The sequence below is a fragment of the Scaptodrosophila lebanonensis genome, unplaced genomic scaffold (genome assembly GCF_003285725.1).
Source record: "Scaptodrosophila lebanonensis strain 11010-0011.00,11010-0021.00 unplaced genomic scaffold, SlebRS2 tig00001410-arrow-pilon, whole genome shotgun sequence".
Lineage (NCBI taxonomy): Eukaryota > Metazoa > Arthropoda > Insecta > Diptera > Drosophilidae > Scaptodrosophila > Scaptodrosophila lebanonensis.
In genome coordinates, this window is record NW_022060738.1 from 4,141,987 (window position 1) to 4,412,427 (window position 270,441).

The window sequence follows — 270,441 nt, forward strand, 5'->3', positions numbered from 1 at the left end:
ATGGAGGCTTCAAATGTCCAGAACTCCTTATCCTAATATAGCAATTACTTGATACTGCTTTTATATAATTCCCATTGCATTGGGAACTATTTATAAAAATGAATTAATAAAATATTTGATTATGCCCAAGCTTTCTTTAGACAGCATCTCCACTCACATATGTAATGATATGAATGTTTTGAATACCAAATCAAAATCTACATGGACGCCTCTACAGGATACTATTCGCGATATGCGATATTTTATGCCAACCCAGGCAGCTGTTTCTTAATCTGGTCTAGTTTTCATTGGTACATTGACCATAACGCACCCATTTCTGTCAATGAATCTTATATTAGGGTCTTTCAATTTCGCCACTACTACAATATTTGATTGGTTATTCTTAATTTAATTCGGTATATCTATTTTATAAGCTTATTTTCAACTTTTTAATATGATTAAGTTTATTTTTATATTTTTGCAGCTTTTTTTGGTAACTCTTATTGCTAACTGAACAGGCACAGAAATGGAATATCATGTTGCCAGAGACGTTATTATTTATTAATCAAATTTAGGAGATTTATCGATTTTTTAAAAAGTTACTTGTTAGCTGTATCTGTCTCTAATCAGAAAAATTTTAAAGTTGTAATCAAATATATCAAACAAAGTTGGTTACAGCTTAGCCAACTTACCATATTTTCTGTAAGGAATTTAAACCTTGCAAGTAGTCGCAGCCTTATATTTGAGAAACACAATTCGCTCGACCCGAACGGGTTAACACACGCACATCTGATTTTTATAGACAATGTCTGCAGTGCCTGGTCCGGACGTCAGGTGTCTTTAATTTGCCACCTCATTTACAAGCTCTTTTATGATGTATTTTCATCGGCAGTCGTTCTCGTAAAGTTTGTTGACTGCTTAAAATAGTTGCGTACTTTAAACGGGCGTGCCAATTAAGTGGAGGCGCCACACAAAATTTAAATATGCAGTCTAAGGACAAGCGTTTTTGTGAGTCTACAAAATTGCACAAACATTTGCTTCGCTTTGGCGCCACACAAAAAGTTAAAGCGCAAAGCGGAAAAATGTTTGAGCAAAAGATAAACGCGCGCACTGTCGCGGAGGATACCGATGCGGATGCCGATGCGGATGAGGATGAGGTTGAGGCTTAGCATTCGTTTCCGCAGCAGTTTTTTCGACGAAAGTTCCCTTCTGGTTTTGTTTGCATTGCAAATGTTATCAAGTGGCCTTTAAATTGAAAGCAAAGTTGCATACATTTGTGCAACAGCGACTGCAATAGAATTTTTCGAAATTATGCACAATCGCGTCGTTATCCTATTACATTATTGTTAATATATTTACGGACCACGGACTATTTAATAAATCGACCGAAAGGGAAAACTTATTTTAATAAAAAAATAAAATAAAATAAAATAAACAGCGTCGTCCGTGAAATTTTTTACAGTTTTCAACGTTTATTGTGTTCGTTGCGTATTGGTGGGAAAGCTCGAAAAATTAAAATATTCATCAGTGTGGCTTACGCAACGTTTTAAAATCCAGTTTACTGCTCAAAGTGTTGCTGAATTGTTAATGAATATATTCAATTTTCCGTACACAACAAAGCCACAATGAAAATTAAATACATAGCCGAGTGAGTGTTGGCCATTGTAGAGCACGGCGTATGCATTAAAGCTGCAATATGACATTGTACCACACTGGTTGTAAACCCTCTCCTTTTCAAAAAGAACTCCCCCATGCGTTTTAAGTAAGCGTCTCTACTGAATGAAGCAATGAAAATCCAAGTTGTAAACGTATTTGATAACATCCAAGACCAATCTCTTTCGTATTATTTCTTAAAATGTTTTAGAACTAATATACATAAATACAATTTATAAACATTTTAAACAAAACAATACAAAGATATAATACAGAAATAAATTGTAATACCGTTTTTATACCCTGTACCCAAAGGGTAAAAGGGTGGATTCCAAGTTTGTACATTTTTGCTGATACACCCCCACTCCCCCTCTATTCATGTTTTTCCATAACTTCCGTAATTCTTGGAATTTAGAAATCAAATTTGGTAGTCACATCCAGTTAGTGATTGTGTGTCCGTATGCCAAGTTCATCATGATAGGTCAATTATGCAAGAAGTTATAGCCATAAATAAAATCATCATTTGTTGTTGTTGCTGCATGTGTTGAATATTTTATATTTCATTTAAATTATTAATTTAATTAATTATATATTTAAATTTTTTTTTTAATTTTCCTTTTGTGTGGAGAGTACAGGGTATTTTACTGTACGGCTTGCTCGTCTGTAGCATTCTCTTGTTTGAATTCTTTTATAGAAACCAAGTTTGAAGCCAATCAAATGCAAATTTCAGATTTTTCATACAATCTTTGGAGCCCATTTTCCCCCTTTGGCGTTTGAATTTTCGCTTATTAGTGCTTTCACTGTGAGAGGGATGTTGTGTCCAAATTTCAGATTCATAGCTCTTACCGTTTGGGCTGTGCGTTGATTTGCCAATCCGTCAGTCAGTCAGTCAGGACAAACTGTTTTATATATAGTACATACAAATATGTATATAGAGATAGTATATAAAAACAAGAATGCAAAGATATGGTTCCATTACATAAAAAATGAAGGCCTTTGGTATTGTAGTAGTTTGTGAGCAATACAGGCTCGCCAACGCTGGGGGAGGATATGTGACTGAAACAAACAGATGGACAGGCCGATATAGCGGCTGGATTCCATTCATCATACTGATCATAAATATATGTACGTTTCTAAGTCTTTTAGATTAAAATGCTTGCTTGCACAATAAATGCAAAATACCCATTTATTGAAATACACACTATTATTAAAATCTCAAAAATTGTTGAAAACCAAGTTCAATAAACAATAATTTTAAAAATAAATAAGTTTCGCATTAATTTGAATGTATAACACAGAATATTATTATTTTGAATAAAAAAATTTTTTTTGTTGAATTATTTCGCAAAATATTTCAACTTGTAACCAATATACATCAGTAACTCTCTAGTAACTCGAGTATTTTAATTAAGTTAAATATTTTATGCTTGCATTCTCTTATAATCAACAACCAACTGCCAGTTGACGCTTTATGCTCTCCTCTTGCACCTCTGGCTGTTAATTCTTTTTACGGGTCATAGCTTTCAGATAAACGAAAAGCTTTAAATTCTTGACATTTTGGCACATTTATAAACTGTCAAAAATGTCAACGAGCCGAAGCAGGCAAAAGCTCGGTACTAAAATGATTTTAAGCTGTTTCATTTAGTTTACATGACAGCTTTACTTAAATGGGTGGAACCACAGGGGGGACGCCAATAATAGATGGCTTATATAATCTAACCAAAGCCAAAAATACTACAAATTTAATAAACATATTTTAAAAATTTAACTGGTTTTTTAATTGGTGTTTAAGACTCCAATTACCATTAGTTTCCAGTAATGGAGTAAAATTGAGTGCACGAGTGTAAGGTTGAATTTATTTAGGAATATGAATTGTGGACTAGAGCGGTGACAAAAAAATTGATGCCTAAGGATTAGGAAAGTCTGTTTACCATGTCCAGTTAATATGGACCCAGCCGTTTTCGAAGTCCAGGCGTCAAACCAGTTGCTCGGACGGACTGGCCATTAGCCGGACATTTGAATAAAGAATTTATATGCTTAATGGGGTCGTCTGCCTATCACATACTGCGCTCAAACTTAAACAACAGTCCTGCAGCTGCGAAAATAGCATTTTAGTCCTGGTACCATCTAATGTTGTTATACTTGTATATGTACTCATAGTAGTTGAGTAAGCACAGCTATTTGGAATTTGATTGACAGCCTATCTGTCGGACTGGGCAAGTGCCAGCTGCCAGTGAAATAAAGCTGTTGAATTAAAGCGGCCCCACACACACGGATATTTGCACTTCAGCAGCCTCAGGAGCGGGCACGAGTCGCTGAAGCGCACAAGTGGCAGGAGCCTGTGGCTGTTCCTGCGGCTGCTGCCACATACATATGCAAATTGTTTACGCTGACTGTGGTGGTATGCAACGCGATGAGGCACTGTGCCAGGATGAGCACACAGGTAATTTCTTTATGTCATTTTCCAGCTGTCATGCGGTCTCATGCTTTAATCATTAATAGTATGCAAGTGGCTCAGTTTTAATTTATTCTGCAAGGGCGCACTCAACTTTTGATTTCCTTTTGCATTAAACATTTTTACCTACTTTTCTATCCGTTTTTTGTGGCCTTACATTGCATGTTCATCAGCTAACCATAACAAAATTAACGATGAATGAAATAATACTACTAAAAACATAAGTTTTTTCTCTCCGCGGGTCTGTAAATTGCCAGTATAGTGCCGAAAAATAATTTAATTATACTTTTACAACTGTTTTGCTTTACTAAACATATCGGTTCTGTGATAAGATTTTCGCTGTAATTCTTTCGTTTTTTTTTGTCAACATATATTTACTTTTTGTTGTCAAGCTAATATAATAATACCTAAATACCGATCTTAATGCATAAAAAAGGAAATCTAATATTGATGGAAATAAATACGTTAATACATTTAATACAAAACATAAATTTAAGAATCGTCTGAATATGGTTAATAAGTTATTGAATCGCCTCAACAAACCCCTACCGGAGTTACTATTTTAAATTGCACAGTTTTGGTGAATAATTGGGGAACTCTGCCGTTGCTTTTGTAATGGAATCACTGACAGAAGTACGGAATCAATGCTAATAGTGTAGTTGAGGCAGGAATATCAAGAGCAGAAGAAAAAGCTGGAAAATTATAGTATATTAAAGGGAAATTAAAATAAAAACAGCATTTCACTTGCTGAATTCAATCAAAATTTCTGCTGCTTTTTCTTTACAGGTGGGTTTTGCCAATGATATTTTCTTAAGTTTCTATTTTTACATTGAAGTGGTGTGCTTTTTTATTGAAAAATATTGAGTGGCATTCAATCAATTTACTATCACTCGATCAAATCGAACTGAATGAATTTAGATAAATGGATTCAGCATTTGGAATAATTGAGTCATTCCATTTGCTATTCACGAGCTAAGCGTAATTCAAGTTATGTTTAATATGCACTCAACTTTTGATGTCCTTTCGCATTAAACATTAACACCTATGTTTTCGGCACTCCCCAACGAGCACGGAGTTGTCTCTGCTTCACGTTAACCAACTTAACCCTGACATAATATGGTAAGAAAAAGTTTAATTAAAAGCGTAATTAATGAGTTTTCTCAGCGGCCCAGTGGCTCGTCAATTTCAGGAAAATGCCGGAACGTGGGATCGCTGGAACGCATGTTGACGCTTGCCATTACTGCCACGCACATGCTAGCAATTAAAATTAAAATTTTATGCTAAACTAAGTAGCAAGCGTCGTGGTGGCAACGCACAGAGCCAACAACAAGAGCAACAACAGCAGCAACAGGCAACAAGCGAACCCTTCGTCATCAGTGTCAAAAAGTTTGTCAAGCTAGCTGCTTAACTTATTAGAAGTTCACTCACACCACATACACACACACACACACACACACCCACATACGCACACACGCACACACACACACACACACACCATCGATGTCAGAGCTATCGTCATTGCCATCGCCATCGCCTTGGCCCAAGTAAGCAATTTATTTGAATTATTAAATTGCATGTTCCCAGCTAATGCCAAAGTTCAGGAACGCGTGTATGTAATTTGTAATTTACATTGCAATTTATGCATGGCACACTGCGTATACGTAATAAATATTAATTTGCTATTCAAATGAAATGATTCGTTGCTGCATTTATGCTGCAAGCTACAAGGAACACACGCAAAGCAAACTGCAATGCCCTCGGCTACTTGGGCACATCAGACTGGGCGAGAGCTGTGACTGATCAAGGCCGAATGCAATTGTGGACTGAAGTGTGAATTGAAATCGAGCTTTGGAGGGATTTGGGAAAACGAGTACACCTGGTCTTCCCACCCTCCCTTACATTTCGACCAACTTTTTGTGTTGCCCTGCATATGTGAGTTGACAAGCTTGTTCGGCAGTGCAAAACTAATTTTGTTGCTTGTTTATCTCGTCCGACAATTTTTTCGAGTCTTTGCTAGCAAGCCTTATGGCGTATACGACACGTTGTACAAGCACAACAACAAGACACACAGACGTACGAACAGTGAGAAGAAGAGAGAGCGAGTTTTTCCAAGCTGATACAAATGCTTGTGGTTGGGGCATGTTTTGCAGATGCGACCTCAATGCTGGTGTTTTCCATTTAGTTGCTGACACGGCGTTGCTGTCATCAGCTTCGATATTCTAGCCAACCTATTATATTATTTCCCGCTTTGCTGTGTGGGTTTTTTTCTTCACTTTGAAGCATGCTATCAAAAAAACTGGTCGTCGCTGTTGTAAAAATTCGGTGTGTACATTGAAAATTCTCGGAAATTTGTTGGCTCAACTAAAATACTGAGGAACTGAAATATGATTACTTTAAATGCTAGTTCTATACTGTTTGTATATGTGATGCTGATATGATATACTGATTTCTTGTGGTTCAATGGTTAATTGTCTCAACGACTTAATGGTGCAATTAAATTCTTGTTAGGTATTGTAATCTATTGGCGCTCTCCGAAGTATTTTCACTTAGGCATTTAAATCTATTTCATGTCTTTTTTTTTACACTGACTGTCCTTAGGTTTTTTTAAAGGTTTTCTTGCATGTTGCTCAGTCAATTTTGTCTTACCGATAGAATTTGCAATAGACAGCGTGTCTATTGAAGCGCGTCAGAAGCCTGGGTCACCACACAACAAATCAAGCAAAAACAAAACAGCACGGAACATCTTTTCGCTTCAACTAAACTTTGCTCGAATTAAATGCTAATGAAGCGTACAGCCGCATTTGCTATCGACGCTTTCAAGTGCTATAAAAATCAAGTATGCATTGCACTCCTTGCAGCTTCTTCGAGTAGGTGCCATGGCTCATTTGCTGCACAAATAGCTGCACTTCCTATTCCTTGCTTCTTGCCGCTTGCCACTCGCCACTTAGTCGCAGGCTCTTGTCCCCTTATTGTCCCCTTATGACTGCCAAAAGTTCATCCACATAAAATTCAAGTAAATTTCCCACCCTTTCCCTGCCACTGCCATGCTTCTATGGCAAATGCAGCACACTGCAATGATTTGTATCAATGACATACACACTTTTTGTGCCAAGTGTAATAAAGTTGCTGAGTTTTTATGGGCATGACTGGCAATATATAACGAACGAAACAACGAGTGCGAACAGCAGTTGCTTTGCTTCGAAGTTATTTCAATTTAATTTCCACCGAATTGTTCACAATTCGGCTCCGCATTGAATACCAGATCTTGAACTTGACTCAACTGTTGGCAATGGGGCAAACAAAATAACATAAAGTTGTACATGCACGCCAATATTTTGCTGCAGAAGTGACTCAATTTTTTATACCCTGTACTCACAAATACAAATGATGTCTCCGGCTGTCTGAATGAACTTGGTGTGTATTATATTCCCAAGCCATATACATTTATACTATTTGTTTGATTTCTTCTCGTTTTTACTCGTTTCTAAAATGAATAGATTTTAATTCATTTTTTATTTCATTCAAATCGGTTAATCTTAAGTCCTTTTTTCTTTTGATTGCTTTTGCTATGCACGCATATAACAACTCATATAGGTTTGTTTAGGCCACACTTGTAAGTGCACAAGGCTCGGACGCTCTTGCCGGCGCCCTTTTTTGTCAATGCTCATCAGTCTTCATCTTAAGTATATACTAAATTGTGTTCTTTTTTGGGATCTATTCTAGATCTACTTCTTTTGCCAAGAAGTCCATATCCTCTTGCCTTCAATGCGCCGATGGCTGCAAGCTCACCAGATTTGCACCGTTTTTCAGAATTTACACTATCAATTGTCTCCCCAGTCGTCAACACTTTTTCTAGCAGATGCTGGGCGCCAGCAACGAATTTATCGCTGCCTGGCCACAAATATGCTAATATCTCTTGCGTTTTAAAGGCTCAGAGCTTCTTTTGCTGCCTTCTTTATGGCAAATTCTTCTGTCTTGGAATATTACAGGAACTATATGACTGCTTTCTATATATCGGGATAATACCTATGCGCGCCTATTTAGGGCTATGTGTGTGTCTATGTGTACAGAACAGATTTGAGCCCATTCCACAACAACAACAATAGCTCCTGGTTAAGCATGGGCAGACATTACATTTCTAATACGGCGAATGGTATTCGTATGAAGTAGGGGCTTGCATCGGTAAATAAAAACAAACGTTACTTTGACAATAGACATTGTAGCTTCAATACTTTATGAGAAATTTTGTGATGGTAATGATATAAAATTTGTTAATTTCGCAGTTGACCCACTCATATAAACATATTACTTAATCATTTTTGTGACATTTAACAGCTTATGAATTGTGACGGCGTTATTCAATAACGTTTATATTTGAATGCCTATTCCCATGCTCTTTTTATTTCATTTATAAATCAAATCAGAACGTGTTATTGGTTTTACATATTAATGCATTTGGTGCCTCCAGTTCTTCATCCATTAGAAACTCTCGACACAGCAGTTAAATGCCACAATCCCGTTTCCTTTGTCAATATGTCACGGCTTCCCTTATTGATTACATCGCCAAACACTTCCTTCGCATACATTTTGACTCATTGTTGCGCCAATTTTTCGCTTCATTTAACGCAATTCTTTTGCATTTCGTTTCTTCGTTTTTGTCGTTTTTGTGGGTTCAACGTTCAGTTCATTTTCTTCTCTTTTATACTTGTATTTTTCTTTTTGCACCCTACAAAGAATATATTTAAATATATTTGGTCCCATTTCTTCGGCATGTCTTGCCGTTTTTATGCCACTCGATGGCGTTTGCCTCAGCATTTCATGCGACATTCAAATTTATGAGCATATTTGTGTATCATTTATTGATTTTCATTTATTCATAAAAATTGGTTTTTGACGTGTTTTTTATGGTCACATATTTGTTAATCATACGACATGTTGTCGCACAAGCACCATAAAAATCGTATACTTGTATTTTTATTTGTGGGTAGGTAGGGGTGTGTGCTTTTAAGTGCTTTGCGCTTCTTAGACAAATTAAATGCGTTAATAATGCATATGCCATTTTAGCTCTGCGCACATAAATAACATTGATGAAGCAGTTTGGCTTCACATCCATGTGCACACAAATAGAAGCACACTTGTTTGTGAGAGTGTGTATGTGTAGTGAGAGATACACGCACATAGTTGTACCAACTGAAGTGACTCCGAAGAGCGTCATAATTTAGGTGGCATTAACACTTCAAACGTTAAGAATCGCATGTAGCATACGCGCAATTTTCGCATTATCATGCGGTGCCGTCGCGGCGTCCCGGTTATTGAACAGACACACTAACTTACTCGCAGACACACCCACTTCCACGCACCTCACACGGAGGCAAACAATCACTTGCGGTAGGCTTAAAGGACGCCGTTCCGGCAGACGTTGAGCACCGGAGGCATTTTCGGAAAGCAGTTGGTGTAATTCCTTGCCTTTTATAGTAAAATGTTAATAATTCACATCATTCTATGTAATATAGGTGCCATAAGAACGATCGGCCATAATTGTCTTCAGAAAAGTATATGTGTTTGTGTGTTTCTGTTGAAGCTACAATGCTATATACCTCACAATATAGTACATGCGTAGCATTGTACAATGGGATAATCATTTGCTCCTTACAACCTCATTCTCATCGGAGTCACATACTATACTATACATAGCAACAAATAGTTAGCTACTTGTATTTTCTTTCGCTGTACCGCGTCCCGAACATCATAAAAAATAAAATGATTGCCACAAAGTTAGGCGCTGCACGTGTAAAAGTTTTGCCATTACTTTCAGTTGAAACAGCACGATGGTGGAGAGCTGCGGGTAGCTACTCGTAGAATTAAAGGGTGGCACTGTCATTAATGGGTTTTTATGAGAGTGTGCGCTGCAGCCAAGCTTTAATTTGTGGCCGCAAGCAATTTGCCACGCATGTTATTGAGTTGTTTGTTTGTTTGTTTGCCTGCTTGTCTAACCCATTGATATGTGTGGCATGACAGCCGCGAACAACTGATAGCTAAGAATAGCCGAAAGCAATTCGAATGCCATAAATCAAATGATATTATTTTTATTTTGCTACCCACCACAAGCCCCTTAAATAATTTCGTTAAAGAAGCCATATAGACAGGCTGGCAGGCAGGTAAATAGTAATATTCGCTTAATCTTAATTAATCTGTTGTATTGCTGTATTGCAGTTTTAGCCGTTAACAATGGTAGCACGAAAAAAAGTGCTGAAACACCTTAGCCTCCCGCACAAAAGGGCGAGCAGACAATGAAGCAGAAGTTAATGCAAATGACCAGGCAAGTATTCGTGGCAATTGACCGACCGACTAACCAATGCCATGGCATGGACTCATAAAAGTTTTCCATTCCAACCGAATTGCTGTCAAATGGCGCTAAATTGAAACCAAGTTCAAGTTCAACTTTTGTATATGTATGTGTGCTATATACATACATAAAGGCGCGTATGTTACGCTCTAACATTGCGCTGTTCACATACTGTTGCCGGACTGCGAACTTGAGTTGCTGTTAAAGCAGCTGTTGTTTGTTTTCGGCATGGCAGCCCATGGGGCGCATGAGTGATATTTGTTCGTACTTATTACAGTATGCCACATGGAGGCAGTGCACACGCATTGCGCTCACATACTAGAGGTATGCATGGCTGCAATCATTTGCTTTGGCTGAAGGGTTATATTTTATTCTTACTAGTTTATTAGATAAAAGGACTCTGGTAGTAAATAATTGCACTAGAACACGCAAGCGCAACATTTTTCAACAAACATCAAGTAAGACGAAAAGCAGCATGTATGTGCCAAATGAAAACTGTGGGTTACGTATGTATGTGCAATGTAAACAGAGTACATCTACAGAGTACCCTCAGGACGACACATAGTTTCAAAAACATTAAGTTGCATCGGGATTCTGTCTATGTTGAACTAATGCAACAACTATAGTTACTGGACAGAGATTACATGTATGCGTATAACTTTCTTTAGGGACATATCAAGATTACCTTTTGGGTACAAATGCATTCCTCACGAATATTAATTTAAATAATCAAAAAATCTTAAAAAGAAACAATATACTTGTACAAAAAATTGTATAAATTATGGCAGTGACAGTATTATTAACCCACAAATGGTTTATATTAAGTGTTCACATTTTGTTAAAATTCTATTATAGGCTGCGTAGAGATTTATTTGTCATTTCTAAAGAATAAAACGAATCGTACTTCGAAACGGATCCTTTCACCATTCAAATGTTATTCGGCCTGTAACTTAACAATAACATTTTGCCTCTTAAAATGCTATTTGAAACAGTTTCAAATATTTCGACGTTCCCTCGGATCACACGCACATTGATACGAGTACACACGCATGCAAACACATACAAATTTATATTATATACATATAATCGAAACTTTTTATCGACGCGCCCGCACTTGGCAAACTTTTGCATTTCGCACGCGCTTAAAATTACTTTACAAAATGAACGACGAGCGCCAAGGGGCGACTAAAAGGAGCCCGGATTGGGTCTGAGGATGGAGTCGAAGCATGTCCAAGTGGTAATAGCTGGCGGGCACAGAGCGAGACTTTCGCTGCCATGACCAACTAGGAATACGATACATTGCCATAAACATAATAAAAGTTTGTAATTGAAACCAGCAGCAATGGCCACGTGAAGTTAACAGCGCCGAGCATTTAATCCGCCACTCTTCCTCCCATCAGAAATTGGCCGAGGGTATGAGAGATTTGTGCGCTCGTGCAAACAGCTGATTAAGTTAGCAGACAGTTTTGTATTTGTTCGCCATCATTAATGTTGTTGTTGCCCTTTTCTTGCGCTAATTATTACTACAGTCAGCGGATATTCAATTCGTATTCTTACAACTGGATTGATTTTTAAATGTTACGCGCTCACTGGAAAATCATTTTACCATGTTACTAGAAAATTAAAATGGAAATTAAAGTCTTAAATGCATAATAATAGAATTAAAAATAGCAATTCTTTTCAACATGGAATTGAGTTGCTGTATAATTGCTTCTCGGAACAAATTGTTATCAGAAATTTCCAAGTTTCTTACATCGTCAAGGGGGCTTATACTATACTATACTGACAATGTTACCGACTATTTTGTTATCGCTATCAGCGAGCGAAAATATATAGATTATTGGAACTTTCAACTGCAATCTTATGTCATAAATCAGAATATGTTTCATACAATACAGAATATTCAGACAAAAAACAAACGAATTATCAAAAATATAAAAAGTGGAAACACCCAGTCTTTCTCAAAATAAATGGTAACACAAAATTATAAATAAGAAAATTTGTATAGACATTGGCATATGTTTGTGTACCAGAAATAAAGCGGATTTCTTAAAAACTTAATACATGTATGTATGTACATGTCAACAAACAATTATAAACCTAATATCAGTAAATAACAATAAAATTACAGGGTATAGCTTTGGTCGTTTAGCAGTTGAAAGTACAGACCGATTACGCTAATCAAGAGAGACCCCCTTACATGTTTTATTACCGCCTGTCGATTTTATCAGCACTGAACAATAGGTTTTTAGCAAAAAGTGATTATGAAGCCCGAACATTTCAGCAGCGGCATTTGCCTTAGGAACAGGCCGATCGTCGGACGAAACATAAATTTGTCACTTATTCAATGGCTCGAAACTGGTGTGTTCTGGCGATTGCATTGATTGCTCTGGGCAGCAGTCAAGCGTTGGGTAAGTATTGGTTGAGCAGTACACTTTAGAGCAAGAACAATAACTCGATTACACAGAATGTTACGTGTGCGATTCCGACAATGCAAAGTGCATCACAAATGTGGCGAGTATCGACAAGGAAACATGCACGGAGGACGAAATCTCTTGTTATACGAAGTCGGGTAAGTCTGGGGTCTAACTCTGTAGCTTCTGAAGTGATTCAATCAGTTTTACACCAATATTCCAAAGTCTAAGATATAAACTGGTTTTCATTTCTTTATAAAACTTTCCTCTTTTGTGTTCGTCTATGCGCGCAGAATTTTTGATTACAGAATTATTGAAAGTTGAGTTTAGTTTTAGGGCTCATTCAAATGAACAAAAGCATCTTTTTAATTAATTTTTAATTTAATTAATTTGATCAATTAAGTGAAAATGTAAAAAATAGTTCTGCAAAGACGATAAAAATGACAAATGAACAAAAAAACAAAAGTCAAGAAAAGCCCCTTATGAGAAAGGGAATATGAAAAAACACAAATATCTCCGATATCAGAATTTATGAAAATATTGATTGATTGATTTTGTGATTATATCCAGATATAACAGGCAAAGTGACACGAGGCTGTCTAGCTAAGGACGATAATAATTGCTCCTCGCCCGATTGCTTTCAATGCAGCGACAGTGGCTGCAACACGCATCCAATCTGCAAGAAGTGTGAAGCCTCTGATCCTGACTGCTCACAGACTGATGCCAAAGCGGACGAATATAATCAAGTTTGTGAGCTGGGAAATATGTGCGTTAAGCAACTGAACGATGCCAAGCGAGTGGTTCGCGGCTGTGGCGATGGGAAGAGCTGTGAATCGAATACAGAGGCCTGTATTGCGTGCGTGGGACCGAACTGCAATGAGGGAATCTATCCGGAGTCCCGCCTACAGTGCTATCAATGCGAAAACTGCAATTTCCTTAACAATAACAGCTCCATGCCCTGCTTGGTTTACGACGACGCCGAGAAGTGCTACGCCAGAGCCGAGAGCGCAGATACCATGCAGCGAGGTTGCTTTTCGGACCCGGCGGCCAAGTGCAGTGCCAGCACCACCGATCCCAAATGCTTGTCCTGCAACGAAAATGGCTGCAACAAATTGAAGTATGAGCGCAACGTCGACTGTTTCCAGTGCTCAGATGCCGACAGCTGCGCCGGCAGTCAGGCGGAGAACATTGTCCCGCCCTGCAGTAAGCCGGTAGGGTATGCTGAAACCGATGTGTGCTACACACAGGTCAAGGATGGCATCACGTATCGTGGTTGCTTTAACGAACGCGACAGCCAGTTGGGCGAATGCAGCGAAGCAACCAGCTGCACTACCTGTATCAGCAAAGCCTGCAATTGGGAGGAAACTGGGAAGGTACAGGACTCAAATTTCACTTGCATTCGTTGCCGTAGCGATAATTTTGCTGGATGCCGGGATGCTGCGGACAAAATTGGTGGCGAAAAGTGTACAAAAGAGTGCACGGACAACAAATGTTTTACCGGCACATGGGGTGGGTCACTTATAGTACACCATCTTGTTTCAATATCATATCAATCCCCTACTTCAATCCCTACTAACTTGCTCCTCTCCTACAGATGGCATCGTTGTACGTGGTTGCTTGTGTGATGCGACCCATCAGATGGTCCATCAGTGCACTGACTCGAGTGACGATACCTGCGATGTGTGCGAAGGTCCCAATTGTAACACGAAGGCCATTAATAATGCCAGCGCTTCGAAGCCTATTGCCCTCATGCTAAGTGTTTTAGCAGCGATCTGTGCCGTACCAAGATTGTCATTAAAATGAAAATTTCAATAAATTTCGTAGTGAAAACAGGGGTGAGTATTGGCGAAGCAGTCACTTACACCACCTCATTTCTCACCAATCCCATATTTTAATCACTATTTAACTTCTTCCTTACTTGCAGATCGTGTTTGGTTGCTTTCTCTTCCGTACCTTGAAATTGAGAAAACGCCTATTTACATACAAGTATAACTTAAGAACAGACGGTTTTGAGGGATTTAGTAATAATGGTATTCCTGCATGTGATTTAGATTTGTAATAAATGTATCTAAAAGAATAAATCATTTCCATTCTATAAATTGAACGGAAAAATTGTACCGAAAGCAATCGCTGAAATACTTGTTGAAAGGGAGGAAATCCAAAGAAGTGGCGCAAAAACCTAAGTCAATTAAAAACTAGTACTACTTACAGTTTGTCAAACATTTTGTTAGTCGATAACATTTATTTTACATAGAATAAAAGCCCTCATTTGATTGCGCTAGTGTTTTTAAAAAATAATTCATACAAAAACAATAATTCGACTTTCCAACTATTTATATTGTATGCATTATTCCTAACAAACACTAGCGCAGCAAATGCTGCTGCATATAATTTAATTCATAGTTGTTTTACCCATCTATATAGTATTATCGGATAGCAATATTTTCTGATGGATCAATCATCGAGTTCTTGTGTAGATGAAACCTGCTTACAAATGCATAATGTATGGCAGTGAATTTATGTTCAATATTAAATATTTTTGAATTATGATTTGTTAAAGCAAGAAAAAGATTTTTTTGGGAACCACAGAGAACCACAGTTTCTTACAAAAGATCAGTAAAAATAAATTAATGCGCTACCCAATCTCTAATTGTCCCTTTCTTGGTGTGAAAAAAAAAACAATGTATTTAATAAGCACATACATTTTTATGAAATTTCAAGAACTTTAGTTGCTTTTGCAGATCTATTACTAGAGGAAGTATCAATGATTCTTTGTATAATATCTTGATTTCTTCCTATTAAAGGCCCTTGATATGTTTAGCATATTCATAGAGGTTGCATTGCCTTCAATGTTATGTATATTCGGATATAGTATGTACCAATGTGGATTTTCCACAATTTCAATGACTTATTGGGAACAAAGAGCGTTCATGGCCATGCGCAAAAACATAAGACAAGACCGGGCGGGTGTAGTCGTAGGCGCCGGTTCAGTTGGTGAGCAGCCGAGAAATGACTTTCCAACAAACGCAGTTACAACTAAAATCCATAGCTCAGAGTCTCAGTCGCCTTCACTGGCACGGCAACACACGAGTACAACAAACTTTTATGCGAAAACTTTTAATGAGCATTTGAACGGAAATGTGTAAAATGAGTTTTGGCTTTTCCAATATATTTAACAGCAGCCGCTCTAAACACAACTGCACATAAGGACATGCGTGCATTCGTATCAAGGACATGCCTAACTAGCTAATAATTAATTTAGTCAGCTGCCAAATGCTTCCAAATATAAACTCGTGTGCTTATGACGTCCACTCAGAGACTAAAGCGGCTTTTTAACTTCTGCATTGTCTGTTGCATGAACAAAACGACAACAGCATCCTCACTAGAAAGAAGAACCCAAAATTACTTTAGCTGGTTGGCTGAACGCGCAGTGGGCTGCGGTTGGCCCGCAGTGTAAACACAATTCAATTAACTCGTCGCTTGTCGACGCTGCGGCTGCCGCTGCCGTTGCCGTTGCCTCTGCCTCTGTTGTTCTTGTGGAATGGTTGACTGGCTATGATGGCGCGTCGTCCATTGTTGTGACGCGGCAAGGCTGCAGCGCTAAAATAACTAAAAACAACAATATTTTTGCCAAACGACAAGCTGATGGGCGATGTGAGTGCTGATACTGATGCTGATGCTGATGCAGGGAGAGGGGTGGAGTCGCTTTCATAGCCAGGCTGCAGTGGTGTTTGTGCACCGGGGTTGGTTGCATGCAACAAGCCACAAATTGTCGCACAACATGAGGCTGTGGCCCAGCACCACATTTGCATTATTAAAATTTTCATTTTGGCCAGAATTATCTACCGCCACATAATTGGCTTAAATATGTAATATTTGTCAGCAAAGGGGCAGGCCTTTTGGCAATGCAGTGTTAAGCTTTAAAAGCTACAAGATTTAATGAACTGCATAGAGCAAAAAGCCTAGCAAATTGCCCAAGACCTAAAGACCAAAGGCAATCTGAAGGTTGTGCTCATTCATCATAACGGCACAAAGAGCCATCATGAGACATTTAAGCAAAGAAGCAGTTGAAGTGTAAAAGTCATTGTCAGTGCTGGCACTCTGCTCCGGCTATGTGGTCGTCTGTGTGTGTGTGTTTGAGTGTGTAAGTACGCGGCCCCTTGGGAAGGAGATAGAGGAGTCGAAGCATGCGTAGCACAAGTCAAACAATGGAGCATGTTGTCCTTTCGTATGGGTAAATTTCTAGTAATGCTGAGGTGACTCTCCTTTTATTTAATTCAATTATTGGTTAAGCTAAAATATTTAAATGAAATATGTACATATGTACACCACAAGTGTACCAGTGGTATAGTGTTTAAGATCTTGGTATGCTGCTGGAAAAATATCTTTAACGTTCATCCGGTTTTCAAAAAATAACCATTGAAAATATTCTACAACAAAATTATTGAGTTGTTTTTCTGATCCAATGTTTTTCCATATGAATTGGAAAAGATTAATGAGTTCAAATTTCAATGCTCAAGGTATTCGGAAAGTGGAATGCTGCCCCGCTCAAACTAATATTAGGTCAAAAATTGTGAGTACCACGGATACTCAGATAAAGTAGTGTCACTTATCCAAAAAGCGTTTCATATCTTTCCTAACACAATAACATTAGCATTTTCTTTGCATGTAATATCACATAAAAAATGAGTTTTTCTATATGCACAAATAGACAATACAATTTTAAGAGGATATTATTTAAAGTCACAGGAATAACAAAAATCAAATAAAAATTTGAACTTTAGTTTGATTTTACGTTAAAAAATAATAATAAAACAAATAGTCATTATTTCAATAAAGTATCGCTTAAAAATGACGCCGAACAGTTCAATAAAATGTTTTATGAATTACTTTGTTTCAATAAAATACAAATATTTTATAAATTACTCTCAAATATTTGTGAAGCTATGTATATAATTGACTGATTTTTTACCATTCATCACCTATTGCAAGAAAATCTTGTGTACAAACTGTGCGCTAGCAACCATAAACTGTTAACGATATATTTTGGAAAATTTAGTATTTTGTTCAAGAGTGTATAAACAAAGTATGGCGCGTTCTGCGACTGTCTGCTTGTGACACTTTGGCAAGCTGAAGGAAATGCGAAAGGGTACAGGATGCCAAGGTTGTGGTGTGCCTTGAAGTGTGACTTTGATTTCAGTTTCGAGCGCTGTTTTGGTGCTTGGGGCTGGATTGTCAACGGCTCGGTAGCGACAATGGCAACGACATTCCAAGCACCACGTGACTTTGCCAAGAATAATGATTTAATTTTCTGCCGCATACATTTTTGACAATCTCATGGCTGACAGTTTTTGGTTAGCCGGCTGCTTTCCTGCATTGCGCAGTGCTTTGGACATAAAGTCCTCTGAAATCGATCAGTTTTTATGCTGCTTAGCTCTATATGGCAGCTAACAATAAATTGATTGAATTCCTTAAAACTTAATAAACTCTATTTGTCTGCTTGCAGCAGCTACAAAGACAATTTGTTGTATGTTCTGTGGGTAGGCCCTACGGGGATTTGTGACTTGACTTGTGTGCTCACTGGAGCATTGACAAACACTATATTACATATTTTGTTTCAATTTTCTTCAGTTTGCTATCTCTAACTAACAGATAAATAAGTGTTTGTTTCGAGTCTTGTATGTGTGTGTGTGGTGCTTACGATTGCTATCAATAGTTCGTTAAACTGCCCTTGTGGAATTCTCAGTTTCAATTGATTTGCACCAGCTTTGCAGCCTATCTCAAACCATATAATGTCAAGCAATTTAAGTGTTTTATTTTCACACGACATCAGATATTTTAATACACTATTTTACAGTTTAGTTAAGTGTCAGCTCAAGACTGTGGGGAAAGTCTAAAGAAAACAAAGTGGCAAACTAGCAAACATTAAATAAACTGTGATAGCATCTCAGCCAACAGTTTTTTCCTCTCAAATTTTATTGCAAATATAATATGTACGGGTATGTATCAGACGGCCCTTTTCAAGCCCCAACAACTGCGACGCACGCATTTGCATATCAAAATGTAATAAGCAAAAATCAAATATAAAAAAATGGAGCTCAGATACTTGTACATGGGAACTGTGACACGGCTTGGTCAGGACGACAGGCACATCAACAACAAAACAACAAACAGCACAAAATTGATTATGCGATTTATTTTTTTGGCATTTTGTGTGATGTGTTCGGGCTTCTTTTTTGGCCACACTACCATTACTCATCAATTTTGTCAACATGTGGGTGGGTGTGAGAAAGCAACGCCATATATTTTGCTTGAAAATAATATTGACTATTTTATTGTGCAAATAAATAATGCATTGTGTTGCTCTGAATGTGTGCGTGTGTGTGTGTGTGTGTGTGTGTGTGTGTGCAAACGCATTAGGAGCCTTCGACTGGCTTGGCAGACGCAAGGCAAGTTGCTGACCTCGTCCAAGCACATATTACACGACAAGCTAGCTGATTTATTTGTTGTGCGTTTCAACTAAACGTGAAGTAAATATGTAAATACATGACATTCTTATGTATGTGTATGCTAGTGTTAACATTTTATAAAGCGGACTAAGTAATGTGCTTGAATGAATTTCTAAAAGTAATTAGAAAAGTCCTCGGGCCATTGAGAAAAGTCGCAAATAACAAATAACAACAAATCCGAATTATTCACACAGCATTTAAATATAATTCAAGAAAATTTATTAATAATATATGTACAGACGAATAAATTTATATCACACACTATTTGTTTTAAGCTTCAAAAGGTAAAATAAATTATTTTGGCAACACATTTTAGGAATACACACAAATTATGAACGTTTTTTATTGATTTTAAATTTGAAAGCTAATGGACACAGTAAGACGCGAACAAGCACGTGCAGAGCACGCCTTCGAAAAAGAGCAGATCAGGCATGGAAAACTTTACGAGAATATAATTAACCTGCTGGAGGAATGCGTCGACATGGTAAAAGCCCCTGAATACACCAGTTGTCATGAATATCTTTCCTTAAATAGATATAAACAGCCTTCAACTCTGCCGTCTATCCACAAAATGAAATTTAGATCAAGCAACCTTCTAGGTAAGAAACTCAAAAATCCCCTTCTTTATTCGGCCCTGTACACTCTCTTTTCAGCTTTATGATTACGATGTTTTATTTGTGATATATATTTGCATATTTTCTCATCCTTCTCGTTTCCATCCATACTTGGCACCTTTTATAAATAAAATACCTCATATTTATTAATAGTCTCCACATCTGTATACGAAAATTGCGGAGTGCCACTGGAAAAGAAACAAGCAATGACCCGTCTAACAGCCGGTGGTCCTGGACCTGGGGGCGGGGATGTCCGAGTGCTGCCGATATCCCCACAGCCCAATGCCCCAGTCCAGACTCAACGACTGAGCTCAAAGAATTATGAAAAACTGTTTGCTGCGCGCTTTCCAGAAATGGAGCCTCACGAAAAAAATGACACACCAGCGGTGGTGAAGACAACAAAGATGGTAACTCGTGACAAGGAAAGCACCACAACACCATCGCTAATGGCGCCAGCACTTGCCCTCCACACATCCACTCCACTCATCCAAGAACCGATCTCATTGCCGCCATCCGTGCCGATTAAACTAAATGTGGAAACTCAGGCCGACTTTAAAGAATCGCCCGGTTGTAAGGAGAAACGGGAAACAGATGGTCTGCCGCGAACTAAGCGGTCAAGGATTACAGTTCCATCGCCCTATCGGTCGTTCCAAATAGATGAAGACTACACTTCGAAGGACGATTATACACCGAAGGAAGAAAAAACACCGACATCAAGACCGCAGCGAAAGGAACGAGCAAAAGAAGCAACAGAGGTCCTTAGGCCACAGCTATATGAAAAGGCAACTCAAAGCGATGAACAGCCTCCGGATGAAACAAAAAATGAACTTTCTGAGCTAAAGGCCAAATATGACGATCAATCGGTGTATGTAAAAAAACTGGAGGAAGAAATTGACAGGCTGCGAGAAAAAGTCATATTTCCAGCTCCGATGGCTCAGCAGCGTTGCCCGCAGCTTGAACGACAGAACTCCAGCATTTGCGAATTCTGCAAGGATAAGGAATTGCCTTTGTGTGAAAATAATCTTCATCATCACATGTTCAGCTTTATTGGACTCCGGCATTTTAACGAAGTCGTCCTCACGGTTTTGCTCCGCTCCGATAACATCTACCACATTAATGTGCGGGAGCTTAAAACTGGCAATGTCCTGGGCTGTGTTCTGGCCACTGATGCTGCCATCGAAGAGGCCATTCAATTGAATATGTTTGAATATTTTCCAACCTTCTGCGTGACCGATGTGCGCAACACTTTAAAGCCACGCGATTGTCCATTTGGCATGAATTTTGAACTCGTCCATGAGAAGAGGGAAGATGCAGGACAGGTGTCATCCAGTCCCAAAGATGTCATCACGCTATATGAGAAAAAGATTGCCAATCAAATAAACACACCACCCACGAGCAATCTACGCGCCATGTTTTCTGTAACCAAGACCCATGCCGTACCTATACCGCCTTACCGGAGCCGTCGCCGTCCAGCGGCTCTTAAGATTTCCGTTATTAACAGCAAATATGTGTTGAGAGATGACGATGACAAATATCCGGTGCGAAGCATCGAAGTATCCTCCATCACCGACTTGGTAGGCAGTGGAACAAAATTCAAAAACAACAAACACAATAAGCGTAGGAAAACAAAGCTTCGGAGTCCCGTAGAGTGATTGTTCATTTAGGATTATAACGTTTAAATTAATGTGGAAAACGATTTAAATAAAATGACACGCTAATTTTAACATAATTACATAATTGAATTGGAAATGTCATTATAAATAGGTATACTACTTGTAGTTTAGTACGATAGACAGACGCCATAAAACATACTTATTCCTGATCAGTATGTCAAGTTGCGTCGACATGGCCATGTCCACCCGCCTGTATAAACACAATAATCTCGGGACTATGAGTGTTCATCTAAATGTGTAAATAAATTAAGCAAGTATTTGTCTCTTGTATTCCTTCCTTATTCTTTACTAAAACTGTGAAATAGTATACACAAATAAAGAACTCATTTTGTTCGAGTCAGTATTAATTTAAAAGAAAATGAACATTCAAATCGTTGCAGTGTGTTAGAAAATCGTTACTTAAATTAGTTTAAATGAGACGTTGCAGGAATGCCCACACTGTTTAATTTATTACAATTGGGTGTCTATCGATAATAAGAAAGGGCGCGCAAAAGAGTTGCAAACAGGCGGGCTATAAAGTTTACCTAAAATGATCGCACAAAGTTCTCTGTAGGTGCCTGGTACGAGACGAACCCTTTGCAACCGCACGTGCAGCTGGTCGCACTTATTAGGTAAAAAGGGTTGGGTCGCGGAAAACCCCAGCGAGACAGGTACAAGTACAGTACACCGTGCAATTGGCATAACGTGCGTCTCGATTACTGCTAAAATTTGACCTGTTCAGGCTACTTAAGAGCGCCGCAGAATCGAAGGTATAATCAGTTTGCCAAAGGCAGAGCAAGAAAACACATCGCAAGACACTTTCTGAACCATGAGCAACATTAGCAACGACAGTGGGCTGGATGACTCGGCACATGGTGGACATGGAGGAGCCGCTGCTGCGGCTGCAGCAACACGCATGTCTTGGTTCCTGGCCGAAGTCGACGAGGGATCACTGAAAAATGGACGACCCACTGGGCGCACTGCGCTTTGTGTGCTGCACTCGATGGAGCTAGTCGAATCAGACGTCTCGGACAAGTACATGACGCGCTTCGTCGAGTTCCGCATGAACAATACTATACTGGAGGCGAAACTCATACTCGCAGCCGATGAGCGCAAACTGGTGGATGCGGCACTTGTTGCCATGAGCAAGGAGCGACGATCAGAGGCGGAAGAGCAGCTGCTGTTGGTACAGTATTGCGAGGACAACGGCAAGCGGCTGGTGCATAAGCTGGTGCCGCAGCATAAGGTCACCTGGCTAAGCACCAACAAACTGTTGAAGGGCACGGCGGTAGTGAAGCTCGAGAATGGCTGTCTGGCCCACATTCTCTACGCCTATGAGCAGCGCGACAGAATGGAGAAGGTGCTGCTACATCTGAAGGCGCGCTGTTTTGATCACGCATTCGACGAGCAGTTGGAAGCTGAGCCGCTGCCCATGAACAAGGACACATGGCTCCTCGTACAGTACAGTCCCGAGCCTGAGCTTGTTGTCTACGAAATCATAAAATATAGCGAGACCGTCTGGCAGCAGGAGAACGACTTCAAAGATGTCATTGCCTATATGCAGCTGCCTGGAAGTGAGTTGGTCATGCAGGCCGTTGTCATCAGCTACAGTACGAAGCATGAGCTATTGGAGGCCAAGTATGAAGAGCTGCAAAGGTTTGCGCTTGGACTGGAGATCCCAGTAATAGAGGAACTCGAGCGCCAACTCGAGCAGGGTGGGAGCACGACATCTCTCTTTTCTCGCAGCACACTCTTCCAGCAAGCCCAGCAACGTGACACTACCGGCGAGCACAAACAACTCCAGAGCAAGCTCGAACTGATGACTGAGAAGGCTCAGCAGGAGGCACAAATGATCATCGAAGCATTCGACATGGTTGATAATATCAATAGGAATTTACAAAGCCAGATCGGGCATGCTAATCAACCGGAAGCGACGTCTTCCCATTAGTATAGTACTTATATCATATAAGCTGAAAGCAATTATGTACGCACATTTACGTTGGTTAAAAATCATTGCGCACCATTTTTAAAATAAATGTTTTAAGAAACATACATACAAAAATACATACATAAGTAATTAAAGTATAATATTTGCATACATATTTATACAAATTGTTTTTTTCTGATTTGATAAACTACAGCCAAGATTGGCTCTAGTAGAATAAAAAAGCATTGGCGATTATTTGTGAATGTCACTATACATACATACATATATATGTATATTTACGTACATACGTGCCAGACAGTTGGCAGAAGTAAAGGCTAAAAAATACCAACCATTTTTCCAATTGCTATGATGATGATTATTTGTGGCTACGATTAAGGCTGAATTTTTAATACACGAGTGGCATATGTATGTATGTATTACTCCTGTAAAATCTCTGGTGGGTTTTCTCGCAAGGTTTAATTTTAACATTTCGTTCCGTTACGATAACACGCCTTAATTTCAGCGATATCGATACACACTTTCGATCGAATTTCATGAAACGGTTAATGCAAGCAGGATTTCGCAGGATGCTTAACAGCAAAAGGAACTACAAAGCTGTATATATTCGCAAACTAAACAACATTTCCCAACTCAAGTCAACAATATATGTCAATATATAATATGTACATATATTGTTAGTGGTGGTATGTGCCGCAACTGATGGCAATTTCTCAACTTTAATGATAATAGTGAACAGCTGTTTGAGTTTCTGTTTTTATCAGCAACTTTTTAAGAGAATTTTATAGCAGTGTGTGTATTCAAGAAATTCGGCACTGCACATATGTATGTATGTACATACATCATCTAAAATTTTGCTTGGAAATTCTTTCACCATTGTTTTCGTAAAAATGTTTGTACATACTCGTATGTATTTATGAACGGATCGCCCTGCAAGTATTCAAGATATGTACATACATATATATATGTATATATGTACATATGTATGTACCTTGTCTTGCGCAGTTATTCACAAACTTTTCCAATGTAAGCAAAACTAATCCTCCCTATTGAGTTATACATCCATACACAAATTGTAATTGTGCTCATATTTCTTGAAACGCAACTTTCCAGCCGAGGCACCGAAGTTAATTCGAAGCTTCCGAATCACTCTTTAGTACAGGTTGGTTGGAAATAAATCGGTGAGGCGTAGCTTAAAGCGTTTGCTACTCGTATGTCTGCATTTTGCCATTCCTGCCAATAGTTCTAGCCACCTTGCTTCTTCGTTAATATTGACTTGCTGATTATTTTTATTTGGTGGGCAAACGTTTCAATTGAGACATAAAACTATGCCAGCGCCATTGCCGATGCCGTTGCCGATGCCCATGCCATTGCAAATATAAACATTTGTACACGATTAAGTGTGGGCTGTTTATTTTTATGTTTGGTTTAACGCTTCCGCCGCTGTCAACGTCTCTGCCGCGGCTGCTTCTGTTTCTGCTTCTTCTGGCTGGCTATTCACAGGCCTCCATATCGGTGGGATTTGGTCGTCTGCCATGTGTGCCCGTCTGCGTGTCTGTTGTCAGATATTGCGTATGCGCCACATTAAATGGCCCAGAATGAGATACAGAAGGGCCGCCTGCTTACCCATCTCCTCATGCTTGGGCCTCAAATGCTCTTAATGTAGACAGCTAAACAAAAACAGAAACAGCTGCGGAACAAAACAAAAGCGAGCACCCGCAAAAACATTTCCCAGATTAAAGTGCGCATAAAGTTGGCCATTTAGTTGTATACAACTGCCTGTTTTTCCTGTCGAATGAAATGCAATAAAACATTGGTCAGCACATAAATCAATAAAAACAACACTAATCAAAATATCAAAAGCAGGCATGCGATTTTTTGCAGACGATAGCTGAGCCATGAAATTCAAAAATGACCTGCCAATAGATGTTTGATAAGTGGCTATTAGACAGTTATAAGAGACTGCACAAACAAAATTAGCAATTAAATGAAAGCCTGGAGCTTATGCAAAAACAAATTCTGAACAAGCAAAGTAAAAAATCGAATATTATGTGCAATATTAATGTTTAATATATGTATGTGTACAAAAGTATATCAGATTTAGCAACCAAAAACAAGTTATGAGAAAGTGAAACTCAAATTCAGCTTGAGCTCACATTTACCAAACTTGATATCTTGGTCATTAGGCATCACAGGGCTTTTCCGATTATTTTTCGTTTTTATGTAGATAACTATCATGTTTACATTACGAAACTAGATACTTTATATCTTAAAACTGATCTACATAGTGCCATAAATTAACAATTTTGACAATAATGAAAAAGGTAGTGATGGGTAATATCGAAGAACAATATAGTTTCTTAAATTTGTTGTTTTATGTGCCTTGAAATTTAGATAGGAATTTTGAATGTTGGAAATTTGATCGAAATGGGCGGACAGCCCCTAAAATTAAAAATTGTAAAGCAGATTCTATATTTTTTATACAAATAATATAGTATAGTGGGCTTTTTTTAAATGTCACAAACTTAATTTTTTTAGAAGCAAAATGTTAATTAAATTATTAATTAATTTAATGATGATATCACCTCATTAAAATGTTATTCCAAGCACTGGAGCTATAGCAATTCCCACTTCCTGGCAAACCAGCTGAGCTTTAACTTCCACCTAGAACTAGTGCGTTTGTCAGCAGCAATCTACACAATTTTTCAGGGTAATAAATTGTGATGCGAATGCAGGGCATAAAAAATGATACAGTTAAACATAAAAAAGAACTTTCTGCGTGCCATCCAAAAATTTAATTATCATAAAATGCAAAACAATTACATAAAAAGCATACGCATTGGCACTGCGCGCCGAGAGTCGGGATTGGCACACCCTAGACCACGTCGTACCAAAACATTCAAGACATGGTGCCGAGCAAACAGTTCAGCAATTTTACATTTTCAATTTATGCAAATGCAACTGTAGGAGGAACAGCAACAACCAGTCAGGCACTGGCAATTTAAGGCATGAGCGACAAACTCAAGCCACAAGCTTAAATGCTCATTAGTGCTATCGTCCCTCCAAAAAAAAAAAACCAGAGCCAGAGCCAAACGAGAAAATGAAAAAAGGAGCTCTAAAAAGTTTTGGGGTGCGCTCAAGCGAATTTGATGTTGCCTGCCTGCATATTTACAATTACAATGGCCGCAATGCGTTGAAATTACATTTTTATCTACAGTTGAAGCCTCAACCTCAAGCTCAAAGCCAATTCCAATGCCAACTTCAAGTTGTGTCTCGGCTTAAGCTTAAAATGCAAACTGCTGCGGCTTTAAGTAGTTAAAATAGCAGCAACAACAACAATAATGGCAACCTTCTCTTGGCCAACTGCAGTGCAATTAAATTGAAGTTATGGGTGTGGCATTGGGCAAGTCCTTGCCAATTGAAATGTGCGCTTTTATTGTTCTTCTTCCTTCTGCTGAAAATAAAAAGACCATTTTAATGATGCTGTCTTCCAAGGTATTCAATTAGTCAGTCAGTCAGTGAGATACTCTTGATTTACTCAACACACTTTTGCGATTTCAGAAAAATCTTTCGTGTACGCAATTCAGCTATTTTGTTCCATTCTTCAATGTACCCGAAAACATTATGCAGCAATTTTCAACTAATTAAAAAGTTTGTCTATATATGGGTTGTGAGTGCAAACAGTTGTGGTACAGGGTGTTCGTTAATTGAAAGCAATTGAGTGAAGCACTAACAACAGTATTGGTCGTATTTCAACATTCGTTGCGTCAAAAAGCCAAATGGATAGAGTGCATAAAAAATAACAATTTGTCTGCTTGTCTACTGCTATAGGCGGCCAGGAAGTAAGCGAGTGGGGAAGCCTGTGATGCACAGCAGGATACGTAGACAGGCAGGCGGCTTCCATATGAAGGTGGACGTAATTGAAGGGTGAAAAGTAGAAAGCATGGGCTGTCAGGAGTAATAGGGTGACCAGCATAGGCACAGAGAATTAAATGAAAAGGAAATACGATATTCGTTAAAACTTGTGTTAATCAAAGAAATGGCCCCAGCTATCATATAGTTTTGGCTTCATATACCGTTCTCCTTTACAAACATAATTGTGTATCAAATTTCAATTTTAAAGGGTATAATTAAATGTGTATTATCTTGTGCTCACTAAACTCTTAGTAGATATAAAAAATCATTGTAAAAAAAAAGAAATAAATTATATTTTTAATTTTTCAAATGTAGCGACTCAATGAATATTTCTACAAAAAAATTTAATAATTTTAGAGTTCTCAGCATAGCTGGAATATGTTTTTGGGTGCGAGTTAGATGATAAGATTTTCACACTATCACAACATTCAGAAATGCAATACAATCACGCATTTCTCTATATGTCACCACTTTGAAAAATTGTGCTTACAGTTTTTTTTCAACAGCATAATCTATAAAAAAAATAATAATAGTAGTAATAAAAAACTATTCCTTTTACCTTTTTCGCACAGAGTATAGAAACAAACTACTTATAATACATCTCTTGATGTATAGTACTATTTCAAATGCATAAACTTGCATCACCGCATCAGCAACAACTATACTACTACTACTATACTTTGTTAGGTCCACCAAGCTTCGATTGTCTTTGCACCAAGCCACTATACCCTTTTACTTTTTGGATAATAACCAAACCCAAACCCATGGAACTCCAAGCTGTTACAAATTTAATTTTCTTAAAAGAATTTCATATATATTTCATGTGTTGGCCGTATTTTTAATTGATACTTTTGTTAACTGTTAGTGCGTTTTGTTGCACTGTTATTATTAACAAATAAATTATTAATTTCTTAAAAAGTATTTCAAATGGCCACTCTATTCCTTTGTTAAAACAACAGGCTTAGAATAAATATGTTGATTGAGCTATGGGGCATTTAGTTTGTTGCCACAAAGTTGATTCTGTGTGTATGTGTGCTAATTTTGTAGCAGCGGTCAGCCTTCTATCCGGCTGGAGGGGACATTACAGATTGCATGGTCAGCATTTTAAGCTCCAGTTGTATTAGACACCAACGGAGCAAAGATCCAAGCACTTTGGCAAGTTCATACCTCAATAAATTCGACTTATATTATTAGTCCTGACGTTATGCAAAAATATTTGCTCGCTGTTGCAACTGCTGCAATGTTGTTGCCTCAACTGTGTTCTCACGATAAACTCTGTGGGTAGCCCAGCACTTTAAGAAGATTTGTTCAACGGACTGTCAGCCTGACTATCTGTTACTGTTGTTCGCACTCTAGATTCGGATGTTACGGAGCCAAGCGAAACATTTTGTTTAGCCACAAGCAACGGCCCTTGTTGCAATATAAAACGACAGGCAGGCTTCAACTCAATGAAAAGTGTAGTTGGCCACCCCCAGGAATACTTAAGGCATCTTTATATACATATGTATGTGTATTTTTGATGCAAACATGTGAGTGTGTGTGGCTCTGAACCATCATCGTAATAATTCGCTTATGTCTTGTTATGCTGCCTGGGGTTTCCATGTGTGGCTGAGAATGTGTGTGTGTGTGCTTGTTCCGCCCCCCAACTTGTATAAACACTTCAAATTGTTGTTGGTTTTGGGTATACATATGTATGCAAGATATTTGCCTTGCCATTTTCTGAAGCAAATTCTTTTGATTGCTTTCGCCTTTGTTGTTTTTTGCTTATGAGTCGTCATCTTCTCGCTTGCTTACATATTTTTGTGTTGGCCTTGTCTCTTCTTTGCGTTTCCCTCCCCCTTTCGTTGCACCCCAACAGTGATTTTGACATTTCACGCGCATTTATTTGTTTTTATGCTTTGCATAGTTGAATTGAACTTTTATTTTTTATGACTTCACAGAAACGAAAGGTCAACATTTTGCGCCAATCATTTGGCATTATGGTGGCCTTTTTGGCAGAGCATAGAACAGCAAAACAAAAGCGATAACAGAAATAATAACAGCACAAACAACAGCAATAGGGTAGCAAACTCATTAACATTTGTGCAGCACGTGTTTAGTTGGTCCCCAGCGGCACATTTTGTTTAGAGTTGTTGGGCCTTGCAAATTGATTTTCTGTTTATATTCGCGCTAACATGGCGTATGCGTACTCTTATTGTTATTCTGTAATAAATAGTTGCTCAGCCACAAGAAACAGACGTCCAGTTGCACTCAGTACAAAATTATGAATGAATTTTGCTGCGCAAACGCTCAATAGGCAAAACAAAACTCACTCAAAAGGCAGCTGGCACATCAACAGCTGTTACTGCTTCGAGGCTGTTAACTTTCCGTACAGCCCACTGTTAATGCTGCTGTTAAACTCAGCAGCCTCTGATGGAATTTGAAGAACTCTGTTGTGCGTTTTTGATTTTCAGTTAAACAACAGACATCGAGTCGTGAGCACGCGGCGCGCATGCCACGCGATTTGCAGTTCAAGTAGCGTTTGTTGATGTTCTACATATGTATTTAAAAATACTGCATTGTGGTGTACTCTGATTCCGTGGCGCACATGGCGTATACGCATCGCGAATTGTAACGTTCGGTGAAAGCAAGTGTAGGGTCAGTGTTGTAAATTATGTCGAGTGCCTAACTAAAAAGTTTTAATTTTAAAAATCCCACACATTAACGTACAAGCAGTGTAAAAATTCAGCTACTAAACTAAAAAAAAATTGCAGTAAACATTAAAATATTAATGCTAAGAAATGCATACAAAATTTGAAATAGAAATAATATTGGTCGGAAATAATAATCATTTAGAATTCCAGAAAGGCTGACAATATTATTAGCTTACAAGTAAATGTTTAATGGAAATGGCAAGTACGAGAGAAATAAATAATGATTAAGAGCAAAGCAAAAAGTTATTCTAAAACTAAAGTCGCACAATTAGTATGTATATATTGATTATAGTTCGACACGAAAATATAGTGCACAATTATAACCTAATTAAATAAAGATTGAGCCTCGTCAGAATAAAAAAAATGTATTTACCAACCCCCATAGACCAGTTATTTGGCAATAATTATTAAATATGATAAAAAGTACATTAAAGTTTTGTTTTACAACTCTTCGAATTATATTTTAAATGCTTAAGTTTCGAAAAAAAAAACAATGAAACAAAAACATTTTTTAAATAGTAACAACAACACTTGCATTGGGTTTTCGCAGCTTCTTATTATTTCCCCGTCGCATGCTGCACGTGCACATCATTTTAATTTGGCTTCTCTACGCAGACATCTTGCCACGTTTGTCAACGCCGTTCGGCCGTCTAGAGCTGCTCAGTGTTTGATTTGCATATTGTGTCTTGTTACACACTCACACAATCCGTGACACATAAACCAAAAGGAACAAAAATAAGTAAAAAATAAGCAGAAAAATAGCTGACAAGAAACGCACGCCCCCGGACTTCACTCCATAAACTAACTTCGTGGAGTCCTCTCCATGCCAGCCAAAATAAGCCTAAGCATAAACAAAAAAAACGATAAACATTTTCACCAACACAAAAAGTAAAAATTATCTGACCAAAGGCCTGCGGTTTTTACGGTCGCTCGGGGCTATATGAGGCGCTTGTGACAAGTGACAGTTTGTTTGTTTGTTTGTTAGCCAGGTGGGAGGTGACTGGCTGGCCAGTCCTCCTATCCATTCGTCCATCTCGTTTCGTCCTGCTCATTTATTCTCGTTATTCTCGTTGTCGTTGTTTGATATGGTCGCCTAATTTTTGTGCCGCTTTTATTGTTTGCCCACGAACATGGCGTCATTATTTCGCTTTTCGCTGGCTGCTTTGTTTACACGCACTTTTAACGTGTTTATTCGGCCGTAACGTACACTAATTGAAACATTTCTTCAGCTTCGTATGCATATTATGACCGAGGCGTGCCAGTTAAGCACTGAGTGGCATTAGCCTGGCGGCATGTCACGTTCGTTCCCCACCATTCTCAATCCGCAGCAATCAACGCGCCTTGAAACACTTCTTCATGCAAGTTTTGTGCAATTGCGGTGCACTTGGCACTCGGCTTTTACTTTGCTGTCATTTTGCACTTGTCTTGCCGTCATTTGCGAACGCTCAATGTCAGCCTACATCATCGCCATCGGCATCGTCGCTGTCGTCGCGTTGCCACCATCAGTCATAGTCGTCGTTGCAGGGAAGTAAGTGCAATTGTGGGTTTGCTTGGTTGCGTGTGTTAACTTGTCAGGCATCCTTCCCGTTGCTGGCTTTGTTTTAATGAAATGCAAATGCCACACACAACATTATACTCATCCCCCTTCCCCCTTCAAACATCTATATGGTTTGCCCTTAAAGGCACTTAGCAGTAATGAAGTTAATTTCTCGGCCTCCATCCCAGGACAAGACATAGAGTTGCATTTCGCCTGTGATTTCCTTGTTGTTGAATCCTTCAGTTGAGAGTCCTGCTGCAGGCCTCATGCAGTGCGAAGAATGCAATTAAATATCCAAATGCGAATTGCAAGTTTTAGGGTCTTGTTGTGCTATTAAAGCTATATTTATCATAATTTTATTTCTGTTAAGCCTCAAGTGTGGTGCTGGTATTCAAATGTAGACAAGTTTGTTGCTACCGCCTGACACAGGTTTAGAAAGCAGGCACATAAATAAATTGGCAAAATTTTTCTTTACGACAGGCAGCTGCTACTTAGCGCTAAGTTGATGGCGGAGTTGACTTAACATCCTGGCCATAAAAACAGATTTGTGCATAATTTCAAAAACGTTTTGGGATTTGCATGGCTGGATGGTCGACGCTTTAAAGCCCATAAAAGAAGTTATGGTCTGACATTAAGCGATATGCTTCAAGGTATTGTTAGAGGTGAGAAGTAGCTGGAATTTGTTGCAAAATATATAAGCTGATTATCTTGATAGCCTCCGTTATGCCTATAGTATGTAAAAAAAGATAAATTCCCTAAAGTAAAAATATGCAGTTTAAAATATTATATCCTGTTTACATCTGCAAAAAATTATCTGTAGTACAATTTCGCTTCAAAAAAATTAAAGCTATTTACGATAGGTTACAAGTACTGTAGGAAGTAAGTTTTGTAAAAGAAAAATACAAAATTATATAATACAAGAATACCGAAAATTTGATAAATTATACAATAAAGTACTCAATTGTAAAGAGAAACTGCCTTCGATCAATCTCAGAAAGAGTCTACAAAATGTAAATAATTGTTGTAAGCATTTGTTGATTACAGAAGAGATTGTTTCTCTTTAAAGGCAAATTAATGGGTATTCTATAAACCTCTTATTGATCACTGGAATATATAAATATGTGTGAGTTGTATTTCAATTAAGATTCTTTGAATGAGCATTTAGGCTAGATACTCGTATATTATAAATGAAATATTTTGATTTAATTTAAATCGGCGGACGACTATTCATATTAGTGATATTTAGGTAAAAAATTAGAGATTGAAATTGTCAGATAAAAAATGTTGTATGTAGCAAACGATATACGATAACGATAAACGGCTATATGCAGCGTTTCGTCGTTGAGCCTCACTACTGGCCAGTGCTGTCATTTTAGCTTTTTCCCCGCTAGATTAAATTGAAATAGCGGGTTGCGGGAATTCCAGATTGAAAAAAATTTATTAAGCCTTTTTCTAGCTTTACTTTATTTTTCACCATATATTTTTTGCCTTATCTTTGTCATTATAATATTATAATTATATTAATTCATTTTCAATTTAAGATACGGACTTAATCGTAATACCAAAATTATCCTGACGAAGCTGTGAGTTTAGATGCACAACTGTAGAATTTTTAGCTTGATTTAAATGTGAATTTTTTACTATTTTTTTTTTACAAGAATCTCATATTATTATTATAAAGTATGAATTAAGAATATAGAATTAATATGAACCCATTAAAACAGATATGTATTTCCTTCAATTTAACCAAGAAAATAGTGTTTTTAAAGCCGGCTTGTTTTTTAGCCTATTTTGCCTTTGATTTAGCTTTTTAAGCTTTAGTTTTTTGGCAATCTAGCTGTTTTTGATCAAAAAATTATGACAGCAGTGCTACTGGCACCTCGCCTGTTTTTAGCCTTAAACATTCTTTGGTGCAGTGGATTAAGTTCAATGCTTCACTTTTTGACCCAATATTACAGCAGATGAAGGTATTTTTGCACTCTGTCTACCGTCTCATACTCGCGGAGCGCCGAGAAAAAATAACAAACGTCGCCTCCATACGATACCAACAGAAATTTGGGACTGGGTGTTTCTGTAGTAACCACACCGGGGGAAGAAAATATTCGCCATGTAAATGAAATACAGGAGCGGTCCCAGCATGCTTCCTTAAAGCAACTGCAATGCGTGTCGCTGATGCGTGTTCCCTGCCCCTGACATTTGAGATAATATCACATTTTACACAACTTTTAATTTAATTCAGATTTCGTATTCGAAGCCTTCAAAAGGAAAACTTGAAGGATTACCTAACTAACATTCTGCAGTTTTTCAAATTAATTGATATCGAAAACTTGCACAGATTGCAGTCTGATGCGCATCATCACACTGCAACACAATCTGGGCATTATCTTAATTTAGCCAATCAATCCACGTTATTCGACACGTAGTAATACATCCGTTGGCTTTCTCTAGATAGCTTGTGCGAATAACTTGAAAATTAATTCCTTGCGAATGAGCTACGCATAAAACTTGAACCTTATGCAAGCATTTAATTTTCAGCATTTATCCAGCTAGCTGCTGCTCCATCCGCAGTGCAGGCTTAAAGCGAGCTTTAAATATAAATAATGTAGCTTACATTTAAATTAATTTGACGCTTGCATCAGTCACTCTGTTTATATTCCCCCCACACATATGTATGCTCACACTTTGGTAAATAAGGGTCATTTATATAATTTGGTTTATGCTTAGGTCCACAGTTTATCTTGTAGCTCCGTTTTTATTCAGACTCTTCTTGATTTTCCTTAATTTATTGCGGCCAATAGCAACTTATTTCATTTTAATTCAATTTATTCGCCAATATACTCGTAAAGGAAAAAAAAAAACAATAGAAACAACAAAGGGAATCATTTCAAGTATGTATTCCATGAACACACGGCCGTGGGTGTGAGCTCGACGACAGGCCAGTGCCGAGTCCTGCTGCCCTTCTCCCCTAATAGTGTCACTTAACTGCTTATCTGTTCAGATCCATCGAGGGAACTTGGCCAAATCATGCTGAAAGTTCTCTGCGCGAGTGTGCGTGTCTCCACGTGTGTGTGTGTGTGTGTGTTTGTATAAGTGCGTCAGTGTCGAGCCACACATTTCAAATGTGATATGCACGACGAATTCATTATAATTTTTCCCTCAACTGTCGCTGATTTTGTTTTTGCTTCTGTTACTGCTGCTGCTTTTATTGTTGTTGTTGTTGCTGCTGGTGCTGGCGCTGTGGCCTGCTGAGTGCGTGCCAAGAAATACACCATTCGAATTTGTAGTAGTTGTTGTTGGTGCTATTGTTGTTGTTGTAGCTCTTGCTCTTGAACTGAACGCAACGTGCTTTAGTGTCAGTCAATGTGGGTGTGCGTACGGTGTGTGTGTGTGTGTGTGTGTGTGTGGCGTCCAGAATGAAATCAGTTTAAATGCGCCCCAATGTGTCGTTTTTGGATTATGATTATGAGTGCTGTGATGGTGTGCTTCCCTCCGTGTGTGTGTGTGTGTGTGTGTTCGAGGGTGTGCTACACATACGGGAGGGCAAAAACAAAGTATACAGTATGCGCACCTTGTGAATAATCCCTAAATAAAATGTATCATGTACTGAAGGGAAAATGTCAGTACATCAGTATTTGTAGTACTATGTATTACATACATACATACGTAGATAAATATATATATATAATATTCATAAAGCAATAGAAATTCAATTTGGATTTTATTAAAGTCCTTTAAGTCGTTACATAACTTGGTGTATTTATTAGTTGCACACAAATAAACAAATAATTAATATCATTGTACTCTGTACATGAAATGTCCAGAAGTATATTAGGTTTGCGGGAGCTGAAAAATGTAACAGGCAGAAGGAGGCGTGGCAGACCCCACAAAGTATATATATTCTTGATCAGCATGACGAGACGAGTCGATCTAGCCCTGTCTGTCTGTCTGTCCGTCCGTATGAACACCTGGATCTCAGAGACTATAAGAGATAGAGACACCACATTTTGCACAAAGATGCCTTATGTGTGTACGCTATACGAGTTTGTTTTATTTTTTTGATTTTTTCCCCCACTTCCGCCCTGTGGGTTTTCCCGATTTTCCATTCGTATAATCGCCTATATCTCGGAGACTATAAAACCTAGGAACACCAAATTTTAGTCCAAGATGCCTTATGCGAATACGCAGAAAATGTATATTTTGGAATTTCCCTCCCTCCTCCCTCTCCCCCGCAAATCGTAACTCCCGTAATTCTTGGAATTTCGAACTAAAATTTGCAAATATCCCCAGTTAGTTATTATGTGTCCGTATGTTAAGTTTCACTAAGATAGACCGATTTAACAAGAAGTTATAGCCATAAATATATTTGCGCATAGGCATACATACACTCACACAGACGCAATTGCTATGTAAATGTGCAATTATACACCATTTAAAAATCGATCAAACAAAATTTTTTTTAATTTTCTTAATTTCTTTTATTTTCTATAATTATTGTAAACATATTTACAGAGTATTTCAAAGTCGGGACACCCGACTTTAGCTTTTTTACTTGTTTTATGTTCCATTTATGCTTTATCTCCCATAATTGGTAATATTCTATTATTATGAATTCTATTTACTACGGAAATTAATTGTGTATTTGAGCTTCCACTTAGAAGAAAAAAATATGGAAAACTACTTAAGACGTCTCGATTAGAGTCTTTGGCAACTCGAAAATCGACTTTTTAAACAAAAGTGTTGACATATTAATGTGGAATACTTTTTATGGCAAGGTATATTAATGAAGCAATGCATGGAATACCTTTTTGTAATATTGATCATATGAAATATCCCCATCCCTAGTGGAGAACGCAGACAATGAGGAGGCGCTATTATCAACATCGTCCACACGATACGTCTTGTTATTGTAATCTGTCAGCACAACTATTCCTGCGATGAATAAATGAAAAGAGACACCAATCTTGATTTGAAAATTAAGCATGCTCATTTTGTAAATCTGTTGTTTCACTGAAATTTTGTATTCTTGACTGCAAAACAAAAGACCCCGTTGGTACCATGTACTGATCTATCCCGCTCTAAACCACAAGATTTCTTTAATAGTTAAGATGAAAGAAACCAAAGGACTCAAAAAACTTTTAAAATGCTCCTGGCACCAATCTTGAGTTTAATGACTGACAGTATGCTTATTTGCTTTTCATGCGCGTGCCTATTGCAATTCACTGTGATATGCATCAGAGTGGAAGTGCCTCTTGCTTCAATGAGCGTTGAATATAAGAGTAAACATTTTTGCTAATATAATTTTGGACTACAACATTGTAAGCCACTACGTAAAAATTCAAATTACTCCTTTTTTAATCTTAGGAACAATATAAGGTTCTTAGAAAAATGAACAATGACCGCAACATGTTTGAAAGTGGAGAAAGTATGTTGGGTAACACGCATATGATATTTTAAATATTACCAGGAGGGGATGGTTGGCGTACGTTTTTATTACACCATACTTATGTCGAACAAATTGCGCGATACGAGTTCAAGCTTCAATTCCTCCATAGCTCGACGAAGAATCAAATTCAGCACTTGGAACTGCTGAATATCGGACATTTCAACAGTGCCAGCTGCCTTAATTTTAATGTAGATAGATTCGTGGGCTTAATTTTTGGTCACCAACTCCAAAGCATTATTTTGAGGGCACTTAAACTGCTTGACACAGAATAGAATAGAGCCGTCAAAAATATATCCACCTAAAAGGGAGCGATGCTCGTTCAAGTCGTCGCTACGCAAACGAGTGTTTTCGATGTCCGGTATTGGTAAATTGTCCACTCTGAACGCTTCAAAATTTTAAAGTAATTGGTTTGCATAGTTATTTGAGTCCCAGAAGTATCCGATTTAGTAACAATTTCGCTGGGACGCGAAAGGACAACGTCGGAAATTACACGACGGCCACGTACGTAGCCGCGAGAATCATCAGCCACTTCTGTTCAAAAGAGAAAAATCCCAGATTTGTTTAATTGTGACAAGAAGAGATCAGGACAACCTTCAGTGCGCTGTGGCCCAGGTGCGCATGCTTGACCAGTTTCTGAACGGGACGGACTCTATGAATTTCCACATGAATTTTTTTCTTGGCGATCTGCACCTCACACGCTCTCCCCAGAATGAAAACCTTGCCCCTGCAGAAAAAAAAGCAAAACACCCAAAGTTATATAAATTTGTATGCAGTAAATTTAAAATAAATATCAATTTTAATTGTTTATCAATACAGCAAGTTAATACAACAACATAATGCAACATAGTCGAATAGTCACAAATCCCTTAACATGGGCACAAGTTATTCAGGCCTTTTAGCTCATGAAGAATATTGCATATGTATTCTTTATGGGCTTGAAGATTCTTCCTTCTGCATGTAACGTACTTTGCACAAACCTTACCTTTATGTGTATTAAGAGGAGGTGAAAGTGTATTGCCTCGGCTGCCAAACACACGGACATCATATGTACAACATCTAACATCAATAAGGGATTTAAATAAACTCAATAAAGTAAAAGCAATTGAAACAAAAAATACCGTATATTTAAAGACTCGTCTGAAAACGAATAAATTATATATCAGTGTTAAAGCTTCAAACAAATAACACGATATGACGGAGCTGGCAGAGACACTTGCATAGGTGTTTTAATTAATTGCACAATCAGCGACGTAATGTGAATATCACATTGTGTTATTTTGTTGTTGTTGGCTTTTCACATGACCTTCCTATTCTACTTGGCATAGCTGGCCAACTGGCAAATAAAATTCCCCCAACGTGTCGGAGGCATTAATAGACGTTATTGTACAGCTTTGTGTTACGCTTTCTTATCTTTTAAGTTGAGTTTAAATTGTTATATTTAGTTATATAATAGTTATATAATCGACAGAATTATTGTTGATGTACTAAATAAATAAAATAAAATAAAATCGTAAAGCGTAACACTGTAAACATATGTATATACATGAGTATATGTACATATGTACACACAAATACAAAATGGATTCAGGGTATGTATTGATATTTACATGCATACATATGCATGTACATACATACATACAAGTACATACGTTTCGACTTTTTTCGTAGGCTGTAGCACTCGCAAGAATTATACATTTTATGATTGCGCGGAGAAATTTTTTTTATAAATACATACATATGTAAATGAATGTACATACATACATATGCATTCACATGACTGTCAAAAATGCCTTCCCTTTGTACAAGATGCAGCACACATACGTACATACATGTGCACATGTGTGTACATACCATTCAGCTTAACGTGCAATATTGACGGCAATTAACGGTTGTTGCTCTCTATTCCTCCATTTTCTATTATTTCACGCTGCGTGTCGCAGGAATTTCAAGAATAAATAAAGTGTTTATGTGGTGTGAATTATTTAAACACGAGGACAATTACTCTTAGTTTTATAATAAATTATAGTATAGTCGATTTCTTTTTCGTATATTTGCTTACCAAGTTATGAGTAAGCCCCTGATTTCTTTCCTCATGTGGCCTGCGCCATGAACCCCCAGCAATCGAAGGATAATTGTTCATTTTCTTCTATCACTTATTTAAACTTTCAACATAAACTCCTCGCACAACTTTTTACTTGGACCTGCACGCCGAACAACGAATGAAATACCAAAAATTAAAAAGTTGCTTAAATAATGCACGATGCATTTAAAAAAATAATTTATGATCAATGAAAAAATGTCAACAAATCCAACAAAGTTCCATTTTAAGGAGAAATAGTGCGTATAAAGTCGACCACACGTTCATTATTATGACGCATTATTTTGCCTTAAGATGGATCTGAGTTGGATTTGTTGAAGTTTTTTCATTGACCATATGCATAAGTTATTTTTTAAATGCATCGTGCATTATTTAATCAACATTTTAATTTTTTGGCCCGCCCTTTGGTAAAAGCTGCCTTGTATGTATGTATGTACATAAAAACATACAATTTTTTTCGTGGACCAATAAAACCCCAATGCAAAAAATGGGTTCAAAAAGCAGATATATTATGTATGTACATATGTACATAAATACATAAACTTGTATCTACATAAAATACATACATACATTTTTGCACATGCATAAATATATAGATTGTGACATAAGGGCTAGTAGTTTCTAGAATTAAACACTGTAAAATTTAACAGCGGCATACGTACCGTCCTCATTTATAAGTGCAACCCGTCCGAAATTCCGAAATGCGGGACTGAGTCAGTCACGCGCGGGTCATTTAATTTTGATTTAAAAATCGACACGTCCCGGCAAAATCGGGGCGTCTGGCAACGCTGATATGTACATACATCCATACATATGTACATTTTATTTTTTGTTGCAGGCGCTATCTATTCCCATATTCATATACATGCGTATACATACGTAAATATAAGTGTATGTATTCAATTGTACAGTTCAACACTTATACATATAAGTATATGTAAGTTTTTGCGCTCCCAATCCCTTGCTTTTTTCAACAATAAAATACATATATGTACATAACACAATGTATTAAGATAGCCTTTGGGCAAAAAACTGGAATAAATGTTAGAGTATTTCCTAACTTTAAATTATATTGGGTCGTGTTGTTTTTGTTTCCATCGCATTTTCACGTTCGTGTCTTTTCGTGCTTTATTGTGTCAACATGAACACGCACGAAAATGCAAAATGAAAAACGGTACTCATGTCCACGCAGCGTAGCGATGTGCCACGAACAATAAAGAGCACCGATTTTGCCCATCCCTGTTTGTGTCTGTGAGTGTGCCACTGTGTAAGTGTGTTTATGTGATATCCTCAACTGTTTGATATTTATTGTTGCTGCATATGGCAAGTAAATAACTCAATTCTATATTTCGACAATCGTTAAGTGCCAACTTATAGATCTGTTGCCTATGGATTCCAAATTTGAAATCGATCGGACAATATTAATAACACAAACTTTCCATTTTAAAAATAGTGAAGAAATATTAAAACCCCAATAATTCGAGCTCCAAGACCAATTTCAAAAAAACCGAGTAAGCAGTTTTTTGTATTCTTTTATAGATCGCAAAAACAAAATTTGAAGTTCATCGGCGAAATACAAAAGATTTGTCAAACAAACTTTGGAGCTCGTTTTCCCCCCATTGGAGATCGAATTTTCAAAAATCCCTTCTTAGTGCGCACTTACACTATGATAGGATACTTGTGCCCAAATTCCAGCTTCCTATCTTTTACCGTTTCGGCTGTGGGTTGTTGACGCGGTTTCCTTTTGTGCCCCAACATGTTTTTATAGGAAAACTCCCATATTTCAGGCCCAAAGAAAAATTTCAAAAAACCAAGTACAGCGTATCTCTCTTGGCCGGACACTCACGGTCGGTCAATTTTTGTCCGCCCAAGGGGAGTGTCCTCTTAAGGGGATACTTAAATACTTTATACGCCGATCGAATGTTTTTAGAAAAAGTGTCCGCCGAAGAGAGTGTCCGGATAAAAGAGGTGTAAGGGATTTTTCACTGTATGCAGTTTTGGTTGGAACTTTTCTGAGAGTATAGAAACTAAGAAACTAAATGTTGGAGCCTGCCCCCCCCCCTCCCACCCTTAGAGCTCGAATTTTCCCAAATCCCTTCTTAGCCGGCACCAACACTATGAAAGGATACTTGAGTCAGCTTATTGCTTTTACCGGTTTGGCTGTGCGGTGATCACCAATCAGTCAGGCAGTCAGGGCAAACTGTTCCATTTATATAGAGATGAAAATTACCTATTGCGGGGGTCAGGTGGAGGGAGAGAAATTCAAAAATACACACTTTCTTCGTATTCACATAAGGCACATTTGGTGTCCCTAGCTCTTATAGGCGCTGAGATCCAGGTGTTGATACGGACAGACAGACAGACATAGATCGATTCGTCTTGTCATGCTGATCAAGAATATATACACTTGGTGGGGTCTGCCGTGCCTCCTTCCTCCTCCTTTGCATTTTCCAGCTCGCGCAAAGCTAATATACTCTTGTACATTTCATGTACAGAGTATAAAAATGAATTACGAAGATAATTGGCTTCTAATTTATACTTATAAGAGAATGCTAATTTTAGGTAGTATTTTTTAAGCCCAATTTTTGTATAAAGTAAAATTTTTGTGACACCTCTAAATATCTAATTATTTCCATGCAATGAGCATTTACTGTACAGACATCTGTGTTGTCACACACAACAATGAACAGCGGGCAAGTTTTTTAGCCAAAAATGTTGCGTTAAATTGAGGCACCATTTAAAGCACACAGTATTGCTTGCCTACATCATCTTGGCCCATTCATGTGTATAATAAACATGTGATTGTGTGTGTGGAAAGAATTATTTAGGTTGGCATTTTTATGACACTTTAAGTTTATGTTGAGTCATATGGCATGCAACATAAACCAAACACAAAGAGCGTACCAAGACGCAAAATGCGATACATGTTTGGCACAGGTACGAGTGGGTTTCAACGTTTGCCGGCTGTTCAATTATTTACGCTCAAGTGACTGCTAATATGCAGCATAATGAGTGATTAAGGCGCCTGTCAGCTGAGTCGAGTTGCCTGGCACTGGATACAGTCGGTGGGATGGGGGTGGACTGCGGTACAGGTGTATGTAAAAGTCGAAAAAATGATTCTCATGCCAGCGGCAAACAGAGCTTTGCCACAAATTCCGTGCTGGCGCCGCTGGAAGCAAACAATACCACAACGTGGCCATAAATAACAAGTTTAAAGCCACACCTGGGCGCCAGCCTGCAACAACGACAGCTGGCATTGTTGTTTCACAGCCAACTCAGTTCCGTTTCCGATGCGGGCTTCTCTACTGATGCTTCGCCTTCTCCTGCTGCTTTCATTCTTGCTGCAACATCACAAGTTTTGCGCTTGATTTATGAGCGTCTTTTTGTTCCTCATTCTGTCGTCTAAATAAATATCAAAAACCAACAAATTGCGGATATGCTGTAAACGACCTTTCGTCAGGGATCATGCACTGAAAAAAATGGTTTTTGGGGGGGTTCACCAATTACTTTTGAAGTATTTGTTGTGATTTACTTAGAACCTGTACCAAACGACATATTTAAAATGTTCTAACTCTGTTGTTATTTAAAGCTTCCTTTAATACTTGTATGTGTCGATTGTATTTCCTAAATTTTGGGCATGGTTACATTCGATAAGCTCCTTAGTATTCATTACCGAGCTTAGCTTCTTAGTTCATAAAGAAGCGACCATATTTGTTTCTTGCGGCTGTTCGTGTCAACATGCTAAATGAACAAAGAATTTTTGCTCCAAATCATTGAATAAGAATAAATATTATAAAAATAAACACTTGCACAATAAATCATGGGAAAATGTGTTCAGTTTGTTGCTAAACGCATTTGAATTGCCATCAAGACGAAAATTGTGTTTTCGTCCGTAACAATTTTGGTTGTAGCTATTGCACGCCAAATAATGTCTCAAAATATTATCAATATTGGAACACAACTTTTTATGTCGTCTTAAAAGCAAGCCTAATGCAAAATATAGACGAACCCGGGGCAAACCTAAAATGTAGAAACAGTTTTTTGAGTGTACTCCCCATTCACTTACCACTCGCTCTCTCACACACTCATCTTTAGTCGCCACTTGGCCGTCGCCTGCGGCGTCCTTTTATTGGCTAGTATGAGTATGCAAAAAAGTAACGAAAAACGGGGACAACTTTTGAGCTCGTACCCCATGCGAGTAGACGACACATTTGGCGCCTAATTTTATGCCAGACAAACGCAATGACAAGGCCAACACGTGCCGTTTGTTTGCAGCCTGTCCGCATTGTGTGTTTCTGTGTTTTCGTTGCATACTTTTAGGTGTTCTTGTATAGCCTGCGAGTGTGTGCACAAACATACATTGTGTGTGTGTCCTGTCCTCGGCTTAATAAAGTCAGCTACTTAAAGCAAACGACAATGACGTTGTGCGTATGTTGCCACACCTCCACCCCACCAGTCGCCTCTCTGCCTCTCTGTGCGCCATGTGCCACACATCCGGTGTTGGCATTGGCATTAGGACTGCCTCTACGATTGCCATTGCCGCTGCCATTGCCATTGCCATTGCCAGACTCGCCATGCACTGTCGTTTGTCGTTTCCGTCCTGCTTCTCTTTTATTTCGCTGCTTTTATTCTCTCTGCACTTTTGCGCTGCTCATTGCCGCTTTTTGCTTTTGCTTTCGCTTTTGATTTTTGTTTCATATTTTGCGCCCTTTGTGGCCTTTCTCTCTCGACCCGCTTTGTACCAGTAGAGCAGTAAAGCAGCAGGGCACAAAAAAGCATTTGACGCTTTGCTTTAAATGCCTTAAGTGCCATAAATTTCACTTTGCCGTAAGCTTTAAGCGGCAGGCGACAACCCACGGCCGACAAACGACATTGTGTGCTTAATGCTTATGTGCAGAGTGTCATACAGGGTTGTCAGGTCTCCAAAAGCGAAATGAAATATTGCAAGGCATCGAATTCTGCAGTCATCCAATGTTCTCATTAAAAGACTATGCCTATTTAAATCTTCTATTCAAATATACGTATATATTCCATATACTCTCCATATTTTCTCTCGGAACTTTAATCTATAAATGCAGGCTTTTTTCAGGCCACTTTACTTACAAAACTCAAAACAGAACAGAGGTTATTCTAATGTGAACAATTACGGCTTTGTTTACGATTTCGATCAATTTGTCATGTTAGAATACTACGCTTATGCCCCCTTATACGCACAATATGTTGTGTAACTATTTGGACAACTTATTCTATATAATTGAACTATCAATAAAAATGTACAATACAAAGTAGCAAGTCCTGGATTAATAAAGATGTCTTTTGAATTGTAGAGTAACGACAAGACGAACTCGTTTCAAGTCCATATTGATAATTTGTAGTTTTTCTTTTCTTCTTAAAAACCAACGAAAATAATTAAAAGCGGCCCAAAATTATAAATTATTTATTATAAAAATGTTATATTGGAAAATATTCAGAGCATGTCAACTCTTTAGTCACCCACACTACTCCAGAGTTTAGCAACTTAAGCAGCTCCTCCCTTGCCACCACAACTACACATGGCAGCTTAGCTGGCCCCACCACAATTTGTGCGACTCATGCCTACAATCTTTATGAAGTGTTAATTCCTGGCTGTTGCCTTGATGGGGAAAATTTAAGCCACATCTTTGAGCTAATCACACATTTGTCAAATTTATTCAAATGTCTTTCAAAAGCGCAATGCGTGTTTTTTGTGCGCAGACATGAATAGTTAATTCAAAAGCGAGTCGGTCGCTGATTTTTTACACATGCGTGCTATGCATGTACATATGTATATATATATATAGTATATATACATACATGTAAATGTATATATTTGTATATGTGATTTGGTCATTATACCCTACATTTGAAGGGTTAATGTGTATACTAGAATGTCTAAACGGCAAATGTATGCAACAGACAGAAGCAGACAGGTCCCATGTTATACATACATATATGATCAGCATAGCAAGACGTATCAGCAATCGACATATGGTCTACACTTGGTATATAGAATTGTCTTATCTATACGCGGGGCACGTTCATCGCAAGCCATATCTGGTAATTCTTTTGTTCGTTTATTTGCTAATACTTCGCAATAATTTAAAGTATTATTAAATCGGTTAACTAAAGGTACATCATAAAGCATAATTGTTGCAACATAGTTGAATTTATTTGCAAAACTGTAGTAAGGAGGGATGGGTGCAGGGTATTCAAGAGTCGAGCTGGCACGACTTTAACGTTCCTCTCGTTTTGTATTAAGGCTAATGAGTTTTTGGCATGTCTGTTTGCCAAGTTCTGAGCTACATTTTTATATGGTTTTCTTGTTGCGCCCTCTGAATTTTGTCACCAGTTGTTAGTGTTGTTACTTTTGTTTGTTGGCTTTTTGCCATCAACATTGTTTTATTCCACATGATTATGGCATTTTGGTGTATTCCACATATGAATATGCGACGAGACAGCGCGTCGCGGTTTTGATTCAACACCAACCATACAACCAACCCCACAGTCGCAATTATATTTGCTCTTGAGATTTGAGATTGCTGAAAAGTCGGAGAGTTAGAAGCACGTTTTTGGCATGCGGCTTGCCTCCAAAATTGTGATTGCAAATTTTTTGATGGCACGTGCGGTTGCTCGGGGCACATAACGTACGAGTATATCCACTGAGTCGCAAGCACGCACAGCTAATTGATTTAAGTCGCTTAGCGAATTATTTAAAAAGAACAGCTTTAAGATTCTACTAATCGCTTATATACAAGTCAAATGGCACTGTAGCCGCAGTCTGCAACGAACAGATAGACAAACAGCTGGAGCACATAATCAGGCAGCTGGAGGAACAAATGTTCCACCGACTTCATCATATTCGCATTAATATTTCAACGAGAGGCATTTAAATTTTTAATTACATTTAACCGACGCTGTGCAAGAAATCCTTTAATGGCCGTCTCGACAGCATCGCAAATGTCGGACGCCATTTTGCAGGCGTCGTGGCGTTGACGTTTAATCCTTTAGCGACATATTTTCCGCCGACACGACTTAATGAGCTGGAATTTTCATGCTGTGCACGCGACGCGCCGTGTCAATACGGCAGAGAATGTCCTTGTGTTGTTGTTGCAAATGGAGAGTAAAATGAAAATAAAAGATACTCTCTTATCAGCAGCGTGTCATGACGACATTATTTTATCATTTTCACTTGTGTAGTTTGTTAGTCGTTATGCACGAGCATGTTTATGATGGCCTGTTAAGGTTTTATGAATGTATTCCTGCTGCTGCTATTTTGGAAACGGAAATGTGAAAAGTTTATGTTGCTTCCACACTTTCATTTGCATAATTGACTAATGGTGTTCTAAAAGTGTTTAGTTATTATATTATACTATAGTTATGAGCGAGCATAAGTTTCATTCACAGCTTTTTGTTACTGTATTAACCAAAGCGAAGTTCTTGTACACAGCATAAGTAGTTCTTTAGGTTGATTTAGATGTGTCAGTTATCAATCTTTACAAGCTCTTCCATCTTAGAACACTGGAAGCGGGTTGTGAAAAAGTAGGTCAAATAATTCTTTAAGGCTGCTAACTAGCGCTTACTTAGACAAAATGGTATATGGAAACTATACAAAAAATGTGTTTTTTATTAAAATTAATTAAGTCATAAAAACTAAAATAAAAACTGGATTTTAACATGTAACTCCAATTGCGGAAAGATAGACAAAATAACGGGGTTTTCGTGGCTACAGTTTTCTAATTTATTCCAATAACTGAATTAATATTGAGGTTCTTTTCCATGGGTTGACAATTATGATTAGAGAATCGTTGCTCCTTCTTTATATATTTTTTACTTAGAGTGGTTAAAGGCTTAGGACAGTAGCTGTTGCTCAAGTAATAACATGATATTTGTTTTCATACGAACAGACTGGATATATCCCACAAATTTTACGGAAAGGCAAATGACAATGACAGAATGGAATAATCCGATCATCCCCTTTAGAGTATGCTGTCGCAATGAATCGTCAATAATTAAGTAGTTACTACATTTACTACTACAAAGTAAGCATTAATTCTAAATCAAAGCTGCATTCAAAACTCGAATGTATAGTATAGAATTAAATGGTGCAAGAGCAGGCCCAACTTGCCACGGCACAGTCCAACATAATGTCCAACCTCTGTGCCGTGCTGTGCTGGCCTGCAACACAGCGCACAACGATTGCTTGCCACTTGCCCTCTTTGACTGCTGGTGTCTAAAAGCTCAAACAATTTACCTAGGGTTTTCTGCTATGAATTATTTGTTTGCACTTCTCCGATGCCAACAGTGCATGCCACTGCAATTGCCTTTACGCTCCCTTCGTGTCTGAAATGCTGGGCGGACCTGTTTGTTTTTAATGCAATTTCAGCGTTATAATGCAAACAAGTGAGCTAAGACAACAACAGGACGACATATGCCAGCTATTCAGTTGATGCCAGATAAGCAAATGTAGCACAATGCGATCGAATTGAATAACTATGAAGCAACTTTATGATTTTTGTTATATTATATACTTTAAAAACAGTTGAACTAAGGTTCAGCCGAATCGATTTTCTTCATTGCAATTTTTGTTTTAATCCACTTTTCCCTTTTCAAATTCCAATTCACAATTTTAGCCAAAATAAGGATAAAAAAGGTCTCAAAAGAATTTTTCGTGTAACAATACATATTTTAGCTTTTGAACATCGCAAGAATTTCATATTCTTTTGTGCTTAAAAAGTTTAAATTTGTATAAAAAGTATATTTAAATTTAAATGTAATCTCGCTAAAAATAACTCTAACGATAAATGCTCGCTCGTAAAACAACATTTTTTTATTATTGTCCGTATCTAGTCTATGTACCAATACAGAATACTAATTTTAGTTTATTTATTTATTTTGTTCCTCTGTTGCAGGCCATTAATTCGCGGAATGTGATTTGAATTTTTCTGGAGCTAAGTGCAACAAGCAGAAATTAGCCTCGATTGATGGTCATGTGTCGCGATGGTCACAGTGCCTCTGGTCTATGATGGATATTTCAATTTGAAGAGCAACGCGACACGTGCAGCAGAGTGAAGCAGCAATTTAGACTTATGTGTGCTCGATTGAATGCAATAAAATGTTAACGACACATCATCTGCATCATCTGCATCATCATCGTGGCAGCACGGCGCTGGAATTGGATAAGATTACCAATTTAAATACAGTGAGTAATTTTACAAATCAGCAAGTGCAAAAACGAGCTTACTCCAAAAATAAATTGAAATATGTTTTTTTGCTAACGTGCAATTTTAATTGTTCCGACAGCTTCCGAAAAGTATCAAAGGAAATTTTTTTGTGCATACAAGTAGTATGTATCACCACACATGAGATGTGTGTAGGAAAAGGGAAGTCCCACATTCTACGGCAACAGTGTAAGAATAAGCACTTCTTCAGACGCACACATGCATAGTAAATTGAAACTCTTGTGATAAGTGAAAAGATTTAACCGCTGAATGAGAATAAATGGTATAAAGTAAATAATACAATTTGCAAATTCTACAATGGCTGCAAAAGAAAATAAAACATATAAAGAGTGCTACTATGAAGTTACTATGAAACAGTAATTAATTACTGATTTACATTTTATTTTAATATATGTATATGTGCTCTCTTTTTCCTTTTGAAACCTTTTTCCATTTGAATATGTTATTGAAAGTAGTAAATTTAAATAGTAAAACTTTTTTTAGACTTCTTAAAATGTAGGAACGTAACCCATTACTTTGTATGGAGAACATGGCTCGTTTAACACGATTTCGCTGAAAACGACGTTTTTAAGGAACGTATCCCACGTGTTAAGCGAGGGCTAGGTGTAGTAACATATGACTCTGCAACGTATTTATCTAGTCGTAGCACTAGTCGATATAGCCATGGCCGTCTGATCCTCGTTATTGTTGTTATTATTATTATTATTTTTCAAATCAATCGTCAGTATTCAAAAACTGATTCAACAAACTGGAATCTATTTTAAAGAGTTAAGTGCTGTGATCGTACTTGAGGCAGAGTATTGATCTGATCTTAGCTCATGCTGGAAAGATAAAAAACAAAGCCCTTCCCACAAGAAGTACTGAGCTTGCTGCATTTCGACATAATGAAATTCTTGCCCAAGGAAATATAAATAAACAGGCATCGCTCTTCCTTTAGCCAGCGGACTAATTGCCGTATGAGATTTACGGTATGCCGAAAATGTGGCCAACACTTTTACAGAAATAAAAAATGTTTGTTGCCACGTCCGAAACAACACATTCATATTGGACAGCATAATTAACATTCTGCGTCACGACGAAGCAAACTGCCAGACCAAAATAGACGCACTACAGTCTCAACTGAATGGAGTGGTGGAGTAGCTAAAATTTGACTCTGGAGTGACTATCACTCATGTAGCCACACAATTTAGACTACTGCTGCATCGTACTGTGAACAGATTAGTTAGACACGGGCAACTTATCCCACTACTGTTATCTCCAGGATAACTCATCTGTGATTTCAAGCACATAGAACATAAACCAACACGGGATAACTGAGTTAGCTGTATCCACTACTAAGAACCCAAAAAAGTTGGCAACACTATCAGCATATTGAACTTGCACTACGAAGACTTCATATCATTATGCAAAACAATGAGTACCTGTCGGTCAAGGATCATTTCACAATGAGCGTCAAGTAAAAATAAGCAGGAACATCAACGACTGTGAGTTGCGGCGATTTGAAGCTCGAAGAACTACCAAATGCATTATGCGACTGCTCAAAAAAGACACATACTGGGCCCAGCTAGCGAGCCAAACCACATGGTTCATAGCCAACGGCGCGCCTACATCCTTGACTGCAGTGTACAGCACCCACAAGCAGATGCTTCACCTGAACGGCACTCTTTTACTCAAACTGCGACACTCAGTTATACTCACTGGACTCTCAAGAGGTATCTGACGCAGCTAATTAGTGGTGTCCTTTAGTTTTTCCTGCCTCTGGGACTGTCTGAAACATCTGAAATTTCTCTTAATGCCAGTATCACGACACGCAGCGCCTTCACGCACACAAAGTAACTGGCGGCCCTCTAATAGCAATTACAAGGAATCAAGCTGGAGGACTCGCCTGTCAAGACAACTAGCACAATACACCAGGTCATTGGACCACACGTGATTGCTAGCCTGAGCCTGAGCCTGAGCATGTACAGTAATCGGACACTGCAAACGGCATCAACAGGCGTTCAATAGACGAACAAAGCGCCAAGAATAATAAGGATTGAGGAAAATCTATTGTTATTGATGAAAAATGACTTTTGTGTAAATAAGAACCCTTTAGACTCCCCCTCTTACATAAAACTGGAAACGACATTCGCAGAATTTTCAAATCTCAAGTAAATTCTACTGGTAATTAAGATTAATTAAACGCAGTTAAGCGACCAATGAATTTCAATTTCTGGCTCAGCAAAGTTCAATTTAAATTGTATGTAGTAACAAATTGCACTTGTATCTCGCTCCAAGTAGGCAACAGACTATTGAAATCACTGAAGCAAACGGAAAAGCACTTTTAACGGCAGACTTAACTGCTTCCTGTGTGGCCCTCACTGGCAGTTTGTGGAGAGAAGAAGAAGACGCAGCTGCTGTCAGAAATATGTGCAACACAATATTCCTCATGTTGGTGCACTTGACTCTTGAGTGCGGCAGATGTCATACTCAACAATAACAATAATAATAACAAAATTAACGAAAAGTGCAAACGCAATCTTCTGTGCTGATTGCTATACAAGTAAGTGCACATCTTTGGATGAGTGTGTGGAAAATTGTGAGCACTTGTGCATTAAAAAGTTGCTCGGATGCCGAAAATGTTCGTTAAGATTGCATTGACTTTGACTTTCAGTGGAGGCCCACAATCCTTGCCACAATTTGCGACTTGGCCCTTTCCTTACTTGTCTTCCGCTGGCTGTAAAAGGCACCAAGTGGAAATTTAATAGCACTCTTGACCATATATTGTTGTTGCTGCTACTGAAAAATGAAAAATGCTGCACGAAAGCGAGGCGAACAAAAACGAAAAGAAAATGGAAAACACGTTTATTGCCATTCATTATATTCTCGCGAGCTGTTGCGCAAAGTAATGAAGCACTTTCCTAGTGGCCACCATCCTTTTTTAAATTTCTACGCCACCCATTTCCGACATGCCTTCGCTTTTTTGAAATGCTTAATGCAGCGCAGAGCATAAACAACACGACGGAGGAACGTGTTGAGCGCTGATGAGAGCGATGGACAAGTTGCTCAAGAAAAATTGCCCGCTGTCTTGCACCAGAGTTGAAATAATAATTTTCGCCCCGCTGGAAATTGTTGTCGGATAGTGGGGATGTACGAAAGAGGATGTGAGTGCTCGTGAATATTTGTGAAGCGTCGGTTTTGAATGTTCAAGCGAAAACAAGAACAATTTTTTATGAAAAGCGAACAGCATAACAACCGCCAATACATCTTAACTAATTTTGAAATATATAGTAGTAATATAAACACAAACATTTATATGCAGAAGATATCGGAACAACAACAACTGCCAATTCGAGTTTGTTTCGTTTAGTTGCGAGCATTTGTTTGGCATGGATTGGGTGTGGATTGTGTGTGAGAATATGACTGAAGGTCATACGACATGTACATACATACATATGTATGTATGTTTGTTAGTAAGTATTTATGTATGTATGTATATGCATCAGTATTTGGCTTGCGGTTGCGTATGTGGGTCGACTGGAAATGAGACCACAAAACAGGAAGTTATACACACTCATATAATAAAAGCCTAGCCGTATCGTAAACAAAGGATCGTGTTCAACACAACACACACACAACCTCACTGTATACTTGTATACTGTAAGTATATAGATGAGGCTGTACATTCAGTAACACTCCCATACGAACACGACCATAAAACGACACGTAGTCCGCTATTGTTGAGCTTGGTCAGGACCCTATTAAGCACAGCTGCAAGGCTTAAGCATAAGTTGCGGCATCCGCTCCCTGAAATTGTAAGCGTTTTGATTGTCAGCCCGTTTGATTGATAATGTAAACCGATATATGTATATACGTTCATTGCCACCGACAGTTATCCAGCAGCCAAAGCCAAAGAAACCTTTGCCAATATTTAAGTTTACTACGATTGCTATCAATTGTTTTTCTCGTCAATACTGCAAACCATGATCTACTATATACTATGTTATTGAAGCTTTACAATATTGTACAAGACTGCTTTAAATTATGCCTTTGGCAAACTTATGAGCTTGTTTGAAAAAATATATTGATAAAATACCTGAGAACCTGCTGACTAAGGCAGAGTTACAGAGTTCTGACCCACTGTGCGCCGTCGTTATCGTTGGCCACTTCGTATATGTATGTGTATGTGCTATCTGCTCGGCTCGCATATGAAAAAACAGCAGACAACAAACACTCTAGGCCAACAATCAAGCCAGCGAGTGAGCGAGCAGCAAAGCAACTCAAACTTATCGATTGCAGGCTCAAGTATTCTGTTATCATTTTAACACCATGGGAAACGGGCAAAGCAATTGTGTAAATCATAGGAAGAGGACAAGTAACAATAACCACTATGAATACTCTTAGCCTGTATATTTATTCAGATCTCTTCCGACAGTATATTTGTTATAAAATTAGCCAAGCTAACCAATTTTAGCTTTCGCTTGAGAAGTTATATGTACCATATTTCCGTAATGCCAAAATAATTCGCTGGATTATTTATTTGTTTGGATTATCTGACTATGGAATACCGCATACAACAATCATTTTATATAATGTTGTGCAGTTTTTGCAGCATAAAACTTTTACACTGTAACAGCTCAACAGAAATACATACATTTTATGTTTAAGAAATTGATAAACAGAAAATACTTTTCTCAAGATAAAGGAAGTGACATTTCTTTATTCTGAGGTGATTTAATTTATTTTTCTATTGTAGCTGCAGGCTTTGTTTGGCCACCATTGATAGCTCTCCACTCAATTGCATTCATCTTCTCTGCCTTCTTGGATTGTTACTTATCGCAATTGCAGCATTTGTTAGACTGTAACAACAACCACACGCATACGAACACACACACACACACACACACACACACACACACACACACACACACATGAACACAATGGCGTATGTGAACAATAACCGGTTGCTCATATACACGGTACACGGCCCTGATTATCGCTTGGCCTGAGTCCTTGCAGATTGTTTACGTATTGTTGTTGTTGCAACTTTTGAGCTGCTTTACAGATTTTCCAACTGATTTCAAAAGCCCTGCACAACGCATTGGCAATGCCATTTGCGGCTCACAAGTCGGACGAGTTCAAGGCTAGTACACTTCAAGAAATGTTTGAGTTTTTAAATGTTCTTTTAATCTTCACATTCAAATCGTAAGTGTTATTGAAATACCTATAGTATATTCAAATTTTTAAGTAATTTGAAAATTGATTTGAAAAACTTACATTTTTTAAATATTGTAGTTCAATGCCTGTCCCTGCAGAACACAAGAGTTGTTCGACAGGTTAACTTTCCAGTGGCCAACTGCTAATAGGTTCATGTTTAGCTCGCAGGCTGGCCGCTGAAAGCACTTTTATAACTTGGAGTGCTCCCGAATGGAACAACAGAACTTATTAAGTTACCAAAAATAAAGACTGCACGATAGTTCTTCAATTTAACAAGTGTTTATTAGACATTTATCTAGCTTAAGCGTAACTTCAAATTCGTTGTGGGCGCTCTGTTAGCCCGTGTTAGTGCGAGAACAATAACATATCTTATGATCTTATGTGCAGGCGGACTTACAAAATATGATAATATTTCAAATTCATTTCTTAGAGACTACTTAAAGATTAATCGTTTTCCAATTTGTAACTGCTGAAATGCCTTAACAATGCATTTTTCCTTATTTGCGATTGTATAGTATACTAGGACAAGATAGAAAAAAAACTTAATTTCTTCAGATTTCAGATTTATGGAGACGCCAATAAGAGATGAATACTTATAGAAAGAAGCCGCGCCATATTCAATAAGCTGGACTGGCTACAAATTTATAATTATAAAAGATACCCATTAAAAAAATACAACTAGCTAGAAATAGGATAAGCTAATGTCGATCAAAAATTGATTGACTATTTAAGGTGTTTCTTGAAGTTCAGTGTTACAGAGATGGAAGCTCTGTAACATAGCTCATAGGAAATATTATAGGCACACACCAATTTAGATTAGCTAATCAGCTTGATTTAAAAAATGGCATTTTCTATTTGAAAGTGTCGTGACTAATTCGAATCGGTTTTTATACCCTGTACCCAAAGGGTACAAGGGTATATTAGTTTTGTGCGAGTGCACATGGAACACACAGAAGGAGGCTTGGTAGACCCCACAAAGTATATATATTCTTGATCAGCATGTCAAGCCGAGTCGATATAGCCATGTCCGTCTGTCCGTCTGTCTGTCCGTCTGTCTGTCCGTCTGTCTGTCCGTCTGTCTGTCCGTCTGTCTGTCTGTCTGTATGAACGCAAGGATCTCCGAAAGTATAAGAGCTAGAATAACCAAACTTGGTATACAGATTCTCCTGAGACCGAGAAAGGACCACCCCCCCACTCCCCCCCTATTAACGATTTTCTATAACTCCCGTAATTCTTGGAATTTTGAACTAAAATTTGGTAGTCACATTAGGTTAGTAATTATATATCCGTGTACCAAGTTTAATTATGATAGAATGATCGGAAAGAAAGTTATAGCCATATAACCAGGCCCAATGCACACATACATACATATGTACAAGCACACAAACACGCATAAGGCACGATTCTGATGTAAATGTAAATGTATGTATGCATGCATGGAATATTTTATATTTAATTAGTTAATATTTAGTTAATTAATTAAATTAATTTAGTTAATTAATTTAATTAAATTAATTAATTAAATTAAATACTTTTTTGTGGGGTGGTACAGGGTATTAAAGAGTTGAGCCTGCTCGACTTTAGCATTCCTTTCTTGTTTTTTTTTAATTTTCCATCAATTCCTACTTATCAGTTTTCTTGAAACCGGTAATCTTTGTCCCACTATGAGTACAATTTATTGTTGGAAAGTTGTTAGCTGCATCCTTTTGCTCTCGTTTTTACCGATCAATTATAATTATTCCCCACTAACTTGTTGTTGTTGCTGCCAGTGCCCCCTCGGGCTAATGCGCTTTGTTCGCTTAACGTGGGGGTCAACAGATGTGAGTGAGTGGAAAGCGCATTAGCAGCCGCCAATGTCCACTTGCTGTCGCTTTTGTTAGGTGACGGGCTGAAGCCGCTCGTCCTTGTCTATGTGTTTTCTTTGTTATTTATAAACCCCAACGCCCATTTATAATGGCTGCTCCACGTGTTGCCGTCGACAGTGGGACTAAACGCACGAGCGAGGCCAGGACGCCCGCTAAAAGCAAAAAGGCATTTTACGAGTACAAGCAGCTAAAACACTTTGCCTGCCAGCCACATGCACTTCATTACAATTGCTGTCTTGGGCCTGTCGTGCGAGCACTTTTACCCGCTCTTGTACTCTTTGTATTGCAATTTTAATTTCCGCCTTCACTTTGTCTAGATTCAGTTTTGTTTGCTGGCGTTTCTTTTGTCTGTCTCATTTCTCACTCTCTCTCTCTCTCTCTCTCTCTCTCTCTGTCTCTCTCTCTCTCTGCCTCTCGCTTACACACAATGGGCGCAATGCACATTTGCCATTTACGCTGCTTGCTGCCTCGCTGTGCTGATTTACACATTTGAGAAAATGTTCTTCTTCTTTCGCTGTGTGCTGGTGGGGTGGTGGGGTGGAGGCAAGCACATGGATTCACTTTTTCCGCACTTTGTTTTGTCATACTTTCTCTCCTTGCACTTGTTTTGCATTCCATCGTTGCATACAAAACAGGCAAACGCCAGGAGCTGTTTTTCAATTTTCCGCTTCAACTGTTGACGCAAAAAATAAAAAAATTGCGAACGATAAAGATGGACGCTCCCGACTGCTAAACTTGCTATAGACAATGTAAGAATCTTAATGCTTCCTTTTTCAATCACAAACTTAAATTTTGCAAATAGCTATCCATATTTAATAAATAAATACTTATTAATATATACAAATTAATAGTTTGTTTAATAACATTTTAAACATCAATAATAAAACTAGAAGAACATTTTTTAAAGCCTAGATTCTTATGTTACTTTCATGTTCAGTTTACTGAGTTCAGTTTACATTTCCCGCTTCAAGGGCAGTCTCTGCCATTCCACATGAATATGCAGCCCCTTGACAAACTCCAAAAATCTATGTTTCTGCAGCGGCACAAGCAAATAAATCTTTCGCAGCACAATTTTGACCTGCAGGTTGAATTGAAAAAGAAACCCGCGCCTTATTTGACTGGCCAGGCCCGTCCTTGGCTTTGTTGGATTGGACTCCTCGTCGTAATGAGCCGGCCGGTAAGTGCCCCTGTACGGCTTTGTGGTTTCTGGCTAGCCAAATGCCAAATTGTACCTTGTGCTTGGAGAATTCAATTTTCGAGCTTATGACCAGACCATAAAAGTGCAAGTATGAACAGTGAAATCTCGGATAAAGGCATCTGCTTTGACGAAACATAATAATCAATTCCAAGAGCTATTTAGAGGGGAAGGGGCTATCGCTGATATGTTTCCGCAGTTAGACTCAACGTAAATACATTGCACAATTTTGAAAATAACATTACAACCACTATAATTGTATCGTCCTGTAAATAATTCAGTTCATTGCTTAAAAGGTTAGGTTTTATTTTTTGTGTGTTTTAGAAGCATCCACTGTATAAATGTATTTACAAACACACATTCCTATATGTACTACATGCTTATATACGCATGTGCGTCGCTATGTCTATCTCCTGCTCCTGAGGTATCAGGTAATTTCACAAATGTCCTCGGTTTTTGCTCTGGCTTGACTCTGGCTTACCGTTGCTCGTTTAGTTGTGTCCCTTTTATATGCCCATTCACCCATATTCGTACATTCACACACACTCACACACTCACACACACACGTTTACATTTGGGATTTGCATGTGTTGCATGAACTTTTTTGCAATGCGGGACCATGGCGCGTTCCATGCGCCTTTATCTCTCACTCAGCCCGACTGCTTATATACGTTTGTATGTTTAGAAGTACATATATATGTATGTAGGTATGGCTGCGCATGCATGTCCAACACTGGAGATTTAAGCTTAATATAAAATTTATGCGTGTGGCTTTTATGAATGTGTATTTTGGTTGGAAGTGTGTGTGAGATTGTGGCTCTTGGCACTGCTTTTTGTTTATTTTATGTTTCATGTCCTGCTTTTGTCTACAAAAGTAATAAGGCGAAGTCAATTGAGATGTTGCGCCATAAAGGTAGCCTTATATAGATAACAATGAAAACGGATCAACTTCGTATATTACGTATACGCCCCAAATAACGAAACGTGATTGTTAAGTTCCGAGCAAGCCTTGTATCAAATATAGGCTACAGCCCACAATAGAAATACACTTAATCTTTTTATATAAAATATCTTTATCCAATTTATGCACTTTTCAAGGGCGCAAATATATAAGAAACAAAAACTTTGCTCGAACACGAAAAACTCAACGTGAAGAAGAGTTTAAAAAGAATAACAGTTTTTTAATTAAGGTTGTTTTTTTAATTAAGGCCAACAAAAATTATTACTTTCGAGAAAGCACGTTGTACCCAAAAAGTTTCTGTTGTTATAAGCATGCATGGCAGAATACTTGTAGCTTGTGAGAAATGTAAAGTAGAAATATAGAAAATTAAATAGACTCTATTTGCTTTGAGTCTAAAAGAGACAACATATAAGAAGTTTGTTCATAAACGTTCATCCTGACAGATCAACAGCCGGACAATTAAATATACGGATGTCGCTAGATCAAGCGCTACGTCATGCTGATAAAGAATAAATCGTTTTTAAACTACAGCTTGCAGTGAAAGGTATACGAAATGAGAATCAGGAAAAGTAAACTTTCATTTCTAGGAAGCAATGCACTCGACAATGACTTTGATTCATTTATTTACAAGCTGAAAAGAATTGTATTAAATCGAAATAAATAGTTTTAGCAATAACATTTTAGTTAGATTATTTAATAATTTAAGGTAAATTATAGGGTGAAGATTAAATTAACGAATATATACATATACATATACATATATATATGTATTTTTTGCTACAGAAACAATATATTTATAAAGCTTAATATAACATTTTTTCCTTTGCCTTTAAAAGGCTCGCTAAGTTGGTGCTTGAAATTATCAGCTACTCAAAGTTGTTTTAAAATTGTAGGCAAACAATTACATATTAACCTTTGATTCTAGGCCTGCGCCAAAGTCAATATTAAACTTCTGACAAGCTTTTCATTGCCAAATGTATTGTACAGCCTCCGAAAACAATGAAACCAATAAATTTCTTCGTTGGGGCGCAACAGCTGATGACACAAAACTTTGCCTATGCATTGTGCCAAATAATTCGGAGCCCACAAGGCCGGCAATGCCCCAGGATTGACGAGCTCGCATAGTCTACAAATATATAACAAAGTCAAGAACATATAGCTTTAAAAAGTTTCGCTCGATGGCAGTGCCAACGAAATACTTTCAATAAGCAATTTCCTTAAGTGCTGGCTGCCAGCTTGGCTGACTGATTCCCCTTATATCTGCCCACAACCACTGTCAACATCAGCATCACCATCAGCATCAGCATCAACGTCAGCCTCAACGTCAACCCACTGCCATCAATATGACTAATCATGCATATATTTCATATAGCCTATAAGCCAACGTACAGCTGTCAACTCAAATTAAGTCAAGCACAGCGCGCCACGAAATTCACTTTTGTAGGCAGCTACGAAGGACAGATGGGCGGGCCAGGGCGGGCCAGGGCGGTCGGGGCGGTCGGAGTGGTCTGGGCGGTGTTGGTGCGGCGGCAAAAGCCGTTCGAGGATTATTAAAATTACGCATACGCCGCGTTTTAAATGAACTGCGTGCACACTCCCGCTCAAGGGGCTCCATTAATATTAGAGAGAAAAGTAAGCGAAATTTTCTCAAATTGAGGGGGCGTGGCCCATATGCGTTTTCGGCTTTCATTTAAGTGGGCGGCTGATTTATATTGCTCGTGCAGAATAAAGTTGTGTAGACAATCAGCTGCTCAAGCTGATAAAAATAAACAAAACATAAAACTTGGGCACTTACCTTAAGGCAAAGAAAACAAAAAATATAAATTATTTTTGTTGAAGCTCGCATACTCTTGCAATTTCCTTTTCTAATTCATCCTTTCTATACATTTATAAACGTCTATTTTAAGTTCCTTGTGAGTTCTCCTTAAAAGAATGTCTACTACTATCTGTTCTATCCGTTCGGTGGTGTATTTTTTGTTTCTTTAATCAACTTAAAATACAATATACATAAGTAAGTTGGGTTACTTCGATATTAATATTGATGGCAATACAATACAACATCGATCTATTAATCGAATTTTAATACATGTAAGGTCCACACATTGTAAAAATTACATCAGGATGCACTACAACTTACACTTACAACTAAATTTCATAAGAATTTGATTTACGTAACCCTTTAGATAATCATAAAAATATTATAAATGCATAATCATTGCTTTATACAAAATACCCAAAGCAGTACCGAGGGTACTGTACGGGAATCCAATAAATGGAAGGGTAGGCAAACAAAATGTTATAGACAGGCGATGGCGATGACTTTGGTGGGCCAACACTAATAAAAGGGATCGGGCAACTTGAACGCATTGTTGGGCATTTTAATTTTTATGATACTACTTGCCGCAAGCAAAGAAATTAAGCGCACCGAGTCGAGCCAAGTCGATTGTACGATTCATTGCCATTTGCTGCCATTGTTGTGGCAATGAGCCGCAAAAATGTTGTAGTAGCTGTAGCAGTAGCAGCAGACGGCCCTTTCCTGGAGTCAGTATCTGCCGTCGATTGGGGGACTAGCAAATGGGCAACAATTTGTCGTGGCAACGAGCTAGCAAGCGAACGAGCCTAGGCAAACAAATAAACTTTCGCCTGCGGTTGTCTGTGGTTGTTCACATCTTTTTATCCCTGTCTGTGTCCGTGTATATGCATGTATGTGTGGGAGCGGATGTGCTGTGAATAAATTAAAATGTCTGACTTGGAATATATTAGCTAGCATCAATTTTAAATTAAAACTGAACTACAAAGACTTGGGCGCTGCATAATTATCTAAACCAAGTCGTTGCCCTGTTGTCTATTTGCAGCTCATCGTGGAGATCAATAGCCATGTGGCGCTCTTCCGTGATATGCTGATCCATGTGGGACAAGCCAAAGACTGCCCGGAGCTGAGGGAGAAAATACGAAAGCTGCGGCGCACCTGTATTGAAGCATTCAAGCACACGGCGCAGATTCTAATGCCCCAGGTCAAGAGGTGAGTGGTGTGAAGTGTGAAGTGAAGGCAACAGCGAGTGTGACAAAAAGGACTGCCTTATTAACATAAACATAAACATGTGTGTGACATTTTACGGTTAGCTTTCTTCTTCTGGCCGACAGCAACAGTGTCAGGAACGGCAACAATGGCTGAACTAGAACAGCTTATGAAGCCCGAATATATTTGGATCTGAGTTTCCTATTTTATGGAAATGTATGCAAATTTAATTGCAGTCAAATTTATAACAAGACCCGCATTGACTGATGCCTGCAGCCATACTCAAATGGGGATAACATAAATAACAATTTGTCTCTTTCCCAGTCAAACTTAGCATGTGCTCTACACCTGAATTAAGTAAGCCCTCCTCTGAGTGAGGTTGAGGGCCTGAGTTTAAATTCAATTTCAAATTCTGCATAATTTAGTGGCATGTGTGTAGCTGAACTTTGCAGCCCGTGAAAGGAAGGCTCACCCTTCTCTAGCAGAATTTTGCACACGCTTGCAAAAAAATAGCAAATGCAGTTGGGAACCTGCTGTGCAAACAAATCAATAATGATGGCTTGATTGTGTGTCAGGTGTATCAGAATGAATGTTAAGCATTGAAAGGAAACAATTGGAACAATTAGCTGTCATGTACTATGCTTAGGTAAGACATAATATACAAATACAGAAATTCTGTATTCATCGGGTATGTATGTCGCTGTTTTTGGGTGAATGTGCTGGAGTGAGACGGTGCATCGAAACAGAAACTCCAGCTTGTCCTTCTGAGAATCTGAATAACTAATTTAGTTATTCTAGCTAAAAGAGTTTTTGAGATCCTTGCATTCATACGAACGAACAAGCGGAGGAAAAAATATCTTATCGAAATTGTCGATAGTATTGTAGTGGGGAAATCCTAAAAAGTTAATAAATTCGTATTGGGAATAAACTTGTTATGGAGATAGTTCCTTTTTTTGCACAATCCTAATCTTTGTGGTACAGGGTATAAAAATGGATAAATTATAACATATAAAAACTATTAAAAGCGACCTACTCGTAGATATTTATTTTTATTATTATCAACATTTAATTTTGTTTACCTATTTACTCCAAAAACTACAGAAGACAATTTGTAACACTGTTAATATACTTTCTACTTGCTGTTGGTCCAGCTTGCCTGCCACAGCTACTATAAGATGGTAGTGTTAGAATCTAGCTCTTTATTTAACCAGCCTCAATGGTGTCTGTCTACCAAATTCAATTTATTGATTTACGCCACAACTGAAGCATGAAATGTAACAAAATCAAATCCCATGTGCATGTGGCAGCCACAGTTGCGGCATTATCATGCTGAGTGGAAGCAACTTTTTTATTTGTGTAAGTCTTAACAATACAGATGAGAACACTGTTATGTACAATGCATGATATGTTTGTGCATTTCAATAAAACGTCAAATGCTGACATATAACTACGAATTTTTGCTGTAGAGTATGGGAGCATTTTCAGTGACATTGTCGATATTTCCAGAGGCAGTATGCAGAACTGAGCGAAGTTTTTACCACGTTACCACATTACATTTGACAATGTGATTTATTATCGTGCAGAAGCTTTAAGTGTCAGCTTGCAGCAAACACAAATGCCAATATAAGAAGATAAAAAGATGAGATATAACTACAGCATGCACATCCATACATATTTAAGTGTTGCCTCAGTGTATACAGAAGTTCTTAAAGATATAAAGAAATCAATAATAATAATAAAGAAATGAAAGAAACGCTTCACAGTGAAAATAATGATTGGCTGGCGTCAGTCATTCAGCAGTCAGTCGTCAGCAAAAATAACAATCTTGTGCAAAAGATTTCAATTAATTTTTGCTTTATTGACACAAATGAACGATTCATCGAGGCCAGCGTCATCATCAACATTAACATTGGGATTGCCATCTGAAGCCGTGCCGCACGCTGCGTATGAGTAAGGACAATGAATTAGCGCAGAAAAGCGACGAAACGCGCCCAGGCAAAAAGTTAAATTGAAAGTAAAAGTTCAATACAGCATAAGTATGCTGAACAACAAAGCCAAACAAAAAATAAATAAATAAAAAGGCAAGAGAGCAGAAAAACTTCCACTTCAAGAGCACAGCGCAAGTTGACATTGACACACACTGTACGACACATAGAACTTTGCGACAGTCTCTGTCTGTTTTTGTTGTTTGCTGCTGTTGTTGTTGTTGTTGCTGCTGTTTCTTTTTTGTTTTTTGTTTTGTAAACATGTGCTCATAAGAAACAAAAGTCAAAACAACAAACGGAAAAAAGTTTGCTTTTACTTCGAGTGCGCGCTGTATATGTACGTACAAGTATGTGTTTATGTGTGAGCTTAAGGGGATGGGGACCATAGAAGGACATATAATACGATCATATAAATTGTACATAGAACAAACAAACAACGCAAAGAATGCCTGAAAGGTGCAGCATCTGAAACGAACTTTAAAACATTGAGTAGCTTTGATGCTAAATTAGTAAATCATCAAGTTAAAAAACCGTGTACTGAGGAAAATGGTAAATGGAGTAAATGAATATGTTTTAAATTTGCAAATTAATTTGTCGTTTTTTATTTTTTTATGTATTTAATAATAATATGTTCAGTGCAATTTAAAAGAGGAGCTAGATGCTGATAGCTTAGGCTAGGCAGAAAATGATCTTAATATCTAAATCGTTAGTAAAAATTCAAGTTACAGAGTTACTTTTTCAAACTACCTTTTATATTGATATTTATTTAAATGGACAACAATTAAATATTAATCGAATTAATATAATTACAATTTAATTTATTACGAATATTTAGATATAATACTCTTTTCTCATTACACAATAATTATGTTATGAGACAAAAATTATGTTCTATTAAGCTTAAATATTAACTGTATTGTATTTGTATTTATTTAATAACATTTTATATAACTCTAATCCGTTTATAAATTCGAGGGTAAGCAAAAAAATAGAACACTTGTGAGACCAGAAACGGGTAAAATATTTTTGTGTGAACTTCATTTTAAAGTTGATATAAGAGGCTTAGCGTATTTTACGTATCACTGCATTTTGTCACGCATTCGTGTATATCTCGAGTGAATAGATAACTCAAGAATCGACATACAAATAAACCTTGGCAGCTGAAAATGCCTTCACATTCACTCACAGGGTGAACTTTGCAGCGATGGACGTTGACTACCCCAGCCATTTGGCTCGCTTGCCTTGGCAACTGACTTAAGTGACTGATAGTTGTTTGCTTGTTTGTTTGCCCAGCCATAGGTCCAGCTGTCCGAATGTCCTTCCCTTCTTTTTCCTGTTGTCTGTCTGCTGTTTGCTTGCGCTTATTTCGTACTTTCTATTTGTCTTGTATTTATCTGTACACACACACACAGACGCACACACACATAAAGAGGCACATTTGTTTGTTTGTGTTGTTGTTTGTTGTTGCTAAATTACAGGCTCTGCCTTTGTTATAGCTGCGTGTCTTGTGCGTTGTTGTGACAGTAACTTAGTCAACAGTACATATGCCTAGGGCGTATGAGCTGCTCATACATCAAGTAACGCGCCATGCACTGTCATGTTTGCTTAAACGCATTTCCTTTGCAAATAATACCCACACGCTCACACACACACACACACACACACATATGTCTAAATGTACACATGCATCCAACTTGTAATGCCAAGTTGATGCTGGCAAGCGTCCTTGGCCACTGTTACTGCAGCTGCATACATGGACCGAGCCCCGAAACAATGCAAGCAAATCAACAATTGCTCAGGAAGTGCATAACATAACAACAACAATAACAGCAGCTATAGTAGTACACGCAACGATGCTGAAAATGATGCACCGTTAGTACAACATCAACAAGCTAAGTCGCTTGAAAGACGCACCCAGCGAGAGAACAAGCCAACGTCGAAATGCAAGGCATACCCAATCTTGTACTCGATTGCTGTTTTTAAGAGTATACGCATCCAGGGACAAAACATACCAACGTCGACATGAAAGCCATATCCAATCTTGTACTCGATTGCTGCTCTTAAAAGTATACAGCAAATGCTGTGTTCCCCGTCACTTTCACAATTTTTCCACCCTCCCCCTCTACACTGCGTTCGTTGCGTTGCTGCATTGGATGGATAATAGGCCAATTATAAATGTTCAGTTCAGTAATGATAGTCTCTCTTATAATAAATGTAAAGACTAGAAAAATGACGCTATTATAAAATTAGCTACAATATACGAGTAATAATGGGACAAATGTGTAATGTAAAGAGGAATAGAAAATGGGAAAAAACCTTCATTAATAAAAACCAAAGGATAACCTCAATTGAAATAGTTATAAAAACAACTAGAAATTAAAACAACTAAAAATTTTAGCCAAGCTTGAAATATTCATTCATTTTTAATATTCATTAGTGATTAATTAATGAGCATTCGTTATTAATTTGCTTTATTTTTTAGTTCACTCGCTGAAATGCACACAACTTGAATTCCAAAAGCTTTTTCGATTTGCAAATAGATATATATATATATAATCAATTAATACAAATTTAAAACTCGGTATTTAGCCTTTAATTGCGGTCAGTAAAATGTGCAGTGCACATCTCCTACTTTTTATGTAATTATTATTCCTGCGGTTTCATTATTTCATTTTGCGAAATTTTTGCTTTCAACGCTTTCAGCTATTATTTTGACACAAGCTTGGGGGCATGACGTGAGATTTCGGAATTCAGACAATGATCAAGCAAAACAATGAAGGGGTCAACTGCAATTGGGGTGAAATGTAGTATCTATGGATGCATGGTTGTTGTGCACGCACAGAACATAGCATACTTTTGAGCGCAGTCCACTTTAGAACTTCGTGTGGCCTGCAGTTGATATGTGCTACATACTTCGATTTCGCCAGCACACAGAGCCAACAACATCAAGAGGACAACAATGATGATGCCGCAATTTTGAGCATTGCTGCTCGTGATAATAAACACGCTCTCTGACTGCCCAGCTTGGTCGCTTAATTGTACAATTTTCCCTTGAATTTCGCTTACTTTCTGCTTTTTTCCAAAAGCATTAAGTTTCATGCTTAAAGCGACAGAGGGCAAGAAATAAAATAAAATATTTTGTCGTTATTCGGAATAAATGAAAATAACGTCTAAAGTGTAATCAAGAGCAGCTGCTCGTTTTTTATCTATACACTATTCTTGTATATGTATTTATTTTTTGCTTTCTTTTTGGGTTGCCTGCCGATTTTTTTCTTTGCCTTTTACTTCTTAGTCGCTTACAATATGATGTTGATGCTTTGCTGATTTTTCGTCTATCCCATTTACCAACTCACTTAATACTCGGGTTGCGAAAATGTTCCACGTTAATGCGCGCGGCAGCGAGCAAAACATGAGAAAAAGCAACTAGAGATGACCCGAACTTATTTTATACATCAAAGATATTAACAGCTACTTGTAGAAGTGTCAACATTTTCTATTTAAAATATAAGAAGGCCTACAAATCACAAAAGTACAATAATGTTTATGCTGGCTGCAATCCAATGAGGCAATTTAATGCGCTATCCGGCCAGCTATGGCCTGTTTTATAGCCAAATATAGTGATACATTATTGATCAGAACAAAGCATGAAAATATTAAATCTTTGTTTTAATTATTAACAATTAGATTGCTTAGTGAAAATTGGTAAAGATTTGTTCGCCAGCTCAGCCCAGTCCTATTCAAAACCACATGTGGTCAGATATTTCCTCGGAGATTGTTATAAACAACGGCTTCTATAAATAAGAGGGAGAAATAACCCCGAAAAAATATGCAAAGTGTAGTTAGTTGTGCATTCAAACATGATCAATGGAAAATAATTTCTCATTGGTCTATAAAGAAGAGAGAAGTTATAATAATCAGATTGCGAAGAAAAACTACAACTCCTTACTGCTAACATCAAGCGCAAAAGCAGTACCCGGGGCATAGTTCTACTAGTGGAGCGTATAAAAGTTTAGTGGTATAATGATCATTAAATTCTTTAACCTTGAACCCATAGCCTTGCTTACAGTAGTAGAGATGTGAAGGTTGAACGTTAATTTGGAATAAAAAGTCTTTGATTATCCAAAAACAGTGCATTTTCCACCCTATATTTGAAGTGGCTCCCAGAGGTTTCACTTAACATGTAATTTACCGATTCCCTATGACACCATGTTGAGGAGGAGATAAGCCAGAATAAATTCGAAAAATTTGAATGTGCTAGACAGTCCCATGAGTGTAAACGACTTGATAGTACATACTAAGCACTTGACATAATTATATTCCACCATCAAAAATGTTGCTTCCTTTAACGAATTATATGTGTGTTTTGAATGCAAACCACTAGAAATTTGACACTCAAATATACGGACACATACCAAATATATACTATAAATAGTGGCAAAGCTCTCTCGCTTCTTCCCTTCTATCTAATAATCAACATTGGCAGATTAACTGCTTAAGCAACATCCAAATCGCTCGCTCTGAGCAAAGTAAAGCAAGGTAAGCAATACAGTACACACAAATGCTCGTATACAGGTGTACACACTTACACACCTTAAGCAAGATTAATTTGCAATTTATTTGCTTTAATGGTGGTACGAATGGGCGTTGGATACAAGGCAACACTTTCATCGCCCTCTACCTCACTGGCTGCCAGTGGGTCTGTGTGTTGTGTCGGTTGGACAAGTTGTTAATTTAGCCAGAATATTTCTCATTTCCATCCCTGCAATTGTAGGAAAAGCTATTGCTACTCGTGACCATCGTTGTCGCCCCGCTCAAGCCATGCAGTAAATCCAAAGCAATTTTACAAATTGAATTTATTTTCATGCTGCTGAAAATATGTTTATGGCAATTTTTATGTAGGTAAAGGCTCATATTTTTGGTCGTTAGCATTTCTATTTCTTTAATTGCTATATCTCTGGCATCGCACCGGCTTATCTATTATAAATGTGAGTCTCGGAGCTAAGCACAACTTTTAAGTGCAGCTGTAAATTTGAGAAATTGAATTATGTGCTGTAAGGCAATTTAATTTGCACAGTGTCCTTAGCTGTGGACCCTGAAACTTTTAAAATGAATAAGTTTTTAGTGCAGATACTTTATGTTTCGAAATTCGATGCCAACATTTCTCATTAGCAAAACAGTAAAAGCCTTATATCCTTATGTATTAGATTTGTAATAGAACTCAATAAATCAGTTGCGCGCTTATGAGCGTGGTAAGATAATATTAACCAGAAACGCTAATAATGCATTTGCTTTTACCCACTTTTTTTAAATAAGTATACCGAAATGGACACAGTAATATACATTAGGGGTTCTGCTAGGGGTTCTGTGTTAGTTTACACTATAAGGTTATTGTTACCAGTAGGAAAAGCTCGAGCTTATTTATAAAACTTATATTCAATTTGGTGTATCAGGCGTTTTGAGTGTGTAGTTTGCAGAGAAAGTTATTAGGCGAATAGATTTGGATGCGCATTTAGTTTATCAATATATTTGCATTCAATTTCATTTCATTCTGGATAACTAAACATTATCTGTTAATGCAGTGTGCAGAGCATATACAATATCACATCTCGTATTAGAACATTGCGAAAATGCTGACAAAAAATAAAAGTTATTCTGAATATCGTCGATAAAATTGTATTCCATGCGTAGATTATGGGAAGAAAATATTCAACGTTCTCATTTTGCATGCATTTTAAAGAGTTTGAATTAAATGCAGAGAGTTTTAAGCAATATATTACTTTGTTTAAATTTGAACAAGTGGTCGAGCTCTAATAGAAATTGTGGCTACTCTGCCTTTTGTATAATTTATATATTATATTTGTAACATTTTGTTTGAAGCAAACATGTATCCAAAAGATGTTAGGCCGGTGTTAATATACAAATACTATTTTAAATTCACATTTTAATTATAAATATTAAATATTAAGCATCTAAGTTCTTCAATAATACACTTAGTTTATTGCACCTACATTTCCTTAATTCCTATTTTATGTTTTTCTATATTTCCATATGTTTAATATATTTCTAGTACAAATAAATTGTTTAGAGCGCAAAAGTCTTTCCCATGGGAATTTACGCTTTTAGCCTGCGTGACTCTTTCACAAAACTGCATTAGTCTTAAATAACATGCAGTAAGCACAAGAGCCTCAACCATGAACCTAACTTCAATAGCGAGGAATTTTCAGTGCACTCAGAAACTTTCTTAAATGAATTAGACTGCGGCAGTCAGTGTTGACCCTCAGAAAATGTCATAAAATTCATATAAATTGAGTTTACAATTTCCGTTTACAGTTCAGTATGCCACAAAAGTAGCCCACATATCGAAGAGGACACGTGCTTACCTACAGACACATGCTTACATTCGTATATACCAAATATACATACATGTGCTAAAATGCTTTGTTTTCTTTGTCTTGCAGCGCCATGGCCGATGGCATTCTCACCGACAACCCGCATCTGGTGCTGCTCTTTTATATGGCGCAGCTATTTCTACGTGAACTTGTGAAAAGTTATCGTCTCATTCAAGTCGTGCCAATGGATATGTCTGGCTATTATGGTAAGTTCTAATTCAGCACACTCTAAAGGGCAAGGGTGGAGAAAAGGCACAAGCGCAGGGCCAGAGCTATGCAACAACCGGGTCTGAACTTATTTGGCAATACGCTGGCAAGCAATTCGAAAATTGCTGTTGCCAACAAAATTTAAAGTAATAAAAGAAATCAGAATAGCTGCGATATGTTACTAGAAATTGTAACATTGGGTTTCATCTTAGCATTGTGTGGCTGTATTTCTTCAAAAACATTTTATAGTTTCATGGCTTAATATCGGAAAACAAAACAAAAATTACTTGTAAATTTGGAATTAAAAAGTGTTTCAGACATAACGAGTTAAAATCTTATTAAATAATATATTATATGTATGTATCTTTTTTTCCTTGATAAAATTTTTTTAAAAATGTATAGTTTTTTTACGAATTATATTTTACACTTTAAACCAGATTAATTTTATCATTTATTTATTTCGTAAATTTTAAATCAAATAAATGTACATGACTCAATATACATATTGCGTAACAGTTTGTCCAATAAATCTTTGAGTATAGTTTACATTTAGGGTTCTCGTATTTAAGTTTTATAAATATCCTATTTAAAGGAAATAAGTGAGCTGAAGTAATATATGATATTACAGATAAGAGTTTAACAAAACATAAAAAAGCTATCACCTCTACGTTTTGGGTTTCAATACATATACCAAATACTTTATTTATCAAGCGCAGTAGTCCATGGTTCATGGAGACTTTAAAAATTTGTTTTAGTCAAATAATATTATTTTTCTTGGCACCACTTTCTCTTTGTATTGTTTATACGAATATAGAAATCTTTAATATAAGAACCTTTATAAGCTTGCTACAATTATGTAAATATTTGAGTTTCTATACTAAGGATAAAGCCCAATTGTGATAAGTATAATATTCTGAAATGAATAATATTCAAAAAATCAGGTTACGGTTCGTATTTATTGTCATATCGGAATCACAGTCATTTTTTTCTAATCACTAATTGGGCAATTTCAATTGAGCTGTAACCCATAGTACACACCACGTACTATACACACAAGTGCTCACTCGTTTCATACAAGCACACACACACACACACCCAGCTTGTTTACCAATTGTTTGCATTTTAGCGCACCATTGCATTTCCGTTCGTTTCCGTTCTAACTTGTCTGTATGCGCTCGCTCTGATTTCCATTCTCCTGTCGAGTTTAATGTGCTCGCGTGCGTGCATAGAGTTAACCAATAAATTTGCTTAGCTTATGCAGAGCTCCAATGATTTGTCGCGTCTTCCGTGCATGTCAATTACATTACGGTTGAGAGACTGCATGGCATCATCGTTGGTGGTGACAGCAAAACACAACAAATGTCAACTGGCGATCATACATTTTTTAATTACCACCACAGCTAAAAATGTTTCATGCATTGTCAACAGTAAAGAGTAGGCCAAATATTTGAACGACACGGTTGCTGGGGCAGTGCAGCGTGTGGACTTCAAGCCCAGTTGGTTGAGGCAAATTTATGCTGCAATGCCATAAAAAAGCCATCAACGCAAAATAAATAAGAAGAGTATGGAAAAAAATAGTGGCAAATAAAAACGCTGTTTCTTTTTTATTTTCAATTATACATACAAGCAAAATAATGCAACATGAATGAATGTGTCAGGCCGCACCAGTTTTACGTGGCTTAAAGGCCTGTTGTGAAGAACGCAATCGGCAGGATATGTAATAAAAATGGCGATGCCAGCAAAATTGCCGCGTTTATAAATCAAAAATGGAAACGATGCTCATGTATGTAAAATATTGTGTATACGCCAGGGGGCGACATTCATATAAAATGCACGTGCGGTAAACAAAGTTGATATTGATTGAAAATGAATGTCGTTTGCACTAGTTTGCAACTTGAATATTCTCTACTATAGCTAATTTTAAATCTGATGAAGCAAAATTCTGCCAGTATTCACAACGAGATCACCTATTGTATAGCCTCTATACCACTCCTAGTCTGGTTATTCCAGCTCCTATACTTCCTGAGATTCTTGCGTTCGTAAGACGGATAGACCAACAGACAGACAACATGGTAAGAATCTTCTTCCATTTTTAGAAGACCCAGAGACTCCGGCGTTCTTAATCACAAAGTGTAGTATAACTTATTTGAGACAAAGTAATAAATAAAAATAATTATTTTTGCTAAAATAAGAACGTTTATAAGTAAGTAGAACTGCTGAAAGGAGAGAAATTGTTCATATTTAACAAATTAAGTAAATTCATATAGAGCTGGTAACAGCTCTTAATTAATCCGATTGCTGATAACATTCAGCACCTTAGTGGCCCCAAACCAAAAGAAGGATATTTTTCATTAGGCTAACAAACTATGATTGTATGTTCTGGGGACATGTTGCGACCAAAGTGGTCAGCATAAACATTAATTATCTCACGGGCAAAAGCAGTTAGTATGTAAACGATAATATCCCAAATGTTAAATTGTACCAAATTAAAGCTCCAGTTTCTGTTTATCCAGACATTTGATTCGACATCAGTCAGCTAGTCATTCAACCAATATTTTAGTCAGCCGAGCAAACATCAAAGCGTGCCACTGTTTCGTTTCCTTTGCTCGGTATAATATAAACTTCAGCATAAAGAGAAAAAAGCTAAGCGAAGACCAAAGCTAATGAAGCTCGAAAAAAATGCAAATACTAAGCAAAATGTTTGCGCACAAACACAATAAATGGCAATGGAACAAATTTTGTTTATTGCATTACACAAATCCAAAACAAGAAAATTGCTCGCATTGGGGGCTCTTGGCTTAGCCGGCTTTGCGCTGTGGCCAAAAATGAGAATGTGAATGTAATGCAGCAGACAGCCACAGAGTTGGCCGCAACAACATCTGCAGCTGCATTGCCACAACTTGGCTTATGACTGGCTACTTATGGGTCGGCTTTGACTTTTACCAGCTTATCACTTAACTTTGATTTATGCTTTTGTGCAATGTGCTTGCTTTCTTGCAGAGAACCGAGCTGGTCCCTCCAATCTGGGCAACGTTATAAGCCAAATACTGCTGTGCAAACAAATTACGCCCGACTTCAATGAGGAGGAATTATGCAGCATTACGAAAGACTCGCAAGACATAGCCATGCTGCTCTCCGAGATGCAGGAGTATATGCCACAACATGAAGCATATTTGGGTAAGTTTGCAGCTGCAGTTTGCAAATACCCAAATATCAAAGGCCAAGGCCTGCCTATGACATTTGGCTGCAGGGCCACACCCATATAGCGCGCCCAAGTGTGTGTGGAGGGTGCCACAACATTTTACCCGAAATGGCAAAAACCGTCCGGGCTATTTGTGTAAATGTGGCCTGTGTTTATGTGTTTGTATTTCACTCACACAGTGCTGGCTGCATTCATTAATCAAACCGACTGTTTACAAAGTGTGCGCTACTCTTTCATTTATATTTTTCTTCCCTTTGTTAACAGAACGCAACGCTGCTCTGGATACGAATGGACCCTGGCCGGCCAAGCGACGTCAGAATTATATATGCAAGAACATGAGCTTGCTCTGTTGTGTCTCCAGGCCCAATTATCTCTGAGAGCAGGCTGAAAATGTTTAGTGGAAGACAACGCACACTAAACAATCTGAAATCAACTCGAATATGGCCACACACACAGACTCATACTCATACTACTTATATCAATTACTAGCGCCTAAGACCTACATAAAAACAAATCTCAATCAGTTCGCTACTTAAATCCACGTCTCGACTCAAATGCTATGTAAATTTTCGAAGCCATTGAAATATTATGTGTATATGTAATTAAAGTTAATTATGCTACATAAACAATACTCGTTTCCATATCTACTGTAAATTGTTGTTAGGCCTACAAAGGACCAGAAAAATTGACACAAATATTTAACTATTGTTGTTATAAATATATGTAATTAAATATAGTAGATAACACACTCACTTTTCTGCATTTACAATTTTAGGCTCTCACCAGCGTGTATAAAAGTCAGAATTCGTTTTGTGAACTTTTCCCACTAAACAATCATTGAACTAGTATACCCTTTTACCCTTCGGGTACAGGATATAAAAATACAAAATAAATAATTGTATAGTTACTGTTGAGTTAACATTAAAGTTAGGAGAGTAAAGCGCATATATAAGAGATAAAAGGTAGACAGATATAGTTTTATGATCAGCCTAGAAACATTTTGGAACAAAAGCAATACAAATTTATATGATCGCATGTGTTATGTTTGGACAAACCCTTTCGTAGACCCAGCTTTAGGCTTTATTTACGCAATCCTTAAACAGTACCCAGTAAAGAGCAACACGTGAACCATGAAGAATATAAATAACAATTGCGTTATGCATATAATCACTGAACTGTGCGCCCTGTACGCCAATTCCACAACTACATATTTATGCTGTGGAACACACATTCCGACTTACAGTTTTGTAAATCAAAGTCGCACACACAAATATACACACAATATACAAATATATGTGTATTCACAGCTAATTTCCATGTGCTGTGCGTGGCAATTAAAACAGCAAGGCAGGCAGCCAGTCAGGCAGCCAGCCACACAGCTGCAAGCCCATTTGAGTTGCAAGGCCAAATTAATAATCATGCATTATGCTTTTAGGCGCACTTTAATTGCATTGCAAATGCTCACAAATTAGTACTACATATAGAATCGTGTCATATACGAATGCATATTGTTTATACACATTTAGTAAAAATATGTAGCATGCGATAGTGTGTGGCAGTAAAGGCTTTTACACTTTTTGACCAAAAGGCGTTTTGTGTTCCAGAATCCATTTTATTTGCATTTAAAATTATGCGTTTTTTTTAAATTGGTACTGGTATTTAAGTAAAAATCAATTATCATATTTCAGAAAAGTACTGCTGCGAAATATCGCAAGCGACATCAAATTCAATATATTTTAACGTAAAAATCATGTAAATAATATTTTATGATATTGGTTAAATTTGTTTTCAACTTAACAAAAGAATTCATTTTAAAGTGCAAATTTCTGGTATTTTCGTTCATTGGTATGCCAAGCCATTAATTCATAGACTGGGAAATGTAATATACATATGTATTCGGATCGTTTAAGTTTTATAATGTTACGAGGAAATAATTTTTTTCCCTGTATAATTTAAATAAAATGTGGACCTGCGAAATACCACCAACAATTGATATGTTTTGTGTTATTAAAATAAGAGCTTATTAATATTTTAATAAATCACAAATCGATAAATTTATGATAAAAAATTCAAACAGAATAACACAAAAACTTCACAAATCCTGAAAATTAAATTTTGTATGCCTAGCAAAAACACTTCTTTTATTATCATTTACAATGAAAAGGACTAAGAAGGTTAAATATCGCTGATATTTGAATTCAATACATTTTTAATTTAAAGCCGCACTATTGCACAGCAAATTTAATTTCTTTATCCGCACACAATTTATTGAATAATTCATAGCAACATTTTTAATGCATGTAAACAATTGTTTAAAAACTTTCTGTAGCGCAAAAGTAACAAATGAGAAATTTGAACTTTTGTTGGGAAACTAAAACACGAGCACAATAGACCACCAGGCACCCCAATTATTTGCACAAAAGAACAAAAGAATTAAACGAACATAAAACGCAACACAAACTTTTCTTCAATAGGACTTTGAATAAAAAATGTTAGCCTGATTTGAATTTTCAACTTAAATAAGAGGCTGTTTTACATGTTTGTTAGTTTTGTTTTTGTTAGACGAAGAAATTCAATTATAAGCATAAATCAAACACCAATATGTATACATCAATAAAAATTAAAATAATAATAAAAAGAATGTAGCAAGTTCATAATAATGCAAGTTATATTTATATATATGTAGTATATACATATGCTTCGTAACTATAAGCACACTAAACATTGTTTTATTATTATGTATAACACTGATGAGAAATCTATAAAAACAAATACAAAAAAAAAAAAAGAAAAAAAAAGAATTAGACAAAGCAAACACGTGATTGTTATATGATATTCATATGAGAATTGTGTAGCGTATTTATTAAATCTTTGTTCATGTTATTCCCAACTAAAAGCAACAAAAAAAAAAAAAACAAACAAAAAAATATACTGCATGTATTCAACATAATAACGAGCAAGACAAAACCAAAATAACAAATACAAACTGGGGTACCAATCAAATATAAATAAAGCTATTTTTAGAGAAACAAAAGCGTACGCTACATGTATTACTTTTTCATTGATCCCGGTCTTTAATGTTTTCGAAATGTGCAATGCGGGACACCCAGCCTGCTGCTCCTGGCCGCTCGATAAGGAGGCACGCGTATGGGCAAAATTTATGACACTTCATAAAACTGAGCGATTAACGTTTATGGATGTGATTTTATCACGAAAACAGCTTAGAGCCTTGCCTGAAAAAGGTGAAATCCAAAACGCAGGAAACGTGCCGTGCAGCATTTAAGGCAGAACCCCACGTACTTGACAATAGATGCGTCTTAATCAATCTCAAAGTGTGGCATGTGGCAAGTGGCAAGTGGCGACTGGCAGGTGGTGAATTGGGGGACACCGAGGCTGCCTGGCAACGCCATTAAATGTAAGGCAGACAACTTGTTTATGTTAAACGCACGTCTGCAAGGGAAAAATTTTCAGTCAGTAGCTGGTAAGCCATTTTCAGCTAAAGCTTAAAAGTTGCAGCAAAGTCTCAGCTTAGGCGCTGTCAGTGCCAATTGCATGGTCACGTAGATTAGACGTGTTGGCAGCATTAAAGACTAAATATAAATTACTTTTTTAAGTTTCCAAGCCAAGCATATGCTTAGACAACGGCACAAGTTCATCTCAAGGCGCAACGAGCCCAATCGATTGATCGAGCGCGACGCGAAGATACGCAATGAGACACCTATGCCCAAGCTCGGGGAGTACGCGTCCTTCTACAGAAATTGTTCCTTTACCACGCACTCGCAAAATACAAGTATGATCAGGGGAGTTTTGGACCTGCATATTACGTACATTTCCCCCGAACTAGGTAAATATCATCAATCACACCTGCAAGAATAGTCCATTTTAAAAAGTGTTATGTGCGGCACAGAATTTGTTCAATATATTTCAAAAGAACGGGCTTAGGGGTTTTTATTAGGTATTTCAGTATATTGTCATAAAAAAGTTAATTTTCAAATGGTTTTAACTAGGTATTTGTATTCTGTCATTGTATATTGTCGTTCTTTTTACAAATTAAAAAGATATTTCTTTAAGTATTCTCATATTATTATAGCTAGGTATATTATAGTGTTTCCTTGGCAGGCACCGACTTCAAAAATAACAATAATACTATACGCAATTATTTGTTTACTTTTTAGTGCATATTAATTTGTAATAGAATTGTTGAAAACTTCCTTTTTTGTTAAAATTGTTTATTTTTTGCTTTTTAGTGAATCTGAAGTAAACTAACTAATGTATCTGAATATGGGTATACCTACCAAAAGTGCTGCTCATATGAGATAACGCCGTTTAAATGAAACAAACGAAGTCAGAGAAGAATGTCTATTTCAACAGAGGAGTCTCCAGAACCTTTCATGTTCTAAAGAAGTCGTCGTGGATGTGCACAGTAATTAATGTCTGGTCGAACGCAAGGCGAATGTTAATGCACTACTGGTGATTGATTGCGATTATTGTTGCAGTTTGTTCTTCTGAGCTCTTCTTCTTCTGGAGTCGTGTATTTTTGCTACACGCATTGTTACGGTTATTTCACATGATAACTCATTTAAATTTGACACTCATCTACTGGGTGTCTTCGCATTATATCCGAACCCATGAACATTTTGTATGATTTAAGAATTATATGCATCTCACGGATGTCATTGTCGAATCTGTACCAAATGGGGCCACACGGGAAGCACCAGCTTTCAAATGATAAAAAACGGTTCACCCAGTCGAGTGTACTGAGGTAACAAACATAAACAAATACAGACTAATTCTTAACCTCCTCCTTTTTTGAAACCGGTTAAAAAGAATTAAATTTGGTCCAATTTAATTGAGAAACAGGTGTTTTTTAGGTAGCCTAGCAATAAGTGATTCTTCTTTTTGGCGTAATCCGTTTCAGTAGAAACATACTGAAATATTGATACGACTTAAAGGCTAATTTGTAAAGGAACAAAACAACAACTTTCCTACGGTTTGTTAATTATGGAAGGTAAATAAGCAATAGTCTGCTAGAGTAGGGTGCTAAACAAATATTCGGATTCCTTTTTGAACCAAGAGGAGTTTAATATTCCTTCAAAATGTCAGCATTAAATATATTTTAGGATTAGCCTAATCAGTTTCGAATAAGTAATGTTTTACTTTCATTATCCTTGAATACGTTTCACTTTATTTTGCACGAAGAAAGTTGATGTTGTCGATAAATACGTGGGTTCTCATTTCAATTAATAATTTAGTAATACATTTTTCTCTGAGTGCTCGGGACCCCTTTGCGCCATTTACCCAAAATCCAAAGGCGAGGCCTGCATGACAGCATACTCGTACGCGCCCGAGGATGCTTATGTGAAGTGTTAATAGATTTACCTGGGACTGCGGCTTGTGCCGCTCTGACTTTGAATAATGGCAATGTAAATATATTTGAATGCCAAAACAATGTGGCACGCAACCGACAAACAATTACAACTTTTTTAAAAGCAGACGGCCACGCACTGCCGCTCATTATGCCCATAAAATAAGTATATAAAGAGGAGAACCGAAATTTGCATTGCAAAAATAAGCAACAAGAAGAGGATTGGGGCCCCCAGTCGAAATTTGCGAAAGCCAACGGAAGTTGACATTATTTACTGAAGAGAGAGAAGGACGAGGACACAGACGCGGTCGCGCTCTAAACAACGATGCTCCACTTGCACAAATATCTGCTTATATACATATTTACATACATAGGACGAATGTTTGAATGTAAATGAGAGTGGCTGCAGTCTTACATCTGTATAAGGAAGATTTGTTAGATTAGCGATATCTGAATAATGGAGGCACAAAAAATATAGAACAACTTTTGAAAATCAACAAAAAATTAATAAAAAAAGTAAAGGCAAGTAAAGTTCAATTTTGTTCACCCAACATAAACCTTCAAGTTTTAAAATACCTGTGGAAAATTCATATTTCAAATCGAATACCATTTGATAAATCCAACTTCTGTTTTATTACTTTAACAATTTCTGTTTTTGTGAGTGTGTGGAAGGTATTAAAGCTTGCTCCCGCTAAACATTTCAATTCGATTGCTGTTATATCTTAGATAAGTGCCATATTTAATACACTTCAGCTTAGAATAAAGTCCAAATAAATAACAGTATATTAATCGCTCAACTAATACATAAAGTGATTCTTTAAGTTTAAGCTCCCACTTTTATTTTCTTTAATTTAAATTTCCACTGTACCCATGGCTTTTATATACACACTCGTATATACATTTATAAAAATATACTTATGTTGATGTGCCGCAAACAAGTTGTTGGTTCAAACGAACTCACTTGCCAGATGTGTTTGTGTGTGTGTTTCTGGGCAAACCAAAATAAATGCCAACAAGGATAATTCCCGGGTAATCCGATTTAGTGCGTTGCCAGGCGCCCCCGCCACCGCTGCCGCTGCCGGTGCCGATGCTGCCACGCACACAAAACTCGCTTGATTATGTGCGTCCGTTGCCTCTGAATGTCCTGGGCAGCACTCAAGTGCCTAGCCAGAGTTCCCTGATCGCCTCACTACACCGTGTTGCTCTTTGTATCTTTGTGTATGTGTGCGATTGTGTCTTTCTGTTCTTTCACATAAATTCTTGACTTTTTAATTTCGTTTGCTGTCCGTCTGTCCGTTTGTCTGTCTGTCTTTCTGCTGGTCCTATTCTCCTTCTTGACTGGACAATGCTGCTGCTTGGCCTTTGTTTTGTATTTCGGTACTTTCTGTTTGGGATGTTTAAAAATTAAAAACATAATTTTTATGCTCGTTTCGTTGCTTTGGTCTTTCTCATTTTTTACATAATTAAATAATGACAATTCGGCAGGTCACGCTTGGCTGCTTGCTCTCCAACTAGGTATTTTGTCCTTTGCTGAGTAATTGAGTGCATGCTATTTCTGAGCATTGTCCTCCTGGCTTTTGTGACTCCATGAGTATTTTGTACATATATAAGTGTGGTTGCCGTTCGTTTTTTTTTTTTGTTTTGGCCCAATGTAATCTTAAGACAAGTGCCGAGGCTATTGTACAAATAATCACAGCACAAATCTGCAGCAGACGGCTACAATTGCGCAGCATGTGCCATAAAAAGGCACTTTGCTTGTAAAAAACAAACAGTAGCGTTAAATTAAATCAAATGAAAGCGAGCGCTGAACTTTTGGTCTCTTAATGTCCGTCTACTAACATATTCTGCTTTTCTCTGTTAGTCATTTCTACTTTAGTCATGGGCATAACATCAAGTTGGAGTACATTCATCTCCCTAAAAGCCGTTGTCTACCATTGCAAACAATATACTATGCATATAATTTATTGTATTACTGACCAGTCAACTATGAAAGCCCTTAACTATTTACACAGCTTTCGTTTTTTATTTTAAAACTCTAGCGCGACTGTTAAATGTATTTCATAGCAAATACTTAAAAAATAATCTTGTTTGCACTTTATTTATTAAGTTGTAAGTTACTTTCAAGAACTTAGTTGGCTATTTTTGTCAAAGAATAAAAAAATACGTAAAATTGTAGTGGCACTTATTTGTATAAGTGATAGTAAATTGTTTACCTTTCTTATTCATATTCAGCATCGCATTATTAAAAGTTCATATTTTACTTTTTATTTAAATAGATACATTTTACCTATATAGACAAATCATCGCAATAAAATGTTGAGAATACTTGTACTATTTGAGCAATTGAGGTATATATTTAGTTTAGTAACTATTTTAATTAAAGAGAGTTATTGCAATTTTGAAAGTCAATGTTTGCTTTTTTCACATTATTGTTTAGCGGCATCAGCTGATAAGGCCTCAAAAAATGTTCAAAGCTTCCGTTGGCGTCAAATATCACATAAAGTGTTCCATTTTTTGTGCCATCATCAAAGTCTCTCATTCTCAATCCCGCCGGTGTGCGTGGCGTCTGCGTAATGAAATACATTCTAATGAACTCTAACACACGCTGCACACGTTTGGCGATAAGCAATCTTTAGTAGCATTGATTAAAAAAGCTTTTAATGCCATTAATTAAATCCAGGCGCACGCACCCAACCACTCACCGCTTATCCACTCGCACAGGTGCTCAGCTTAAAAGGTGGTACTTGAAAGTACATGCTTTTTGTAGCATACTTTCGAGCGTACCATTAAAACTGTTTCCGAGCAAGCAAAAGCAAACATTTCGCATTGTTCAATGCCATAAGGAGGACTAAAGTTTTAGTTTTCGACTAAATGCACAAAGCACATTCTGATGCACTAAGATGGTTAAAAAGAGGGCGGCTGGGGGGATAAGTGGATTAGATTCAACTTCAAGTGTTACAAATACATGCGTGTTGCATGCAACCCGCTCTATAATTCAATTGTGAGGTGGCGTGCAGCACACACGTGCTATAACGTGCTAAAAATTTCGAATAGCAAATTTCTGCCTGCAACGACGACGAAAGTGGCAAAAGAAAAGGCGCCTACAAAGCACAACAAATGCCGGCGGATGAGCAATTGGCTAAGATGGCTGCATGGCTCTTTCACTTAGAATAAGAAATTAACAACATTTTCGTGCAGCTCCGAATCTAACATCTACCTAACGGCACAAGCTCGTACAAATGTCAATTACACACAACCACAAACATAGAGAAATAACATTTCGATAACGTGGCCTAATTTGGCTCAGTGCTTCTTATTTTTTTGTAATACCGGCGCTTTATGGCCAACATAATTATGGCAATTTTAATTAAACGAGCTGGGAGATACATCGGAATATATTTATGTCGGTGTATAAATATATACATATACCCAAGTTCAAGGTAGTCATAAAACTACTTCCTTTCCCGTTTAAAGAAAGTGTACCTTTCGTTCATATCCATACGTCGATAGATGGCGTTTCTAAAATTATTGCTCATTACATAGTCCAGCTTAAAAGCTACCATAATGGACATATGATATGTAAAAGCTTTTCACTGTGAGCACTTTCAATTGTATGAAAAAAGCTTTTTAAAAACCGGATTAAAAAATCCCGAGTTTCTTTGTTTATAGGCAGTGGCCACGCTTTGTAATTTGTCCTTTGTGAATCCAAAACATTTTTGATTAGACATAGCTTAAGCAAATTAGTAGATATTTATATACAATCTGGTCGCCTTCAGACGCCTTCATTCATATGACGCAATATTTCGTTGGAAATGGAATGGATTTGTTAGAATTTTTCTGTTGATCACATGCACAATTTATTATTTTAACGCATCTTGCATTAATAAATCAAAATTAAAATTTTATTTTTTCTTTATTGAAAATGTTAAAGTCACATTGATGAAGAAGGGTCTGAAAATATTAATTTGTTCACCAAACAGAACAACTCTAATGCAACCTCTAGACCAAGGCATTATTCACTCATTTAAATTAAAGTATAGACGCATATTGGTGAAACAACAACTAGTCGCAACAAATCTTTTAGTTTTGGACGACAAATTACAGACTATTTCTAAACAATTTGATATATATATGTTAAAAAATGTGTATATATAATGTGTGACCAACAACATAATACAACTTCATATTTTGCTTATCTAAAAAATAAAGTTATGATAGCTGCGTTTTTAGTACAGCTGCCTCAAAAGTAAGTGCTAAGTATTGGATGCAGCAAAGCAAATTATACTGTAATATAAGTACATATGCCAAGTCAATGGCTTGTTCCATTTCCACGTTGCGTCGCACATGATATCTGCCGCTGTTATCTTAATGCCAAACAGCTGATATTTGCTAGCAGCACTGGTTTTGAGGGCTGCCACATTGTTTTTTTAACAGCTGTAGCGCGACCCATAAATGTTATAGATTTCACCAATTGTTATTGAGATCATTGGTATTATTGTTTTAATGTGTGGGTCGAAAGACATTATGGAGAACTTGGACAGTCCCATTGATATAGTGACCTACGTCACAGAGGAGTTGCAGAAAAACTATCGTAGCAGTTCCGATAAAGTGAAAGTGTTTCAAGATTTTTTCAAGCACTGGGAAGTGGACACATCGATTGCCAAAGTAAAGGCAACCAGCTATGAATTCGAGTCGGATTTGGATTGGTTCAATGTCAGCCGGCCACTTTCACTGGCGGGTCTTCGGGGAAAAATCGTTGTGCTTGATTTCTTCACCTACTGCTGTATCAATTGCATGCACGTTCTGCCGGAGCTGAAGGCGTTGGAACAGAGATACCCAGTTGAGTCCGGACTTGTGGTGGTTGGCGTGCACAGTCCGAAGTTCGAGAACGAGCGCGATACGGGAAATATTCTGTCAGCCTCACTGCGCTATGGAATTACACATCCCATTTTAAACGACTATCGTTCCAAGCTTTGGAGAGCTATTGGCATACGGTGTTGGCCGTCTATGTTGGTACTGAGTCCGAACGGGAATCCTATGCTTTTGCTTATGGGTGAGGGACACCAAAAATTTCTGCAAGAGTTCATCGGCGTTGCGCTGGCTCATTTTGATAGAAAACAGAAAATTGACCATTGCAGCTTACCCCTACAAATTTCTTCTGATCTGCGACCGGCCTCGAATTTGCGATTTCCTTCTAAGATTGCGCGCAGCCCGCAGGGTCGATACGCCGTTGCCGACGCTGGTAACAATCGCGTGGTTGTCTTCAGTGATTGTGGTGTGGTAGAGCATAAAATAGGAGGTGCTGAGGCCGGATTTGTTGATGGAAATGTGCAAGTTGCCCGCTTTAACAATCCACAGGGAGTGGCATTCCTTGACGAGCACACTTTAGTTGTTGCCGACACTGAAAACCACGCTCTGCGAAAGATTTCGCTAAAAGATTCATTGGTAGAAACACTGGCAGGAACTGGACTTCAGGGTCATGAACGCACTGGGGGTCGTATAGGACCATTACAAAGCTTATCGTCACCTTGGGATGTGGCTGTATATAGGAAACGGGATATGGACATGTCCTTCCACCTTGACGAGCATAATGTACCTGAGAAAACTATAATACTGGTCGCAATGGCCGGCACTCATCAAATCTGGGGATACTTTCCAGAGGGCATTATCTGGTGGAAGTTCCGCAAGTTTGAGCCACGATGCTGTGTATCATTGATTGGAAACGGACTTGAAGAGAATCGTAACAACTCCTATCCACAAAATGCAGCGTTTGCGCAGCCATCAGGTCTTACCATTGCAGAGGATTATCTCTTCATAGCAGACAGTGAGAGCTCCAGCATTCGAAAAGCATCCATGGTGGACGGTAAAGTAATGCCGGTAGTTGGAGGTGATCGCAATCCTCAGGTAAATGTAATATGCAATTATAACTACTGTACAAATAATTATTCTCTTCCTTTGTGGTTCACAGAATCTTTTTGCGTTTGGTGATGTGGATGGCAAACTGTTTAACGCAAAGCTACAGCATCCACTTGGTGTTGCTTATAATAACGCCGATAAAGTGTATGTTGCCGACACGTACAATCACAAAATCAAGGTCATCGACATATCGACAAATACGGTTTCAACTTTGGTTATAAAGAATGAAAAAGGAGAAATAGTATCATTCAAAGAGCCAGCTGGTCTTTGTACCGACTCCAGTGGACGGCAATTGCTAGTTTCTGACACCAATAACCACCAAATTATTTTGGTAAACCTGGACACTTTGACAGCGCGTAATTTTGCATTAGATTTTGGCACAATGGGGTCCATTACAGAGACGGACGCGTTTAGCAGTTCAATAAATAAGAACGAGCAGCTGCAGAAGTCGGTTCCATTGTCACTTGAAAAAAGCACTAAAATAGGCTTCTCAGTCAAATTGCTAACAGACTTGAAATTCACTGAGGAAGCTCCACAAAAATGGACACTGAAAAGTCTAAGCCCCCATCTGGAAGTTGAACCAGCAGCTGGTGTTCTTATTAATGGACAATTCAGCATCAAAGTTGTGCCTTCAGAAAATATTGCAGGATCCGATTCAAAAGCCCGGGAAACTGACAGTGACTTGCTTATCGAAATCGTATTAAATCTGTGCGATACCAAATGCTGCCTTATGAAGCGTTTTTCAGTTGCTCTACTTAGGGAAAACAATGGCGACGAAAAGGCGGCTGAAACTCCACAGCACGTTGATATTAAGATAATTATAGATCACGCAAAAATAAGTTTGGATTAATGGCATTAAGCTTTTGCGGCATTGAGTATCTATTTATTGTATGTAATTGAAATACATAATTTATTTGAAATTTTATAAAAAAAAAACATGTTACAGAATCATCTTAACAATTCAATTCTTCATGGTGCTAATGTTGCTTTTTTTAGAGATATATATAAAAATATTTATGTTAAATTTGTACAAGCTGATTGATTAACTAATACTTTTAGAAAGCAGATAGTTCTAATGGGTCTCCCGATGTTTGCATATTTTATCTGTTTGTTCTGTCTTTCCGGCTACCTTGCATACTTCCGAAAGTAAATCCTTCAGAATGGAAGCTTGGCGGCCAGTGCCATTAAGAGTGACCGTAGGAATGAAGCTGACTGGGGGGCGAAGCGCATGAGTCGCATCTCCGTGAAGTTTCAGCAACTCAGCGCCATGGGTGCTATCGAAGCACTTCTGAATGAGATCAATATTCTCAATATTGTACTGCTTTACGCACTATAAGTGTAAATACTTGTATATACATCTTTGTTGGATTAGTTTACAGAAGTCCCGCCTTACCTTGTGCATTGCATCTTTAGGTATATGATTGTCACGAATCATACAAGTAACAATTTCCAATCTAACCATAGGATCCTCTACTGCTTCTGCCACGCAAGCGTGGTACATATTTCCTTCACATTCTTTCGGGCCATGCTGGCAGTCAAAGCTCAAATTCCCACTTGCGTCTATGTTGGTGGTAGCCTTGCCGTAGGGTATCAGCTCCACTTCCATGATTGATGCAGCGACTACATAAGTTGGCAGCAATTGCCTAGTGATAAAGTACTTCGAGTCGGGACATAACGCTTCGTAGAACACCCGCACAACAACAGGTGTGAGTGGAGCATGATGATAATTTATCTCTTCCGGCTAAATGATTAAAAAAATTCCATACTTATAAATATGTATTTTCTCGAGTGGATATTTATATAATCTTACCGTTTCAAGTGCAGTATTGAAGAGGAGAATGCGTATCAAAAGACCCACTACCGCAATTATAAATATAAATATGAAAATCCGTTTACGTGTCGGTATCATTTGAATAAATGCAGACTAAAACTTACAATAGCACTACGAATTATTTACATATGTATGTACATCAAAAATACACCCGTAAGTGTATGTACACACTTCAACATACACAATGCAAGCATATCAGCTGTTAGCCAGGGATGGAAAACTTTCTGTTTACTATAATCATTTTCGTTAGCCACCATTGCTGCGATTATTATTATCCGTTTTGAAAGCTCTATATTTTAAAATTTATCACTGCAAAAATTCGTTGGAGTGCTTTTTATCTAATTAAACATATTAAGATATATATGATGTATTTCACGAAAACAAGACGATGAATGCGTCGAAACCACATGGTGTCCCAATGCGCAGGTCCACTATGCCACATTTCTTCGAAAAGCTTTCCAATGACCTCTTTTGATATTTTTAGTACAGAATTTACACAAAATAATTTTTTTGTTTTATTTATTTATTTGTTTAAGTCTTTTATATTTGAGTATACAATCATCTCAAATATTTTAAAACAAAATTATGATCTACCAAAAAACATTCTTTAGTTAAAATTTACATTACTTTTGTATTATTATACGCAAATAGTAACTTATTGTAAGGTAATACTAAATAACCGTCAATAAGATTAACAGTAAGCTTCACTATATTTAACGTATTGACGAGTACTTCTTAAACAAAGGCAAGGTCGCGTTTCCATATCCATTATAAATTTAGTAGCATTCGCTGTTTTGGCAGCTATATACATACATATACGCACATATATCATGCAAAAAGTGTTTATATTCTAAGCGTTTCATAATTATTAAATATTTCAAGTTCGCCTGTAAAAGGTACGCCTGTGCCTTTTGTTATCTCTGTGGCTCAATAGATGGCGCTTAGAAAGCTTTGTTGTGTTTCTGATGCATATTATTGAGCCATTTAGGACTTCAGAAACATCCGTAGTTCTAGTTCATAGTAGTATCTTTTAAAGCTCTAAAAAACAATACAACCAAAATTTGTCCTCCAAATATCCATCAACTAATAGCAATAATAATCTATTTACGATATTTAAAAAGAAATATTCGTGTTTTTATTAATATTTACAGAAATGATAAGTAAAACAGATTTTGCATCAAATATTTGTTTCAATGTCAATGCAATCAAATGACTTCAACTCCTTCCTTCAGGTCCTATAAGAAAAAAATTATTGTCAAAGCATGTTTAATCAAGACTTTTATTATCTGAACAAACAAATGATATTATTATAATTACACCAAATATTAATGTTAGCAAATTTGTTTTGGATAACAAAATACACATATGTCGTGTTTAGTCTTACATATGTGTATTTGTAAAATAACTGTTAAGACATAAGTTTCTTTCAAAACAAGTACGGAAACTAAAGTCGAGTATCCCGACTTTGAAATACTCTGTACATATGTTTAGAATAATTATAGAAATTATAAAATTAAGCAAAATACAAAACAAAAAAAAAACATTTTGATCGATTTTACCTCTCTCGGTATTCGAACTCACGTAAAGGGTTTATAATTGCACATTTACAAAGCAATTGCGTCTATGTGAGTGTATGCATATCCATGCGTGTCTATTCGTGCTTGTGTGAGAATGTTTTCAGTCAACCAAAGCACCAACATCAACAACAGCAAATGCAATTGTAGCAATAACTTTCTGTTAATTCCAAAAAATAAAATAAACTCGTCCTTTCTCGGATCTAGGAGAATGTGGATACCAACTTTGGTTATTCTAGCTTTTATAGTTTCTGAGATCCTTGCGTTCATCCAGACGGACAGACGGACGGACGAACATGTCTAGATCGATTTCTCTCGTCATGCTGATTCAGAATATATATACTTTATGGGATCGGAGGTGCTTGCTTCTGCATGTTACATACTTTGCACAAACCTAATATACCCTTTTTACCTAATTGGTACAGGGTATAAAAACTTAAACGTCAGCATTTCGTCAAAGAGTACGTTAATATAAGTACATACATACATATACAACAATTCGCAAAGTAATTTCAAATATTAAAAACACAGGATCGCAAAAGTATAAAGATCATTTAACTATATATTTGCTTTTAAAAATATGATGCATAATTGCTTCATGTTGTTAAGTCGTCCAGACTTAAAATATTGACCTGTTTATGTGATAATTTAGCTTTTCAGCTTCCTTCCTAGTCTTACCAATTAAATAATACTCATTATTTGCAGTTGCATTCCTACACATGAGTATACCGAGATCTCGATGCGAATTGCAAGCAACCACAAAAACAAACACGTCCAAGTTCAAACACCTGCAAAGGTTCAAAACATCAACGGCGATAATAGAAACACAAACAAAAACGCAACAAACAAACAAATGAGAGCAAAAGAGTGCGGTTCAGCACATGCTGGCCTCGCACACATTTCAATGCGGCACATTAACCCAAAGTGCAGTCAACAGGGCCTGGCCAGGGCGCAAACCTCACCGATTCAAACTGAATATTGAGGTTTGCGCCCAGCGTCATGTACATTCCGGTTACAAACGGTTTCCAGAGGCGTAGCTACAGCCATTCAAGGGAGCTTGAAGTACCACACATGAGAGTTGTGGAAACCATTCACTTCATAAGGAGGCTGAATGCACCCAAGGCATTCGTCCGGAATAGTCTCCAAATCTTATCGATTAGCTCCAGCTAGGTTGTGGAGTGAGTAGTGGAAATGATCAAAGAAAACTTCCTTCGAAAGCAATGACCCACACTTTCACTCCACGAAAGCTATACTATATTAAATAATTAATCTTTTAATATTTCAACAGACATTGAGATCTCGAACATTTCAAAAGTTTTCATATTTAAGCAGCCTTTTGTGAAGGCCTTAAGCATTTTAAACTTAACTCTAGAAAGCTTATTCCATCTTAAATTAAACGAGCATACAAATGTATGTAATGCAAGTATTCTATAAAATTTTCTACTTCCATGTATACGGCGTGTTTTGTGCCTTGACCAGCAAATTTTATGCGACCAGGAAGTTGGTCGTAATTTTGTTTCCGCTTGATTTACAAATATTTGCATGGCAAAACATTTTTGCACAATTTGTGTGCTCATACAGAAAAACAAAACAAAAAGCAAAGAGCCAACTGAAATAAAACTGGCTGGCAAACTGTAATGGCAAGGAAATATTTAACTGTGAGCCGTTCTACTAATTTTTGTATTTTCTTTTTGCAGACTACTTGTAGTTTGCGGTTAGTTGAACGCGCCCGACCAGGTTGATGCAGGCACCGACGAGTTGAAATTTCACTAACGAAGCATTAGTTGCATCATTATTATTTGTTTTATTAAGTTACAGTGTCAAGCACGCGACTGTCGTTATCTGATTACCATCAAATTGTCGACAAGCTTGGTCCTCATTTCTCTTCTTATCACAGCTAACGCTCCAATTTCCATGCCAATTGCCACAAATAAACACAAAATTGCAGCTTTAAATTAAATAAAATCTGCTTCTGTAGCCACTCTCCTGCTCTTGCAAACTATCCACAGCCATTCTAGTTAAGAAACAAATAGCGAAAACGAAACCCGAATTAGCACCGGAATCCAAAAACAAAACTGCATAAAGTTGCCGATGGCAAAGTGCCTGCAGCTGCACGTTCTTCTCTAAACGGATAATGGCATAAGGGCTTATAAGAAGCTTAAATCGTATTTATTTTCAGTCTGCCCTGAAGATTCACAGAATCACAGAAACACAAACAAACATGTGGTTGCATCTCCATTACAGCACACAGCACACAACACACATCAGACAATAGACAACTGTAAACAGGTAACAGGTTGCCGTAATAGACTCTAACTATGTATGTATATTTGATAGTTTGCTTGGTGTGGCATTATCATTGTTTTAACCATTTTACTTTCAGTATTACCACAACAACAACTGCCACAGTATTAGTGGCAGTAACAGTAGACAACAGTACTCCAAGAATCCACAACGGACGCCACACTATTTACGCTGCTCAAATAGCAAATAGGAAGCCAAATACTCACACTTGTACAGCAAAAGGACTATTCTCTCTCTATCTCTCTGAATTTTTTCCTTTTTATACACACATAGTTAACACTCGAGTTTCTTCTTAACAGGCGCCATAAGGAAAATTGTGTTGGTATGATTTAGGCCCAAAGATTTTTAGAAATTAATTGCACATTGAGTTTATGCTGAAATCAGAATCTGAATTATATGATGAAAAAATAAATCGTTGGTTTCTTGCTTCTTGCCAGTATTCAACAAGGCCAAGAAGTGAAGAAATGCTTTCAAGTTTGTTTAAAACGTTACGCCAGACTTCAAAAGTGCATTAGGGGGGACTTTCTGCAATGTCTGTTATTTTTATTAATTTATTGTTAACTTAAACTGTTTTAATTATAGCCCGACTTTAATACATAAAGATGATTGATAATATTAATTATTTTTGCAGAGTTGTGCAACGTTTGTTTTTTGCCTTTTTTGCTTCTTATTGGGGATGGATAAGGGGGGATGGTAAGGATAAACCATCGAAGAAGTCTAGCTTTTACGAAGCTAGCCTGTTGACATTTACAAGAACGATTACGATTACGATTACTACGTGTATATTTAGCACTGCCATCAATAACCGCAATTTGTATCACAGTCAATGCACAACTTCAATAGCAAATCAGCGACGAGCCAATAAATCAAAAGCGCACAAATCTCGAGCGTTTGGTGCAGAGACGTCTGTGTCATCGTCTTTGCCTGTTGCATGTCAATGCAGGGAGCAGCATTTATCAGAGGCATGCCTTTGGCAGCAAAAATGCATTCAAAGGGCGCGTTCACACTCAAATGCATTAATCACGAGTACAGAAGTAGCTAACACATTTTTGGCCAGCTGCTTCGTGCTGAATTTTGAACAGGCAACAAACAAAGTTTACGCAAACATTTGCGCCTGTAAATCGAAACGAAACTGAACATAACGAGGCCACGCCTCGCAAATCAGGCTGTCGCCTGCCAGCGAGCTGGGAGCAAAGGCAGAGCTTGGCCAGTGCCGTGCAGTTGGCCATTATGTGTGTGCCAGTGCAGTGGCACACAAATCTCCCTTAAGTAATTTACTCTCGACGCTGTTCTCGTCGTTGCTGAAAAGTGCACTTTGCTATTTTTCAAATCGCAGGGCAAGCGACAATAGCAACAAAACAGACAACAACGAGAACAGCAGCTACAGTGGAGCGGCATTGGGGAAATATTGGGGCAACAGTGGAGCAACAGTAGGGTAAGCTGCAAGTGCGACTTCTGCTGCTTGATGTTGAAATTGAAATTGAATTGCGATTGATTGGCTGCGTGCTTGAGCACCATCTCGGGCAAATCATGTGCAGTCGAGCAGGGATTTTAGTCACTCCAATGTCTTGTGACTTTCGTTCACTATAGTCTGTATCTGTGACTGTATCTGTGTCTGTGTGGGTGTGCATTGGATTATGAGCAGTAAGCAGCGTCGGGAAATGGCAACTCCGAGGCCCCAGCATTTTTGTCAGACCTGATGGAGGATTTCATTTGGCCATTCGAGCTTGGCATAGCTTGAAATCGAATTTGAGTTTCTCTGACTTCGAGTGCCTGCCATTTCTGCGCAGTTATGTGTGTATGTGTTTGTGAGTGGGTTGTAGTGAAGTTTTGTGTTGTCTGCATTGTTCAGTCAAGTGCAGCTGCTTGAGGGACTTGTTTATTTCCACAACATGCGAGCTCAATAAAGTTTAAGCCGCAGCAGCCGTAGTAGGAGTAACAAGGCCAGCGATCCATAAGGCATTCAATCCAACCCAAATAAGTATAAGTACTGTGACTGCAACTGCATCTGGAGTTTCAATTATTAAAAGAAAACGTTTCACTACATATGAGTAATATAAAATTTAATATACTTGTACTACTTACTGAAAAGCGGAGCGGAGAAAGATAAAAAGGCTGTGTGCGTCCACTTACCCAGGCATATCAGCCATAATTTGCGCTTTCAAATGAAAATATTGCCTTAATTGAGTTGTACAACAGAAGAAGACCCAAGGCGGCAAAGCAGCAACAACTACAAAGGCAACAGGAACAACTCGTTGCCATGACAACGGATGCAATCACGTAGCGATGAGGACAATTGCGTTACCCTGCACTTCGGGACATAATTCTGTGCCAAAAAGGTAAAAGACTAAAGTGTGTGCATTTTTATATGAAGTGCAGTACAACAACAAGGGCAGCCACATGCCACACACGCTCCGGGTGCCAGAACCGGTGTGCCACAGCATGTCGGATATCCTTGCAACACAAAAATATTTTCTACCAAATTTACAATATGAAGCTGTTTGCTTGAGTCGCTGCCAAAGGTTGTTTTGTTTGCAAACTGAGTGTTGCTGTTGTTTGCTCGCAACATTGCACTTCCCACACACAGCCACGCACACACACACACACACACACACCCACACATAGATACACACATGTATGTGCTGACACAGCTGGCACACTTCATTGCGTTGACAAAAACAAACGTGCAGCCACCTAAACATATGGTACTTTTGTGGCCATGGCGTTGTGTTTTGTTTTTGTTTTTGCTTTTCGGTTTTACTGTCATTTTTCCCAGAGTACATTTTGTACATAATTTTCCATTTTCATGCGTACTATTGGCAACATAAACTGAGACACAAACGGAATGCCAACAGGGTGCCAGGATCTCTAATTTTGATTTATAAAATGATTTATAAAGGAACAACTTGCAGAAGTTTTAAACAATTCATTATAAAATTCAGGCTCTAATTTGACTAATGACTTATCATTGTTTTCATCTGAATATTTCAATTTTCAATTATTTAAATTCCGATATTTAAATTCCAAATTTAAGAATTTTATATAAACCGTATAATAGTCTTGGATACTTATGAAACGGAATACTATATAGGTCCGATAAAGGTATGTTAACATACTGGCTCTTTCTTGAATCAAATACGAAACTGAATTGCTCGGCAAATTAAAAATTACTCTACTTATTTGCTTTTACTTTTTTAAAATCTAAATAATTACAAGTGACAGACCCATTCCAATTCAACGTTCTAAGTAACGAAGTGTGTACATATGTAAGAGTATATAGTCCTCATTTCTTATTATAGCCAGAAAGACTGGTAACGACTATTTATTTGTTTATACAGAAGTTAAACGGATTGAGCTGACTCAGAAATATCGAACATTCTTAGCGGCGAATTTATATTTCACTCTCCATCCAAAGATGTGTCAAATAGCTTCACTTTTGAAATCAAAAATTTTTAATTTGTACTTTATTAAACATAAACTTAACCTTATATGTTGATCCAAAAGTAACGACGAATTAAATAAATGTTCAAGGAACTATGGATTTTTTAAAACAAAGTTCTTGTTAATTTGTAGTACAATTATCCTTGTGGCGCGCTGTACAGAGATTTTAATGCTAACAAGAGCATTTAATATGCGCTTTGAGAAATAACAAAAACGTGCCCCAGTCTCTGATAAAAGCTGTTTAAAATGTGCGCAGAGGAAAACACACATGCGAGCGTACCTAGGCACACCTACACACACGCACACACACATCAACATGCGCTGTAGCTAAACTTTTGGTCAAAAAGCAAGCCACCGCCCACTCTAAACAACAGTAGTAACAACAACAAAAGGTAACGTGAACTGCAATGGCTGGATGGTGGCGGAGGAGGGGATGTCTGGTTGGATGCTAGCTGGCCTGGTCCGCAGGCAGCATAATTAATTGCGGTAATTAGTGTGTTGGCAACAAACGGCAAACACAAGCACACAAAAAACAAGCTCGCCAGCAACAAAAACAATGAAAGCAACATCAAGGATAACCGGTAACAGAATTTCAATGCAACGTGCGCGCATTTACTTTAGAGAAGATTTGTGGGCAACTTCTCTGGCATATTAGTTCAGAGCAACTTTTATTTACGACTTTGTGGACTGCCTGAGTGCCCACGCCCACACCCGCGCTCACGCCCATGCCCACGTGGCCCGTCGGCCTGTTGAAAGGCCGTCGGCGCAATTTGTGCTAATTTAGTTTGTTCTTTCATTTCGTGTAGCATAGTCTTCTGCGTATTGCGTGGAGAGTCATTAGAAAGCGCAAAATGATTTTATTGCTAAACAAACAGTAGCAAGCTGGGTGAGACAAATACATCGCATTCTTCTCAAGCAAATCTCTGCAGTTAAGCCACGGAAAAGAGCACAGCTGAGCAAAAAGAGGACCGCGAGATGGGAAGCAAGAAGTGCGGCAAGAACTTTAAGCAGCTGTCGCCGCCGTTGCCGCTGCAGCTGCGGTGTTCCCTTCATATTGACTTCAGCATGCTGTCTGCTGTTTACCCGCCGGCTGTTGCTTCACAGGCAATCGCCAGGACTTCTTGCTGTTCGCTTTAATTGGTCACTTGGCGCGCACAAAAACAATTTAATTTTCGCAATTTTCTTATTATCTCGATTTTACACTCGAGCTTCTTCTCATCTCCTCTCACACACAATGGCAGTCTGGGCGGCATTGGCATGGATATTAACCGTGATGGCGTTAGTCAGTCAGACAGCCAAACAGTCAAGCATTCAGTCAGTCAGTATCAGAGTCCGACAGTACTATATGTCAGTTGGAAGACGGGCGCGAGGACGCTTTGCTCAAATTGCTATCCGCTTATATAATTAAGCGCAGCATACTTACGGGCGCGCTGTTTTTAAGCAGAATTGGCAAGGGGTAGGAGACGGTATGGAAGTGGGCGTCTGTTGTGTGTTATTACTGCCGCACTCATTAAATCTTTTGAGTGTAATTAAAAAAAATGACAGTTTAATGTTTTACAAATAGTCACCGCACATTTATTGACATTGTCCGGGCAGGCAAGCTCCATAAAAATTACATTTTGAAGTTAAAAACGAAAATCGGCAAACGGAAAACTAAAGAGAATGGGCTTTCAATAACTGTTGAGGCTCGTCTGCTAGTTGGTGCAGAAAATTATTTACTACTACAGACATCTAAACTAAAGAATGATTTGTTATAAATTAGTATATATTATGAAAAATTGTTATTATTATATTTTGTGAGTTACCGGTGCCAAACTCTATTTGGATCAAACAAGATTTTAATTATACATATAATTTTTTAGTTGAATCAATTTACATACATAGATGAATATTATTGAATTATACATACATACATGTACATTTATTCCTAAATATATAAAAAGAAGCTGGAAAGCAATGAAGAGACGTAAATGAAATATACTATATGTGCTTGCAATAAAATGAAGAAACCATTACTATCATGAAATCTCTATTCACTGAAAATACGCAATTTTAAAAATGTCCTTGTTGATTTAAATATTTTTGTACCGCAGAGTTTTGAACATGTATAAATGTATTTGAATAATATATAATTTTCGTAGAGTAAGAAACTGTGACTCCACCTTTGTCTGGACTCACCTTTTACAATATACCTATTACAGTCTCTTGGTTAATCCTGTTCTGAAAAGGCTGATATTGTTGCTTTAACTGTTCTTATTAAATATTGTGGCCGCATGGAATTTATTCAGCACAATCCTTTCAAACTACAGTACGCGATTGTCATATTTTTCCTTGTTTGCAATATTTGAGGCCTTTGTTACCCGTGTCCGCCTTTTGTGCGTCTTTTTTTTTTCGTTGATTGTAATTGCAAAAACGAGAGCTAATACTATTTCGCATAAGTAAAGCCTGCATTCTTGCAACCGGTGGCATTTGGAATGGCGGAGTCCACTATCGTATTTCATTAATGTTCCAAAAACTGCGCGACTGACGAGTTGTGCGTTGTCATTTGCACTGAAAACAAATTTACAAAATGTGCGGGCTCCAATAGGTCGGTCCATGTCTCCATGATCTAAGCGTAGCAATGGCCATCACATTTGATCTCCGGCATCGACAGCTGCATATACGGATACGCACAAATAGAAATTGTTGGCAGCCCAGAAATATTTAACGTGCGGTTTGGCAATAAAAGTCACTCGGCCTCGTTGCAATATGGCGGCTGTTTGTCGTTCATCTGATTTATGTGTCTGTCAGCACCACAGTTTGAAGGGTGCAACCAGCGGCGCCAACACCGGTTCCCAGCAGAGAAGTCATGTGGCAGGGGCCGTGGCTGCGTCATTCGAAAGTCAGCAGTCGACTGTTGGCAGTTGCAGTTGGTTTTGAGCCGCAGTTGAGACACGGATATAGTGACGTGGCTGATTGACAAACCGCTGTTTGCCAAAATGAACAGTTTGGCATGAGGTCCGAGGGCTGTGGTGCTGTGGCTACTGCCGTTGAGTTTCCTGGTTGCAAATGCTGGTCCTGTCAAGCCGCCGAATGAATATTGCTTTCGCATCGCAGGAGGCCGCTGCCGATTGCAATAGCGTTATAAAAAGGAAGAAAAGAAAATAGTGAGCAGTAAACTTCACGTTAGTGAAAATAAACACGCACAAAGTTATTCCCATATTTGCCCTTGTGATATACACAAATGTATATATGTGCTTCAAAATATATTTAATGTATCCTGTCTTCTTTAAAATCGCTTAAGTCAGAAGCGATATGGAAAGATATACCATTTGCTTTTTCGATTACCTGTGACTGTGTGACAGTTTTCCGCTCACCTTAGTCTTTTTAATCTTGGCTTATTGTCGTTTCTTCTTACCTGAGTATAGGCGTTTTTACCCATCTACCTAACCAAGCTGTGCAGCTGTGTTCAGTACTTTATACATATACATAAATAACATTTAACGATTATGTGTCAGTTCTTGCTGCTGTTGTTTTATTGATTTGCATTGCAACTACTTGCATACTATTCGATTTCCTTTTTATTCACATATTTGACTTACATAAATTTGTGCCATCAGCATGGTTAATACGAGATTAACGGCAAATTTCTCAGCTCGGTTTTGAACATGGACATATTGCTTGACAACTTGTTTAATTGAAATCACGGTAACGATTTAAAAACTTGAACGCATCTGATAGTTGTTATTTCAGTGACGCCACCTATCACTGAAAACAGCTGGTCGCAGAGATGCCAGACGCGTTGAGAATATCACCGCGTCTTTTGATCGAATCCAGTTATCCAGCTGCAGCTTTCAAGACGTGTATAGCTTTTTAAGGTAAATTCTACGCGGTATTCCAGCATAAAAATTTGTATCCCAGTGAGGAGTAGAGACTCATTACAACGCTTGGGTATTTCTTGTCTTTAGTTTTGGCAGAATAACAATAATTAAGAATGCGATTATCTCGTAGATCGATTGTGCTATTGTTTATGGCGAGTTGTTGCATGAGTGTTCTCAATTTGATTGCAATTTGCAACATTATACATACATACATATATATGTATGTATGTATGTGTATTTAGAATGATGGGAAATAAAATGAAGACGTGTAAGTACATACTTTATTCAGCCGTAGGTCACCTGTACTTTCCCGTTTTTAAAAACATGTGGCTTTTTAATACACTGCTCTGATCTAAATAAAACCTTGCGTTATCATTGGGTATTACAACAACACGTGGAATTTGATATCTCTATTAAAAAGTTCACTCTACATAGGCGTTTATTTTAAAAGTTTTTGTGGCTTCGATATGTTATGTCCTTTTTAGTTCAAGTTAAACTATATGCATACATATGTATGTATAGTGAAGCATATATGTACATACATACATACATACATACATATGTACATAATCGACATTCAATCGATGAATATGCCACGCATTCTTATAGCAACACGAAAATTTGAAAGTGCTAAAATTCTTGCGCACATATACAATTTTATTTTCTTATTATGTAACAATGCCCAGTATCAATTTCTTTTCCCCGGATGCCTGACTTTAAGCCCAATAGTTGGGCTATTCCTCCAGTGATTCGCCTTTTTGGACCGCATCTTTAATTTTCTTGTATGCTCCAAAGCAGATTTTTTTCTATTGCTTGCTAGTGTATCCTCATTAAAACTCGACGCATTTCCTTCGCTACTTAAATCAGAATCCGAGACGGATTTATAATAAAATCTACAATCTGGGTACCTATCATCTTTATCCGATAATACTACTTGGCTGATGCTCAGGTTTGGCTTCCACATTGATATTGTTTCTACTGATATAAAGTTTGTGGAATTTTCTTCCGTTAAAGGTGACAGCATTCTTATATTTTCTATGGACATGCCTAAAATGGTAGTTGCGCACTCTTCGCCATATAGACGAGCTGTTTTCATGACTTCGTCCTCCTCTTGGCCACCACATTGCCTTTCATTACAAACGAGCTCGAAATTGATTCCGAATGCGCAATCACGTGGCTTTAAAGTGTTACGCTTATCAATGACGCAGAAGGTGAGAATTTCTTTAAAAAGATCCAATTTAATTGCCTCCTCGATGGCCGCATCACTGACCAGCACGCAGCCCAATACACAGCCCGTCTTAAGCTCCCTCACATTGATATGATATAGATTGTCTGCCCGGAGAAGCATTGTTAAAACAATCTCGCAGAAGTGCCGCTTTCCGATGAGCTTGAGCACCTCACAGTGCAGATTGGAATTTTGCAGGATCAACTGTTTATCACGGCAGAATTGGCAAGTGCTTGACTTTTTCTGCTCCACTTTTTTTGGCATGGGTTTTGGTTTTTCATTTGGTATCATTCCGCATGGACCTTGGCAACAATCGGCTTTTAACTCACGGTTTTCTAAATTATTAAATTGCTCTTTGAGCTTTTCAATAACGCACTGCAGCTGCTTCACTTGTTCGGATACCTCGCGCAGTTGTTGCGACTGCTGATCTTGGCCCTCTAACTTCTTTTGAAGTTCACATAGTTGCCGGGAAATCTTTGGTATTAAGGAGCAGTTGTCGCATTGATTCGTCGGTTGAGCTTGGGACCCTATCGACTGACGATTTTTAGTTTCTGCTGGTTTTTGCGCATTAGACTGCTCTTTGTTAGGTTGCCCAATCCTCAATGCTTGTTTCCTTGGTTCCGGCTCATTGCGCTTTCTAGCAGCATTTGGAGAGGCTGTTGATTTTTTTTCATTACCTCCGCTTTTAGGCATCTCTGAAGGTACGGTAATGACGGGTCTCTTGTATATACATTGGCATTGGGTTTTACTTTGTTTCTTCTCTTGTTTTTGCTTTGGGGGCTGTCGTACTTTTGCTCCTCTGACGCTTCTTTGGCTCTCTGAATTTTTTGGGGTCCCTGAACTGTTTTGGCAATTGGATGACATTGACATTTCCTCTGTACTAGTCTGAACGAAAGATACGCAGCTGTCCCTGCTTTTGACCTGATTGCAATAACTAATTCGACCCTGGCTGCAGCTGCATGAGCGCTTCCCAGCAGGTAGGCGAATGTTCGGCAACTTATTGAGAGGGTTGCTTTTGTACGGTTGGGTTGTCAATGACTGCCTATTCACAGACCTGCTCTGTCCTAGTGCCTGTTGATCCGCGAAACCAAGCGCTTTTACATATCTTTCATAGGTTCGGGCAGCATCTGCAAATAAAAGGGTCTGTAACTCGTATGCAACAGGTCAAGAAGGATCGTATTGTCACCTATATAAGATCGTGTAAGACGCAATTAAACTTAGTTTACAATTGGACACCACAACGTAATGAACAAAATGGTGAGTAGCTGATTTTTGGGATGATCGCTTATCTAATTATCTTTTATCTCACACAGTTAAGTCGCCGAGAGCGCCTGGAATTAGGCCTAGGCATTTTGCCCTATAATCCCAAAGCAATTCAGCTTTCAGCTGCTCAAGACCAAGTGGAAACTATTATAGCACGCTTGAGTGCAGACACAGGGTCCTTTGAAGAGACCGAAAGCGACGAAGATAAAGCACGAGAAAAGGAAGTGTCCAGTGACGCCGCAGTGTCTAGCAATCATTTCTGGAACAAGTTATGCGTAAATTCGACTAGTATGTCAGAGAAGTTGGTTACGCTGGCTCAGACCGCCGAAAAATTGGGACAAACTCGACGCAATTTGCAGGAAAAACTTCAAAAAGAGCAAGAAGGGAATGAAAGCGACGATGATGACGTCCTCATCATTGACGAGGGTGAGTCTGTGACAGACTTGTTTCGCTCACAGTTGATTAGGAACACCATAATGGCGATGAATGAGGCCCGCTTACGCCTACTTCAACGATGGGAGCGCACAAAGCGTTCGGCTCTCGATCTGCTTACCATTGAGATAGAGAAAGTGCAGGCTATGGATCTAATGGATGCGCAAACTTCCTCACATTTTGATTTGTTTTGTGATGGCACTGATGAGCACAACACTTCTACTCCGCGGACCATTGACAGCGATGAGGAGAACAACGACGAAGAAAATAACATTAAAGGCGAAAGCGACGACGATTACGTCCCTCCTGATAGTGGGAAACGGAAGCGCCAGCCACAGTCTACGTCCACGCCGAGAACTTCTACTCCACAAGTAAAGCGTCCGCGTTTCAGTTTTAGCCCTGACGAGAACTCGCCCATGGTCGTCATTGGGCCCAATGGTACACAAATACCACGCCGTGTTTTCAACACCTTGAACGTCAATCTAACCGGCCCGGCCATAACGCGTAAGCTTCTTTGCGAGATTTTTGACCGGGACACGCTTGCATACCACACACTGTCTGGGAAGCCATCGCCTGCGTTCAAAGATTGCGCGCGACCCAGTAAACAAAAACTGGATCCTCTGAAGGTAGACGATCTCGTATATCTCATGACGACTTATATGGACATGACTCCACGCGATGTGCGCACTGCCATAACCACTAAGTGCGCGGATGAGAATAAAATGCTACGTGCCCGGCTTTTGCGACAGCCGAGCAAACTTAACCAACTAAAGATTTAGAATACGGGGCATAGCCTATTTCCTGTTTGATTTGTGACACACGCCTTTGCAGCCAGTGCATCAACATTTGAATAAAGTGTTTCTGTTTTTTCTACTCCCAAACTTACCCATGGAATCGCTTTAGGTACTGGGTGCTGAGGGGACTACAATTTTTTGATTCTAGCCTATCACGTTCCAGGCTGCTCGAGACTGCCACACTCCCCATATGTGAGCGCTAGAGCTTTGTTTTGCCTGAAATCGATGCTAGCTGAAACAGAATATTTTTAAAATACAAATAATCTGACACATAACTCATGCATGTAATGTGAATGGAATGCTAAAGTTGGAAGATGTCGAGTGGCACTGACGCTTAAATACCCTGAACCCGCTCACAAAAAAAGAAAAAGGTGTGATTTTAATAAATTTCTTTTAAAATTAAAGAAACTCATAACAAAACTTGCTGGAATAGCAAACATTTGAATCAGTATTGTGCCTATGCGGGCCAATGTGCCAATACTTTACTATATGGGACGTAATTTCTTGGGTAACAACCTCTGCAATACGTTTGAAACGCTCTTCCAATACTATTTATACTTGCGTATTTATATTTGGTTGCTCTAGTTTCATCGTCCTCCCTGTAAAGCCCGTATTCTGTATCGGTAGACCGATTTATTTTGTAAAGATGCTATTTTACCGTATGTTGTCCAACGGGTCAATAAGCTCTTCAGCCTCTGCTGATACCAGCATACAAAATTATCTTCAGGAGGGCATAGGATAGGTCAGAAATCGGGTTTGTGTTTATGTTTTTGTATGAAATACATAGCTGAACCACAGAAGCAGATTCAACAACAGTTTTGGTAGAGCATAGGCAGACATTTCATTTATATATAATAAGCTATACTTGTATTCCTTAGAATTTAACTATCAAGCAGTAACCGGGTGTACTAATAGCGAAGAAGTAGGGGTATATTGAAAAAAAAAAAAAAACATTTATCGGACCTTAGGTCCATACTTAGTTATTCTAGCACTTCTACTTCCTGACATTATACAGAGGGGCAAGGCGGGCGTCTTGATCTTATATCTGTAATTAAGTCGATACGGGGTTCTTAAGAGTTGAACTCGCACGGCATTCCATTCTTGATTCTGCCTGTTAGAAATGTAAGACTTATGATATGTATAAAACCATAATTAATTAATATCAACCCAGTTTGAAGAAGGAAGTTTATATGTTTTATTATCAAATCTCATCTTGTAATGGTACAATCATAACTGATCCCTAATGTTGGCCATGTAGATGGCTTGTCTAAGGTTCCTTCCTCCACTTTTTGTTTGTTTTGTGGCACATATAGTATTAAATACATTCGCTCAATTTAGGCTATGTTGTCATACTTATTTATTGAACAAAAGCTTTATTTTCAGTTTAAATACATGTATAGGTATATTTTACGATTATTTATAATATTTATTACATACACACTCACACGAATCACACAAACCACAAAACGTATAATCATTGGCATTTTTTGGAAAATCCTTTCAGAAACACTTATATGTTGTTGTTATTTCAATCAATCGTTTTTTGTCTCTTGTTTTTTCAATTTCTTTAAAATGTATATTTCATTTTGACAAAACTCACGCATGTATGTGCACGCAAGGTTCGTCGTTTTGCTTTTATTTATATTAAAATATGTATTTATATTCAAACTTTAATTTGTTTTTGGAATGGCAAGTATTATCCTACTCTCAAATGCTTTTGTTAAGCTCTTTTATCATATTATGCACGAGTCTACTTTTTTCTACTGTTTTTATTAAAATATCAGATGGCTCAGCTTGTGTGCGATTGCAGAGGCTGAGGAGATTTCATGAATATTGTATATAATGCAAAAGTGGTTTGTATTTAGTTCACTATTGAGTTTTAAAAATTGTGTTCATTGGTAAATTTACTATAGATTGTCTGACTTTGGCTGATGGGAAGCTTGTTGAAGGAAAGTAAACACTACCTTAGAGCTTAAGTTAAGGTTGTACTTCCATGATTATTATTCGCTATAAATTATTATATTTTTTATTTGGCAACAGTCACATAGCAACAAAATGTGGCGGCCAAAGCCCTAATAGTTGACTGTAAAACGAAACCATACAATGGGCGTACGTTTTTCCCAGCGATTACTCACATTATCCGATTAATATCATTTTCTAAGCGCTATGAGGGTTTTTGAAAATGTGTCTATACTGCTAAGTGGGGTCGAACCCAAATGTATAATGTAAATATATGCATAAGTTATTTTAATAATATTTTTTTTTCCCAGATATCCGTATTTTTTATATATATATATATAAATTTTGGCTACAGTAAGAGAGCATAGCGCCTCGTCCATTGTAGTATCAGGCGGCGTTTCCAACGCATCGAAAAACCCAAAAGGCTTCAGGAGCTATGCTTCATTTTTTTCTGATTAATAGCTAATAGAAACGATGAACGCACTCACGTTTAAACATGGCAATACTAAAGACTTAGAACAGTAATAGTACAATAGATTTGTTATAATAATCGTAGGCAATCAGAGCAACATGACATTTAAGCAGCACTTAAAAAACTTAAGCCAAGCAAATCAGACAAAAATGGAATGTCATATTTTTGTAACTGGCTAGGGGTACGGGTAGAGGCACACCTTAAAGCTAAAACAGCATGGGGCAACAAGAGCAGCTCTTCACATCTAGTTGCCTCGTTGAAGCTGAGTATGCAACAAAAGCAGCGCAATCAATGCGCCGCACAGGCCATGAGGAGTTGTGTGTGTGGCTGCCGTGGAACGGGGTTCCAGAGAAAGCGTTTTGTAAGTCTGCACCTTGGTGAAATCACTGAATCCGGCCAGATTACGGGAGGCCGCACGCATCTTATAGACGGTGTCCGGCTCTAGGTTGGTGATGAGAAATGTCGCACCTGCCGGATAAGAGCACAGGAACGAGCACTGCAATTTTTATTTTCATACCACTTTCCTCACACTTACCGTCTTCAAAGGGAAAATCCTTGCGCTTGGCGTTTGTCCACTTTCCTGCATCCGATTTGAACTCAAATTCGGACATGTACTCAATGCGATAGCCATTCACTTCCATCACACCACGATTCTCCTGCGTTCGCTGCGCACCCACATCCACATCGAATGTATTCGAGTTGAAGCCCCGCAGCTGAAATGTGACCGGTGGGGGCGGCTTCTCGCCTTTGTCCAGTTTAATGGTGCGCTCGATGCTGCCGAGATGGTTGAAGGCGCGACAACGATAATTGTCGAACACGCTATGATCAAGCACATTAATTGTCAGGCGAGACCAATAGTTGTCCGAATCAATAGTATAGTATTTGTCATTGTGCAAACGCTTCTTGTTGCGGTGCCAGGTGAAGTTTGCTGGCGGCTCCGCCTGCGACTCGCACATAATTGAAGTCGTGCCGTTCACATAGGCATATTGAAGGCTTAATTGATGCTTGTATGTCCAGAGGGGCTTATCTGTAAGGAAAGTGTCAATTATCAATTAGGGATTTTAATACGAAAATTAGCTTTGGAGCTGCTAACGACACATTATAACAATGCTTGGGTAGTTATTTTTGTTAATAAATGAAATAAAATGTATTAAGTTATTGTACTTTAAAGTTGGTGCTTAGCGATAGTGTGCCTCGTGTATTTATGTCGATATATTTATCATTTCTTCATATCATTGTAAAACTGCCTGAAGGTAAAACATTTCCCATCGATCTTTTGCTTCAATTGACCCGTAATTCATCAATGTTTAATACATACTAGCACCTGTTATTTTCTGAAATATATACATACATATATAGAGTCAACAACATTTTTTGATAAATATATACTAGTTTCTTTAATTTATTTTGAATTCGAGCTGCCAGAGAACAATAATAATAATGAATATTAGTTTACTTCAAATAAAATTGTTTTCCATTTAAATGTTTTTTTGTTGGGCTCAACACAATTTTTGGGAGGCAAGTTTTTATCCTCAATGCATTTAGATTCAATTGGCGGTTTCTATAGTTGTGCATATGTACATATATATTTTGCATATTTTTGTAACATAATACTCGTAGTTTGATAGCTACTTGAACGAATAGCATTTCGTTCCTAAAAAAACACGCTTTATGTGTATTTGAATTGCTCACACCTGGCTTCCTACATGTCTTCAAAGAAGCCACTTTAGTTACAAATAAGTACATATTTATTGGCGCTTAAAAATGTGCTACGAAAAATTGAAAATCATGGCCCAGGCATGCATGCGTGTTATAAATCAATGTTGGCCATAGCTCTGGCTGCAGTAAAGTCATTAGCTACATATGTGACGGCATCTTTATTGCGCCCAGCCCCTCCCCTGTATGCGTACAAGTTCGGTCCGCCGAGTCACGCCACGGCAGCATCCATCAAAACTAACTCGCATCAAATGTGCAGGCCCTCATCGGAGCGTACTCGTTCGTATGTATGTATGTAATTTGAAAATTTGACGTGCTCAAAAACGGTTTGACGCTGAATGCGCTGCATACTAAAAACGCTTGAGCGAACAGAGATCTAAAAACCCACGCGGAGGGAAATATTTAACAAGCGTCGAAAATAAAATGTGGGGAAAAAATAGCTCAAGTAATTTCGCTGGCCAACCATCGCCTGAAAACAGGTAACAGCCAGCAGGCAGGTGGCAACTGGAAGCTGGCAACTGTTTTGTGTCCGAGTAGGTGAAAAATCATAAATCACACTCACGTTCGATTTTCATCAAAACTGTGCGCTCCTGCATATCCGAAGCAATCGAATTCACTTGATATGCACGACACGTGTACTCGCCGGTGTCGTTCTGTGTTACCCTGTTGATGAGCAAACCATCGGCCAGGATGCGAAACTTCGAGGCGCTTGCTAAAAAATAAAGGAAACAAAGGGAGAGTTGAAGAGGGGGAGATGGTGAGAAATCTTGTGGGCTGTGGGTGCCCTAGCTGTTTTTGTCTTTGGTCTTCCATGTATAATGCAAAGCTCATTATCGTCACACTCACTCTCCACACTAATGGGCTGTCCATTGAAATGCCAGGTGACATTCGGCTGCGGTTCACCTTTAACCTCACACAATATGGTCGCATTCTTGCCCTCCTTTACGGTCAAAATGGTGGAGTTCTCGGTGAACGTAATTTTCTCTGTGCCAAAGAAAACAATGCAATATTAATGAATGTTTGCTGCACGAGTATGCTGTTCGCGTCGTTGTCACCAGCATCGCTGCCGCTGCTGGCCTTGTTGCTGGCGATCTTTACTCTTTGCACTTACGATATACAATCAAATTGTACGATTTACTATGCAGCCCTCCTTCGGCAGCCTCGCAGGTCCAATTACCCTTGTCGGCCAGCGCAATGTGTGCAAAAACGATTTTCAATTGTTCTGTGAAAAGCAGAGTGGGCGAGAGAGACAAAGAGAGAGAGAGACAAAGAGAGAGAGAGAACGGGATAAATGGAACGTTGTAAAACAAAAGGCGAGCATAAAGAAAAAAATGTGTGTAGAAAGTTGCAATTAATTGTGTTTGTTGTGCTGCTGGCGCTCCCGCAGGTTGAAAGTTCACCCACCTGGCGAGGTCTGTTCTATATGTATGCGTCCTTTGTGCTCGCGGATAATTTCACCTTTTGGTGATTTCCAATGCAGCTGAACGTCAGGCGTTGGACTGCGGCACTGCACAATGAGCGATTCGTTTGTGTACCGCACCACTGTGTGCTCGGCGGGGCTTAGCGTCAAACTCTCATGGTGATTGGCCAAGACAGTAGCTGTTCGGATGGAAGAGAGACAAAAAGTGCACGTTTAGTTAATAGCTCGTTAATTGTAGTTGCTGCAAATTGGCAGCCCCAGCTGCAACTTAAATTGAAAACTTGACCCCAAGTTTGCCAACCGGCAGGGGCTGGGGCTGGGGCAGGGACACATGCAGAGGCAGCACCAATACCGAAGGAGCACCAGCTGGCAGCTAGCAGCTTGCAATTCCCATTTTCCAGTTAACATTTGCATAGCCAGGCAAGGCATTTTATTTCCTTAGCAACTCAAATACCACCATTGATAGCACACATACGCAGCAATAACGGCAACTGCACTTGCAACAGCAACTCTAGCATATACTTGTACACTCAATGGACTACCCGCCTCGCAAGCTCGCTGAGCCCTGCTGGCATCCGAAGGCCATATTAAAAGTTGTGCTGGCTATGCAGAAATGTAAAAAACAACTATAAATGGCAAGTAATATTATCAATACTTTAAACTTTCAACGGGGTGTTGGGGCATAAGTTGCAGCGCTTTCACTTTATCAAACAGTATACGTTAAAAGAATAAAGCAATACGTAATAATCATTCTTAATGGTGTTTCCGCTTTAAATGGCAATGGCTGTTGATTTTTTAATATTAAAATAGTTTCCTCAGCTTATTCGTCTGCAACTTATTTATACACTGTAGCCGATAAATTCGCCGGAAGGCATCAGACAAATGATTATTTCGCTTATTTCTCACTTCCAAAAAAATGAGATTATATTTTAATATTATAATTCAAAAATATAATATATTTGATCACAATAACACTTTAAATCAAATGTGCTCTGAATATACTTCTGAATATACCCCTAAAAGTTGCATACTATTTGTTAAGCTGTTTCTTTGGAATAAGGATAATATGGAGTTGAAATTTTCGGAAACTGTGACGCCATAAGCCAGACCAAATTAAAAGTAGCCTTTAACAGCATTGCGCAATATGTCTTTGATATTAAAAGAAGAGACTCCACAACGGTATACGCTAACTAATATTTTTAACCTGACCCTTAACTCTTGGATTAAACTTAGGAGACTAATTTGCATGCATAGAGCCATTACTCGAAAAGAGCAGAATTATCGGAATGACAAAATCGCATTTACCTCATCAAGAAGAACAAATCATATAGTATCGTAAGACATACTAGATTATCCTGTTCTGAAACACACTTTTTCATATTTTCTGTTCGTCTGTGGAACGAGTTACAAAGCTTAAAACCAATCAGCAGTGAAACGCATTTTAGAACTAGAATTCAAGCGCACTTTCAAGAGAATACCTAAATGAAAATGAAGTAAAAAGCACAATAGTAACAATAATACATTTCCATTGAGTAGGCAACAATTATATACTAGTTATAAAAATAATGAAAAGAACCAAGAATCTTTAAATTGATGTATAAATGAAATGTAACTAATAAAAATAGGTTAAGTAGAAAGAATAAAATTTTTTTAATAAATAAATAAATAGATAGATACAAATAATAAAAATAAACGCATTGCTTCTTATATAAAGCACTTATAATATTAACAGATTTCACCGCTCGCAGGTTATTCAAAAATATTTAAATATGGGGCGCTGTCATCGACTACTTTACGAGTAGAAGCGCTGAAACTTATGCGCCGGTCCCATGCATATCGTTTTGTTTGCAGCTGGCTCATTGAAATTTATTACAAAAAATTGCAATTTCATTTTACTCTTCCATATGATTCAATCTGAAAAAAGTTAGAACAGTGGCGTGGAGCCCCGTCGATGGCTGCCAATGATCTAACAGTCCGGGCACGCAAATTTCTTTGCATACTTTTTAATAAAGTTTGGCGTACGCTCAAACAAGCAGCAAAGAAACAAAGAACAGAACGCAGGCTGGCTGCACAGAGAGATGGCAAAAGCAATGAGCCTGCATTCGTCTACATGGACAAAACTTTTGCCTGCCAGTTTTGCCCGAAACAAGTTGAAACTTTATTGGCAACAAAGTAGTAACTGCGTTGAAAAGGCATGCAGATGCATATTCATAACCGAAACTTAAATGAAATACATATTTGTGAAATTGCTGTAAATTGTTTGACAATTACATATACTCGCAGCATAGCGATATGGCGAGGCGAGCCGAGCCGAAGAAAGCCAAATCGTTGGACTTTAATTCGATATGGCTGTGGTTCTACTTTATCTGAAACCTAAAGCTAACGACTACTGCCAACAACAGTTGCTCGGGCCAAAACAATACACAAGTCGGCATTAAATTTTATCGCAGACCTCCAACGTTGACAGTGAAATACACACACACACACACACACCTACACACACGTGTGCAGAAGCACACACAAACACAATTATGGGGTACACAAATATTTGCACTGTCTGCTTTCACCTGCTCGCTATTGTCACTGTCTGATGGAAGGTTGAATGCCTTTTTGTTCCATCCTCCTCCCATCCCAGTCCCAGTCTCAATCCCAATCCCAGTCGCAGTCGCAGTCGCAGGCACCACCTGTCAGCATTTTCGCTATCTGTGCTCACACTGAGCGGCACTCGTCATAAAATTTTATGTGGCAGGCAAAGTCGTAACACATGCGAGCTTAATGCGGGAAATGCAAAATAATAAAAATGAGACTCTGGCAAATGCAAAAACCAAATATTTAACAGCTGCCAACGGTATCTGACGCGAAATAATCTGATGAGTTTTCGCAACTCTCGAGCACCTTTTTAAATGCATTATCATTATGCACTTGTGTGCAGCAATAGAAGGAACACTTTTGAAACCGCGAATGCGTGCGCAGAGTATTACACCAAGGGAATAGTGGCAGTTGCAGGAACGTGCACGCGAGCTGCCAAAAAATGCAACCAAGCATGGAGCTGTCCTCGTCGTCCTCGTCGTCGTCGGTGTCGTCGGTGTCGGCGTCATGTAAACACAGGTGTGTGTAAGTGCTTGCGTGTGTGCAAAGTGGCGTGTAATATGAGCGGGCAAGCGGCACATACATACCTACATACCCAAATAAATACTCGTAGTATCCATGTGCATGTATGTGCGATTGTGTGAGGTGTTGACCTGGAAATTTTTATTAAATGCCATTTATTATATTCAAGAACTGCTGCTGGACGTCACTGCCATTTATTTCCGACAATTTCCTTATAAATCAATCCGACCAGTCATAAAGCTGAGAGTGTTCTTTAATGTTTGACTGTAACTAATAAATAATTTTTTGCCAAATTTGACGAACGTTTAATGGAAACCCTAGACAAATGAATCTGTTGAAGTGGAAAGAACATCGCACTGCGTTGACGTAAATAGTGTGGAGTCTTTTATCAAATATATTAATTTAAAGTTTTTTCAATTAACGGGTTAATAGGAGGTTTTTAAAATTAGCGCTCGAAGACATAACCCGCTTTCAGCAAATTAACCTTTAAAAGCTATTAAAATTCAAGTTTAGTGGCAATCTTATTAATTAATTTTATTATCGTTCTCTGACTAAGACGAATCAATCAAAGTTTGGTTACTATTATGCTTCCGGAGCTCCTTGTGATAGTACAGATCTGCGGATGGGCGGAAAGATATGTCTAGAATAATTTGTTTTTCATTTGGGTCAAGAGTACAAGTACTTGTATATACTATTTGTGGTGTCTAAAATGCCCCCTTTGGGTTGTTACAAAACAAAAAGGTTTCAACCAATTACAATTCATGTAATCGCATGTCAAAAAAACAAGCAAGTAAAGGCAATGCATTTAAACGTGAAAAGTTTAGAAAACCCATATTGAAATACTTCTGATAATATTCAGATGACTATGAAAAGACAGTTTCATATAATTTTGAAAGGATAGGCAAGTATTTTTTTTATTATGAATGTCACAATGGTACGAGTAATGTAACCGAGGAATATAATTCCATATTTTTTTGCTTGTTCTCGTAGCAAACATTTCATGAAAATAATGAAAAACCATTCACATTATAATCGAATTTTCTCACGCATTTTGTTGCCGAAAGTTTTATTTTACCCGTATTTGTGCTGTGCAAGCCATTTTTATGATATTCATATAAACATTGTGCGATGTTAACTTTAAGCCAATCCAATATCCATTAGCCTGCAGCAAACTTTTTAATTATTTGCCGAAGCTTTATGAGTCGCTTTCTCCTACCCCACCCAACCCCCCCTCCCTGCGTACTCGATCCCAGGGCATGCCATATAAATTGAAATAAAAAACTGTTGCGTAGAACTTTTTTATATTTGCTGTGAGTTTCCGCTTTTTGTGCGACAATTTTGTTTTGCCGTTGTTCGCTTGAAATTTATTTCTGTATTTTGTACACGCATGCTTCTCAACTTCAATAAAAAGTTTTAATTTTGCAATTGCAACAGCATCATAACTTGCAACATGAAGCAGCAGCAGCAGTAGCAGTAGCAAGTAACTCATACAAACGGCATTAATGCAGCTAAATATGTGCATGTGTGTGCGTGTGTGTGTGTGAGAGAGAGCTAGTGTAATAATGCATAAGCGCATATGAAGCGCACTTAACCTGAATTATGTGCCTGCCAAGCAGACACGCACTTCCCGTCACAAAAGCGGGCGGCAAACGGGTAAATAGAAACGCTCAAGACTTGAGCATGCAAATAATTGCAGCATTTGTACGAGCTTAACCCATTTCTGTCAGCGTTTTTTATCCTTTGTAGTTTATTCCTTCTTCGAAGCTGCACACATTTGACGCTCTCATAAGCCAGAGAGCCGTAATGCCAACGAGCAGGGAATTTAATTTGGAGCGCATACAAAGCATTGGACTTGCCTAGCCACTGCTGCGGCACGTAATGCCCAACATAAATCATAGCTGCATCTTCGCATGAGAATATATTTCCGGTATAAAATGGACGTTTCCGCATTTTCGGTTGCTTTCCTGCGCTGTACTGCGCTGTGCTGCGCTGCGCTGCGAGAGACCGGAGCGAGTGCAGAAAAGAACTCTGGAGCCCTTTAACAGCACATAACAGGAAGTCAGTTTGGGGTTTGCTTTGTGGCAAACGGAAATGCAGGTAGTAAAACTTCTGGAGCGTGTGGGAGATGACACCTCCACAGCTCCGCGCCCCCATATTGGCGCCTCGTCCAAGACGCAAGCTTTATTATTGTGATGTCTTTTTAATAGCCAGCAGCTGAGACATTTAGGGCTGCTTGCCAACAAAAGTTTCTTGTAACTTGGAGTGCTACTCGGTTCCTACAATTAATTGCTGCCCGTTAGTTCATAAATTCAACATTAAGTTTTAGAGTACGAGTAGATGTGTTAAGGAAGCACACATTTATGCGTTTTTAAATGGCTGTCAACTTATAATTTGGCAGTAGGAAGCAGTGTATTTAAATTTGTGCTGTTAGGCCAAGGCTGTAAAATGCTTAATGAGAATATTTGCTAACGCCTTGGCCTCCCCTTTTGGGTTGGCTTGAACTTGGACACTGAACTCATTCATCAACATTGCGCGCCTTCGCCTTGGAAACAAGTTGGCAAACTTTATTTTATGCATGGCTCGGGGATTCACTCGATGAAAGTTCTAGCTACTTAAACACTGTATACACCTACAAGATAAAAAGCAGCACAGTGGTATTCTATTAATAAATAAAAAACCTTTTCATTAAAATTTTTTTGTTAATATTTGCAGGGGCAATACCTCTTGTATATTTGATATTTTGACACAACTTTCTTGTGTGCTGTAAATGAGCACGAAGAGATCAAAATTAAGGAGCATTCCACTTCAATTTATAAGTTTTTTGTATAAATGATTCACACCATTTATTTGATAAACCCTTACAGACAAGCATATGTACCATATGTTAAGGCACAATGGAGCATATTTTGAGGAGTAGCTACTTAGTGTTATGAGCAATTTGCGTACTTTTCAAACGATTACTGGAAACTATTGATATTTCACGTTCTATGTTTCACAGTGCGCTGAATCGGGGGCTTAAACTTATGCCACAAAACATTGCGCAAGTGAAGACAAAGTCATGCGACTGCGCACATAATTTTGTTAAATAAATCAGCGTCAAGTTGCAACATGACACAGACACATTAATCATGGCCCATCACATTTTATAAATTATGTATTCAGAGTCATCAGTGTAAACGTCGTACGCAATTACGTATACGAAAGGGTAAGCAACAATGTTGACTGATGTCAGTGGCCTCAGCACGAGGAGAGAAAAAGAGAGGATCAAAATGGTTGGGCAACATTATTGCATCGCTTCGCCGTGCATCGCTTCACATCTATACATACATGAAATTGTAATTGAAGCAGTTGTGTGGCGTATTACGTATACGCTACGTGACAGCGTATTATAAGCCAGAAATAAAAATCAAATTTCTGTAGCAATATAATGTAAGTTGCTCTGTGCAGTTTTTAGTTAAAACTTTGTCTCATGTTGTTGCCTGCAAAGAATTAAAATCCAACCAACCATGTCCATGTGTGTGTGCTTGCGTGAGTGTGTGTGTGTGTGTGTGCACCACTCACAACATCAGCAATAGCAACAACTACAATAACAGCAGTTACAGTTACTGTTCCTTACTAACAACTTTGCTGCTTGCACTTTGTCGTAAAAATAAAGTTTTACACACAAGAGCGTGAGCGGGTTTCCTTTTTCTATTGTATTACTAACTTGATGTTATTGTGCATGTGTGTGTGTGTGTGTGTGTGTGTGTGTGTGTGTTTGCGTGTACCCGTATGCGTATTCTGTTTTCCTGCATGCCGTCAACAACAATAACAACACACTCACCGAACATTACTGTGCTTTTGTAGCTGAGCGTCTTCATTTTTAGTGCGCTGTAAGGAAAACTTGTCAGCATTTGGTTGTTCTCAAAATGTTTTTCTTACGACAAGTGGAGGTTTGCGGGGCTGCTTCGGAACAGAGTGGTGTGCAGTGTTGATTTCGAATGTCGTTACAGAGACCAGCTTATTAAAATGCCAAGGTGTGGAACTGCTACCGTATCTCCACCGCTGTTGTATTATTGCTAAACCAATAACACAACTATTACCTTGTTTGTGCTAGCCGAATGGCCTAAATTCGAATTTCAGAAATTAAATTGCTCTTTTTTCGACTGAGGTAATTCCTTTCCCGCTCTTGTATTTTGGCACAATTTTTGGAGCGTGCTGATTAGTTGAATAAGTGAAATTTGTTCAATTCCTAGACCACATGTAGAACACATTAGAATATTTCTTTTTTTTTAGTTTACGAGAAGTAGACTGTTGGGTTTAATGATTGTTTTAGTACTATTTAAAGTCATATAGGAGCCTATAAAACAAATAAATATAATTTTAAGAAAAATATGCAATCAATTAATGGAAAGTGCTGCCAATTTTTAATACCGTGTACCCAATTTTTCCCCGTTGGGGAAGTATTCATAGTTCATATATACCAAGTAGGCTTAACATACCTAGATACACAAAAAAGGATGTTGGCACTAAGATTGATTCCGTGCACCGATCATTCAGTTCGACTCAACTCATTGTTCAAAAAGTGCGCCAATTTCTATGAAACAGCAGAATATTTCGATGCATATATACGAGTCTAAAATGTGCGGGCACATTAAATTTAAAGAGTTAACGAATTGTAAATGAAGCATTCCAGCATTCCGAATAATTTTTAATGGAACCTGAAATATAAATCTTATCGTTAACAACATAAGCATGTTATTCCTGATTCAGAAACTGATCGAATGAACATGTTTGCTATTTTCAATATCTCAGTTATTTGAATAATTGTATAATAGAATAGATTAAGCACCCCATCCACAGACGAGCTTGATGGCCGAATTTGTTGTGCTTGTCAAAGTGTTTAAGGTTAGTGGGGATGCTCGTGTTGAATCTGATTGCTCGACGTTTTGCTCGTGTAGAGTAGAAATGTTTCTCTCTTATTGCTGTTCGTGCCGACAGTGTTGCCGCATCATAATTTGTAAAAAATATTTGGGAAGTACACAATTGTGAAAATTAGCTAAGAATTCGTGCTCGATTTTTAAGAATGCTTGCAAAATGAGCCGTCGTTGTGGAAAAACAAAAGCGACAATAAAGCAAAAAATAGCAAGAATACATACTTATTTGAAATTGTATTTCGTTCGCATTTTAACTTGTACTTTTCAAATTTTGCTGTCAAATAATGATCGCAAACAATGTTCGTCACGTAAGTGGGCAAATGTGTTTGTGCTGACGAGCAAGTTCGGCCTGCTCGCCTGTGGATGGGGTGCGTTAGGCTGATGTGAGTTTATCAAGCTAATATTCAAATTCTATTTAATTATTGTATTAAATTAATGGGTGTTGACGCATATAGTCACTTAATAGGAGGCGAACCTAACTACACAGGAAATTTCAATTTGGTTAATGCAAAGAACTGGGCGTTTTGTTGACCAACTAAAGTGCTTCGCACAACGCAAGTTGCCTCTCGATGCAAGTTCGTTGCTGGAGCGATTAACTTTACTTACTGAATTGAGCCGCGGCACTTAGTTGCATATTTCATTAGCATGCAAAGCCACTTTTAAGCCGCCAACAACAGAAACGACATCAACATAAACAAAAACAACAACAACAAAAAGGAGACCAGCACCATAAATTTACCTGCGTGCATGCGCAACGTAAATTGTTTTCCAAGTTGCAAGTTTTCTATGCGCACGTCCCCGAGAATAGTGTTGTGGGCGCTAAAGCAAGAAAGCTATGGATTGCTGTACTTCCTTAGATGCCTAGCCTGCTACTGAAGAGCCGCCCTATCCCCCACCCCTTGCTCTCCAGCAAAGCCTGTACTGACTGGTCTTGCAATTTATAGCTAGCCTTGGCGTTGTAAGTTGAGTTGCTTGGTGCAATTAATGCGCTTTTAATTAAACTTAAGTGCGCATTCGTAATTGCAAAATTACTACTAAGTATTTTGAGTTTGTGGGGCTGTGGAGTTGTGGGGGGTGGGGGGTGGGGTGGTTGCTGCGTTCGTTGTATTTACCTTTCTAAGAAGTTGAGGTGCGAGTTAGTGTTCAGCTACGTGCTGTCTATGCATACTATACTTTAAGCTTATTTGAAGTGGCTTTTATTTTAATAAGGTTTCGCTTACGCATAAGCTCTTCGGAAAAGAGTTATGTTTAAGTTGCAATCAAAGAAGGGGAACCGACTACAGCAGAACACACACACACACACACACACATACACACACGCACACACTGCCGATTAATTTATCCCACAACCTATTAGAATTCATTCAAAAAAGTTTGTGGCATACACACGAGCATTATATGAGCAGCGTCTAAGCTTTTAGCAGCGCTTTATGAAACAACAAAGCCAGCATAAAGCGTGTAACAAATTGAATTTTTCACACGAACATTTACACATTTACATACATACATCGCTACCACTTTCACTGGATTTGTGTGTGTTGGTGAGAAAGCCGAGGGTAGTGTTACAAGTTGTGCGTATTTTATTATTATGGATAATTCGAAATAGACGTTGCTGCTCATTCGCTTGGCAATACCATTCGTTGCCATGAATTACCTTCCATTTTTTTGTGATTTTTATAGCCTGTACCCAAAAGGTAAAAGACTATACTAGTTTCCCGTCTGTATGAACGCAACGAGAACGAACGCAATCTGAGAAAGTATAAGGCTTAGAATACCCAAACTAGGTACCCAGATTCTCCCAAGTCCGAGAAATGACGAGTGTGTATTCTTTTCTGATGTACCCCCCCACTACCCCGCATATACGCGATACTAATGTTAATGTATGCTGTTGAAACATAAACATATGTCTCCACTTATTTATGTATATATTTTTGAAATTTAATTTAATAATTAAATTTATTTCAAATAAATTTTAATAAAAATGGTTTAAACATTTTTTTTTTGTGAGAGTGAGTACAGGCTTTTTCACTGTCGGGCTTGCTGGACTGTAGCATTCTCTCTTGTTTTAAGCTTTATCTATTGGAAAGTTCGAACGACAACTATTCGCTTAGTTAGTAAAACAAACATTTCCAAAAAGGAGTGATAACTGCCCCATAAGCTAGTAGAAAAGTCAATAGGTAAGCATACGTTGTCATAAAGATGGTAGTTATAATACATGAAATGATGTTCTATTATTCCTCGAATACCTTAATTGTATTTTACAATCACCCTATACAACATTTGGAATTAATTTAAAACCAAATACAAATAATAACATTTGATTAAAAAGGGTTTTACTATGACCACCATGAGACTAAAATGTTCTTGTCAAGTAACTTTTTGGGTTACCCTCACTGAACGGAAGCTACCGCTGTGCGGTTTTACCTGCCACATTGGATAAAACGACAATATTTTCTACGCTGTTGTAGTGTGGACTGCACGTAACCGCACAAGTACACACGTATAGATGCTAGGCAGGTTAAACCTGGTATGTTGTGCAGCATCTTAAAAGCATATGAGCGGCAAAAATATTGTTGCGGATTTTGTGGCTTAAAAGGTGTGCACATCAGGCTGTCTGCTTTATAGCCGTTTTGTCCCGCCGTTTACCCGTATATGCTTTAGTTTTTATCAGGATACCTATTTTCATGTACGACTATTTTATTAGGGCGTGGTCACAGTCAACACCTGTTGGCCTTTACTAGATTGTTGGCGCAGAAAAACTGCCTTTGATGGATTGCAGCTTCTTATTCCGTTCGTTTGCTGACTGCCCTCATTAGCAGATACCCTGTGTAAGCTGCAGCTAATTACCAGCAGAGCTGTGGCATAATTATGACGACCATTAGCTCGCTCAGTTCCTTTGTGTGCTCTGAAAGTGATTTGGGAACGATGTCGCTTCAGGGCTATCACTCACTTGCAGTTAATATGCAAATGAAACAAACACTTGTACATCATGTATTTGTACTGTTTAAAGAGTAATAAACATCTAAAACATAATGTTCTAGAAAGTATAATGGGATAAAAGAATCATTTTACATTAAAATGTGGTACTCCTTCTTACAATCAAAAATCAAAATGGTGCATATAATTTAGTTGTTAACTGTAATAGACAGTGTAACAAAAAAAATTGGTTATTCTATAAATGTGTTACTAAAATTAATTTAACACTCTTCAAGCCTGTTACAGAGAGATAGAATGCATTCATTGCAAACGGCAGTAAAACCAAGAAAATAGTAGAAAGTTTTAATGCTTCAAACAAACTACGAATAGCTTAAAAAATAAGCTAATCTAAAATTAATCAATAACAAAAACAATTGTTCATCTTTTAACTGACTTGAGACATTGGTGCAAAACAATATGCAATATATGTAGCTATAATCTGAATTAAAAGGCAAGACTCCTCAAGTTGTAGCAAATTTTTAAAACAACTCGCGGGCACCCTTTATCGTTTGATGAACTACGGTAAGACCTTTTTCGTGTTTTTCGTTTCTTATTTGGGAGGCAACAAGGCTGCGAGACAATGACATCTATATCCATATGTCTTGCCGCTCAGCTACTGCCAGCGACTAAGTAATTCATTACATTAGTCATGCATTGTCATGCATGTTTGCCACATTTTTTCAACCACTTTATTTGAATTTTTATATGCAACGACGTTGCCTTAAACAAGGCAACATGTCAAGCGCATCGCTAGACAAAGAGGAGGAGCAGGAGGAGCAGGAGGAGGAGGGTAATGCATGAAAAAGTTGCTGTTGCAATTTGTATGCAAAATTGTTTTACAAATTGAGCAAGAAAGATGGCGTAAGCAGAACACATACGCAGCCACACACACAAACACACACATAGACATCTGTATACATAATGTGTGTGCACCAAACAAGCTGCACGACATCGTTGCTCAGAATGTCGAGTCCCAGTCATAGACGGTTTGCAGAGTTTCACTTTTTTTTGTACACATTTTTGAATTTTATCTTGGCTTGGTTTTTCCCTTTCAGCCCTTGCCAGCGCACATGACACACTTGTTCATGACAAACAAGTGGATGTGTGTGCATGTGTTGGTGTCACCTACTATAGAACATGGCAAATATTTGTGTTGCATACTTTCAGGTGTCTGCTGCATAGAGCCGTTTAAAGACCGAGCAGAGGCTGGGGAAGTCTTTAAACAAATATTAACGCACACAAAACAAGCAAACACTTGACAAAACTGTAATCTCAATATTTGCATAATTAATTGAGTTTATTTTTAATTTATTGCAAACAAAAGGCAACTGATTACATGCACACAGTCAGAAAATCCCAAACCGTAGAAAGGGCGCATCCATATTCATTAAGTTAATATAAAAGAAGATTAATTACGTTTTAACGCAAACCTCTGGGGCAAAATGGCGCTTTGTGTGTGTTTTTCTGTGTGTTTGCTCTGTTTTGTTTGCGATTTAATTTGTATTACATAATCATTAAGCGAACTTTTGTTGATGCGCTTGTCAGAGAGCTCGCGGCCTCCATCTACATATTTATAGAAAGTTTCAGAATGTTTACCAGCAACATCATCATAACGTTATAATGCGCCGATACAGTTATCTTCTTAAAATTGTAGCAGGTGTCGGCATTTTCAAAATAAGTACTCAACTGGAATCGCCAACACTTTGCTAATAGCGACTTTGGGGATTTAGTTGAGGCTGAAATTTATTCCTCCACTAGAGCTTTAATGAAGATATATATATTTGCAGATTCATCTCACTGTCATTAAAATAAATCTGTGTAAATATATTGAATGTTTTTATTAAATTCTGTAATGATGCCCGTGTGCGTGGACGTTAAGTTCAATAAATTAATGTGAAACGAAAATGTAAAAGCTGTACCTTTAAAATTTCATTAGCCCTGTCAGAGCGAATTTGAATGCAACATCTGCTCCGTTCGAACGTCGGTTCACTTCATTTGGTTGCTGGCCAGCAGTTCAGTACATTCAACAACTTAGTCCATGCTGCAGCAACATCAACACCAAAAACAAACGAACAGGGCCTCCAATTGAGAAAACTTTTGAAAAGTGGAATTGCATTTGCTTTGCTTGAAAAACTATTATAACTTTGGCCATGCAAGAGTTTCAGTTCATCCAACTATGAAAGTACTTTATGTTCGCTAACAAAAATATTTCTTTTATTGAGTTTTACCACTTCAAACGGTACAAGCGCGGACACAGCTTGTCGATTTACTTACATAGGCTTTGCCAACATCCCACTGACAACATCGAGCATGTCTCTTGAATCGTACACAAAAGTTTTTTGCTCAAACACGGCACAAGTGGCCCAATTGATACCGGAAGCATTGTTCGAATAAAGTTGGCCACAAAGGCGAAGACAATGCTGAGTCCTTCGAGAATAAGCATTTGTCAGTAATATGATAGATGCACTCTACTGCTACGCGAAAAAGCTTTTTCGCTCTATATACTGTATGTGTATATACTGTATGTGTGCGCTTAGGATATTTAAGCCAACCTCGTACACGGCACTTGAAGCATCAATGGGAATTTAAGTGTTGGATAGGTAGTGTTCAATTATTAAATTATGCTTAAAACTATTTTCCTCCATTGTCACTAATTTTTCATTATAAAGAATAATTCCCAAGCACGAATTTTTAAAATATGTATGGTAAAGTCCTGACTTCGATTTTGTGCCTGTGGTAGCCAACAGCCACCAGTTCTAACCATTCAGTAGACCTGATTTATCACGCTTTTTTTTGCACAAAAGCAGGCTGAGTTCGCCCACATATGTATATACATATCTATGTGTATTTGAAACTTTGTAAATAACGAAAAAAAAAAGCTGCACTCCAATCACTATGGCTGCTCTGATTTGCCAATAATGACGTCACACAAAAGAGAACACCAAAGCCTGGCATGCTCATCACAGAATTCTTGCAATTCATGAAAAAAGAACCACCCCTGATTTCAAAATGGGTTGCGCCACGTTTTATTTCTGGGTACCCAGCTTCAACTTTTTTTTACAGTCAACGCGTCATTGATGGGAATCCATTTTGTGCTCTCATAGGACAAGAAGCATAACGGGATTGCTAATTTGAAACAAACCCTTCAATATATACAAGTCGGTATACTGCCAGCTGGCATGAAATAATAATTTGAGTATAAGTGTGTATGAGTATGTTCTTATGATGTAGTATATACTTGAATGTATAACTCTACCTACATACATATTTGCTTATCCAAATAATAAATCACTTAGTGTGGACTAATTGGTGATTGGCATAAACGGAAAGAAATTGAAGCTTAAATTCGGACACAAATGAAATATTTGTCATATTAGCATTTAATGGTTGTTTTGGAATGAATACTTTGGACATAACATTGTGTTTATTTTGTGATTAACTTGCCCATATATGTATATTTGTATTAATAAACGACATTATGCCGGCCGTGTTAGTTGCTTTAAGACGACGAGCTTGAAAACCAAAGCTCTAATGTTCAATTGGATGATTGGGATTTAAACAAAATCTCTATATATATATATAAAACACTTTGTCTTGATTGACTGACTGACTGATTGCAGAGCAACGCATAGCTCAATTTCTATTGAAGCATAAAACAAATAAATATATTTAATTTTGTATGTATATATATATGTATGCATACGAGTATATATTGTGCCAATTGTAAGTTTTTGTTGGATATATTTTTATTTTTCTATCGAGTATAACAGAAAATACCTCTGTTATGTGCTGCTGTTTGTTTAAAATAATAATAAATGGAACAATTTAATTAAAAAGAGTTCACAAATGAAACCAAAGAAAAAATAAAATGCTTGTCACAATTTAGTTGCAACTACTTACTTTAATAGACTTGTAAATGTGTGCAGGTAGTATATGTGCAAATACCTTTATTTATTAGTTGCACATATTTGCAGGAAATGTTTTGTTATAAATATCACAGAACATTTATATGAATTTCGTTGTTATGTGACTGACAAACTGTACAATATTTACATTGGAAAATACCATAGAAATTAGAGCTTTAAAATATGAATCTTTGTGCTTCTCCCCCCTGTTGGTCGGCCACAAAAGCCAACACATTTCTGAGTTTCTAAACAAACACACAAACAAACCGCAGCATGTGGCATTGCATGTGTGCTTTGGCCCATTTGTTGTAGTTGTTGTTGTTGTGATTTTAGTTTTTCTGCGACCGCCATACTGTGCCAGTTCTGTGGTCGCGCGCTTTGTTTTACCCAAAAGGCAATGCAACAATAGCTACAAGCATGCAAAAATATTACTTACGCAACATGCCACTAGCTTGGTGGCACGAGCGGAGCAAGCACACATACACACACACAGATGGATGCTGACATTCACACAGATACATAGAGACTTACAAAAAGTTCATTACTATGGAACGGCAGCCAAACTAACGCCAAGTTTTAATTACGTAAAATATTTTTGCCTGTGCGCTCTCTAATCAACTTAAAAGCCAACGCAGCCAAAAATGCAATTCGGCAACGCAGCGCACGAGACACGCCACTAAAAACAACAACAAAATGTTGCAACTGCAAATTTGTGAGTTGCTGTTGCCGCTCCTGATGGGCTTAACGGGGGCAACAGCAACAATACCAGCTAATGTTGCTGTTGCAACTTTCGGCACTTCAAAGTGAACCGATGGGTTGGCTTACAGGGCAAAAGCCAAAAAAAAAAAGACTGCATATTGCATATTCGCACGCAGTAGCGTTTTACGCAAGAGCATAATAATTGCCACCCAGAGGCTATAGGGAAAAGCTCTCGTCTCAATTTGTCAGTCAGCCTGTCAGTCAGCTACAATGTTTTTCTGCCGTATACCCATAAAATGCAAGGGAATGCTTACTTTGTGACAGTGCATGTTTCATCCGAACCCTTAGCATTGCACAAAAAATTACGGAAAGAAGAACGATTATATTAGATTTGTATCTGAAGTATATTTTTATTCCAACTTCCCATTCAACTCTTTGAATTTAATGCTGCATCGAAATACGTCGCTTAAGCCAATAAATAGTTCATAATCTAGTTTGGAAACGGTTTAACTTACATTGACTACCTACTTGCTAAATTGAAAATATATCCAGTTATTCAGTTCATTTTTGATTCCGTTTACATACATTTTATAAAGAGATATTTCTATTGACGAAGAAAACACAGTTTTTGAAAGGGAAACACACACATATAAGCATGTTTAATTTTAAACATTTCTTGCTTTTAAACATAATAAAAATTGGCTCTTTAGGTCACATTCTCCATTTTAATTTGAATATAAAGTCCTAATATTCAATACTAATGGAGCTATGATAAAATACATGTGTGAGCCAAGCAAAGAACCCAATTAAAAAGCATGACTTTATTATAACCTTCCCTGGTTTATTCGCAACGAAAGTATCCACAACGACCTGAAAATTGTTCGAAAGCTCTACTCAATTATTACGACAAACTGACATCTCAATCGCTCACTGAATCTGCTAGAGTCTCAAGTCTAAGAAGAAATGACCTACCAGCCCAATACCGGACAGTTCCTAAGTATTCAATGTAAGATTATGAGTCTCAAAAAGTGGCTAAAAATAAATAAATTTAAAAAAAATCAGTATTAAATCAATATCAAGTGCAAGAAAAGAGATAGTATTGTATGCTGTTTATTATATTCTAAATTAAATCTATAATAGTTTCTTGTACTGTAATAGGGAATTCTTTGAATGAGTTAAAATTTCTGTTTATAGGTATCCCTCAAAATAAAAATGTACGATTCGCAGTTATTAAAGGGTGTCCTGTAGCTGTCCTGTATCTCAACTCAGATGTTAAATTTTTGCTTGTATTTTTGCTGTTGTGGCAGAAACAAGTTTTGTAATCACTCGGTGCATGCAGCACGCAGAATGTTTGAGCTGATGTCGGCTACTAAAAGTAACAAAAGACCCACCACCAGCAGCAGAGGCAGAAGCAACAAAAACAATAGCAACTAAAACTAGTGGCAGCAATTACAACTACAAGCAACCACTTTAAGTGCTTTCTGACACGCCAACATACTTGTATATGTATGTACTGCACATAGGTATGTGGTGCGTATGTGTGTAGGTGCACATAGGTGTGAACAGCATTTATTAACATGATGTTGCACAGGTAAAAGCAATTTAGTTGACTGCGCTGTGTTAACGCAGTGGGTTTATGCTGATTCATGGCAATGCTTCGCAGGCCACAGTGCGTATGATTGATATCTAGCATAGCATACAAATTTAATGTTGAACTTAAACTCTAGTGGCAGTCTACAGTCGCCCATTAACAACCACACACATCAACAATTTGCACATACTCGTACAACACGTGAGGAAGAACAAAGCCTTAGATACAAACATCATCGCTCGCAACCTACATAAATCACAAAATATCTGACCACTAGCAGCAACGGAAGCTGCAAAGCATATACATCCACATACATACGAGCATACCTACATATGGGCTGTGTGGTAGAGACTCTTTTGCTTTACTGGACCTTTGGTGCGCTGGACAAGCTCACGTACAACCTGATGATTTTGTGCTGATATTTGGCATTTTGGCTAACAATTGTTAATCAACTCCAAACATGACAGGCACAAATTATGCAAAAGCACAACCAGCCAGGTGGACAGTCAGACAGTCAAGCTGACAGCCAAAAGGGCAGAATGGCAGGAAGACAGGTAGGCGGCCAAGTGTTGAGCAACGGGATGTCAGCACGTGAGCTCAAACAAACAAGCCAGTGAACATTAGGGCTGAACAAAAGCCCCAGCCGCCCAACCCAAAATGGTGCTAACAAAACCTGCTAAGCTGTAACTGTTTTGCAGCCTTTGTCGATGCTGCTCAGCTAATATGTTTGCTCAGTTGCTAATGGACGATTATGATAGTTAGTCGCTTTAGCTTCTGTTCAATCTACATTTAAGCGAATCTCTTTTGAAAGCCACCAAACAAATAAGTGGCCATCTATAACTACTATACTCATATAGTATTTGATCAATAACATTATCATAAAATTACAATCAATTTGAACTTGCACTATTTTTTTGTAATTGTTTATCAATCAAACTCAGTTGTTTGAAATTGTGTCATTTAAATATAAATAAGAATGTGGGAGCTTATCTGCATATAGGCCCATGCTGCTATATACGAGCCGCATATTATTTAACATGATATATTCAACAAATTGGTTTATGCAAAATTCCATGTATCTGTATTTCTTTCATATAATTCATTTTGACATTCATTTTGAATTCTGTCTATGATCTTGTTTCTTTGATTGGAGGGGAATCAAATACAAAACACAATTTCATTTGTTGAATTCAAAAATTGAACTATATTTTATCAAAAATCAAACCTTAAACATTCACTCCTGCAGCGTTTTCTTCGCAGCGGGGCTTATGATAAAACCTCAACCTTAATCGGTATACATGTAAGATGTTTATTATAAAAGGAATATTATATAGTATTATAAATCAATGTGGGATAAGTTAAATACCACTGATTTAAAGGCATATGAATTACAAACTACAACGTTGACACACTGCTACGGACGAAACAACTTCTCTTCACGACGTTCTCAGCTCGACCTCTCTCTCACGACTCCACTGCTCTACTGTCTCTCTGTGCGGAAAAGGCAGGCTGGCAATACTCTTGTCTGTTGCCACCTTACATACATTATATTTCTAAATTATTAGTTAAAAATTATTTCGCTGAATGCTATTCTTTGTGGATCATATGATTTTAAAACAATATAAATAGTTTGTGCTTCGTTACAATATTACAATTTTACTAAATTTACTAAATATTTATTAAATATTCTACAGTTCTTATTTCTAAGCAGTAGGATTGATTTAATTACCAATAAATTCAATGGTAAATAGCGATTGGAATATAATTTTTATTGATGACTTAATTTTCTCTTATTTTTACTTTATTTTATTTTTTGTAATTTAATAAGAACTTTTATTTAGCGAGAATTATTTGTATGCACATACTGAAACAAACACATGAATATGTTTATTTAAACAGAATAATTTCTAATCAGATAAACGTAAAGTTAATGAACTATTTCTCCAGTTGCGTGTGCCTTCGGCGCTGCGTGTTACGTGAATGTCTTTCCGTTTGACTTTTTAATTAATAAAACGATAGAAAGGGCCAAAGGACTTGCAAAGGAACAGCTTCATTCACACGTAAGTAACTAAAAGTTACCGAAACTAGTTTCAGTGGGAATTTCCAAAATTGAATTTTGAGCCACTTGGGAATTTAGGCGGTTGTAGACATCAAAGCAACAATATGTACGTGTATATACCAAGACAATTGAAGCGTGTTCTTCATATGTAACCTCCTTACTGAGAACTATTTGCATTTTGATGCTGTGTGCCGAGTTAAATTATTAACTTTCCCAGTTGGGCTTGTGAAAATGGAAATTCCGTGCTTGGCTTGCAATGGGAGCAATAAACTGCCATTTTTAATTAGTGGCAATAAATCAACAGAGCGAACAACAGTTCCTTTTTCACCTCTAACCTCCACTAGACATTATCCGACCCCATGTGCCTCATAATATCTCATTAAAACAGATTTGTGTAGCATGCATCGGCGGTCAAGGTGTAGCCAACAAAAACATCATTAACGACCTGCCAGTGGCAAACAATATGTTTACAAAAACCAAATGGTGGCCAACGCTCCCCACAGCTGTCGGGTTTATTCACTCACATTATTTTGGGTGTATTTTCATTTTCAATTACTGGTCAGTGGTCACTTTATACTTGGTCTACGCACACACACTTTGATATTGGTATTATTTTTCAGGTGTACGCGAACTGTGAAATATTCTTCTTTCATATTCAGGAATATAAAGGCGAATACATTTGGATGCGTGCTTATTCATTGAAAACTTAAACTGCACGCAGCCCACAATTAATATCGGCGTGGCATGGTCCCTGCCAACTCGGATCGACTTTAAATGCTTTGCTGTGCTATTTTATTTTTCCATTTTCCATATTTTTCAATTAAAGCTATCTTTAATGCGCTGCTTTCGATGCAGAAGCTTCCATTTTACATTTACCGCGCATCATATGTGTATGTACATACACATACATATATCTGTATATATGTATGATTGTTTTTACCCACAACTGTATTCGTATATGTCGGCAAACATATGCGGTCGGCCCCATTGCTAATTGCGGAATTGAAACTGGTCACGGTGCGTATGCGTAATGTTTGTGTTTTCGATTCAAAATGTAGAATTACGAGCATTTCAGTACGTTTAAATATTCATGATGTGTTTTATTTCCATGGACATAGGCCATGAAATCTAATGATGTTGAAATCGGTGATATTACAAAATAAATTGCGCATACAACATGCTGTCGGCAGTCATATTAGCATGGATGTGGCGTTAAAATCCCATTAAATAGCGTCATTATCAACTGTCGCATAGCAGCTTAAGTTGAGTTTTGAGACAAAAGTTTAGCAACTATTGCGTGCATGCAACTTTTGTCAAAGCCTCACCGTTTACGGTTGTCTGTAGAACATTTACCTGCATGGCAGCATTTACATTCCTTAAGACTACACTTTCCGCTCTAGTCAACGTTTTGCTTTCAAATGTTGCACTTGAGACTTCAACTGTCACGCCAACTTGAAAAGTCTAATTGCTGTTTTCTATCAGTTGCCACGCACGCAAAGATAGCACACAATTTCACATTTTAACGAGTTCCTCTTTCTTCCTTCTTCCCTAGCTCTTTCTCTTGTTCCTTTTCCCTGAAACTGTACAAATGTTTCGGCCAAAGCAGGAAGCTAAGTACTTTGTAGTCCCTTTTCAGGCGACTTTAATGACAAGATATTAAGCTTCATAAACGATTTGAGAGTTGATGGAGAATGGATAGACAGCATTGTAGGTAACCAAAACTCATATTGTGGTCGCTTAACCGGTTAACAACCTGTTATAAATATTTCAATATACAACATGCCTAACATTTTTATTCAATAATAGTTGGTACTTACAAAAATGAATAAAAGAAAATAAAACCATTAATTTGCAAGTGCTGAATAATTAACTCGCCCTTTCCAAGATTCGATTCTTATCTTAGGGGGCCTAGCATAGCGAGATAGCAGGAATCCCACAGTGTTTTGTTTTCAATGAGTGTTAGGTTTCCTAAGTCCAACCACTTTCATCTAGAGAAACAGCTGTTTCTAATCTTTTGCAATGTTGTCCGCTCTGCCAGAATTATTTAAAAAACATTGTACATCCACTTTGCAGCATCTCTGGAAATCTATTACTTCATGTCATCAATTTACCTGCTGGGCTTATGATGCATTATGATGCAGGCTGATGTAATGATCACTTCAGTAAATAACTCAACCCTTCTCCTCTTTCAGCTTCATGATATACCCTATCCAGCCGCTTATTTCTGAGCCTTTTAGTGTAGCTTTCACAATTTTTTGTCCTATTTTATTTATATCTCTATCTTGTCGCATTCTGATAAACTTAAGTATGCTGCTATCTTACAAATTTTTCTTGTGCGAGTTGATCAGAGCTATGTAGTCTTGGGTAAAGCACTTGCATCTCAATTGCTCTAAACGTATAGTAAGTTGGTTATGCTTCACTAAGTCAATTGTAAGACTGACAGTTAAATATCTGTATAGTACTTCTTTAGAACACCCCATTCTTAATAATGCTGGTAGGTTTGGTTTCTGCAAAATGTTTAGTTTTACAACAGTGGATTAAGCTGAGATGACATCTTATTTTTGCTTTTAAATCTTCAAAAGTAATTTTTTTTTTGTAATAAATATCAGTATCTTAATTTCCAAAATCCCATGCATCAATAATTTTAGAATATTAGAATACACAAGATTTATTTATTTCCATTGTGCAACCAGGTTCATATAAAACTTACGTCGAAGCCAATTCTAGACTTAAAACTTGTTTGAACTTTCATTCAACAATTGTTGAACTGCATATTGACAATCAAAAGTAAATCCCAATATTTTCCAATTACAGCTACTTATACTTTATTTATTTTGAAATCTGCAAATATGCATACAAGTAGTTACTTTGCAGTACATTGCTCAAAAGTTGACTTATACTTCCCTTTTATGCATTTGGCCACAACTTTGTTGCCGTCGAGGCACTTCATAATTTACTACTCGTTTTTAGTGCTAAGTACCTTTTACGACATGCTACATACATACACAGTCGAATAATGGCTGCAGGCAATAAACTTATAAAGGAGAACATAATTTCTTTTTGCATGAAAAATGGAAATATTCTTTTGAAGACTTAACTACATAAGAACTGACAGTAGTTGGTGGTAGCATGTATATTTTACTGTCAATTTCTTTGGGGGTCCTTCAGATTGTGATACACTAAATGCCTAAATGACTGGCTCTTACTTATTTCTATTTCTGAAACTTAATTCCATGAGGAATGCTGAAAGATTTTTAACCATGGCTTTTGCGCAGAGGCAAATCATTTTTTGTTTTGCAACAGAACTAATTTCCGTTAAGCTTCAGAACTTCATGCTACAGACTTCGGGCACTCCCTAACACTTTGGCCAAACAAACGTGTTTGCACATTTCTGGTTGCTCAATTTCAAGTGTCAACAAGCCAGCCAGCAGCAAGAACTGGCCAACTCTTATACTACATACTCGTACATACATACTTCATATTCACAACAGTCGGTTGCTGGCAAGTTGTTTGTCCTTGTTGTCCTTGGACATCGATGCTGCTCTATGAAAATGCGTGGAGTGGCTGCTCTTCTAAATTCATGACCACTCGGCACGCACGAGCAGCAGTTTGCCAAAAAGTTGAAAGGCAAAAAGTATTTCCTTATTTTTCAGCAGCAACTGGTTTGGAAATACGAAAAGCAAGAGAACAAAGAGCTGAAAAATGTATTCAAATTTTTCTACACTTCTACCAACAAATTTGAAATGGAACATGGCCGCATGTAAATGAGTTGCATGTGGCACTGTTTATGGGCTGCACTTTTTATAGCTCTCCCTCTCTGCCTAGGGTTTATAATGCTGAATTACGTCTGAATATTAAGGCTAATCCATCGTAAACCGCAGCACGTCAGCTCCGGATAACGAGCCACAAGGCGAATGTGCAGCAAATTATGACGTTGTCGCGGCTGCTAAGCCAAGCGACAGTTGTAAAATTTTATGTACAACTGCCAAGTGTCATAAAGTGTCCTGCCACTGTCACTCTGTCCCTGTCCCTGCCCTGCCCCTGACCAAGTCTGCCTGTACTAATTTCAACTTAATTTTATTTGCGCAAATAGTTTAGTGTCCCGCTTTTATGGCTCACGCGTTTCCTTGTATTCCATGCATTTAAATTGAAATTTCTTTATGTGCGTGCAAGTGAGCCATCTCATTCAATTAGAACTCGAATTTTTTTTTAGCTCTTCCCAGAAACAAAGCCTACCACATTTTCCTGTAACTTGGCTGAGGCTATATTACGAGTATGTCGGACTATACACAACATTTTCCTGAAGGCCAAACACTCGACCAAAGCCGAGAACACATCAATTTTAATCAAAGCCATTGAACGTGATTTGCATGCCCAACAAAGGGTGCACATCCTTAAATAAACAACGGCGAAGTTTAAGAGCCTGGAAACCTTTATCAGCTGCAAAAATGCTGTCAGGCAACACTTTTAGTCACTAGGCGGTAAATCAAAGCTAAGCCCACTATATTTGATGACCATTCAACGTCACTTCAACTGACACTTCAAGCGATGCCTTTACACGGCCAAGGCACTGCCTTACAGAGAGTACCCCGAATTCTTCCGCATTCCACAATATTCCACAGAGACAACTGCATTTGTTGGCTGGTGGTAAACGAACTTTGAACTTGCTTGCAGCTTAACCCTTTAATGCCTTTATCTGCTTTCACATTTCATTTGCCTTGCATTTTGCACGAAAGCTGTTGGTTATTAGAGGGGGGGAGGGGAGGCGAAAGAGCTCTTTGGATTTTGTTTGATATTTTTCAGCACAGGCCTCAACTTCAGTTCGGCTTTGGTTGATGCTCCCGCTTTAGCTGCTGCCTGCCCTCAGACAACATTTTCCACTAAGCCCTAATGGGTGACCATCCAGTCAAAATAGCTGGCTTCTTGGCTATTCGCTTTTGTGTGTGCGTGTCGTAGTACGTTTTGTGCGTCTAAATCCATTTTGCCAAGCATTTTATTTGCTCTTTGTGCTTGCTGGTGCAAGGTTAAGTGAATGTCATGCAAAGTTTTGGGAGATTTTTTTGCGAAGGCCTAGTATGAAATTATGTCAAATCTCGAAAAGCTATTTCAACTTTTTGTAGTCATCTCAAATTTCTCAAACAAAACGCAAACTTTTCCTGTAAATTGTTTTAAAACTCATACTCAAACTCTCAGTTATTTCATATATTTATTGAGGCATACATAGTACGAGTATATACTTGTATACTTGTATACTTTTTATTCTGATTAAAAATCTTTAAAGGTACTTATAGTGTAAACTTCGTATATTTATTAAGCTTTATTCGCTACGGATGGCTTATACTTGTATTTATTGCGATTTTAAACTTCGTGCCCACTTTATACCTCTCTTGTTCTTCTTCATTCAGTGTGTCCCTACCCCCACGCCATATCAATATACACTCTTATTTAAATACTACTTATACGTTACAATAACATCGATACATATCGATGTACGTTAGACCTTTACAATAGCAACATTTTTGAGTGATTTACCAAAAGCTTCCCTTGCCTTGAGACGGATAATTTGTACAGTTAGTAAGAACTGCATGAATGGAAGGTAGAATAAACAAATAAAATGCGACAAACCGAAGAGAGAATAAACAACTACAAGTATAAAATGAGCCGAATATATCTTTTATTTAATATGTATTTTAGGGTTCTCCACCTATAGTATGTCATTGATTAGACATTTCTCCATACGGCCGCTTCAAACGAATAAGTAAAATGGCATTTCCGGAACATAAAGACATCATTAAATATTTTGCAAACTAACTCATGCAAATTCCACAATGTCTTGACTACACATGAGTTCCTAATTATTTGGTCTGCCAAACTCACTCAGTTCTTGTTCTATTATGTATTTAATATAATCATATCATATCTGCTCGGAAGGCACTAATTAGACAATTAGAAACTATTCTTGTCTTCTGTGCTGCGTCGATGCATAGCCCGTAATAATAATTTACCAATCCAACAATTCGTATATCCAACATCCTAGCAATGCTGCCCCATTCATTTTCTGCTGACAACTCAAATTTGTCATTATACATCCTGGCCGTTAAGCCCTTTGTACGCTCTGTCCGTTCTTTGTTACCTTACTACGACTTCCTGCCTTCGTTCATTTATGTACTCTTGTTCCACCCTGTACTTTATGTTTTGTTTTATTTAATCCTTTTTCTGCACAGTTATTACTGCTAACTAGCACTAGTAGTTGCACAGCAGCCATTGGCTGACAAGTTCGTTAAGCGGCTTACAGCCAGGCCGGGGTCGGAGAGAAAGCCGAGGGTCGTTGCCTTTGTCAGGCTTGCACTTGACCCGCACCGCTTTGGTTTTGCATGTGTGGGAGTGTTTGGCTTTCAGTTCAATTTTCATGAATTGACATTTTACTGCTCACATGCACTTTAATATTTATGAAGTCGTTTGTGCTTCTTGTCTTGACATTGACATTTCCTTTATGTCATTGGTTTGGCTAAGAGCACAATCTCTTGTGCCATCTAAGAACAATTAGCTATTTAATTATGTGTCAAATGTTGCCTTTGCTTGTTAATGATTTATTGTATTTATGCATAAAGTTCCCGCAGGCAAAACGATGAAACATGTAATCTATACACATACTCGCATTGTCTTAAAGTTCTTTCAGGCCATTTAAAATCGCGCATACGCATCATTGGACGCAACAGCCGTTGCTTCAATGCGCCAAGTTCTGTAAACTTTACACTCATACTTAACTGTATAATAAAGCAGCTATATGTATGCCTGAATATTATGGTGGGGCTAACCGCAAGCAGCATTGAATTTGGCAAAATGTCAGAATGCGGTTGTTGCCTCTAAACTTTACGTATTTATAACAAGGCAAAAAGTTCAAAAAGGCTGGGCCAAAACCAACATAAACAAGTTTGTAGCCAAAAACAGCCATTGACAAGAGCACCAGGCTGAGCATCAGCTTAGCAATTGGCAAGGGGCAAGCGGAAAAGCGGAAACGCTATTGAAAAGTTGCGCAAGTAAACATGTGTTGCAATGAGTTATAGTTTTCTTAGCATTGCGGCGCCACCAAAATCGATGGCCAGCCATGTCGTAATTTTCTAAAGTTCACATCAATTGCATTGTAAGTTTGGTGCACGTAACCGCAGTGCAATACATGCTTAAAAATTCTGTGTTGCAACGTGCACGTGTGTCCTAATCGTTGCATATCAGTTACGCTGTGCACGTTTGCAGTCAACGTTGGACGATGTTTTTATATTTTTTTTTTGCCATTTCCATGCTTATACCCTTGCAAGGGCAAGAAACTTTATATTACAGGTATGCTGGGGATCCAAGCAGTACCTTTCTTTTAATTAAATATTTTAGGAGTTTTTAAGCATTTTGTTAATATTAACAAGAAACATACATTTAGAATTAACCAAACAATGTTTTTGATATATTTTCAAATCTCTATTGTAACGCCTTATAAAAGCGGAAAATGAGACTTGTATTTTACAAGCAGAAGGTATAATATTACTACTCAGATATTTGGCCAGACAAAGCGATATAAGCATTTATGGATTTTAGAAACGGCTGAGTCCGCATTTACCAAACTTGGTCTATCCAATTCCAATCTTACAAAGACACACATAGTTTTTATGTAAGCCTCGAATTTTACCCAAATTGGTTAACCCTAGAAAAATTGTGCTTTGAGCGTCAATACCAATGAAGATAATAAAGCAGCGGAAGTGTTTTTTGGTTGAGCCTGCTCGACTGCAACATTTTCTATAGATTACTTGGTATATAGTACAACACGAGTTACAGTTTTACGAATCGAACGGGTTGGAAATCTATAATTTAGTTTAGAAAACAATAATTAAAATTACATGTTTTTTTACATACATTTTAATGTTGTTTTACATAGATACATACTAGTACTACCGAACCAATCCCAAATCGGATGAAAACTTTTCCCTCATATGAAGAAAGTTTCGAGATAACAGGGAATAAAAAACACATCAAAATTGCTTAGTATCTCCCTCATTGCTTTGTTTCTTCATCTGCCAGAGTGTCCGCCATTATGCTACAATAATTAGTTGCACAATATTATTACATTTCGAAATGAAATAAAGTGTACATTACTCTACAAAAATGCTAGAAATTGCAATTGAAATAATAAATAAATAAATTGATAAATACTTGTATATCTAAATAATTTAAATGATTTCTGAAGATTTATATATTTTCAATCGAAGTTGAATCAGAACAGATAGAGTATGAGAGCCTCGACGATACCTATACCATAGACTTATTGCCACGTAAATCACGCAGCATATTAGTGCAGCCTTAGCAGAACTTTAAGCTATTTTTAAAATCCACACATGTACGGGTAGTTGTGGGTGGCGCTCTGTCCATTCCCCCTTTCTCTCAACTCTCTTGACTCATCGCATTATCGCACGGCGCACGAGCTTCATATATGTATTTGATCTGATGCCTCCATTTGTATAATATGAAGTAGTAGCCACCTTTTTCTTACATCAGAAGCAGCTGTTTTCAGTCCGTCCCGTCGGTTGTCCCGGCAACGTAGCGTGTGAAAAATCGTTTCGCATTCAAATTTCCAATGTGCCAAAGTGCGAGGCATTTGTCAAAGTCAAATTTGGTGCAAAGAAAATAAGCTGCCTGGAAAATGTTGTGATGCGACGAACGCGCTTCATGTATAAGCAAAGTTTTGCTAGAGAAGGACACGAGCTGCTGTCTCTCCCACAGGACAAGCAGTTAGACAGACAAACACTTGCACATACATCAACATTGCATATGCGGAAATGTGGCAGCGTTGCAGCAACAACAAATGACAACGCCACACAAGATGCCTTTCCATTTCCGCTTGTCGCAGCCGCAATATCATAGTCATTGCAACATTCAACATACCCGACCGAGTTGTCGCACTCATCAGCGCTCGCATCGCCGCTTGTTTGTCGCACGCCAAAAGCAACATCTTTTCAATCTCAAATACACATCCATACAGCCCCTCGCCAAACACACACAAACGCACGAATGCAAGGTGCAATTTGTGCCTGCCACAAAGTGTTTTGCCAAAATACTCGCAGCATTTAACATTTATGCTTAGCATTTCCCGCTAAATGAGTTTTGGCTGTTTCGCACAACTTCATTACGCTTTGCATTTCACCAAAAACATTTACATACATAGCTATTCTACACTACATATAAATGCTCTGGCTGTCAACAGTGTAATTAAATTTCTAGTTTATTGCTCCATTTTCGGCAACTTTTCGCTGTTCCCAGAGGCGCAGCGCACTAATTGAAATTGCTTTTAAAAACCGTTTTGCTTGACACAAAGAAGCCAACGATGCCGGCGACTGTGTGACAGAGCATGTTACTACCAAGCCAAGCGCCAAATTAACTCATTATCATTTTTTGGGGTCGCCTGATGGGCCCAGAGTCTAGTAGAGCTGTCTAAATGAGAACTAGTTCCATAAGCTAGGTGTGTGTCCCTGGAATAGATAACTTAATAATAGAATATATTTCGAGCTAAGGAATACATTATTCTCGGTATCTTATTTAACATTCTATATACTACGTATATGCTAATATGATAGTGGACTTGATTATTTGCTTAAACCACACACATTATTTATCTTTGCAAATTTTTCGTGTATACGAGTAGATACTTTTTAAATTTAAACAAATTTATATTCAATACATAAATATGAGTTATAATCGAAATAGATTACCAAAAAACTGCAAGCAAGTAAACGAATAATTCTAAAACGCCATGAATGAGAACAATAACACACAATAATTTAATTTTAAAACACAACAACAACATTTATTGCATGTTGCCATAATCGATGCAACTTCAAATAAACATACTTTTGCATTTATTTGCATTCGGCATGGTAAGTAATCAAATATGTGCTACCAATTCCTAGTAAACTGTTTTGTCTTACACTATATAGAAGAATTTTAATTAAATAGAAAAGTTAATACATATGCGCAGACTCCTTCTAGCGTCAGTTCGTTTAGCAGCTTATACTGTCTGTGTGCTTTAGTTGGCCACCTTTTAGGTTATGATGGGCGCGGAGGGCATGAAAAGTTAGTTGGCTGCATTGAAGCTTAATTGAAAATTTGTTTAGCAAACTAAATTGCTGCATAAATAGTTTAACTGCACCAAGCTAGCAACGCAATCGTGACAGCATATGATGGAGCCCACGGGGCGAATGGGGCTATTAATTTCAATGGCATCAAACGCAACCGCCACCGCGTCCCTTTTCGAGTGGTAGCTCCATGGGCAGCAAATAGAGCAGCACGTAGTCATTTATTGTTCACTGTTGCCAAGCACTCGTTTTTAATTACACGTAATTCAACATGACTCGTTGCCTGCAATTGCAATCGACAAACGCTGTGGCAGCTGATTTATCACAAAGGAAATGTGATTGGTATCGAGCACTTGAACGACGCAAGCTTGTCTAATGTGGCACGAAATGAAAAGATTTTGTGCCATAGGAACAGCAATAGCAGCAACATACGCAGTGCGCGAAGACAGAGCGCAATAAAAGCTATCAATAAACTTGCAGCATGTGGCAAATGATACCAAGTCGGAAAAGCTATATCAATTGGCAGCAATGAAATTGGAGCCATGTGAGGGAGAGTGCAGCAAACGAAGTGAATGAGCATTGGGAGTGAAGAAGTCAATGTACAAAACTTGATATGAAAAACGAAGATTCATTCAGGAATAGTTGTTGAGTAAGCACATTAATATCTTAAGCGAATAAAAACAAACATTCATAGTGGGACAAACAAAAATTGTAGAGGCAGTCGAGCTCGTTTACCACACCACTTCATCAGTTTATATAATTAATTTTAGCAAATACAGTTTTTTATGGAGTGTAGCTAAAAAATAAATTTCGAAAATATTAAAAGTTTGAAAGTATAAGCAGAACAATGAACAAATTAGTAGCAAACGTACAGAACGCATTTGAATTTGCTGAGTTTGTTTTGAATTGTGACGACATATGAATTTTCTTAACCATTTTAGCTGTGGGAAAAAAAGTGATAGCTCTATAGCCAACTTAAAACCACACAATAAAAATAAAAAGGACCTTTTATATTTTTGGCATTTACCGTAACTTGAAAATATTAGGATAAGTGTTTCAATCAATTTGACAATTTGTATCTAATTGGCAGTAGAATCGGCGGCATATCAATAAAGATAAATATCTTCACTGCTCAGAGAAGGAATCGGCTTTGTTTATTTCATTCTGTTTGCGAAATTCACAACATTACACAAAAGTGTCATTTGATATTTTCAAGCTCCTGTCCGCGAAACATGCGACTGCTCCTCACTCTTTAATATTGGGTGAGTTAAAAAAGGAAGTGCCGAAAATAGAAACCTTGGGCTAGAGAAATCAATAAGCGCTAAGCAGCAGTAGACGCGCAAACAACGCATAACACGCGATAACGGGTCGCAGAATTTATTTCAAGCCAGAATGGTAGAGAAAAGGCTGCAGTAAAAATTGGCAGTGACAGGACGGCGGCAGCGACGACAACGGTAGCAACTACAGTAACGACCAACGTCTACACAGAGTCATCCTCTCTATCTCATGCACACACACACATTTACAAACTGTTGGCGCCACGAAGCTGCGACGCCATTTGTCTACTGAAATGTAGAATGAAAAAAATGCCGCACATATTTCGCTCGACGCCAGCCATAGTCAATATCTACGTCTAGAGCTGACCTAGAAAAACGAGGAAACTAAACCAACTGCTGCTACTGTTAGTCATATTGCTCGTACATAAGTAGCTGGCGACTTAATAAGAAATGAGAGTAGCCGACGGCAGCTTATATAGTCGCATTCGTATTTGCGTGTGAGGTTATTTATAATAAATTGATTTCAGTTTTTGCAGTTCATAATTAGTTTGTATTTCTTAAATTGATTGTGTGTGGCGCACATTCAGCAACGATTTTAAATTATTTTAATTAAAATCGGTTTAATGTACATCATTAAATATATTTGATTGCCAGTGGCGCATTAATCAATCATTTTAAAGAACACAGTGCAATACAAATAATATGTTTACAAATATATATATCAATTGTTTGAATTTTCAACTCATCGTGCACTTTGTCGCCTTACTGCTGAATTCAAATTGAGAATTTTATCGATTTACTTTGAACAGAGCAGCCAAAAAGTATGCTACACTATTTTCATAGCTCTCGCCCCAATGCCAATGGCTCAGTGGCGCCGTCTGGTCGGCAAACTAACACAAAACAAAATGTAACCTTAACACAAAAGCACACACAAACACACACACACCGAAGCCAAATAGCAACATCTTCCCCGTAGCTCCAGACTCTCCACCCTTAAGCCAGACAACGTGCCCATTCTCCTGTGTTCATTATGACATGAAAACAAACAACTTTGTTGAATGAGCCGCCACACACCCAACCGGACAAATTCGATTGTAGCGCTGATAAAGCGTTAAAGTGTCTACTCTTTTGTCAAATTTTTTGATAGCAACAGCTAAAGCAATGACAGTAAGTGCAAGAATTCGACACTAGTCAAATTGGTTTTGTGGAACAATCTATGTAGAAGAAAAAACCTTTTGGTTTTAAAACAGTTAACTAAAGAGTATCGCGAAGGCGTTTATAAACATTATTTTATTTATGTCAACAGTCTATATTTGTCGATGAACAAAATAAATCATAAAATTAGGCAAGCCTCAAAAGTATAACAATTTTATAAGTATTTTAAGCAACAATTATAGTCAAAAGATTTGTATTTTGTAAATAAACAAAATAAACTCTACTAAATACTTATAATCGTATTATTATCATAACCCAAAACAACCAAAAATAATACAACTGAACTAAGACTGAAATCCTAACAACTACATATGTACAATATAGTTTTCCGCGAAAGTTAAGCTCAACCTGAATCTTTATGTATACTACTTATAAACAATAATGAAATGCTCTTAAAGATGTATTACAAACTGAAATGAAATAATAGAAACAGCTAAGTAAATATTTTTAGTTAACTTGTTCTATTGGATCAATTTGCATCGGGCTTATGTTCATGCTTTTGCGTGAAGTACTGACTATAGCCAATGCAACAACAGCTGCAGCCAGAGAATGCATGTATGCTCTGCCTCCACCCTGTATATGTCCGCATATACTATACTCGAAAATGAAATGTGTCTTCACATTCATAAGGCCCATATAAATGTATGCAATTAAAGTTATGCAGAAACAGACTACTAAAATACGAAGAGTTATATACCATTTTTATTTTATTATATTTGTTTAATTAATCCAATTTGAACACATTTTTTTGTACCTTTGGCTGTGGGTACAGAGTTCGTAATAGTTTAGTCCACTCGACTCCATTCTTATTTTCTATTTATAAGTACTAGTAGTAACAAAATATTATTCAATTAAAAATACACTTTATTATTGTTAAAAAAAAAAGAAAAGGTGTAATTGATACTATGAAATTGAATTTATGGAAGAATATTTCTGGTTGGTAGTGTAAGCCGCGGCAAGTTCCGCTTACGGCTTCTGGCTTGTCTTTGCTGCTGACATCGCTGCTATTGCTCTTATTGTGGGTAAAGCGACTGTTGCACTTGTTATTGTTATGCTCGGGCAAGTCAACAATATTAAGGAAAACAATGAATGTGCTGTGGGACTTTGGTCGGCCAGCGGACTGCCTTCATCGTAATAAGGGTAACACAATAGCAGGATTAAGTGTGTCTAAAGTGCAATGCGCCCCGAGAAGTGGGCGAAGGCGAAGGCGAAGGCAAAGGATGTCGTTGTACCCTACACTACAGCTTAAACTGCACTGCTTGCTTTTGTCATTGCAACCTCGGGCTGTTGCCTTCTCAGTTGCTGTCCCTGTTGCGCTTTTGTATGTTGTTGACAACAGCAACACCAGTAGTTACAATAGCAACAACAGCATTAACGGCAGCAGCAGCAGCATCAGCTCACTCAACATGCATGTGGCTTGTTTGTCTAGTTTGCTGCGTAGCTCGAGGACAACACTTCAGCTTGGCGAATGCCACACACACACACACACGCACACACACACACATGCTTCTGCTGCTTGCTAGCTTAGCTACCCTCTGCTTCTGGCCCCAAGGCTTTGCAAAATGCATTTGATGCACAGTTACGCTGTTAAACCAAACCGCCTCATCGCCATCACATTCTGCTCATGCTTTCAATTTTTTATTAATTCAATTTTAGCTCGTCCGCATTGCAATTGCATTTCAACGTAAATGCTTTAATACGCTTATCCTTTTAGCGTCAGTTGAGCATTCGTTTAGCGATCTCTAAGTTTCACAATGTTCCTGTCACTTCACCATTTCGAGAGCCATGGCTGTTGCTTTTTATATTGAAATATAAAAACAGTGCGCTGTAGAGCTTGACAAATATTGGACAGTGACATTTGTGTCGCACATCGAGATGAGCATTAGGTGTGAAAATAATTTGAATACCGACAGCCCAGGGCAGACGAAACCCGACAAGCAATATATCTATGTATATCTGTATAAGTCTATACGTAGATGCATATGTATGCGTTTCATTTTAAATGGCGCTAAAAGCCAGTCAATTTTTGCATGCTCACGCGTCAGTGAACGATTTGTACGAGCTCATATTGCAGCCCCTAGCAACGTTCACAGTGGTCGTTTCTTCAACATCGCCTTGGCAGAAATGTTTTAGGAAATTGTTAAGAGTTCATCATAAAATAATAAAGAAACATAAATTTATATAGTTTCGACTAATCATAAGACATTATAATTAAGGACGGGCACGTATAATGAATAATAGCATGTTAGAACTCCAAGTAAATTAATAAAAAATCTCTAAACGAAGCAGTTCTTGTTTAGACGGGAATTTTAATATGTCAAAGCCCTCATTCAAATACCATCCAAATACATCCCCAAAACATGGTAAATGAAGCAAAATATACGAAAAGAAGGCCTGCTAAAATGTTTTGTAATTGCATCGTGCTGAATCTTTTCATCGAAGGCCCTATAATGTATAATATTTCCCAACTGATCTCGTACAATCACGGTATTTAGATATAATATATAGCTGCCATAAAACGAGATGATTTTTACTGCGTTTTCTAAATGGAAAACTTCTTTGTTTATAAAATATTGGAACCAAAGGGCAAATGGTTGTGATAGTGTTGCTTCACTCGGGGATCGCGAATGTTGACTATAGATGCCAAATGCAGATTTGGGAAGAAAAAATGGTTTTTGAACAATAACTCATACGTTACCATATACGTTATATATAGTATAAACAGTATAGTATTCGAGTATCTCATTCACGTTCCATTATGACCATCAAGGAATGACGTTTTTGTTGTGTAATAATGTATTCAGTACGGTATATAGTACACTTATTGTTTGAATACCTCGAACGCCAAGAATGTATTCAGTACGGTATACACTTATTGTTTGAATACCTCGAACGCCACATAAAAAATATTCTATGCAATTTTTGTCCACACTAATTTGAAGTACAGACCATTGTGATGCCAACATCCTGAGTCCGCTGCTCTTTTCGCAATGTTTGCACAGTTGCACAACATTGCGACGTTAGTTAAATTCCATCAATGGCATGTCACTTGCTGACACGTCATCGCCAGACTCATTGTTGGCGCTGATGATTTTGTTCTTGTTGTTGTTGTTGTTGTTGTATGTAGCTACTTTTTGTCATCAACGGTGACTGCGTGTGCACAAAAGTATACTACGATATTGTGCCGCATGCATGCACACGTCGGAACGCATTTAGGCGCATAAACAGTGAGGCGGAAGAGATGAAAAACAATGGGGATGTGCCAAAAAAGGCAATAACCAGCAAAAGAACGAAAATAAAAGTGTCAGATAGTACACAAAACATTGTATAAGGCGTGGTTGTTATGGCCCCATAAAACACTCAAACTTCGCGCAAACAAGCAATTAACAAGCAATTAGAATGAAAAAAGGACAATCATATCCTTTGAGGGTAGAGAAGAAGATGTCAGCCAAATGGTGTGCTTGCAAAACACAGTTTTTACATTAGCAACATCAACAGTAGAGGCAACTTGCAGGCGCAGCTCACTTCATAGCAACCGCTAGAACGAGGACGATGGCAGCGCGGGCGACTTCCGCTTTAGCGCTACTTATCGCCAAAACGTTCACACTACGTTACACGCCAGCAAGTTTGTTTTATATGCGCAACTGCACAGGCGGCACCAACAGAAACAACAACAACAACAATTAGAATAACAAAAACCAAAGTCGTCGCAACCGACGCTGACGCTGACGTAGACGCTATTGTTTATTTAAGCCAATATCCGTTATTTAAGTTGCGCTTCCTTCCGCTTCCCATTTGCTCAGACTCTTGCTGTTGCTTGTTCTGTTGCAGTTGTCAGCTGTTTGCTTGGCTTTTGTTTGAAATATTTAGCACTGCCGAAAAGTAAACAGCAAAAACTGCTTATGCTGCTCGTGCGCTTGTATTTGAACAACAAAAGTTCAACAGTTCAACAGTCCATACACACATAGTGTACACAAACAAAACACTGACACACGTACGACACGTCGCATGGCGACAATAGCTACATACCCAACATATGCCATGGCTGTGGACGAAGTTCACAAAGGAAGTGTGAACTTTCTGTCATTACATAAATTCAGTTGCAGCCTGCTTGGCTGAAACAAAAATAGCAAAGCAACAACAACAAAATGAAAAACTAAACATGCGTCCTTTTATTATAACACAATATTTAGTTGAGTGGCCCACCAAATCTTTGCCAAATCGGCGCTAATTTCTTTTTGCATGGAAAACCAATAGCAATTTGTGGAAAAAAAACTACCAAAATTGTTTAAGTGCAGAAAATGGCGATGCTAGATTTATTGAGGACATAGCTTTGACAAATGGCAGCAATGTGCATAGCTCGTTGACCCGGTGATCCGTACAATGAACTGCAGTCAGGAATTTTTCGAATTTATAACAGTCACAGAGCACTTTCTATATGTATGTAAGCGCACCAAAGCTTTAAGTTTATTTTTTGTATGTTTTTGCGGGTCTTTGGTCCAGTTAATTTCATTAGATTGTTTAAAACAATCCAAATTAACATAAAAAGCATAGCTTATATCACTGAAATCAAAAATTTAGTTATCATGGTTAATTTTATTGTAATATAATTAAATTCTTAATGAAGATGGAGAGTCTTGATCAAATGATATGTAGTCTGTCCTCCTATTGTATTCCAATGGTACTGAATGCTGTGCACGATTTCAAAACTATTTATTTTATATGACTGACTGATTGGCAATCGACGCACAGCTCAAGCGGTAAGAGCTAAAATGTGATATTACTTGTATTCAAGGACTAAATTGTGACAACTGCATAAACATTAAATAGGTTTGAGTTCATAATGAACAATCAATAAACTTCTTGGTAGGCATTGGAAAACAGTTCCTTCTTATATTCACACGAAATTGTAGTATATTAAAAAAAAACAAAAAAAAAATTAACTCACTTTTTGAAACGTATTTGGCAAATAATATACAAATCGAGGTATTACAAAATTTATAGTAATGACTTCAGAAAAAGCCAACAAACAAAGACCGAAAAGGAAAATTGATAAGAAATGTAACTTAAAAGCGAGCCCAAGACAAAAAAAGAAACCAAATGCAAATAAACCGATTATGCGGGATTATGCTACGAGCATCACTGGTATTTATATAGATTTAACTAATCAGCAAGATGAAAGCCACAGATCGGTTGGAGGAACTTCCAAAGAACAAACTCTGGAAGCTGGAGATATGATTTACGAACAAATCTTGACTGATCGGCCACGAAGAACACTAAAAAAAAGGGCGCATAATAAAACCCTCCCAAAACGTGGCAAAGTGAAAGATAAGCGGGGATCACTGAAGTACTCCCCGACATCAAGTCATTTGGAGCGTACAGAAAAACTAAGCAGTCTAAACGTTTCACTACAACGTATGTTGAGGCGTCAGTCTAAGCCAGTTCCACAAAAAAAAGCGACTAATGTTTCTCAAAGCTGGGAATGGTGTTATTTAAATAGCCCTAAAAATTCTGCCATTCTGTTAGTAGACAGTGATGAAGCAAACAACTTTATATCAGCACAGAAATTAAGGTTTGGGAATATCTTCGCACCCTATGAAAGAACGGTGCGGATGGGATTTGGATTTGGCATGACCACCGATAGCTATCCAACATTTGAACTGACTAACAAAAACGGCCAATTGGATTTGAGTGTCAACAGAAAGTTAACAGATAATGTATCTTGGAAATTATGTTCAGACACTGCTTGGATCTCAAAATTCCCACTCAACCGGCATGACTGAATCATACGATCGTCCAGCAGTGAATGACTATCCTTGCCATTGACTGCAGCAAAGGGATGTCTCCAATTTAACACGTTATTCACACAGCCAGGAATATCACAGAACGCCCGACTGCAACGTTGTATGCAGCTTCTCGTACGGTTGCTGGGAACTGAAATCTTATGCTGATTTATGCACATGACTAGCGGCAAACACTTTATCCAAGTTCGCCGAGCTTGCTGTTTGATTTTAAGCAGCTTGTGTGTCATTGGCATTGCAACTAGCTGATGTGGGAGATGGGGTAGGGTGCGGACAAAGGTGCTACTGCTGCATCAGCAGCTGGCTGGAGAAGCTATTATCTAAATAATGTAGTAAATTCACAGGCAGGAGAGGAGGATGGCAGCAGCATCATCATCGTTGCCATTATTATAGTTATCAGGCTGGAGCTTGCCAAAAACTTTTGCCAACGTCAGCGCAGCTCAACATGTTTTGGGCTAATTAATGTCAAAAGCTAGAGCCAAAGATAACTTGCAACTGGCGTCGGCCATTTTGTTTTGCAATTCAACCACACACACACGTACTAATGCAAATACAAATGAAATTTAAAACCGGAAGTTTATTGTTGAATTTTCGCACAATACTGCGCGTTTGCAACGGAAGCGCTGCGCCGTTGAAGTTTGCCAGCAAGAAGCATAGCTGATAGCACTAAAGTGTCCTGACAATGGACATGGGACAGCTTGACTCACCTCGCATTGCATAGAACACCTCCATGGACCACGGACATGGTGATGCCACGGAAAGTTTCGTAAAATTAAATCCTTCGAGTATAAATGAAATGCAAACTTTTTTTGCAGTAAGCTGACGCTCTAATTGTTTGCAGCTTGGACTAACTGCAAGTTTGTTGTTTTAGTTGGTGGTGTTTGTGTTCCTGTGCAGGCTATCTCCTGCAGAACCTTTGTTGTTTTCTTATTTATAAAATTTTGTTTTGGTTCCAGGCCAGTGAAAAAATCCACCTGCAGCAGCAACTTAGTTTCTAAACTATTCCCGTTTAATATTATTGTTTCATTTTACTCTTGCAACAGCATCATTTTTCTTTAAATGAAAACTTAATGAGCTGTTAGTCGCCGCCACACGGCCATCCATGCTAAAAATGAACAGCAAAAAGCATTCCCTCCAACCATCGACTCGACGATCCAGCAGACGTGCTGCCGCCAACATAACTGCGCTTAAAACCGTTTAAGTGTTTTATAATCCGTCGTTTTTGTGGCCATTTTAAGCGCGGACTGCAACTCGCATCATCCAACGATTGTACAGCGAGCATGGTTGTTAAAAAACCCCCCAAAAGTGTGCCCTCTACTAAAATGGCTTTTTAAAACGTTTGTCGGATCAGCAAAGGCTGGACTCTTGCACATACAGACCTGAGTATCAAACACGCTTACACACTCATGGCCAGCACACACAACATACACAGGCTATTAAAAGCTGTACGAAATTATTTCACGCAGCTTGTGGTTTCGGTCTGCGATTCTCTGTGGCCACCAACCGCTTGACCATTGGCACTCAAGCGTTCTCCATCATTCCGTTGATTGCAAGCCACATAACCGTGCGGGTTTCGAGGTTTTATTAACGCAGCTGCTCTGCAGGTGGTAAGTTTGAAAGGGCCTGTCTTTCTTGTTATTATATCCGATCCCTTTGACAGCAAAAAGCCACATATGCTGAATTCACTGCAGTCAATCAGGCCACAAAAATCAACGATTAAAACCACCTTAGCAACAAATTAATATTATAAATGTACTGCTATTTATTTATAGTTTTTAAAGTTGGATAAAATCGGGTATAAAATGTTCGTTCTGATATTGTTGATGCAATTATTGGAATTAATTTCGTTAAATTTCATTTTTAAGATGAATAAAGTAAAAATTTATTATCATCATATATACAAGTATGTAGACTTAAATTATTCATTAATTAATGGGAATTAATTTTGTTTAAAGAAGAATTTATTTGAAGTTGGTTCATGTTTTAAATTATAACTTGGCTTATGAACTAAATAGAGCCCATCAGCTTGTTTACCCCACGACTATAGAATACCGATTTGAAGCGTTTTATATACTATAGTGTTTTCATGTACGCTCTAAAAATTCTGGCACTTTACAAAACTCATTCATACGCTTTATGTGAATTCCAGCTGTCCACAACATTTCCGCTTTCCTACATTTACAACATACAACAGTATCTAAATTAACATAACTTTGAAGGCAATTGGGGTCATGTTTCCGTTGCAGGCATGTCTACGTTTCTTTCAACATTTCCCAAAGACCAGCACACCTTGCATACAGGACGCAGAGCCACTTGAACCAATTCAGCAAAAGTTGCCACTTACAAAACTTAAGACGTAGACATTCAAGTGGCGACACACGCACACACACAAATCAAAAGAACTGCATATGCAAATGTTGTAAATAAAAATATTGCTGGAAGCCACTTAGGCAACTATACACTCGCATGCAGTTCTCACCAGTAAACAAAAATACGGGCCGGTTGGCAGGCGTCTTGCACACAAAGGCAGCTGCGTCTAGCGTCTTACATACCTGTAAGTGACAAACAAGTAAACATAAGTAATCATGTTGAGCTGCTGTGGCAAGTCACATGAATATGCATGACTTCAACTGCATACTATATACTTGGAAAAATATGTATGTACATATATAGAGATATTTAAAAATGTGTATAAAGTACATAAGTTGCGTAAGAACTGAATATGCAATGCAATCAGAATTATGCTCATTTATATGGCAAACAAATAGTCGGAAACGGGCTCTATCATTCAAAGTACAATCGTGTAAGTGAAACTGTTGACAAGTTTTGTTCCATGTCCTGTACGTATACGAGTATATGTTTTGTCTAGTGCTTAAGTCTTTAGAAAATATCTAAACTGTACTCCATGGCTTTTATGTCAGCTGTCCCATGCAGTTAATGTTGGCATGACTATAAGTGTATTTGTTCATATGTATGTTTGTTCGTGTGCGTGTGCGTGTGTGTGTGACATACATTATGCTGTATTTGACTTTGCCACAAACGACACAAAAATGCCCGTTGTCTGTAGAACGAACTTCATTGTAAGCCACAGAGGGATTTGCTGTGACAAATGAAATTTATAGTTCTCTGTAGCCTCTTGCACAAAATTGCAATGCTGGAAATCTCTGTGTACAGATATACATTCATCCATACATACATACATACAATACATGGGCTTATATGTACATATGTGTGTCATATTGTGTGTGGAATATGTCAAATCTAATTCATCTTTCAAATTAGCAAGTGTATCTTTTTCAGTCGGCTCTCTTGCAACTTGCACATGCGACAAGGTCCCCAAAGTCGCATAAATAAAATTCAACAGCATACTTTTTTGGGCACACAAAGCATATCATTCATATGTCCAGCGCATAATACTCGTAATTTAGGCAAGGGCTAGCGAACAGAGATGAAGGAAGGTAGGAGAGAGGTAGGGAGAAATATAGGAGTATAGTCATATATCATTGAATGTTATCCCAAAGGCTTTGGCACTGAGTTTTGTTTTGCGACCGCTAGCGCTGCGGCTCCTTTACATTGACAGCTATTTTGTGTATGTGTAACTTGACCATTGAATGTAACTGAGACACCGCGGCAGAGGGATGGAGAGTCATTGAGCACTGCACATAGTTAGTTAAATCATATTAATCAAGGCAGCTGCTTGCGGTCAACGATCCAAGACTGTCAGCCATTCAACCATTCAGCGCTTGTCAAAGCCTGTCAGAGCCTGCTGCGCCACCCTGAAGGACACTGTCACGCTGTAAGTGGTTACTACTGCCCGCTCAGTCAACCACAAGCCATCTACTAATCCAATAAGTTGCCTAACAGACCGCAGAGATGGCTGCTCTTAATCCAAAATCTACACTTGAAGCGTGTGTGCGGTTTTGTTGTTACTTACCGCACTACTTCCCCTCCACCACACCCCTTTCTCTTCATCACTCTCTTGGTCTTTTGATGCTGCTGCATTGCTGTTGTGGTTATTTTTGTAACTGGACTCGTGTGCACGCAGTGTGCACTTGTGGTTATTCAAAGATTTGATTGCAAGTAAAATTTGAGCACGCTTGGTCAGTTACACAACACTGCACACCAACGCCAACACCAACGCCAACACCAATACAATGAAGGGAATAGATATTTAGCTCAACTCGCACGCCTTTGTTTTAAAATTAAAGCGAATACTCGAACTGCTGCTATTGCATAAGTTTCGCCTTCAACTGCACCGCAGACAGCCTTTGTTACTGGCTTTCACTTTGTGAAGCAGTGGGGCGTCGTCGTTGGCCCCCTGCGGCGACTTTTCCCGTTATCTAAGTTATGGTTAGCAGTTAAAGCTGATAAAGCGTCGCACCACTGGCGTCTAAGCTGCGGGTGGCTCGAAAGAGCACTCGAGGCAGACAATATGTGTATTTATATAAGCAGAGCTTAAAGTTTCAAAACTGTAGTAATTTATAATGCATTCATGTGCATCCATAAATAATCTCTCCCTTTTTTCAAATTCGAAAATATAAAATCTATCTTAAAATTTGTTTAATATTTCCTTGTTAAAGTATTTATTTACTTGCACTAAATGCCTATTTACTCAAACTAACACTTAATTATTTTAAAATATATCACAGCTACGAATATTTCTGCTTCTTCCAGACTATGCCTTATTTGTATACAAAATTGATTAATTATTTAATTATTTATTACTATAACATCAAAGAATTAGCAATAAATTAGGCATTTATAAAAATATTTGTGATTTCAACTTTTAACAATTTTAATGTTTTATAATTCAATCAATATAATTGCAAAGATTTAGGAACGCTGCCAATAGGTATATCGGTAAATAACCGCAAACTTAATAAAACAACGATATAAAGAACACTCGTGAGGACGGCTGGTAGCAGGCTCTCGGCACGATTATCGCTCTACCCCGAGCGCTGCTTATGGTAGCTGAGCATGAAGAAAAACAGTCCTAAAAAGTTGCTTCAGTAAACGCTGTAACAGCAAATGGGAAAAAATGCATGTCCAGTCAAAAATAAGCGGCATTTGGTTAACTGTGGACGTCCAGCCAATTCGCAGTACATCGCCGTCCCGTGACTTAGTTTCCTCTTCCGTATAAGTCATAGGATTCATTAAATTGATGAGTTTGATGCCTCTCTGACAGGAAGTCTATCATCTGTCAAATAAGCGGTGCTACTGTTTGCTTGCCTACGTTTGTGGCACACAAACGAGAATCCGGAATGGCCGCTGACATTTCTAGAAGCTGAGTTAGTCACTCTAGTCCAACCTTAGCATGAACGCAAAAGTAATAAGATATGAAGGCATTTGATTCTCAAGCCGCGTCAATCCAGACTGTGTCGATGCCCACAGCATGAGCTCCCAAATGGTATCCACTCATAGGACTCAAGATCTAGGAAGCTAAGACTGAGTAAGGTTACTACTCATATCATATTTTCTGATGGCCAGACAGCCGTACGGAATGAAATGTCCTGCTGGAAATCATAATCGATGTTGGTATCAAGCTTCCAGATGGTTCTGGTTAACGAAATCGCTGACTTAACGGCCCAGTCCACTGCTGTTCATTGTAGATAAATGGTAGATGGTAGATGAATGGGCCTATCAAGACCAACACAATAGCTAAATGAATCCACCGAGACAGAATGCAGGCTCTGGCGAAATGGCGAGGAAGCCACAAAGTACATCGCAAAAAAATGAATAATCGCCGAAATAATGCATTTATCTATGCTTATAAAGAACTGTTCTCGTCAGGAGGAGGGGGTTTCTCCGTTGAGGCACAAAAGCCAACACAGTGTTGCAATACCTTTCCGTTATTCTCGAGCAACACACTAATTAAATGAGCAAAAAACTAAAATAAAATTCGGGGAACAGGACTAATTTAAAACCACAAAATTACACGCTGTTCAAACTAAATATTAATATAATTACTGCACTATTTTAATTTGTTGAAATTAAAATATCAATTAAACTTAATTCTATAATAATGTACACTTTACAGTGTCATGTGCACAAAAAGAGCAAATTAATAACCAGCTAGGCGCCAATAATATTGTTTATAAAAACCATGCCAACCCGTTTAATAAACATATACAAATTGATTGTCAATTGTAGAAACGGCCACGCAAAGCAGTCTAGACAAATAACTGCGACAGGCAAATACAAATTGTGGCTGACGTGTCAGAGTGGAAAAAATCGTTCATAATTTATTAGGCTTACAATGTCATTAACAATAAATGACCACAAAATGCAATACACGTCGCACAGACAACAGACAACACATAAACAAACAATAAATTTTTGAACGTGCCGACAACATGGCGTTGGCTGCATCGTTGTTGTTATTTTTGCGACTGTTAATGCTAATTAATTTCAACTAAAGCAGCTTATGCATATTGGAACATGGTCGCACAAAATACGCAGAATTTGGTTGCACAAGATAATTACATATTAGCTATTTAAGCAGCTTTTGTTGCATGTTTAATGCAAAGCTTTAACCATTTGTATAATAGACAGACAGAGAAAAGACACTGGAATGGCAACGTGATACAAATTTAATGCCTAGGGCATATATTGATTATGATTTGTTGTTTTGTTTTCTCTTCACTCGACAAATTGTGACATGCCAGCGGCAACAAATAAAGCTTGTGTATGTATGTATGTACTACAAGTATATGTAGGTACATACAAATAGATTCCCTCATTCCCTCAGGCCATGTAGATGGCAGATGGGAAAAGAAAAGAACACTAGACCACCTTATCACAATGCCATTAAATTGCCAAACAATAGCTTCGCACTTTAAACATCCCGACTGCTGCCTCTTGAGCTAAACGACAGCCAACCGATGCAATAAATAATAAATCAGTGCTAACAATTTGCACAGCGTGCTAGTATTTTCATGCCCCTGCCCCTGCCTCTGCCCCTGCCTCTGACGCGCTGCGCTAGAGTGCATAACGGAAATTGCCGAAGCGGGACCGGGACTGACGCGCGGAAATCCCGCTGACAACTTCAACTGACAGTGGTGTATTGGCACAGGCGTCGCTCCTGGCATTGGCGCTCGGGTTCGACCATGGACAAAAACGCGGTTCTAGAGACACGACCACGATGCTTCGCAAAAATTATGCAACGAAATGAAAAATCATGAAATTAATTGCTTGGAAAAAGCATGCACACAGTATGGCTGCCAGTGACGACATTGACGCAGTAGCTGCTGATTTTGTGTTGGTTTTCTATTTGTTAAATGCGTCAGAGGGCTAAATGGTTAATGTGACGAACTTAACAACTTGATAATTGTAGTGTGACTTACCAGCACAATATGTAATGTCTGAGGAGATCAAAAAAGATCGCCCAAATTAAATGTACCTATTAAATATTTTGTATTATTTATATTTTTATACCCTGTACCCGTAAGGTAAAAAGGGCAGAAGGAAGCATCTCCGACCCCATAAGTTATACACATACGTATATTCTTGATCAACGTGACGAGAGAAATCGATTAAGACATGTTCGCCTGTCCGTTCTGTCCCCCTGGATGAACGCAAGGATCTCAAAAACTACAAACTCCAAATTCTCCTGGGGCCGAGAAAGGAAGAGTTTATTTTGTTTATTGGAATTTTCCCCCTTTCTCCCGCTACGGATTTTCGTCAATGCTGTCCACATTTCCAAAATTACATAAACCAAACTTGGCACAAGCAATTTCTATGCTTATTATATTTACCTACTATTATTATCTACTGTTGCTTCAAATTTCATCCAATGCGGACAATTTTAAGAAAAAAGCTAAGTCCGGTACTACACCCACAAGCTGCAGCATTAAATTCGCGCTTCTTCTCCTTCTTTTTGCTTCTGCTACTAGTCTTTATAACTCAGTGCCGGAAGTTTGACTGGGTACAGAGTATTTCACTGTCGGGCTTACTCGACTGTAGCGTTCTCTCTTGTTTCAAGTCATTTTCTTCAAATTTTCGAATTGTATACTTCTATACAACTGTCTAACTTCGATGCATTTGGTTCTTACATATATTAAGTTTGTACCAAGTATATAACAGGCAAAAGGAAAAAGCCATTACAAAAATATATATTTTTTTAATCACCATAATGCGTTATCGATCTATGCATGTCCGTTCCTCTGTGTGTCTGCCCGTCTGTTCGTCCAGCCGCCTTCATTTCGAAAACGGCTCACATAAGCTCGCCTAGGCAAGAGAAGTTTATTTTATTTTTTGGGTTTCCCTTCACATTTCAAAAGCTATACTTTGCATACAAAATTTAGTGCAATAACATGCACAACAGATACAAAACGGTCTGACTCTAAGCTGCGCAAAGCTTTTGAGGTAGCCATCCCTATAATTCACAGCTACTCGAGTATCTCAACTGTGTTTAATTGAAGGTTTTATTTTTGCTTTTCCTTCTTTTTGTTTTGTGTTTACGGTCAGTAAGCACATCAACAAAATTTCTGCCAAAACATACCAAAGTATATATTATAATTACTGCATAGCTATTGTTCACATTGCGCACTGCTCTTTGGTTTGTTTTTATTTTCTATTTAATGTAACAATAATATGGAAGGAAACAATAAAAACTTTGTATTTTTATTTTGCTATCCATCTAGAATAATTTTATGATTTTGAGAAGCCATGAAGCAATTTTATTTATTTGGCACCACTCTTTTAAAAAAGAGTATTGTACACGCATCAAAACTGATATTTCGAATATTATTGAAATTGAAAACTTTAGAATTCAATTCTGTATGGCTCAATCAGGAAGAAAAAACATGCGTTTAATTATAAAAGGCCATAAATGCGAAATTTTAACTTATCTTTAGGCAATAGAAACATTGCCTTCTAGGATTTTGTGTGACTTATTATTAATTTTATTTTTTTTTACTTCAAACTTTTTGTGTTCACGTTACAATGTTAACCTAAGGTTATGAAAACTTAATTTCATTGGATAACAAGTTAAGTTTACAATAAATCTACTTATAATCTAGAAATTCATACAGTAATCATAATAGCTTATAATGGAATCCTGATTCAACACAAACGTTAAAAAATGTATGTTTTTAATTAATTTATTGATTAATACAGTATCACGCTTGGTCTAAGGAACTTTTTTTGCATGGACCATATGTCCGTCTTAGGTCAAAATAGAATTTAGATGGTCATATTGTCATATTGGTATTTAAGTTTCTTCTTAAGCATAAAAAGCTTCTATTCTAGACTATCCTCCACAAAAGTTGTACTTCAATATAAAATATTTGAAGAACCACTATAAAGCCTTCAACAAGCCAAAGTGCTTCTTAGCAAACATCTAATGAGTTCAAACTCAAAACTTTTTTGCTAATCCTTATGCAAATGTCTGGAAACTCCCAACGTTAACTGCTCACAAATCAAAGCGTGCGCTTTCAAGTATGCAACGAAATAAACAAAGCCATACGTCACTCCAGTCGTTAATCAAAGTTAAAATGCGTTAAACAAGCACTGCCGAATGCGATTCCCCAACACGCCCTCCAACCGCTCACACCCTAAAACCGGCAAAACAGCTGCCTCTGCTGTTGATACTCGTGGTGTGCATTGCTTCAAGTTCCTGTTTCCTTCTCAACGCCGCGTTTCCGTTGTCGGGCAAAGAGACTGCCGAAGGGCCGAGTGCCGGTCGAGTGTTGGCGCCCGTCTTGCCTGTGCTCAGTTATGCATTTCCCTTGACGTTAACATGTTTCAAAATTTAGGAGGCGACGCGTTATAAACAAAGTTTATTACAAGAGCAATATCGTCGGCGGCTGCTGGCGCTGCTGCCGCTGCTGCCGCTGCTGCTGCCCGTTGGCGTTGCACGAAATGCACAGGAATTGTTGCACACTCTTTGGCACTCATGGAGCATAACTTGTCGAAAATTTTATGCGCACCACGTCGATGCATGTAAGAGCTGCTGTTTGTCAGCAGTTATTACAGCTGCCGCCATTGCTGCCATTGCTTACAAACTGGAGGCTCGACAATGTTGCCTTTGATATGCAATCCGTGACCTCAATAAGAGCACGTTCCTCTTGTCATCTCGACACACTTAATGGCAATGTCATGTGCGCTGCCAAGCAGCTGTCTATATAAGTGTGTGTCCCTGCTATTAAACTAATCGTGCCGCAATTTGCAGACTAAAAACTTTACGTTCCAATAAAGAAATTGCAGGCAAATTGCTGCGTTTGTGGCAATACTGGCAATGAGCAACAACATTTTGTTTGCCAGCCAAATAAAACGAAACAGTGCATTCTCAGACCTCGCTCTAGATGATGACGACAACAACGCCACATTCAATGGTATCTTGCCTCCGTTTTTTCTCATTCACCCGTTCAGCCCGATTTTATTGGCAATTCAGTTGTTGCTGCTTCTCAAGCCAGCATCGCCGTAGACGTTGCCATTTTATTAAAGCAATTGCAGCTCTCTGGCTGACTACCAGTTGTGTGGGGTCTCTCCAGTGCAGGTTTGATTACGCCCAGGTTTTTCGATTTCTTTTGCTTCTGCTGCTTGCTTTTAAGTAGAATTTGATTTCGCATTTAAGTGAGCAACACTGCATGCATACTACATTTAATAATATAGATAGTTGCGAACAACTTTAGTTGCCATGAATTTAAATTAGAATTTTGCACAACCGCTCAGTATTTAAGTTAACAACAACGCACATGACATTGTGTGCGGCAAACAGTGCGTATGAGCAATAGTTTAGACAACTACAGTGTTTCTGACGCTGCAAAAACTTTGTCCTGCATTAAAATCATATATCATGGCAACTAATTGCACAGAAGAGTGAATTCAACACACATACATACTAACACTCAGCTTGGGTATACGTGAGCTCATTTAATGAATTTAATTAAGTTGATCACAAAGCTTCATATCAAAAGCACAAAATGGCCAAACATTTTTCAAAACAAACTTTGAACAACAACAATAGATGCGGGGGTGTGAGAGGTTTCTCGTACATGATGCTATGAGATGTTTGTATGCATTTGTGTGCGTGCGCCTGCTCCTTATATACAGTGTTGCCAATCCGCCTTTTTCCCCCGCCAAATCTGGTTGTTTTTGAAACCATATTGCGGGATAAACGAAATTTCGGGAATTCTGGCTTTTTAAAAATGCCGAGATGCTTGGGCGCGTTTCAGCTGAAAATCAAAATTGGTTTTGTTGCTGGCCCATTTGTTGCTCAGCATACAGCAATAGTGCAGATTCAGAACTTCTGCAACTTTTGCACTACCTCTTTTAAAGGTGCATACGACGAAACATCAATTGAAATGCGCGAATATCATATTATCACCTATATTTTTTGTAATAAGAAATATAACCTTTTTTACGCTTTTTGGCGAAATTTTTTAACTTTATTTCACTTTTCTTCCCGTCAAAAAACAGCTTTTTTCTTCAAAAAAGTTGGCAACACTGCCTATATATACATATATACATATGTATATAACAGCCCTGCCTCAGATATGTTTGTCGGCTTAAGACAGTAAACTTGCAGCTCTCGCAACTCTTTGGCTCGTTCGCATACCATTGCCAATTTTTTCACATGCACTTATGTATCTTCGTTAAAAGTTCTTAAAAAGTTTACTTTTAGTGTTTGTTGTGTTTGTGTCCCAGTCGCCCCATCACTGCACACTTAAGCGACAGCAGCTCAGGATGAAAGCTGCTGCCCTGTCTCAGCTGTTGTGCTGGCACTTTGCCTAGCACATCGCTGAACTGAGCATTTCTTTAATGAAATGTCGCAAAATATTTCTAATTAAAACTATACGCAAGATTTCAATTGGTTCTTGTTGTTTGTTCTGAAATTTTAGCATCCAGCAGTACAACAACAAACAAAAAATGTAATTAGTGCAAAAGTTTTTGAGAAGTTACAATAGTTGAGAACATGTGCTGGACTTTTGTATGTCCCATATTACCCGTTACTACTCAACTTTTTGATGGTTGTCATTTATTCCGATCCGTTTAAAAACTTACTATTTGTAGGTTTGAAGAGAGCATTGATTGAATTCGCTCTCATTAAAGCAGAAGCCATCGTAACGAAAATAGATATTAATGCAGGCCAGTGGCCTCTCTTACAAAATAGCAGGCTAATTGTGTCTCTCACGCCCCGTTCTCTTACTAAGCTAACGGTAAATTCTCTCTCGGATAATAATGCAATAAAGTTGCCTGCGAGCAGCGACAGTTAATCTCAAGCATACGATCAAGTAAATGAGACGTTTGCAATGACAGTTCAAATATTACTTGTTTTTTATTTGTGGGACACCGTCTCTCTTCGTCCACAATATTAACATTGCAATAAATAACAACATAGGAACTTTTTTTTCTACTTTTCTTTCTATTAGGAAATAACACAATCTCAATATCTATGATGATGATCGATGAATATCGATTGTACGCCGCAAACTATCCGCTTTCATCGTTCTTGCTCTTGACGACAAAACGAATGGTACTTCAATGAAGGTAATTGAACTGAGCGCAACCCATCCAGCAAATGTAATTAAAATACATTTCATTTTTATTATAGTACATTTATTGAACTTAATTCATTTGAAGTATTTATTTCAACTTATATACATTCACATTAAGCCGCTTACCCATAAGGACATAAATATAATAAATATGCAACTAAACAAAAAAAAAATTATTGCAAGCTCGGTGCATAGTGAGGAGTAGTGATTGAACAGACGGCCGGGGGGACAGGCTGGTAAGGCATTGCAATTTGGACTTGCACATGGGGAAGTCCATCATGACCGAAAAATTAAAAGTTAACTAACAGTTTTTCTTTAATTTTTATATTAAAGAGAAATGTTAAAATGTTATTAAATTAAAGCTCTACATAGCTAGTTTAATTTTTATATCCTGTACCCAAAGGGTACAAAGGTATATTAGTTTTGTGCGAGTGTACATGGAACACACAGAAGGAGGCGTGGCAGACCCCACAAAGTACATATATTCTTGATCAGCATGACGAGACGAGTCGATCTAGCCCTGCCTGTCTGTCTGTCTGTCTGTCTGTCCGCCTGTCCGTACGTATGAACACCTGGATCTCAGAGACTATAAGAGATAGAGACACCAAATTTTGCACAAAGATGCCTTATGTGTGTATTCTATACGAGTTTGTTTTATTTATTTTGATTCCCCCCCCTATCCCTTTGGCTTATATCTTATAAACTTGAAAGTCGAATGCTTTTATTTTTTTTTTCCCGCATATACTACTACTCAACTATAAAAATAAAACATTTTAAAAATTGTACTTTGTCATTAATTTTATTGATATTTTGTCGTACGAATGTCACATCACGTCAGATTGGAAATGCCCATATGTACCTATAATGTGGAATTTACCAGTCTTCCTTCTGGCACCAGCAACAATATACCCGTGCACTTTTCACACAATTCCCAAATTTCAGATAAAAGTTTTATTACACACTACACGCTACATTAATCTACTACACGCTTTTACCTTTCGGCTACAAAGTATAAAAGTGCAGCAACTAAACTGAACTTATACTGCACATCTCCTGGAGTTAAATAGCATTCGCTATATTCTTAGCATGCCATAAAGTTAGGTCTCTAATGCACAGACTTGCTCACTAACGGACCATTTATGTAAAATATATTGCTGCTCAGAAGCACCTCCTTACATGAGAAACCACATTTCCGTATTGTCAAAAAGTTGGCAACGAGAGCTCATACGCATACTCGTACATGGAAACTAACCGTTTTACCGATATTGAAAGCACATAAGCGACACTAAATAAAATTTTGACGCTCCTCACTAACCTGTTTCTTTACATACAAAAATATCTCGAGTGAGTTGGTGAGCCAACTAAAGAAGAAGATGCGAATTCAAAGGCGCACACTGAACTAAAAATTGCATTTGCAATAAAATGGTACTAGACGCACTTGAGCGGAATTGCAGCCATGAACCGAATGAGTGTGTTTTTGTATGCGCTAGCATGTTGGTGTGCTACTTATATGCACCAGAATGTTGGGTGTGTGTGCGTGTGTGTGTGTGAATGCGCAAAGTTCTAGGCATTAAGCTCCACATGGCAAAGACAACCTAAAGCTAGAGCCAAGTACTGGGCTGACAAAATGCATTTGAAAATAAAATATGCATCAAAATTTAAACGATAACTCTTTGGTGCACATCTTGGCATATAGTTATAAAGTTTTGGACATTTGGCAAACATCTAGCGACTGTATCCACTACATTGCATAAATTGAACTAACATACAATGGCTGGCAGGCTATCTGCCTCCCCTATTAGGCCGCCATAGCAAGTTCTCAACGATTAAAAACACATACATGTATGCGCTTATGGAAGCCATTTCCCTACCCGGCACTTGTCACTGACATGGCACAAAGCGCACATTGCCACACAGCCAGCGGCCACTTAGCGAATGTACTTGTATGCCTATCCTACAACAGCAGTGGAAACCACTTTGATGCTGGCCCTTAAATGAACCTAAAAGCCAGCGACAGTTGAGGCTCAAGTTCATCCAACTATCGTACAGTGTGAAGCACAGAAATCTGTGAGCATTTGGCGAAAATTAATTCAATTCTAGAGCTATCCTTAGTTGGTTTTGTACTATTTATTATTAACTCTGGTAATATATGTATTCATACTAGTGCCAATTCATAAATTGTCCGCATTTTCGTTGCATTAAAAAACTATACATCTAATTCTGTTTTTAGACTGTCTTTTACACAGTTTTGATTTAGCACTGTTTGAATATAATCCTAATTCTGTTTTTATATGGTTTTGATTTAACACGGTTTGAAAATTAAAAATTTTATAAATGGTTGCATTTAGCACGATTCAAAATAATATTTTTTTACACGACTTTTTGTGGAACCAATCTACCGTGTAAAAACAGAATTAGGTGCAAGCAATTTTTAATTTGGTTACACGATTTTATTCCATTTAGCACGGTTCAAAATAACACAACACAAATAAAGAAATGCACACACAGCTCAGATACCATTCTTGTACGGGTCGTTAGAGAGAATTATACAAAGAGGTAGCAACAATTGGCCAACAACGGCCCATAACAGAGTTAACTGTTAAAAAGATAGATGTTCAAAGAGCAGGAGAAAGTCCAGTTAAAAATTATTTCAGAAATGATAGCGAATTCGAGTAACTAATCACGACAGTAATTAAATTTGCGTTTTTACCTTAAAAATTGAATAACATTTTGTTAACAACAAACATGTTTTACATACGGCTTTAGTTCCTGAAATTGTCATACATTTAATTTAAATGATGTACTTTCAAGATATTCATATTGAATATGCTTGTGTAAATACACATTATATATGTGATTTAATAAAACAAACATGAATACTTGTTCTTAAAAAATCCTTGTTTTATCACAAATTTTAATAGGTTTTAGAGATAAGGAAGCAATCAACTATTTTTGCATAAGCTTTGTCCTTTTTTACACGATATTTTCTGGAACCAATCTACCGTGTTAATAAATACGAGTGTGAGTCAATGTTCCAGCTTGCTCCGATGCGAAACATTGCTCATGCACCTCATTTGCCAGTGGCAATGCGTTTAAATGTTGCTGACAAGTCAAGCACCCTCCCCCATTCAGCAAATACATATAGTATACATATAGACTATATGTAGTATATGCCTGGGATCTATTTGGCCGATGCTGGCTTCAAGCTTGCTTTGAAAGTGTACTTTTTGCTAAAGTTTTTACTTGCTGTCTACAAATGGGAAAAACGAGGAGAGTTCCACCAACCACTCCAAGGAGTTATGAAAGCATTGCCATCTTCAGAATCACACGCGGATATTTGGTGCCCCAGCCAAGAGGAGTTACTTTCCTAAATATCCACCAATGTCGAAATGAGATTTTTCAGAAAATAGGATTTAGTTGTTTAAAAGTAAGGTTAGAACTCGTGATTTCTACAATTCGATCAGTGAACGTACGGCCTAGTAGTAGTAGTGTTGAACTTTATTTATTATTTATTATTATGAACTGTTTTGATATGATGTTTCAAGGTTTCATGTATCATGTAATTTGTATCAGACTCTTTTATTAAGTTGTACATAGACGTGCACAGCAGAAACATCCGAAATATCGACATCTGACTGGCTAATATACTGATGAATACATATGAACATACTACTACGCTACGTACGTAAATAATTGTTTCCTAATTTTCCAAATGAATATAAGTACTTTTATGAGCACTATAGGGTGAAAAAATAACACTGCACCACTCGGCACATGCGCCAGGGCGAAAACATTGGCGGCCACAAAAACAGCGCATGGCAACATTCAACACGCAACACACAATTGAAGAAACATGAGCGCCTGTATGAGTTTGTGTGTGCATGTGTATGTGTTTGTGCATGTGACAGTGAAAGTGCACTGTGCGCACTGTAGAAGAAAAACATATTGTTAATGGAGTGCAGCATGTGAAACAACAAATGGGCGGGCTGTGCCTTTTTCTACTGCTGTCTCTTTGCATTTTGGGCCAGAGAAATATGCGCCGCAAGTGCTCTTCCAAATGGCGCATTGTAAACGCGAATAACAAGCGCGGGCAGCTGCATGTTTTTTGTTGCCTTCGTTTAAAATTTAATAAGTATTTAATTGAGTGCCGTCGCTCCAAAAAGCAAAGTTTCAGCAAAATCAAGGTGTGAAGGCATGCGCCATTATTTACACACCTGTCTGTCACTGTCAAAAAGTTTACACACGCTCTCTTATACACTACCGCTCGCGCAAACGAAGTGGAAGGACATTTTAAATACTTTCACATTTACAGATAGCAGAGGCGGAGGCAGGCACAGGAACAAAAACAATGAGCATAAGTTAGCAAAGCTGACAGTTAACGGATGCCAAGGCACTGAATCCAAATTGCTTGAATGCCACAACGGTTCACTCTGCGTATACGTAATATACGTAACACGTTCAAAACCCTATCGTTATCTGCCCACAATTTGCATGCATTTACACAAATTCTGTTTTCTATTTTTATGTGCCGTAAACACTTGGTAAAACATGCATAAATTTTTATCAATTTACCTTTTGAATTCGATTAGTTTTGGCGAGAAATTCGACGGGCAGCCAACCAAAAGACCACCACATTCGGGCGAAAAAATCGCGTTTAACTAAACATTGATAAAAATGTATGCATGAATACTATATGAGTATATGTATATGAATATCTCCTCTGTGTTGTTACCTAAACAAATTTTTAAATTTGCATTTTCTATCCATTAAATGAAATACTAGAGCCTCCACATTTGAGGCCATTGATACATAATTTAGATGTGGGAGTTTATTTTGTTTTCGTTTTTTCGTATTCAAATCTATAAATAAACATATATAAATAAATATACATTCAAGCTGAAAATATACATAACAATCGGAGTTGCAGCGACTAAAAGGTCTTTCTAATAAATAAATAATCAAATGACTATAAAATTGTTTGTTAAAAGAAGTCTTCTTATTTTGTTGGTTCATCGTTTAAAGTTAGTTATTGTGCTTATTTAAAATGAATGAAGATAGCCTAATCTTTAAAATACTTACACAATACTAGTTTATAAATGGAAAGAGAAAAAGTTTTTATTTAGAAATAAAGTAAACAACTAAATACTAGAAGAATCGGCATTGAAGAGACTAAATTTTGTATGAATAACATCGTTTAGTCTGCGGGAATTCAACATAACAATGTTTCAACTAAGACACATACATATGTAGTGAAATATTTTGGAAGTGTATTAAAACTTCGCTTTATTCGAGACATTGATTTTGCATATATTTGTGAGCAAAGGCACCTCTTAGCACAAACGCAGACAATGTTTTATGGGCTGCCGCAGCGCGCATCGCTCTACATTTGCCAATTGTTTTATGCGTGTATTTTGTGGCTAAAAAGCGCGACTATTTATTTAACATTGTTTTGCAAACGGACGCAGGTGGTTTTTTGGTTTGTTGGATTTTCGATGGCATTGGTGCATCCATAAAAATAAATCTGCCGCATTTACGCGCGCTCGTGTGCTCGTTGCAAAACTTTTTTGCATACATGTTTTATGTTTGTGCCAAGCACTGCAGCAAACTATTGTTGATGCTGCTGTTACTGTTTATTTTATTGATTTTATTTGAGTCAGCAACTGCCTCGATTGCTTCTACTGCTGCTGCAGCAACCTGATAGAACCTAAAACTGACACAAAACGCAAAGCACAGCCAGCAAAGGCAACCGGCAGGAAAAATGGACTTTAAGCATGCGTGTGCGGGCATTTCCTAGAGTTAAGCCACTTTGGTCATGTGCAGCCGACCGACTACACACCAAAATGCAATAAAAACGCAAGCGGAATCAAAAAGCTGGGCACAAAACAAGCACCCAAACCGTAAAAACCGCACACAACATGCGCTGGACAAACAAAACACGCCCCCTACCTGACGCCTCCCTTCCCCTCCAATCTAACTATATCCACTGTGCTGCAAATATTTACCTGCGCAATCAAATTTAAAATACACACAAAAGCAAGCTGAGGGGCATGAAAGGGCGCTGCAACGCCGCTCAAAGCTAACAGCAGTGCGCCTCCGCTTGAAAAATTAACCGCTTAAATATTTTAGGCAATTACTGCCACCATCTAAGCGACATGCCCAGTACCAATCGTGTACGAGTATGTGGGAGTATCCGAGTACATACATATGTATGGTCATGTGGTCATCCCTATTAGACACTGAAGAAAAAGCTTAAAGGATATGTTTATTGAATACACTACTGAATAAATATATATTTTTGTTAGCTTATTAGCCTTTTTATTTTTGCCGCTTATTTTGAAGCTTTGTTTTTCGCCGGATAAATAAATAGAATACCGATAATGCTCTCAATGCTGTCACCTGCAAAAAATGCACCCAAGCTAGCAAATATTTGCCGATTTCTTTATTATGTATAACTGGATGCAAATATCGGTATGTTTCTTCAGCAATTTTCAAACTTGCAGGTGAATAAACCCGAATTTAACTAAATAAAGATGCTGATATTATGATACATTATGTTTACCCGCAATTCTTGTGGAATCTAAACGCTGGTTTAATACTGCAGGCAAATTGTTTAAGAGAGGATGACTCGTCTAAAGGAACAAACTGTTCATATGCTAATATCTTTATAAATAGGAACTCATGGCTTATAACATAATATATAATTTGGTGTATGCAAGCATATTTTTATACTAAAAAAAATAATTTTTTTTTTCGTTTTGTTTTATTTTGTAAATTTTTTTAAACAATACTTGTATTTGTACAATTGTTCTTAAATCAGCAAAAAATCCAACGATGGCACTATCGAAAATCTTTCGCTGACTATCGATGGTGCCGGCTATCGATATTTCACCACCTCTAGTTCCGTATTTTCTTCATTCACTTCCTCATCTCTGAAATGCATGTAATACAGCAGCGAAGGTATTCAACTGTCCCTTATATTTCGGGGTAATTCATTTCACAGTTTACAATTCAAAATTTGACCTTTAAATTTGAGAAAAAAGAGAATTTTCAATTTAAAAATTACAATTTTTTGGGAAGTAATGTGAGCGCAATGCAAAGTCATCTTCGAAACTTTTTCTCCTGTGAGGTATGCAGGGTATATATTGGTTTGACAAAAACCACTTTCAGCTTCTACAATGGAAGTAAGTTATTCGTTTCAGAATGTGTGAGTACAAAAAGTAACTGCATTTACATGATGACGCACGACACTCGACTTGCAAAAACTTTGCCAATATATCAGCCGCTTAAAAACATAAACAACAACAATAACAATGTTCGCAACGGCAACAGCAACAGCAACAGAAATAACAAGAGTGCCTTGCCACATTCACCTTCACACCCTAAAACAATGTATGACTTTAGTAACTTGTTTCATTTTTTTACGCGCTACTACATAATGAATGAACGCTGCGTAAACTCTTTCAACTTTGTGTGCTGCTGTCAAGCGCCTTGGCTTATGCCATATACAATGTGCCAGAGTCTAATAATGCAAAAGTCTCGAGTATCGTGCTAGTGTGCGTGTGTGTGTATGTCTGTGTGTCTGTGTGTGTGCGTATAACCTTTTGAGTAATTAAATGAAAATGAAGTAAGTGCCGAGCTATTAACTGTGCGTGCGCTCATAATGAAAATGCGCTAATGGTTTGAACTTTAATTGAAAGCCACGCCCTAATAATGCACCAAAGAGTGCAAAGCAATACATGGCACTGTCATCATGGTCTCGTGCACGGCCAAGTTACTATACGTGCATTATCATAAATGCTCTTAGCTCATTTGCAGCATTTGTTGCCCATTGTTTGTCCATGGCCGGGCCGTGTGGCCATTAGCCAAGCGATGCCACACCTGCCTGCCTGCCTGCCGCATTAGGTATACGCGGTGCATAACCGCATAACTATGTATTTCCAAGCTGTTGCACACTTTCAACTTCACTAGGCACAGCGTTCACTGCAGCAACAAAGCGCCACTTCATGCTCGTCTTTATGTGCTAGCTGGCAAGTCTTCTATCCTGCCTGTTGCTATGGGCCCCTATCGTAGAAAGGTGGAGTTGCCATAGCTCCCATGTGTAGCATTAGACGTGATTAAAAGTGGATTCTAGTTTGACTCCAGTCAGCGGACAAAATATACAGAGTATTCAACTTTGAGCTGTTTAAAGCCAAATAATTTTCAGGAGTACTCATAAAAAGCTATGTATTTTTAAATGAAGATAGTCGATCCTAAACTGACAATACATTCAAGTGGAAGGTACTTGCTAAGAATAGTCGTGATGCACTGCACTTTTTATTCATGAACATTCTTGAAACTAAGTTTATTGTAACATTAATGCCGAGTGGAAGAATAAATAATCAAGCGTACGTTACTAAGTGACTGAATGAAAACGGTGGCAGTGATCGATTTTTAAGATTCCTCAGGCTATAACATTATACCTATAACGGGAAGTGTCGCAAAACAAAAATTGCATACTATTCTATGCCCATCTCTAGGATGTGAGAGCTTGCACTCATTGACTACCCTCTGCGTACCTTCGATTGCCAATTATGTATTTGATTTTCTCTTCACTATATACGTATATAGCACTAAACAACTGAACGCGTTGTTGTATGATACGATTATAACCTTAAAATAATTCCCTTTTAGTCGATTGTAAGAAGCTTTCGTATTGATTTTGTCAGTTTGCTGAAACATACAGCTTATAGTTACATATATATATACAAACGGCAAAGAACAATCTATTGCGTATACGCACTGTTGTCTTTCGTTGCTGCGGTTAGCATTTCTAGTGGCTCTGTTGCATATTTTTGTGAGCAGCCAGACTTTAATACTTGTGTTTTGGTTACTGCCAGCCACAATGTGCAACCTTTTAGCAAATTCTCCTCGGACGGATGTTACCTGTGCTCCAACATATTTTGCACCCTTGGCCTGGCAATGTTTTTCAATGTGGTCAGGAGAGAATTGCAAGTTATGCACAGCACATAAACTTAAATAAGAGCAGCTTCTGGTCATGGACACTTTGAGTTCATTAGTGTAGCATATTCTGCGGTTGTTCCAACTATGACTGCAATTCTCAGTGAGATGCAAATGTAAATTAAATGCAAAATTCTTATGTAGACCGAATGGTAATGGCAAACAAGTGTGCGCCAGATTTTTCAGCTTGAGCCATGAGGCATAGACTGAGCAACGGCAGAGAACTGAAACTTAACTCCAGCTTCATTTTCTTTTTAATATCCTGAGGCGGCAGCTGTCCTGCCACAAAAGAGAAGCGGAAATTAAAACTCAATATTCAAGTGATTGCACAATGGAGAGGCGAGGCTCACGCATTGACTAGTTGACTTAGCCATTTGATTGTCAGCAGCAGACCGCACACAAAAGCACGCAATTGAGGCGGCAAATCAAATGAAATGCAACGAATCGTGATGCACACGCACACACTGCTTATATGAGGCCGAGATGTATATATATATAGTATAGCTGGAAATACTCCTAGAACGACCAGACAAATTTATACGTGCAATTTTCACAGCAGGCCAAAGGAGGTCGACACAAACGCAATTGTTTGATTTTGGCAAGTGCAGCTGCTTCTCCTTTAGCCATCCCACCCCCTCCCCCTCCTCCACCCCTTTAAGTCTTTGTTGGTAGTATTGCTGGCTGCTGCAATTGCCATTTGCTAAATGTTAATGCCATTTGGAACAGTCGTTCTCATCCTCAAGCTGCATGCTGCTTTCCTCGTTTTCCTCTTGTGTCGCTGACACCAATTTTTCTTTTCTCCAAAACTCGAAGCCAAGTGCAATGTGCATATCTCGGCACGTATATTGCACTTTAATGTGTTTGTTGAACGCTTTGCCGTTGATATCTTCAGCTTAGTGCCGCTTTAAGCATGCTTTGACTTGGCCAAATATCAAAACCCTATTTGCTCAGTCTACAAGTGTAAACGTATGCGTGTGTGTGCGTGCCAAAGCCTGTATCTTAACTTTTTCAGAACCACAACATTAAGTGGAGCATTAAGCAAATTGCTTTATCATTTGCACATAAGGATTTTATCAAACTAGTACTATATGAGGTTGCATTTTACTAGTAGGTCGTCCAAGTATTAAATGTTTGAATAAATTCATTTTTGTCCAGCTTATAAACCAAGCCACTTGCTAAGAAAGTTACCAACAATTTATAATCATTTGAAAGTTTAAAGAAGAAACAGTGGTATAAGAAGCAAATTTATTTATTTAAAATATGAAACTAGAAAAAATACAGTATACTCTGCTTCACTGCTTAGTTTTCTCTACTAGAATAATATTTTTTTATTTAATAAATCCCTTACTTATTTTGACATTGTTTCAAGCCTTTGCAATGTTCAATTCAAGCCTTTGCATATTTTGGTAAAAAAAAAATATGTTTTTTGTAAAACAAAATTATTAACTTACTTGCAATTGGTTGCCTAGGGTTGTTTCTTGTTTTTCTTACCTACAAAAAGAAATAACAAATAAATGAATAAATTACTAACTGATTATAGTTGCGACAACTAAAGACCTGCAAATAAAATAAAATACGTTTAAGTGAACGGGAAAAACTCAACACTTGGACTCAGTTTCGCACACTTGAGAATAATTTAGAAAGACAAACCTTACAAATCTGAAGGCCTTCGTTGCTCTGGCTATACATATACTTTTATATGCATCAAATTTTTTGATTTAAGATTAATTCTAAGTTACAAATGCTAAAATAAATAAAAGCATGCATGTTTTTTTCGGTTATGTTCGCGAGTAGACCGCAAAGGGATAACTTAACAAAACCGGTCAACGATAAGAACAAAAGCGAACCGAAGTTATCTCTTACAAAGCAACATTGTGAATATTGAACAAGTAAAAAAGCTAAAGTCGGGTGTCCCGACTTTGAAATACTCTGTACATATGTTTACAATAATTATAGAAAATAAAAAAAATTAAGAAAATAAAAAAAAAAATTTGATCGATTTTACCTCTCTCGGTATTCGAACTCACGTAAAGGGTGTATAATTGCACATTTACATAGCAATTGCGTCTGTGTGAGTGTATGTATGCCTATGCGCATCTATTCGTGTCTGTGTAAGCATTTTCGCAGTCAACCAAACAGCAACATCAACAACAGCCGCGGGCAGCGCTTGAGCAGCGCTGCAGCAGCGCTGCATCAGCAAATATATTTATGGCTATAACTTCTTGTTAAATCGGTCTATCATAATGAAATTTGGCATACGGACACATAATAACTAACTTGGGGGTAATTTTAGTTCGAAATTCCAAGAATTACGGGAGTTACGATTTGCGGGGTAGAGGGGGGAGGGAGGGGAATTCCAAAATATACATTTTCTGCGTATTCACATAAGGCATCTGGGACTAAAATTTGGTGTTCCTAGGTCTTATAGTCTCCGAGATATAGGCGATTATACGAATGGAAAATCGGGAAAACCCCCATAGGGGGGAAGTGGGGGGGAAAATCAAAAAAATAAAACAAACTCGTATAGAATACACACATAACGCATCTTCGTGCAAAATTTGGTGTCTCTATCTCTTATAGTCTCTGAGATCCAGGTGTTCATACGGACGGACAGACGGACAGACAGACAGACAGGGCTAGATCGACTCGTCTCGTCATGCTGATCAAGAATATATATACTTTGTGGGGTCTGCCACGCCTCCTTCTGCCTGTTACATTTTTCAGCTCCCGCAAACCTAATATACTCTTGTACATTTCATGTACAGAGTATAAAAAAGAGTCAATGTTAGGTTTTGTTATAAACCTGTTTAATCTCCTACCAAATTGTTTCAGTTGACGATATATGCGGCTTAAGTCCGTGATCACCGTGAATTAGTTAAACATATAGTAAGCCATAATCTTCACTCAAAAGAAGCGATGGAACTGAGCATCTCTACAACATCAATTGATTCCATTTTGGAGAATTCAAAAGTGCGTTTCCACGGACATTATTCACAAAGAATTTTTCCGCGGCAAACTATTTAAGCAGTATTTCATTGTGGTGTTTGCTCCATTGAGTTCGTTGTGTTCGTCAGCAATATCGCGAAGAAGGAAGTTGGCGTTTGTTTCACGATAAAGCGCTATTTTATCTATCGAGATTTGACTATCAACCGCACCCCGAATTAGCCTGATTTGGCATCTTTCCTTTTTGACAAAATGCATTTTCCGATGAAAGGACATAGAAGCCATTCAAAAGACTAGTGCCTCTTCCTGAAGGCCACCCCGGTCAATAGAGCTAATACATTCATTCAACAAGCTTTTAGTGCCTAAAGCGGGTTGGCACGTAGGGGCTCTTTCGGCTCCTGGTCCTCTTTTCGTTATGTTTTGCTAAGTGGCGTCAGGCAGACGCACAGGCAGAGTGTCGATCGCGGGCAGGTTTACAAAAACTAAATGCATTCATGTAGTGTTCTCGCCAGCCAGAAGCACAAGTCCATTTATGGAAAAACAAAGCACTCGCAGTACGTGTGTCGTTGCTTGATTTGCAGCTCGCGAGGACTGGGACTTCTACAGTTAGTAAAAAATATAGAACTTGTGACTATTTGATTTTAACCTAGCAGTGTATTATACAAATTATGAACAACTGATTATTGGTAAAATCAATAAAGTTTGTGTGAAGCTGCATTTTCTCACATGAAATTTATGAAACATACAAGTACAAGTATATATCGAAATAAATTAAGTGGCAAACTATACTATACAACTGTCAGATTTATGGCACACTTTTAATAATATAAAAAAAGTTTATTTTCAAAAATTAATAAATGAATGCAAGTACACGAGTCAATCCTTTTTTTAGTGCACAATTTTTTGTATTTTTTCCCAGCACGTTTGGATTTTTTTCATGTGGACCTCAAATTTGTTCCACCGCTGTTTTAAAATACATATGCTCTATTTACCTTGGATTGCACTTTCTATACTAAACATATTATAGCTAAAATCACTGAAAATGTTGGCAAAAAAGACTACTACTAAGTCACATTGCAATAATTGATGGTTTTAGTGTTAAATGAATTAATAAATACTAACAGCTTAATTGTCTTAATTACATTGTATTTATACTCTGTACATGAAATGTACAAGAGTATACTAGGTTTGCGGGAGAAAGTATATATATTCTTTATCAGCATGAGTTTGATATCCCCCGCCCCACCGCGCCCCTATGGGGGTGTTCCCGATTTTATGTTGCAGCATATTAACAGAAAAGACTGCTTTTAAATTTAATTATATCCTGATCAAATAGAGCTCTGAGGTAGTGCAGTCCGCACAATTTAACTTAGTTTTGTTGCATATTTAGCAAATTTTGAAAGATGTCACAAATGTGTTTGCGTCAATTTAATTAATATTAAGATAATCAACATAGCATTAGGACAATTTCTCTGGCAGTCAATGAAACCGGAAATTTAATAACAAAACTATTTTGTGAAATTATTTCTAATGTGTACTGGTGACTGTATAATTGTCATTAGATATTAAGGCGATGTTTTCTGTAAATTCCAATTCCACAAATCACAATTAAATTAAAAATAATTTATTATACTTTTATACTCAAAGGATAAAATTCGTTTCAGTCCCATATTATAAGTAGCCTTCAACGCTAGTTTTGGAAACTGCAAACTGCTGCAGCAGATGTTAATTAACAACACATAATCACATATTTCAAATTAATAAAAAAAAAAGAAAGCCAGTGCTGCCAGAGACCAAATGGAATAGCCAATCGAATGAAAAAACACCACTTTCAAGGGGCATACCATATTACCTATGCACCACATAGTGGGACCCATCTTAAAAAACTACTCAAATGAGCAGCCATTTAAAGATAAATTAGAAAGGACTCCAGAGGTCCTATTAGAATGACGTGCACGTATGCTAGCCCCTCGTTGATTGATAGACTTCCTGACTAACTGAATGGCAGATTGATTGACTGACTGGTGGGGCAAGCACGTGCACCCGGGGAACAACAAAAATAACAGCAACCCAGTACAGAACAACTGCGAGTATTATATGTATACAAGACTTAGACTTAGCACATACCTATATATCGAATATTTTTCTACATGCGATTTGTTTTTCCGCCAAATTGCATAAACCAAATAAGCACTCGTGCTTCGTTTATTTGTGTTTCGTTATGGCCAAAGTTGTTTTATTTATTTATTTTCATATACCATCAACAAGATATATAAGCAACAGTCGAAAGGGCGAACCCAAATATTGGTAACATACATACAAACTTGTATATACATGATCAGAGCGATGATGGCTTTGGGTCATTATTCATGTGCAGAGAGAGTGGTTTCCTTGCTTGTCTAAACTACCTCTTATGTATGCCAGCATAATCCAATAATGCGCCATCACATAATGTTTCAAATTAACAGCACCAGGTAAATGAGTTTACCAACAGACATGCATATGCTTATCAACCTATCAACAATAAGCAGCAAACATAACCGCCACTGATTACAAACTCAGCACGGGTCCTCTGCATATCTAGTTACATACTTGCAACACTTGCCACATCACCATTATTGTTGTTAAGTGTGAGCGTTTATGTTCTCTCCTCATGGCGCCTGCACAACATACACTTGATTAACATTTCGCAATTCCAAGGAAGCTTGCCCGCGCCAGTAAGACGCTTGTTGTCAACGCAGTGTCGACGCCATCAGTCGCACTGTCCAAGTACCTATAAATAAAGCGAATACTGCAGCAAGATCCCATGCAGAGATGTGCAAATAGTCGCTAAATGTGAGCAAGTGAGTTACAACTACCTGGCTTGTTTTCTGATCTTAAAAAGGTTGATGAACTTTTTATACACGAATATTACTCTTTTTACCAAAGCATAATGCAGTTTCTTTCAATTTATGATTATCCCACACCAGCAAGATGAACTTTGAAAAAAATGCTTCATTGCTTCAAGACAATCATCGATATATTGGGAACAACAAAAAAGAGAAAATACAAGTAATACGTCGTTGTACACTTAAATATTCATCCAACTCCATTATTTTTTAAAATTTTAAATTAAAAAATGTATTAAATCGTAAAGCTCTAACTACGAAAGAACCATCTTTCTGTTAAATAAATAAAATATTAATAAATTAATAATTAAATTGAAGCACACCTATGTATAACGTAAAATGCAGAGTCTAAATGTCAACGAATTTCCTGATTAAAATACAAGTATGCTATATAGATACTTGAAACTGCGGAAATGTAGTTGTTAAATTTAAATACACATTTTAAATATGTCAAATTAATGTATTTTTTTCATCTTAATACTTAACAAGTTTACTTAGTGTACTTGCAACAAAAAAATAAATAAGATGTACATACTTATAAGTGTTTCATTACCTTTATTCAAGGCAATAAATCCAGAGACTCTATTTAACTTTCCATTACGAAATATAAGCCCAACTGAGGATAAAATCGTTGTTTCTCCCATCGCTAACACAACAGACCTCATTACTTCATCGCGTGAGCTGATGCGCTTCGAATGTTATTGACATTGCCATCAATAAAAGAAGAAGGTGCTTCCAAATGGCTTTATTATTATTTACCATTGCTGGGCACACACGTTCGCATGCATTTTCATTTGCATGTTAACAACTTGTAAACAACCCGGAGGGGAGCACACACACACATACACACACACAATCGCACAATAGAAAACACAATGGCGTTGTGCAGCAAGAAAGGTCTAAACAAAAAGGACTTGCAATGACGCTGCAGCTTTAAGCGTTGATTGCTTTGGATTGTGGGGCAGAGCAGCAATACACACAACAGTCAAAAGTAAAGCGTAAAAGGAGGCTGAACTAATTAAAAAGTTATATACGCCTGCCTTTAACTTTTGCGAAAGTAATTAAAGTTGGCGCAATGCAACGGCAAATTGTGAACGCTCAACCTTCGCACACATGTGTCATTAGCTATGTACTCGTATGTGTGCGTGTGTCGGCAGTTGAACCCAACTTTTGACGAATTTACATTTCGCACCTGTCTGTGTTCATTTTCCCCCAATTCACCCACATCTCAGCGTCGTGTGTAACTGCAGAAGTATTCATGAAAAAATTGTACTGCATAACCCAAGGAGTTGCCGTCGAACAGAACTGACTCGACACCCCCCATATAATGAAGATTTTGTTTGAATAAAATTTCATCGATTTATTTAAATTGCAATTCTGCAATTAGACATTTTAATTAATTTGAAATTAATTGAATATTTAATATTATTAAACGGTAAAATCACTTAAAACTTGGACGCATTAAGCAAACTAAGCCGCTTATTTCCGAAAACAAATTTATTAGCATAAGGACCACACACTTACACATATGCACAATTTACATTTCAAATATGTATACAAGTAAGTAAATTCCCGCTCCTTATTTGTCTATCCATATAAGTGGTCTGTTCAAAAGAAAAGGTGCAGGTTTTGCTCTCTGTTTTCTTCGATTACAATGCGTGGTGCATCATAATAAATAAATACTTTTCAACTAAATTCCAAAATTAAAAAAAAAACACCTTTCCTTTTGAACAGACAACGCACATTCAGCAATTCAAAGGATTGCGCAAATAGGGTGCTAAAGAATGCATTCATGTGCATTAGAAATATTCAAAAAAGAGAAACAATCATATTTATTTCCCTTACAATTTGTCTTTGACTATTTATGTTCAATTATTTCTGCATTTCCGTTCTTTTAGGCTGCTGTGGCTAAAGTTTGTTCATATCTTGTTAAATGAAATTTTTCTTCAATGTCAAAGGTTATAAGTGTGATGGATTCAATTCCTTTATTTTACTAGAGATACGAGTGTGTGTAAGTTGTTTTGAGCAGAATATTCATGTTGGCAAATATTTATTTAATATAAGTAGCTTTAAAGGGAAGAACCCAGAACCAATTTTGTTTCGGGGCTTTTTCTTTTATAACCGGCTTTGCAAAGTTTATTATGTTATATACTTGTATGTATGTACACTTTCAGAATGTGCATACATGTATACAACTTTTCTCACATCAGCCATTCCATTCATGTTGCTGTCTTTGTTGTTGTACATGCCAGACAAATGTCAATAATTACACGAACATGCGCACATTTGTAACTGACCCAAGTATCAAATACTAATTCAACATTAATTAGTTCGCCACAGTTGTGTGATTGTGTGTTGAGCAAGTGATTTACATTTCGCCCAAGTTGCCGCATGACTGACAAGAAAACCAGAAACTCAATAACTTTTCGCTAAGACACGGATGCCTATTGACAACAAATAATCAATAGTTGCAATTCTTGTTGCATTAATTCCATTAAATTGTATTCAACGGCAAGCAGATGTCAAAACTTTGATGTGGCTGCCACTCCAAGTCTCTGGCAATTAATTATAATAATTTAAATATTGAATAAGTGTGCTAATTTCATTTTCAAACTTATGCTCGAAACTTCGTATTATTTTTGTGTGTTTGCGATACAGTTGTGTGCTCTCCCTGAGAAAAAATAAATGAATCACGAAAGAAGAACCGTTTATGTCGATTTGTTTTATTTTCGACGAAAAAGCTTGCACTTACTTTGCGTCATTAGATTAGCGCACCCAAATGCAATTTTAGTTATCTCGCTTAATTTGGCACGTTCAGTATGGGAAAAAGAACAGTCTTATCAGTTGAGAATAATTCAAAAATTGAAGCTTACGCTGAGTCTGGGCTATCAATACACAATATTTCAGAAAAAATCGGGAGACATAGAAAAACGATTGCCAGTTTTCTTCGAAATAAGAAGTGTTTTTGGAAATAACTACAAAGGCGGTAATAATAAAGTAGTTTCCCAAGCAGACAGAGGAGCTATACTTCGTGAAGCCTCAAACACGCAAGACTCCTCCGCTCAAATAGGAGAAAAAACTGGTGTTAAGGCGAGCTTATCAACGATCCAAAGAGTTATAAAGGGAGCTGCACACTTACATAGACAAAGCCAAAAAGTAGATGTCTTTGTGTGGCCAGCATACTCGCCTGATCTAAATATCATCGAGAACGTCTGGGGATGGTTGGCTAGAAAAGTGTACGAGCCCGGAAAGCAACATAAAACAAAAGTGGAGTTAATCGAAGGCAAAACACGCTTGGTCCAGCATTTCCCTAAATTACATTGGAAAACTGACTATAATTCAATACCCAATCAAATCTATGAAGTAATTGTTAACACACTCTGAATTTTTCTTTAAAATATTTAGCTCAAAAATTAAAAAATAATTTAGTGTAGGGGGTGCTATCCTGATGACCAAATTTAAGTCACGTTCTTTTTGTATAATTTCATAAAACAATTAAATAAAACCTTATGTAAAATGTTACAGTTGCTGACGCTGTTTTTTTTTTAAAGGATAGATAAAGGGCGCTAACCTTATTGTTGGAACATCCGCAAGTACTTTACATTTTTAAAAATGTACCTTTAAAATGCGTATAAATTGGAAATTTTATACCTGACTTAAAAAGAAAACACCCAACAATTTGAAAAGAAATTCTTTTATTTTTCTACATAGTGTCCTTTTTAGCTCGATGCACTTTTTCCAGCGATTTCCAATAGTTTGGATGCCCTGTTTATAGTGCTCGTCATAATAATTATCATCCGCAGACTCCACCTCTTCGTTGGTTTCAAGGCTTTTAAAACCGTCCTTTAAGTCGAATTGGAATAACAGAAATCCTTCTAAGAGACTACATCTGGTGAAAATGGAGCGTGAGGCGTGTAGGAACTAATGCATTGTCCTGACGAATAAACACTTGCTCTTTAGCCAAATCCGGCTGTTTTTTTTTGCGATTCCATCGCATAAATTTGGGTTTCCGTTGATTCTGACAGACTGACGCCCTGACCTTAACTGACCTCGCATTCCCCTCTTCCTATAGATATTACACTTTCAGAAAACAAAAGCAAAGCTGAAAGATTTGGTTCAAGCTATACGATATACAGCAATCACAAGATCCTTTTGTTACCCTTACGTATCTAATTTGTTGTATTTAATGACCATGCAATTTTATATGCTTACAGCTTAGTTAATGTCACAAAAAATAAACAAACAAGAAAGCTGTCATCAATAGAATAACACGACGTGGGTTGTCTAGACATGACAATAACGCTAATTAGTTGCGGCCATTGAACCCTTAATGGGACTAAGGGCAAAGCAGCTTTTACTATAATCAAGCATGAAAGCGACATTAAACAGAACTTTGAGCAAACTAAGTAAATGACTACTTGGCTAGAACAGCAAGCCCCTCTCTCCACAGCCCAACGGGGCCGAAAGTTAAGTGAACAGATTTTTACTGAGCTCGCTCGCTGTCAGCGCAAATTAAAAGCAACTGCTGCCGGGCAGAGCAAAAGTTGGCAAAGGCAGCTAATGCGCCGCCAAGTTGCTTGCAAGATAAAGTCGCGCCAATAACTTGTTGAGACATCAAAGCAAATGCTGCCGCATTGTCGCTGCCTCAAATATGCTAATAATTGTGCGACTTAGCAAAGTTGCGACTGAGCTTAGCGCCATTGTGGAAGTAGTGAAAAGATTTGCGAACCTTCATTATGCTTGATGGCAATGGCGCAATTTGCTTGGCTGTCGTCGGCGTTGCGTCGCTTATCAGCTTCACAGATTTATGTTTTCGTGAGCAAAGCTTGTAGCACTTTTCAACAGCGCACATAATGCACTTTGTGAATTACTTGCCGATGCGCCAAAGGACGCTGGGGGCTGTACAGGCGGGATGTGCATAAATTTAACACCTCATATGGCTCAGCGACGACGACCGGCAGAAGCAGCTCGTACAAGGTTGTGTTGTTTTTCCGCCTCTGGATTGCACCCGTATGCAACAATAGCAGCACAAGCCGCTAGGGATGGATCTTAAAGGCCTCGTGTTGCTATTTTAATTTCTGAATTACTTGCTGAAGGACATTCCTAAAAAAGCTTAATTTAAGTTGTACAATTTTTGCTTAGAATATATGTTGCACAATATATGTTGCTCTGAAGATAGAAATCATTTAAAATATACTACGTATATATTGACTGATGATGTCTATATATTATTTTATGTATTTATTTGTATTATAAGCATATACTTATATATATTAATTGTTGGGGTCTGACATGTCCTTTCTGTGTGTTAAGTACTGTACATTCGCACCAACCTTTTGAAACACTTTTCGGATTTTGGTTCGACTTTCGGGATTCCAACTAAAATTGGAATAGTCGAACTTTGATGATATTTTCTTTTGCAATTTTTCAAACTACTCACGACACTCACACATCACGAGCAGCAACAGCTAAAACAAAAAGAGCGCCGACCGTATAGCTTCTGGAGCCAATTGGTAATGCGTGCTGTCAGACTCCTCGCGTTGCTGTATATCTTGTTGTTGCTGTTGATATTACTGTTGTTTGGTGCCGTGCGCACGCTGCGTATGATTAACAATTTAAGCTTGTACATATTTTACAGTGAATGCGCGTTGGGCGAAGTGGGGCCGCTCAATGTGAAAATTGTTTGCATAGACAATGTTGTAAGCGATTTTAAAGGTATTTCCTCTCCCATACGCTGCGTATGCGCAATGTGCTTTAAGTTCTATAGCTGTTGCAATTGTTTTCCTGCTGCGCTCAACTTTGTGTATTGAGTGTGTATTTGGGCAATCGTTTTACAAAACAAAGGCATTAAACAAGCGACATGTGTACGTCCGCACGGCGACTGCAGCGAAAACGGAAAGGAAAGGGAAGCGAGCGCTCCATTGAGCTGTACGTGCCAACTGAAAGTTACGCAACGTGCACTTTTAAGTGAATTGTCGCACGGACTGTCCAGCAAACAAAACGATGCACCTCCTGGTTTGTCGCTCACCAGCAATGGAAATACCTTTTCTCCTGTTGTTGTTGTTGTTGTTGTTGTTATCGTTAAGGTAGTTGTAGCCGCACACGTGTGTTTTGTGCCAACAAGAACACGCACAAACTGGATGGTTCGTTTGCCTAATAGCTAGGGGCTGTCCTATGGAGAGAACTTGTACATTGCATCGGTAACATGTAGCACAAGAAACTGCAACAACTTCAACAACTTCAAAACGTCAATCAACGTAGAACTACTTTATAAGCTGCACGCATAATTGCTACAGATTTTTTCTGGCCCAGCACTGTGCTTGTGTAGTATACTAGTAGACAGAGCATTTCCATTAAATATGCATTATTAAATGCCAATTGTTGACAAGCTACAGGCCTTTATAATAGAGACACACATTAATATAGATAGTAGATTGGTTTATACATAGATGATTCTCACAAACATACTTAGTAGGTTTAGCAGATTTGAAAATTCTGTGAGAATTTCTTAAGCGAACAATCCTTGCTTAAAGTAAAAAGAAAACTGTTTGATTATTTCACAAACAGACAACAAAATATTTAATATCAATCAAGTGCAACGTAATTTTAAATTAAAATTTAAAAAAGGTCCTTGAACGGAATGGGCTAAGCCTGAACTGTTAAATGACTTAAGTATGTTGCCCTGTAAACCATAAAGTATCAATCTTTCTGTTGGCTGTTCATCGGCCGGCGCCTTGATATCACAAACATATTGATATCACAAGCATACGAGTATATATAGTAGATATATTTCATATTGGCTTGATTGACTTGTATGCCTGAATTTAAGTAGCCAGTTCATAAGTGGACACACACACACACACAGACGCTTAGACACTCAGGGACACTCGCAAATGCACTTATGAGCAAGCAAAGTACACAATATCGTATATGAAGAGCTTTGCATAATTTGCAGCATTAAGTGCGCCATGCTCTGTTGTGGCTTTGTAGACGCATTAGTTATGCCAACATAATGTCATTAATTACAAATATGTTTCGTGTTTGATTTCGAGCACATAACTACCAATGTGATTGATTTGGTAGGCAAGGGCCAGGGCCAGCAATCTTATTACAAAATCTCAGCAATCTCAACCAACCGTCGCCAACATTGACTTGGACACGAAGTTGTGCTTGGGAGTTGGGAGATGGACTTCTGGACTTACTCAAAGCGTAGCGCGCACAAGAATAATAAGAACAACAGCTAAAGCAAAAGTAATTTTATTATCAAATCCAACTTTATCAACTGCTGCAGCAGCAGGAGCAGCAGCAGGATCAGCAACAGCAACAGACCTACGAGCCCGTAACTTGTTTAGCTTGTAAGTTACAAAGTCTTATTCGTGTCCTCGGGGTAATAAAACAAAACTTTGTGTTGAAAAAGAAAATGTACAACGAGAGCGCTATAGCAATTGGAATGAGAATGAGAATAGCAATGGGAAAGGCAATGGGAATGGCACAATTCGTTCATTTCTCTACTCAGTTGCAAATGACAGAAGGGCCAAAGGATTACGGCAAAATGTAAATTTTGTTTTTATATTTGGCTGTAACTACAACTCTTATTCTTTCTCGCAATTTTCTAATTATTTATTTGCAAAACAGAACTGTGTTAATAAGTAGTCATTAATCTCACAGCAAAAATATCATGTATACAAATTTCGGATTCCAAGGTATATATGCTAATAAAATTCCCCCAGCGAGGCGGAGTCGTTATTATTACTATTTTGTTATTTCTATAGGCTTTGTTTTTCTTTAGTTTTTTCTGGTATTATTTCTGTATTGTTTGGATTTTTCACACATCGACAGATCTGTTTGTCGATTAATAAATTAATTATTTCGAAGCCCTTATAAAAAAAAAGTATAATTATGTACATACTGCAGTAAAATTAATCCATTTACTAAAACATACTTTAGGAAATTGTATTAATTTTTCAAGAATCGTGAGAAGATTTCACACTTTTATAACCCACGTTTCATTTCCTGTACTTATAAACTTTCGGTACTGAATAAGACATTCATAAGAACATTTTTCTTTTGACTATTGATTTATAATTTAAACAGATTATTTACATTGTAAATCCTTTGGATGATGATTAATAAAGGATATAGTACAGGTTTTTTTTTTTTGTTTCTCATTAAATCAAGGAGCTTGCTAATACATATTCTCGTTTCTTAAACGAGATTTTCGCCTAATCCTAATCCAATACCTATTTGTACGTTTTGTATGACCCAAACGACCCGTACTTCTCTTGCGGATTTCAATATTCCATGGGTGTTTTTCGTGGTCACATTTTATGTAGGATAATTCATAGGCCCCGGATCAGTGCATGCAACTATTTTTAAACTTTTTGAAGTATTTTTTGCAGCTACATACACTCTTTCACCAGAGAGGCGCGATATTAATATTTAACTGCAGCATATTGCATGCAAGCTAAACAAAGGATACATATAGGCGCTAAATTAAGCAATTTTTTATGGCGACTGGCCATGCGTGTGCGGCTCTTGTGCACGTTAGATAAACCCACACACATACTCGTATATACAACGACCTGCAGCCAAAGCCAAATCCAAATCCTTGCCAGCGACCTGGGCTTATCTTCAAAGCCATTAAGCAACGTCCTCCGCCCTCACCAGCCACATAAACTACTAGTATGCCAGGCAAGCATCCCAGTTACTCTCGTTGGGAGCTCGATAGTTTAGCTCAAGCATTTGCCCATTTCACAGCTTATTGTTATTCAACAGGAAAAGTTTTTAAAAGTCATAAGAAGTTTGAAAGGTTTTTCTTCAACTCGTTTTTGGGCCTGAGCTGCTCATGCGACTGAGACTGCGGCTGGGAATGCGGCTGCAGCTTCAGCTGCCATGTAACTCTGTTGATTTTTTTATTTTTAAATTTTATTTGTACGCCTTCCAGTGCTCAATGCCTCAATAGTTTTATATGTTGAGAGAAGTTGGCTTTGGTGCAGTTCGTTTTAAATGCATTTTTAAATTGAACTTGAGTGTGGCAGTAATGCTGGCGACGCGTGCAAATAAAAATACGCTCTTAACTTTTTATTTTATGGCCACTCTAAGGAGCTGTTAAGACATGGGAAATAGAACTGAACAAATGTAGAGTGAAAAATAAATGAAATATACATATATTGAAAAGTTTTTTAGAGCAACCGAAGTAGCAATTGTTAGCAGCAATAACAGCAAATGAAAGCAGTTTATGCGGATTGAACGCAGACATAATAATACGACTAATTTAATAAATAATGCCTATTATTGGGTATTAATATGAAGCTTTATAGTGTTTTGGTCAATTTTCAAATGAAATAATAACATCTTATGTGTATGGATAGCTGGGTTGACTTACAAAATGGAGTTTAGTTAAGTTGGAGCGGCGTAGAAAAAGGCTGCTTATTGCCAGTGAAGGCTAAAAGTTAATAAATAATTATAAGCAGATCCACTTGTTGGAGCAACAGAAATTACAGCACACTCTGGTCGGCTAGCATACCTCGGCCAATTTTTGCTCTTAAACAACATTATTTAACATCTCAATATGGTCGCTTATAGGGTATAGAGAACATTTTGTGTAAGGCTGAATAATGAAGTTTAACTTTTAATTAAAAACAATTTGAAGATCATATTTTAACTTTAAGGATCAGCAGAATCATTAACAACAAGCATTCGTACAATTGTTATAACCGAATAAACTGTTGAATTAATAGTTGTTTTTTTTTTTTTTGTCGTTACCACTGTGGTGTCACTTTTTAAGTCCATATGCTTTACAAAATTGTACTAAAAAAATAATAATTTAAAAAAAATAATTAAAAAAACTTTAAAAAAATTGAATTAATTAATTTAATTGAATTGGAAGACATGTTTATGTTCAGCTTTAACAGCGTACATTTATTTGCGTGTATGTATGCAGCACAAGGTTGAACCAAAGCAGCAACAACAATAACTGCAGGCAGCGCTGCCGGCAGAGCTGCAGATCCTTGCGCTCATACAGACGCACAGACGGACAGACGGACGGACGGACATGGCTATATCGACTCGGCTTGTCATGCTGATCAAGAATATATATTCTTTGTAGGGTCTGCCTCGCCTCCTTCTCCCTGTTACATACATTCGCACAAAACTAGTATTGCCTTTTACCCTTTGAGTACAGGCTATAAAAGTTTATAATATCTATGATAATAGGTAATATTATCTTTATTATACCCGACAAAAAAGTTGCACATCAACAATTTTATATTTTTTATATATTTTTAATAGGTTATAGAGACATTTTTAGCTTGTAAATTAGTTTATTTATTTATTTATATAATGTTAGCTTAAAATTAATATGCTAAAACTAACAGAAGAGATTATGTTAGCAGTGGCTTCCAGAGCCTTCAGCTAACTTTGTATGTACATTTTACAGTACTAAAGAAAAATGTAGGAATACATATGTATGGGGAGTGGTTTTAGATTTTGTGGAAAGTGTTTGTGGCTTTTAAAGATTTTAATATGAGTTTAGAGTTGTGTAATGATGGGTTTGTAGTAAAGGTACCCATCACCCTTATTAATGTTTGGGAGAATAGATAATCTATGTGATAGGAGTGTGGGGCATGAAGTGAGGATGTGTGAAATGTTTATGTTTATTATTATTTTAACAAATATTGAAAAGAACGCTGTGTGCCAGAATGTAAATATCTTATATACATATCATTGGGAAACCATATTATATTGTATTATTTAGCTGCATTTACAATTTGAAAATTTCAGATTTTACAAAAATGTCACCACACAAATATTAAATGTTTAAATAGATTTCTGACGAAATTAAAGATGCGCATTGATAAAATATTTATGTGATATAAATAAATTAACTTTACTTCATGCTCTTACAACCACACCATGACTTGTGATTATGGCGTCCTCGCCGCAAAAATGCTTCGTCAAGGAAGTTGCACTAATTGCTGCACGCACCAAGAACAGAGCATTGACGACTGAGCTGAGCACTTGGAATTGGAGAAGCAGTTGCAGGACGACCACCCTTCAATGCTTTCAATGCCTTCAATGCCTGGCATTTATTAACTGTTCACGTGCAGGGTAACAAATGATGTTTTTTGTGCACTTGCTGCTGCAGTTAGTCGTTAGTTAGTCGTCACATACCCAGGCAGGAATTAAGCAAGCATTCAACATTTTCTGCGTGACAGCATCTTTTTGACAAATTGAATTTGTCAAGGACGTGCTGTTGTTTCATAGCAAGGCACGCTCAGCCAGCTGCCTTCCCGCTTCATTGATGATGCTTGACTTGGCTTACAGCAGTGGCAGCAGCAGCAGCAGCAGCAACTACGACGATGATGGCGGTGAGGAAAACGATACCACCTCGCTATGGACACGCCTGCCTGCAGTTGCGGCTAAGCACACAAATGCACATGGCTCTTAGCTCTCGGCGTTCGGCTCTTGGCACTTGGCTCTTAGCTCTTGCGTGCTGGGAAACTTTTCAATTACATTAGTTTCCAAGTCGATTGCGAAGGCGGCATTGAACCCGCCCCAGCATGTGTTTGTAGACGCCTGGGCAATGTGGACAAGTCATTAAAAGTGACAAATTGCAGCGGGTCCAAAGCTTAAAGTCGTTGCTGAAGTTTCAACTTTATTTAATTAGACAAAAGCTTAACTGAATTCATTAAATACTCACGACTACCAAACACCAATTGCGTCACTTGCACATTCATCCTTTGTATGTATGCACGTATGTATGTATGTGTGTACTATAAGTTAGAACAACAAAAAGCACGCGTACTCGAAGTGGCCGTTGATGCCAAACAACATGTTCGAACACGTTTCCTTTTTTTTGTGACCATAATAGCTGAAAAATTCTACCTCCGGCGTACACTCAAATAATAGATGTATGTACCCGTATACACCTTTTGCATGAGTTAAATGAACTTTTTTTGTGTTTTCATTCGTTGAATCTTTTTTATATACATACATATACATATATTCGACACACAAAAGGCGCGTAACGTAATATTTTGTTCCAACTTTAACGACCACAAAAATGTGCACAACACCCTCTCCAAGGCTCTGTGTCAGCATCGTTTTACACCATGCACACACATCAGAGTTTTTCCTCTGCACAGTGGCTATTGTGCTATTGTGGCTATAACACATTAGTTGAAATTTGAACAATCCAAATTTAAGAGATACTTGTAACAAGATTTAACCTAGCTCGGATTTAAAATTGATTTCCATATACGTTTATAAGACCCAGGTATAAAAATATAATTCTTCACGTCAACCATGCACTGGACACCCCGAATATCAACATATTATCTAATCTATATATTAAATCAACAATATAGTAATTCACATACAAATTATAAGTGCTACATGGAAAAGGCAAACTATAAGAAACTACTTATAAGATTTTAGCGCATAATTCCAAATCTGAATCTGTGGAGTTGAGGTTGATTTTATTTATTTATTGCTAGCTTAAATTTAAAACTTAAAGCTAGCAGGATTTGAATAGCTATGGCTACCAGGATATTAGGCTATTACAATCAATGAAGGAATATGTAATTAATAGTGACGTTCATTTAATTGCGCCAAGTTTATGAAGTGGAAGCCATGCTAGTAACCAAAAAACCAGCTAACAAAAAATCCAGCTAACAATCCAGCTAAAGCCAACTGAAAATAATATAAGCATAGCTATTGGTTTCCCTTTTCGACTTAACTGAAACTTTTAAATCACTTTCTCTATTTATTTTGTCAAATGTCCACCAAGTCGCATATCGAGTGTGAAGAAACGTTCACAACAAATGGTTGCCTCAAAGGATACATATAATAATAATAATGCTCTTTAGAACTACTGTGCCAGCTGCAACTGCTGCAGGCGCTTTCTTACGCCTTTGTCATTACAAACTGTGGCAGTAGCACACACACACACACACACACACACAAAGGCACACACACATGCAATAATCAATGGCCAACAACCAACTGGCTTCGAGTTTACTGATTGATAGACTTCAGCTCAATAAATTCAATTGTCTGCGGAGTGCTGGCACTGGCCGCAGATTTATGTGATTGTGAGTGTTCGTCAGTGTGTGCATGTCTGTGTGAGCATACACTGGTATGTATGTATGTATGTATGTATATGGCTTCAAACAGCAGAATGGTGTCCTAGTGGCGCATTTTTTATTTGCTTTCCAGAACGATTCGTTATTTTAGTGCCAGCCTGCGCAAGGGACACATATAACGGGGAATTTGTGTTTATTACGCAGCAATGAAGACAATTATATATAAACTGTATATGTGTATAGTATATAGACCACTTGTAAAAACAAGAGCATATGTAGCACCCACAACACCACTTCATGACCTTCATTATTTTCTTTTATACAATGATGTACAACAACAACAACAACAAAAACGACTACAGAAGCTACCAGAAGCGTCGCACAATTTTTTGTCTCATTAAATACTCGTGTTGTGTTTTTTTTTCGCCGCTTATTTGATTAATATGCAATTTCTTGGCGGTAACCTCACCATTAACACACGCACACACACACACACATACTTCCTGGGTAAACCGCCAACACATTTGTAGGGTAGAATGTGTTTGTGCGAGTGTGTGAGTGTATGATGGCAACGGCTGCGACTCATTGTCGGTGCTTCAGCTTACTCTTCTTTGCTTGCAAAGCGGAAAAAAACACTGTGGTAAAAACAAAGGGATAATTTAAACTCTGTCATAAACTAGGTTAGCATCACACACATACACACACGCAGATGCACAGACACATCCACAAAAAATCCTTAATGCGGCTTACTGCGATATCATAGAGAACCGCCCACAGAAATACAGTACATATCATAATCTTAAGGCCATGTTTACCAAGTTTTTTGATATATTTTCCTAATTATGTATATTTGAAAATGAAATAGGGCCAACTTTATTAGCTACTTATTTCGAGTAATACAGAGATTCCAATACCAACATCTACGTTCAAATATGGCCATGCATTCTACTTTGTAGAATATTGTAATTTTGATTAACTTTTTACAAGGGCGTAGGCAGAAAAAATTTTTCCATTTTTCCATGACGCACTATTTCGCCTTAAAATGGATCTGCGTTGGATTTGTTGAAGTTTTTTCATTGATCATATGCATAAATTATTTTTTAAATGCATCGTGCAGTATTAAATCAAAATTTTAATTTTTTGGGCCCCCCCTTTGGTAAAAGCTGGCTACGCCCTTGACTTCTTATTAAGAGCCAAACATCAACCGCCCCTACTATACATACTATATAGTCCAAATTTGCACAATAGAATATAGCTTGTTATATTTGTCTTTGTGATCTGTTTTGTTGACAAAAAAAAGGGTGAAAATGATGACCAGCCTTGGCTGTGTAAGCAGTCGGTCTTTGTATCGACTCGATTGGTAAGAGAAAGAAAACTTTTGGGCCACTCCTTTTTAATGTTAAATATTTTTTTATATTAAACGAAAACAGTACTTGTTATAGTTTGCAGTAATTTCGAAAAAATATCTGTTTATGATCGATGTAAATATTTTAAAATTGTCCATTTTCTGCCTCTTAGTAATTGCAGCTGAAATAATTTTGCAGGCCATTAAGGAAAGAGTTCCCTTTATTGCAACTGCTTTATAATAATGCAACTAATGCATATTTAATTTGCATAATTTTAATTTTCTATGTGTTCATACTTTGTAACAAATAAGTGAGAGTTTCGAATAGCAGCAAAGAGAAGCCACATTTACATTGAAATCAAATCAATAAGAAAATAAGTTGTAAGGCTTAGTAAAAATACATTTAACGGTCCACAATTTTCATGAAGGAATAGTCTAAATAAACTCTATTTATGGACCCTTAAGCGCTTTATTCAGGCACACTTTATCGCAAAGAAAACTATTTATATCCTTGCGTGCATTAATTTAGCTACCAATTACTACTTGAATAAAATGATGCTGTTTAGTAGTAACATTAGACGCAGACCTTCAGTAAATTATAGGCAGTCGAGTGTCCTAGGGATATGACACGCACTGTACTATGTATACAAGTATAGTCTGAGGCACTTTACACCACTTGCCCCTCGTTGGGTCGCCGCTGCCGCTACTCCAACTGCTTTGTAATAACTGTCGGTTTGGCGTTTTTCTTCATCATCTTTGTTTTTTCGCTTTATTTGCCTTTGCCAGACAATGCGCGCATTTATTTTATTTCTACTTTTTTCTACTTTCTACTTTTTTGCATACGTGGGTGTGGACGTGAATGGGAATGAGAATGCGTCGAGTCGAGTCGAGTCGAGTCGGTCGGGTCATGTGGCATTATGTGCTGCATTTTTTATGTGGCTCATTTTTTTCATTCATACGGAATGTATTTTGGATATTTCTTTTTGCAACCGCCCTATAAATTTCACACAAAGTTAAATCTTTTTCTTTTGTAAATACAAAAAATTGCAAAATAAAATTCAATATTTGTTGGTTATACAATAATATACATTTTTAATACATATAGTACTTGTTGTATTACAAGTTTAAAATAAAATAAGCCATGTAAGCGGAGTGTTTTTTTTTTTTTCAAAGCCAACTTAATCATTTAAAAAATGTGTGTGGTTTTGTGTTTTTGCCAAACTACTTAATTATTTTCGCGAACTTCTTGGCATGTCCTCAATTGCACAAACTCTGTATCACTTTCATGTAATGTAGGACTTTTTATTCAATTAATGGTAATTTAAACTTTTTGCAACTGTTTGAAATTGATTGTGTTTTTATATGCTTTAATATCATTTTCAATTCTGGCCACCAGTTTTTATATGTGCATCCAGCAATGATTATATATGTAGCCACAATCAATAAATCAGAGCACGGTCAACATAAAGCGAATCAAAATCGACAAAAGTGCCGGCCGGGCCAAGCCATAAAACAGTTTGCGGCTCAAATGAAATTGCTGATTTTTGTTCGTGTTTTCCGTATTGTAGCTTTGGTTGTTGTGCTCGCTGCTTTTGTTCTTGTTTTTATTGAAAACACATGCAAATCGATTATTGTTAGCGATATTTTTTTCGCAAGGCCCCCTTGGCGAAGTTCATGCGAAGCGCGATACGACAAACCAACCAACCAACCAGCCATCCAGCCATCCACCCAACCAACCAACAACCAGTGGTCCCCATTCATTTTAAATGCAATGCATAAACATCAATTAAAAATGGTTAAAATTCGCCTGATGCGGTATTCATTTCATTTACGCTTATTGGGAGTTACTTGTCAGCCATTAATTGTATTGCAAATTGTTTTTGTTAACCATTAATTAAATGATATCACGCCCAAGCATAACAAAATTTGCGCATTCCATATGGATGACTATTATCGCTCTTATTAAAGCATTTGTAAGAGATATTCTTGGAGTAATCTGATTTCTGCAATTAACACAATTAATATTTAAACTTGATCAGCGTGAGCGACGGAATCAAAGCAGACATGTCTCTGCTTTAAAAATTAAAAACAAATGGTCAGAAAATTCTTCAAATTCAATCATATCTAATAATATTGTACAACTACAAAAATAAGCAGCTCACTATTTTATTAAAATGTCATAGGCCTCTGAATGCACTGTAATACATTTTTTGTTCTCCATCATTTATGATCCAAAAAAATAGTCCCCCAGAAATTAAAGAGCCCTTGTCTACTTATATATATTTTTGATTTTTTTTTTTTAATATATTTTTAAGAATTGTCATGTTTTATTATTTTCATATTTATTTCAAACCTCTTTGAAGGTTGATTTATGTAACAATGTTTTACCTCATATTGTTAGACCAACAAATTTTGTAATCAATAGTCAAGATTGAGGCAAAAACTACGAATAAATTGTATATATAAATAAAAGAATTGACAATTTTCAATGTTTTTTTTATTAAAGGAAGCATAAAATATTATGCGTGAATAGAATAGTCAGAAATATAAATAATTTAGAAATAAAAATCCAACTTTCCAAATACCAATATGCCAATCAAATTAATTGCCAAAGTTATATGTTAATTCTTGCAGTTTGAATAATTATAAATATTGTACTTCTCGAATTCGAAAACCTAAATTCGTTGGCTGCCTGACCAAACTTTTCCTAAAAACAAAGGAAAATGTTGGGGAACACAGCTGTCCCTACATTTATCTTTTTTATTGAAGAATTTTCTAATTTCATTGCCAGTGAATCATTTGCGAGGTGCGCTATAAGTTCCAATTTGATTTGTTCTTCATGCTGTTATTAACCCATTATTGCCTCGTTTGGCTTTACTTTGACTCATGGGCCAGCAGCGAGAAGGCTTTTATTGCTCAATGCGCGGGTCTTAGGTTAATTGATGATAAATGTGACATGTGTATGGATTGGTATGCATGTTTGTATGTATATATATACTCATATACTTGTAGTATATATGTATGAGCTCGCCCAACTCTAACAGAAATTGAAACATCAGCGCGCACCCTTTGTGGTTGGTTGATTTGGGCTTTATGCAAAAAAAGAGAGAAGGGAAACCCATTTAATTAATGAGAAATTCATTTAATTATAAACAAAGCCAACAGCACACAACAAATTGAATTGAAGCTGGAATACTTCATTGTGTTTTCATCTCGTTGACCCTCTCCCAGCGCAGATGCAACAAATGTTGACAAGAGCAATGATTTGTGAGGAACTGAGAGCGTGGCGCGTCATAGTTGTGTCGCCGGGAGTGCCAATTGTTGTTACAATTTGTTCAAGTGTCACCCAGCAGTGCAAGAGCAACAAAGTTAGTCAGTTGCAATGTTCAAGAGCAGTTGATTTCAATTAGTCAACCATTTGATTGCGGCACTCATGACACTCTCACTTGATGCAAATGTACCGAACAAAAAATGTATCTTCGTTTGGTCATCCAGGGTAACTAGAGATGCAAAACAAGCAGGTATGACTACAAAAACAAAACTCTTGCCAAATCATTTCGTACATACTTGTATGATAACAAGATCTGACCTAGTTCGCTTCGACCTATTATCTGCGCGCTATAAATCACTTTTTAGTGATAGTTTTTGTCTTGAGGCTCCTTTTTTAAATTATTATTTGAATTGTTTTCAATTTCTTTAAATTCTTTGTTCTTCTACTACTGTTGCTGATATATCAATTTAATTTGTATTTACTGTCCAATAAAGGCATCACACTCTCTCAAACCTCATTCAGTATGTTCAAATGGAAAATATAATGTTTCCACTTATCCACAAAAATGTCAGATATTTGCATTAATTTTCAATTTCCAATTTGCCATTCATACTTTTTTATCAAATGTGGAGTCCAACCACACCTATTTAAATATGGCTGCATCATACTTTTGAATTATTATGAATTAAAAGTGATGCTTACTTTGTAATTTACAAATTTTAAAACTCTTAAGGAGGAGGGAGTGGGGAAAGCAATTTCATAGATATTTGGATCCGCGATCGGTCTTTTCAATCAAATAGAGTTCAGCGAAGAAAGAATCACACAAACCTGTGAGCCGAGAGAGAAAAGTCGTAAATGGTCTGTCCTTTAGTCTCTATCTTTCACTTTAACGTTGGGTAGCCAAAAAGTCAACAAATTGCCAAGATGTGCCCAGATGCAGCGACCCAGTCGGGCAGCACTTGACACATATGTCATGCATACACATGCCATTCACATACACGCACATGCAAATCTATGTGTGTGTGTGTGTGTGTGTGTGTGTGTGTATGTGTGTGTGTGCGCTGCCTTCGTTGCTGGTCCGCATTACACACACTCCAGACGCTAGCTAGTGTCATTTACACACACAAATGCGCGGCTGACACCTGACAGCCACTCAACGGAGAGTGGCTGTCGGATTTTAAAAAGGGAAATAACAGTACATCCACACAAACTCACATAATATGAATGAATGGAGAAACAGTAGCTAAGGAAAAATGTATAAAAAATGGCTCAGTGTTGACATGGACGGGCACACATGGGGAAGACTCGCAGGCTCACAACCATGCTCATGCACATGATGAGGATGCGGGTGACAGTAGACTTTTGCGTGTGTCAGTTATGCGGTATATACTTGTAGTACACACACACACACACATACATACATATTACACTTGTAAATACATTTTGACAAAAATATAACGAATATTTCCAGACAGATAAGTCGAAACATTAACCAACAGACTTAATATTTTCCGCACTGAAATATTTCTAATCGTACTCATTAAGCGCGTTCAATTTTTTTACGCAAATTTAAAATATAAAGTAGTGAAGTGAATAAGTGAATAATAAGACGATTCTTTCTTAGCTACGTACGTAACTTTAATATCGATAAAGGTAAAAGCAAAGATATACATATACTATACATATATGTAAGTATATATCAGTAACACCTTAAAATCTTTTGAGTTTGTTGGAAAGCTAATTCCAACCCAATGGCTCACTATATAGTACGAATTGTGATCGTCAAATACTATGGGAATGCAGTCTTTACTTTTCTAGTCTAGTTCTGTCTTCATACACAGCATCTAATGATAAGCTTTAATTTTTTAGGTAACTTTTTAAACCCCAACAAGAATGCCCATTTTATAAAATTTTACACTATATTTTTTTCTTTTAATGACCGATGTGTGTATGTATTTATGCATACGTTATTTAAAAGTGGAAAAGTTTTTTGGGTAACTTGTAGGGTATGTCTTTTATAAATTCAAAACGAAAAAAAAAAATAATACTTACTTCCAAATACATTTGTATACCCTGTACCCGAAGGGAAAACAGGATTAAGGACTAAGATTGTGCAAAGTATTTTTCAAGCAGAATAATGGATCTCTGAACCTATAAAGAATACCAGCATGACTTTACAAATCGATGTAGATATGTCCGTCTATCTAGCCGTCCGTCCTCCTTCTATTTCCTTCTTTTCGCCTTTCCTCCCTACAGAATACTGTCCATCTGTAGTACTTTAGAATTAAAGCTATATAACATAAACTTTGCATACGTTCTCTACCTTCGTTTTCAAAAAAATCGGTTTATTTTATAAACATTATTATACAAATCACTTAAAACGCCCACAAGCTGGATTACCAGGTTCGCTCTTCGATAACGCATATACAACTTTTTTTTCATAAAGGGTATTTCACTGTCCGTACTTGTTGGTGCGGGTGTCATAAGACAGCCTATTACTATTAATACTTTAACGTTCTTGATTTGAGAGTGAGCCACCGGATCTTTTCTCTAAGTGTACTTGTGTTTATATATACTTGTACGCAGAGAAGGCACACACTTGAAGCGCCTGCGAATAGTTACAAAGGCTAGTCACTTGTTGTATTTTTGGGTTCGGATTGTAAAGAGCTGCCCGTTTCCAACAAACTCAAAAGATGTCAAGGTGATACTGATATATACTTACATATATGTATGTATAGTATATGTATATCTGTAAATACAAATACAGTACGAGCATGCACCTAAAACTGCCCGCAGCTACACACATGAAAGTCAAAGTTCAAGCAACTGGTAAAAGTTTAACAAATTCAATAGATAATAAACAAGTGGCTCGAGACAGTTTGTGGCATCTGAGTTGTGATAGTTACGAGCACGCATGCGAGTATGTGGGAGGGGAGGGGCTTCCATGAGTGGGCCGAACGGTTGACAGCAGAAATATGCAAAGTCAAGTGGCAATTTATCATGTTCAGCGTTGGGAACATTGCAATGCAGTAGGTGGGGCATTGTGGGGTTAAATGGCACGCATTGTCTCGAACTAAGCTGAGTGGTACAAGCGCGGTGCTCATCCATACTTATATCATATGAACAGCATTGTATATAGAATACGTCGGACTTAGTACCAATGCGGACAAGCGGAATTCATTTTCTTCACTAACATACACAAGGTACCGAGATGGAACCCGCCAAGGGTGAAAACAATACCCCCCAAAAAAAGTAAAATACCTTGGCGTACTACACAACGGCCTTGGAGCGCTATTGTTGAAGAAAAGTTGAAAAATGCAAAGCTGAGTAGTGCTTGGGGCATCCCGCCCATTGGTGCATTGGATCTTCATCTCAGTGGTGTGGCATGCTATCTACTGGTGTACTGGTATGGTGGGTAGTCACAGAGAAATACCCAATGGCCGGCACTCATATGTGACCCACCCTAACCAAAGAGATGCTGCTTGAAGTCACTTCACTAGACATTCATGAAAGCCAAGAAGGTTTTCCCGACAAAGCTACGATTACAGTTCGATCGACAGGGAGCTAAGAAGTAACATTTCTGCACACCAATAGGCATGGAACCAGTTAACTGTCGCTCAGGAATGGACCAAGGCACCACTAATATATAAACAGACGGCTGAAAGATGGAGACAGGAAGTTGGGCAGTCATATCCTGAGCTTGAATCGTACAAACTGCCCGACTACTGTACAGTAACGTCCAAGGAAGCAAGAGGAAAAGGCTATAAGGCTGCCGATCATAGAACAGCCCATCAAATATTTTTTGGACTACCAGACAGCAACAAAATCTATGCAGACCGCATGAAGAGGTAGGTAGAGGCAGCAGGTAGGCGATAGACAAACTAAATGCCGACAAAACGGTACACATCTACTCGATTTCCAGCCATTGGGACATTGCGAACTGAACAAAGCTCATCGAGACAAGCAGAAACCGCATTCAAATCTCTCCACATCAGCTAGGAACAAAGCGCCTTGAGGAACGTTGGTAGGCAATCGAAAAAAAATTCCAACTGTTAAATCTCTCAAACAATATGTAAGGGTATAGATGACAAAGTCACTCGTGCAACTCCAGAGAAAGGAATACAGACTCTTAACGGGCCTAATCACAGGTCACTGCTTAGTGGCTATCCATGACATCACAACAGAGGGCAGCTACAAGGAACCGGAAGCAATCGAAGCGCTGAAGCACCTCAAATACGACTGTCTAATAAAACAAACGGCGATAAAATAAATGTGTGCTTATTTCTATTCAACTATTTTGTGAACTAGTCAATGGCATTTCCTAATGTTAACTCCAGTGTGTTTCATGTCTATAAGGCCGAAATAAATGTTTAAATACATAGCTTATAGTTTCTTTACATATTTCGACTAAAAATAATAATGGTAGAATAGAAAATATATCTAAAACCATATCGGAGGAAGTCCGCAGCTCCTAGTCAGACAGAGCTCGACACTATCAGTTGCTCCCGATAATTTTATTTGTCAAATACAATCTGCCCCCAAAAACAAATAAGAGAACCACACCAAGCAAAAGCCATTGACACCAGCTACTTATTCTGTTTGTGCTTTTGTTTTTGTTTCGATTTGCAGAGGGTACGAATTAAATCGATGCGACGCTGACCTTTCCCTCAATTAGACGCGCACATACAGCTTGTCTACAGTGCCGGCCAAAATTAATGATCCAGCAGCGTGCTGGGCAAAAAACTAATGATGCTGCCTCTGGGCCAGGCTCTGCCCATTTCCATCCGCTCTCTATCGCCACTGGCGACTGGCCAAACGCATGTGAGCTAATTTATGATAGCCATGTGCTCATTACAACTGACCCTTTGGCCTGGCCTGGTCCACGGCGCATTTGCTTTTTGGGCTAATTTCTGCAATTTACTGCAAAAATATGGAAAATAAGCAAAATGCCCGATGCGTGGATATTCGCCGGCAGTCGAGCGGAAGTAACGAGCGGACTTTAAGTGCAAAGAACCAGACCATTAAAGCAATGCGATGAAGCATAAATTATTGTGGTCTGAGTCGCGAAATTCAATACTAAGTGCTGTTATCTGAAGCGCAGCAATTAACAAGATATTTACACTGAAACAACTCAGTTGTAAGCCAATTGGATTTGCCTAGTTCGAATCGAGCATAAGTCTCTAATCAGCTAGTGATACTTCTATTAATAGCAATTAACACCTGACGACAGCGTTTCCGTTTCCTTTTCCCCTTTTTTCAAGCAAGCTCTGCTATAGCGCGCTATTTTCTTGTTGTCCGTTGCTGGGACACACCGTTCTCCACTGAAACACAATTCTGACTAAGCAGTTATTAAATTCATCTAATAATACGTTTTGTTCTTCCATGTAAACAAAATACTTTGATTATTAATTGCGTAAGTCCCTGCTGAAAATTTACCCCAAAGAGTATAGAAAGCATTCCAAAAAAATTCCAAATTATGATAAATGCTTATTTTATTTGCCTTAACTTTAATGCAATCAAACCTGGGTTAGTTAATAAGACACTTTACATACACAACGAAAATCCTAAATTTTATTGAACAATCCTACACATTCAAATCCACACTTCCTCCCCTCTCTACCTACCTTCAAAGGATCACCCAACCGAAAAAAAGACACAGCAAGATGTCATTATACATAATCTCCCAAAATACTATATATGTATGTATATGTATAGTTTTTTTAGGAGACTAGACGACCAGCTTTTAACACCCAAACACGTCCCTCCCGAATAGCATTTTTCATTTAGTCTTTCTCACTTGTTTGCAAGCAAATGTAATTAACATAAAATTTGTTTCATAAATGGTATGAACTATGAACTATCTTTTAGTGTAATACCTAAAAGAAGCCTGGCAGCCGGACTGTTGGACAGTTGGACGAACAGCGACGACTCAGCGGTTACTTGACAATCATGGCAAGCGGAAATGCTCGGCAACCGCAGCAGGCTGTTCTGGTCGGATCTGCTTTGGGCTGGACGATGCAGCGGAAGTGCGCGCTGCTGTTGACAAGACTCAAGAGCAGCAACAGCTACGAAGCTCTGCCAAACCAAAGACACTCGTATAAGTGACCGCAATGGCAGGCAGCGGCACCAACATGGGTCGACGAGCCAAGGGCAGAGCAGGGAAAGAGGAGCCTGGTCAGCAGCACGGATGGTGGAGTAATATGCGTAATTAAACAAAACCGCAAGTGGGGCAACAACAGAGTAAGCCAAGGCACTGATGCACAGTTAAGAGGAGAGAGCGAACAAAAATATTCCACTGCAGCAACGGCAAAAAAAAAAAACACCGTTTAAATTAAATATTTGTTGTGTCAGCTCTGGCAAAGAGTTAAAAGGCAGCCCAGTGGGGTGGTGTGGAGTGGAGTGTCGACGTTGGATGCTGCCACATAAATGTGGAGCATGCAGATTGAAGTGTCTGTCAGTAATGGAAGTGTCGCTTGACGAACGGCTTGGTGCAAATTGTGAAGTATCTGTATGTTATGTTAAGCCTGGCATAAAAGGATGCTTAAAAAGTCCGCTTAACGCCAGAAGCATAAACGTACGGGCAAGATGGAACAAGATTATACAATCGTAGGTGGTCCACGCCGGTTCAAAAAAGTAGAGATTATTGGAGTCACTGTGAAGGGTTACAAACGAGCAGAAAATACAAGCTGAGTGGGTTGAACATGTATTTAAGAGAAAATCATCAACTTGTTTTTTAAAGAAATCAGCATTTATGTACATAAGAAAAAATGTACGCAGGGCAATCAAATAATAAATCGTGGCTTTCATATTTATTTTCATTTTATTTATTTCATATTTACTCTGTTAACACGCAACTCATAGCTCAACAAATAATATGAAGTAAAAAAAGATAAATAACGTAATTTCGCACTGTCTTATAAGCATTCATGGAGCTCAACTGTTTTCATACTGATACGAAAAATAACTGAAATAGAATACTGTATCTCGAACACCTGTCGAATATTATAAAATATATGAAAAAATATAAATTGCACCCAATAATATACCTATTAGACACGATGTTTGGTTAACTACATTAAATTATATTTAATAGATGCACTATATTTAATTAGAAACGTATTATAATTGTGTAGTATTGTGCTAACATCTCATTCCACCTGCAGGCCGAATGAAATGTAAATCAAATTTGGTTAGAATATGGCTTTAATACCGTTTGGTTAGTTAAGTTGAAGCGAAATTTCTAAATAACGTCCAAGACAATTAGTTATGAAAACGATATTCAAAAACAGTTGATAATTCTAGAAAGTACTTCAAAATCGTCAAGCCATAACTTGATGTGATTCAACGCTCCCTGGTATATGCGCACTAGGGACATCGAAAGAGACTTATGTGTCCCCAAGGTTGGCGATGTCATTCAAATGCCCGCAAGCAATTACGGGAAGCGACTCGGCAGTCACCCCAACGCACTAGCGAGGCGGCTCCTATCCAAACCCAAGAGGAGAAGACTGAAGAAGTGCCATCCAAAGGATCTCCCCACAAGATCCCTTGTATAAAATATATAATATATATCATAAAATATAATTTCATTTTTAATGTAAAACATTGTAAATATTGTATATACATAGATGTAAGTGCGTCCTATAGATGCTTACTATAGACAACTTTTGTATTCCCTAACTTTCAACTAGCTTCAGCTGCCATATTGGTAGTAGAAAACTAGTTTAATAAATTATATATACATTTTTTACAAAAAAAAAAAAAAAAAAAAAAAAAAAAAAAAAAAAAACATTGATGTGGAAATTAAAAAAGCAATTCTGTTGTAAACAATAAACAATATTCAATTTGATTATTATTGATTGTCACATATAATTTGGATTATATTATTATTATTATTATATAATATACAATAAATTCTCTCTATACTTATATGTACTATATTTCCTATTGCCTATTTTTCTAGAAAGGAAATTGATTGACTTTCATAACCAAGGAGCGCAGCTAAATATGCAACATTATACTTGCACCATTGATTTTCTATTAACAACGAATCACTTGAGCTGGAAAGCCAAATACTACAGCAAAATATTGATGAGTTCGTAACAATAGAAAAGACGAAAACAACAACAACAACAGAACAATATATGCATAAACTATCGTACCACGCGTAACACTAAAGAAGACGAGGCGAGGCGAGGCGTCAACGAACATAATAAAGAAAAAATATAAGTGTCCATGGAACAAAAATAAAAACAACAGAACGTAAGACCAGCCAAGTCATACGGTCCCACACCCCCATCCCCATTCCCATCCCCACCCCGGCCCCTCCATACTCTATAAAGTCAAGTGGGACATGTGTCTAGTAAAATAAAAGCGGCACCAGCGCCAGAGCCGAGCCAGGTCATGAAAACCTATGGCTAATTCAAAACAGACGCTTCTCAAATTAACGAGCCACGGCGAGAGGCTCGACCAGAAGCCGCCCACCAGAACACCTGCAGCTCACTCACCTGTTAGGATGGCCGAATTTAGCATAAATCCAATTAGCCACATCGCGGATGGTTTGATTTTGCGTCTCCTTTATTAAAAATGATTATTATTGGTTTATATGTGGAACCAGAGCCGCCGTCGCACACAAAAATTCAACGCGCGATTTTTAATGGAACGCACAAATTTGTGCTTTAAGTACACTCGATGCAATGAATACTTCCAGAGCCGTACAATTATTTAATTTACCTAATTTCTAAATATGCACTTCAATTGTTTTGGCTTAGTTATAGTGTTGCTGTTGCTTCTGTTATTACGAGTTTTTGTTGTTGTTTTTTTTTAACACACCACACACCGATCCAGAGTCACCGACCGACCCCGACCGACACGAAAACACCCGAAAAGTCCGATTTGGAGAAGAGAGAGAGCAAGGAGAAATGTGTATCGGAGAACTTGCGCGCACGAAGCTCACTTTATCACTGAACGAATTTGATTTTTTTAGCATCTTCGACTCATGTTGCCAAGCATGGGGTATCAAATGTTGCCAAAGCTATTGGCGGGGGCACACAATTCGAAAAGCAAACCAAGCTTTTTATGGCGGCGGGGTGTGCTATAACGCTTACTGTATAACAGTAACTTGGTAAATTGCCATAAATTATTGCACACATATAACAATATACTGAAACCATACAGTTTTGGGACACTTGGAAAAGCCCTTTCGTAAAAGCTGCCTGGTGCAGCTTTTATTTTGTGCAACATTGCCCCTGACTTGGAAACATGTTGGACATGCAAACAATTAAGCTAACCGTTACAAGTTAAACTAGCCTACGATTTTATGACCCTCCCACTGCTAGCCAAACGGCTTACGCAGCATTTAGGATATTTGACACCGTTTCGGTAATCTTATCACTACTGCACAGCTCAAGAGAAGAACAAGTCTAGAAGAATACCTTGAAAATCAGAAATGTATTGCAAACTAATGGTTTTTAGTAGTCAGCATCGTGGGTGGATTCTACTATCCTAAGTTACATTTATATTTCGTCATACAAATCTTTTTTAGATGACTTAAGAACATCTTAAACTAATCCCAGTTAATATCAGGCTATGGCAAGTCGAATTATCTGTTCTGGACCTTTACAGTTCCATCGGCCATGCCAAAATAACATTTATGTGCATTATCAACAAACAATCCAGTCTCCACAACGCCAGGAATCATCATTAGGGCACGGTTAACTTCGTCCCAATCAAATTCGCGTTTAGCCACAAAACGCCAATCCAACAGAAAGTTTCCACTATCAGTAATAATGGGGCCTGCCTTCGCTAAAGCCATACGTAACGTCGCCTCGCCACCAAAGAGCGCCTCAATTTTTAATTTAATCGGTACGTGAGCTATTGGTGTCACCTCGATTGGTATGCCCTTGCACCACTGCTCCCCCAGACGCAGCGAACGTTTTGTGTAGTCTGCAATGACGATCAGATGCTTGGCGCACGAAGCCACGATCTTCTCCTGCAAAAGGCAGCCGCCGCCGCCCTTGATGAGCACCATACGGCTATCCACCTCGTCGGCGCCATCGATTGCAATGTCGATAATCGGATTGCGGTCCAGGTCTCCCAAGTTCAGATTGTAATCCAAGATGAGTTGCCGTGCCTGAAAGGACGTGGGCACGCATATCAAGTCGCAAAGTGCACCTTCTTTCCAAACACGTTCCGCAATTCTCTGCACGGCAAATACTATAGTACTGCCGCTGCCAATACCCACAATCTAAACATGTACAAATAATTACATTAGATTTACATTTTATGGTTTTATGGCCACAACCTTTGTGTCTTCGGTTATCCACTCGTCTACAGCTGTCCGAGCTGCTAGTTTCTTTGCTTCGTCCAATGCAATTTTGTTTGTCTTGTCACCTTTGTCTCCCATGTTTTTATTGGTGGTTGAGCTTGCACGTCTGAAGGTTTTCGCCGTCACCAATTTATTTGCAATTGATACCAGGTGACTACTTGGGCGCGGCTGCAAGAAACCCCGTAAAACAAGCATGTAGCGTCTTAAATTTCAATGTGACCTTTTTGGCTTGGACCCGGCTTTGCAGTCAAACACATGCGCTTGGCAGTGTTGGAAAGCAAGCTAACTCGTTGATGTGGCCACACTTTATAAAAAGTGAAATTTATTTCAACTATTCTGGCAAGTTGATATTTATATTTAAAAAATTCGCTCTCGCCAATTTTATTTGAAATTTTTAGTTTAATGTTTAAAAGTATATTTATGAATTGGTTAAGCTTTGGCAATATTGGCGTTGCCACCTTTGATTAGCCTGCTGTTTATTTCTTTTTTGGACCACCAGTAAAACAAACTTTTCTTTAGAACTTAGGTTATTATTAAATGTCTTTAGTTTATTTTACACATTTAATACAGTTGCGTGACGTTGTGCAATATTCAAAATGCTTAACAGAAAATAATTTACTTATACTTTATGACCAAAATATAAATTATCGCTTTGTATTATACAAAAATCTTAGATAATTTGAAAGCTTTAGTATCTCCTCTTGACTTAAGTTTTCTATTCGTTTTATAACTTCCCTTTCACAATTTTCACCACTCATTGGAGTCTCAAAAATATCGCCTGCCTTATTCCATTTGCAATCGTGGAAGTGCTTTCGAACGCTTCGAAACAACTGTCTTGAACAGATTGTGGAGACATAAATGGTACTCCATATCAGAATATTTGGCTTGTTTGCATACATTTTCCGTTTTTGCTCAAAGTTCTTCTTAGAGAAGAACATATGATAAAACCGTCTATTTTCAGCTTTGTTCAGCAGGCAGAGCACATAAACAACATCCGAATATCCTTCCGGCCCCGAAACTGTGGGAGCATCATCCGACCTCAACAGTATTTTGCTGAGAATCACTGGGAATGTGTTAGCATCGACTATTGGAGCCCCGCAAGCGGCCCTAGACTTGCGATCCGTTTTACGTGACCATTTTGCTCCGTCCGATATTTTAAGCACTGGCGTTTCTTTAATTGTATCTTCTTTGTTTTTTGCTATGAAAACAGCGTCTAAACCTGAGTTTAGTTCCTCCATTTGTATTATTTTATTTGATAGAACTTGGTTTATGCACTCCTGATTCTCTTATGTGCGCTAGACTACTAAATTTTACCACGCTAGCAATACATTTATGTGTTCATTCGAAGCTTTACGATTTCAAAACAAACAATAATAAGCTTTAAGCTTTTATGAGATTACAACTGATTGATGTAATAATGCGTAAGCTTTAAACGCCTTATTGACATCAACAATCATTTATTTAAAAATTAAACAATGAAAAAGTTATACATAAATGCATTTCCGAGTATACATAGTCAGAACTCTGTATATTCTCATTAGTTGTTTTCGTAGTATATAAAAATATACAATTTAACTAAAAGCGTGTAATTTCACAACCTAACACAATAAAAGGCTTTAACGTCTGTTAACTTTTCTGCAAAAACATTTGCTGCAGCTGCTGTTAACGATTTCCAATGAATCGCATAATATAACGGGTTAAGAAATTACAAAAATCCTACATATTCTTAATAATTTGAATTTAAAATTCCCTAACAAACAGGGGTAAAAAATATGTTGAAAAAATAACAGCAAAACACATCCATGAAAATTGGAATTTCATACTCACAAAACAGGACACAAAATGTTTATTAAGAAATAAGTTTAAGTGAAAACGGAATTGTACATTCTACAATTTGTTTTAGCATATTTTAAAACAACATATGTATATGCTTTTGAGGGAATTGTTTCGAAATTCACAATGAGTCAAACTTGTGATAGAAATTCGCTAAAATGGATCGCGATGTGACATTTATTCAAATCGCTTAACTCGACCTCTGTTAATCCGGCCTCGGTTTAACACGATTAAAAATTTGCTTCCTTTTACACGATAAAAACATCGTTATTACACTATAGAAGTTTAGATTATTTTAAGAAGAAGCGTATTACTTTAACTCTCTTTTGTTGTTGTATCCCCCAGGTTATGCAATTAATACAGGATTTCGGATACAACTAAAACTGAATCCATCGATGGTAATCAGTACTTTCCTATTGCCTTGAATTGTTTATTTCATCTCTAAAAGAGCTTAAGGAGAAAACATTAAAAGGATATTGGAAGAAATTGTGACCAGCGGTGATTTACAATTCCCAAACCCTTTCTTTTACAAGCAAGAGGGTCACCACAAACAAACAAAATGTTTATAATTAGATAAAATGCCTATAATCTTGAAATGAATCTTAAATTTTATATTAAACTGCTTTAACATTTTTTACCCTTGAAAATATTTTCCCTTTTATTAGGATTAATCTATTAATAATAAATATTCAACACTTGGAGTAACTTTTTGTTAATTTCGAAGATGGTTGGACAGCGGAAAAACAGCGGAAATTTAAAAAGCAAATCTTTTTTGTGCATTTGTCGAAATCTAGGAACGTAACCCCATAATTTGTATGGAGTTCATGTCTCGTTAAAAACAATTTATCTTAACGCGAGGTTTTCTAGGTGTACATAGAAAAAATTCTACTTCGGCTGAACTTATGTTACATTTATTTAGAATTGAGAATCAAAATCAAATATTTAATGCATACATTGTTCTTTATTTAGCCTTTTGTAGCATACAAAAACATTAAATAATTTATGAACTTTTCTAACAGCTCATCGCGCAGTTCATATAGCCTAGTGATAGTGACTCAAAGGCGGTGCCCCCTTTATTCCATTTGTAGTCCCGGACATTCTTTCTGAAAAGAGCGTGCACATATGGTCTCAATTGTAAAGTCATACAAACAACTCATGTTTGGTTGAGCCACATAAGACATCCTAACTCGTTGGTAATCCTTGGCCAATTCGTCATCGGTCGTAGAATAAAAGTGAAAAATATACTTCAACTGTGTTTTGTTTTCCATACAGAGAGCTCCCAAAAACTGTCGAGTTGACGGTGGATGTGGTGGTGCTGCATCAGATTTCAGTATTATTCTACTCAGAATTATCGGAAACGTATTGCTATCGACGTTAGGTGAGGGTGTCGGTGTAGGTGAAATTTTGTATTCTTTTTGATTTCGTTTTCTTCGACGTTTCCCAGCTATTTCAGCAGAGATTCTGAGCACTGGGGTTGAGATCCTTTTTTCCCGAATTAAATCTTTTTTTAGATGCTCCATTGTATTTAAAGTGTTCCAACGCTTCTTATTTATTATCTACAAAACGTTCCACCTTAAGCGATAATATTTGCTAATAAAAAGCTTTTCACAGAAGACATTGTTAAAGTACATACAAGCATATGTATGTAAAAGAATTAAGAAGGAATTTCAAGTCAAACAAATTTTATTTTGAAAAAAAAAAACGTACTTATCTTAATACAATTTGAGCTAACTTAGTGAATTAAGCACACTCACAATAATTATCTACATTATCCCTACATTTTCGTAGCATATAAGAACCTTAGATAATAGAGCAATTTTTTCAGTTCCTCCTTCCCCATTTCATGAATTCTTGCCGATATCATACCCACGTTGTGGTGAGCACCAGGTAACGTCTCAAAAACATTTCCCTCATTATTCCATTTGTATTCCTTAAAGGTATTTCGAATGCGCAAACACAACGCTCTAGCACAAATTGCTGGCTGAGTTATTCTATTCTGCTCACAAATATGCGGCTTCTTTTTATAAAGTAATGACACTTTTTCATAATCAATGCCAACATATTTTTCGGTAGTGCAGAATATATGATACATATGTGCGTTAGAAATTTTATTAAATAGGCAGAGCACTCCTACATACTGTAGCCAGTTTTCTTTTGATGGAGGATGTAAAGGACCTTCATCACTTTTTAAAAGAATTCTGCTTAGAATTAGTGGGAACGTGTTAACGTTGACTTCTTCTGCGGATGAAAGCGGAGCCTTACGACGTTTCTGGGATGGTTTCAATTTTCCCGAAATATTCAGAACTGGTGTTTCCGGCCATGCTGAAGAACTGCTTCTTTTTTCACTCTCTATAACAGATAAAGCCTTCATATTTGTTGTTACATACTCCATTCGTTTTTGATAGCAATTTGAGCACTAATTTGATTTCAAGTTTGCTTCTACTGTTTTTACACAAAATAAAAACGCCTAATTTCACAACAAAACAAAAATACAATAAAAAGCTTTAAGCTTTAAACATATGTCTTATGTTTGGATAGGTGCAACAGCTGTAACAACAGTTATGACCGCTTTACGCTGAATGTCAAAAATAATGGGCTTAAAGCTGGTTTCTAGAGACAAAACTGTTAGGCGAAACAATTTAATTTAATACTTTCATTTGATTAAAATGCAGTAGACTTTAGATAAAATAGAAACCTGCCTTGCATATAAATGTAGCAGCGGCATGAAATCTTCTGTTTCTGGGTCTTTTTTACAATATTATTATAATATTACTCGGAAATCGAACCTACATATTGTTTTGTTGCTTGGTTAATTACCGTCAACAAATATTATTTATTTTAATCAGACCTAACATATTCAGGACAGTTTAATGTAGGTGTGCAATACACAATATTTAATAAAAAAAAGTATTTTATTGGTACAAATAATATTAATGAACTGCGGGAGCATAATCCAAAGCATTTTGAAACTTATTAACATCGGTTTTAGGTGCAATACAAGTGGCAGCAGTTTATACCGCTTTGTTTTTCATTGTTTTGAGGTTTGTACCCATATTTGAATTATTTGATAAATAGTAACAAAACGATCATCTGATGAAGGTCCGGCTTTTTATTGTTCATGAAGTCTATCAAAAATTTAATGGTAAACAATCGTATTTTACTAAAACCCAGTCTTTATTTGTTTTTTATGATCATAAACTTTTTTACTTTGTTTCTTTCTTAGAATTTCAAGCCTGTTCCGCCTTGCTTCTTGGCAATGCGGACCAGCATGGGTGACTGGCAGCTGGGCGGCTTATACTGACGCCGCTTCAATAGATCGCGTTGTATATTGGCACTGACCTTCCGCAAGGGTATCGCCGTAATGCCATCGAGCAAGTTATCCTTGGCATGCTGCAGGGTACTCTCTATGAGATTCTCAACGCTAATGGCACGTGCATCGATCATCGGATCCCGGTCCAGAATGTCCACAATGATGCGTAGTGTTTCGTCCGACTGAAACTCCTCCAGTGGCAATACCTCGATCAACTCCTTGAACATGTGCGCCATTATAAAGTGCGTGCGATTAACTACTTCGGTTATTTGGGCGCACAGCGAGTCCTTGGCATGGTCAAAAATACCTGAAATTACCTCCTCAGTGTTCACATCGGAGCGTTCGTACTCGAAGACAGCGACGACCTCATTGAATAGTTTACGCAGCTCGTCAGCGCTAATGTGAATAAAGTATTTCTTCGGCACTAAGCTCTCCAAGTGCTCTGTAATGCACTCGGCAATGCGATCTGTATACTTTCCCTGGAAGTTATAGGCCGCTTGGCAGAGATACAGGGCGGCTCGCTGTGAAAATTTGCGCACGTTCTCGGGAGTTGTGTGTTTGCCAAGAAACTGGTTAAAAGTCTTCTGCACAATAGTGTGTACCCGATCCAAAATAAAGTCATCGGGCATCTGGGGTTGCAGAAAAGTCTCCACATTTACTATGGCTGGGCAGACCGTGGGATCATCGTTTGGTAACAGCTCGCTGGCAGCCTGCGGCTCATGCGGCGGCTCTGTTTCGATAATTTGCAGAGGTTTTGACTTCAAGCGCAAAGTACAAATCTCACGTTCCAGGCACTGCAATCCAAAACTCCATAAAACGAAATACCTTTGTATATATGTATATATAAAACTAACCTCGATTTGCCGCTGCATCTGATTGTCAATGTCCACCAGTTTTTCAATGTCATAGGAAAGATTAAGTGTGTTGGGCTTAGTCCACTTTTCATGGTTCCGCTCCTGCGCATCGAGTACAACATCCAAAACGTTCTTCTCCTCTCGAAGTGCAGCGAGAATATTGCGTTTCTCTGCATTCACCTGCGTCTCGTGAATTAATTCTTCTTCGCACCGCATAAGCTCCCGCTGCAAGCATCAAAAGGAACGTTTAACACATTTAACAAATAAATAACGCAGTGTGGGAAACTCGCCTGTCTTTCCAATAGTTCTTTTTCCAGTGCTCGTAGTTCATCCTCGGCAGTAGTTTCCAGCTCAAAAACATATCTACGCAGCACTTCCTCCTCCAGTTCGTCAAGGTTTACAATTAGCCCGAAGCGTTTCATCATGGCCTGCTTGATCTCCTCCTCCAATCGTGTGATCTCGTAGCGCATGAACTTAATGTCCGTGTTCATGCGCCGTAAATGCACAATATTGATCCGATGCCAGCGCCGCGTTGCCAACGTCTCGTCGTTCAACTGCTCCACACGTCGACGGAGATCAACCAACCTATCGGCATCAAAGAGTATGGCCTTGGACAGATCACGGTAGTCGTCGCCCTCATAAAAATGCTGCAGCTGATCCATACGTAGCACGGCGTTCAACTGCACCTTGTTTATCTCCTGTTGTCGTTGTCTCTATATGTCAGATCATTAAAGGCATTAAGAAAATGTTAAGCACGCTTTTAGATGAAAAGAAAAATACCCGAAACTCCAGCAAAGTGTTCTTTTCACGATCGTACACCTCCTCGTGGTGCTTCATTTGCTTTTGCATTTCAGCAATCTCCTTACGCTTCTTAGCCACCTCAGCCATGTGCTCAATGACGCTACGCTCCAGTCCATGTCGATCCGAGCGCATGACAAAGGCTAGATCGTACAAGGCCCGATCCAGTCCGGTGGGACATGTCGATTCATCTAGACGTATCGTGGTCATGTCCAATGAATCTATACTCTTCGCATCCGCCTCATCCTCCTCACTCGATGACGATGATTCCGATGATGTGGAGGATTCTTCATCATCTTTGCGAACGCGCTTTGGTGGACGCCACCTTTTCTTAAATATACGACGCAGAAAGTCATAGAACTTGTGACCCTTGATCGTGCTCATAAATGTCAGCTGCAATGCCGCAATTTGTTCGTTCAACTTATCAATGTTCTTCCGGAGCTCGTCCAGCTGACGATTTGTGGCGTTAATCACCACCTGTAACTCATTCCGGGTATTCATGGCCTCGTTTGCATTTTGTAACAGCTGATTCTCAATTTCCTCGCTGTCCCGCAATATGTATAGCTCCTGATTTAGGCTAATCAGGTATGCAGCCATGAACTCGGCCTCCAGTTTAGCATGAAAACGAGAAATATTCATTTTCTCCAGGTCCTGAAAGCAAAGTCGAAACGGAATTAATTAATCGCCGTAGAATGCCAATAAAGCCATAACCATTTGTATGTCTGTATTGAGATGACTTAGACTGACTAAGCTAAGTATGTATATGGGTACACCCAAGAAGGGTTTCTCAATTAATTGTAAAACTTTAGTGTGTCTTTTTTCGCTCCAAACCTTATCGAACTGGCGGATCTGCTCGTCCACATCATCCTTTATGTTTTGCTGCTCAACCAGCAAGACTCGAAGACAGCGATTACGCATTTCCTGGGTCATGGGGGCGTTTCCCTCCTCATCTAGCTCGAAGTATGATGGGTCACTGATCGGCGGCAGGTCTCGGAGCATAGCTACTAGCTCCCCAGGAGTGAGGGTTCTATCTACTTTACAAATTTGCAGTGCATTGTACTTGACAGCTTCTTGCAGCTCCGGAGACTCAATGTGTGCCAGTGTAAAGATGCTGACGGTGTCTATGGTGGGATCACGTTTTCTTTCCTCGATGACCTCCTCCACGGTTTTTTCCATATACAAAATATCATCCACATTCACACCACAGCCCGGTTCGCAATGCTCAATGAGATTATACTCGGGATACTCAATGTCCGGATTGATTTCTGCTATATCCCCTAAATATAAACGATCCCTTTCAGGGACAAAGCTGTGTATAGTATTCAGTCGGTTGCGTCGTTTTCGTATATGCCCCAATAGATGTTTTTTTCGATCGCGAAGCGCGAAAATACGATGATTAAAAGTATCCACCATCTCGAAGTACATCTTCCGGCACTCGACAATTTCAATGTATTTTTGTGTTAGGGTCTCCGAAGGCTTTGGTTCGTAGTCGGCACCAATCTTAAGCTTATAATCGCCCAAATTGCGCATGGCCTCTGCAATTTGGGCATCATCATCTGGATGGTTGCGATTGGGATCGGGTTTCTGACGCTCCAGCTTGTCCCAGTCAAAGATGCGTCGCACCTCGTACAGTTGTCGTTTGCGGTATCGCAAGAGCAGACGCATCATCTTTCTGCTGAAGCGAGGCATTATGCTGCGTGGATCGCGACCAAAGAAGAACGATTCTGGAGGTGGCTCTCCAATTGAGTCCTCCTTCTCCTCAGCGGCGATAAGGTCATGGAGGCTGTTGGAAAAGGGGTAAGTCAAGTGGTCGAAAAGGAATGAGCACAGAATTGGAATTGGAACATTGAGTGCAAAGTGCATAAGGACATGGGTTGTGAGAAAGGATGTGCATAAGTCGAATTTAATTTCTTACACTTCCGGTTGGTCCGGCACGCGGTCCTTGTTATATCTGCTGCTTGTGTCATATAAAAATAACTATACAAAATGTACATCTGTTGTCGCACACTTTTTCTGTCTGACTTCTTACCGGCACAACTCCACACTTACCCCAATTCTTGCTCCCGACGCAACCGTTCTTCTATGTCGCGTTTAATTTGCTCGTATTCTTCCCCCAAAGACTGCAGGCGGAAGGTAGAAATTGGTGTGACGTTGGCCCTTTAAATGAAAGCAAAAGTAAATTCGACTGTACATGGATTGGAAGGGAAACAAGTCATTCTCACCGCAAAGGAGTGACCGAGAAGGGCACATGGTCCAGCTCCTTAAGAAAATGATCAAAAAGCTTGCGATGGCCCACTTGGGCAAATTCTAGATCATAGGCCAAGTCCTCTCGCACATCATCCAACTCGGCTTGCAGCTCATCGCGTATTTGTTGAGTTATGCGTGGATCGAGAAGAAGATCCTTGTGCTGGGCACGTAAGCCGGGTGGCAGTTGTTCATTACGTCGCACAATCTCAAAATATTCGTTTTGGAGTACTCCAATCTTCGCCAGGACATCGCGATCATGTGCCTCAGCCGCGTCCTGCTGCCGCTTGATTTCCGCATTAATTTTCTCCTGCTCCAGTGAAGGTGTGTCAGGATCAAGAATATCATCAGGTAGTTCCATATCTGGCATTTCGGGAAGGCGTTTTTTTGGCGGATTTTTTACAACCTTCGGACCATTCCATTTATAAAGAAAAATATTTCCATCATGGCCAATAGTGACCAGGCGCTCGCCATCAAAACTAGTCAGGATGCGTGGCATAACACCATTATTAGCCTCATGCATGGGATAGATGCGGTAGTCCGTAAGATCCGTAAAATTCTCCAAGTTCAGACGATTGATGCGCAGACGTCCATTGAATAAGCCAAACAAAATATATTCATCGCTGTGGATGCCAAGAAGTTAAAACGAAGTGGAACAGTTTTGCTCTTTGGTACGTACATTATGTAATAGGAGTGGATTTCAATGTCATCGGCATCCGCAATCATAGTGCATATCGAGGGCTCGGCCGCTCCGAATTCCAACTCATAGACATAGCCCGCATCATAGCCTGCCATAGACACCCAAATGGTGTCGCGATCTGTGTAACGCAGCCAGAGTATGGCGTTGGGCACACTTGGAATGTGGAGTGGTTCTTCCTCTTCGTCTGGCTCCGAGTCCGCCAGCGCGCTCTCAATGTCGATTTGCAGTCCTGGATTGGCCTTTTTCAACTTCTCGATTTCCCGCATTTTCCGCTCACGTTTTTTCTCTTTACGGCGCTTGATCTTCTCACGCTTGATGTCACGCCGTATGCGGCTCTTTACCGAGACGAAGCGAGTACTGCGTAGTCGTTCCTTACTCGTTAGATTGTAGGTAAGATAGGTTTCCTCCTCGGTGATATTGGTGCGTATATTGTACTCGTAAACCTCGCCGGACTTACAACCAATCAACACTAAATTCGACTGAGAAAAGCAATAAACACCTTGAGATTTAATAATGGAATTGGGAAATGTGCTAACCTAGCTATGACTAACTAGGACTCCATAGTACGATTGTTACTTATTATCTCACCTGAGTTTCCCTCCAATAGAAACAGTTCGGTATGGCTTGAAATTCAATGAACCCCAAGGGCTTCAGATCCACCATTTCGAGCTCGTTATTGGAAAGTGCATATATAAAAATGGTCTTATCGGCAGAGCCGGAGAGTAACAGAGTGCTCTCGCTGTTTATGGTCAGACAGGTTATTGGTGCAGTATGAGCCTTGAAGACGCGGACCAAATGCAGACTTGGCTGTCTCGGGTTACTCAGGTCCAGGAACATCTGCCGCAATATACCATCCTTAAAGCCGGCAACCAGCTCCGTGCCTAGCGTTGATATTTGTGTGTCGAACCAGAGCACATCGACCCCGTCGGCAGGGAATTGTTTCTCTAAAAGTAGGCTTCGGGTGTCGTAGTTGTACACAAAAATCTTGCCATCTTCGGAGAGTGCCAACAGATGGGGAGACACGGGCGAAGTTTGTGCTGCTAGGACGCGACCGCCAACGCATGAGTAAAGCTGATAGGACTTCTTGGGTATGTCGAAGGTGTTGATATCACAGAACCAAATTCCGCCTTTGCCATCCTGCGCATAGTATCCAAAGTCATTGTCGTCAAACAGATTGATTTTCTGCATACAACGCAGCTCCACATCGCCTATTTTGAACTCATAGATCGGATCGATTTCCACAAACAAGTCGTCCTCAGGGGGGTCGGCCAGATCGACAGTCTCCCAGTACCAGACGCGTACATACCCATCCATGCCAACTGTTGTCACTTCTCCATTTTGCATCGTGATGCGCGTTATAGGCCTGGCATGACACGGCTTGCGTCCCTTGCGACAAATCTCAAACTTGATAAGACCCGCTTCCCACAACAGCATGTTCCCCCAGTCGCAGCCCGAGATCACATTTTCATCCGGCAACATGTATGTGGCGTAGATGTCACTGAAATCGGTTTTGCCAAAGCGGCCCAAATCACCTTTCAGCTTTAGCCCCGTAAAGGTATTGGCCATTTTCCAGAACTTGATATGACTCAGGCCCGATGAGACCAGCAGTATTGGATTATGCACCGAAAAGTGTACAAAAAGGATGTCGCTTTGAAAGGATTTAGCTCGCAGTACAACCTCAGCACGCTCCCATCTCCAAATGGTTAATATGAAGTCGGGATAACCGGCCTGGGAAGCAAATAGCTCGCCGCTGGAGTTATATGAGCCGGCCGTGAAACAAGCCTTGGCTGCATTCGATAACTTGATGCGAACATCATGTGAGGGATACTCATAGATAAAAATAGTGGGACGTGGTCCATTTTCTCCCACGGTAAAGAGGCCCTGATGATCGGGATGATCGTTTTTCTGCGGATTTTTTTTTTTAAATGAAATTCTATTTATGATAATTCTAAATATAATAAAAGATTGTTTTATATATAATTTATAAGTACGCTAAATACTTTTTTTAAATTAATGAGCTTTAACAATACAACTAATTCTGTTTTTACACGGTCTGGATTTAACACGGTTTGAATGTAAACCATTTTTAATTTTGTTCCACGATTTTATTCCATGTAACACGATTCAAAATAATACAACACAAATAAATAAAAACACACACAAACCATTCTTGTGTGAGTCGTTATAATGAATTATACAAACAGTTAACAACAATTGGCCAACAACGGCTCATAACAGAGTTCACTGCTAAAAATGTAGATGCCAAACGAGCAAGAGAAAGTCCAGTTCAAGATTATTTCAGCAATTACAATAATTTTATACGCTTTCGAAACAAGCGAATTCGAGTAACTGATGATGACATCAATTAAATGTATGTTCCTGTATTTCTGACTATCATTAAAATTTAAAAATATCATTTTCTTATTTTAGTTCCTGTTCTTTAAGCTTAGAGTGCATATCTTTTTTTTCTTTCATATAAATGCTTGAATACACAAATAAATATAGGATTTAATAAAAGAAACATGAATACTTGTTCGTAAAATATTCTTGATTTTTCATAAATCTGAATAGGTTTTAAAGATAAGTTAACAAAAATAGTTGAATTTTAGCATACAATCAATGTCTTTTTTACACTGTGCATAATATTTCTGTGGCGAATATTAGATTAAGGATATATTCTAATTGAAACTTTTCGAATATCTGACATTTTTTGATACAGATTGGTATCTAATATTTCTGTCATAATATCAATTGTTTTAAATATGTATATACATAAATACAAATCTCATTTGAGAAATATCTTTGTATTAACATATAAAGTTTCATTGAAAGTTTGTGAAACTTTTAAACTACCACATACATAATACTACGTGTAGCTTGAATTCAAAACTTTTGTAGTGTACCATTAGTACAAAATAAATATACGTAAGTGCATTTAATATTAATAGATATACATACTTATTGCACCTTACCGTAATAAATCCTATGCCACAGCCAAAAACCGTCTCCCGAAATGTTACCTCACGCCTGGAAATGCTAAAGTAATGCAGATAGTTTCCAGAAGCAAAGATAATTGTATCCTTATTAACCAGCACCATGTTGAAAAGGCGCTTACAGTTGTAGCCAAATGAGTGCCTGCAATAAGGTGGATGATGGGCGAGAATCGAGGAATAGTCGTACCAGCACTTACTCCAGGCTAACAATATCCATAAGAAACGAAACGTCATTTTCATCTTCTGGGAGCTCCTCCTCCTCGCCCAGCTCATCATATTCACTTTGTGATGGATCCATCTTTGTCTAACAGCTGAAATTATTTTTTCATGTTCTGATTAAATTCATAAGGATTGCTTGACTATGCCTGTTTAGTTTTGTTGTCAAGTAATTGTTCGTTGGAAACCTCTGTACTGTACTGAACTGCAGGGCATGCGCATTAAACAATCAATTTATTCGAATAATTACAAACATATATCTATATATTCAGATCCAATTAATAACAATTAAAATATTAAATCCTTGAACGCCTCATCATCGTCATCATTGAAAAAGTCTGCAATGTCCTCTTCGAGCTCCTTTTCAGCATTACATGTGCTGTCTTTTAATGAATCTGTTTTATTATTGTTGTTGTTAGTTTCATTGTGTGCTGTCGAGAGGTATTGGTGCAATGTTCCGGAATCCTCTTTAGTATTGGTTTTGACGGGTGAAAAGTATTGCTCAATTTTATTTGACTGCAACAGAGAAGGACCCATTAGGTGGTTTTTTAGTGATTTTTGTCTTTTGAAATACTTACCGTTGTAGGCGCTGTGCTGTGTGTAGTATCCTTTAAATCTTCACAGAAGACCCCCAAATTCTTCAGCGTGTCCTGCTTTCTATTTAGCATATTCCAAATGGTATCATCAGCTGTTCTGCTAGCCATAAGATAACGACAAATCACAGGCTTCGTCTGACCAATTCGATGTGCCCGACTCTCTGCCTGAGCCATGGTCTATAAAAAAGAATTGAAATTACAACAATAAAACATATATCTAAATATTAAAACAGGCAATTAAACGCACGCTTGGAGTCCAGTCCAGCTCAGCAAAAACAATCATTTCGGCTGCAGTCAGTGTTATTCCAGAATTACAAGCTTTCAGAGACAGCACAGCCACCTTGCAGTTGCTCTTATTTTGGAACGTATCGACGTAGCAGGCTCTAAGATCACTGCGCGTATTACCATCGATACGTATGTAGTGCACTTTCATTTGATTCAGGCAATCGGTTATGGCATCCATCATAGCTCGGTGATGAGCAAAAATTATGAATTTGAACTTCTCCTTAGTCAAAGTTTTTAAATAAGCGCTGGATACCAATGACATCCAATTAAAAGTTTAGAGCAGAAATAGACATGTGGATAACTTACCACACAGCACGCGTTTTGACCTCGGCAGTACGCGCATAAAAGCGCATCAGAATCTCGTCATGGCGTTTACCTTTGGAGTTTTGTAGCTCTTCGCTGAGGGCATTTAAACTAGTTTTGGTTTCTTCATTGGTCCAAACAAGCGATGGATCCAAAATAACAGTCTCACTAAAGATGGTTAGTAAAAAGTATTAAATTAATATCAACAAATAATTAAAACTACTAAGTACATTACCGAATTTTTTTAGCAAGATTCGGCAGCACTTCGGCTTTGGTTCGACGTAGCATATATTTGTGCAGTAATACCGCCTTAAGCTCATCCAGATTCGACTGCCCGTTGGCATCCCAACCAAACTTTGACTGCTTGCCATCACAATATCTTGTAGCTATAAAAAAGATACTCAAATGTTTATAATTTTTATAAGTATTTTGGGGCTTGATTTACTAAAATCCATGTAGGTCATAAAGCGTTTGTCGATCAGCTGCAACTGGGAGAAGAGTTCTAAAGGACGCGATAGCGCTGGAGTTCCGGACAAAAGCACGACACGTCTCGCTTTATCGGCCAGTTTTTTGGCACTTACAGTGCATTTCGCCTTCAAATTCTTTATTGTATGCGACTCGTCAAAAATAAGAAAGCCAAATTTTCGTTCCAGCAATTTGTCTGTAATCCTTTCCATCATTGTATAGCTGATAATGAGCACCCTGGCATCTAACAGGTACTGCTGATTGTTGTCCAAAACTTGAACACAGTGCACCGGAACGCTCGGCAACAGCTCAGTTACGTGCCTATTCCATGAGTCACGCGTTGATGCTGTGGTGCATATTAGGAGCGGCCAATCATCCTTGAAGTAGTCAGCAACAGCCAGTGCCTGATATGTTTTTCCCAAACCCATTTCATCACAGATCATGATTCGACCCTGCTGCGCAATGGCAAAGCTGTCGGAAAGTTCACATTTAGTTTGAGTCGCGATGTTTTTATCTTACCATAATCCACTTACCATACACCATCCTGTTGAAATGGCATCAATTTCTGTGCCAGTTTAGGCTCTATCGACGCCAGGCAACTGTGCTCCGGTAATGTTGACGGTGCTTGACACATTTCCATCACTTTTTTGGGTATGGTACCAATTAGTACGTCCGGCTTCAAATCGCCGACATGTTTTTGCAAAAGTGCGTAGTCATTAACGTGAAAATTCCAAATGCGCGTGTTGCTGTCGTACGCCCTGGAAGGTATTTTCTTAAACACCTCAATCAGTTGTTCATGATAGCCAGAAATGTGCACTGCAAAACGCTGGGCGCTTATCATGTAAGGACGGCAGGTCACCGATTTCACAAAGACAGACGCCACAGGCTTCTCTTCCTCTGGCGTAAGCCCCAAGATTGGTTTGTGGTCTCCATTCGGACGATAATAGGGATGTGACGAGGAGCGTGCAATTTCGCGGGAGGAAACACCTTTAATGGCTTTAAGTGCATTCAAAAATGTGGTGCTCTTATTGCTGTTGCTGTTGGGCAGGGACACAGTAGGCTTTTCGCCATTCTGTGGTGGAGATCTGTAGAAGTTGACTGTTTGCTTTGAACCTAATTTCACGCTAGCACCACTTGTTGCGGCAGGTTCTTTTGGTTTTACGTTTGCAGCTAGCTGTGCTTGCCTGGCTTGTAATTTTGCCAGAGCTATTCGCTTCTTTTCGGCAATTTCTGCAGCGGTGCAGGACATTTCTATCCACACGAGGGTTATTATAATATTGTTTACGAAAGGATTTGAATTTGAAATGAGACGCACACCTTCTTCTTCTTCTTATTGTTAGTTACATTCCCAGGAACTAGCAAATGATTCCTCAGCTGTTATTGCAAACAAGCGTTGCCATTTGTATACAAAAAATTATATACATACATACATTTTGTATGGGAAAGCACCTGCAATGGGCTATATAACTGATTTTTACTCCAAAACTGTTCCGGAAAAAATTGCATACTTTCAGATATAATTTTGAATGCACTTTTGAAATGTTTTTAGTACCTAATGAGAGCGTATTTATCGATTTTAACATTAAAAACGCTCATGTTTTTAAAGTTTTAAACAACAATACCGTGTTCTTTTATTATTTACGCATTTGTTTTCGAACGAAATATATTAACTTGTGGAAAGGTCATACGTACATATATAAAAGCATTTTCTTAATTATGTACAAATTAATCCTTAACATAATTTCTTCTTCCAATAAAATTTAATATAATATTGTTTGGGTTATGATTCACTGTACTACTTGTCCAATACTACTCAGTATCAGTTGCCACTGCATGAGCCACCCTGTCAAAAGAAATCAGCTGTTGTATATAAACAATGCCAGGCAATTACGTTTCCATTCATAATTTGCGAAAAATGCACTGAAACGCATTAATCGCACCTGTGTTTCATACAAATCACGTAATAGTGAACGGTGTAAAAAAACGAAGCCATATAATGTGTACTCTACAGGCCGAAGAGACACATTTGGCTGCAATGGCCTACGCTAATACCAATAGAGATGAAGTCACACTGTCACTCTTCGACATAAGCTGGGAGGACGTTTTGATCCCTCACGTTGCTGTGCACCTTACACTTAAGGATCTGTTCAATCTACGGAGCTCTTCACGCACCGCTCTCCGTTTTGTAGAATCTGCACTAGAGAAACGTCAAGAGCTACATCTCTCTGGTAACAGTACAAAGAATATAGAATTGGCATTCAAGGTGATGGCCCGATGCTGTCGACGAGTGGAAAGCCTTCAGCTTGCCTGTTGCAAGTGGCTGACGGACGAGTTATTGCTGCCGCTATTGGCCTACAACAAGCAGCTGCGTGTCGTAAATCTGAACGAGTGCGTGAACATAACGCCTCTCGCTCTGCAGCCCATCATCATTGAGTGCAAGGAGCTGCGCGTCCTTAAGCTTTCAAAATGCCAATGGTTAACTACTGGAGCCGTCGACGCGCTGACACTGCACCAGAGCAAGTTGGTGGAATTTGATATTTCGCATTGCGGCGCCATCGGTGAACGCTGTCTCATAATCTTCTTTCGCAAGCTGAACAGACTGCAGGTCCTTTCGCTGGCCCAAACCCCAAGTGTGACGGACCAGGTGCTTATACAGATTGGTAATTTCTGCCGAGAATTGCAGCACATAAATCTAATTGGTTGTGGCGCAATCTCCGACTACGGTATACAGTAAGTGTCCTCAATTTGTCTTGTTGTGTGTGTTTGTCTGTGTAGCGTATTTGGCCGGAGACACCGAGACACTCAACTGGCATCTCTCGCCTCTCTTACAGCGCAATAAGTGTGCACTGCACGCGCCTGCAATCGTTGCACATCAGACGCTGCCCCCGCGTAACCGAAAATTCGTTAAGCCCGCTACGCCAACGACGCTTGCGCATAGACAGACCGCAGCAGGATGTATACGCCTACAATTTAAATGATTTCTATCCGAGCGACTTTCTTGTTTACTAGCTCCACAGGAAACGATGCCTCTCTCACTTACTTATTTTCCTTGCAGCTCGCTGACAAGAACTCTCCCGCGCCTCCAATCCCTGATGGTACAGCGCTGTCCGTTAGTTACTGAACGCGTATTGGGTCCTCTCCGAGGGCGTTTGCACATTGACAAGCCAAGCATGGGCTACAACTTGCATAACATTGAGCATTGCCTGTACCTGCAGGTGTAATGAGAGAACCGAAGGTCTGTCGCTGGAAACGAAAGCAAAAAGGCTACAACGAGAAACGCTTTTCTTTTTTGTTTTGTAAATATTATATTTACTTCCGCGCTTATGCAGCCACACTGGACGCTACATTCATAAATACCCCGTTAGGCTTACACTTACAAATTGTTAACATTATTTCTAGGCGCTCTAATAATACACAATACAAATAAAAATATACTCTCGATTAAAAAACATGCTTAAAAAGCGTTTTGCAAAAATGCGGCCAATAAAAAATAGTGTACGTGTTACGTGTGCATCCCTTTGTGCTAAATCATGTTCATTGTGCTGATATCAATGGCGAGGTAGAAGTTTCACTGTCATCACACATTTTCATTTGTTGTTCCATCGCCGCATCCAACAACTCGGGTGTTGTGGCTATGGAGTATGGGGATGCCCCAGTCGTATTCTCATCGCCCTTCAGTCGCCAGCTCTCATGCAGTTGCTTTAGATGAGCATATGCTGCCATGGATATGTTCAAGCTAGGCATAACATCAGAGAGTCCGGGCTCTCCAGTAAAGGCAAGACCGCATAGCCCCAGATAAGTGTGAAATGGATCAGGAGTGGACTGCGGCCATTTGGCAAATCCACCAACCAATTTATCCTGTGTAGTCATTATATACTCGCGATTTTTCGCATAGTCAGTCAACTCAAATGCATTTAGTATGCGTAGTGAGGCACCTATCCAAAAGGAATAACAGGTATCCACGGGTTTATTCGGGCGACCCTGAAATCCATCAACTTGGCGAAAGATTAGCCACCGTTTCAGGCGCTCCACGGTGCATGTGTCCAGGCGATGTAGCTGACCGCTCAACTCCAGAGCAGCTAAAGCACAAAATGTGGTACCGCCATGGGCCTCGCCTTCAAGTTCCTGACTGAATCCATAGTCATAGCGCTGGAATACAGTGTGTTAAGTGTCAGGCCTACTACAAGTAATTGAAGCTTGCAACATACCAGACTGCGCATTATGAATTGGTACATCGTTTCCTTATTTACATCGCCCCAATAGTCCAGCATGTGGCATATGGTTGCTGCACAATAAACAAATCGCATATCGCTCTCACTACCATCGATGCAGGCGCTAAAACTGCCATCGGGTCTCTGTACCGCTGCAACGCCTATGGAACGATAAAGCATTTTAAAGGGTTACTTTCATAAATAACTAGCACGTAAGCAGAACTATGTTTCGTAGAAAATTGTGCACTTAAATTATTATCTGATATGTGAATAGAATTTCTGGATATTTGTGAAGCCATAAAGACCGGTTTTTTAAAAAGCTCATTATACCGTAATCCGAACTAAAGTAGTCGACGCTCACCTTTCGTAAAGTACGAACAAACTTATAACTGATTCTGACATTTAAATTTACATCTAAATAACAAATTTTTAAGTCGTTTTACATATAACAGTTACAATGACTTAGCAAAATCTGTAGTCGAAATACAAACTTATATTTTAGATTGGGCAATAAAACCTAACACATAATTTACATTTTAAAAAATATTCAAATTGAATTAATATTGTAACCTAACTTAGATGTGAAATTAAGAACCCCAACTCGAGATATAAAGTAATCTTTGACACAGACTTAGAATAATTCGCACCTGCAACAATATTTTTTCGATCCAGCCTCGTCAAATCATCTCCCAATGTGGCTAACACCGCTACACTGGTGTATGTCATGGCCAAATGGCCCCATTGATAGGCACGCACACATTCTTGCAGCTCAGCGTCATCTGTTTGGGGGACCATGGCACGGCAGCCCTGAAATTTGTATTCATTAATTGATATGAAAAGTGTTTTAACATGTTGGACTGATGGTACACAAAAATACATGTATACTATAAAAGTATTTTAAGATAACTTTGAAATTGAGTGATAAGGGCGAAGCGGCGTTGACGGCTTGTAAATATACAAACTCGCAGCTGCTGCGTAAATATACTGCAAAATTAATTACATACTGTGCACATGTTCTGTATGAATACAAAAGCTCAAAGCAAACTGCGGATAAATGCCCGGCAAAAACCTAAAACCAATAATCAGTAGCATTGAAGGTGTCCACGTAAAAAGATAAAACGCGCAATGGAGACGCTCACAGAGACGATTGTTTGGTATTTGTTTGTTTATATAACAGACGAGTCATATTTATGCTTACCATAAAACCACCGCACTGCTTCTCATTGCTGCGTGGAACTACTAGACCGCCGTAGATCCAGTTAATGATGTCCTGACGCATCTGTGGCGGTATTAAATGCAGAGCATTAAGCACATCCAGGCCACAGACGGCGAAAAACACGATAGTGCTCCTGTAAGCAATGACAACCTGTTAAGCTTGACGATACAAGGACACAAGGACCTTATGCATACGTAACACTTTACCTACCTGGTATTATCATGCGAGGCCATGCGTGCCGGCAACAGATGCAGGAAACGTAGAAGGTTCTTGGAATGCTTCGAGAGCAGCACTGGCTCGTTCGCAGCGGCGTCTTCCATATCTATGTGATAGGACATGTTGTTTAGTTACTGACTTATTGGGCTGTAAATTGGTTAACACTATGTGCGTATTGTGTGTGGGTGCGCCCTTATATATACGGATCCAGCTGACGATGTATATATGACTATGACTAATGTTAGCGAATCGAGATGTGAAAATTCTGCCCTGCTGCGAGCGATGGTTTCTATTTTCCGGCTGTTCAACGTTGATGCACGCTTAAAAGTGAGCGTGCCAATGCACGTGCACTCTTTTAAATAATACCACATTACCTCTTGTTATTTATGAGCCGGTTTGCATCGTAATTTAAGTAGAATTGTACTCCAGTTGCTTCTTCTTTACGGCCTAATGCCACTCACTGTAAAAAGATTAATGCTGCCACATCGAATAACTATTGTGTGTACGCTTCGTCTCGAATATCGCCTGCGTAAGAAGTAGCAGCAGCTTAACAGCTGTTCGTAAGAGACCGCATTTATTATAGGTTTTTACTATTAAACAGTTTTCAAATACTTCCAAAATGCGGATTACACAATTCTTGGGTAGCAAGCTGAAGAACTTTTCAAATCTTCCCAAGGAATACATCGAGCGGAGTAAGAAGCAGGTAAATTGACCAATTTTCATGCTCACGTAACATATTGGTCATGATTCAAAGAAATAAAAGGTATGGCATTGCTCAGGTTCGTTATTCGGTGTGCTCTATGACGTCACAATAAGTTCTGTGACAGCCGTGATTGCATTTTTCACTTTCGCGCGCTTTAGGGCAGTATCGCCAACCAATTGTACCCAAAGCGACAGAGCAGGTACATAAAATATAACGAGCACTGTACTTGGCTGCGTAATGTGAGTAAAAATACTTGCAGCGCTTAATGCCAAATCCTATAGTTGTATCATTAATGTGCTTAGAATGTGGATGATGCAAACAATCTATTCATACATTTTTAAATAATCCATACACAGGTGTATTGGAAGACTCCGCGTGAGGTTAACTATTTGCCACGTACTGTCGAGCGCAGGCGTTTCCGATATACAACCAATCGGCCATGGACAGGGCAATTTCGACAGCAAAACATGCCAGGCACCATGCGCAAGAAGGTATTTGTGGAGCCAGTTGGTAAGTTGGCCAAGGTCGTTAGTAAGAAAAAGAAAGCTAACACTAACGTATATTGCAGAAGAGTGGAGTTTCTTCCGCGGCGATCGCATTGAAGTGCTTGTGGGTAAGGATAAGGGCAAGCAGGGCATTGTCACTCAAGCCATTCCCGAGCGCAATTGGGTGATAGTGGAGGGGCTAAATTGGCATTACAGACGTGTGGGTGCTGAAAAGGATTTTCCCGGCATTATTATTAAATCGGAAGCACCGCTACATGTGACTACAGATGTTCGGCTGGTTGATCCATCAGACCTGCAAGGCACCGAGTTTGAATGGCGCTATACAGAAGAAGGCGAAAAGGTTCGCGTATCCATGCGTTCGGGCCGCATCATTCCCATACCAGAGACAAATAACCAAACGCATGACTACAAAACTCCAAAAGCATATATTGAGCGAGACAAGGATACACCAGGTATGGTTTCAAGTGATTATACTATTTTTTATAGGGTAATAACTGTTCACCTTTTGAAAATCTAGCCGCCATTGTAGGTGAGATTACATTTCAGCCCAAGCTAGCCACATTTGAAATGGACATTATGGAAGAAATGGACATCAAGGAAGAACGAACCCCAGCAAAAAGTTATTGGTATTAAGCCAAAGCTTACTTGTTTATTAGACTAACTAAGCTGCTAAAAAATCATAAAAATAATTATTAATTATACAAAAAAATATCTCGAGTATATCATTTGCGCACAGCGCTAAATATTTCATCTCTATGTTCACGCAATGTTTTGGCCAAACGCTTCACCGTGTCCTCGGCCTTTTCAAAATCTTTGCGCAGCGTCTTGTTAAACGTGTCATATAGCCATGTGGAAGTTTTCGATATGTTGGACTCGTAGTTGGCGAAAACCTTGCTGGTGTGCTCATAGCTGTAAGTGAAGCGAAATTGGACACATGTATATGTATTTGGATTAAAAAGTACGTTATCAGGACTAAGATCCCATTTAAAAAGTTGATAGCTCTTTTTAAAACAGCATTAGTATTTATGAAATACATTATTTTTTTGAACACAATAATTTTAAGTTACCATACGATTTTTATAGTTTTTAAAAATGCAATGTGTTTTATTTTATTTAATGGGATCTACGCTGAAAAATAGAGTTGTACCCACCGCGCTGAATTAGCTATATCCGTAATCAAATAGGTATTGCAATGAGCCACTGCTAGAATTTGTCGATTGCTCATGTATTTTAGTTCCACATGAGGCAGCGCCATCTGCGCACATTCAAGGGATATCAGGGAGGCATGAAACAGGCTGCGACATTCCAGAGCTGCCTGCAGCTTGTACTGCGGATCACTGCATAAAAAGAGTCACTTGAAATGCATTTTTAGGAAGTCTGAAAGGACTTACACGAGCCTTCCCAGTTGGTGCCATTGCTTAAGCGCCTGCGTGGCCGAATTGGCTGCTGCCCTTAATAGCGTGCCACAAATACGCCATTGTTCGAGGGTACTGCCCAGCTTGTCTCGTATATCCCGCGCTGTCTCTAGTTGGGCATCAATACTCTCCTCTAAGCGGCTCATGTAAGTGCCGCCACTAATAAACGCTATAATGCCGTCCTGATTTACGTAGAGTTCGTTGAGTTCCGCGTATCTCTCAATAAGTTTCTTAAGTCGTACTTTCGTGTGTTCAAGCACCTCACTGTAGTAACGAATGCTTAGCAAATAGAGCGCGGATTCACTGAGATTAGCAAAGAAGTCCTCGTGCGTGGAAGCCTTGCGTTCATCACCAATAACACCCAAATTGTGGGCCAACTAAAACAAAAAGGAATGTGAATGAGTTTCATGGGAAATTTTTAGGTTGGAGTCCCTTCTACTTTTAACTTAATTACTTTTAGGCACTTCACAACCAGTGTGGTTTTATAATTGTTGAAATTAGCCTTCAAAGCTTACAAACTTGTAATAATTTGAAGGATTTAGCAAACACATTTGAAAAGCTGAAGACCTGAGATTAATTTCAATAAATTTAATTGCTTAAGGATGCGTTCTGGAGATTTTAAAATTTGATAGTCATGGAAACACCACCCCCTATTGGAACATTTATTTAATTTTATAACCACTCAGTAATGCATATGAAAGAAAAATGACAGCAAAGTGAAAAATTCATGCAAAGTAAAGTACCAGGACAACAGAAATTGTTAAAACAATAATTTTTGCAAAGTTTCAAAAGATACATGAGCTGCCAACATTGAAATTTGTTTTTATTTGCGAGAGTATGTATTTCGAATATTTACTTTTATGTCGTTGTTTAAAGTTAATGAATCAGAATTTATATATTTACACACCTGGACAGAAGAATAGGTGTGAGCAAATTTTTTGTCAAAAAAGTTTGCCTTTCATATGTATTTTAATTTTTCTCAAGATAAGTTAGTTTTAAACATAAACATACTTCAGCGCCAAAACAAATAATCAAACGTTTTACAAACTATAATAAGTAACAGCTTTTGGTTGATTCATAAAAAATGAATGTTTTCGGTTGGTTAGATTAATAGGTGTGCCCAAAAAAAATTTGTAAAAAATATTGAAATTTTGTTATTTATAGATACCAACTTCTAACAAATCTTTAAAGGAACGTTATACCAAACTTTTTGAATATTTTCCCATAGCTGCGTTTTGTTTTGGCAAACCATCTTTGGAATACCTCGTTTATTTCGATATTTCCTACCAAATCCAAGCTTATTTAAGCTTATTCCGTGCCATGGCCCTGTGTTCAAGCGTTAATTACTACCATTCTAAAGTAAATTAGGGAGTATATAGTATTACCACTCCCTGCACCCTCACATACCTGAGCCAGGTCCTTGGTGGGCGTATTAGCAACAATTTCACTGCCCCCTCCTGGGAGCCGCTGTGTGGTGGGCGCTGGCAACGGATAACCATTAAGGGTGAGGGGCTCAGCGTCGTCCTCCGTCTGCGGCTTCTGCTGCAGTAAGCGTTGATTTCGCTGAAGTAGTTGCTCCCGCTGCTCCCGATCCATGCCCTCGAGGCCCAGCATTGCATCACGTTTCGTTTGCAAATGATCAATCCATGCCTCGGCGGTGGCCATTCGTGGACCCGGACAGGTGGCCTCCAACTTGCTGATTTGTTCGTCCAGGCGCACGTATTGCTGCACTATGTTTTGGGCTTTCTGTGGAGGGGGGGAGGGGTGAAGTCATGAGTGGTTGTGGCTATTGATTGCCTGCCCTTGCAATTACCGTGCCACCATTTTGTTGCATTTGCAGAAACATGCCCGTCGCCGTTGTAGGTTCTTCGTTCACACTCTCTGTGTTCATGGACGAACCGCAGCCCATCATTCAATGCCCAGCACCGCACAGTCAAGTTTATGTCTAATTGATGATGGCATTTCAACGCACGCCTTAACACCCATACGCTGAGTAATTAATATTTCACGAGTTTATTGCGCCGTGAGTGCAACCACAGACAAATGAGCGCCACTGTGGCTACAACCGTAACCGTAATCACAACCACAACCGCAACGCTCTCCTGCCAATCGCTGCATGAGCTTTTGTCCAGTTTGTCATAAACGAAAACTAAATTTTGCGCGCAACTATTAAGCCTGCTTTTACATCGGGGCGTTTGTCCTTATTAAGTAAATGTGAGTTGTCCGCCCACACACCACCACACACACACACACACACACACACACACACACACACACACGCCCACATGTTACCGAACGACCACAACAGAAAGTCGAGCTGCTTCTGAATGAGTCAATGCATGGAACCCATCCACCAAAAATTCCTGTTTCAAGAAAACGATGTTGTAGGTTCAAGAAACTGTTACAACTATGCAGTATTGTTGCATACACGCATAATATACAAATATACAATAATAATAAGTATAATAAAGAAATTGAAATCAATTATGTTTTTAATAATTATGCGTTCAGGCGGGCCGGGTTTCCCGTAGTCTTCCTATAATTTTTCTTTGCTTCTTTAATACCCTCCCTTTTTTCTTCCCTTTCTTTGGGATTTCTTTTTAATATGGGAATCTCAATCTCAATTAATAGATTGAAATGAAAATAAATAGCTAAAAAATCCATTGAAACCGATTTGATTCGCTTTTGTTGGCTGGCAATGCAGGCCCATCGGTATTTGTCTGCGAGTGTGTGTGTAAATACTTTTCATTTATTTTTGCTCGCGTGCAGAAGTTTGTCCATTTTATGAATTGGCGTACTAAAGCACAACAACAAAAATATAATGAAGCGCAATAAATACAACTTTTCAACAGCTGCTTAAAGAACACTTAGTATGGCAAGCTATTTGAATATAGGATTTATGAAATATAACATTTAATAGTGGAGTGATTTTAAACCCAACACACTCCAAGTCCATAACTAAAGCTGAGTATTAACAAGTCCTAATTGATTATCCCTGTCTCGTCACCTACACCTCATGCCCATTTCACAAAGCAATCCATCAACACGATTATAATCTAGATTTTGATAAATTACCAGCAAATTAAGGGTCCGTAATAATTTTTGTATGTTGTATATATGTATTTAAAAAAATCCCTGACCAGCAGGGGCTGTGCACGTGTTGCACGGTGGTTAAAATTTCAAGTTACGATACGAAAAAGAAATGGGGGAATAATCATAAAAACAAACGCAATATTTTTAAAAATATTTTTGTACAAAGGTAATGCAATCTGCGCTTGATCTGTAAATAATGCACTCAAACAGGATCCGCATATAGCCTCGGTGGCGCAGTAGGCAGCGCGTAAGTCTCATAATCTTAAGGTCGTGAGTTCGAGCCTCACCCGGGGCATTGTAAATTTTTTAATATTTATTATTATTTTTTACTTAGAGCACTTATAAAACTCGTGGAAACCAAGCAAACAGAGTGGTAAGTGCATAATAATGCTATATGGACAACATATTTGTAACTCGATTGAACTTGTATTAATATAAGTACCAAGCTATGATTTATATTAATATTGCACATAAACACATGACACCACTATAAAAAAATAGAAAAGCACAACAATAGAACTTGGTAAAGAATATATGTATGTACGTTTATTCATGTGATAAGCTTGCAAGACTGACCTACAGTAATTGGAATAAACGAACAAATATTGATCTTGGAACAATAAAAAAGAATAAGAAATTAAATAACACTTAACCACCAAATCTTATAATGATCATTTCGATAGTTTTGACACCTATAAGGCACAGATAGACATTAATTTCTATATACTATACACTATATAAAAATATAATTAAATCAGCTATAGGTGCCTTAACGCTTCTGATAAGTAAATTGGATGAGAAACGCGAATTGCATCTGTTCTATAGAAGATTTTGTTAGACCGGAAATATTATTAATAGTAGTTCGTGTCGCATTTGTAAACAACGACAAAATCGATAAAGACTATACAGATTTTACGAATTCTTAAAACCAACTCAACTCAAAAAATTAATTTAAAATACTTTCCAACTTAATTTTCATACTAATAGGAGGTCTCTAAGGTTATTGAATGTCTTTCAACTAGTTATTAAAAACAGTATGTTATTGTTTTAATTTTGCAGTGTCGCTTCATTTTGTAAGCTCTCCACTTTCATTATCCTTTATCCATTTGTGCCTCCACTGTGCTCCAACTAATTGCTTGTTTGCTCTGCGTTGTAGCCTTCAACGAAATTCCTATGGTTGGGTAGTAGTTGAAGAGTAATTCCCCAGACGCCGAATAGCCCTGATCGTAATGCTTTATGGCTAAATGGCTCGAAAAGCTTGCATACGCACGTGCTACAATATACACAGCTAACTATATTCACACACAAACACGCGTATAAACTAAAGTTCTATTTGTGCCACACAGGGCGTATGGGTAATTTAAAATATGCCGACCAAAATAAATGTGGCCTCGAAAGAGAGGACCCATGAAAATATGCAACTTTTGAATAAATAATGACTTCACTGGCACTGTGGGAAATATTCGCAAGTCGTCATAAATATTTCTAAGCATGTGGCTGCCATCCAAGAAGTGGATGAGAAAAGAGTTGGCAGATAACCTGTTGATAAAAAGCAGACGAAAGAATACGAGAAGCAAAACAAATAATAGCAAAAAGCGGCAAAAAGCTCGAGCGATGGATAGCGCATGCTCAGGCAAATCCTGTGCGACTGGAAAACGGGAAATAAACAGAGCAACAAGCAGGTACGGCGCTGGCCTTCATTCAATATTGAAAGTAGAAACGCCAACACGCTCATGGAATATCGAAAACGACGAAGGCACTGACACCAACACCGACAACGACGACGCCGACGACGACGACGCCGACGGCGACGACGACGCCATAGCCTCCGATGCGGCCGCCATCGCAGTCGACACACGAAACCGCACAAATGTAGCGTACGGCTTACGAGCTTGTGGAAAAATTGTGGATTCAGATTCAGTCGCAACATACGCAGCGTGCTGCAAAGATGCCAGCTGAAAGAAAGTCGGCAAAAGTGTTTTAAAATACGCAAAAAATTTCATAGACGGGTGGGTGGTTCAAACTTATACACACACACACACACACACACACCTTCAAATATATTTAGCTCTTATGTGGCTGTTGTGCGTCGCTGTGGCGTTTTGTATTGCTCAACAATAATAACTAGGAAATTAACGACATGGGCTTGCGCGACGCACTGCGTCAACTGCGTCCGGGTAGCCCCTCGCAGGGCAAGTGCAGCATTGAGCTGCAGAGACGCAGCGCCAGCGAAACGCTCGTCACTCCCGCTCAGGTGACAGAGCAGTCCCTGCAAGTGTGGCGTCAATTGCCAGCGGAAATACGCCATGATCCGAGCATGGCTTCATTTCAAATGGAGAACGAACGCATACATGGTGAGTGAGTGAAGTTGTCATTGAACCAGCACCTCAGCCTAGAAGTAGGCAACACGATTTGGAGCTCTGTTTGTCTAATCAAATATCAATCGGTTGTCGCTTAAGTCGATATAAATATACGCATAAATTGACACCCTAAAGGACGGCTTGACAAAGGTCAGATTATAAAGAGGGCGTTATTTGTCTTTGCACACTTAACTAGGCACACGCTCATGAATTATTTATGCATCGTACACACTCACAGGCTCCAGCGCCGCCAGCGATGATGATGATGAGAGCCGTGCCCAAGAGCTGGAGGATGAGGAGCCCAGTTTCGGGGTCACAGATTTTGTCAATACTCAGAAAAGGCATTGCCGGGACGAGGACAAAAGGTGTGTGTCTTTCTGAATTTCTACATGTCAATCACAATTTGTATCATCTGATTCTCCCCACACTTACAGCACCGATGATGAGGGCACCACTCACTCAGATCACGAGCATACCAATGGGCCGGGCAATGCCAAAACGCTGGCACGTCGCACTCACCACAAATCGAAGCGTTCGAAGGAGCAGCGAAAGCGCGACAAGGTGTGGAAACGCATGGGTTTATTAGTATTTTGGATTTTCGCGGCCGTGGTGCTCATAACGGTGGATGAGAAGCATTTGCTTGAAAAGACATTGGAAGTCCCGCGAGGTACAGAGGGGAAATGTAAGTAGACCACAGTACACATATATTCGTAGTAATACTTTGAAGAACATTTTTAATATAATATTGGGCATCAAGCTAGTCACACAAATGCTTGAAATAGATATGTGCGCTTATATTAAATTGAAAACATAAATGAAAATCTCATTTTGTTAACGTCACCAACTGTTGCAAGATTATTTTAATTAGCATTTATTTTGAGCTGAAATTATCATAATGGCAACCAATTTCAAAGCATACTCGTATGAAACGTTTGTTTTGAAATTAAAATATTGCAAATGTAGGTGCAATTACATTTTATTTATATTTTAAAAGTTCAGCCCGTGATGCGAAAACTAAGAACGACGGCGCAATAATTGAACTTATTTTAATAGATTAACTTTGTCAAAAAATGGCATTCCATCTTAATAGTCTATTTAAGCAAGTACGAGTACACTTAATAGCTTTCGCTTTCGCTTCCACTTTCGTTCAGATTTCAAGCTGCTCAACAAGCCAACTGGCGATTTTCGTTTGAAAATGTATGGCGCTTTCAATGAAACCGCAATCCATGAATTGCTCAGCGGCGACGAGAACGAGACACTGGCGCACAGCTGGCTGACGCTACAGCCCCAGATATCCACTTACGATTACGAGAAACGCAGTCAGGTGTTTAAGGTGAGTAAAACAATAAAAGTCGGCGCATTTTCTGTTTTAAATTTCCCAAATTTTTCCCCCCTCACAGAATGTTTTGTACGCCTGGCAGCTGCCACTGTTGGATGTCGAACATTTGGAAGGCGCTCCGCGTGCCGTGTCTCGTAATCTGACCTACGAAATGACAACGGAGCTCAGCGAGTTGCTGGCGCGCAATGACACAGAGATGCGTCTTCACATCTACAGCAGCGCCGAGACCGACTTGGCCATTGTGCTCAACTATAATCCGTTGATTGTGAGCATGAAGACAGGCAGCATTCTGGCCGCCCTCATTCTGCTCATCTTCTATGCCCTGCTCGTGTGGGAGGTGTTCGAACGACCCTTTGTGGCCATGGTATGCTCCATACTGTCGGTTACTGTGCTGGCCTGTTTCGACGATCGCCCCAATATGGATGAGATTATACAGTGGATGGATATGGAACTGCTTACACTGCTCTTCTGTATGATGCTTTTGATTCTGATACTCACCGAGACGGGCGTCTTTGATTACCTCGCTGTGTTTTGCTTTGAAATATCTGGCGGAAAAATTTGGCCCATGATCTATAGCCTGTGCTTGGTCACGTGCTTGGTATCCAGCGTCCTCGACAACATGACGACGGTGCTGCTCTTGACGCCGGTAGCCATACGTCTTTGTGAGGTAATGCGGCTGGATCCTGTGCCAGTTATTCTAGGCATCATTGTACATGCGAATATTGGAGGGGCTCTGACGCCAATTGGCGATCCCATCAGCATTATCATTAGCACCAATCACTACATATCGGCCAATGTGAGTATATTTGTAATGATGTACTAAAATAGTCTTCCCACTTTGCATCGACTTGTAACAAATTGGAAGAAATTCTTGAAAGGAATTCGATCTGATCTAGTATTCTACTTGAAGTATGTTCCACAAGATTCCTTGGGGTGGTAGCCTATCGAAAAGAAATGCTGGGACATATTCATATAGAAAATGGATCGTACTTAGCTTTTGTGGATACTTACTTATACATTTAACAGGGAACATAAAGAAAGCTAAGCTTGAAGTAAGCACCAATGCAGTGTTCAAAGTACGAGTTTCTTAAATATATTTAAAAGCAAATATCTATGTAGTTACAATTAAGACTTTTTTTGATTTGCTCTTTTACATTAGTAAATTATATATAATATATTACTCTTTTATATAAAGGGCGTCACATTCTTGACCTTCGTGGCACACACACTGCCAGGCGTGGTGCTAGCCGTGTTGCACAGTTGTCTGTATTTGCGACTCTTCTACCACAACATCGACTCACTGCGTCTAAAAGAGCCTAAGGAGCTAAAGGAACTGCGCCGCGAAATCAAAGTGTGGCAGCGGGCCCTAAATGCAATTTCCTCCTACTCTAAGGATTCGGAATTGGTGCGTGGCACTCTAAGTGGCAAGGTCAAGCAATTAAAGCGCACGCTGCGCCGAAAACAGCGGGGCGTTGGCTCCACAGATGCCTATGTCAGCACACTGGAGGAGCTCAAGGAGAAGGTAAGGTGAGGGGGAACAATTTAATGCTCACTAATTTCCTTTGCTTTCAGTATCCCATCAAGAACAAGCAGCTGCTGCTGCAGGCTGCAGGAGCATTGTGCTTTGTCATCGTCTGCTTCTTCATACAATCGGTGCCCCATCTGCGCACCCTGCCTCTGGGCTGGGTCGCCCTCCTCGGAGTGATTCTATTGCTCATCATACTTAATCGGGATGACATGGAGCATCTGATGCATCGTATCGAGTGGACGACACTGCTCTTCTTCGCCGCCATGTTTGTGATGATGGAGTGCGTGGAGCGACTGGGATTGTTCGGCTGCATTGGCGAACTTACAGAGCATGTCATCTTGATTGTGGATAAGCGCCATCGGCTGGCCATGGCCATATTCATGATTTTGTGGACATCGGCGCTAGCCTCTGCCATTTTAGATAGCATACCAGTGGCAGCAATGATGGTCAAATTAGTCACATCGCTGGTAGCCAAGGAATCGTTGGGCTTGCCCCTGGAGCCGCTGGTCTGGGCATTGACTCTGGGAGCTTCATTTGGCGGTGCGTATTGTATATTTTCAAAAGATTTTAATTTATTTATTATATTTATTGTAACTAATATTACTTTCTAAAGCCTCTAAATGAATATCAATACCTAACACATTGCCTATTATCTCTAGAAAGATCTTACGCTGTAAACTACAATTTTTCAATTATTTAAAAAAAATTTTGTTTTTCAGGCAATGGGACTTTGTATGGTGCCTCTGCAAATGTCATATCAGCGGGTATAGCTGAACAGCATGGATATAAGTTATCATTCACGCGCTATCTTAAGACAATCCTCCCAATGATGCTCGGGCAAGTCACTCTGATGACCATCTATTTGCTGGTGGCCCACATTGCCTTTGAATGGCATTAGGCGCTGACAGATTCGCAAGTGCTGTGCATTTTGTGAGCTTATACATAATATACCTACATAAATACCAGAACAGATATAAATTACGATATGCATACTCGTGTTGGAATATTAGTAAAAAGTTTCGTCTGTTTTTACTGCAAAAATTAATTTCTGATGTCTATAAGATCTATATATAATCGACTAATAATATAAGCATTGCTTTCTGTTTTTACAAAAGAGTTAATGGAAATTCAATAAATGATATATATATGTAGTATTTTAAATGTACATACAAGCATAATATGTATTTATGGACGAGTATCTATCTATACGAGTAGAAGACTGAGCGCTCAACCATATGACGACCGTTAGCCACCTTGAACTTGCGTTGTCTTACATTCTCATTTCTGCTTTAGGAAATGTGCGCAAGACTAGGAAATGCGAATCGGAATACACCAATCGGAATAAGTATGTTGACAAACCTAGGATGTACATACATGCTTAGTTGAACTTAATAGTAGGGGTGGAACTTTATTTTATACGCACTTAAAAAGCGAGCAACCATTTTGTAATTATATATAGTTGAGCTGAAAATGAAGAAATACATATACAAAGTATTTCTGTCGATCACCAACTTTTATCTTGAACTATAATGGTTACTTGGCTAGCTGCATGAGATCCCTAAATCTTAGTGCATGTTTTTTGGATAGTTTGCGATTTCTGCTTAGGAAATCAATTGTTCACAGCTGAGTAAGTAGATTCTCCTGATTCTTAGGGATATTTCTGGAATACTAGTATTATATTTATCGTGGAATCTCATCAAGATTTTTATTAAATATTCCTCATGTTGATCGAGTGTCACTTTTGCTTTATCTTGCTATATTCTTCAAGCTAGATTTACTTCGATATTTTGTAATATTTAATTATGCGCTGAAACCCTTGTGCTAGAGTCTGATGTCTTCGAAGAGGTGCTATATTCTTTAGCCAGACTCCCGTTAAAAAGTGAATTGCACAATCCCTCCTAAAGAGACGGTGCAATTTGTGGACAACTACTACTATATATTTCCACAAAAATATTACTTCAACAAATAAACTTTAAATATAATTTATAAAAACTTCTTTCTCTAAGAGATTATTGTCTTTTCCCCGGATCTTTCTTCATTTTTCAATTTTTCAATAGGCGCAGTAAGAGTAATACAAGTACTATGAATTTATTAAAAAATGTGGATGAAAAAAATACAAAAGGTTCTACTTTATAGTATATCCCTCCAAGCAACACTGAAACTATAAAACGGATGCTCCGTAAGAAAATAGCTTTAAAAAAAAAAAAAACTATTGTTAAATATTTAATAATACTGTGACTACAGTTTTCTCCTGATTTATATTGCAAGAATCAGTTCATAATATTTATTGTAATAATATTTATTTAAAATCAAAACTAAATTATATAGATATGGATATTTTTCTTTACGAATTGTTATTTTAGTGATTTAACAATTTTAGATTTTAATATGTAAGCATATGCACTGCAATACCCAATACTTTTCTCACCTAGTGTGCTCAGTATTTGAGAAAACGTTAATAGATTGTGAGTCCTTCGATTTGTGACGCGCGTTCCGGCAAACCGCCAGAAGTCAATAAATGCTCGGAACTATGTACATATATAATCGTAGTATGTAAAAGAAAAATAAACTAAAAGCACACATTCAAGCTGTTAGCGGCCCTGACATAGGGTTTTTATTTATTTGCTTTGCTAGTTTCACATTTTCACGCGCCGAGCTTTCCACGCTTCCACACAATTTTCCAAAACAAATTTTATTTTTAAGTTTTCACTCAAAAAATAAATTTAGACAGCGGCAGTTTTATGGCAACAGCCGCAGCGGCAGCGCCAATTTTGTTAACGCCGGAGGGAAATGGGAATGTGAGAGATCAACAAACGTGAAATTGCAAAACTTGGGCCACGTTGGACTCGCTGACTGCTGAGCGAAATTTAATTAATTTTCTAGACCATTTCAAGAGCCAAAGCAGCAAATGCCATTGATTTCACAGTATCTAGTATAAGATACTGCGTGTGTGTGCTGTTAAGTAAATTAAGTTATGGTAGTGCAAACAGGAGGCTAGAACCAGGCATACAAAAGCTTCAATTTTCCAAAGTGTTCCATGGCCTGAAAGTGTTTGCTTTTATGGGCCTCTTTATTTATTGTGTTTGTTGATGTGCCCCAAAAAGTGTTAATACTCGTAAATTGTGAAAGTGCCCATCAAATCAAGTGAAAATGTCCTCCTATACCTACACCAAGCCCACTTTTATGATCACGGACAATTCGCAAGATCCGTATCACTTGCACGACGAGGACGAGTGCGAAGCGGCTGAGGAGGCAGATCGCCATTCGAAACTACAGGACATTATCAATTGGTTGTACTCCAGACAAAGACATAATTGGTAAGCTACGGAAAAACACTTCCACATGGCGGTTCTCACTCAATCACCCCTGCATCCCGGCCCACAACGTTTTTCATCCAGCTTCTAATTTTGTAAGACAAACAGTTGATTTTTCTTGCTCTTTGTGTTCACTTGTTTATCTTTTGAACTTCCTTCGTGCCGAATTGAAGAAGCAGCACAAAAGGCAAAACTTTCCCTTCTTTTTATTCAGTGTGGGGTGATTGTTTTGTGCCGCTTCGCTGAAATCAATTGGTTTTTTTTTTCGTACATCCCGAAGCAACAAATTGATTTGATTTATTTATGCTGGAGCACAAACATATGGGACAAAATATTTGTGTACAATATACATACTTATAAGTACTTATATGTTGTCATTGGCTCTGGGAATGGGCGCTTCGAGTGGGCGCCTACGTATTAATAGCTATTGGTTACAAGCTATTCCTGGACTAGTTTACAATGTATATATTTTCTATTGAGCAAGTGGCTTGAAGTTTTATTGACCAAAGTCACGATTTTCTAGAGAGCAATTAAACTAGAATTCAAATATTAGCAGCGTTTGGCATGTAACAATAACTAGAAGTGAGGAAAATAGTCCAACGGGTCCACAACGTGTCAAGCACAATAGAAAAAGCTAAAACACTTTATTGCCAAACATTGCGCATTCACAAGATAACAAATATAATGTTTTTACTAGCAAGAATTTTATTGTATACAGTTGAAATCGGCTAAGAGCAATCTTAACTAAAGAGCATGGTTTTTTTTGTCCAGCTCTGTTACATTTTATTTTTAGGTAAACAATTTCTTTAATCTCTATTTAAAATCTACGATTTGACAATTATAAAATGAAAACTTGAAAGATGAACTAAACTCTTGAAGTGTATAAGGTGCTGGCTGCTGTCTAGCAAGTTTATAGCCAGGGTGCTGTCGTGTCGCTAGAAATGCCAATCCGCGAGACATTTTATTGTCTTGGAAATCGTTGCAATGCCCAGGTTCCTGTGAACTCAGGTGTTGCTCATATGGAAGGGTATGCCGCTAAAATTGCGATGACATTTATTCTGAGTTTTGGTTTCAGCATCGGGCCCAGCAGCCTGTACAGCCCTATTTTCTGACATAAATTTATATAAAAAGAAATGTAATTGCATATATACAGTGAGTTTTTGTTGTTGTTAGACTTTATTCTTATTCATGGAATGTTCTCAGCTGCTTCGATTGCCCCATAGTTTGCAGCTATAGGTCCACATTGGTCTTAAGACGAAGTTGTCTAGGGGAACCCCTAGGTAAGTAACATTGTGCGCTTGTGATATTTGTACAGTGTTCAATGTCACTGGCGAACAGTTACTTTGGGGAAGAGTATACATATGCAACTTGCTTGCATTTTTGTTCATTTTCCTTTATGTGCCAGTTAACGAGAAAATTCGGGACGGCTGTAATATAATCTAGCAAAAGTAATGTGGCCTGCTGCAGACATTTGTTTTTATTGTAAAGAGTATTTTATTGTTTCTAAATTTTTAACTCTCACAGCTCAATGACCCTTATTCGAATGAAATTAATCTTAATTGGGCTTTTTACTTTCAAGAGCAGTTTTTCTTGGTCGATTGGGTCAATTTTGTTTTGAGCTGAATCTCATTTCTTCTCATTCTTGAAAAGTACAAGTACAAGAAAATATCTTTTAAAGTGCGATTTTTAAGGGAAATCCAGATTATTCCTTATTCTTGTATATTGATATAATATTTGAACTTGTAAGATATATTGTAGCGGTCTTAAAATTTTTCAGTATTCTTAGCTTAAGCAATATCTACTTTACTTTTCCATTTGCCTGCTTGAAAGTCAGGCAAAGTCAACTGGCAGTGGCCTTAAATAAACAATGGGCCTTGTCGTGTCCAAAGCCCAATAGTTTTCCGTAAGCAAATACGTGACTTTGTGTTGAAGTGAAAAAAGTCGGAATATGATATTAAGATATCTCTTATGCCGACCCTTAATTGACAAAGAGGAAAAACGTTAAATCTAATGACACTTTCCGTCTGTAGCTTAATGACAAAAGAGTAAACAAAGAGCAAACAGCGCACAGGCACTGATTAAAACTAAAATGGAAATTAATGTATTAATGCCCGTTAACTGTTGTCACAGTTGATCTGGCAAATGAGAAATAAAATACACTATTAAATTGCAAGTTCCGCTTAGTTAATTAAGGTACGAGCAATGAGAATCTTACAAAGCTTAATTAGAATCACTTACAGCGCAAAAGCTGCTCAGTCTTTGCATACCTACATACTACAATAGCTTGAAGTGTGAACAATAACATACATAGAAATATATGCACGTTTCATTTATTTATTGTTGCTAACATTAGATTGCGCATACGCCTTGTTCAACCGGTTATGAAATTTGCTTGAGAACAGTTTCAAACAACGTTTGCGCAGGGCTCTCATTAATTATATACAGCAACAATTGCGCATAATTTATAGTACCACATATTTATGCATATATGAATTTTAATTATGGCTTAAACTTATATTGTTTATAGCCAATACCAAGTCACACGTCGGGGGTTTCAGTTCATTTGGCCTTGGCACTGACACTAAAAGTGCTATCCACACACACACACACACACACACACCCTTTAAAGTCGCGTCGGTCTAAGCATGAAAGTTGTTTGGCCATTTGACACACATAATACAACACACACACACACATATATATATATATACAAATATATACAAAAGGGAATATAAAGACCAGACACATACTATACTCGTACGTCCAAACAAATGCACTTACCACGTGATGCCTTTTTAATAGAAAACAGAAAAACAAAAGACAACAAACAACAGCCAAAACAACTCCCACATACAAGCCATTTGGTGGCATGATGACCAGCAAACAGAGCTCTGGGTGCGGCATTTCTCATCGGCAAAGTAGGGGGAGGGGAAGGGCTTAGCCCACATGTGTGAGTGTAGTTTTGCGGAAATTGGTTTGGGGCTTTCTAATGAGTTAGTGTAGGTTCGGCGTCAAGGTACATGTGGGTTTTCCGCAACGCATTTTGTCGTCAAGCGTGCTGAGAGGAGGTTGAACATGGAATGGAATACGGGTACATTGGATAAATGATGGCATGAGAAAGCGTGTTGACCGTTTTAAAAAAATATATACATATAAGCGATAATGCTAAAATGAAATACAACTCAAGGAAAACCGACATAGTTTAATGAAAAACCATTTAAACCACGATAAAGTAAAGGTATACGGCAATAGAGGTGTCTTAAGCTAACTTATGAGAAAATGGCACATTGAACGTGATAATTATTAAGAATTAATAATTAAGGCCCCACGAAGTATAAAAAGTCCAAGCACATTTTTACGCTGATGGAGACGTTAAATCGTAAAAGCCAAGCGATTCAGCAAGGAATTAAGTGGTGAAGATGCTAACATAAAAAATATCGAAGTGAAAAATGAACAATACAAACTTTTTCTTTGATGATTGTAAACATTGTAATCAAATCCCTGAACAGGAGGCCAAGCGGCACACTAAGAACTACCGGGGTCTTTGGACTAATGAAATCCCTTTATTTATTTATTTATTTCTTTATAAACCTTATCCTAGCGTTACAAGTATTGGATTACTTTTAAATTATTACGCTAGTCATTACAAATTTAATTATATTGAGCTTATTATTATTAGGTTATTTTCTTATTATTAGTTTTATTTTTAACATTGAAAATTTTTATTAATCTTTATAATTATTATATATATTTTTTAGTTTGTATTACCAGTTATTTACTTAATCTATTTTGCCTACTAAACTAAGTGTGTTGTCAGTATTAAGTTTAAGGTAACGTTAATATAGATAATGTTTTCTAAGTGTGCTTGAATCTTAACCCTAAAGTGCGTTTCGCTGCTAATTGTTTTTAATTATCCATAAAACTCTCTTCCCTGATGTAATTACAATCTCCTGTTATTGTAATGGTGAGATTAGTATGAGCTGGCTTTTCAGTCAACTTTGACTATGAAGAAGACTCAAATTTTCATTATACTTAGCTAAATACGCGCGATAATAGTTTTCGAAAGCTCTTAAAATTCATCAATTGACTTGTTGATATTTAAATGTTTAACAAAATACACCTTAAAATGCGATGTAGTTTTTTAAGCCGCATGAGCTGAGATAATTTATGTTAATTAATTAAATAAATGTGTTCAAAGCAAATAAAAAAAAAACAAATTAAGGGCATGAAAGGCCAGCAATCTTTATCTTACCTTATGGTTAAACAAAAATAATTTCGCAATTAATTATACATTTAGCTAGGATTATTCTCGATTAATCTACTACAAGTATATATCAAGTTAGGTGGAGTTTAATACACGATTTAATAATTATGACTATTAATAAAGTCATAATTAGGATTAATTAAGAGTGATCCAATAATTCCGGATAATCCATTTTAACTTTTTAAATTGAATCTCCGCAAAAAAGTCACAAAATAACGGTTTGATGACGTCAATAAGAGTGTTCATTAAAAGCCATGAATAGTTGATTTGTCGTCCGTTGGCTATTGTGCGTATGTTTAGATCGCATTTCAATTAACGTGCAATTAACAAATACTGATAGAGAATTTGAATTGATTGATTAACTTAGCCAATTGTAAAAGCACATCGATATAAGCAAGTGAAAATAACTTTATTTTATACATAACTCACAACGTTAGGTATTAATAATTTGAAAAGCTTGTTCCATTTTCATAATCGTGACGAAAGCAGTTCGAGAGAGGAACTGAACTTATATTATCACTATATATAGTATGCATACTTATGAGAAGCAGGTTAGAGAAACGTGAAGGCAAAATGTATAGCACAAAACCCAGAGTTCTTTCAGGAAAGTACTGCAAAGCACTGGTTCTGACAAAAAAAAACATTTTAAAAATGTCGTTATACTATATCTCTCTTAAGACTGCATATAAAGCCAGTATTCTTATAACATCCAATAACCAAGCAAAACAACAAAAACTGATTAAGCAAAGGGCAGCTATGGCCGTTCTAGTCATCGCAATCTAACCTAACCTAGGTAAATAAAGTCTGCAGAATGTGGACGTACTTTAACCAGTTTTTTTCTACTTGTTAATATGGATTATGGTATTACGTTAGTGGTATTGGAAAATAACAAATTGATAAGCCATTTTCGGTTTCTATCTGGTGATAAAGTCTTTTTGACGTCAATGACAACGATAATTAAAAAACCATTAAACTTTTACTTCCAATCCGTGGCTGTCAAAGATTGCAGATCCGATTTAGATCGGTCAGAATGTACGGTAGTGGCGAAATGACCAGCACGTGACACAATAACATTTATAGTAATAGCAAAATCAATCATAAAAATTCTAAGCTTCGATACAAGTGAAATTAAATAAAAACTTAAGTAAAATTAGGCATTTGCAACAATAATTATATGGTAAGATTCAACAAAATCGTGCCAAAATCACTTCTAACTTTCTTGCTGTCAATTATTGAGTCTTTGTAACGATTGTAAGTTTATTTCTGTTCTGCATTCTTTACAAAGCCTGTTGACCAGCTAAGATCAAGATCTATATTAAGACACCCCTTTAACTTTTTTGTAATGTAACTTTTAGTTTTTTTTATATTTAAAGATATCAAGAGATTGTATGTAGTTACAAATCGAACTCAAAAACTGTGTGTCGGTCAGCAATTTGTTCGATCATATAACAATCTTTTGTTTTTCGTCACTACATTTTGATATGGTCAAGAGGCTTTTGAAGCCTTTAAGAGATATAAATGCTGACAGCAGTAACAATTTAAGTGGCAGTTAATATTGGTAGCCATAGGGGCACGAACAATTTCAAGATAGAGCAAGAGTGCGTTTAAATAAAATTTGTATACAAATTTATAAAATTAGTGTTATCTTAAAGCAGGGACTTTTTTTCAAATCTGAAAATGTCCTCCTATGCCTACACAAAACCAACATCCATTAGAGACTCATACAATTTTCACGAAACCGACGAAATTGAGGACGAAAAAAGCCGATTGAAATTGCTAGATTCTATGAAATGGTGGAATTCAAAGAACCAAAGTAAAGGGTAAGCTCATTGAATCATTAAAATAAATTTGATTTTATATTTTAATGTAAATAGAAAGCGTTATAATAAATGAGTTAAAATATTTATACACAAGAACTCATTTCTATAAAACAATTTTGGCTTCTAAAGATTGCATTCATCCGCCGTTGATAAAGCAGATTTGCTGCCAACTGTTTACCCTACTCTGCAATACACATGTTTCTCAAATTGAAATTATTACAATTAAAATGAATAGTCTATTAGGGCAATATTTACTATCTAAAGTCAATTGAAGATATTGTAACAAATATACATATACTGCCTCTAAGTGTGTGTGCGTACACAAACAAATTCGTAAATTTATCGCAAATGGAAGTGCTAATCGAAAACGATCAAATTTTTATTTGCGATCTGTTGTCGTGGACTTAAAATGTAGCCGCAGTATCAGTATTAGGGGCAGTCGATTTTGTTAACCTAAGTGACAAGAGGTGCTCTAAGAACGATAGTGTGTACAAAAATTAGATGAGTGCGATTAATGCGTGACAGAATTGTTTAGTCTCCAAGAAATCATTGTAATAGACGAGTACACAAGTGAAAATGTCTTCGCATTCTTATACTAAGCCGTTTTCATTGACAACGAACAATTCAACAAATTCATATCAGTTTTCTAATGAGGACGATAACAGTGAGAGAGAGAAGGAGGAGCGCCGATCGAAATTCCGAAGTGCTCTTAATTGGTGGCCATCAAAGCAACAGCAGGAAGGGTACGTTTAAAAATAAGCCAGACTAAATTTGCTTAGAATACAGTGGAACTTCTTTAACACAAACCAATTATCGCGCTCAATTTCACAAAGGAAATTAGAGTGAAAGAATACTTAGCACAACAAACCAAATCTATATAAATATATCATGTGTAGTTAATTTGTTTGCACAATTGGTTAATATACTCACTCAGTAAATGAAAGAGATCAAACGATTTCAATTTTTAAGTATTAGCATTTATTTGTGAATCGAACTGAATAAACTCACAGCTGGAGAAACCGGAAAAAACCCAAAAATGTTCACACAATCAGAGGCTTGCTTATCAATAGATTTGTTGTGTGTAGTTGTTGTAAAGAAAAAAATACTGTATACAATTTGGAATTGTCATTCGATTTGCCTCAAGCCTCAAAAACTTTAAGTTATGGATGTCCGAGCATGACAAGTTCATTGAATACTACCTGGCTAATCAAACGAACCTTGAAACACACCCACACAAAAGTCTCTCTTCACCTACCGCATCGTGCTTCATTTTCAGTTTCGTTTGTGTTGTGTTGTGGTGCCATGACAGGAAAATTGCAAAATAAAAGAGCATAAATTCTACTTTAAATCGGCTTAAGTGCAAAAACTGAGTGAAAGAAAAAATAAGCAAAACGGTGGAAAAATGCGCGCGTGTCAGCCAAAACGCAGAAAGCAGCCAGTGAGGCAGCTACGTACCTACTCGTACCCGGCCAGCGACAACAATACTTGTAGTAGCAGCTATAACAATAGTTATAATATTACGCATACGCCCTGGATGCCAGCCCTCAAGCACTCGACAATTTTGCATGTGTATCTGTAAGTGTTTGCGTGTGTGTGAGTTTGATTCATTGACAGTGACATTTCAGCGGACAAGTATGTATGTAGACGTGTGAGTGTTTGTGTGTTTAGGTGTGTGTGTGTGTGTGTGTGTTTGTGTGTTTGTGTGGGTGAGTGGCGTTAGTGCTTTGTGTATTCAATAACACTTAAGCGAATTGAGTTGAAAATGCGAAGAAATCGAGAAAATTGAGACACATGTCAAGAATCAAGCTCACGCACATGCACACGCACACTCTCACGCACTTATGCATATACTTATATATAAGTGCTAGTTGCATGTCTCGTCAATTTGCCAATTTGTCTTTTGTCTTCTCCTTAGTATGTGTGCATTTGCGTGTGCGTTTCGTCTATTGAACAAAAGCAAAATTAGGGCGCTTCGCTTTAAAGCTGTGCTTGCTCTACTCGTACACACGTATTGAAATAAACATTTATTCCTATTTAAATTTGACACTGTCTTCTGATATGTCTGCGTGTGCGTGTATGTGGGATGATGCGTAAATTTCTTTATTGCCATTTTCACGGAAACTGCGCGGAATGGCGTGCGTATTCAAGCTCATGTTTACATTGGCTTACTAGCTTTTGACGAGCTATTTTTAAACATTTCTAAATGTTTATAATTCCTGTTAATTAAAGCGACTGAGCAGACTGTTGTACTTTGATATGTTTATACATATTTTTATTGTCCGTGCGTATATCGTATTGTGTTGAAAAAGTAATGCCTACATTCCAACATACTATGTTCATTTAGACAGTAGAATGTGCAAAATGTTGAAGTTGCATTATATCGTATAACAATGTAAAATTTAGAAGGTCTTAGCGGCTACAATGAATTAATACTTTTGACAGCCTGGCTCATACCTGTGCATAGTATATATGTATAGGTAGATAGTGCTGAATTTCGCTTTATTTGATTAGGTTTTTATTACACTTTATATGCCGTCATAATAATTATGTTATAAAGTTGTGTTGTGACAATGAACTATTTGCTATCAAGACTTTTATGAGTAGATAAAATGAATTGGCGACTCGTTATCTCATAAACAACTGCACTTTCCTAACATATGTAACGCTATATGGAATGGACATTTCTCATTTTCTCACTAAATTGTAAAATTAAGGTTGGCAAAAATGTGCCAAAGTCCTCTATAATCGAATATGCAATGCAATTTTTAATCTGTGTTGTTGGTAGATATTATTATTTTATTTTTATCCGTAAAAAATACGTATAGAAAACAATTTAAAAATATTTAGTATTGATAAAAATTAAGGATGGTATTTTAGATAGAACGCACCAACTAAACCCCAATAAAGTTCAAATAAAGAACAAAGACTAATTCCCGTAGGTGAAGCAGCGAAGCAAGAACATGACGATATGCCGAATTGAAACCATTTTAATTTAAAATGAATAGTCTTTTTATATCCAAACACTTGCTTTCCAACTAAATACATATAAACAAATGTAAAATAAACCGAAAATAAATAAAATCAATATCTTAAGCAACAAAGAGTGGCGCCGACAATGGATTGTTTTCAAAATATCTCCACCTACATAAATACCAACCCATAAGCTTGGTATTAATTACAGAAATCTTATAGCAGTCCATAAATGTGTGCCGTTTATGAAACACAACAAGACAAACCCTCATGCCACATAAATAGGCCATAGTTATAAGACCAGTGTTATACAAATTACTCCCCAAGCCCATCTCATAAAATATCTGAACAATACATACAAGTACATTTGAATATGCGAACATGAGCACTATATCTCCAAAAGTCTAGACAACGTCCAAGTTCAAGTCTACTGGTGGCCTGGCCACTGGAATATGCGGCAAGCAACAATCAGCAGGCACGAGGCACGCACACACCCACACACACCCACACATACATACGAGTACGTACATGCACACACAAATGGCAAATGTAATGTAGCGGCACATTCAACTGGCAGGCAGCATTGAAAGCGTTCCATTCAATTGAGCTGCGCGGCTTTCAATGCGCCATTCAACCGAAAACAGCTGCGACGAGCTCGGCAACGACGACAGCAACGACAACGAAAAACGGGACCGGCACACATAGTGCCTAGGAATATGGCGAAACGTCAGAGATTTATTCAGTTAACAACTTTCGTTTGAAACGGACGTGCGGCTTTGTGTGGCGGTGACTGTGACGGCGGCTTCACGAGCGTCGAACGGAAAAAAAAACAAAAAAGAACTTTAAAAATTTCTAAAAATTCATTTAAAGCGCGCATTAAAAGTGACACACAATAGGTGATACAAAGCTTACGAATGCTTTGCAATTTTCAAGCTACAAAATACATTTAAAGTGACGTTTGATTACTTCAACAATTACTTGTATTCCTGGAACTTCTTGAAGTTAATGTGCGAACTGTAAAGTGGTTTATAGCCCTGTGGCCATGGTGAAGAGCTGGGACATGAGAGATGGGCATAGGTGTCGAATAAAATCGAGTCCAGCAGTCTGGGTTGCTAATTTAAAGCGTTGCCTAAGTATCCAAAGAGTCCACTTTCGGCTGAATGTGAAACCTCCTTTTGCGTTTGCTGTTACTTGCACCTTCTTTTCTTATTTTACTTTACGTATTTTTTATTATTTGCTTTTTTTGGGGGACGCAATGCTCATTAGCCAGCGGCTGCAGACAAAGGAAAGCGTTTGCCACATACATAATTTATAATTAGTTTTGCCCTTTTTGCCCAACGCCGTAATTTGTTGGCCGACATTAAATAACCGCCCAAGCAATTATATATGTGTATGAGAACTTTCTGTGGTGTTATTGTCAATAATTTTTCCCAATATGCACACCTTGTGTGCATTAGAAATTTAAGATGGCCAGTCAGCTGCACCACAACTGCGATAAACACAAGTGCCAGCTATTCCTAATAAAGTATTTATTAAGTGTTTAGTTAACATTGGAGTAGCTCGAGGGAAATTTTATACCAAGCCAGCTGGCTGATTTTTAATTAATGCCTTGTCTACATTCAAGGGAATAATACTTGTATTTCATTTGTAATATTGTTTACTGAGGACAAAGGCCTCGCCTATCGATTCATTTAAATGAACAGCCAAAACAAAGATGTATAGTCGTATTTGCTTAGGTCCGACAAACAATGCAATGCCAAAACAAAAACTGATCCTAAAAAAAGGACAAAAATAATTATGTACCCATGTTAAACGGCATTTATTAAAGTACTATACTATATTGATTGACGTATATATTTCCGACCCAATTACGCGTATTTGGCTGCCAAAAACATAAAAGTCGTTTAGCTTAAACAGCTTATAACAATTCTGTCATGTAGCATCCAATATATGTACGCACGTATTTATTTTGTGTCTAGACTTCTTTTTGCTGTGCATCTTTAGAAATTAGTCATAAAAAACTCTTTATGATATGTTTATATGAGTTGCATTAAGTTATTTGTCTTCTATTTTATCTTATCACTTATTTATACACTTAAACGCATACATAAACGAACGCCGATATACAAATGGCCCACATAAATTAGAAATCATAGTGCTACGTTCTTAAGTTGTGCCTTTGGGGTTTCGATTTATTTTGCCCTAAAGCGGTGCATCTATGCAACTATATTGGGGCACTCTAACTCTGATTATTCCAATGTCAATGTGTGTAATGCTGATTCCATTGCTTGCCGATTCCAAAGCTGAAGCCACCTATTATTTGTATTGCCTATTCAATATATAGTATTTCAAATGATTGCATGAAAATGGCATTCCTTTTAAGAATAGTTGCGACAGTGTGCCGTCGGTGAGTGTGAAGTCCACCTCAAGTTGTAATCGGGTTTTCTCCTTTCAGACACTTGAACTAAATTCAATTTCTGTAAAACTTAGATCCCCTCACTGCGCACGTAAATGAAACCCAAAAGTGTTGTTGAAGGAAACGCTCTTATACTATACTTGTATATCGACAGGCATACAATCTCTGTTATGGCATGACGTTCACATTTACGCACAAGCTTACATACATACATACATACATACATACATGCATACTACATGTGTATTTTCATATCTGAGTTTTTAGAGCTTTTCACACAAACAGACAAATGCGTGCACGTGAAGTTGCCTGTACGGCATATTAAATATTTATGTTAGTTTATAACTCTGCTTATGCCTGCACGTGTGTGTGTGTGCGGTTGTGGCTTTGTTATGGCATTGTTGTATTAACCACAAACAGAACAACCTCAGCCCACATTCCTGACACATGACAAACATTTCATTTCATTTCATTTTGTCTGCAGCGAAGGCAAAACTTTGCTGACGAAAGTTACACTTACCAGTGTTTTCAGCTTTCAACATTTCATAGATTTCATAAATTTTGAGTGACTGCTCGAGGAAAAGCCGAGTTGTGTCGCGAACGAAACGAGCGAGGGGGCTGCTTTCTTACAAGTCTTGAAAACTTTTTTGGTCTAAATTTGTGGCATGTTCTATGCAAACTTTTGTGGTAGCTTCCCCCAAAGTCATTAAAGTAGCCCCGGGCCGCAACATAACTAGGTGCATGGCCAAAGTTGTTACTTCAAAGGCATAATCAATTAGTACATTTCTTGCCAGTTAGCCGTTTAATGTCTGCGAAAATATGGCATTTCCCTATTTTTGTAATCTCTACCCGAAGGGTAAAAAGGGGATATGTATAAGGTTAATATTGTCTGTTGATCATATGTAAATGGAACTCGTTTTCCACATGCAGAGCTGCTATTGTCATTGAATCTATAATGGATATATAAATACTTATCTTGTTGTGTTAGTATTAATGATTTCATTCGAAATGTGCTTCTAAATTGTTATAATTAACGATTATTTGCTCGAGCACTTGGCGACGTTCATTCGAATACAGACAGATTCAAAATTAAAATAAAAACCAGTTTATATAAATATTTGTAGGTACTTGTATCCATGTTTTTTGAATTACCTAAAATCCCCAGAACGGGAAAGCGAACCTAATTAATGTTTAATTTTTATAAAATAATTTTTAAGATGGTTATTCAATGATTTTTTATGCAAATGTTATTTGTTTATGGTTAAAAAGAAACGATTAAAAGCTAGGGCGAAATAAAAAATATTCTAAATAGAAAGCTCAAACAATTTATTTTTCAAACGTACTTGTGAAATTAATTACAATATAAAAAGACCATAAAGAGTTCGAATAAAGTTCGGGATTGAAACGTTGCTTTGAATAAATTTGATTGTTAAAAACTAAACCCTGAATCTAGATATATTTTCTGTTTAGACAGCCTTTACAGCTTACTTAGGACGCCTTTGCTGTATCGAAAACCATCCTATTGGCCGGCTTCTATGTATGTGTGTTTCCTACTGACAATGGAGACGTAAATGTGACAGGGAAGTGACAGAGCTTTTAAATTTAAAGCGCTCATGTGTGCTATTTTTTGTGGCGAGCGCAACGCAGTTTTTATTTTTAGCTTTCGCCAATTTTGTGTGTTAACCTGATACCTTTGTGCAGGCAGCTTGATCCTGACTCCAAATTGGTGACGCAGAGAAGGGACACACTTGCCTGAGCGCGCCCTATCCCATCTATTTTGTACCAGCCAGCTCTTTTTCTAGTCGCCCCACTCCGCTTAAGCCCTTTGAGAATAATTTAGAAGGCGCGCGTGCTCGACGTTCGCTGCATCGCTCTAATAGCCCTTAACGGGTACTTTAATTTATGTATGTATATGCTCGTGTAAGGACAAAAAAGGAATTTGCAAATTAAATGCCTATGAAGCGTGCGGTCAAGGTTCGCTGAGCTGCTTTGCGTTGCCTGAGGGCTGCTGGTTAGTCCACTTTTAATTATGGGGGTGCACCATCTCTCACACACACATATACATTTTCACACAAAAATTGTGTATTGCTGGCAGTAAAAATGTGATTGTTAATTGTTTTTAAACGACCTAATCAAATAGAAATTAAATGGCAACACCAAACAAACACTTCATTTCATCTACACACCTACACAAATATAAATGGTATTTATTTATTTATTCTGACACATTAAGAAATCCAATACTTGTTAACACAAATGCAGGAATCATTTCAAGATATCTTGATTTTGAGTTACACACGAAAGTTGACTATACTTGTAATTACTGTAAAGGCACGGATGCATTCTTTCATCTGCCACAGCCGTCAATTACTAACCATACATCATGTCGTATGGTAAGTAAGTTCTTCTTCAACAATAAATTCAAAATAGAAAATATTAGGCTGTTCTATAGAGATTCAAAAGTGCAAACATTTTTAAAAATTCCTTCAGCAATTTCTTTTATTTTTTCCAAGCCAGACATCTTTTCTTATCCATATGCCATACTTGTAGCAAAAATGTCACAAGTTCGTAATTTCATTTCTTGAATTCGAATTGCTTGTGCTAGCCAGCATTAACTTAGTAACTGAAAGGTAGTGAGACTTGGCACTATGAACTACCTGTTTGTCGCCATTTACAAATACGCACTGTCTACTTCGCAATGTACATAAAAAAATGATTACTCACCAGCACACATGCGCACACGTGCGCCCTCTTTAATACGCATTAGCCAAAGGAAGCTTTTGGCCCAAACCAATTTTCTTGCTGTTGTCCCCTGAGTCGCAATCAGCATGTGGTCGTCAAAACACTTTCACAATCTTTCAGAGCCATGGCCACAGTCCTGCTATGTCCGATACGACTCATTGGCATGCCCGTCACTTGTACGTGCACTCAGATAGCATCCCGCAAATATCAGTACTATGGGATAGATATACATAAGTCTAAGTCTATATATTCATGCTTATTTATGCTTCATCCTGTTTTCTATTGCAATTTAATTTATTAATTAGATGAATTGTTAGGTTTTTTTATTGCTTTCAAACCAAAACAGAAAACACTAACAAAAACTAGATATTAATTACGACAACCACAAAATATACGTATAAATAAAAACATCAGCATACATTCGATATATAAACTGCTTTCCCTTTGAGCGAAAAAGATTTGTTTGCTTTTCCCAAATAAACGATTTACAAATGAAAGTACCTTTGCATGTTAGATTGTCCCAAATCGATTCCTTTACTATTTATTTATTTATATAAAGCTAAAGAAAATAAGACACAAATTAAATAACTTGCTGATTATATAAATAAATATAATGACTTATAAGTATGCTAGTTTCTACAATACTATTGAAGTATAGAAAGTTAAAATGAAAAAGTGTTTGTTAGTTGATTCTATGCTCTAGCGTTTCTAATTAATTGACGTTTTTGTTGTTCGTTATTGTTCTCCATAAAGCAAATTAAGATCCTACTTCTTTTCGTTGCTGATTCAAATATCTATAGATAAGAATTATAGTATATACTATATATTATTTTACATAAATACTTTACTATACTATATTAAACCTTGTAAGAAGGTTTAAGGGCTCCATAGAATGCAAGTATATAGTTTTGAAAATATAGAGAAAAGAAGTAAGTTCTTTCAGACTTTGTAAGGTTTTGTAAGGTTTTTGGTCAAGTTTAACCACAGTAGGATTTGTGAGAATGTCAGGCGGTTGGTGGGACTGATGTGTCTACTGATTTGTTGATTATAAAAAGCTCATGAAAAACTAAATTAATATTGATTCGTTGATTTCTGATAAATTGAGCGAAACATCAACAGCCGAAAGTTAATCGCACAATGGGGGGTAGTGGAATTAATTGTGTCCTGGAATTACACGCTGTTTCCATGTCAATGTACAATGTGCGATGGCAATCCACTATTTCGGGCACCGCTATTGTCCTGCATTATTAATGCCAAGTTTATTTATGGCACAGGCCAGTCCGAGGCACATGAACTTCAAATGTCAGGACAAATATGCGCGTGCTCAGCTTAAGCGTAAACATTATTCGTTTTTACAGCTTTTCGGGGAACGCAAGTGCAACGTTGCGTATGCGTAATTTGAGTGACACTCAAGAAAAACACCTACATCCACAGTCGCAGCAGCAGACTACGTGAAACGTGCCCATAAATACTGAAACATTCTCAAGGCAAGGCACGCGCAAATAAAAAAGCAAAAATGTACAAGAGAAAGGCATAAACTGGTAATGCAAAATAATTGTTTTGCAGTACAAGTTCAACTTTGTTCAAATAAAAACGAACTCTCCACACAAAGCTAATCAAATGCCAAACTACATGTGATTTGCGATAATAATTTAAACTTCAAAATCGAATTTTCACGTGCGCCGCGTGAGTGCCTCATACTTGTGATTTAGTTAATTAAACCGTAAACGCTAAGTAGACCGTCTAGAGCACCAAATACACGTCCACGTCCAATTCAATTTGCACGATTAGTCAGCAACACGTCTTTCTTGCTTAATACCTGCCTCCGAAATTGTCAAAATTTCGCCATCGCGTATACACGCCGCCCCAAAGTCTCGAAGCGACTGCAGCTTTGAAGACAACAACACGCGCCCGCATAGCAACAGCATTGGGGCCGGAACCGACCGCTTGGGCCACAGTTCCAGCACAATTGGGCGCAGTGTTAGACACAGGGGAAAACGTGAACGGGAACGCTTTAAGAAGCGCTTCAATTGGCTATTCCAAATGCGGATGAAAATGACCAAACGCTTTTGGTTGCATCGCCAGGAGTCAACCAAAAGTGATAACTTTCCAAAGCCAAAGTAAGTATTGAAACTATCAGCTGCAATAATAATGAATGAATAAACAAATATCACAAAATATTAAATTTATAAATACTAAAACACCAGAGATAACCAATCAAGCACTCATTGACATTTCAATTGAATCCGTTATATATATATTTATGGGAGAAGTTAATTCATATATTGTGATGTTATACAAAACATTACGAAACATTTTTCACCAGTGCAATATATTAAGGTCCCCCTTTATAATATCAATCTTATTTGATACCGGTGCTTTATTTATAACACATCAAATAACCACTGAAAACGTTATTAGGTGGTATTCGTTTTATTCAGTTTATTTCCCACTCGATGTAAGTATTGGATCGAATAATTCATCATTTTTCCGAATCCTTCAAAGCAAGCCTTCGACTCGTCAGTTAATTAATAAATGCTTTACAGGTTTTTCAGACTAATTGCTTTCGACACGACCTTTTCCTTAGGCGTGGATTGGGGCTAGAGCCGTTCTGTAGAACAATAATTTCTTTTTCTATTCATTCGCCACTGATAGTTTATTTTAATTAATATACTCAGAACAAAAATACTAAGTAGAGAAAAATCCATTTGTTTCAATCGCCGCCAATACTTGAGAAATACTTGTAAAGTTTTACTCGTTTTCCAAATTGAATTTCTTTAATATAAAAAAAATTATTTCAATTCAAGGTCGTTTTTTGTGCCTTTTTCTGAGTGCCACACTCAGAGCCGGCTTTTACAACAAAGTTTTTGCGTTTCTTCATAGTAGTATGCCCATATATTTCCTCTGATAAATGAAAAATATACTATATAATATTCACACTAAACGTGCCGATAGCTTTTTTTATGCCCAACTGATTTTGCACAATTTATTATACTGAGTAAAATCACTTCCCAGGGGATTCTACACAACTCATGGCATTACTAATATCAATAATTTATAAAATTTATCAACAGTTTGTTTTTGATTTAAGCTTTCATAATGTACACAATTAAATTTATTCACAAACACGAGCGTTTAATCTCCTCTGGCTTCGATTTTTTGAGGCGTTGAACATTTTATGATTACATTTGTATATTTCTTGAAAGACTACATTAATGGAAGAAAGTACAAGTTTGCGATAAAACGTCGTTTAATTACTATTGTTCAAATCGAAAGAAATTATATATGGTTTCAAAATGCCATTTAATAAATATTAAAAAACACAAATACTTGAAAGTGGGTGAACAGCCTATTGTTAATCACAAAAACATATTTTAAGCGTACATAGAATGTTCCAAAAATGATGTCTGCACCTCGATCGTCTGCCATCTGTTCCATCAGAGAAAACGATTGAAGCCTTCCCACTGCTGTCTGCTCCAAATTGAGTTTATCGGCGCATAATGAATGACAAATTCAGCAACGGCGAGATGTCAGAGTTCAAATGGGCATATCATTGTCTTTCTCGTATTCCCGACGCACACATTTTTTACATGTTATCATATACTTGTATTTATAAAAATAAATAATAATCTGCAAGGCACACGTGCCTGTGGACCCAACTCAGTATGCGGTTGAGCCACAGAACAAGACACGGCGGCAAGGTCAGAAAACGGAGCACACGCACACACAATCATGTTTTCGGACAGGGACGAGCACACCGACTTACTAATTTGACTTCAAGCTAATGGGAAAAACATGTGTTGTCAGCAGTCTTTGGGAGCATTTAGGAAGCGGCAAGACAGAGCCAGATGCAGACCCCTGTTGTTATGCAGCCTTTGAGGGACGAAACTTGGCAAAAGTAATGGTATAAATTTAATTTCCGTTTGGCAAGCAGGGCAGACAAAGGCGGACACTTAACTCACACACACACACTTGCACATTTCACAGAAATTGTTGTGTGTTTTTGGAATTAATGTTAAAACTTCATTGAATTTCAAAAGAAATGCTGCACATTTTCTTTGACGAAAATCAGGTAACAACAATCTACAAATCCATCAATCAATCAATCAGGATGTCAAGTGAAGCATTCAGAAAAAATATAAACCTAAATGCTTACAAGTATGCGTTGTCTCTGTATATGTGATGGTCAAATGTTCGAGCCTGTTGTCCTGACAACTTTGACCAAAACGTGCACAGAAAAATAAATTGAAAACACTTTGGGCCGTCGAAGTCCAAGACAAGCTAATTAATATATACATGAATAGCCAGAAATAGCGAAGAGGGAGCCGTTTATATAGTGTTTATATTTTTCTGCCCAGAAAATAAACAAAACGAAATTTGGTCTGCTTTTATTCACCATATTCTGCAATTATTTTCCAATTTATTTGGTGTGCCAAAAACAACAAAAGTGTTGTTATAAGACAATTGTTTACAAAACGTCTGAGGAGAGAAGAATATTTGAAAGCAACAGCGAATTAACAGTCCATTGAACGAATCAATTGAAGCATGAAATGTTCCTCTTCATGCGTATGCGTGTTACATATTATCAATAGCCCATCACTCATACGACCAGTAGGCTGATAGCTTTTGCTCAAATTTGACTTAGTCATCGCTATCAGCCATTAGTGTGGCGAACATTTGGGTCAACACTTCACCACATTATTCGCTGCTGCTTTTTCTGTTATTTCATCTGCTCCTTCTCCTGCGCTTGCACCCATGACCTCGTTAAAACGGTAAGGTCAATGGTTAAGTGTAAGATTGGCGTTGGCTCTACCTCAGGCACAAGCGCCATTTTTGCATCACCGCCCCCATCATGTGTGGCAAGTAGATTGTCTTCAACACATTAAAAATGTGATTACGACCGTGACAAAGGATGGGGTGCGTATGTGTGTGTGTGTGTGAGTGTGCGTGACAAGCGCCTGACAGCCCCATTGTTGGCAAGTGTCATAAATGTTATACATAATTAAAACATTTGAGCCAGAATTGGGTTAAGGAATTGCATATGACGGTGAACTTAGTATGTAAAAGTCAAGTAGAGAAAAACAAAAAGGACTTTAAAGCACTCACCACTGCAGAGAAATGAAATATTTGAATTTAAGCTAGATTATATTAGCTGCCGATATTTCACACACAAATTTGAACAGCAACGAACATTTGCAAAACAATTCACGCTACACTTGAATGTTAAGTTTTTTGCTACGTGTAAGTATGAAGAAATCAATCACATGTGCAATTTATGCAAATCGCCGACTTAGACGACAACGAACGATAAAACGCGGCGTGAACGCTTCCACACTTAAAACGTGTTTAACGGCAACACGGTTTTAGTCGCGCGCGTTTTTAAGCCCTTTATGAACCTATTGAATAGGTTTTCAGAAGCAACAATGCATTTCTTAACACAAAAAAATTTGTGAATGATGAACAAATATTTTAAGCCGTTTACAAAGATGATTTTTCAGCAGTTTGTGGGAGATAGAGGCCGAGTGGAATGTATTGGAGAAGCAACGTAACTGAGTGATTACGATTATTGAACTAAATAACTATCAACATAGTACATGGCTAAAAGTATTCGTATATAATTACGATTACGATTATTGTATGTTATTAATAATACTACATCGTATTGAGTCGTTACAAATATGCACATTCGATTTTACAACAAACAATACAAATTACAAAAACAGAGAAGGGGTTCATAAGAATGCAGAAGAAGAACAGATAGTTTGTTTAGTTCATCTAAAAATTCGGCTCGTGGTGACAAGCGATGCAAATATATATTAATACTATATACAAGTATGTACTCATATTCGACACAATATTTAAAATTAAATGTAAAATCACTGTATATTGTTATAAAGTTGACTTACGGCAGTAATATTTAAACAAGGATTATAAATGGAATGGAATGCTTGCTTCGCTTACTTACTTACCCCAAAGGTTTTCGAGATAGAAGAAATACCAGCTTTAGAGCTTATTTGTGTTATTTTTTAACTTTTTTATTTATTTTATTATTGTTGAAGTCGGTAATCAGCTTAAACGAGTGTGTATAAAACTACTGAGAGCATATTAGTGGCATAGTGTTCTAAAAAGTTAACTTAAAGACAACTAGTTTAAAAAAAACAGGCAAGCAAAAAAGTTGATGTGTGGTGGACACAAATAAATCCATTTCAATTCAATTCAGAGAATTGCAAATCGATTCTATTTCAATTTAATACTCCCTTACTCATACTCCTTTCCTTAACTTCAAGTACTGGAATTCAATACTGCTTATAACTTTTAATCAACTTTGCAAGTTAATAATGTAGTACAAATGAATAATTTGTATATAATTTTGCAATTTTAAAAAGGGTCTTACGGCTTTGCTATGTGTGGGACTTTCGTGCGTTTTTTCTTCATCAATTTATTAACTTGAATTTATCCGTGGAAATGTACTGTCGTCCACACTTAACATGCTAATCAAGGTCAGCGTTTCGTTAACGCGCCGCTGATTTTAAAATAACTCTGTCGTTTGCACTTTGAATTGAGCTGTGCACATGTGTATCTACTCATAAATAAATACATACATACATACATACATACATACATACATACATACATACATACATACATACATACATACACAAGTGTGTGCAACTTGACGAAAGCAGGCTTTCAATTTTTCTTCAGCGCAAAAGTGCAAAAATTAATGAAGCGTGTCACATTGAAAGCGCCACACGAACAACCCACAACATACCCCCGATTGGCCGACTCCGGGTTTCACGACTGAATAAACGTACATGTTCTGTTGTTGCTTCTATAATTTTGTTATCAAGTATGTCGCACAATGACCTATATATATATACATACACTTGTATATAAATAAGTTTTTTGACGATAGATGTACTTGAACTGGCTTTTGGGGGTGGCTGTATTTCTGCGCTCGTTAGCCCGAGTCCAGCCACTTTGTTGATTTAATATAACGAAAAGTAACATCAAGTAGATTGATGAGCGCGTGATCATTTAATTTAACAAATGGATGTCATGCGTGTGTCAAAAAAATAAAACTTGTTCGAGTTTTGCAAAAAATTGAATAATGTAGCTTACGGTATTTTATTTAAGTGTAAATATAAAGTATTCCGACTTAGAGCTGAATACCTCATACTACATTCCTCAGAGATGTTTTTAAAATAAAAGTATTAAGGGAAATACGAAGAAATAAAAGTATACTTTTTTTGTAGTACTAATGATTAGTTACGAAAAATACAACACAAAACTTTCAAATGCATTAAATTTTAAATTTTATAAATTAAATATAAAATGCTTATTAGGAAATAAGAATGAAATATGAATTTTTCATAAATGCATCAATTTTTTAAATTCTTGTGTTCATTTTGGACTTTTATTATTATATTATTTATTATTTTAATATTATTATTTTATATTCCCTCAATTTCCTGTTATAACCAATAATAAGGCGATTAAGACTCATGCGAACATTTGTGCACATTTTTTTGCTCAGGCAAATTAATTGAAAACATCGCAGTCTAGAAAAGGTACTTAACATTACTATATGGCTTTAAAACATTTTGCATATAAAATGCACAAAAGCGCATTTCCAATTCGGTATTACATATTTTTGCACGAAAGCGCATTTCCAATTAGTTATCACATCTTAAAATCAATTGGCATGTAGGTAAAAGCAAAAAAAGCAAATCGAATCTGTTTTAAATTAGTAGCAATTAGCAGCGGCGCAGCCGATTGAGGGGCTCGTCTAGAGCTCTGCTTTTTAAATCGCACTACAAATTGTGCAGCTATGACACGCCTAAGTGTCTATACATTTAGGTATATTTGTAATGCGAGCCGGAACCAATGCCCCGCCAGACATATTTCCCGCCCTCGCCCCCATAGATATTTAATGTAATTGCATTCCTGGAATTCCACAGCATGTCAGACTTTCCAGACATTAACAACTATCTATTACAATCATTATACTGCCACTATACTTCATTTGATTGTTCAGTTCATTGCGTGGTTGACTGGCTAGTTGACTGATATTCCGGTTCCGTAGATGAATACAAATCAACATTAGCGGGCGCCCTTTTTTTAACGCTTCAAGACATTTTCAATAGCATATAATTGTATCATTGTTTATATGTATGGATGTACGAGTATATTAATATTTTTATTTTATTATTTATGCTTACGTTGCTGCGTTTGTTGACGGTGTCGTTTTCCTTCCTTGGCCGTTTACTTGGCACGATTTTCTAATCTATGGAGTAGCACAAAAGGTTTTCAATTTCATGCTCCGACCACTTCCCCTCCCTACTTGGCTTTATACAATCGCAGAAATATTACAGAGTTTTCATGAAAAATGAGCTGTGTGTTACTTACACAGCTGGGTAACGTCTTCATGTCATAGATCCGCTTATCGGGCACGAATAAATTTTTATTTTTTAGCTTTCAAATAATATGAAACTTTTAAAAATGTTTGAAAACATATTATTACTATTAAACAATACCACTGTTTGAAGTTACAACTATTTGCTATAATATAAGTAAATAGTGAAAAGAAAGTGATCCATGAAATAAAATTTGGATGCTTTGATATTTTCCACATTAGGCAACAGACTTTCACAAAATAAAATGTAATATACTTGTATGTAAGAGCTCTGTTGCTGAGATAATAGCATTATATTTTAAATTCTGATTTCAACAATTAAGGAACTTGCCTTGGTCATTCCAAGTGTGGCTTACTACTTATTTACTCCCCTTCACAACCACTTACAAGTATTTTTTTAAACAGAATAAAATAATTGACCTATTCTTAGGGCAAGCCCGCAATTAAGTAACCAGCTTTTTTTCCTTAAAACACCGACTGAAGTTATTAGTGGCAATGCGAAGCAAAGCTGGCTACACTTAATATGTATATACATACATATATAGATATATACTACTGTAGTAGATTGCAAAAAAAACACAGATCAAAGATCAAGTTAGCAGATTTCATGGTGTCAGAAAAATCATTTTATAAAGCAAAACATATTTATGGAAATTATTAAAAAGTTGCTGCATGTAATTTTTTTGCTGTTTCTTTTATACTAATATATATGTACATTACTCATATGTAAATGTAAAAAGTGTTTAAATGTAGGTATTTTAATGAAAGACTTTTATTTTTAATGAAAGACTTTCGTTCTAGCTTTAGATTGATCAGTTTAGCAGCTTGGTCTGATTCATAGTATAAGATATACTTATCTGTAATCATTTTGATTTCAGTTAGTAAATAATATAGCTATAAATTTTTATTAATATGAAAACCTCTTGACGATTTGGTGTCGAATAAAATCTGTCTAGTTCTTAGTTCTATGAATTTAGCAGTCAGGTACCACATAAAAAATTCGTATTTCACACAACAAATTTACTATAAGTACTTATAATGCACCCAAGGTGAAAAATAGATACACTCGGATTTATTGTGTAAAGAGAAAAATTGTATTCAAACCAACTTATGACTTCGAATAAAATGTATAAAACATACACTATTCGAAGCAGTTTATGGCACGCTATATAATTTCAAAGAGGTCCTAAAATATAAATTATTACAACTTAGCTAATTTTCGGGAACAAAGTGCATTAAATATCACTTTGATAAACAAAATGTTGATATCATAATGACGGTATTTACTGGATGCGGAATAAAAAGTGGATTTTAAAAATGATGAAGCGATGATTAAATGTGTGTTTCATTTCCATATCGAACATTTTGATTAGTTTAGCCAATAAGAAACTCCAAAGCTCCATGACTGCCGTCCATGATTAAAAATATATATCTAATAATTTTGTAATAAAACAATAATTTTGGTATTGGTTGAATTAGATAACTGTAGTGGTTAAAGCAAAACCTAGAGTTTAGTGGTGCTTTATTCAAATAAAACTATATATATTGAATAGATAAAAGTGTTAATAAATATTGTTGAATTCTGTTTTAAAAATTAAATATCTAACGAGTACGCTCCTTAATAGTATCTGAATCATTTTGTTTTTGACGTTTGTGTAACAAAATGCCCCTAAATTAAAAAGTAGCGCACACATGAACAGCAGTATGTTGGAAAGCATAACACAATAACTGTCAAATATGGTAAATCAAGTGTAATTGAAAGAAGTGCAAATAAGTCGGCATCAGTAAACACAGATGACGACGCCGAGAACTGATAAAGTAAACATACACAGTGTGGTGACAGTAGAACCCACTCGTTCTCTCTCCCTCTCTCTGTCTCTCTCTCTCTCTCTCTCTTTTGTGGACACACAGACTCGAATAAAAACCCAAAATACTCGGTCATATTTCATGACCCCAAGCACTCTGGAGCACGCAGCTTAAAATCGAGGCCGGGTTAAGCCACCGCTGTCAAAGAGGAGTGACAATTGCGCTCAGACTGCTGCAGCAGCAGTGCTGTACTCTTCTGGGCTTCGGATCGCGATGACAGTGTCTGGCCAGGCCGGCCGCCACTCAACTGAGCTCGGCTTGGTTAAGCGCAGCGCGGCGGAGCTCCGCTCACTGCACTTGCAATACGAGAGTGTAAAAGTGCTGGTGAAAGAAAGCATAAATGCGAATAATGAGTAAAGCGCACACACAAAGAGATAACTGACGGAATACACATATAGTACGAGTACAATATAAATATAAGGAAATTTTATACACATTTGCTTTTTTTTTGTCTTTTTACGCTCTGCTGCTGTGGCTTCGGTTGCAGCGGCTGCGACGCGATTTTGGCGCAAAAAACCTACAAAATAGGGTAAAGAATTGTGCATGCTAGCTAGTACAGCGAGGGCAACTATGCTGTGTGTATGCGATTGGGATTAAGCGCGAAAGATTTAAATTAAAATAAAAACAGCGACACTCGAAAGACAGACGCGCACGCGACAATAAAGTGCATTAGAACTTCGAGCCAAAAAAAAAAAAAAAAAAAAAAAAAACCTGGAAGGAACAGCAACTTAATAAATTTGGCATGTGATAACAGAAAAAACAGAAATAAACGTCAAAAACAATTTGTACCATTATTAATGCGGTTTGCGTGTCTGACGAATATCAATAACGAAAACAGCAACATTTACGTAACTTCCTCTGTGTCTCGGTCTCTTCTCTGTGTTTCGGTCTTTTTTCTGTGCGTCATAATTCTCAACGAAGTCATTTTGCAAACGTAGCAACAACTGATATCTTCAACTCCAATTCCCACTTTATCCGACCTAGAGGATAGACAGAGCATGTCCTGTAATTACAACACCAGCTCCGAGGGCCACACTTTCGATGATGAGTATGTGGGTTTGCTAATGAACCATTGTGCTGAGCCAACTGCACATGTATTGTTAATTTTTTTTTTTAATGCCAATTTACCGACTACGACCAACCCTGACCTAGCTGAAGTTTTCAAGCGATGCATTATCTATATACATACATATGTATATAGTATACATAATGTGCGCCGCATTCGAGCAGAAAACTCATTTAGGTGTTGATAACTTTTTGGCATCGGCTCTAAAATTGTTAACAGCGCAAAGCGGTTGCAGGTTGGCTTCCTTCCCAACTCAATATTAATCTTTAACCCTTAAATGAAGCTTGCTTTAATAACCTTACTGACTGCAATTGGTTGTGAACTTCTTGTATTAGAACAATCGGATAAAATATATAGAAATAATATTAAATTTATATAAACAAAAAAGTGCTGTTTTACAGCTTACAAACTTGAACGAGTTTTGACAGTCTTAGCAGCAAAAGTTAACTTCGGCTGCTCCACTCTCCACTGTCTTTGATATTAAAAGTTTTTTTTAAGTTCACGGGCTTCCATCTTCCCCGCCATATCTGCATTACCAAATCAGTCAGCAGAAAACATTTTTTTTTCACATCCATGGTCATCACTCACGACCCACAAACTTCTTTATATGCACTTTAAATCCAATATCTTTTTACACAGAGTGGTCTGATCTATGTAGTTAAATAGGAAAATAAGCTTTTGGGAAAAGTAGTGATTCAAAGAGACAGATGTATTGACCATTTATGTGTTATATGCATCCTATGTTTCTGTGGCAGTAACAAGTGCCGAATACAAAGTACTTAAATAATGATTTGAAGCTAGTACTTTTCGGATATACATATGTATGTATTAACACAAGCATTATACAAGTACGAGTAAATCTATTGTATTATACGATAAATACCGCCTGAAGCTAGTTTTATTTTAATTCAATCATTTTTGAATGAAACATTTTTATCAAATGAATGAAAAACAAACTCTCTTACCCTTTTCCCACTTCTAAAAAATACTACTACTAATAGTAATAAATTAAATAAAATGTAAAATATTCCAATGTTAAAAAATATATGATAACCAGGAAAGGGGCGAAGTGATCAGGGAAAAAACACAAACTTTCCCCTTTTTGGACTTTAGAAAATATGGATACGAAGTTTGGCTTTTCTAGCTCTTATTTATACTTTCCAAAAAGCTTGCTTTCATACAGAGAGATGGGCAGACAAACGAATAGGCGGACATGGCTATATCGACCCGTCTTGAGATACTGATCAAGAATACTTGTATATATGTATGTACTTTGTGGCCTCCTTCTATACATTCCCAGAGTGAATGAGTTGAGGGTACTGAGTGTAGAAATTAAATACACGATTGAATTGAATATTTAGACAAAGAGCATTCGTATTTAAAAGCCGATGTGTAAGCAAGTGGAGTTTAAGTTCAATAAAATTTTATAAATACCCGCTGATCCACTTTGTTATAAAACAAGATTTACCTTAAAGCCAATAAGAAGTTATCGGTTAAACATAATTTTGTTACTTTTCAAAGTTTCTTAGTTGTTCTTAAATCTTAAGCACTCCCTTGCGTTATATTAATTTTTGATAATATTATGCAAAGTTGTCAACAAATAGAAAATACGTGACTCAAAAAATATGTGACATACAGAAAAATTGCCTTAATTACATAGGCTTTAAAGTATTATATTTCTTGCTAATCTGACGATCTGACGAGGGAAAATATTGTCTTATTTGAACAGCGTGACTGAATTGAATCGGTGCTTCAAAGTCCGTTGAACACAATCTTTTTCAAGTACACCCGTCTAACAATTGCTCATAATCATCAATGCTATACGAAATTTGACTAAATCTGTCGCATACAAATCATGCCCATTAAAAAGAATAAATATGACATATGTTCTTAGTATAGTATAGTATAGTATAACTGCCTAAACTCAAGCAATTTAGCAAGTTCAAGCGAAACGGCCGATACTACGGACAGCTTTCGAGACTTTCCCATGTAGTCCAGTACATATGAGCAATTGTACATATATAAGTACATATAGTATGTATGTATAGTTGCCGACGTTCATCAACGCACTTGCAACTTTGACGAGCCGGTCTTTGTTTCTATGGCAGTGCCTGTGCCACTGCCGGCTGAGTTGCATGCAGTACGCCAATCTAAATTTAACTAAGTATAATTTATGACTTATTTCATTTGGACAGATCATGTTCACGTCCTTCCTCAAGCCACATTTAAATGTGTTACTCAAAACTAACCAAGCAAACTAAATTAAGATTAGTGGACACTCGAATCAACTCGTGTCCGACCGCCTGCCTGTCTGCTTGTGGGTTTTCTAATGTACGGCACACGTGATGCGTGTCGAGTTCCAAATGCGAATTGGCATTGCATCTGAATATGCCAGCTAATGATTCGATTGAATGGTCCAGCTGTGCTTTCATTGTAATTATTGCAAAGAGTCATTAAACTCGCATTTGAAATGAGCTTTGCAATGAAATTGAAAACGACGTCTTTTATTGCCATTACGAGTAGGTATAAATAGACAGCCAGAAGCTACAGACTCTGGCCCCATCTATAGTGTGTCCGCCTCCACTGATAAGCTCAACTGAGACTGACCTTAAAGCGTGCCACACTGCCGCCGATGGAGTGCCTAGCTGTTGCGCCACCAACAACCAACCACCATCCACCGGTCGCCTGACATTGCCCCGCAACGCAATCGCTTCGCGCACAGAGACGCTTTAATTAAGTGCCAGCTAATAGAGTACTCGTACGCTCGAGATGGATGAGAAAAAGCTTTTGTCAGTTGATTTAAATTTGAATTTGAATTTGGATTTGGATTTTGGGGCTGGCGCAACTTGCATTGACTTTGAAAATTTATCGCTTGTTAACTAGTGCTTTGTGTGGATGTATGGGTGTGTGTGTGTGTGTGTGTGTGTGTGTGTGTGTGTTTATGTGAAAATTTGCATAAATATTTACACACAAATTGCACACAATTGTAAAAAGAGTGTTACTTAAAGATAATATTTTATTGATGGAACTTAAGCCTGTTGTACGTGGCAAATATGAGGCATATAGTATAGTACTGTACTACATTTTTATGTACTTAATATAAAATCTACTTTATAAAAAAGAGTCTTACCATTAATTACAACATAAATGAAGGTTGGTTGCTTCTACTCATTTACTTTCTGTAATCCTTGCGTATCCTCCAGTCACTTGTGCTATCCAAGTATACCTTGTTCCCTTTGGGTAATTTATCCCGCGTATTTATCCCGTTTATTGCCATATCGAGTCCCTACTTGCTATTAGTTTTTAATAATGCCTTTGTTTATTCTTAAGGAATATTGAATTTTAAGCACTACATCTTATAGCTGACATCGGAACAAATGGTGCAAAGATCAGTATTAGTCCTTTATTTATAACGACACCGTAACAAAACTTAGTATATTTATTGAAAAAGTAAGGGATAAAATAAATGATATGCACATATGTATGTGGCTTTAATTTTATCACTCTATGTTCTGAGGTTTCATTTTCTATAGCTTATGCTATGCTTATATATGCCACCGACACGATTGGTACAGGCTAGGCATTGGGGAGAAGACATGTGCAGGACGTACATGAGTCCAGGCTGCGACTCCTTTTTAAATTGCTTTCTGTACTTGACTTTGATATAAAAATCCACTCTATTTTCTAAGTACTTTTTTTAATCCTCTTAAAGGAGTCACTTAAAGCGCTTAGATGAAAAAGCCATTTGGGTTTTGCAAGCTACATTCTGGCCACAACATTTATGCCATAAAAAATAATGTCACACAAATATACAATTACATCTCCAATTCAATTCTAAAGCGTAACTGCGACACCTTCAAGGCATGAGATTTTTTTTGAATCGTTAAACCCTTTCTTGAAGAGGCAACATGCAGAACCCACAAACACCATTAGAACATTATGGCAATGAGGCGCGACTCCATAAAACTTTGCGAGTTGAAAGTGAAATCAAATTTACAAATTGTTGCACAGGCGAGGAAGCAGAGCATACGAGTAGAAGAAGAAAAAATACACCAAAATCAATAGCAAGGCTACAAAATTTATTGAATTTGCCTGATTGTAGACTGCGCCGTCATTTTATACGGCACACTTGAGCCAAACAAATAAGTACAATACGATATATATTGTGGACTAAGGACTGGCAGGAGGGACGGCCAGATGCGATGGGAGGTGGGAGGTGGGATGTGGGCGGCGCACGTGTCGGTGGCAGCGTCTTAAAGGCCACGCACACGTAAATTTGTATAATACAGTCAAGTAATCTTATTAAATCTTTATTTTCTGTTTCTTTTTCCCTCTTTGTCGGTGTTCGTCGTTGTCTGGATCTCTTCGGCTCCGCACATTTCATGGCTCCCCGATGTGTAACAAAAAAAAAAAACACGACATCTATACGTGCAGCGAAGTAACAGAAGGTGCCTTACAAGTGTGGCGTACACTTCCCGAACGCATACGCCAGGATCCCAGCTTAGCATCGTTTCGACAGGAGCACGAGCGTCTACATGGCGGTAAGTGTGAGCCTTTCCAGTCCTGTCTAATACGAGTATTTTTGTGCCATTTAATGCGTTTGTTTAGCTCAAAATAAGTATATACTTGTATTTTTGTGGTTGTGTATGTTCCCGTTTTTTTATTGCTGTAATTATTGTTGAATTTTTTATTGCCATTTGCGTGGGCATTTCGCATTTCGCATTTCCCATTTAGAATTCGACATTGACATTGACTGCGGCTCGTACTACTATGTATTTGCATAGAAAATAATAAAAATAAAAAAATGTCAGGCTGGTCTGGCTTGCCGCAATCTACAGTTGTCGCTTTAAATTGCTTAATGCTCATACTGCTCGTATTTTGGGCAAACGCAAATTATGCAAATGCAAGTCGTAGTCGTACTTCCTAAGTATTTATAGTATCCGGCATAAATGCTAACTATGCTGAACAAGAGCTGACTGTCCGCAGGACCATTGATTGACCATTTCGAGCCATTTGACCATTAAATGAAAATGAAATTTTGCGAGCAGAGCATACTGCCATTGCCACATACTATATTTATAGTCCATGCCAATGCCATTCCCATTGTCCGGCACTTCCTCCCCACATCCTTGGGCCGTTGAGCCAATAAAATAATATAAAACGTCGCGACGCTTCGCAATGAAGACCAAGCCAAAGTAAACTCATGACTCAGTTGGATGGAGTCGCCACAGGTTGTGTCTGCGGCTCGATGCCAGTTGTGCGCTGTCTTTGCGCGTCCGGCCACTGGACGCGGCAAAATGAGACAATTTACGCACAAATATTTGCAAATTGCTGGCCTTGGTAATGTTTCCCTGTCAGCATATGCGTCCGTATTGATTTCCAATCAATTGACATTTCCAACCATCGCCAGCTCCGACGACTGACACACAGTGGATTTTGTTATTTACAGATGCGGACGCCTTGCCACCGGAGCGAGTCGGCGACGAGCCACAGGACCAGAATGGCCATGACAAAGTGACGGCCAACGTTTTCACACAAATCGGCATCAATGTGACGAACGAGGCGGGACAGGTGCGAGTGTTGGACGGCAGGTTCGTAGTTCTGTGAGCTTAAATTGTCAGTTACGTAATTAGTGCAACCAGTTTTTGTGATACCCCCGCTCCTGTAGGGATGTGGAGAACAACAACGATGATCAGCAAGATGAGCCCGAGACCCACGGCACCAGCAAGGTAAGCATAATTTCTAATTCATTCTATTATCTGTCTGTCTGTCTGTCTGTCTGTCGGTCTGTCTGTCTGTCTGTCTCTCTATTTCTCTACGCGTACGTGACACTTGACCCTTTAAGGGGATCTGTGTCCACTTAACCGTGCTATATAAAGAGTGACGAATTCATTTTCACCCTGCTTGACTAATAGAGTCTTTCACTTTCACTTTCGCTTTCGCTTCAGCTGAGAACTTATCTCACATGGTTCAAAATAACCATACTGGTGGGGGTCTGGTGCCTGTTCACCGCCTTTCTGATGTCCAACAACGAGCATGTGGACCAACTCAGCCTCATAAGTGTTCCTAGAAATGGCTCCACGAAAGGTAAGCCGACCAACACATCATTGGAATTTATTTTCGGAACTGAAGTGCCACCATCGTGTCCTTCCACAGTCTTTCCCATAACTACAGCTACACTGCAACGCATAGGCCTGGGGCTTTGTGGTCCTTTCCGACTGCAGGAGAATGAGCTGCAGCTGAATGATAGCAAGCCGTTGCCTGTGCTGCAAGTGCAGGTGACTCGAAGCTATTACGACACGTACGGTAACGAGCTGTACAAGGAGCTGGCGAGCCAGCCATGGCTGTTGGATGTTGTCTATTCGGAGCTTATTGATAACACCAAGGATACGAAAAAGTCGCGCACCTTCGAGCTAACCCCCAGCGACTCTCAATGGCTGTCGCTGACGAACAGCACGGAGCTGAACTTCGAGTTCAGTAGCACCATCGATGGAGAGCTACCGTTGCAGCTGAATGTGGATGAGTCACCCATTTATAAGAAGCATGGCGTTATCTATGCCGCCGTGGTGCTCTGTGGTCTCTACGTGATGATCATTTGGGAGATTGTTAATCGCACTTTTGCCGCCATCATCGCCTCAACGCTCTCGGTGGGCATTTTGGCAGCGCTCAACTCAAGACCCTCTATGGCCACCATAATGGGTTGGATTGATGTGGAGACGCTGTTGCTGCTCTTTGGCATGATGATACTGGTGGCGATATTATCAGAGACCGGCGTGTTTGACTATCTGGCTGTGTATGCCTATAAAATAACGAACGGCCATGTCTGGCCCCTTATCAATTGCCTCTGTCTGTTCACCGCCATTCTGTCCTCCTTCCTGGACAACGTCACCACTGTACTGCTCATGACACCCGTGACGATACGACTTTGCGAGGTCATGTCACTCAATCCTGTACCCATACTCATGTGCATGGTGATCTACTCAAATATTGGCGGAGCACTGACGCCCGTTGGCGATCCACCAAATGTGATCATTGCATCAAACAGCTACATATCAAAGAATGTAAGTTGTGCCGTTTGGGAGTATAGAAATCTATTAACCCATGCTGTCCACAGGGTGTCAATTTTGCCATCTTTACGCTGCACATGCTGCCAGGTGTTCTTCTGGTGATGATACAAACCTATATACAGTTGCGCTTCAAGTTCCGCAACATTAGCGACCTCCAGTTCAAGGACTCGCCCGAAGTCGAGGAGCTGCGTCATGAGATCCATGTGTGGAAGCGCGCAGCGGCCAGTCTCTCGGCGTACTCCAAAGACGAGGAGCTTGTGCGACAGACGCTCATGAAGAAGGTGAATCGCCTAAAGCGCAGCCTTAAGAAGCGCATGACATCGGTGATCGAACCAGCGCCCAACTATGAACAGACCCTGGCCAACTTGCAGGCCAAGGTAAGCCTTTCACCGCTCTCGTAAAGATCTCGATTGACAATCTCCTTCGCTCTTTGCAGTACCCCATCCGTAATAAGCAACTGCTGATCAAGTGCACTGCCGCTTTGGTCTTCGTCATCAGCCTGTTCTTTTTGCACTCTGTGCCGGAGCTGCAGCGTCTCTCTCTGGGCTGGACGGCCTTGTTGGGTGCCATTTTTCTCATCATTCTCGCTGACATTGAGGACATGGAGGCCATTTTGGCGCGTGTGGAATGGTCTACATTGCTGTTCTTTGCCGCCCTCTTTATACTAATGGAAGCTTTGACTGAACTGGGCCTAATCGACTGGATTGGCAACATGACGGAAGGCATTATATTGGGAGTGGGCGAGGAGCATAGGCTGATGGTCGCCATTTTGATTATATTATGGGTAAATTGCCTTTCAAGGCTTTTTACAAAAATATACAGAGTATTCCAACCTTTCTCTCTAGGTGTCCGCCATAGCCTCGGCGTTCGTTGATAACATACCGCTGACCACCATGATGGTCAAAATAACCATATCACTGGCCCAGAACAGCACACTGAATTTGCCACTACAGCCACTGGTTTGGGCGCTGGCCTTGGGCGCCTGCTTGGGCGGTAAGTACTGGTCAGACAGGGAAATAATTTGCCCACAAACCTGTTCAATTTTCCAATGTTCCAACAAAAGGGAAATTTTCTGTTTAGCAAGATGTGTGCATGGTATATTCCTCTGAGACCTTAACTACAATATGATTGCTTAGTATGACTAATATTTTGTTTCCGCCCATATATAGGAAATGGCACACTTATTGGTGCGTCTGCGAATGTTGTTTGTGCTGGCGTTGCTGAGCAACATGGATACAAATTTACATTCCTACAGTTTTTCAAGTGAGTTGACAATTGCACCGTTATTGAATGTGTCTCTGATTTCTGTATCTCCCACAGAGTTGGTTTTCCGATCATGATCGGCAGCATTGTGGTCACCACGGGCTACTTGCTGTTCTCGCACTCGTTGTTCGCGTGGCATTGATGAAAGGCCCCTAGCAGCAGGGAATTGACTCTGTCGGTTTCTGAACAAGGCGCACTTTACCTCGTTACCTAATGCGAAAATTTCAATAGATTCAAAACATTCGAGATTTATGCCAACTGCTGCAGTTCAAACCAACTGATCAACAAACAAACAAATAAAAACCACCACGCCGAAACAAAGAAATTTAAAAATGATCTAGGAAGCTAAGAAAACAACAACAATTTATGATAAATTAAATTAAAATTCTAAACACACGAAATAAACAACAAGAAAAAATTACAAACAAAATATTACAAAACAATTATTTTTACACGTCGTTGTTAGTGTAGTATTTAGTCTAATGAAAAAATAAATATACATATATTTAATTATTTTAAAAATGTCGCTGAACTGTGAAACACTTGTTAAATGTTTAAATGTATAATGAGGATCAGGACACAGGGAATCGAAATGAATAACTGTGCGCAACAATATGCTCTAATATTGTATAAACTATTGTAATTGCTCGAAGATTACAATTTGTGTAAAAAATGTCCCCCATTGGCAATTATTAGCTAAGAAACCACACACCAACCACCCCAACAAACACACACACACACACAAACAAAGGAATCATGATAACTTTCCTTTTCCTTTTTGTCGCTTAATGTTTAAAGTAATTTGAGTAAAAAGACGCAAATGAAAAATTACAATTACAATTTCGTTGCTTTATTTGTTATTATAAAATTTGATTATTTATTAGATAAATGTGTATGAATAAAACAACATTTTAAGTGCATTTTCTTTGGCATAAAACATGGGAAACTAGAAATATAACTCTAAGGTCGCAGTTAAACCAACTTGTTGGCCAAAAGTCATTTAACGTTTGAGCTGTTTGTTATTCTGCATTAAGGAAAATGTATTAATGCCCCTCTTTGTATTTGTTTTTATTGCAATTACAAATATAATTATACATTTATCTATGTATATGCAAATGGAAGTATGTACAAGTATATAGTATGTTTGTATGTATATTCCCTAAAGACTCCTAAACCGCTCAATCGATGTTGATAAAATTTTGTGGCAACATTCAAAATAGTCCCGTGGGTGAACCTGTGAAATTTCGTGGCAATTGTTCAAAGTGTCAACCATTGTTTTCTGCTGGCTTGTTTCTGCTCATTTTCATTTGTTTGAGAGTCAGTTTTCCATGTGTTTGTCAGGTTTTCATCCGTAAATAAATAAAATTGTAAAATCGAATTCAAATATTTCCACCAAAATAATAAAATAATAAAAAAATAAATAAAAATCCGCGAAATAAACAAGAAAGGAATGCTAAAGTCGAGCAGGCTCAACTCTTAAATACCCTGTACCACCCCACCAAAAAGAAAAAAATAGAAAAATTAATTTTTAAAATGTAATTAATTAAATTAAATATAAAATATTCAATACATGCATACATACATTTACTATACATCAGAATCGTGCCTATGTGTGTTTGTGTACTTGTACATATGTATGTGTACATTACATAATTATGTCAAAGCAGCAACAAATACAGCTGCGGACAGAGCTTGGGCAAGGTTATATGGCTATAACTTTCTTTCTAATCAACCTATCATAATACGGATATATAATCACTAACTGGGTGTGACTACCAAATTTGAATTCGAAATTCCAAGAATTACGGGAGTTATAGAAAATAACGAATAGAGGGGAAGTGGGGGGTGTATCGGAAAAAAATTAACAAACTTTCCTTTCTCGGGCTTAGGAGAATCTAGGTACCGATAAATAGAAGTGTGTTGAAAACGGTAGGCGTCCTAAAGCTAACATTTTTAGTGGGACAGCAACGAAAGCCGGATACCTAGTTGTTATTTAAAACTCCAACTAAAATTATTAATGAAATTAAGAAATTTACCAAATTTTAGTGCTTGGGCTTCTTGTTTTTTCTTATTGTTTTTCAATTGTTCTCTTTTATTTGTTGTTTTTTAATGCTTAAAAAAATTGCTGTTCGGAAGAGAAGCACCAAGAAAATTTCAATCAAATTTTCTCATTTCTTAGTAGCGCCCGTGAGTATGCAACACTTATTATTGCCTGCGGGTTTATGCATACGCTATGTTTTTTTATGCCTTTCTAAACTCTTTAAACTGTTTTATACAACCAGATTAAACTTTTCAGACGAGATACTAGTTAATTCGTAATTGAATGTAGAATGTCTGTAAATATTAAAGTGAGAAAAATTAAGCTCTTTGAAAATAATTTCCTTCAGTAAACAGTAAAAGTGTCAGTCGCAGATATGTTTTCTTATGTACCCCTGTGAAGAGTTTTGCAAGCAAAAGATCATAAATTGAAAATTATTTAGCCAAGTGTTTGCACTTCCATACATTGACCGCAGACCAAGTGTTTATGCCAAATACATAATGATATTTGTAGGTACGTTTGTTTGCAATTGCGAAATATAAACGCCACAACGTTGTCTATGCATGTGGCAAGCAACGCCTCTTACATAAATACTATATATTGTACATTTTTTACGCTCCGACAATTAAACAGACCCACAAACAATGTTTTTATGTACAAAAAGCAACTGCGATGTTCAAGGCACGTCAGTGTTAATTAGGCACCTGTCATTTTTGTGGGCGTACACGACTATTTTGTGCATTTTTCAAAGTCTGCTTGTATTATGCAAATTTTGTATAACTTTGCGGTCAATAAACATAAAACATGTGTCAATGTACATACTTGTATGTATGTGGCTCTCAATCTATCTGCAGCATGAAAAAATGTCTCTTTGCTTTTACATACATACGAGTAGT

General features: G+C 37.9%; 19 protein-coding genes and 1 non-coding gene across 25 annotated transcripts; 11 read left to right on the forward strand and 9 right to left on the reverse strand.

The window, feature by feature from the left end:
* Positions 1–12,720: 12,720 nt before the first annotated feature.
* LOC115630658 (uromodulin-like) lies at positions 12,721–14,911 on the forward strand. Its single transcript, XM_030527299.1, has 5 exons — positions 12,721–12,844; positions 12,901–13,005; positions 13,418–14,356; positions 14,442–14,682; positions 14,772–14,911. The coding sequence occupies exons 1-4, from the start codon at positions 12,781–12,783 to the stop codon at positions 14,648–14,650; spliced, it is 1,317 nt and encodes a 438-aa protein (XP_030383159.1). The 5' UTR covers positions 12,721–12,780; the 3' UTR covers positions 14,651–14,682; positions 14,772–14,911.
* A 4,730-nt stretch (positions 14,912–19,641) lies between these two features.
* Positions 19,642–21,702, forward strand: LOC115630634. Its single transcript, XM_030527270.1, has 2 exons — positions 19,642–19,955; positions 20,124–21,702. The coding sequence occupies exons 1-2, from the start codon at positions 19,724–19,726 to the stop codon at positions 21,620–21,622; spliced, it is 1,731 nt and encodes a 576-aa protein (XP_030383130.1). The 5' UTR covers positions 19,642–19,723; the 3' UTR covers positions 21,623–21,702.
* A 749-nt stretch (positions 21,703–22,451) lies between these two features.
* LOC115630759 (early boundary activity protein 3) lies at positions 22,452–23,570 on the forward strand. Its single transcript, XM_030527414.1, has one exon. The coding sequence runs from the start codon at positions 22,452–22,454 to the stop codon at positions 23,568–23,570; it is 1,119 nt and encodes a 372-aa protein (XP_030383274.1).
* A 6,537-nt stretch (positions 23,571–30,107) lies between these two features.
* LOC115630690 lies at positions 30,108–73,081 on the forward strand. Of its 2 annotated transcripts, XM_030527341.1 has the most exons (6): positions 30,108–30,119; positions 48,181–48,470; positions 60,583–60,749; positions 69,190–69,326; positions 72,328–72,504; positions 72,794–73,081. In XM_030527341.1, the coding sequence occupies exons 2-6, from the start codon at positions 48,384–48,386 to the stop codon at positions 72,904–72,906; spliced, it is 681 nt and encodes a 226-aa protein (XP_030383201.1). In that variant the 5' UTR covers positions 30,108–30,119; positions 48,181–48,383; the 3' UTR covers positions 72,907–73,081. The 2 variants fall into 2 exon arrangements, with proteins under 2 accessions (XP_030383201.1, XP_030383200.1); XM_030527340.1 differs by lacking the exon at positions 30,108–30,119 and having other exon boundaries at positions 48,174–48,470.
* Positions 73,082–82,397: 9,316 nt separating this feature from the next.
* LOC115630415 (NHL repeat-containing protein 2) lies at positions 82,398–84,758 on the forward strand. Its single transcript, XM_030526949.1, has 2 exons — positions 82,398–83,798; positions 83,863–84,758. The coding sequence occupies exons 1-2, from the start codon at positions 82,398–82,400 to the stop codon at positions 84,658–84,660; spliced, it is 2,199 nt and encodes a 732-aa protein (XP_030382809.1). The 3' UTR covers positions 84,661–84,758.
* LOC115630416 (gamma-interferon-inducible lysosomal thiol reductase) lies at positions 84,704–85,719 on the reverse strand. Its single transcript, XM_030526950.1, has 3 exons — positions 85,621–85,719; positions 85,204–85,551; positions 84,704–85,140 (listed from the first exon to the last, which is right to left on the reverse strand). The coding sequence occupies exons 1-3, from the start codon at positions 85,717–85,719 to the stop codon at positions 84,883–84,885; spliced, it is 705 nt and encodes a 234-aa protein (XP_030382810.1). The 3' UTR covers positions 84,704–84,882.
* Positions 85,720–97,456: 11,737 nt separating this feature from the next.
* Positions 97,457–100,773, reverse strand: LOC115630560. Its single transcript, XM_030527174.1, has 2 exons — positions 100,627–100,773; positions 97,457–99,172 (listed from the first exon to the last, which is right to left on the reverse strand). The coding sequence occupies exons 1-2, from the start codon at positions 100,628–100,630 to the stop codon at positions 97,509–97,511; spliced, it is 1,668 nt and encodes a 555-aa protein (XP_030383034.1). The 5' UTR covers positions 100,631–100,773; the 3' UTR covers positions 97,457–97,508.
* LOC115630561 (early boundary activity protein 1) lies at positions 99,160–100,563 on the forward strand. The gene is made up of 2 exons (XM_030527175.1): positions 99,160–99,302; positions 99,359–100,563. The coding sequence occupies exons 1-2, from the start codon at positions 99,291–99,293 to the stop codon at positions 100,517–100,519; spliced, it is 1,173 nt and encodes a 390-aa protein (XP_030383035.1). The 5' UTR covers positions 99,160–99,290; the 3' UTR covers positions 100,520–100,563.
* Positions 100,774–101,867: 1,094 nt separating the features above from the next.
* LOC115630535 (igLON family member 5) lies at positions 101,868–197,719 on the reverse strand. The gene is made up of 7 exons (XM_030527141.1): positions 197,300–197,719; positions 106,086–106,280; positions 105,793–105,903; positions 105,528–105,665; positions 105,244–105,393; positions 103,501–103,992; positions 101,868–103,433 (listed from the first exon to the last, which is right to left on the reverse strand). Exons 1-7 carry the CDS (start codon positions 197,340–197,342, stop codon positions 103,210–103,212), a joined length of 1,353 nt encoding a protein of 450 aa, XP_030383001.1. The 5' UTR covers positions 197,343–197,719; the 3' UTR covers positions 101,868–103,209.
* A 556-nt stretch (positions 197,720–198,275) lies between these two features.
* LOC115630600 (ribose-5-phosphate isomerase) lies at positions 198,276–199,447 on the reverse strand. Its single transcript, XM_030527220.1, has 2 exons — positions 199,096–199,447; positions 198,276–199,038 (listed from the first exon to the last, which is right to left on the reverse strand). Exons 1-2 carry the CDS (start codon positions 199,312–199,314, stop codon positions 198,394–198,396), a joined length of 864 nt encoding a protein of 287 aa, XP_030383080.1. The 5' UTR covers positions 199,315–199,447; the 3' UTR covers positions 198,276–198,393.
* Positions 199,448–202,514: 3,067 nt separating this feature from the next.
* LOC115630669 lies at positions 202,515–203,356 on the reverse strand. The gene has a single exon (XM_030527312.1). The coding sequence runs from the start codon at positions 203,342–203,344 to the stop codon at positions 202,727–202,729; it is 618 nt and encodes a 205-aa protein (XP_030383172.1). The 5' UTR covers positions 203,345–203,356; the 3' UTR covers positions 202,515–202,726.
* Positions 203,357–204,107: 751 nt separating this feature from the next.
* On the reverse strand, positions 204,108–212,191 carry LOC115630559 (cilia- and flagella-associated protein 44). The gene is made up of 11 exons (XM_030527172.1): positions 212,049–212,191; positions 211,831–211,993; positions 209,447–210,763; positions 208,838–209,337; positions 208,137–208,781; positions 207,964–208,071; positions 206,746–207,697; positions 205,897–206,565; positions 205,407–205,829; positions 205,117–205,341; positions 204,108–205,056 (listed from the first exon to the last, which is right to left on the reverse strand). Exons 1-11 carry the CDS (start codon positions 212,147–212,149, stop codon positions 204,172–204,174), a joined length of 5,988 nt encoding a protein of 1,995 aa, XP_030383032.1. The 5' UTR covers positions 212,150–212,191; the 3' UTR covers positions 204,108–204,171.
* A 93-nt stretch (positions 212,192–212,284) lies between these two features.
* LOC115630599 (SWI/SNF-related matrix-associated actin-dependent regulator of chromatin subfamily A-like protein 1) lies at positions 212,285–215,002 on the reverse strand. The gene is made up of 7 exons (XM_030527218.1): positions 214,250–215,002; positions 213,697–214,187; positions 213,487–213,637; positions 213,255–213,419; positions 212,911–213,193; positions 212,646–212,840; positions 212,285–212,583 (listed from the first exon to the last, which is right to left on the reverse strand). The coding sequence occupies exons 1-7, from the start codon at positions 214,963–214,965 to the stop codon at positions 212,356–212,358; spliced, it is 2,229 nt and encodes a 742-aa protein (XP_030383078.1). The 5' UTR covers positions 214,966–215,002; the 3' UTR covers positions 212,285–212,355.
* A 625-nt stretch (positions 215,003–215,627) lies between these two features.
* LOC115630443 (F-box/LRR-repeat protein 15) lies at positions 215,628–217,164 on the forward strand. 2 transcript variants are annotated; one of them, XM_030527005.1, is made up of 2 exons: positions 215,628–216,446; positions 216,772–217,164. In XM_030527005.1, exons 1-2 carry the CDS (start codon positions 215,713–215,715, stop codon positions 216,935–216,937), a joined length of 900 nt encoding a protein of 299 aa, XP_030382865.1. In that variant the 5' UTR covers positions 215,628–215,712; the 3' UTR covers positions 216,938–217,164. The 2 variants fall into 2 exon arrangements, with proteins under 2 accessions (XP_030382865.1, XP_030382864.1); XM_030527004.1 differs by having other exon boundaries at positions 216,548–216,908.
* LOC115630442 (geranylgeranyl transferase type-1 subunit beta) lies at positions 216,997–219,814 on the reverse strand. 2 transcript variants are annotated; one of them, XM_030527002.1, is made up of 6 exons: positions 219,734–219,814; positions 219,354–219,465; positions 219,126–219,276; positions 218,575–218,734; positions 217,925–218,088; positions 216,997–217,865 (listed from the first exon to the last, which is right to left on the reverse strand). In XM_030527002.1, exons 2-6 carry the CDS (start codon positions 219,461–219,463, stop codon positions 217,251–217,253), a joined length of 1,200 nt encoding a protein of 399 aa, XP_030382862.1. In that variant the 5' UTR covers positions 219,464–219,465; positions 219,734–219,814; the 3' UTR covers positions 216,997–217,250. The 2 variants fall into 2 exon arrangements, with proteins under 2 accessions (XP_030382862.1, XP_030382861.1); XM_030527001.1 differs by lacking the exon at positions 219,734–219,814 and having other exon boundaries at positions 219,354–219,672.
* Positions 219,815–219,911: 97 nt separating this feature from the next.
* LOC115630630 (probable 39S ribosomal protein L24, mitochondrial) lies at positions 219,912–221,573 on the forward strand. Its single transcript, XM_030527264.1, has 4 exons — positions 219,912–220,062; positions 220,419–220,572; positions 220,631–221,020; positions 221,086–221,573. The coding sequence occupies exons 1-4, from the start codon at positions 219,979–219,981 to the stop codon at positions 221,199–221,201; spliced, it is 744 nt and encodes a 247-aa protein (XP_030383124.1). The 5' UTR covers positions 219,912–219,978; the 3' UTR covers positions 221,202–221,573.
* On the reverse strand, positions 221,291–223,908 carry LOC115630629. The gene is made up of 5 exons (XM_030527263.1): positions 223,797–223,908; positions 223,391–223,729; positions 221,960–222,360; positions 221,720–221,905; positions 221,291–221,477 (listed from the first exon to the last, which is right to left on the reverse strand). The coding sequence occupies exons 1-5, from the start codon at positions 223,893–223,895 to the stop codon at positions 221,291–221,293; spliced, it is 1,212 nt and encodes a 403-aa protein (XP_030383123.1). The 5' UTR covers positions 223,896–223,908.
* A 1,390-nt stretch (positions 223,909–225,298) lies between these two features.
* On the forward strand, positions 225,299–225,371 carry Trnam-cau. Its single transcript has one exon. It is a non-coding gene; the product is annotated as a tRNA-Met (tRNA).
* A 1,845-nt stretch (positions 225,372–227,216) lies between these two features.
* Positions 227,217–231,464, forward strand: LOC115630605 (P protein). The gene is made up of 8 exons (XM_030527225.1): positions 227,217–227,430; positions 227,675–227,801; positions 227,871–228,118; positions 228,588–228,769; positions 228,837–229,571; positions 229,971–230,297; positions 230,348–230,843; positions 231,023–231,464. The coding sequence occupies exons 1-8, from the start codon at positions 227,217–227,219 to the stop codon at positions 231,199–231,201; spliced, it is 2,508 nt and encodes an 835-aa protein (XP_030383085.1). The 3' UTR covers positions 231,202–231,464.
* Positions 231,465–243,438: 11,974 nt separating this feature from the next.
* On the forward strand, positions 243,439–268,414 carry LOC115630435 (P protein). 3 transcript variants are annotated; one of them, XM_030526992.1, is made up of 12 exons: positions 243,439–243,567; positions 249,188–249,949; positions 263,612–263,718; positions 264,627–264,768; positions 264,846–264,906; positions 265,126–265,264; positions 265,334–266,238; positions 266,292–266,621; positions 266,681–267,028; positions 267,090–267,237; positions 267,414–267,507; positions 267,565–268,414. In XM_030526992.1, the coding sequence occupies exons 2-12, from the start codon at positions 249,873–249,875 to the stop codon at positions 267,647–267,649; spliced, it is 2,436 nt and encodes an 811-aa protein (XP_030382852.1). In that variant the 5' UTR covers positions 243,439–243,567; positions 249,188–249,872; the 3' UTR covers positions 267,650–268,414. The 3 variants fall into 3 exon arrangements, with proteins under 3 accessions (XP_030382852.1, XP_030382853.1, XP_030382854.1); XM_030526993.1 differs by having other exon boundaries at positions 243,457–243,567; positions 249,264–249,949; XM_030526994.1 differs by lacking the exons at positions 243,439–243,567; positions 249,188–249,949 and adding an exon at positions 258,815–259,159.
* The last annotated feature ends 2,027 nt before the right edge of the window (positions 268,415–270,441 follow it).

Excerpts from the sequence above, each read along its gene's own strand:
- LOC115630415 (XM_030526949.1), top strand. The coding sequence starts at position 82,398 with ATGTGTGGGTCGAAAGACATTATGGAGAACTTGGACAGTCCCATTGAT. Across the intron at positions 83,799-83,862 it reads GAGGTGATCGCAATCCTCAG|AATCTTTTTGCGTTTGGTGA; the intron begins GTAAATGTAATA and ends TGTGGTTCACAG.
- LOC115630605 (XM_030527225.1), top strand. The coding sequence starts at position 227,217 with ATGGGCTTGCGCGACGCACTGCGTCAACTGCGTCCGGGTAGCCCCTCG. Across the intron at positions 228,119-228,587 it reads GCGAGGTACAGAGGGGAAAT|ATTTCAAGCTGCTCAACAAG; the intron begins GTAAGTAGACCA and ends ACTTTCGTTCAG. Across the intron at positions 230,844-231,022 it reads TCTGGGAGCTTCATTTGGCG|GCAATGGGACTTTGTATGGT; the intron begins GTGCGTATTGTA and ends TTTGTTTTTCAG.
- LOC115630435 (XM_030526992.1), top strand. The coding sequence starts at position 249,873 with ATGCGGATGAAAATGACCAAACGCTTTTGGTTGCATCGCCAGGAGTCA. Across the intron at positions 266,239-266,291 it reads ACAGCTACATATCAAAGAAT|GGTGTCAATTTTGCCATCTT; the intron begins GTAAGTTGTGCC and ends TGCTGTCCACAG. Across the intron at positions 267,508-267,564 it reads ACATTCCTACAGTTTTTCAA|AGTTGGTTTTCCGATCATGA; the intron begins GTGAGTTGACAA and ends TATCTCCCACAG.
- LOC115630634 (XM_030527270.1), top strand. The coding sequence starts at position 19,724 with ATGGACACAGTAAGACGCGAACAAGCACGTGCAGAGCACGCCTTCGAA. Across the intron at positions 19,956-20,123 it reads TAGATCAAGCAACCTTCTAG|TCTCCACATCTGTATACGAA; the intron begins GTAAGAAACTCA and ends ATTTATTAATAG.
- LOC115630416 (XM_030526950.1), bottom strand. The coding sequence starts at position 85,719 with ATGATACCGACACGTAAACGGATTTTCATATTTATATTTATAATTGCG. Across the intron at positions 85,552-85,620 it reads TCAATACTGCACTTGAAACG|CCGGAAGAGATAAATTATCA; the intron begins GTAAGATTATAT and ends TTAATCATTTAG. Across the intron at positions 85,141-85,203 it reads CTAAAGATGCAATGCACAAG|TGCGTAAAGCAGTACAATAT; the intron begins GTAAGGCGGGAC and ends TTACACTTATAG.
- LOC115630599 (XM_030527218.1), bottom strand. The coding sequence starts at position 214,965 with ATGTCCTGCACCGCTGCAGAAATTGCCGAAAAGAAGCGAATAGCTCTG. Across the intron at positions 213,638-213,696 it reads TATGACCTACATGGATTTTA|CTACAAGATATTGTGATGGC; the intron begins GTAAATCAAGCC and ends TCTTTTTTATAG. Across the intron at positions 212,584-212,645 it reads ACAGCACAGCGCCTACAACG|TCAAATAAAATTGAGCAATA; the intron begins GTAAGTATTTCA and ends TCTCTGTTGCAG.
- LOC115630658 (XM_030527299.1), top strand. The coding sequence starts at position 12,781 with ATGGCTCGAAACTGGTGTGTTCTGGCGATTGCATTGATTGCTCTGGGC. Across the intron at positions 13,006-13,417 it reads CTCTTGTTATACGAAGTCGG|ATATAACAGGCAAAGTGACA; the intron begins GTAAGTCTGGGG and ends GATTATATCCAG. Across the intron at positions 14,357-14,441 it reads ATGTTTTACCGGCACATGGG|ATGGCATCGTTGTACGTGGT; the intron begins GTGGGTCACTTA and ends CCTCTCCTACAG.
- LOC115630600 (XM_030527220.1), bottom strand. The coding sequence starts at position 199,314 with ATGCTTGTTTTACGGGGTTTCTTGCAGCCGCGCCCAAGTAGTCACCTG. Across the intron at positions 199,039-199,095 it reads GGATAACCGAAGACACAAAG|ATTGTGGGTATTGGCAGCGG; the intron begins GTTGTGGCCATA and ends GTACATGTTTAG.
- LOC115630630 (XM_030527264.1), top strand. The coding sequence starts at position 219,979 with ATGCGGATTACACAATTCTTGGGTAGCAAGCTGAAGAACTTTTCAAAT. Across the intron at positions 220,573-220,630 it reads GGTATTTGTGGAGCCAGTTG|AAGAGTGGAGTTTCTTCCGC; the intron begins GTAAGTTGGCCA and ends CGTATATTGCAG. Across the intron at positions 221,021-221,085 it reads GCGAGACAAGGATACACCAG|CCGCCATTGTAGGTGAGATT; the intron begins GTATGGTTTCAA and ends TTGAAAATCTAG.
- LOC115630535 (XM_030527141.1), bottom strand. The coding sequence starts at position 197,342 with ATGTGGCTAATTGGATTTATGCTAAATTCGGCCATCCTAACAG. Across the intron at positions 105,394-105,527 it reads ACAGCCCATTAGTGTGGAGA|CAAGCGCCTCGAAGTTTCGC; the intron begins GTGAGTGTGACG and ends TTTATTTTTTAG. Across the intron at positions 103,434-103,500 it reads GGATTTTCCCTTTGAAGACG|GTGCGACATTTCTCATCACC; the intron begins GTAAGTGTGAGG and ends CTTATCCGGCAG.
- LOC115630629 (XM_030527263.1), bottom strand. The coding sequence starts at position 223,895 with ATGATGGGCTGCGGTTCGTCCATGAACACAGAGAGTGTGAACGAAGAA. Across the intron at positions 222,361-223,390 it reads CCACCAAGGACCTGGCTCAG|TTGGCCCACAATTTGGGTGT; the intron begins GTATGTGAGGGT and ends TTTTTGTTTTAG. Across the intron at positions 221,478-221,719 it reads GATATAGCTAATTCAGCGCG|CTATGAGCACACCAGCAAGG; the intron begins GTGGGTACAACT and ends CTTCACTTACAG.
- LOC115630442 (XM_030527001.1), bottom strand. The coding sequence starts at position 219,481 with ATGTCCTATCACATAGATATGGAAGACGCCGCTGCGAACGAGCCAGTG. Across the intron at positions 218,089-218,574 it reads TCGAAAAAATATTGTTGCAG|GCGTTGCAGCGGTACAGAGA; the intron begins GTGCGAATTATT and ends ATCGTTCCATAG. Across the intron at positions 217,866-217,924 it reads AATTCATAATGCGCAGTCTG|CGCTATGACTATGGATTCAG; the intron begins GTATGTTGCAAG and ends ACTGTATTCCAG.
- LOC115630690 (XM_030527341.1), top strand. The coding sequence starts at position 48,384 with ATGTTAACGACACATCATCTGCATCATCTGCATCATCATCGTGGCAGC. Across the intron at positions 60,750-69,189 it reads CTAATGCCCCAGGTCAAGAG|CGCCATGGCCGATGGCATTC; the intron begins GTGAGTGGTGTG and ends TTTGTCTTGCAG. Across the intron at positions 69,327-72,327 it reads GGATATGTCTGGCTATTATG|AGAACCGAGCTGGTCCCTCC; the intron begins GTAAGTTCTAAT and ends GCTTTCTTGCAG.
- LOC115630759 (XM_030527414.1), top strand. The coding sequence starts at position 22,452 with ATGAGCAACATTAGCAACGACAGTGGGCTGGATGACTCGGCACATGGT.
- LOC115630443 (XM_030527004.1), top strand. The coding sequence starts at position 215,713 with ATGTGTACTCTACAGGCCGAAGAGACACATTTGGCTGCAATGGCCTAC. Across the intron at positions 216,447-216,547 it reads ATCTCCGACTACGGTATACA|CGCAATAAGTGTGCACTGCA; the intron begins GTAAGTGTCCTC and ends CCTCTCTTACAG.
- LOC115630559 (XM_030527172.1), bottom strand. The coding sequence starts at position 212,149 with ATGGATCCATCACAAAGTGAATATGATGAGCTGGGCGAGGAGGAGGAG. Across the intron at positions 211,994-212,048 it reads ATGGATATTGTTAGCCTGGA|GCACTCATTTGGCTACAACT; the intron begins GTAAGTGCTGGT and ends ACCTTATTGCAG. Across the intron at positions 209,338-209,446 it reads TCTATTGGAGGGAAACTCAG|TCGAATTTAGTGTTGATTGG; the intron begins GTGAGATAATAA and ends TGCTTTTCTCAG.
- LOC115630669 (XM_030527312.1), bottom strand. The coding sequence starts at position 203,344 with ATGGAGTATGTAACAACAAATATGAAGGCTTTATCTGTTATAGAGAGT.